This window comes from Carcharodon carcharias, chromosome 21, assembly GCF_017639515.1.
Source record: "Carcharodon carcharias isolate sCarCar2 chromosome 21, sCarCar2.pri, whole genome shotgun sequence".
Taxonomy (NCBI): Eukaryota; Metazoa; Chordata; class Chondrichthyes; order Lamniformes; family Lamnidae; genus Carcharodon; species Carcharodon carcharias.
In genome coordinates, this window is record NC_054487.1 from 64,994,954 (window position 1) to 65,283,311 (window position 288,358).

The 288,358-nt window shown below is 42.6% G+C and overlaps 1 protein-coding gene across 3 annotated transcripts; it reads left to right on the forward strand.

Moving 5' to 3' along the window:
• Nucleotides 1-32,284: 32,284 nt before the first annotated feature.
• tmtc2a (transmembrane O-mannosyltransferase targeting cadherins 2a) lies at nucleotides 32,285-225,470 on the forward strand. Of its 3 annotated transcripts, none has more exons than XM_041216307.1 (12): nucleotides 32,285-32,695; nucleotides 98,241-98,811; nucleotides 147,967-148,795; nucleotides 148,901-149,015; nucleotides 168,655-168,740; nucleotides 169,774-169,958; nucleotides 186,687-186,765; nucleotides 188,011-188,132; nucleotides 192,236-192,317; nucleotides 197,456-197,570; nucleotides 213,306-213,369; nucleotides 223,373-225,470. In XM_041216307.1, the coding sequence occupies exons 1-12, from the start codon at nucleotides 32,613-32,615 to the stop codon at nucleotides 223,565-223,567; spliced, it is 2,526 nt and encodes an 841-aa protein (XP_041072241.1). In that variant the 5' UTR covers nucleotides 32,285-32,612; the 3' UTR covers nucleotides 223,568-225,470. The 3 variants fall into 3 exon arrangements, with proteins under 3 accessions (XP_041072241.1, XP_041072242.1, XP_041072243.1); XM_041216308.1 differs by lacking the exon at nucleotides 32,285-32,695 and adding an exon at nucleotides 127,149-127,252 and having other exon boundaries at nucleotides 98,735-98,811; XM_041216309.1 differs by lacking the exons at nucleotides 32,285-32,695; nucleotides 98,241-98,811 and adding an exon at nucleotides 141,582-141,647.
• The last annotated feature ends 62,888 nt before the right edge of the window (nucleotides 225,471-288,358 follow it).

Consider the following 288,358-nt stretch of genomic DNA (forward strand, 5'->3'; position numbering starts at 1 on the left):
GGGTAGGCCAGCACTTATTGCCCATCCTTCATTGCCCTGTTCAGAGGGTATTTAAGAGTCATTCACATTGCTGTGGGCCTGGAGTCACATGTACGCCAGACCAGGTAAGGGCAGCAGATCTCCTTCCCTGTAGGACATTGACTTGTTTCCAGAGGATCTTTTACTGTGAGATTACTAATTAACCCTACATCCATATACAATACTGCATCTAAAATAGCTTTATCCCTAATTGGCTCCACAATGTATTGTTCCAGGAAACTGTCACAAAAGCATTCCACAAACTCATCTTCCAGATACCTTTGCCAATTTGTTAATTTCAGTCTATCTGAAGATAATAGTCCTCCACAATTATTACAGTGCCTTTGTTAGAAGCTCTAATTATTTCTTGCTTAATGCTCTGTCCAGCAATGAAAGAAGTGGAACTTGCTACATGAGAGTGCAAGGAATAGAAGAATCTGTTGAAGAAGGATGGATTGAGTATCATATGGAGCTTAAGAACAGACATAGACCTGTTGAGTTGAAGGGCCTGTTTCTGTGCTGTAAAGATACTTAAATAAGAAAAGAGTTAATAAAGTGAGCATTAGTCCTATAGTAAGTCAACCTGGGGAATTAATAATGGAAAATAAGAAGACGCGATGAATTGAACAGGTATTTTGCATCAGCCTTCATTACAGAGGATACAAGTAACACCTCAAAAATAGCTGTAATTCAGGAACTGGAAGGGAGGAAGGAACTCAGGAAAACTACAATCACCAGGGAAAGTGACACTTAGCAAACTGTTAGAGCTGCAGGTTAACAAATCCCCAGATCCTCTTGGACTTCATCCCAGGGTCTTAAAAGGAGTGGCTAGTAAGATAGTTGATGTGTTAGTTTTAGTTTTCCAAAATTCGCTGGATTCGGGGAAGGTTCCATTAGATTGGAAAATAGCAAATGTAACTCCTTTATTCAAAAAGGGAGGGAGACAGAAAGCAGGAAACTACAGACCAGTTAGCTTAACATCTGTCATTGGGAAAATGTTGGAAGCTATTACTAAAGATGTTACAGCAGGGCACTTAGAAAAATTCAAGGCAATCAGGCAGTGTCAACATGGTTTTGTGAAGGGAAAATCCTGTTTAACCAATTTATTGGAGTTCTTTGAAGGAGTCACGTGCTGTAGATAAAGGGGAACCAGTGGATGTACTGTACTTAGATTTCCAGAAGGCACTTGACAAGTTGCCACAGCAAAGGTTATTGCAGAAAGTAAAAGCATGATGTAGGGAGGTAGCACATTGGCATGGATAGAAGATTGGTTAACTAACAGGAAACAAAGAGTACCCATAAATGGGTCTTTTTGTGGTTGGTGGGATGTAACTAGTGGTGTGCCACAGGGATCAGTGCTGGGCCCTCAACCTTTGCCAATTTATATAAATGACTTTGATGAAGTTATCAAAGGTATGGTTGCTCAATTTTGTAATTTGTGAAGAAAACATAAGGATGCTACAAGGGGACATGAGAGAATTTCCCCCCCGTTGGGGGTGTTCTGTGGGGGTGGGCAGGAGCGAGCGTGAACCTGATCGGCACACCCGATTGGGTGCGTGCCGCTATTTTACGTGGATGGGCCAATTAAGGCTCGCCCAGTGTGACGCATACCCGGAAACGCTGAGCGCTCCCTGTTCGGGCGGCGGGGGGGATTCCCTGAGAGGTTCCCTGTGCTCTTTCATGCGTGCTGAGAACTGCCCGAGGCACGGAGGTTCCTCAGGGAGATTGGTTTCAGTGCTTAAGTGTGAAATGAAGGTTTGTAACACTTTTAAAGCATGTCCCTTCATGTGACACTATCACATAAGCTGGGACATGTCAAAGAATAAAAGTATAAATTGTTATTACATTTTAAAACACTTCATGAAACCTCAACCTACCTGTGGATGAGATGTCACGAAAAACGCGAAGGCCGCCTGGGCTCTTCGCCTGCCTGCCGACCTTAAGGTTGGACGGGCAGTATTCTTAACAGCTTTAATGACTTTCTTAAGGGCCTTAATAGGCCTTTGACAGTTCAGCGGCCACACAGCTGACGCGGCTGCACGCTCGCCGAACTGACAATCTAAATGGCATGCGGTGACGTTGGGACTCCCGCCCGATGTCACTGTGCATCATTGTACGCGTTGGTGAGCGGGCCCCGCTCCCACTTGCCGACGGGAAAATTCTTCCCATAGATAGGTTAAGTGAATGGGCAAAGATTTGGCAAATGGAATATAATGTGGGCAACTGTGAAATTGTCCATTTTGGCAGGAGCGAATAAAAAAAAAAGCATATTATTTAAATGGTGAGAAATTGCAGAGCTCTGGGGTTCAGAGGGATCTGGGTGTCCTAGCGCATGAATTGCAAAAGGCTAGTATGGCAAGTAGTTAGGAAAGCTAATAGAATGTTGTTGTTTATTGCAAGGGGAATTGAATACAAAAGTAGCGGGGTTATACTTCAGTTGTATAGGACACTGGTGAGACCACATCTGGATTACTGTGTACAATATCGGTCTCCTTATTTAAGGAAGGATAGGAATGGGTAGGTTATCTTGTGAGGAAAGGTTGGACAGGCTAGGCTTGTATCTGCTAGAATTTAGAAGAGTAAGAGGTGACTTGACTGAAACATATAAGATCCTGAAGGGTCTTGACAAAGTTGATGTGGAGAGGATGGTTCCTCTTGGAACAGAATCTAGAACCAGGGGTCACTGTTTAAAAATAAAGGGTCACCCATCAAAGACAGAGATGAGAAGAAATTTTTTCTCTCAGGGTAGTGAGTCTTTGGAACGCCCTTCTCCAAAAGACAGTGGACTCAGAGCCTTTGAATGTTTTCAAGGTAGAAATGGATAGATTCTTGATAAACAAGAGTAGGTGGGCGGTTTCAGTCAGATCAGCCATGACCTTATTGAATGGCGGAGCAGGGTCGAAGGACTGAGAGGCCTACTCCTGTTCCTAGTTCATTTGTTTGCCAATACCAAGTAATGTGGTTAAGTATTGTGGAATTAAGCAGGATGTGTTGATTTTTGTCTTTTTTTATTTATTGTTTGCAGTGATTTAATATCCTTATGGATCGACCATCTTAGTTCCTTTTTTATTTCGTAAAATAAAATGCAGGTTGAGAATATGAATCTTTGGGGTCTAATTTTCCAGTCTCCACATAAATGAGTTTGTGCTGACCTAAACCTTAGGTGCACTGCAGCTATAGTGTAGGAATAGGCTACCCCAACCTTTTAATTGTAGGATCCACCACCAACTTTGGCCAGGTTACACGGCGCAAGAGGAACCCTTATAAGGCTGCAGTTTAACATGAAAATGGGGACGTTTGATGGGGACAGAAATGGTGGCTAATTGTTCACTGGGGCACATTGGAGGCATGAGATTAACACCACATGAAATGCTAAAGGTTTGGGGGCCCTGTTGCAAAAGCTGCAGATAATGAGGGCCTTCCTCTCTGGAGTAGTATATGACCCTCCAGTTAATGTGCCAGCTGCATGTAGGCAAATCTGAACCTGAGTAATCCAGTCACCCAACTCCCTCATGCATAACAGCTAGTTTAAAAGACATGCCTTCCTCCTTGGAGCAAGGCAAATGTGAGTGTGCCTTTCATATCAGCACGCATTTTTAGGAGGCCCATCAAGCATGATGCAAGCGTAATTTGGGAATCCAATTTAGATTGGAAAATGGGTGCAGAGAGCGTGAGACATTTGAGATCTTGTGCCTGATTTTCCAATGGTCAAGGGTGGTTTGCAAGGAACTGCTTGAGATAAGAGGCCTCGGAAAATCAGGAATCTACTGCCCTTCTTAGTTTCACATTCACATTTTGTATAATGAAGTCTTAGTATTCAAAATTGAGAAAGGTTGTCAGACATGTGAGCTTAGGTCCTCAATGCTCCTCCAAAATGTCCTGCATTTCCAACAGAGCATGACAGGTCAGGACTGTTTGTGCTGGTGCTGCCCCCAACAGCCCCACTTCAACCCCCAAACCCTGACCCCAACTGAATTTCTACCCCAGGGTCATTTATATATGACGTTGTGGTCGGCCACAAACACTGGGAGGAAGAGGCATCTGTTGACGGGGCCTGTACATGGCTGTGTTCTACCCACTTATGAATGGACATTGGGGGTCTAATTAGTAGCCCCAGCAGCCGGTCTGTGATGAGTACAAAAGGCTAGAAACATAGTGGAAGTCATGGGCGGGATCAGCTTTAGTCCCTGGAGCAACAGCGAGACCATTTACAGGTTTGGAACCTGAATACATGAACACAAGAAATAGGAGCAGGAGTAGACCATATGGCCAGTCAAACCTATTCAATACTGATTTTGGGCCTCAATTCCACTTTTCTATCTGCTCCCCACATCTCTTGATTCCCTGAGAGACCAAGCCTTAAATGTATTCAACTATGGAGCATCCACAACCCTCTAGGGTAGAGAATTCCAAAGATTTACAAAAGTACAAAAGACGTACCCCTCTTTCTGCCTTTTAACCAACTTGGGTGAAAAAATGGCTTTCTCACTCTTGCCCGCCTCCCACTGCCCAGCATATTACGGTATTATAATTGCTCACAGAGGCCTCAATAGGCCCAAGGACAGGCGGGCTAGTGGGTGCTTTACCTCCCCCATCCCTGCCCCCCATATTATGGGGACTGGGTCAGGGGGGTGATAGCCACCCAACATATTTTACGTGACCCCCCCCCAACCCCCAACCACCGAAAACACGCCTGGCAGGGGTACTGTAAAATCCAGCCCGCATTTCAGGCCGATGACTTTTCGTCAGAATTGAGAGCGCTTAGAAGTGTAATAGTTTTTAAGCAAAGCAAGGAAAGGAGGTGGGGTATGAGGTTGGCAGCTGTTGTTGATGATTCTGTTTTTTCCCATTTATACCTCTAAAGAAACAAAAGATCTCTCTACTTGTCCCATTACTTTCACTTCTTGATTTACACTATTATTCTTTTTGTCATTTAACTTCTCCTGTCTTTCAGCCTATGGACCCTCCTGTTCTTTCCTTCCCTCCACAACACCACCCCTCCCATCCCTGCAACTCCACACCCCTGCCTTGCTTAGAAACTGTTACATCTTTACACACCCCCAGTTCCTGATGAAGGGTCACTGACCTCAAACATTAACTTTTTCTTTTGCACAGATGCTGCCAGATTTGCTGAGTAGTTCCAGTATTTTCTGTTTTTATTCCAATTTTGGCTACTTGTCAAGTTGGGGTGCAGGACAAAAACAAGGCACTCTCTACAGAGAGAGTGGGGGAGGATAACAAATCAGTCTGTTTTACATTGCACTCCATTTTCCTTTGTATTGACTATCAACCTGCCATTCCTGTATCTTCCTCAGCCATTCACGTTATATCTGTATCTCTTAAATATCTTTAATTTGTCATATTATACTTTTTCCTACTATTATCACCAGCCATCTCCTAGTTTCTTTATAGGTCATGCTATTTTCTCGTGTGTGTGTGTGTGTGTGTGTGTGTGTGAGTATCCTGCCTACCCCTTTGATATTTGATAAGTTTCTTTTATGAATACTGTTCATTTGTACTTTTCTCCCTCTTTCTGATGAAGGGTTACACCTGAAAGGTTAACTGGTTTGTTCTCACCACAGATGTTGACTGGCCTGCTAAGTGTTTCCAGGATTTCCCATGTTTGTTTCAGCTTCCCAGCATCTGTAGGTTTTGGTTTTAACCTCTTTTCTGCTGGGAAATCTCTGCCCTCTGCTTGTTGCCTCTCCAGTGGGACAGCCTGTATCAAAAGCTTTAGTTTTCATCATGAAATCAGTGATGCAGAATGAAAAAATAGAACCAGTGGGTTCAGCCACAGCTGAAAGAGAGCAATGTGGAAAGGAAAACAAAGATGAGCTTATAAATTTCAACAAAAATGATTTTTAAAGGGGAACAAAGCCAACAAGTACTTTGGAATTATACATGTTTTGAACATGAATCACAGGACCTCTACTATGAAAGGATATTGTACTTTTGGAAAAAGGAATATTGTTATTATTGTGGCAAGTCCCGCACGAGTGATGTGATCTGATTTGAAATAGTCTATGTACTTGATCTTGAGCAAGGAGACTTATCAGACAAATTATTTCTAGTGAAGGTGCTGTCCTTTTGATGTAGTAGCAGTGATCCTTGTTTTGTAGAAGTCAAATACCAAGCACTTTAAAGCCACAAAGGATAGAAATGCACCCATCTTTTGATAGTTTTTTTTTTCTATTGCTTTTTCCTGCTTTTTTTCTCCTTGGTGATGGTTCTTTTTGTGAATGTTTACAGAGATGCAGCCAGCTATTCTTCAAGTGCTAGGTAAATAGTTCAGTGTTTGCAGGGTATTCAATCATAAGAGACATCACAGCCAAGGACAATCCCGTACACGCACACTGCAGCAAAGATGACTAGATAGAGGTCAGAAACTGGAACCCTAGCAACATCATCCCCTCCTGAGCTCAGGAGTGCTGCAGTTAATTGTAGCATCCTTACTATCATCTGAAATGAAATTTGCTAATTCAGCAAACTGTATAGCACAGCAGCACATGTTAAAGTGCATTTATCTATGAAGCCGACTCAATTTAAAAAAAATAATTGGGAGACGACCAACTTCAATGGGGTGAGAACAAATCTGTCTCAGATAAATTGGAATCAACAGAATGGAACAATGGGCTGCCTTCAAAGAAGAGATAATTTGGGTATAGTTGAGATATATTTCCATGATGGGGAAAAGTAGGACAAACAAATCTAGAGCTCCTTGGATGGTGACATTGATAGTAAGATAAAGCCGAAAAAGCATGCATGTGACAAATTCTATGTCAATAATACAATTGAGAACCAGGCTGAATATAGGAAGTTCAGATGGGAGTTGGAAAAGGAAATACGATAAACAGCAGTATGTTAAGAGACTGGTAGCTAACATTAAAAGGAATCCAAAAGTTTTTTACAGGCATATAAAAAGTAAAATGGTGGTAAAAGAAGGACTGGGGACGATTAGGTACCAAAAAGGGGATTTATGCATGGAGGCAAGGGACTCGGCTGAGATACCGAGTGGGATTCTCCACACCCACCCGCCATCAGGATCTTCTAGTCCCGCCGGAAGTCAGTGGACTTTGGCTGGGATGCCCACGGCGGGTCCTGCCCGTGACAGGGCCAGAAAATCCCAGCCACTATATGAGTACTTTGCATCTGTCTTTAGTAAGGAAGGAGATGCAATCAAGTAGGAGGTAGTTGAGACACTGGATGGGCCAAAAACTGATTAAAGAGGAGGTTTTGGATTGGCTGACTATGTTTAAAGTTGATAAGTCATCAAGGCCGGATGAGATGCATCCAAGAATACTGAAGCAAATAAGAGTGTAAATTGCAGAGGCACTGGCCTATCTTCCAATCTGCCTTAGTTACAAGGGTGGTGCCAAAGGACTGTAGAATTGCAAATGTTACACCTTTGTTCAAAACTGGGTGTAAGAATAACCCCAGCAAAACAGGCCAGTTAGTTTACCTTCTGGGTGGGAATGCTTTTAGAAATGATAATTTGGGGCAAAATTAATAGTTACTTGGATAAATTTGAATTGAGTAAGGAAAGCTGGCATGAATTTATTAAAGTCAAATAGTGTTTAACTAACTTTCTTGAGTTTTTTGATGAGGTAGCAGAGAGAGTTACTGAAGATTGAGTGGTTGATGGATCGTACATGGACTTCTAAAAGGCTTATCAGTAAAGTTAAAGCCCATGGAATAGAAGGGACATTGACAGCATGGATGCAAAGTTAACTGAGTAACAGGAAACAGTGAATGAAATAAACAGAAAGTACTGGAAGTGCTCAGCAAGTCTGGCAGCATCTGTGAAGAGAGAAACATGAGTTAATGTTTCAGGTCAAGGTCTTCTGAACCGTTCTATTCTGAAGAAAGGTGCTTGACCTGAAAGCTTAACTCAGTTTCCTTCTCCACAGATGCTGCCGGAGCTGCTGAGTATTTCTAGCTTTTTCTGTTTTTACTTTAGATTTCTAACATCTGCAGCATTTTAATTTGATGAATAATGATGAGTGATTGTTTTTTGGATTGGAGGAAGATATATAGTGAGGTTCCCCAATTGAGGTTGGCGTTAGGACCACTGCTTTTCTTGATCTATATTAATAGCCTAGATTTTGGTGTACAGGATATGATTTCAAAATTTGTGGTTGACACAAAACATGGGGGTATTGTGAACTGTGAAGAGCATAGTGATAGAGGACTTAGGCTAATAGAATGGACTGACAAGTGGCAGATGAAATTTATTGCAGCGAAGTTCATTTTGGTAGGAACAATGAGGCGAGGCAATGTAAAATAAAAGGTATAATTCTAAAGGGAGTTCAGGAGCAGAGGGACCTGAGGATATATGTGCACAAAACATTGAAGGTGGCAGGGCAAATTGAGAAAGTAATTAATAAAGCAAATGGGATCCTTGGGTTTATAAATAGGACCATAAAGTATAAAAGCAAGGAAGTTATGATGAACCTGTATAAAACGCTAGTTCAGGAGTATCAGGTCCTAGTACTGGGCACCACACTTTTGAAAGGATGTGAAGGCTTCAAAGAAGTTGCAAAAATGATTCACAAGAGTGGTTCCAGGGATAAAGAGCTTCAGCTACATTGATAAATTAGAAAAACCAGGACTGTTTTCCTAGGAGAAGAGAACTTTAAGAGGAGATTTGTTGGAAATTTTCAAAATCATGAGGGATCCGGACAGAGTAGACAGGGAGAAACTGTTCCTCTTGTTAAAATGGTCAAGAACCAGAGTACACTGATTTAAGGCGATTGGAAAAAGATGCATGGATGACGTGATGATAAATTTTATATACAGCAAGTGGTTAGGATCTGGAATGCACTACCTGAGAGTGTGGTGGAGGAAGATTCAATTAAGGCCTTCAAAAGATAATTGGATAATTAAAGTGAAAAAAAAACTTGCAGGACTATGAGGAAAAATGGGGGGAGTGGGGCTAGGTGAGTTGCTCTTACAGAGAGCCAGCATGGACAAATGTGTCAATTGGCTTCCTTCTGTACTGTTGCCATTCTTTGATTCTATGACTTTTGCAAATTAGAAGATGTTTTTGCAAGTGCAGTCAATGGGCAGAATTTTAAAAGCGCACCTCAATAACTGAAGATTATTCAATAATTAGTGCTTGTTTTGCATACTTCAGGTCAGGATTTTCTGTGCCCGCTGGCATCAGGTGTGCTGGTGGTGTGAGTGGACAATATGGCGAGAAGGCCAAAAATCAGTTTCACAAAGTCATGAAACCAGTTTGCGATTGTCCACTCAGCTTGCTAATGGCAGGCCACATTTCCTGCCATCGGGTGTCGGGAACCTTAATGTAATACATCTGCATTTTATTATAAGCCCAGCCCTCCAGAATCATCAACCCCTGCTGGATCACCTGCCCACTCACACCAACGTTTTTCACACCCAGCATATAAAAGGCTGCCCTTGGCTGGCTGCACTTTGAGGGGAACTCGGGGGTGAGTCCACAGGAACGTTGCAGAGCGCTCTCCCGGGTCGCCTGTTGGACTTCAAGATTGAGGCGCTTCAGGCGGTGGGTGGTTTGCAAGGGCTGCCCTATGGTTGAGGTGTATTGGGAGGTGGGGCAAGGGCTGGCCTGCAGTTGAGGTGTGTTGGAAGTGGAAGAAAGGACTGCCCTGCGGTTAAAGGTAGCTCACAAGCATGTGTGGTGGGGGTGGGGGGGAGGGGGGGGGGGGGGGGGGGGTGGGGGTGTGGTGCGGGGGGTGGGTAGCGAGCGGGGGAAGTGGCCACACATTAGGGAAACCTACATAAAGTGACCATTCCTCTGTAGCTGAGACAATTCAGGCGCAGTTACCCTGATGTGATTGGAGTCATTCCTCTAGCTTCCCTGCCCACTCAAGCAGCGCAGAGGCATGAAAGTGCTACCAAGTGCTCAAGAGCTTTTTACCCCATGGCCAGAGACAGCAAAGTAACGAGCCTTTTAGTGGGCTGCATGACAGTTGGACAACTGGGCACGTTGTACAATCTCCTTGCTAAAGCTGGCCATGGAGCAGTCACTGGTGAAGGCACTCACAGCCCCTTGCAATATCATCACCCTGGTTTGGACCAGTCTCCCCAATGGTTCAAGCTAACAATGCTGCTTTGCAGTGCGGATTAGGAGAATGCCTGCACCTGAGCTGAGAGCACAGCATGCAGTCCAATGGGCAAAGCTGCCACCAATCAGCCAGGTGGAGTGGGGTGGAGGTGGGTGGGGTTTCAGGCAGCCATGCAGCGCACTAATCTCTGGCCATTCAAGTGGCGGCCAGCACTCTCCAGGATATGGTAAGGGGCCTTCAGACTTAAACAAGAGAGGTTCTTAGTACACCCATGCTAATCCACGCATCTCTCTCATGCTGCAGGAGGACTACATCAGGATCATGGAGCCTGGTGAACTAGCTGTATGCCTTGTGGCTTACAGAGAGCCCTGCAATATAATCCAGAGAGGGTGTCACACATCATCATCGCATGCTGCGCCGTTTACAACATGGCGCTGCAACAGGGCGAAGAGCTGGCTGGGGAGGAGATGGAGGAGCTGGAGATCTCCAATGAGGAGGACGTTGACACGAATGAGGGTGAGGGAGGTCCTTGAAGGTGACGATGATGGGGATGAGGCCCTTGCACTGGCCTGACAAGGCAGGCTGGCACGCTCAGGAGGCCCTCATATCTGCTAGATTTGTGGAGGATGATGACGACAAGCAGTGAGGAGACACCATAGATACTCACATTGCCTCTATGAATGATTGACTCCAGTCTGGCTAATGGCAGCACACATACTCTCTGTGATATGGTCCTATCATGGAGATACATTGGACGACCTAATAGTCGCTTAATTGCAGTAGGATGATGACAACGTGCAGCGAGGACACTCCATAGATCTTCACATTGCCTCTGAGAATGTCTGACTCCTGTCTGGCCGAGGACATCTCTCTTACGCTCTGTGATCAGGGTCACATCATAGAGACATAGCCATGAAATTTTAAAAGCATCTGATCCTTTGCCTTCAGCACCTGAGCCTTTCAGGAGCACAGCATCACTGGCCACAGATGCTGAAGAGATGGGGGCCAGCCCCACCTTAAAGATGCTGAAAGCACAAAGAGAGAATGACGGAACTTTGTGACACTTGCCCACTACAATCTGGCAGCAATAACAAGCACTGTCGAGGTGCAGGCATCAGTAATGACTCCAGGGAGTGTGAGCCTGGCCCATCACTTTAATCTGAAGGCTGCACAAAGCACAGGGAAGAGGCCCTGAACTGAGACGCCTGCATTTCCAGAAATGTTCCACATCTGAGTGACACGAACTCTGCTCATTAGAACAAGGAGGCACAGGCAGAGATATTCTTGGGAGTTTATTGATAATAGTGAACAGTATGTACAAGTGATTAACACCCCTGCTGTGCATCTACATCTTCTTAACTTTCCTAACCATGCCGCTCTGCTTTCATGTTCCCTGGCCATCCACGACAGAGGTGGAGGCAACCCGCTGACTGCTCCGCCCTGTCTGTTATGATCTTAGCGGGCCTCTGGAAGGCTGAGATCTGGGGGGCACCGCCCTGCTTTTGGGGACCTGCTGTGTGGCGGTGGCACCCTCCTCAGCCAGTGGAGCTGAACCTGGTCAGAGGAAGAATGAATTCCATTGGGCTGGACATAGCCATAGCCACCAGGATGAATGGCCCTCCAGATCCTCCTCCCTATGGGTGCCCAGGGGCCCCAGGGTGACCCCTTGAGAAGAATAGGTAGCTGGAGTGAGATCAAACTCTCTGGCACCCCTCTCGCATACACTGTTGGCCAACTATAGCATCAGTGATGGAGTTGAACCCATACAGCAGTGCAGGACCAACGTCCTGGACCAAGGTTTCAATGGCGGCCGCCATACTAACTAGTGTTGACCTTGGTGCGTTGGCGTGCCAGCACTATCACCTCAGTCTGAAGATGGATGGACTTCTCCATCATGCCTTGCAATCTGAGGAGTGCAGCGGACATCCCTTCCTGATGTTCCCAGCTTGCCTTTGCAGCTTCAGCAACTGTGACATCACCGAGTCCAGAGGCTCATCATCTGACTCGGACTCAGCGAAGTTCTGGCCTCCAGCAGTCCTCCAAGTGCCAGACACCTGGGGAGTTGCTGCCTCCAACTGCTGTGGATCAGACAGTGCGATGTGCTCAGCAGATTGTGATCCCAAGGTTATTCTAAAGCTAGGTCCCACTGAAGTGTGTGTCTCTGTCCTGGTGGAGGGTGTGGTTGAGCGCTGTGACGGGAGTTCAAGAAGGATGCCTTCAGATTCCTCTTCAGAGGTTTCTTTGGGGCTTGACTGGAGGTCCTGGATCGTGGACTCCGTCGACTGTTTCCCAGATGTGCCTGTGAAAGTGAGGGGGGGTAATCAGTGCATGGCAGTGAGCTGTGAAAGAGGAAACATCACTCACAGCATTGTTGTCTGGTGGATGTTGCACTGCTGGTCTCTCACTTGGTAGAGCAGTGCCAACCTCACCCTCAGCACAGGACCGGTCCCGGTCATCGCCGGCCAGCTGGATGGCTCTGTTTTCAAAGTCCATGAGGACCTTGATTTCAGGCATTCCTCCACCAATCTGTGCCCTTTCCCTGTTGTGTGCCAGCTTATCGTGGATGAATGGAGATTGAGAGAGTGTAAGCAGGGCACCTGCAAAGCCAGATGATAAGTATGCCTGGCATGTGTGGGTAGTGAGTGGTCCTATGGTGGGATGAGGGCAATGAAGGTGTGCATGAGAGAATGAATGGTGATGTCCCTTAAACCAGCAGTGAGTGAGGGCCTTGTGGATGGGTGATGGGTTTGTGAGTGTGTGAGTTGAGAGTGATGAGAAGAGTGACATACCCTGGTGGAACAGAGGAGATCATTCATCGTCTTGTGGCACTGGGTGGTTGTCTTCTTTTGAAAGTTGCTGGCGCTGACCATCGCTTCCACTGCCTCCCAAGCCTGGTTGGTCACACTGCTGCCCATCCTACAACCAGAGTGAGGTTAGAGGACATCCCGGTTAGCCTCCAAGGTGTGCAAAAGGCATTCCAGTGATGCATGATTAAACCTGGGTACTGCAGTCTTTTTGCCTTTCATGGACATCCTCCCTGCAGTAGACCTGGGCTGGAAGCACTGAGATGTGGTGCGCGTGACTGAACTTTAAATATGGCGCCCAGCATGATGAAACAGTGAGGTCATGGCGTGGCGGGCGAATGGCAACCCGCTGGCGATTGAAATGGCGTGTTTCCTGGGAATGCATAATTAATGGGCGGGTTTGGGACAATACGGTGTAAAAGGTCGCCATTGCGGCTGGCGGGTAAAATGTCATTTTACCTGCCCACTACGGCACTTAGGACGGAATCGTCGCAGATTTGCACTAACAGTCACAAATGGCTGAATGCTATTTATTGGAAATTTTAATTTAATATTCTTGCTTTCCTTTCCTTGCATTGGGTTGGCCCCCACCCCTCCAACCTTCCATGTGACCCTCCAAAAAACCCTCTCCACAACTTATCCTCAGGTTGCAAAGCCTTTCTTTAACATTAGTCACTTGAACTTTCTTTCCTACCAACTTGCCAAATGTTTTCCTCCCATTTATGGTGGGCAGCTGAATGGCTGAGGCCCAGGAGTTAAAACACCCTAGGCCTCAAACTAAGGCCTGTAAATATGTTTTGCACTCACCTGCCCACCCAAAACTTGTTGGTGGGGGGTGGGGTTAAATTTGACCCCGGAGGGTATGACATTTTGTAATTGTCTTTTCCCCATAAGTGCTTCTTGTAATTGGGGAAACCTGTGATAAAAGATCCACCCTTTTATTATTCATTCATGGGATGTGGGCATCACTGGCTAGGCCAGCATTTATTACCCATCCCTTATTGCCCTTGTTCAGAGGGTGTTTAGGAGTCAACCACATTGCTGTGGGACTGGAATCACATGTAGGCCAGACAATTTACTTCCCCAAAGGGCATTAGTGAACTGGTTGGTTTTTACAACAATCAGCAATGGTTTTGTGGTCATCATCAGACTTTGAATTCCAGATTTTTATTGAATTCAAACTTCACTGTCTGCCATGGTGGAATTTGAACCCAGGTCCCCAGAGCATTACCCTGAGTCTCTGGTCTTGTGACAATATCACTATGCCACCATCTCCCCTTATACTTATGTACTGGGTCCACCGGGCTGTGATAGATTTAACTCTGCATATTTTTGATTTGTTTTGGGAGACACTTGGAGATGAGATGAAAGTGTAGTTGCAATACCTGCAATGGCTTAGGATGCTAAAAATTCTGAACTCTTAATTTTACAGTTGAAAGATGCTTGAGAAATGCCTAGATTGTAAACTAAGTACAGCTGTGACTACTTTTAAATCAAGAGGAATTATCTAATTTCTCCTGCTAGATGTTGCAGTCTAACTATGAAATAAATGTGTGATTGATAAAATTGTTGCTTAGAGTGAGCAACAAGGTCAAATTAGCTCACAGTCTGAGAACTTCAGGAAGTTACAGTAATTTGATACTTCACATGTCTTGATTTTTTTTCACAAGCAGAAGCTCCATTTCAAGAGTTGTATTATCAAAAGCCAAACCCTGGTTGTATAATGTACAAACACAATTTGCATTTATATAGCAACTTGAAAGCAGTAAACATCCCAAGGGACTTCATAGGCGTGTTATCAGAGAAAATTTGTTGTTTAAGGAGATATTAGGATAGGTAACCAAAAGCTTGATCAGAGATAGTAACACTGCACACCCATAGCAGTTTTACCTGCAAGCAGCTGGATAATGAGTGTAGGTAAATGAATTAGCCCAATTGCTTTGAAAATGGTTTTACTGAATCCTGCTGAAAGCTCAAATCTGCCATATGCTCTCAGCTGACACAGCAGTGCATGCTCACATATTGAGATTCCAGTATGAGATCACATTTCACGCTACCTGGTAAGGCATGAGACTGGAGACAGGCAGATATGTCAAGCCTCTTGAGATTTTTGGTGTATATGGGAACGGAATGTGGAAAGTCTAATTCAGCTTCCGACAGTTGCGAGGGAAAGGGATGGAATAATGGATCAGATTTATCAGCAGGGATCAAAGACAATGGCTTTGATCTTAATATTTAGTAGGAGAAAATTTCTCCTTATTCAGCACTGGATGTTGGACGAGTGGTCTTAACAATTTAGAGTGTGGAGGAATTGAGACAGGTGGTGGTGATGAAGTGCTGGGTCATCAGCATGCATGTGATAACTGATGCTGTATTTTCAACTAATGTTATCAAAGTCAACATGTAGATGAGAAGTAGGAGGGGCCAAAGATAGGCCCTTGGGAGACACCAGAGGTGTAGGAGCAGGAAGAGAAGCCATTGTAAGTGATACTCTTGCTATGATTAGATAAGAATGGAACCAGATGAGTGCAGTCCCGCCCAGCTGGACAACAGTGGAGACACATTGGAGGAGGTTGGTGTGATAAACAGTCCAAGGCTGCAAACAGCTTAAGAAGGATGAGAAGGGATATTTTACCTTTGTCACAGTCATTTAAGATGCCACCTGTGACTTTGATAAGAGCTTTATTTGTACTGTGGCAGGGGCAGAAACCAGATTGGAGGGATTTAAACATGGAGATCTGGGAAAGAGCAATGCAGATTTTGGAGCCAAAAACAAGGATTTCGGAGATAAAAGAGAAATTGATGATGGAATGTTAGTTTATCAGGATGGAGTGGTCAAGGGCTTGTTATTTTGAGGAGAAGGTTGATGATGGCAGATCTAAAGGAAAGGAGGCAGTATTTGAGGAGAGAGAACCATTAACAATATGTTACGAATGTTGGACTTTATAATATGGTTATGCTTTAAAACGTTTTCTTTAACTTAAGGTGAAACAGAATGTTATGGATAGGGATTGGGAGCGGAGGAACGGTAATCATACTATACCTCTGCTCTGAGACAGCCCATTGTGATCTGGTTGTCATGGTGAAAGAAATCCAATCAAAACCTATTGAAAATCAATTGAAATTTTTCATAGCTTGACACAGAAAAGGGACAGCTGCATTTGGATGCAGTTAGAGAAAGAGGGAGAAAAAGAAAATACAGATATTGGTCTTTGTAAAAAACAGGAAAAACTGTTTTAGTGTTAGCAATCAAGCAGGATGCTGGTGAAAGCTGGTTCTCTGTTCAAAGAAGAAGATGGAATGGATAGAATTCTTGGAGATTTAAGGAACAAGGAGTTGCCAAGGTTTGTCTTGCTGGTGGAAATCGGTTCTGGAATACTCAGGCTGAGTGGAACAATTTACAAAGGACACAAAGAATATCCTGCCTGGTGTGACAGGGGGAACCTTAGACGAAGTTTGGCCTCGTGAACAAAAGGAAGAGAGGAAAGTGGCAAAGACAGCTGACCAGATGGCCTCAATCTTAGTGACAATAAGTTCCACGAGTTTCTCATACTTGTTCTTAGAGGTGAAGTGGAAGATGGTTTGCAATAGAGAAAAGAAGCTGAGGGTTATCTTTGTATTCCAGGATGATTCTAGAATAGTGAGCAGTTTTGGCAGAGCTAATAGTGTTTTATGTTGTCCAGATAAATCTGGCAGTGAAGGCTAAACTGGTTTTCTGTCATATCTGTTAAGTCTGTATCCATTGAACTTAAAGGAGGAGAGCCGAGGAACGTATCAGTGAGAATGGCCAGGGTGAGAGAGAGTAATGGTTTGAATGAGGACTAGGGCATCAACAGTGGAGGTGAGGGTATGGTTGAGCAGATTGGTAGCTGTAGAAATGTCCTGGTGAATGAAGAACCAAATGCTAGACATTTTAGACAAAAAATAATGAAGGCCATTGATCTATAGTTTCCATAAAAATATGCATGAACTCATAGGGGAGAATTTTTAGGTCGGCAAGTGACCTAAAGTGCCGCAGGGTGATGTCGGGCGTGTGTTCCACCTTCAGTGGCAGAGCTAATTAAGTCATTCTAAAATATTCCATAACCTATGGCAATGTTTTTAGTGATGAGTGATGACACATTTGATGCCGACCATCATTTTTCAACAATTAGTAACTTCAGGTATAGTGCTGCTATTGCAGAACAGTGATAATTTGTGGTTCTCATAGGATACTCCTCCCTTTGCATGATGAATTTGTGAGTGTTTCAGTGTTTATGAAAAAAAGGAAAACATCAATCAAATCGTTTGAGAGTAAATGCTCGGACATATGAATACATTTCGTATTTTCTGACTCAAAGAACACCATCATCTGACACAGGTAGAGCAAAGAATATTCAACTTTTAATAGTGGAGTATAATTTTCTAATTTAAAATGCTTATGTAGGACCACAATGAATTAGCTCTTAGTATGGAGTTATCTCTGAAATCAGTACATTTTAGCACGATTCTTAACTTAATAGGAACGTACTGGCTTTGGGAAAGTGGACAATCACAGTAGGCATGGCATGGTATATGAAGTGGCAGGACAAGATTGCAGACATAAACCCAGATTTTCAAGGTCATTCAGAAGAATACATTCAGCTTCCAACCCATATTTGGGTATGGTTCTTGGAGCTCAACTTGAAGGGATGTAGTTAAAATTGTTACGAGCAGGTGAGAAAAGTTAAACTGGCTCCCCTCCATTCAGCCTCCTTGGTTGGTCACAACAAAGGTTTAAGTTTTTTTTTCACAAGGATATGCCTTTTCCAAATCCAAATGCATTTAATGTTTAAACTGTGAGCAATAAGGAGCCAATGAAACAGGGTTTTCTTGAGTTAAAGAAAAAGCAAATTTATTAACCATTAACCTGAGAGAAAAAAGTAATAAAAACACGCCATCACACACATGGGTATCAGAAATAAACTAACTCTGAGTACAATAAAAAATGTTAAAAGAGTATATAGTTAAGTGTCCTTTGATCGTCCTGGAGGCGCAGATCTTTAAATGTTGCAGCCGATTTGGATTAGCTGGTTTTGTAGATGTGGTCAGATGGTGCAATTATTATGAGATCTCAATTGCTTGTAGGTTTCGAGTAATATTAGCTTCCAAACCAGGCAATACACTTGTTCCGAGAGAAAGAGAGGGCTTTCAACCTGTCTATTCTGCTGAAGTCTTTCTTGCAATCTCCCTGCAGTGGCTGCAGCCTAGCCCATTATACTTCACCCATCATTCATTTTATTCATTCATTTTTTTCATTCATTTTACGGGATGTGGGTTTCACTGGCTGGACCAGCATTTATTGCCCATTCCTAGTTGCCATTGAGAAGGTGGTGGTGAACTGCTTTCTTGAACTGCTGCAGTCCATGTGGTGTAGATGTTAGGAAGGGAGTTCCAGGAATTTGACCCAGTTACAGTGAAGGAATGGTGATATATTTCCAAGTCAGGATGGTGAGTGACTTGGAGGAGAACTCCTAGGTAGTGGTGTTCCCATCTATCTGCTGCCCTTGCCTTTATAGATGTTAGTAGTTGTGGGTTTGGAAGGTGCTGTCTAAGGAGCCTTGGTGAATTCCTACAGTGCATCTTGTAGATGGTACACACTGCTGCTTACTGTGCATCAGTGGTGGAGGGAGGGAATATTTATGGATGTGGTGCCAATCAAGAGGGCTACTTTGTCCTGGACGGTGTCAAGCTTCTTGAGTATTGTGGGAGCTGCACTCATGCAGACAAGTGGAGAGTATTCCATCACACTCCTGACTTGTGCCTTGTAGTTGGTGGACCAGTTTTGGGGAGTCAGGAGATGAATTACTTGTCACACAATTCCTAGCCTCTGACTTGCTCTTGTAGCCACAGTATTTATATGGCTAGTCCAGTTCAGTTTCTGGTCAATGGTAACCCCCAGGTTGTTGATAGTCCAGGTCTTGCTGCATTTGGACATGGACTGCTTCAGTATCTGAGGAGTCGGAATGATGCTGAACATTGTACAATCATCAGCAAACATCCCCACTTCTGCCCTTATGATGGAAGGAAGGTCATTGATGAAGCAGCTCAAGATGGTTGTGCCTAGGACACTATCTGAGGAACTTCTGCAGTGATGTCCTGGAGCTGAGATGACTGACCTCAAGCAACCACAACCATCTTCCTTTGTGCTAGGTATGAGTCCAACCAGTGGAGAGTTTCCCCCCTGATTCCCCCATTGACTCCAGTTTTGCTAGGGCTCCATGATGCCACAATCTGTCAAATGCTACCTTGCTGTCAAGGGCATCATCTCGGGAGTTCAGCTCTTTTGTCCATGTGTGAACCAAGGCTGTAATGAGGTCAGAAGCTGAGTGGCCCTGGCAGAACCCAAACTGGGTGTCACTGAGCAAGCTATTGCTAAACAAATGCCACTTGATAGCACTGTTGGTGACACCTTCCATTACTTTACTGATGGTTGAGAGTAGACTGATGGGGCGGTAATTGGCGGGTTGGATTTGCCCTGCTTTTTGTGTGCAGGACATACCCGGGCAATTTTCCACATGGCTGGATAGATGCTAGTGTTGTAGCTGAACTGGAACAGCTTGGCTAGGGGTGCGGCTAGTTCTGGAGCACAAGTCTTCAATGCTATTGCCAGAATATTGTCAGGACCAACAGCCTTTGCAGTATCCAGTGCCTTCAGCCATTTCTTGATATCACAAATTGAATTGGCCGAAAACTGGCATCTGTGATGCTGGGGTCTTCTGGAGGAGGACAAGATGGATCATCCACTCAGCACTGCTGGCTGAAGATTGTAGAAAATGCTTCAGCCTTATCTTTTGCACTATGTCTTTTGTGGTCTGTCTGTGGGAGCCATTATTTCAATACCTTGAACTTTGCATTTTAATGTCTCTTCCTTAGACAGTGATGAGTTTTCGATGGGTCTCTGAATGATAGCAAATGACTCTCTCTTCACACTTCCCTGAGGGTGACTTGATTTTTTTTTTCATCTTCACTTTGGAAGGTGGCCTTTCATTATTAAGTACTTTGTTCGGTCTTATTTCAAATTGCAAAATTTCCAGTCAGTTCAAAGTTCAAACCATATTTTCAAACATAAGGGGGCATAGCCTCATGACAAAGTTTAGAATTGTAGAATAACACAGTAGAGAAGGGGGCCATTTGATCTGTGCTGGCTCTTTCAAAGAGCAATCCAGCTAGTTCCACTCACCCAATCTTTCCCTCTATTCTACAATATTTCTCTTTCAAGTATTTATCTAATTTCCTTTTTAAGGCTACTATTGAATCTGTATCCACCATCTCCCACTCAGTGCATTTCAAATCCTAACCACTTGTTGCATGAAACATTTTTCCTCATGTTGCCTCTTTTGCTAATCATCTTAAAATGTACCCTCTGGTTATCAATCCTCCAGCTATTGCGAATAGTTCCTATTTATTTACTCTCTTTAAACCCTTCATGGTTTTAAACACCTATAGCAAATCTCCCCTCAGCCTTCTCTGCTCTAAGGAAAACAGTCAAAGCTTATCCTGTCTATATGCTGATGTAATCCCTCATCGCTAATCCATTTCTCCTGTACACTCTTCTGTCTCTGCTGACCCTGCTATTGGAAACCAAATTAAGCCCATTGCCATACTTATCCCTCACACCACCCCGGGTACTAACCTTGTTGTTTATTTGCTGCAAATATTTATGCATCTTTCCGTTAAAAGATATGTTTAAAGGCTAAATGGCTTGATCCTAAGGTATAATCAGATCAGGTTATATAAAGGCTGTAAAAGTATATTTCAGCATTTACAGAAACTATATAGTTTTTTTAGTGGCTGGCAATAGTTAGCAAAATTAAAATATACATAGAAATTAGAAACCTTGGGTATTTGATAGAATAACACACCTCCTGTTTGAAGGTTGGCGAAGTGGATGTGGTACTGTGTAGGGTGGAACATTCTGAGGTGGATATCAGTGCAGTTTGTAGTACAGTGCAGAGGTAACAGCGAGGGTTAATGTTGTGTTCAGTACTCACAAGAACCTAGAACCAAACATGGAAAATAAGGAAAGCTGTCAAAGAAAACTTACACAATAGCACAATTTGCCAGGTACAAGCATGCATGACATTGTTACTTATCAATCTGTTTCACATTCATTGCTGCCCTATGCCAAGCCTTCACACAACCTTTTCACATCCCTTCTCATGCATACCGCAGACCACACATCTGAGCTTCAATTTACAACCTTGCAAACCCAGATCGAGGTCTAGAAAGGTGTTCACATGTAAGGTTATGATAACACAAACCAGTTGAATGATTCATGGTCATTATTAACATGGGATGAACTGCAGGATAGTTGCATGGCTGCAATCAATGATCCTCTTACTTTGAAAAATGGAAAATGGAGTGACACTGGACAACTATTTGATACTGTTTTTGTTGTTAAATTGGATGAGAGATTGAAATTTTGGCCATTATGGTCAATGCAGCAGTTACATTTGGTGTATGTGTGGATATTACAAGAACTAATCCCGCAGATTATGCTTAAACTTGTCTAGAAGTACATGAAGGCAAGGAAGCTGAGGCCAAAATTAATTTAATTGTTCAGTGGTTCAATCCTGAATATAATATTTTCTCTACATCATCAGTTGATTAATGTAATGGACAGACTGCCAATGAGTTACCTCCATACGTTGGAGATGGTGGACCAGTTCACAACCAAGTTCTCTGGGATTCTTGTGTGCATGGCTTTGACATTCCACAGCCAAACATAGAGAACATGGTAACCTCAGTGGATGTGACAGTTTAGCCCTGTGGCCTCAGTAATATCGTTTCTCAGGGATGCCCATTCTGTCGCCATACAGACTGTAGGCTCTCTGTTCTCCTCAGCCTCAGACTAGCTAGGTTATTGATTAGAAAAGGACTTCATTCTCATCACAGATCTGCTACAGTCTGCACTCTCACATCAGTGGGAATGTTGAACTGCAACCCCACAACGCATCATTTGTGCAATAAGTGTTAAACATATTGCCATCTCTCAGGATAATCGCAAACCACACCCTCACCATGGCCTCTGAAGAAGAGTCAATTTGAACTCAAAATGGTAAATCTGTTTCTTTCTCTGCAGATGCTGCCAGACTTGCTGAGTTTTTCTAGCACTTTCTGTCTTTATTTCAGGTCTCCAGCATCTGCAGTACTTTTATCAACTAACAATTGCCCTGCTGGTAAAAGTTGGCTGAGCCAAACAGTTCCAACAACTGGTCAGATGCCTTTTTACCTATTCACCCATTGGAAGTGCAGTCCATCTGATGAAGGCACAGTTAAGTGTTGTTAAGGAGAGAATTCCATTTAGGATTTTGATCCAGCAATAGTGAAGGAATGGTGATATTTTCCAAATCAGGATGGTGTGTAGCTTGGAGCTTAACTTGCAGATGGTGGTGTCCCCTTGCGTCTACCGGCTTTGTTCTTCTCACAGAATCACACAGTGCAGAAGAGGCCCTTCAGCCCATCGAGTCTGCACCGACATGTGAGAAACACCTGACCTACCTACCTAATCCCATTTACCAGAACTTGGCCCATAGCCTTGAATGTTATGATGTGCCAAATGCTCATCCAGATACTTTTTAAAGGATGTGAGGCAACCTGCCTCCACCACCCTCCCAGGCAGCGCATTCCAGACTGTCACCACCCTCTGGGTAAAAAAGATTTTCCTCACATCCCCCCTAAACCTCCTGCCCCTCACCTTGAACTTATGTCCCCTTGTGACCGACCCTTCAACTAAGGGGAACAGCTGATCCCTATCCACCCTGTCCATGCCCCTCATAATCTTGTACACCTCGATCAGGTCAGCCCTGTCTTCTCTGCTCCAACGAAAACAACCCAAGTCTACCCAACCTCTCTTCATAATTTAAATGTTTCATCCCAGGCAACATCCTGGTGAATCTCCTCTGCACCCCCTCCAGTACAATCTCATCCTTCCTATAATGTGGCGACCAGAACTGCACACAGTTCTCGGTTGTAGAGGTCACAAGTTTGGAAAGTGCAGTCAAAAGAACCTTGGTGGGTTACTGCAATGCATCTTGGAGATGGTGCACACTGCTGCCACTTTGTGCTGGTGGTGGAGGAAGTGAATGTTTAAGGTATAGGGTGCCATTTAAGTAATCCTGGATGATGATGTACTTAGTGAGTTTTGGAGCTGCACTTAACCAGGCAAATGGAGAGTACTCCCTCACCTCACAATCTTGACTTGTGCATTGTAGATGGTGGACAGGCTTTGGGGAGTTAGAACTTGAGTCACTCGCACGGAATTCTCAGTCTCTTACATGTTCTCATAGCCACTGTATTTATATGGCTGGTCATTTGATTTCTGGTCAATTATAACACAGACAATGTTAATGGTGAGGACATTAATTGTTGGTGAGGGGAGATAGTTGGATTCTCTCTTGTTGAGATTGTCATTGCTTGCCACTTGTGGAGCACAAATGTTACTTGCCACTTATCAGCCCAAACCTATATGTTGTCCAGGTCTTGCAGCATGTGGGCACGGACTGCCTCAGTATCTGAGGAGTCGCAAATGATACTGAACATTGTACAAACATCAGTGAACATCCCCACTTCTGACCTTATGCTGGAGGGAAGATTATTGACGAAGCAGCTGAAGATGGCTGGTTTAGGTCACTACCCTGAGGAACTCCTGCAATGATGTTCTGGGGCTGAGATGATTGGTCTCCAACAACAGCAACCATCTTCCTTTGCTAGTTTTTCCTGCTGATTTCCTATTTACTTCCATTTTGCCAGGGCTCCTTGATGCCATACTCTGTCAAATACTGCCTTGCTATCAAGGGCAGTCACTTTCACCTCACCTTTGGAATTCAACTGTTTTGCCATGTTTAGACCAAAGCTGTAATAAGGTCAGGAGCTGAGTGGCCCTGGCAGAACCCAAACTGAACAATAGTGAGCAGGTTATAGTTGTGTAAGTGCCACTTGATAGTATTGTCAACAACTTTGTTGATGATTAAGAGTAGGCTGATAGGGCAGTAATTTCAGGATTGGATTTATCTATGTTCTGTGGACAGGACATACCTGGGCATTTTTCCAAATAGTTGGGTGGATGCCACTGTTGTAGCTGTACTTGAAAATCTTGGTATGAGGTGCAGCTAGCTCTGGAGCACAAGTCTTCAGTACTATAGCTGGGATGCTGTTGGGGCCCATAGCCTTTGCTATATCCAATGCCTTCAGCTGTTTCTCGATATCATGTGGAGTTATCCTCTCAAGCTGCAGCATAAACATCGCCAGAGCACTCATGTGATCTATAGCAACCTTACATTTCTTATGCTGAGGCAACTGGGGGAGGAGCATCTTTGTGGGACTAGTACAGTAAACCACTTAAGGAAGGCACTATGGTCTCACATCTGGATAATAATTTGTTTGTGGTTATAAGTTGTGTTGAAATCTTTGGGCGAAACTTTACGGCAGCGGGATTTTACGTTCCCGCCAAAGCCAATGAGATTTAGAATGTCTCGCCGCATTTTATGGCCCCATCCCCACCGAAACGGGGCTGTAAAATTCTGCCCTTTGTGTGCAAAGTTGTCCTAAAGTAGCTGGTGACTTTGCAATTCCAGGTGGCAATTATATCAATGTTGATCTTTGAGCAGAAGCTATTAGAGTGTAAATATTGAAACAGATGCTGGGCATGACAATTAGTCTGGTGGGGGTGTGAGGATGTGGATGCATGGCAGAGGTTGTTCAGTTGAAGTGATAAATGGCTGCTGAAAATCTTTGGCTTCAAGCTTGTCTTGAAGTCCTCCCATTTCTTCACAACCTTTGATGTCATTTGTGTTGTCTTCATGAGCTGGTTTAAGTCTCTTATTTTTCCTAGCACAGAGCAAAATTATGAACTATACAGAAAGCCACTATCGTATGTCTGAGCTGTAGTGGAGTAAACCAGCAGGCCTATCCAGGCAGTGAGAAGGTAACATGAATACTCCGATGATCGACATAGGTATAGGCGTAGGCCATTCAACCCCTTAAGCCTGTTGCACAAGGCAGTTAGATCATGGCTAATCTGTATCTCAACTTCATTAGCTCACTTTAGTTCCATTTATTTTGGGATCCTTACCTAACAAAAATCGACCTCAAATCATCAGCATCCATAGCCATTTGTATGAAGTGCTTCCTGATTTCAGTGCCAAATAACCTTGCTCTAATTTGCTTTAACAAACATGGCATCAGTCATAGGCTTGATGCAAGCACAAACTGCCATCTGTTAGATGTTGCTAATATTGCCTGTTGTACCTAGAGGCAAAAAGTTGTTGGCTTAGTGGCCTTGATTGCATCAGGCAGAGTTTCAGTTCTTGCTGCAGATGTTGATGGTCTGTGGTTGTTCCCTGGAAAAGTACAACCTCCTTATTCACTGCTCCTCTGAGAAGCGCATGTACATAAAACTCTGAGCCTACACACCCTGCTGAGAAAGCATAGGGTCTCCACTTCCTCATGGTCATGATTATGAATCATGAACATGATTGAATGGCGGAGCAGACTCGATGGGCCGAATGGCCTAATTTCTGCTCCTATGTCTTATGGTCTTATGGTCTCCCTGGCATTGCAGCTATATGCTTTCCTTTCACTTGTTGTGGCTATTCTTCTTCCTCTAGCCAGAAGGATTCCCATTTTCAGAAGAAGAAGCATTACCCATGCCCCCCTTAAGCTTCCTAATGGTTGTTCAGCCACTATAAGCACAAAGCTACATACTGGATACCCTTAATGAGTCATCAATCAAGATATGTTAACTCCTAGTATTCAAAGTTGAATCGTGAATTTGCTGTGGGGTTGGTCTTGGAGGGTTTTATGCTTCCTTCCTTCTTCTCATTATAGGAGACTGAGGTATATCAGACCCTAAAGTTCCTCTACTTCCCTATGTTCTACTTTTTTTGTTTTTCTGTATCCCACACGCATGATGTCCACTTCTGTGCCCGAAATGCTCATTCCCTTACATTGAACTGATCAGTAATGTTCTGGAAATCATGCCTGAAACTTCTCCAAGTAAAAGACTATAATTTGTTTTCCTTATTCTAACCGCCCTTGAAAATATCAGCTTTCAATAGGATTCTATAGCTTTCCTTGGTTTAGTACTTACCGAGATTATTACTGCAGAATCTCTTGCCCAAGTTATTTTCGCCTCAGGTATTTTACTGTTTAAAGACTTATATTTGTTGTTGAACTACTGTAAGTAGTGTGATATTGATTTCTTTTTAAATTTTAGTTTGATTTTATTGTATTTTTGTGAGTTTTTTCTTAATTGCACTTTGTGATAAGCAATTGGAAATTCTGAAACAAAAGTTTTATTTTAAAGCAGCGTCATTATGCTTAGGTTACAATTAATATTGTTGTCCCAGGAAATAAATGTTCAAAAAGTAAAGTGGAGAATTATGTGCTGCATGATTCATGAGTGTTCTACGTACGAAAACCTGACAACCAGTCTGTCTTTCTCAGTACAGAACTTTTATGGCATTTGACAAAAATCCATTACCTCCAAAAAGGACATGGATCTGAATAGAACATAGGCTTGTAACTGTGAGGCATTCACTAAATAAACAAATGTTTGATAAAGAACGGAGCACTTGTAAAGAATTTTAAAGTGTGTATTTACAGCCTGTTTATTACACTGCACCATGACTGCGGAACCTCTACTAGGCGTTAAACTGCCATGTTGCCAATAAAATGTACCAAAAGCACTTTGGATGAGAACGTATTACTATTAAATCATGGCACAGTGCAACCAATACTCTTAAGTTGGGTTCTGTGCGATATATTATGTACTTTGATAGATTTTATGGTGAATATGAACATCTGAAACCTTTGACTGAACAAACTTCCAGATAAACACTGATAATTTCTGCAGCAAGGGAACAGTTGCTCTTGTCACTGTTGTGCTGTGTGAGACACATTTGAATAAGGAATACAAGTTTTCCTTTAAGTATCATTTGATTTGTTATTTTGTCACTGTTTTACTGATGCAGTAGATTTTAGAACAACTTAAGTTTCTATTTTAAAATTTCTGTAGTTGACAGTTGTCTTCAGTCTTGATTTCAATCTGGGTTCTGATGAAAATACAGACATGAAATGTTAATTCTCTCTCCATGGATGCTAGCAGATCTGCTGAGTGTTCCTAGCATTTTTTGCTTTTAGTTCAGATTTCAGTTTTAATTTGAACAAAAATATTGTAATCTTCTAACTAATATTTTCCTTATGCAGTCCTCCAAATGTTCTTCCAGTTCTTTGCTATTTTGCCTCCTTTTAATTATGACAGGGTTTTTTTATGTTGATTGCAAATTCCAAGGCTATATGATGTCTTAATATTTAAATAAAATGAAATTTTAAATATATATAGATTTAACTAATACTGTCTATGCTGCGAACTGCAGCTCAGGCAGTGGGCAGACAACCATTAACTAGGTTGTCTCTCGGCTGCTTATTGTGGATGTACAAGAGTGATCTAGGATGCCTTACTTTCTAATTTTCATCTTTTTTCTGACTAAGAGCTTGATATCTGCTTTTACGCATTGTTATACTATGGCCAACACTGGATCTTGTGGAGAAGTACAAGAATTAACTAATTTCCTTAAACTCCATAAGGATCATATTAGTACTAACATCTTGCACTATCATACTGCTTTATGCATATTTTAAATTTACCAATAGATGGTCTGATGATCGGTATAGTAATGCACCACATTGTTGCAGGAGCTCTTTAGAGCAGTGTCCTGGACCCAACCATCTTCAGCTACTTCATCAATGAACTGCCTTTCATCGTAAGGTTAGAAGTGAAATGCTTGTTGTTGATTAAATAGTCTTCAGTTCCATTCTCCACTCTTCAGATAATGCAGCAGTCTGTGACCGCATACAGCAAGACTTAGACTACATGCAGGCTTGGACTGAGAAGTGGCAAATAACATTCACCCCACACAGATGCCAGGTCATGACCATCTCCAACAAGAGGGAATCTAATCACCTTCCCTTGACATTCAGTGACATCACCAATGTTGAATCCACTCCATATCCTAGCATAACCATTGACCATAAACTTAAATGGACCAGCCACATAAATAGGTCAGAGGCTGAATATTTTGCAGTGACTTCTGATTCCCCAAAATCTTTTCACCATCTACAAGGTACATTTCAGGACTATGATGGAATGCTTTCCACTTGTTGGGATGAGTGCAACTTCAACAATACTCAAGAAGCTTGACCCTATCTGAGACAAGGCATTTTGGTTGATAGCCACCCTATCCAACACCTTAAATATTCACTCCCTCCATCTTCAACAACTCCCAAAGCTGCAAGCTCTATCACCTAGAAGGGAAAGGGCAGCAGAATCACCTCAAAATCAAACACCATTCTAACTCCAGTCTTACTGGGTCAAAATCCTGGAACTCCTTCCCTAATAGCACTTTGGATGGACCTACACCACAACGACTGCAGTGGTTCAAGCAGATGCCTCACCACCACCTTCTTAAGGGCAATTAGGGATGGACAATAAATGCTGGTCTTGCCAGTGCAGCCCACACCCTATGAATGAATATAAAAAATAGTGCAGCAAGTCTGAATCACAACCAACATATCACAGGAAGAGCTGATTAGATAGTGATTATCTTTCCACATGCAGGGAGATCAAATTCATGGTCCAACACTCAGGCTGCCCTAGTATACCTCCTAGTGGACAGTTATGGTTCTTGAGAAAATGTTATACCTGTCCTTGGGCAATGGTGTATAATTACAGAGATAAAAACAAAAAAACTGCGGATGCTGGAAATCCAAAACAAAAACAGAATTACCTGGAAAAACTCAGCAGGTCTGGCAGCATCGGCGGAGAAGAAAAGAGTTGATGTTACTTCTGATGAAAAGTAGTAGCAGAAAAGAACTGGAGAATATAAATGCATAACAATAATAAACACACAATATAATCTCTTATTCATGACTGACGTCGATGGAAGTCAGGTATCTGTAACAATGTCTAACTTTAAAGCAATAATTTTAATTGATATTGATAATTGTAAATTACATCAGGTAGGATATTCAACCCAAATTAACATATCTGAGCCAAAAAGACCCTCAGCTTCTTTTGTTTTTTTTCATCTTGTTGATATTCCTCCATGTTTGTAGACAGATATTCAAATTAGGTCACAGACCAAAGACCTTCCCCACAGCCTGTCCTCAATTTGTTGGTGCTGACTGCAGCAGTTCCCAACGTGAATCTAAATGTTTTTAACTTGCATTACATTTGTTTCACTTCCGCCGATGTTATCAGTTAGAAACTGTTACAGGCTCCTCCCAAAAGATAAGTGTACCACAAGTCAGGTTCAATTCCTGATTTGTCCTGAATTAGTCTATCTTGACTGGGGCAACAGTTGGGTTGCTAGATATCTCTTTGTGTGGGTAGAAGGAAAACGGACCAGACTGTTGGTTCAATTGGCTAGCCAGTGACTCCCGTTGGAAATGGCAGTTGTGTGGCTTACAATTGGTGACTAGTGGAGTCCAGCTGTGATACCTTCCATGGCCTTAGAGCCTGTTGACAATCAATGTCTAGAATACATGAGGAATCGTCATTCGGATGTTATACTAGAGGAATCAATGTTCAGTATACATGAGGAAAGGCCATTCATTCGAGCGTTGTACCAGATAAACCATATGTCGATAATGTTAGTTAGGAATTGTGAATTGTATTCTGGAGTCACTGCAACAACAATGGAATAAGATCTGAAGTAACATTTAAGCATGAACTTAAGCAAACTCTCATAAATAAAAGATGAGAATTAAACTTGCAGTTAGTTTTTTTAAAAAAACTACAACAAGGTGTCTAACCGTTTAGATAGAGCTGTAATGCAGGTTACAGAACTGAAGTCATGGTGCAATTGAATAATTTAATAACTGCAATAACTAGCTTGTTGGAGATTTCTGCGACTTAATATACAATTCATCCTCAAAAGGGACGTGTGCTTAAAAAAAGAGGGGGAAACCGCCGCTAGAGGGCATAAATGATACAAGTCCTGGTATATTACAGCAAACTGGTGTGAAACGGAAAAAAATAATTCGTTCTGAATAAAGTAAGCTAAACAAGCTTATAGCTGTAGATTCTGGCATTTTTGCATGTCAGTTACTTGCTTGTTTGAAGTTCAGCCATAACCAGCGCTCCCCAACATGCTGCTTAGATAGCAGTGAGAGAAGGCGCTGAATAGTTTGAGGAGGATGACTAGAAATATCCACAAACCACATCAAGATAGGATGGTCAAGAAAAAGCAAACACACATTCTGAAGAATTGTCTGTTTCCTTTGTTATTTCCTGTTTTTGATGCTTTCCTGATGCTTAGCACACACACAACCGTCCTCGGTCCTCAGTTAGCATGCATTCCTTCAATTACTAAGGAGGAGATGAGGAAAGGGAAATGCTGGCAAAAGTTTGTGTGGATATTTTTTTCAAAAAAGGCAACAGTACTTTGAAGTTTTAATTCCGGAGCTGGAAATGGTCAGCAGCCGATCATTGAGAGGGTTCTAAATAAATCGAGAATAATAAGAAAGGGACATCCCATCATCTCGGTGGGTGGTGTAATGCAGGTGCACTTGTTTGTATGAGATGTAATTCCCTAGACCCCAAATCACCGAGGACATTTCTCATTATGACTTGGGAGTTAGTAAACCGAAGCTTCCTGGTAAAATGTGAATGACAGAGAAGATGCTTGGAATATTGCTGGTCTGAAGTTTTTCCAAGTTCCCGTGTGTTTCTCTCTCCACGGATGCTGCCAGACCTGCTGAGTAGTCCCAGCATTTTCTGTTTTCCATACAAACGTTTTCCAACTTCGCTGCACTTGGAACCATTACTGGACTTCGATATGAAGCACAATGACACAAAAGCAAAATATTGTGGACGCTGGAAATCTGAAATGAAAACAGTAAATGCTGGAACCAGTCAACAGGTCTGGCGGCAGCATCTGTGGCGAGAGATACAGTGCACCTCTCATAGCACCGGTGCAAGGTCATCGACCTGAAATGTTCGCTTCACAGCATCTGTGTCATTTTTCTTTAAGAGGTACAAGGATCCGTGTTTCACACAAAGAAAGGGATGATTTAACTTCTAATGTTTGGGATTAAGAAAGCGTCCAGGAATATTATAAATATATAAACTATATAAACTAAGCGTAATTCTATTTAAATGAGAAATTGGAGAACAAATTTACCAAGGTTAAACCTATATGCACATCGACTGCAAAATGTGTGTAAGACCATTCGAGTAACAGCATAAAGCACATTGTACGATAACGTTTGGAACAATCCTAGACTGCTATCGTGTTCTGTTTTGCATATATAGTAAAATGTTGCTGACAATACTTTTGACGCTGCGTGTCAATTGGGTGACGAGTTCTCCTAGCGGAACTGTACGCATGTTTACAAATAACTGCTTTACCATTTCGTTAAACGGAGGAAAGCTTCATTCTACATCACCAAATCTGCAATTCCGACTAACTCTTGTATTCCCCAGCCCTATGACGTTAGCCAGGAAGAGAGCAGCAGAGATTGATCCCAAATACCCCATTGCAACTTTTAACACAAACTACCTGCTCGCTTATTTTTAATTTATAATCCCTGAGTATGTTCGGAGGATGCCCATAAACTTGTCGATGCAGTTTTTTTTTAACATCGGGCTAAGTTGCGCCATTAATAATCATACTTTCTCCTGATGATGCTGACAGTGACAGACCGGGATCTGCAAAGGGGCATTATTCAGAGGAACAAATAGCGGGATGTTGACGTGTGCTTAGACCGCGGCGTTGACAGTTCGGCCCATTCATCAATGGCAAGCAAGCGATGACCCGATGGGGGGGATGGGGGGGGTGGGGGGGGGTGCGGGGGAGCCTTGTCCTTGCAAGACCAGGACCAGGAATGGTCGGGCAACACTGGGATCAAAGCTCTAACGCCGAGCCCACGCTGGGAATTGCAGCCGGGAATCGCGTCCGCTCCCGGGCCGGACACCCCCAGGCTCGACATTCTGCAATTTGACCATTTAAAATCGAGGGGGAGGGGGCTTTCCTGATGCCGCCTATTGACGGCCAGGGCTGCAGGTGCGGGGCTGCTGAGTGACAGCCGCTCAGACACTGCGAGCGGGAGCGCGAGCGGCGACTCGGCTGCGCTCGCTCGAGCCGCCTGACCGGCACTGACAGTGAGAGGAGGGGGGCGGGAGGGGGGCGGGGCTGCTGAGTGACAGCCGCTCAGACATTCGGAGCGGGGAGCGGGAGCGCGAGCGGCGACTGGGCTGCGCTCGCTCGAGCCGCTTGACCGGCACTGACAGGGGCGGGGCTGCACGCATGCGCGCTGCTGCCTGCGGGGGTCCCCACACGCGGCTCCGCTCTTAGAAGCAGAAACACACAGTCACTCACACGCACACTCACTCACTCACTCACTCACTGTTTGCAGCCTTTACACATTTATATATAGAGAGAGAGACACACACAGACACTGGACTAGTAGCGGATTGTTAAATGTAGCCGACCGATTGCACGGCGAAGTCCCGGGGCTAGCGGCAGCACCTTGCAGTCTGCTGCGAGGTTACAGAGACTCAAAACAAAAATAGGGGAGAGGAGGGAGGGAGGGGGGTGTGGGAAGAAAAGAACAACAAAAAAAAACCATAAAGCAACAACAACAAAAATAAACAGCCCCCGAGGATGCGGATCCGACCCAGCGAGGTGAACAGAGGAGCCCAGGCGATACTGTAGTAGACATGATTTCTGAATTTGTGAGCAGCGCTGTTGCTGTTGCCCTATATCTGAACACACTGAGTGCTGACTTCTGTTACGATGACAGGTAGGTATTGTTCTCTCTTTTCCATACTTCCTGATTGATCACTTAAAAACTGCTGCCAGCCTCTTCTTGTGTGTGTGTGTGTGTTTTGCCGGGGCAATTCGCCCCGTTCTGCTCTGAATCTGTAGGCTGGGAGCGTCTCCTCCGTGGAGGGGTGGGGAGGGGATCGAAATGAAAATCTTGTTTGCGCTGAAAACTCTGGAGTTGGGTCACCAGGGGTCTGCGGATGCTGTTCCAGCCCAGCTGTAAAACCTAGCGATCCCCTTTGGGGAGGGGGTTTGGGGTGGGTTGGGGGTTGGGGGGGTGGGGATGGGTTAGGTGAGGGAGAAATAAAGATCCCCCCCCACCCACCATCATGACAGCCGATTAGACATAAAACCGCACGGGCTATTCCTAGCAGGATAGTCACAGATTCCCTCACATTTTGGCAATGAATTTAGCTCCAAGTCACAAGGGTGTTTTTTTTTAAATATTTACTGTGGTAGCTGAAATCCTCATTCTTGCCAGCATTGTCTTACAGATTCAGAAAAGAAGCTATTTCTCTTTAAATACATGTCAAAAAAAATCCGATCGCGAGGTGAAAAATGTGTCAGCTGTTGTCTAAGAAACTCTGAAACCCCCTGTAAAACCTCACAGCTTTGCTGGTGTTCCATTGGTGAAAACCGCTGTGTTTTGATGCGCAGAATTGTTGCAAATTGATTAAAAGAGTCCCGGCTATTGTGAATCTTGAGTTTAATTCAGTTTCCGGTGACTTAATCTGATTACCATTTAGTGGCTGCATAATTGGAATATATGAGAACAATCACGCGTGGATAAACTTCAGTGTCTGGGGTTTTCACGCTCTATTTAAATTAAACCGACCTAGAACTGACGGTACATTGACTTGATCGGTTCTCATCAGAGGACTGACTACCCTTGATGAAGTTGGCGCTGCACGGTTTGGGATGTTCCATTAAAAGCCGATATTTCAGTCAACTGGAGACGTGTTTTTTCCCTCCTTCTCCCCCCACCCCCCGTGCTTCTGCTCAGCTTCTGGAGGGCCGGCCTGAGAAAAAGAAACCATTTGGTATGGAACCGGAGGAATAGTGAAAGCGTTGCCGGCAGCGAGCGAGTCAGGCTGCTCCCGACGGCAGCGTGTTTGCGTTGTTTACAGTGAGAGATGCTTAGAGATAGGTTCAACCTTTCATCTTTTTAAAAAAAAATGATTATCAGCGACTTTCATTGAAAGTACGTGGGCTTTGATAGGCTCATTTTGTCACGTTGAATAATAACGTAAATCAGCTTCTCTTCTTGCCAAGAGCCTAACAGTGTGATTGTATATATATGTATGTATGTATATGTGTGTGTGTGTGTGTGTCTAGGGTGTGTGTGTGTTTGGAGGGGGGGGGGGGGTGCATTCTGAGTGATTGGAAATACGTTTAAATTAACAACATCTATCTGTTGTGCACCCTTCGACACTTACTAAACCAGTTTGATCGGCACTGGAATCCGGCAAAGAGTAAATATGACGAATAGAAATATCAGCTCAGGACTTGGCCTGCCCTTCGCAAGTACGACAAGCACGTGTGCTTTAAGACAAGCAGTTCAGGATAAGCCCACTAAGCTCTGCGACTCTTCCAGTTTAATTAAAATTACACATGGGGTGGTGGGGGGGTTGGGGAGGGGGGAGAGGGGGCTGGGTGTGAATTTATACACCAAGAGAATGATTGGCCCCTTGCCAGCTTCTCAGCATTTATTTTAGAGTGAAGGTGCAGGAATATGGTCCCGCCAGTCGATGCGTGGGATACTGATTTATCAGCTTAACGTTCACCCGAAATCTCTTGCTGTTGTATTGGCGGCATTAACGCGTCCAGAATAAAGTAGCCCATTTTTTAAAAAAAAGCCCATTTAAAACCAAATGGGTTAACGGCTCTACTAAAATAACAGAGGAAAGAATTTCAAAGGAATAGTTAAGAGTTTAGATGCCGGTATCCCATGGAGTCATTTCGGGACCATGATGGTTTGTCACTTCGCTTTTGCTGTCAGTACCTCCTGCTGAACATTGATTTGAATAAACAGCAGGGAAAGTAAAGGTACTGGAAGTTTGGATTAAATGTTGATTGAGTTGTTTTCTGTAACTAATTCTCAGAAGTTATATAGAGATGACAGCTTAAATCGGGTAGTGTGGTACCTCATGGTGTTCTTTTTAGCAGGTTTGGGAAAGCCTTGATTTTTAGTTAGGTATTTTTCATCTAGCAACCAAGGGAAGTGTCGGGCTTTTCCGCGAGTATTCCTTTAGAGTTTGAGCACTATTTAAATAATTTGAAAATAGAAAATAGGATATTGTCCTCAAAGTGACATTTTACAGACACTCCAAACTTGGGGTGGTGGGGGGTGATGGAAGGAGGTGAACAAGTGAATGTGGTATATTGCTTCAAATTGTTGACTTGGGGGTACAGTTTACCATTGTAATTGGCATATCATTTGTACAGCCAGTCCACAGACAGGTTTTTCCAGTAAAGGCGGATTGTTTTAAAATGTGAATTGTCTGAATTTTTGTCATTCACATTTCATTGTTATGGTGTTTTTCATGGGTGTTAACAATATTATTCTAGCATGCAAAAGTGAAAGAGGTAAATGATCATGTGATATGCAGCATTGCGAAAATTTCATCATGATTCTCCAGTCAAGGAATCAAAAGATTCTCCAATCTTTTAGCATTCCAATTGATTATAAACAACTGCTCCTACATCAGACTAGCATCTTAGGTCACACAACACAACTTTTATTAAGGCAATTGGGATGTCAAAGCAACTAGTTATTATCTGTATAACTTCAACCATATTAAAATGCCCTTTAAGACATATAAATAAATGCTAGGTGGTTCTCAATGAATTTAGGAGAGTAAATACAGGCTTCCAATTTGGGTGGAGATGATGGCATAATGGTAGTGTTGCTGGGCTAGTAATCCAATAGACCCAGGGTAATGTTCTGGGGACCTGGGTTTGAATCCCACCACAGCTAAATGGTGGAATTTGAATTCATTAAAAAAATATGGAATTTAAAAAGAAACCATTGTCAATTGTTGCAAAAACCCATTTGGTTCACAAACGTCCTTTAGGGAAGGAAATCTGCCATTCTTACCTGGTCTGGCCTACGTGTGACTCCAGACCCATAGCAATATGGTTGACTCTTAAATGCCCGCTGAACTCAGGCAACTGGGGATGGGTAATAAATGCTGGCCTGGACAGTGATGCCCACATCCCATGAATGAATAAAAAATTCAGCAGATGGAAGTAAATTATTTTGCTTGTATCATACTTGTCACAACCCCATCATACCCCAAAGTGTGTTACCAATGAAGGACTTTTAAATTGTGGTCACTGTTATAATGTAGAAAATACAGCAGCAAATTTGCACATAGCAAGATCTTACAGATTTCAAATGCCCCACAGGTGTCAGCTATGGCTCAGTTGGTAGCACTCTTATCCCCGAGTCAGAAGGTCCACTCCAGGACTGGAACACAAACAAACCATAGCTGACACTCTAGTACAGTATTAAGGGAGTGCTGCACTGTTGGAGGTGCCATCTTTCAGATGAGATGTTAAACTGAGGCCCTGTCTGCCCTCTTTGGTGGGTGTAAAAGAGCTCATATCATGATTGCAAGAGAGCAAAGTGTTACCCCGTTGTCCTAGCCAGCATTTATCCTCAGTCGACACCACAAAAACAAATCACCTGGCCATTACAATGTTGCTGTTTGTAAGAGTTTGTTGTGAGCAAAGTGGTTGTTGTGTTTCCCATATTACAACAGTGACTACATTCCTAAAGTAATTAATTGGCTGTAAAGTGCTTTGCTATTTCAGTGGCTGTGAATGTTAAATTTTAAATTTAATTTTACAAATGGCAACAAATTAAATGATCAGATCATCTGTTTCAAGAGTTGATCAAGGGATAAATATTGTCCAGGACAGTGGGAAAACTCCCCTGCTCTTCTTCAAATGGTGTTATATTGAAGCTTATTGTTCCTAAAATGCAATGTGCATCTAGCATTTCAAGTTATGCTGTCACTTGCATCTCATTATGCCTCACATTGAGTTCGGTGACAAAGCAGCTTTGCACTCATTGAATCACAATGAAATTCTTAGTCTGCTACATATTACATGTTCTTTGTCTTTAACTTTTGCATGCTGTGCATCTTAGAATATGCATGCCATGTTGTTCTTTGTGGGTTCATGGTGACAGGCATGGAGAATACCATTGTGCACATGTACAGAGCTTTGTTATCCAGGTAACTTTGTTAATGCCATGGGAGAGTAGTTGGCAGTGGCTAAATTTGAATTATTCCCAGGTGAATGGTCTGGATTTCGCAGTCAGTGGCGATGCAATGGTGCTTGCTGCTGACCTCGAAGAAAGCTGCCCAAAGAGAACTAGTGACCTCCGTGGTATGGATTTCCCCTTTCCAAATGAAAACAGAAAGCGCTGGAAAATCGTAGCTAGTGACCTCCGTGGTATGGATTTTCCCTTTTCAAACTAGTGACCTCTGTGGTATGGATTCCCCCTTTCCAAATAAAAACAGAAAGCACTGGAAAATCTTAGCTGGTCTGGCAGCATCTGTGGAGAGAGAAGCAGAGTTAACGTTTCGAATCTATATGACTCTTCTACGGAACCCCTTTCCCAATGTTAGTTAGTACCTGGTGCAAAGTCAAGGGGATCTCCAGGCATTCAGCAACAGTGATGGCATCAAGGAGGGTAAGCAGCCAATCACATTGAAACATTCTTGCAGACAGGATACCAGGAAGTAAAATGCACTGAATTTTTCACTTTTAATTAAAATCTTATGGTCTTTAGAATTCTTGTCCAAAGCAAGCAGTGGAGGCTGAGTCATTGAACATATTCAAGGCTGTGTTAGACTTTTAATTGACAAGGGAATTAAGGATTTTGGGGGTACAGGCAGGAAAATGGAGTTAAGGCCACAATTAGATCAGCCATGATCTTTTTGAATGGTGGTGCAGGCTCACTGGGCTGAATAGCCTACTCCTGCTCCTTTTTCTTATGATCTTATTATTATCTTTACAAAGAGTGAAATAAATGACCAGATCATAAACATGGGATTATGTAGAAACTGAAATATCATAAACAAACCCTTTATAAAAGTGAATGCTTTAGTGTCATGATGGAGAAATTTGACAGTCCACAAACATATGAATAGTTTTCCAGGGTCAGTGAGGCTGATCAGCAAAATTACGTATTTAGTTTGCGGTTAAAAAACAGTTATACCACATTCAACAAGGTGTATATTTTTCAAGGCTTTTAACAGCAAGACTAATAGCGTAAAAGGTCAAGTTTTTATCAGTTCAGTGATTTCTACTTGCTTGAAGTCTGGGGGAGTCTCCAGCAGCAATCCTACAGGGAAGCATTGAATCACTGATATCAGCTTTTGGATTTCTACATTTAACTGCGCATGTGGAAACTCCAGAATTTGCTGTCAATTTCAGAGGAGTAAAGACTGACAGTCTTGCTCTCATTACTACTGCAAAATCTGAGCCAGAAGCATTTTCATAGGATTGAACTTATGTTACATTTGGTGAGCTGCTCAACCAATGTGTGGTGCCTTTATCTTGTTCCTTGGATTTTCAGTATTCTCAAGAGTCAGACCGGAACCTAATTGTTGAGAGTTACACTGGTGTTTTCACATTGATACAATGCCTGGCCTTTATCCTCATTGTGATGTAATCAAAAGCCCTCAGTTGTGTTTTCCAGATAGTCATCCAGTGTCCTTTCCATTGTGGGAAGTACTGGTCTCTCTCTCAACTTGCGGATTAAGCATGCAAGTCTGGTACTACAATCGATCATGTGCCCATCTCTTGAGTTGAAAACAAACCAATTCTTCCTAGAATGTCACTGTTTTCCACTATGTTTGTATACCCTCATCTAAATAATGCTGTGAACAATGTATTAGATACATCAGAGTCTGACAATTAAATGCTGTTGCCCATAAACAATAACTCCTGTAACCCTTCTTATTAAAACATTGAATCATATATTTATTTCATACCAGCATTTAGAAACCATCGTTGATTTCTGATTCCAGGTTCTTCCAAAAGTTCCAATCTATGAGGTCTCAGAGCTAAATTTAACTCCCATCAAATACATTATAAATTCAATTCTTGGATATAATCAAGGCATAATAATGTTGGTGAATGTACAACAATTACATGACTTCAACAGCGTTTTATTTGTGACTTTGGTTAAAAAACTTAGATTTCCCAGCCCAAAGTCTTAACCATTCAGTAAGTTAAATTCAAAAAGATTTTTTGGAGAAACCTTGTAAACAAACAAATTAAACTGACCAAGATTTCCTCACCTCTTATTTCTTGTCCTCAGTTATATATTTTTACACTGCCAACAGTGTTAGATTGAATTCATTTCAGATTAGTATTTATGAAATTAATCAGATCACTCAAGCATTCGGATCAGGGCATAATTTGGGTTGTATGAAGCTGCCAACATGATTGTATGCTGCAAACAAGAATGTGATCAGAATGGATGAGCGGGTCAGATTTGACAGCACAGCAGTCTGATTTGCATGAATTTGCATCAGCGCTAACTTTAAACTGGAGTTATGAGTTGAGATGTTTATCAACAGTCTAACATTGCACGAAATTAATTTTCAGTGTTTAGGGCTGAGCTCAAAATCGAGCAGCAGATTAAAAAGTATGCTTCTGAATTCACTAATAAGCAATGATTAGCAGGTCACCCCATTGTGAGCATATTTTCATTGTGTAGAGCAAGATAACTCTTGGTTATTTGCAGATACATTTTAATCTGTATTCCCTGTGATCTTTGTTAATCTGCAATAATTGAAATAGCTAAAGCACCAAGGGATAATATTTCTAAGATGATGTATTATAATAAAAAAATCAACATTTGTCTTTATAATTAAATATATTTCATATTTAGATGCTACAATTTTAGATTTAAAGTTGAAATATGGAAACGTTAACATGGTAAAAATATTCAGTAAGTTGACAGTGTACGCTACCGCTCGGTTCTAGTGACCTATATAGTAATTGGTTGGAGAATTATGGTGTGCTAATGCAATTTTTTGTTCTCAAACAACAGGTTTTTGGAAGCTTGATTATGTGATTTACTGTATTTCTTCTGGGTCAGACATCTTGGCAGTAACCTTGATATTTTGAGTCAAAAATTTCAGTCACCTATTTGAAGCCAGATGGATGCTTTATCAATATTCCTGTCAGCTATGGTGTAACATGCGGTAAATTTGCTGATATGATGAGAAAGACTTTGTTACAAAGAGAAAGAAAACAGAGAAAAATAACACTGTTTCCTCTCTAGATTTCCAGGCTAGTGAAGTCATGCTAAAACGATTACACCTTTTCTCCCATTTAATGCAAATAAATATCAACATCAGTACATCATTTCCTTTTAAAATTGCCCAACTTAAAAGCAAGATGAGCAAATTTTGAGAGGTCAGGGGCATTTAATACATAATCAGCTGTAGCGCATCCAGAGTTGCTGTTTGCTATTGTGCCCAATGAGCAACTTTCATGGTTGAAGAAACTATTTAGTACATTGTAAATTATTGACAGTAGCTACACTCCACTGCCAAAATATACTAGAAAAAGGTCACGCATCTCACATAAGCCTCTCTTCCCACTAAACTAGAAATTGCTTTTAACATCTGTTTAAAAATAGATGGTGTGATGTTTATAACTAAAATCTCAATTCTTAAGGCAAGGGGCTCTGTGATTTTTTAACCCAAAATTCTTCTTAAGGAAATATCTTTGAGAGTAATTGAAATTACAACAGGAAAGATCCATTGAAGAAAATATTAAACAGCCTCAAATAGTCCTTTTTACAGTGTCATTACTAATCAGGAAGCACACCATGTATTAACAGCTGGTATGGCAATATCATTGAGCAAGGCTGATAAAAGAGAGCACAGCATGTCAGGGCTCTGTCAGAACCTTTTCTGTTAAGCTGTTTGCAGACCTAAAGTTTATTTATACTGGTTAGAAAGTTATCTACTATTAAGCATATCCGAAAAACAGAAATAAACTATGAATTGTTAAAAAGGAATAAATAACGGAGTCAAAATTTTTGCAATTCTTTTCTTAACTCTTTCAGCACCACTTATACTTATTTGGATTTGAAAATAATGGCTTCAGAAAATTTGAGTAAACATTTATTGTTTAAATACATAATTATATTTCAACACAGCTTTATAATAAAACTACAGTAAATCTTTTTCACTAATAACAAGGCCACTGGTTGGCAGTTTTCACAGAAGAATGCATGGAATTGTGGAATGCAATCCCCAAAACACTGTTTAAAATTTTGGAATCCCATATAATAAAAACAGAATTTGATTTGTTGAATCACTATAAATCAATGGATGGAATCATGAATGCTACCCCAACACAAAACTTAACAATTCCAGAATCCCTATAATGAAAAGGAAAACTGATTTATTCAGTCTTTGTAGAGTAGTAGCTCTGCTTATAATTATTCCACTCGAGTTATAGAGGAAGACAACTGAGAAGAGACCACTTGTTCTCAGCTGTTCTTTACAGACCTAATGATTTTAACTGATGTTCCCATGTGGAATGTCTGGATTCTGGAATAAAATCGACTTGCTATTGCTTTTTGAACCGTGGAACAGCGTGAATAGTACGGTAGTGGTCCAAAGAACTGGACAGTTATCAAATCAAGGTTTCCAGTGTATGGTTAGTTACTGTGCTCAATTTTCTTTGCACAGTAATAGATTGTGTGCTCAGCCCTACTTGTTGAGAACAGAATGTTTTTTCTCATGTTCTAATTAAACAGGATATGCACCTGCCAAATTTGTAGCTAAGGAAAGACTCCAATTTTTTGCGTTATATGAATTACTGATGAAAATGGGACTCGTCATGATAATAGTCCTTTTGGTCAAGAATCAGCTTGCATTCAGACAGCCTCTATTATTCATTGGGCCACAGATTTACTTTATCGTTGGCTCATCAAGGTGATGGAAGTCATTGCTGGGTGAGATCAGGATAAAGCAATCCCAGTCCAGGTATAGACCAGATATATGCAAAAAAATTCTTTTTATGCTAATGCAATAACATAACTCAGAAAGAACCCCTACTGCACTGTGTAAGTTTTCTAATTTCCCCATATTGTCCGTTGTTACAGTCTCTCTTTCTCAGGATACATTAACACTACACTAAAACTATTTGGACCAGCTCCTTTTCTAGTCTACTGTGGTTTGGGAGCTAATTTGCAAGAGACTTTAAATCAAGGCCCCCTGTGCCCTGTCTGGTGGACATAAAAAAATGCCATGGCACAATTTCAAAGTAGAGTGTGGTTTTCTCTCCGGTGTCTTGGCCAATGTTTATCCTTCACCAAAACCTAAAGACAGATTATCTGGTCACTGTCATGTTGCTGCTTGTGTGTCTTTGCTGTGCACAAATTTGGCTGCCGCTTTTCATGCATTGAAACATCGTCAACAGTTATAAAAATACTTCATTGGTTATAAATGCATTGGGGTTTCTTGAGATCATGAAAGGTGTTTTATAAATATAAATCTTTCTTTTACAGATAATGCTACACAAATGCCAATGTGAACTAATGAAGTAGGTGGTATATGAATGCTAAAGTAACATTAAAACTTTGAGCAGTTATAGCAGAGCTGGTGGATAGAGCCCCAGTAGAATAAAAAGCGTAACAGTGGATTCATTTACTTTAGCCGTCCAGACAGATTATTCTGTACTGACTCAGCAAAGCATCATTTGGAAGTCAACCTTCAGTATTTAGTGGAAGGAGCTTAGACATCAATTTATGTTGTGATGATGTGCTATCACCATGTCCCAGTGTTAAACGTGGGAAGAAATTGGAGCTGGACATTCTTGGAGATTGTCACAGGATGCTGTGAGACTGTTCCCTTGTGCTGGAGAGCCTAGAACAAGTGGTCATAGTCTCAGGAGAAGGAATCAACTGGGATTAATAGCAATGGGATTAGGAGAAATTTCTTTGTTCAGAGGGTTGTGACTCTTTTGAATTCTCTACCCCAGAGGCCTATGTGTGCTCAGCCATTGAGTGTATTCAAGACTGAGATTGATTGATTTTTGGGCACTGAGTGAATCAAGAGACAAAGCAGGACAACGGGGTGGGGGATGGTGGGGAGGGTTTGTGGTGTGTGAGGAAATCTGAGCTGGCAGCTGCCATATTATTCTTGAGGTGCCCGGAGAAGCACACCAGCATTTCCTGACCCCACAAGAGATCTTTGAACACTCATCTATTCCAGTCTCTTTGACTGTACTGCCAAGTTTTACTGAGGGAAGGAGGCACAGTGTACAATACCACTGGCAAAATTGTATTGATGTCCTGTACACAGCATAAGACCCTGATTTGTGCAGATTCATGAGGCTGCGCCTTCAAATGGAAACCTGGGCCATCCAGTAAGAGCCTGCTGAAAAATGGCAGAGAGCATGTATAGGGTATCAAGTCCCCCACCTCCATTTTGACACTCATTTCACAGTTGGACAGAATTAAAATCCCTCTTAATGGTTTATTTATCCTGGGAAAGTGCATCTGCAATATGGTTCCACATCTCACATGATCAGCAAAATAAAATCACATGGTGAAATATGGTAGGCATTCCTTTGCTCCTTCTAAAGGGACTATCCAGACTAGGGTACAAATATAGAAAAATATGTCAAGAAAGACATATCATATACTCTGATATTCCTCATCACTTCTGTTAATTGTGTAATCACTTTTATGTTAAGTAACCACTCCACTGGTATTCTCTCGCACACATGGAGACCTATTCGCTCTCCTTATAGCTATCAGAGTGGAAATGGTGGTTTGGTTTCACACTGCTTAGCCTGCACTGATTTAAATGTTATTAGTTTTAACAGCATTAAAAAAGGAATGCCTCAACATATTTTGCAACATAGCAATCTTTTTAATATGAATATTAATCCTCAAGTAAGCACTGAATAAGCAGATCATTGGCAAGAATCTGAAAGAGAAAAGCTTGCATTTATAAAGCACTTTTCACAACCACTGACATCTCAAAATGCTTTGCAACCAATAAAGTATTTTTGAAGTGTTGTCACTGTTGTAATGTAGGAAATGTGACGACCAGTTTGCATACAGCAATTTCCCAAAAACAACAATGTGATAATGACCAGATAATCTGCTTTTGGAATGTTGATTGAGGGATAAATATTGGCCAGGAAACTAAAGATAACCAAAAAGAAGGCAGTGCTGTGGTGGTAATATCACTGGGCTAACAATCTAAGGTTAATGCTCTGGGGACATGGGTTCAAATCCCACCAAGGCAGCTGGTGGAATTTGAATTCAATTAATAAATCTGGAATTAAAAGTCAGTCTCACTAATGGTGACCATAAAAAACAGCTAGCTCACTAATGCCCTTTGGGGAAGGAAATCTGCTGGCCTACATGTTATTCCAGAATGTAGTCTAAATGTGCTCTGAAATGGCCTTTCAAAGCCGCCCAGTTGTATCAAACAGCTACAGAAACATCAATATGAATTGAAAATGGACAGACCACCCAGCATAGACCCAGGCACTGAAGATGACAATTGCAAACCTAGCCCTGTTGACCCTACAAAGTCCTCCTTGCCACATCTGAGGGCTTGTGCAAAATTGGGAGAGCTGTCCCACAGACTAGTCAAGCACCAGTCTGACAGAGTCACACTCACAGAATCATGCCTTACAGACAATGCTCCAGGCACCACCATCAACAGCCTGGGTATATCCTGTCCTATGGCACAATGGTATACAGTCAGGAGGAAGTTGCCTGGGCACCCTGACTCCAGACTCCATGAAGTCTCATGGCATCAGGACAAATACCTACAGCCCAATTTCCCTCCCTGAGCTGATAGATCAATGCAGTTGAGGTTGAACACCACTTGGAAGAGGCACTGAGAGTACTCCATGGGGGACTTAAATGTCCATCAATGAGAGTGGCTCGGGAGCACCACAACTGACTGAGCTGGCTGAGTTCTAAAGAACATAGCTGCCAGGCAGTTGGTGCGGGATCCAACAAGAAGTAAAAAAACTATATTAACGTGTCTTCACCAACCTACCTGTCACAGATGCGTCTGTCCATGGCAGTATCAGTAGGAGTGACCACCCACAGTCCTTGTGGAGTCTTCACATTAATTTGCCCTCCATCATGTTGCGTGGCACTATCACCGCACTAAATGGGATAGGTTTTGAACAGTTCTAGAACTCAAAACTGAGCATCCATGAGGTGGGCCATCAGCAGCAGCAGAACTGTATTCAGCCATAGTTTGTAACTTGATGGCATGGCACATTCCCACTCTACCATTACCATCAAGCTGGGAGATCAACCCTAATTCAATGAAAAGTGCAGGAGGGCATGCTGGGAGCAGCACCAGGCATATCTAAAAATGAGGTGTCAACCTGGTAAAACTACAACACAGGATTACTTGCATGCCAAACAGTGTAAGCAGCATGCAATAGGCAGAGCAAAACTGGAGTCAATGGGAATCTGGGGAAAATGCTCCATTGGATGGAGTCATATGTAACACAAAGGAAGACAGTTGTGGTTATTGGAGGTCAATCATATCAATCTCAGGACATCGCTGCAGAAGTTCCTCAGGATAGAGTCTCAGCCTAACCATCTTCAGCTGCTTCATCAGTTACCTTCCCTCCGTCGTAAGGTCAGAAGTGGGGATGTTCGCTGATGATTGCACAATGCTTAGCACCATTTGCGACACCTCAGATACTGAAGCAGCCCATGTCCATTTGCAGCAAGACCTGGACAATATCCAGGCTTGGGCTGATAAATGGTAAATAGCATTTGTGCTATGCAAGTGCCAGGCAAGGACCTTCTCAAAAAGAGAAAATCTAATCATCCTCCTTTACATGCAGTGGCATTACCATTGCTGAATCCCCCACTATCAATATTTTGGGGTTCCTATTTTCAAGAAACTGAATTGGACTAGCCATATAAACACTGTGGCTATAATAGCATGTTGGAGGCTGGACTTTCTGTGGCGAACAACTCACCTCCTGACACCCCAAATCCTGTCCACAATTTTCAAGGCACAAGTCAGGAGTGTGATGGAATACCCTCCACTTGCCTGGGTGAGTGGAGCTCCAACAACACTCAAGAAGCTTGACACCATCCAGGAAAAAGCAGCCCGCTTGATTGGCACCTCATCCACCACCTTCAACATTCACTTCCTCCACCACTGATGCACAGTGGCAGCAGTGCATACTGTCTACAGGATGCACTGCAGCAACTCACCAAGGCTCCTTTGACAGCGCCTTCTAAACCTGTGACTTTTACCACCTAGAAGGACAAGGGCAGCTGATGTATGGGAACCCCACCACCTGCAAGTTCCTCTCCAAAGCAGACACCATCCTGACTTGGAACTATATCGATGTACCTTCACTATCATGGAGTTAAAATCCTGGTACTCCTTTCCTAACAGCACTGTGGGTATACCTACACCACATGGACTGCAGGGATTCAAGAAGTTGGCACACCACCCCTTCTCAAGGGCAATTAGGGATGGGCAACAAATGCTGGCCTAGCCAGCAATGCCCACATCCAGTGAAGGAATAAATAAAAAAACACTCCCCTGTTCTTCTTCAATCTAGTGCCGTAGGTTCTTTTATATCCACATGAGAAGATAGATGGGACCTCACTTTAATGTGCAATCTGAAAGACAGCATCTCCAACAATGCAGTACTCCCTCTGTACTGCACTGGAGCGTCAGCTTGAATCTTGTGCTCAAGTGCTGGAGCGGGAAGTGAACCTAAAACTTTTTGACTTAGAAGTGAGAGTGCAGTCAATTAAACATCAACTGTCAAATTATGATGAAAGATTTTAAGACGATAAAATTAAACTAAATCACAAAGCTCCACAGCCCCTCCATCCTCTATATTTTGTATGTTTATTCCTTCCATGATATTTGACCACATTATTACACGTTTGGCCAGAAGGTGTACAGGTGGCCTGTTTCTTAACATCTACCAATGCAACTGTGAAACGCCCATTAAGATAAGGGGAATAGTATTGGCTTATTTTCCAGTCACTATTCTGCACCTCTGGAGAATCCCATATCTCTGTTTGGTGCCATTGCAGACAGCTTGGCTGGGATTGAGAAATCCCTATATAAACAATCACAAAATAAAAGTCAGATGTTTCCATTCTGTGGTGCACCATGTCAGTGTGCTAATGCAGTATGGCACCAGGCTGGTTACTTGATTACTTTCTTGATCCCGGCAGTTGAATTGGATTGGTAATTTAATGTGGGCCATTGAGCTAACTTCAACGACATACCAAAGACAGTACAAATTATAGTAGAATCAAAAATATATACAGAATCAATAAAGTACCTGTAACTTAGCATGTCAGAAAGATGGCAAATGTAATGTAAGGAAGAAAACTAAATATTCAGTAAACTTAATAAAGGCAGATATATTTCTTTAGTTGCATTCCAGCTATGTTGTGTTCAATTTGAGCATCCTTAATTTCATCACTGATCTTGCCACTCATGCAGTCATTTGCAGAGCATCACATTAGGTATGCAGCATACTTTTGTTCCTGGGCTGTTATATTTAGTAGTAGCTTCATTTGTTAGATTAAGGAACAAGCTATTGGCAGACAGTACTGTGATCATATCAATGTCTAGAGGGGATTTTCATCTGCCAAAAATTAAGATTAATTATGCCAAGATTTTTTTTGTTACTGCAGATTACATCTGTGCAATTTGATTTGCCCCATTCATCAGGAATTTGACTTGCACTATCATTCATCTTCAATATTTCTGCATATAAACATCCTCAATTTAGAATTGCTGCACTATGGATGTGATTAAAAGGTTGCTTATATTGTTTCTCCAGTGTTAAGGTAACCTGTACCTTACTATTGTTTTACTAGTCATATACAACATTGATGGTTTCTTACTAAAATGGTCACGTAGCTAAATTATGCAGTAGTAATATCTTAGTGATGACATGCAAATCTGGGTCATGTTACAACTAGATTTTTAGATAATTATTGTAGTTAGTGTCTTGTATGTGAAGTACATACATGAAGTCCACAGTTGTAATTGTTTCCATGGAAAGTGCTCATCATAGCATTAAGACTAATATTCCATATGGTGTCTAGACAGTAATTGCATAAAGTCCTTTGTGATGTTTTCCCTCCAGTTTTAGACATAGCATTTGGGATGTTCTGTATTGGTTTTGGAAGTCCTCTCAAAGAAATGATCAGCTATGTTCTTTCTCCATAGCCCTTGATTAGAGCTTAATGTTGCAAGTACCATAATGACAATGTTTGATCGTTTAAGTTGGGCATGGATGTGCTGTTGAAAACTTATACTCTTATGGGTTTGAAGATTGATTTATTTGTGAATGCATTTCTGTGCAGGCGGGGCAGTTGCAAATTATGGGTATCATTTTGCATGAAAAAATTTACACTTGAGTGTGTTATGAATATTTTCATATCATTTTAAACAAAACTGTCAAAAAAACCTGTTTTCTCTTTTGTAGTTAGCGCCCTGCTGATTTCGCAATCAAAAATCAGGCTTCCTACAAAATCAAATGATTGTATTGATTCTCTAAAGAACACCATATCCTCAAAACTGCCATCTGCAGATTGGAGAGGTTAGGGTTTAAGAGAACAGTAGGGTTGGTCTTCATTTAAAGCCCTTCTTTGAAAAGGCTACTCAATGAATAATTTACTTTTTTCAGAAAATGCGTGCCCTTGAACACTCATTGCGATAAAGTGGTATATCTGCACTCATGTGATGGATTTCTTTGGGAGGTTATTGGCAAAAATTCTTCTTATTTATTTCTAAGCCTGCTTCAATACAAATCACTGTTCTTCTCACAAGTCACATAGCAGAGGCCAATTGCAAGTAGAGTATACATATAAGTTATATAAATCATCCCTGTCATTTGAGACAGCAGCTTAACAACCCTGATGTTCATTATTTATTTATTCTTTGATTCTCAAGCAGTGGGGCTAAAAATTATTGTTTCTGGTATTAGCACAAATATGTTTCTCTGATGTTATTCTGTAAATTATTTTAATGCAGGCATTAACCTATTTAAATTAAATAGGTCAGTGCCTCCATTAAAATAAAGAGATAAAGGGTATTTAAGCGTGATAACTATTCATCCGCTATTACTACCAATGGTAAATTTCTAGCCTACGTTCAACAAATTCGGCTAGTTCCTTCCATAGACAATGTAAACCTATTCTAAATGGAATCTATGCAATCCATTAAATCCACTGCGTGAAACACACTACTGCATCTGTCAAATGACCATAATGAGATTTGAGCTCCTTGTCAGGGTAATTCTAGGGTTTTTGCAAAATATTGGGTCTTGGTACCTCAACAAAATGCATTATCATCTACTCTTATAATTAACTTCTCAGACCTGAGAATACTGTGATTTTTTAAAAATAGAATTAATTACTTGTCACAATGTATTATAACTGTATTGCACTCTATGGGCAAAATTTTACGGCAGCAGGATTTTACATTCCCGCCGAAGCCAATGAGGTTTAGAATGTCTGGCTGCATTTTATGGTCCCATCCCCGCTGAAACGGGGCTGTAAAATTCTGCCCTATAAGTTTGCAGTTTTCTTTTTAAAAAAAAACTCAATTCACTCCATTTGCTCATGTGGATACTTCTTTTAAAAAGAGTATTTTTCAGTGTATGGGAAGTTTGAGTTCAGTCAGCAGGATGCTAAGTTCAATTGTTAACACTGCATATGCTGATCTGCTAACTGTTCATTTGAGAAGATTTGTTTAATTCCATTTTTCATAAAATGTTAGATCATTGGGGCAAGCGACATTCTGATGGAGTCCACTAAACTAAGGGTGGAATCGTCCCAGATTTGCATTAAGTGCAGCAGTGGGCGGGAAAAAAAATGTTTTACCTGCCAGTGCAATGGCGGCTTCTCATGCTGCATCGTCCCAGTCCCACCTCATTAATCATGCATTCCTGGGAAACATGCCATTTCGATGGTGGCGGGCTCTCATTTGCCTGCCATGTTGCCACCTTGCCTCTTCCTCATGCCAACTGCCACTTTTAAAATGCAGCCGTGCGCAGACCTCTCAATGCTTCCAGCCCAGGACTGCTGCACAGAAGACATGGCCCCAAAAGGCAAGAAGACGGCTGCCGCCCGATTCAGTGGCATGTCCTTGGAACGCCTTTTGGAAGTCGTGGAGGCCAGCCACGATGTCCTCTTTCCCTGCTTTGGCGGCAAGAGGTCCGGCAATTTCACCACTCTGGCTGGTTAGACGATGGCAGTGGTGGTCAGTGTCAATGCTGCACAGAAGACGTTGGCCATCCAATGCAAAAATAGAATGAATGATCTCATCTGTGCCATAAGGCAGCCATCTCATTACTCTAAACTCATATGCTCAAACCCATCACATATTCGCTGACATCTCACTCACAGACAGCTCAACGGGTATCACCACTCACTCTCTCACACACACTCTCACATCTGCATCTGGCCTGATCTCCTCTGGAGACTGCCTCCTCAGCCCTCACCATCTTAAGGCCACTTACACAGATCAACTTGTGCCCCACACACACCCTGGGATACCCCCTTTCCCCAAACAAGCTCTAGCCCTGCAGCCATTGAAAAGTCACCTTCGCGTTATGGCTAGTTTGGTAGGTAGAGACCTGCCTTGTGCCCCCCTGAAAGTGATGTGGTGCTGTCTGCAAAGCCTGGTGCTGATGACTGCGCGTGCTGCCCAAAACAAGGTAGGCAAACAAGCCTCGAAGTCCCGAGAGAAGCGCAGCTCACCAGGTGCACGTCGCTTATGTACAGTTGTGAAACAGCACGCTGATGTGCTCAGATGATCCAGCATGGGGGGAATGATTTCGGCGAGCTGGACTTATAAATGATATGCAGATGTATTACAATGATGTTCCCGACATCCGACGGTGGGAAACGCTTCCCGCTATTGATGGGCAGAACGGATGATTGCAAACTGGTTTCACGACTTGTGAAACAGATTTTTGGCCTTCTCACCATATTATCCGCTCACACCGCCAAACATGCCCATCACCAACGGGCATGGAAAGCTCCGCCCTAAGAGGAAGCTTTTGAGAGAATTCTTCTTAGGTCCAGAGCTATTTTGCATTACAACAGTCGTATGGTGGCATCTATTACCGAGTCTCTTCAACTTGACATAGTGGTCAGCCCAGTAATAAAAATGCATTTTTTAGGGACAGTTGTCCTAGTGCTTGAGGCTCTGTAAAGTAAACGGATATGCAATTCAATGGATAATGTGAAGTCTGGCATGCCAAAGAGTTGTGCCTGTCAGATCCTATTGAGGCGTTTCCATAGCGTTTGATATACACCCTAAAAAAAGTGGATAGCCCAGAAATGGGGCCAGACCATCATTGATTTATACATCACCTTTCATGTCAGAAAATGTACTTTACGGAGGAGTGAATGCACTTAGCAGTAGCAGAACAGTTAGGAAATCCGACTGAAAACAAGGTTGAAAAGATAGGTTTTGATGTAGCTATTAAAGGAATGGCAAAAGGTAGCATAGGAATACTGCAATCGGAGTGGCCATTCAGTCACTTGAACCTCCAATGCCATTAAGTAAGGTCGTGCCTAATCTGTAACTCTGTACCTGCCATTGCACCATACCCCTTCATACCTTTACCTAAAAGTAATCTATTGAACTCAGTGTTGAAAATTTTGTTGCATTCACCGCCATATCCTTTACAATAATAGAGTCCCAGGTTTCCACTACCCTTTGTGTGAGAAAGTGCTTTATCATTTGATTGCTGAATGACCCAACCCTGATGTTAAGATTATATCCCCTTGCTCTGGACCACTCCCACCCATCAGAGTAGATGGTTTCTGTGGATCTAGCATGTCAAATCTCTTTTTCATATGAAACTACATAAAAATGAACATATGAATTATGAATGAGTAGGAATAGATCATTTGACCCCTCAAGCCTGCTCTCCCTTCTGATAAGATCGTGGCTGATCTGCTTATGGCCTCAATTCCACTTTCCTCTCTATCCCTTATACCCTTTGACTCCTTTGTCAATCAAAAATTTATCTAGCTCAGCCTTAAAAGTATTTAATGGCCTACCTTCCACTGCTCTCTGGGGAAGAGAATTCCACAGCCTAACAACTCTCTGAGAGAGAACTTCTCTTCATCTCCATCCTAAATGGGAGGCCCTTTATTTTTAAACTGTGTCCCCTTAGTCTAGCCACTCTCATAAGGAGAAACATCCTCTCAACATCCTGACAAGTCCCCTCAAGATCTTATATGCTTCAATAAGATCACCTCTCATTCTTCTAAACTCCAACGGATAAAGGGCTGACCTGCTCAACCTTTCCTCATAGGATAATCCCCTCATCCCAGGTATCAGTCGAGTGAACCTTTTCTGAACTGCTTCTAATGTAATTATATCCTTTCTTAAGTAAGTAGACCAAAACTGTACATAATATTCCAGATGTGGTCTCACCAATGCCCTGCCCAACTGTAGCAAAACTTCCTTCTATATTCCATTTCCCTTGCAATAAACAATAACATTTTCATTTTAATTACCCCAATAAGATCACCTCTCAACTCATGGAAACACAAATTAAGTTGATGAAATCTATTCTCATAATCTACCTTTTTAAGCCCTCGTAACATTCTAGTGAATTTTTGCCATACCATCCTGAAAGAGCAAAATATCTTTCCTAACGTTCAGTGTGCAAAATTGATTGTAATACTATAAATATGGTTTGATCAGAAACTAAGACAATGGAAGTTGCATTCCAGAGAGTAGGAATAAGGTGTCTGAAGGCTTCCTGGTTGATGGAAGAATGAGAAGGGTGGGGTTGGGGATGGGGTTGGGGGGTGGGGGTTGGGGTAGGGTTGGGAGGTGGTGGTGTGGATGGGGTTGGGGAGTGGGATTGGGGGTTGGGGGTGGGTTGGCGGTGGGGCTGGAGGTGTGGCAATGGGGGTGGGGTTGGGGAAGGTGGTGGGGGTGGGGTTGAGGGGGTGTTGGGGGTGGAGTTGGGGGGTTGGTGGGGGTGGGGTTAGGGGTGGGAATGGGGGGAGCTGGTCGGGATGTGGGTGGGGTGGGAAGGCAGAATGAACAGAAGGCTAAAATTGAAAATCCGAAAGGAATGGGCTGGAATGTAGGTATGAAGGAGGTTGTAAAGGTAAGAATGAACAAGGTTGTGGATATGCCGGGGGCATGGACAAAACTTTTGAATTCAGTGTACAATTATGCAAGAAAGGTTGCTTTTTAAAGCTGTGTGTTTTTTTTGTTAAACAAACATTCTACCATCTCAGGTCAAAGTTTTGAGTTGCAGGCACTCATCCTTTTTTCCCTGGGAAATGCTCTATTCAGGGAGTGATGTGCTGTGCTCACTATCACATCTGTTCTGTGCCTGCGTTTGACCAAGCATAGCAGCTGGCTTTTGGATGGTGTGCTACCCCCTGCCATCTCCATGCCTATGGGCATTTTGCAAATCATCTGGATTGAAAAATAATTTCAGACACTCCCTAATCATAAGCCTGCCTAATGATGCTCAGTAGGAAGTAAAGCCTTGAACGATTGTTAAAGAAATCTGGATATCATTATTTGCCAGTCAAGCAACAGTAGTTATTTGTTACGTGGAGGATGGTAGTGACCTACATAAAAGGGTCTCAAAAGTCTTTTATAGACATAGATGTAGTAAAAGAAAGGGTGGGGCCATTTAGGCGATCTTCTTGTGAAGGCAGGTAGAATGATAGAGGTGCTAAATAAATACTTTGCATCTGCCTTCATTAGAGAAGAACATGTTAGCAATGTAGCAGTAACAGAAGTGATACTAGTGATATTAAGCCTATTAAAGCCCTTAAAGTGGCCAATGAATGGCCACTTAAGGGCCTCATCCCATCCCCACTGGTATTTTACCCGCAGTGGGGGTAAACCATGCCATGTGGAAGCCCAGCAACTTTAGTCAGGCAAATGAAAGGGGGGACACCTTTGTGGGCCCCCTGGGTCCATCGGAAGCATACGCCTCCTCAAGGTCATACCCTTTACCCTCCCCCCAGACTCTCAAATCCAGCACCCACATCCACCTCACCTTTGCTGGGGCCAGCCAGCCTGGCTCCTCATCCTCAGGACTGTCTGTAATCCCAGCAGTGACCACCGGTCCTGCCTGGCGCTGCTGGAACTACAGAGCTGCCAGCCATCCGATTGGCTAGCAGCTTTCTAAGGCGGGATTTTCTCATGAGCTATAGGTGGAAGTCTCACCTTGAAGCAATTAACACTGCTCCCAATGTTAAATTGCTGCAGGGCAGCTGGTTAGATTGTGGGAGGGCTCCCTGCCTACCTTTTAGCCAGGAGACAGGGACTATGGCACCCAGTTAGATTCAACCCAATAATCCAGGACATAATGAATTAAAAATTGGAAACATTTGGGCTTGTTAAAAGCAAATCACATTTGACGAAGTTGACTCAGTTCTTTGATGAAGTAACAGAGAGAGTTGATGAGAGTTGTTACGACCCACCCCCCAGGTGAGGCTCCTCAAAGTTGTTGATCCAGGCAAGACCCCTCAATTTGTCACCGTCTGGATGGGGCACCCCCAACTTGTTATGTACCGGGTGAGGAGGGATGAACTGGCTCTCTGTCTTTATTCAGCACCCCACCCCACCCCCTCCACTCTGTTGGTCGCAACAAGATTTAATGTAAAAAGTATTCCTTCCACAGATAACTTTTTCCCAGACCCAGTCATTCTGGTTTTGAAGCAGCCAATGTGGCTAATTTGATCAGACTTTCTTGTGTTAAAGTTAAGAGTAAGTTTATTAACTACTAAAGGCAAAAAAGATTAAAACGCATGCATATACAGTCAAACAGGTTAAAAGTAAGAATTTAGCTTGAAATGAGTGAATATATAAAAAAAAGGTAGACGGAACAGTCCTTGACTCATGGGGAGTAGCTGATTGAGCGTTGTGGCCATTGCAATTTGAGATTCCAGTAGAATTGACTCCAGTGGATGAATAGTCAGTTTCAAGGTTCCAGCAGTGTTGAATTCATTAGAGAATAGTCAGTTTCGAGGTTCCAGTAGTGTTGAATTTGGTAGAGAGGGAGAGAAATCGGGATACCTGCAAAATGGTGATTTGCAGGGGTAGTGTGTGTGGCTGTTACTTCTGAGTCAAGCTTCCAGCACTCCCTCTCTCTCAGAACACCGACCAACAGACGACACTGGGGCAGCTTTTCAGCTTAGTTTTAACCCCTTTGTATATTCCAAATAGGAAGCAAATTCACAAATATGTCTGGGCATTGCTCACAGGATTTCTTGATGAGATGATATTCATCTCCCATTATGTCCCATTGTCTCTACCGGAGGGAGCAATTAGTTTCTGGATGTCTTTAGAAGTACCTTGTCTGGCAACAGTGTGGGATTCCATTATCTCTTAGGGAGTCACCCTGCAGCATTCCAGCCAGTGGCTTGTGTGCATTTTAAAAACTCAGGTTTTATTTTATAAAGTCCAATATTTCCGGATGCAGTTCGGTGTTTTTTCCTTCATTATCATGACAAAGTAGTGTGGTTGGTGTTGTGTATATGGAATTTCCAAAGGCATTTGACAAAATATCACAAAATAGACTTGTTAGCAAAATTAAAGTCCATGGAACTAAAGGGACTAGTATCATGGATACAAAATTGGCTAAGGAGCAGAAAGTATAGTATAATGGTGAATGGTTGTTTTTCAGACTGGAGGGAAGTATACAGAGGTGTCCCCAAAGGGTCAGTATTAGGACCATTGTTCTTTTTGACCTATATTAATGACCTGGATTTGGGCGTACAGAGCATAATTTTAAAGTCTGCAGATGATATGAAACTTAAATATGTAACAAAATAAGACCATAAGACATAGAAGCAGAAGTAGACCAGTTGGCCTATCAAGTCTACTCTGCCATTCAATGAGATCATGGCTGATTTGATAATCCTCAACTCTGCTTTCCTGCCTATTCCCCATAACCCTTGATTCCCTTACTGATTAAAAATCTGTCTATCTCAGCCTTGAATATACTTAACGACCCAGCCTCTATAGCCCGCTACAGTAAAGAATTCCACAGATTAACTACCCTCAGAGAGAAGAAATTCCTCGTCATCTCTGTTTTAAATGGGTGACCCCTTACTCTGAGATCATGGTCTCTGGTCCTAGACTCTCCCACAAGTGGAAACAATCTCTCAGCATCTACCCTGTCAAGCCCCCTAAGAATCTTATATGTTTCAATAAGGTTGTCTCTCATTCTTCTAAACTCCAATGAGTACAGGCCCACCGACTCAACCTCTCCTTATAAGAAAATCTCTCCCTACCTGGGATGAACCTAGGGAACCTTCTCTGGGCAGCCTCTAATGCCAATATATCTTTCCTTAGATAAGGGGACCAAAACTGTTCACATTATTCTAGGTGTGGTCTAACTAGTGCCTTGTATAGTTTTAGCAAGACTTCCCTATTTTTATACTCCATTCCCTTTGAAGTAAAGGCCAACATTTCATTTGCCTTACCTATTACCTGCTGAACTTGTATGTTAGTTTTTTGTGATTCCTGCACGAGGACCCCAAATCCCTCTGTGCTGCAGCTTTCTTCAAAAAAAAATTGTGGAGGAAGATAAGAGAAATCAGGAGGATATAGACTGAAGAAATGAGCAGAAATATGGCAGATCAAATTGAATGCAGAGAAGTGTGAGGTGCTTCATTTTGGTAGGAAGAATGACCAAAGGCCATATGAACTAAATGACCTAAATTTACAGGGGCTATAGCCACAGAGAGACCTGGGACTGTATGCACACAAACATTTGAAGTGTGGCAGAACAAATTGCAAAGGGTGTTTTAAAAAAAGACATAGTGCAGAATCTTGTTGAAGTTCTGGGGGTTTCGCATGCTGGCGGAGAGCCAGTGAGAAACCCGTGTTGCCTCTTTTTGGGAAGGCCCGCCGAACCACAGGCCAATTAGGCAGTGCCAAGGCTGACTGAAATCAAGACTCGGGGCGGAAGTCTCAACTCCTGCAGTTCTTGTGCTCAGCAGTGCCACTGGGGAGGCTGTGGCTGTTGCTGGACGAACAGGCACCAGAGTCCCAGGATCATGACCCAGGAGTGAGCCAGTTACATGTAAGTAATGCAGATGGGTGCCGGGAGGTTGGAGTGCGTGGTTTGCAGGGTAGTGGTCATGGGGAGAGGGGTCTGGGGGGTGGGTGTTGGCAGCAAGGGCAGGGAGTGGCTCAGTGGTCCTACCCCTTCCCAATGTCCATTTCCTCAATTAGGCACTGAGTGCCTTGATTGAGCAACTAACATCCACGGAAGTGATGAGCTGGCTGTACAGTTTTACCTGTTGCGCAGCCTGCCTGTAGCTGGGTTAACACCAGTGGCTGCAGATGAGGCTCTTAAGTGCTCATTAATTGGTTCAATTGATGGTAGGGTGGGAAGGTTGACCATGGGCCTTCCTGCTCAGAACTTAAATCTGGCAGAGGCAGGGAGGCGATGGGTTCCTGTCACCATCCTGCCTAAGTCAATGACTTTCACGCCTCCAAGCTTGCCACCAGTGAGAGCACAAGGTTATGGCCATAGAATCTAGGCTTTATTCATAGAAGAATACAGCGCAAATGCAAGGACAGTATGCTAAACACTGGTTAGGCCTCAGCTGGAGAATAGCTTTCAACTCTGGGCACCACACATTAGGAAGAATGGAAAGATGTTGGAGAGGGTGCAGAGAAGATTTATTAGTACGGTACCAGGGATGAAGAATTTCTGTTGTGGGTAGCAACTGGAGATGCTGGGGTTGCTCTCCTTAGAGCATAGAAAACTAAGAGGAAATTTGATAAAGGCATTCAAAACATTAAATGGTTTTGATCGAGAAAATAAGGAGAAAATATTTTCAGTGGCAGAAGGGTGGTAACCAGATGGCACAGATTCAAGATGATTGGTAAAAGATCCAGAAGCAATGTGAGGAAATAATATTTTGTAGAATGATTTGTTGTGATTTGAATGCATGGGCTGGAAATATGGTGGAAGCAGATTCAATAGTAACATTCAAAAGAAAGCTGGTTAAGTGTTTGAAGGTAAAAGAAGAAAGAACAGAGCATTAATTGGATAGTGCTTTCCTTATGAGGATTTTTTTTTAAAGAAGAAACAATTTTTAATTTTTATTTCCTGGCTGGATTTTAAAAATAAGCTGAAATCCTCTTAAGATAATGGAGATTTCCAGATGGCCACAATACATAAGCTTGCATTCCACCAAGTGGGATGAAAAGGAACAGACAGTCAATCCCTCTGGGAAGCATGACAGACCCCAACTCCTGTTGACATTACACTATCTTGAAACTTTTCAGAAGTTTCTGAGATAAGACATCAAAATGCAATTACCTGTTCTAAAAGCAATGATTCAGCAGACATGGATTGATCGACTTTATCTGAAATATACAGCCAGCAGGGTACTCTAAGAGATTATGTTACCAAGTGGAGGGACATCAGAATACTGCATTGAAAACAGGCTGGAAAAGCTGTTTGCACACCCTCTCTCTCAAAAATATTGTGCCAGGATTTGCAAAGTAACCATCCTGAGAAGGGAAATCTACTGCAAACCGAGATCTTTTGGGAATAAAACATGGAAGTCTGCTCCGTACAACTACACCCAGGAAGACATCTGAACAAAACAACTGCAATGCTGAATCACCAAACCGAATCTTCACGAACTGTAAAAACTCCTTAAGCTATCTTCTTATTCGGCCATCTGTACTAGTGTGTGTGTGGGTCCAGGGAATGTGTGTGATGTGTGGATGGTGGTTTCAATTTACTTAATTTTTTTTTTACATTTGAGAAATAGTTTTGATAAATGTTTCTTGTTCTTTGGAAAAACTCAGCAGGTCTGGCAGCATCGGCGGAGAAGCCGCCAATGCTGCCAGACCTGCTGAGTTTTTCCAGGTAATTCTGTTTCTGTTTTTGTTTTGGATTTCCAGCATCTGCAGTTTTTTTGTTTTTATTTCTTGTTCTTTGTTTGACATAGGAAAACCTGTCTGACCAATTCTTTATAATCTGTAAGCAGAAATATTTGGACTCCTGCAGCATTGGCAAAGCACATTCTCTCTAAATTCACAAAAATCCCTATTGCGGTCAGACCTGGAGTGGTAGAATAGGGGAGTCATTTAACCCCTCCTCAGGTGGCCACAACACTATCAAACAAAGTCGGCATAGGCACGATGTACCAAATAGCCTAATTCTGCACTATATCATTCTGTGATTCTGTAACACATTTATTTAAGTGAAGATTGAAAAATCACACAAAGGTTGTAGTGTTGCCTAGATTGTGATGCAGTGTATGTATTACCTTCGTGCGGGCAACTACAGATAAGGTACTGTTGATTTTGGAGCCAGGTAAAGCAGAGCATCTATTCATCAGAAATGTTGGTCCTAAGGCGAATGATGTACATGGAATAGTGCCACTGGTGGAGAGATTCATCTTATGCAGTAGCTAAAGACAGTGCAGCTTTTTCTATTCAATACTGCCCCAAATTAATCTTAATTTCCGCAGTACAGCACAAATGGATTCAAACAAATGGGCTACGTTTTCTAAGTAATCCCTCATTCCTATATTGTCAGTTCAGGTTACTGCCTGAATTTTAACGAATTGGTGTTGCATGTCTCCCTATGCCTCAAGCACAATAACATTGATCCTGGTTGGTTAGAGAGGAAAAAAAAGCTATCATGTATAAAATATGAGTACTCTACATAGGGCAAATAAAAAGCTCATAACAAAGCTTATTTTAATATAATTGTGAATTACATCTTGGTAATTAAATTTTAGATGTTGTCTCTATCTTGTGTAATGTACAAATTGTCTTCTCAGGAACATAGGGTCCAACATTCCTCTTTTCACACAAAAGCGAGAGAAAGTCATGTTTTTTTTCCAAAATCAAAAACTTGTTAATGAAATTGCATGAAAGCATGTCTTGCAAATACATCATTTATGAAAATGCAATTTCGATAGCAGCAACAAGAAAGTGTCAACCAAGCATGATACACTTTGATAATGATCCTTTAACACTTCTCAGGCAGCTACCAAACCACTTAACCACATAAGTATCAAAGTTTTATAATCCATTTGTGGAGTGTTAAGCAGTTGGAGAAAATGTATGAATGCAAACAGAGTAAAAGACAATTTAGGAACAATGTTTTTCCAGTAATGGAGCCTGCAAACAGTTTTGGTTGGTGAGGTGGATCGGGGTGGGTGGAACAACATGCTAGCATAGAAAGATAGCAAGAAGTATAGCAATATGCTACAAATATGGCCAATGCTGTCTTCACCACTCCAAGGAACTGGCAGGGGTCCCAGAAGAAGGTCCCTGACTTCAACGAAGGCATAAAAGCATAATACGATGATTACTGTAAAATAGTTCACACAGAATATTTACTCATTTGAAGGACAATAATAAAAGATGTAAATGAAAAATGTATTGGCACAGAGTATATTTGCAAAACTAGCAACCGAGGTTATTAGAAGTTCAAACAAGCACGATCATGCATATTGCATTATATATTTCATGATAGGGACAAAGAGCATACTACAGGAATTTCCATGAATCAAATCATGTGTCTCAATTCTCCATTGTTCTCGTGTTTCAAAGTAAAATTAGCAGGAATCTTTGAGGGTCAAACTCCTAAGTTTAATAATGGAAACTTCAACTTACTTGGGGAATATTACAGGCAACAAAGATAGAAGGATTCCCAAACTCTGTAGAGTATAGATGCCACACAGATTATCGAGTGTCTTGAGAAGACCTTCATCAATGGCACAAATTGAGTGCCACAGAAACAGCTATTTGACATTCATGCCACTGATTATATTATAATCATCATATGATCCTGAACAAGTAACAGTGAATGATGCTTTTGAAAGCATGGAGCTCAAAGCAAAGTTTGCCAAAGACATTCTGGGTACTGATGGAGGTCCACTTTTCTTTCTGTATCCTTTTACAACTCATGTGATTTCTATGCCAGTGGACTTCTAACCATCCTACCCCCCTGCTTCCTTGTAATATTCACAGTAATGGTAAGTGTACCCATGCTCTCAGATAGAAGAGTATAATACAATATAAAAGTATATTTAATTCTCCCATTGTTGTAGCAATATTTCAAAATCTTGCCCTTTGTTAAGGTCACTCGCTGCAGGCACGACCTGAAGTAAAATACTTCTCAGAGTGACTTTCCACTGGTGAAATGCTGCTTGAGTTCATCATTAATGATCTTTAGCCATTACATTTGTATGTTTTTCTGACCTCCTGTTTCCACTGCAGTGTTGGAGACATAAGAATCCTCAGAACAGCAAGAAATATGGACAAATTGGTACTATTCCAGACACATTTTTTGAAATTTAACTAACACAGGAATACTGAGCTCGTAGCATTGAGATACATGTGAGGTTAGGATGCAGAGAGCTCTATAGCTGTGGAATCACCTTTTTCAGAGTCTTTCCATTTGAAATGATAGTGGCTTCACAGTGGTTCTGAAATCCTTCCTGTTATGTACCTTGATGGTCCTGGTAGTTCCTTGTCCAGTCAGTTGTGAACATTTTCCACTCTGTTCGAACTGGATATAACCAGCAGTAATACTGAAATAATTATTAGGGTATTGAACAAGTAGAAACTGAGACTAGGACTTGAAATAGCTGTGAAAAAGTTACCTTTTGTATAATTGATATTTAAATCATGTATATAAGAGTGTTACTGTTGCAAAAGAACATTGGAATGGGAAAATGTCATTCAGCCTTCATAGCCTGCTCAACTCATCTTGTTGATCAGGTTGATGATCTATAGGTACTCAGAACATTTTACCTTCTACCTTTGTGTTGAATCTGAATTCGTCTACTCTTATTAGATCAAGGAATCTGGCTATGGTCTTGGCACTTGTGTATTGATAGTAAGCATGAAAAAATTGAACTATACCTGCAATGTTTACATATCTGTGTCAAAAGTTGAATGGTTGGTTGTGCAATATTTGTTCTTCTAGCAGCTAAACCTTTTCAGAGTTTCCTTTTCTTAAATCATCTGACAGTTTTTTTCTGAGTTAATCAAGTTGTGGCTTGGTTTGGTTTTAAAATTGAGCTTTTTATATTTTTTATTTCAGATTTCCAGCAACCGCAGTATTCTGTCTTTTAATGTGGGGCTATTTAGAGTAGCTAAAAGCTCCAGTTCAGGTTTCCAGTTGCTTCACATTGAATCCAAACTCATCCCAGTGTTTTTGCATATCAGCTTTGTATTATAAAATACACTGCCATGTGAAAAGCACTGAGTCACCCTTGCATGCGCCAGTCTTCAATTTAATTTGATGCCTAATCTGTGTAGATGATGTCGTGCCTGAATCAGAGGGGAAAGGATATGTGCTGATGTTTCCATGTAAGCAGCTCTGTGGTCCATTACAGTTGGTGCCTCTGCAGACCAGCAGAGATAACCTGATAGGAAACTATGTTAATTCTCTTTAACTGAATGCAGAAAATGATGAAGTACGATAGCCATTCTTTTCATAGGCAGAAGATCAGATAATTAATAACCTGAAAGTCAAGCTACTTAACCTTTGCACAGATTAGAATCACATTGTGTTACGTCAGTTATTTACTTATTGAATTTATTTTATTTAGGGTGATGATTTCGTAGATACGTGAACAGCCTCCAGATGTCATTATTTTTTTACATAGGTTGAGAGCTGCTGTTCCAAGGTTACTGATTGACACCATGAACTTGAATCCTTTGGTCTTCAGTTCTTCCATTAGCAGTAAGCTTTTGGCATCTGATTTTAAATGATTTGACTTTCACAATAACCTGCAGGCAGCATCCCCTGTTATTCAAGGTTTTTTTTTAAAGTTTTCTTGTTCTAATTCTAACTGAGAGCATTTTTATCTGAAATAAGATTTGGGAAGGTGGCAATTAATCTATTTCCCTGATGGAATGAACAATGGCACAACCTTCCTTGTCCTAAAAGATTTATTTTTACCCCAAAATTCTATGAATAAGCTACTTCTCGCAATCTGCTGTATTTTACACAATAAACGTTTTGGGTGACAAAGATAGAAAAATCTTTAAAAAATCAAAAAGTTGACTTATTTGTGAAACCAATGTAAAATTGGTAAAATTGAAATGAAATTTGAGAGCTGATGGTATTGACCACATAAACAAATGCTGTCATGTTTTCTGATGAATGGAATGAGTGGCTGTGTGTGGGAGAGGAGCTGAATTCTTTATTTCTCCCAGGGCAGGCTACAATCTGCTGCGGTTCTGAAAATCACACTGGTTCGAATCAAAGACAGAATCTCATGCCATATCCATTTATTTCATTTCATTTCTAGCTGGATAGTGGTTAGCAATATAATTAGCACCAGATAGAGAATCAATATGAGGAGAAAATCACTGACAGAAACTGATGCCTTTGGCTAGTGAAGCAGGAGCTGATCAGAGACGACTGGCAGTGCTTCTGTCACTTGTGATGATGACTGTCACTAATCATACTATGGGCAAGTGATAGGAATCACCATTTGTAGTCACCATCATCAAATGATAATAACATCCATGGAACAATGATCAGAAGGTGTGCTGACTGACCCAAAGCTTGCGATTATGCTGTGTCTACTGTATTTAGTATCATTTCATTACTTACTTAATAAATTGAAGTCGCTTAAATTGCCACACCAGTGAGTAATTTGGATCACTTCTGTTTTATGTACAATATTGTCCTTAAATGCTGAGTGTTCAGTACCTCTCATTACATCCACTACTGTTCCGTAATATTGCTTAAAAAGCAATGTGCGGAAATATTATTTGTGATTGAACTCCTCATATTTTGCAACTGTAAAGCTGAATAATAAAGTAGATTCCAAGGTCTGGATTTTATGTGCCCCCTCCACCCCTCGCCTTCAAAGCCGCCGGCGAGGGAGCATAAAATTTAGTCCCATATAATCACGATAGCTCTGAACGGAGCGACAGTGTGTACTGTTAAAGGCAGCCTCCTGTGGCAAAAGCTTGCAGATAGGGAATCGTTACTTTATACACAGTAAGGCTATTCTCTTAACAGGACAAATGCAATTCCAAACAAATTTGTCATAAAGTAAACGAGCCTCTTTATAAGGTTGCCATTTGGTACAATGCAGAAAGCATGCTGTGCATAAGGAATGTGTATTGATCTCAGCTGGGACATTAAAGTGAGGTTGCTAAATGAAACAAAGCATTTTTCACCAGAAAAATCAGAGACTGTAACTCATGCAGCTCCAAGTGTGACATTACACAGCATCAGCATAGGTGTGACAGCAGGCTGTAGCTCTGGCTTGTTAATCAGTAAATGGTGAGTGTGATCTGAAGAAGGGAAAATAAAATAAAGAGGGAACAGAGAGGCGTACAAAAGCAAAATACTGCAAATCAAAAATAAAAACAGAAAATGTTTGAAATACTCGGCTGATCGGACAGAATCTGTGGAGGCAGAAACAGTCAGCTTTTCAGGTCAAAACATGAAAAGAGAGGTGTTCTGTTTTGATAGTCCTGAGCATTTGTCTGTCCAATTTATGACCTGTTTAATGAAGAGCTTGGCAAAATGTATATTGGCCAGGATTTTGCTGTCAGCCCAAAGTGACACTGCTTGCCGCTGACCTTGAAGAAAGTTGCCCCCAAAAGATCTAGCGATCCTGTGGTGTGGATTTCCCTTTCCTAATTAGTAGGTTTAAATCTGGTGTCAAGTCACAGAGATCTCCATCCAGCACAAATGATGCTATCAAGCAGGGTAGGGTAGGCAGCCATTCACATTGAAGTATTCTCACAGACAGTGAACCTAGATGTAAAATGCACTGAATGGCCTGAATATTCTGAGCAGAGGCAATGATGAGCAGATTGCCGCTGCACACAGAGTTTCTCCTGACCTGACACTGCTGCGCATTTCTTCCAGGATCTTCTGATCCCAGCTGTCAAAGAAATGCACAGGGCAGTGTTTCTCAGGGAAATCTGTCAGAGCGGAGGAGAGTCGGGGGTGGGGGGAACGTCCCACATGTCCCACTCCCCCTTTTTATGACACTAATTGCCATTTTCAGATATGTTTACAGGTCCAGTCTTTGAATGTTAGTGAATGGACGAATGGATGAGTGAGCGACTGGGTAGATGGTGAGATGGGTGAGTGGGTGAGTGAACAGTTTGGTAGGTGAATAGGCAGGAAGTGAGTAGTTGGGTCAAGTCAGAGGGTAGTTGGGTCAGATCGGGGGGTTAGTTGGGTGGTCGAGGGGTAGCTGAGTCGTGTTGGGGGTGTAGTCGGGTGGTCAGAGGGTAATCAGGTTGGGTCGGGAGGTGGCCAGTGAGGGTGATTTGGTGAGTCAGTTGTGTAGTTACCCAGATGTTAGATTAGGGCGGGCAGGATCCATCACGGGTTGGATGGAAAATTCGGAGAGGCAGCCAAACGTCCATTGACTTTGGGGGTGAATTTCCTAGCAGGACCAGAAGTTCTGGCCTAACATTTCCTGGGTAAAAATTCAGGTAAGTACAATGGATGTATCCGAAGTCTCTGGCTCTATCTCAGCGTGAGAGACATTCGCGGAGGGTCCCGGGGAGCAGGGGAATTCTCACATAGGTCCAAGAGTCAGGAATTTCACAGGGTCCGCACACGTCTCTTCAGTTGTACGTCCTGTCTCTGACGGTCCAGAGACCGGAAGATTTGGTCCTATGATAATTCTTCACTTTTTCATATAATTTTACAGAGAACAAAATGAATGATTGGCGCACATACATGGGATTAAGGTAGAAGCTGAAATATTATAAAGAAACTTTAATAAAACAAATTTTAAAAATGTGCAATTTTTTTATCATCATGGAAAATTTGACATTCCACAATATAAGATTAGTTTTTAGGATCAAGAAAGTTGTTCAATGATAATTATGAATTTAGCACACTGTTAAAAAACAAGGTGGGATTTTCTGGCCCCATCTGCCACTGGACTGGAAATTCTCACCCAAAGTCAACGGACCTTTTGCTGGTCTGTCAAATTTTCTGTCCCATCTGTGAGGATTCCACAACGGGCAGGACTGGAAAATCCTGGCCAAGGTATAACTTTTTCAACGGTTTTCACAGCGAAACTAGCAGTGTAAAAAGGCAAGCTCTCATCAGTTTAATGATTTCTAATTGATATTGGTCTGTAGGGACTTCAAGAGAGGACTCTCTGGAGAAGTGTAGAATTACCGACTGAAACTCTTGATTTTCCACTGCGCATGCGTGGATTCCAGAGATTTCTGTCAATTTCAGAGAGTAATGATGGCACGTGCTGATAGTTTGGCTATCATTACTACTGCAAAATCTGAGCCAATATCACTGAGAGTGACAGATGGGTTTTATTTTCTACTGCACCGGAGGGATATTTTTACGTTGCACTCGGCACAGTAGTGCACATCTGAGAGAGACTTTAGTATCAATTCACAATGAAGTATGGGTATTTTTGTGCTGTGGGCACAGATTCTACAAGGAATTGATTAGGGCTTGTGTCAAAACTATAGCATTCATTTTTTCCTATAGAAATTAGTATCTTTTGTTCTCGTTTCTTTACTTGCTTTATGACTAGCTCTGTGGCATTGTGGAATATTTCAAAATGACAGAGCACTGCGTGTTTCCCAGGGTTTAAAATCTGGGTAGACAGTGATTTGTTCAGCAGCTGGTGTGAGTTGGGAAGACAGGGCGGTACAGTCAGTGGTTGGTGAGATGGCAGCAGTCCTAATTTATTTCTGTACTTCATCTCATCTCAACATAGTTTCCATATTACTCTTTAATTCTTCCACTTCCCTTTTTGTCAGACACACATTTTTTTCACTATTTTTGTTTTTAGTTTGACTGTCTCCAGCTCTGGTGGAATTGTTTTTTTTCTCTCTCAATTTCTTTGCCCTCCCTTGACCTGAAATTGGTGACATTAGCAGCAGTCTTCATTGCCTTGGCCGGGTGACAATTCTCTCTGTGCAACCCCAGACAGAAAGTGCCTTCAGAGAGTGGTAAAGGCTCAGGCAAGCAAATCAGCTATGAGATAGACAGCAATGATATTGGTGTTGATAAAGGATTAAGAGATGTATGGAAAGGCAAGAAGGACATTTACCATACATACATGGGAAAAAGGAGAGGTAAAAAAATAAAATCGGAAAGAAAACAAACTATGATAAACGATAAAAACAGGAGAAAAGATGCACAAATGATGGAAGAAGAGAAGCGCATTAGCAAGACAAAGATCAAGAAGGAAAAGTGAGTTATCAATGTTAGTTGATAGCCACATATACAGCTCAAGGACAGAAGAAATTTGAAAAAAACTCTCCTTGTAATAATCTCCCTAGTGGAGACATTTGACGAAGATATGGGGCCACTCCTGTTTAGGTTCTGACGCCACTCTGCATGGGAAGCTTAACTTTTACAACCCATCCCTTAAAAGTCTCAGGTAATCGAGATGTTCTCTGAATTCTTACACTATTTGGGGTTTACAGAACCATTACATTTAAAATGTCCTTTGTATTTGTGTATTACTGGCTCAGCACATTTTTTCTTTTCAAAATTAATCTCGAGCTGTTTACTGAAGTGAATATGTAATAGAACACATTGGAACAGTTCAAAGCTTTCTTTCAAGCTTTTCCAGAGATGACTTGAATTAGCATGATTACTTTGTGCAGGTCCTTGACCTCATCTTCAGCTAGCTGACCCCTCATCCTCTCATGTTGTTCTGGACTTGTCTAATGCTAATTAGGTGCCCAGTGTTTGCATTTCCCTGCAGTAGTGGCTTCTAAAAATTGGTGGCTGACCAAACCACAATGTTCGTCTTTCACAGTAAAAAGGGAACCATATAGAACAATTGGAAAGAAGTGGGAAAACCGCAATGTCCAGCTGATTATGTTGGATGATTCAACTAAGTTATTTCAAGTATGTCACTTTTACTCCTGTGTCTAAAGATTTTATTCACTGATGAATCGTGAATTTGAGTTAAACTTTGTTATGTTAATGATGCCACCTACCTTGTTAGCCATAATCTATTTAACCTTTTTTTCCTGGTTCCTTGACCCAATAATCTGTCTAACGTTCAAAGTTGAAAATGGCTTTACAAGCTTTTTTTTTTTACCTTGATTTCTTCTTAATTCAAGGAACATAAGGTTACATAATCATCATCTGATAAAAAAGTTTTCATGTACATCTGTTCCAACAGAAGTCAGGTAATGGGAGGTATCTGTGGGTGTTGCATTATTTATGCTGTGACTGTTGGAGTGTAATAATTGAGAACACATGGTTTGCTTAATTTTACTATTCTTGACTGTTGATTGTCAGCTAATGGGTAGAACAGAGCAGTCCGTATAGGCCCCCCTTCCAGTACAGCCTGGATCTTTTGTTTCATCTCCCTTTGACTACTTCTGAGCAGACATATTTCTTTCACATTTTGTGCAATGCAAGCAGCGTATGTGTGGGAGCAATTGCCACCTTTTGCTTCCTTCTGGCTTGTAAATAGGAATGCTGCATATACGCAGAATTCTATCAGTATTCCTCCCAAATGTGCTTCCTAGCTGTTATTTAAGAACCATGCCAGCTGGTTGAAAATGAGTTTATTTTATCTGTTGTCATGCTGATCTATGGTACCCCACTTAGCAGATGTGTTTATCTGTGTGGCGAGCGTAGCTGAAGGCAGCTTCCTTTCATCAAGAGGTAATAAAGTACAACCGTACAAATTAACCCAGAGCTGGAATTTTCCGGCCCCATTGGCGTCGGGCGTAGGGCAGATGGGGCGGGGGACAAATGGCGAGAAGGCCAAAGGTTGGTTTCACACCGTCGTGAAACCAGTTTGCAATCGTCCACTCCATCCGTCAGTGGCTGACCATGTTTTCCTCTGCCACACGTCGGGAACCTAGCTTCAATACTTTAGCATCTCATTATATGCCCTGCTCGCCGGAATCATCCTCCACGTCAAATTTGCCGCTCACATCTGCATGACTTCAGAATGGCATGCTTCATACCTGCATTTAAAAGATGTGCACCTGAACGTCATGGGGAGCTCGAAGTTGAGTGCACATAACCTTCCGCAGTACTCGTGAGCACCGCCCATTGGACATCAAGGAAGAGGTACCGCGCATTCAGGGATGGGAGGCACAGGCAAGTCTCTTTTTCCTGGCTGGCTTTCAGTACAGTGCCAGGGCAAGGGCTGCATTGAGGGCCTGAATGGTGGGGGGCAGAGAGTTGGGTGGTGTAGGGGGCTAGGCAGCACAGACTGAAGGAAGTACTCAAGCACATACAGGTGGAGTGGGAGACAAGGCAGTGCAAAATGAAGGAAGTACATGAGCACATGCCAGGGGGATGGGGGGGTGGAGGGGGAGCGATGTGGGTGGGGGTGGGGGGGTGCATGGTGAGGGAAGCAGCCACGCACTTGGAAAATCTTGTCAAAAGTGAGCATTCTTTCGCAGCTGAGACCGTTCAGAGGTAGCTCCGTTAACATGTTTGAAGTTGGGCCTCTGAAGCTTTTCTGCCCACTCAAGCAACACAAAAGCATAAAAGTGCCACCAAATGCTCCAGGACTTTTCATTCCTCAGGCGCAGACTGAAAATTAATGTGTATTTTAGGAGGCAGCAGAGCAAATGGCCGACTGGGCAAGTTGTAGAATCACCATGCGAAAGGTGGCCATGGCGCAGTCACTGGTGGAGGCACTCACAGCCCCTTGCAATGCCTTTATTAAGGCTTGGGTCTTGCAATGCTGGTTTGCAGAATGCCTGAGCTGAGAGCACAACATACAGTATAGTGGCTGAAGCTACCACCAATCAGTCAAGTGGAGTGGGGCGGAGACGGATGAGATTTCGGACAGCCAATGAGCGACTGTTCATTGACCAGACAAGTGGTGGCCAGCACTCTCCTGTATGCATGAAAGGACCATCAGACCTAATCAAGAGAGCTTCTTAGTACACCTATGCTAACCAACACATCTCGTTCTTTGATCCTGCAGGAGGAGAACATCAGGATCATAGGGTTGGGTGATTTAGCTGTATGCCTTATGGCTTACAGAGACCAGAGACTGCACTCATGTGGCGCTTAGATCTTTGTGGCAGTAAGCAGTCAACTACATCAACCCAAAGGACTTCCACTCATTGAATGTTCAGCTGTTTGCAACCACCACAAAAACATCCTGTAAATTTGAACATGATTCCCAGGGAGCACCCATGACATGTACATCCTTAACAGGTCTCAGATCCCTGATATCTTCCAGGGTCCAGAGAGGCTGCAAGGTTGGCTCCTCAGGAACAAGGGTTACTCACAGAGGTCGTGGCTGATGAGGCCCGTATGGTGGCCTCAGACTGCAGCAGAGCGATGGTATAACAAGGCTCATGCTGCAACTCAGATTTTGATGGAGCAAACAATAGGCATTTTGAAAATGAGGTTCTGGTACCTCAGCAAGTCTGGTGGAGCACTGCAATACAGTCCACTGAGGATGTCATGCATCATCGTCACTTGCTGCGTGCTCCAAAACCTGGTGCTGCAACAGGGAGAGGACCTGGCTGAGGAAGAGATGGAGGAGTTGCATGTATCCTCCAATGAGGGCATTGAAGGAGATGACGACGATGAGGTCCTTGAAGGTGAAGTTGCCGGCATTGAGGCCATCACATTGGCCAGATGAGGCAGGTGTGTTCAGGAGGCCCTCATGGCTGCTAGATTCATGGAGGATGATGATGAGATGCAGTGAGGACAGTCCTGGCATCTTCACCTTGCATCTGTGAACGCCTGACTTCTGCCTGGCCTAGGGCAGCTCACTTGCGCTCTATGATCAGGGTCATATCATGGAGGCGCAGCTGTAAAACTTTAAATGCACCTGACCCTTTGTCCACCTTCAGCACCTGACTCCTTCAGGAGCACAGTGTCACCGGTCACAGATGCTGAAGAGATGGGGTCCAGCCCTGCCTCAGAGGTACTGAGAGCACATAGAGAGAATGACAGAACTCTTTGATGCCTGCCCAATACATTCTGGCAGCAATGACAAGCACCATTTAAGCATCAGCAATGTGTCCAGTGGATGTGATTCCGGACCATCACTTTGGTCTGAACATTATACACTGCACAGGGAAGAGGCCCTGGACTGAGACACCTACCTTTATCTTGTACAGGGACCAAGGTTTCACACCTGAGTGACACGAACACTGCTCATCATAACAAGGAGCTACGGAAAGGAGACATTCTTGGGAGTTTACTTACAACAGTGAAAATTGAGTACAAGCCTTGCCCAGGCTGTAAAGCTACATCTTCTTAACCTTCCTGACACTGCTGCTACTTCTTGGTGCTCACCCAACATCCACAGCAGAGGTGGAGGCAGCCTGCTGACTGCTACACCCTGTCTGTGATGACTTTGGTGGGCGTGCTCTGGAAGGCAGAGACATGGAGGGCCCCAGACTGCTTTTGGGGTCCTGCTGTGTGGCAGTGGCACTCTCTCTGACCTGTGGAGCTGGAACTGCTGAGTCACAGGAAGAGGGGATTCGGGTGGGCTGGACACTCCCAGAGTCATCTGGGTGGATGGCCCGTGGGTGTGCCCCTGCTGATCCACCTATGAGTGCTGGAGGGCCCTTGGTTGACTCCTTGAGGAGGAAGGGGAAGCTGGAGTGAGATCGAGCTGTCCTGCACTCGTCTCGCATTGACATTTTTGGAGGCCAACTATGGCATCAGTGAAAGAGTTGAGCCTACGCAGCAGTGCAGGACCAATGTCCTGGACCAAGGTCTCCATGGTGGCTGCCAGCTTACCAGTGTTGACCTCATTGCATTGGCATACCTGTGCTGTCACTTCAGCCTGAAGGTGGATGGACTCCTCCATCGTACCTTGCAATCTGAGGAGTGCAGCAGACATCCCTTCCTGATGTTCCTGGGCTTGCCTTTGCAGTTCCAGCAACTGAGGTATGACCGAGTCCAGAGGCTCATCATCTGACTCGAACTCAGCAGATTTCTGGCCTCCAGCAGAGTGCCGAAACCTGGGAAGTCCCTGCTGCCGCCTGCTGTGGATCAGACAGTGCGGTGTGCTCTAGACCTAGGTTCCACCGAGGTGGGTGTCTTTGCACTGTTGGAGGGTGTGAACGAATGCTGTGATGGGTATTCAATTAGGATGTTGTCAGATTCTTCTTCTGGGCTGCCCTTCTGTCTTGAGTTGAGGGCCTGGCTCACAGGCCCCCTCAGTTGCTTCCCAGATGTGCCTGCAAAAGCAGGGAGAGATAATTAATGCATGGCGGGGACTGCAGGACAGGGGAACTAACTCACAGCATGGTTGTCTGATGGATGTTTCCCTGCTGCATACTCACTTGGCTGAGCACCACCAACCTCAACGTCAGCACAGGAACGGTCCAGATCATTGCTAGCCAGCTGGATGACTCTATTTTCAAAGTTTGTGAGGACTTTGATATCAGCCATTCCTCCACCAGTCTGTAACCTGTCCTTTTTTTGTGTGCCAGCTTATCCTACATGAATACAGATGGAGAGAGTGTAAGCAGGATGCCTGCCAGGCCAGATGAGAAGGATGCCTGGCATGTGCGGGTGATGAATGGTGCCATGGATGGATGAGGACATGATCTGCAGGGCAGATGATGGTGTGTGTAAGAGAGTGAATGGTGACGCCCCTTGAACTAGCAGTGAGCGAGATAATGATACACGAGTGATGGGTTTTTGAGTGTGTGAGTTGAGAATGCTGATTACCCTGGCAGAGCAGACGAGATCATTCATCCTCTTTCAGCATTGGGTGCCTGTCCTCTTCTGCAGGGTGTTGGCACTGACCACCGCTGCCACCGCCTCCCATGTTGGATTGGTGACCTTGCTTGCTGCCCTTCGCCCAGAGCAGGGATAGAGGACTTCACAGTGGGCCTCCATTGCATCCAGTAGGCGCCCAAGGGAGCTGTTGCTAAATTTGGGTCAGCATGTTTTCTCCCTTTGGCAGCTATGACTTTGCAGCAGTTTCTGATCCCGTAGAGAGTGCTAGCTCTGTAAAAGGGCAACCTTTAAATATGGCGCCCGCATTACTGACAGTTTGAGGTGATAGTGGCCACCATGCCAGCGATCCAGCGTGTTTCCCAGGAATGCATTATTAATGAGGCGGACCGCACAGGTAATGGGACGTCACAAAAACCCATCATTTCCGCTGGCGGGTAAATCTTCCCTTTTCCCGCCCACCCAATTCCACTCCAGGTTTTTGATATTAAATGCTACCAAAAGCATGGATAATTTTGAGATGGTCGGAAAGTTTCGTAAAGTAATAGAATCATCTATAAATGTTCCCTTAGTAACCCAGTTTGATTTTAAATTGTTTTGATTTAGGATTGAGGAAGGAGTGTGATAACTACTGTATGTCTGGACATAAAAATTCAATACTTAAAGACACTGAAACTGCATTAATGCTTGTAGGTGAATTACATTGTATGACAAACAGTAACTATTCATTTGAGGTAGAATTAACATAAATATGGGACAAAAGAAGCTCATGAAAAATAAATCATGGTATCAGCAAATAAGTTTTGATCATCAGTGCGAAAACCTGTGATCAGTATGTTTTATTGCAAGTAAATTTTAAAGGTGTTGAGAAAAGTGGCTTCAGGTCATTATTTATTCATTCATTTATTTAGTAATCCATGAGCTCTCCTGAAATGGGCCTCAGTGGAACACCCTGAGGTGGAATCCTGGATAATATTACATGAAATTGCATGAAATGACCAGCCATAGTTGATGAGTGTGATGTGGACAGATGACCATGGTTGAAGAACTTCTTGCTTTAGGGGCTGGAACTCCCCAATGCCTCTTTGCTAGAACACACTCTTCTAAGACCTGTGCTGGCTGCATATCTTTGAGGATTGCTGGTAATATCTTGTGTGGTGCAACCTCATTAAATGGTGCCTCAATATCCTTTTCTCTATCTTTTCCATTTGGAGGCAGTGTTAGGTAAAACCGCTGGTGTCTCACACTTCCATAGACAATCAGAGGTAAGTCAAAGATTGTTGAGACTGAATTCCCCCCAAAAAACTCTCCAAAAAAGAATGTCCAGCTGCGGTAATTGCCACTCAAAATTTTGCCAGTTTTTAGGCACAAAACCCCCTCACTTCTACCAGCCTAAGCTGATCCTGCCGTCCACTGCACTTAATATTTTTGAATGTAATTTTCCTGTAGCATGTGATAATTAGGTTCATGGAGAGCCAAGAATGCATTTGGAAATTTGTGTCTTTTTCTTTTGGGGTGGAAATGGCTTCTACTCTGATCTGCTGTCCAATTAGTGAATAGCTCTGAAACACTAAAAACATCATGGAATTATTTGATGTCTACCTCATTTCGTAATGCTTTCTACCTCATTTATCATTGCCTTTTTTTTGCCTCCAAGGGTGGGTGTAGTATGGACAGCAAACTGAAAATATAAGTATATCACAAAGAGAATTGGAAGACATTACTGCCTCTAAGTTAAACAGACACAGGTCACAGACTATGGCCTGAATTTTTCAGGCAGCGGGCGGGCTCGGTGGGAGCGGGCAGGGGTGGTCGTTGAGCCAACCGCTGCCTGTGATTGGCTCCGCGCCGCCATTTTAATCAGGTGGGCCAATTAAGGCCCATCCAGCATAAGATGCGCGCAAAAGAGCACAACACGGAGTTGCCTCAGGGAGATTGAAGCGCTTCTGAAATGAATAAATAAATGGTTTGACAATTTTATTAAACATGTCCCCTCATATAACTGTGTCACATGGGATGGGGCATGTTTTTATATTTCAGAAATTTTTTTTTATTTTAAGTGGTAAAAGCTTTAGGAAACCTCATCCCGCTCGGCCTTTTCGTCTGCTCGGCAACCTTAAGGTTGGCAGCATTAACAATTACATTAGTTCATTCATTAATAGCCTTAATAGACCTATCATTTATCGGCGGGTGAGCAGCCAACTCTGGCGCGCACCCACCGAATGAAACATTGCGAGATAGCACGATGACGTCGGGACGCACGCTGGCGTGTTGGGCCTGCTCCTGCACGCTGACTGAAAAACTCAGGACGCTGACATTTGATCCTGTTTTGGGAGCAGTCTTTGTTTCTAGTGGAGTGTACCAGCTGATTATGCTCCACATACATTATAAAATCCACTCCAATTGTTGTTAAAATAGAATTAGAAACCTGTGTAGTTGCAATACATCTTTGCTATAAACTACATTGCAGTGGCTTTGATGTTCACCTGAATATACCCAAAATCCTGACTCATGCTTAACCCACAGTGACTCCTTGAGCCAACAGCAAAGCCTCAAGATTTTGGGCCTCTTATTGATCAACTGTTATGGTAATTCAGTCATACTTTGCTTTAACAAAGATGTTGGTTCTAAAACCCTACTGTGCACAAAGATGAAACAAATAAAACATTACATTTATTTATGTTTTCCATCATTCTCTGACATGAAGGGATGACCTCACCAATTAATAGTGTGTGTGGGGGGAGAGCTCTGTCCCTTGTGTAATGAGTAAGTTGCTTTATGTTCTGTTTTGTACTGATTCATGGTTGGTGGGAACTGGGAGAAGCTACAGATGCTTTTTGAGAAAAAGGATGCCACAAACATTTTAGAGAAGGGTGTGTGAACTTCAAAATAAGATTTTGGGATTAGAAACAAACCAACGGTAAATTGTAATAGATTGGGTGCGATCATACCACCAACAGCTTGTAGTGCCAGTCAGCCATGAAACAGATTGCATAAACTGGCAAGCACTGCCAAACACAGAAAGTAACATAGTTCACCTATTTATGTTTTCCCTAGTCTGTTCAGAGTGAGGATGACATCACCAATTAGCACTGCATAGGGACAGCACATTCCCTTGTGTTAATTGTGTATTCCAATACGTAATTTGGTGGAAAATCACCAACTATTTTAATAAAAACACTAATTGGCCATTTTGTAATAAATAAAGTTGACTGCCCTCATTCTAATAAGACATGTATTGGACTAAATTTAGAGCATGACTGTAGTATTGTATCTTCTTGTGGGGTCTATGTTAAACTTGTGTATGCAATAAGATTGAATGAGTCCAATGTGTTTACAGCACAAACAGCTCTGTTCTTAAAGAAGACTTCACTAATTATCCAACTAGGCTCTCATTGTAATCTAACCACCATATAAAATGTAGGAGAAACTGTTTTTTATAGTCTTCCTGTGGTATGACTAACAAAGATAGGATTAGAAAGAAGACCTACTTTACAACTTTGCAATTACCACCTCAGGATCTAACCAATTTTCATTGCTGTGGAATCATCTGCAAATTTCAGTTATCTCATTTATGTGGTAAAGTCAAAAATGAGAAACAGAACCAGGGAGCAAAACACAGGATTGCTCACTAAATGTTGAGGTTACTGAAGGAAGCCCTTTACTTTAAGTGATTATTGTGCCATCAAAACACGGCAAGTTAATATTTTTAGAATGTAATGCATTTTGTTGTTGCCACCAATTGTCAGCATCAAATATGCCTTGGGCTGGGTATAGCAACTTCAAAGCAAAGGTCTTTTTACATTGCTTTAACATTGGGGGTAATTTCTCAAGCTGGTGTTACCTGTGGGGAATCATGTCTTCCAACAGCAAATATCAGAAAATTTGATTTCCTGACACGTGTGAATGAAAGGCAAGGTTCCTGGCAGCTTGGATCCAGAAAGCTACATTTCAGAGTGCCGTAACTTGGAAATTCTGCGGTGAGTATCTCACCTCTTGACTCCCCAAAGGCTGTTCACTGTCTACAAGGCATAGGTCAGGATTGTGATGGAATACTTGACACCAGCCAGGACAAAACAGCCCACTTGATTGGCATGCCGTCCACCACCTTAAACATTCACTTTCTTCACACACTATGGCTGCAGTGGGTACTGTCTACAAGATGCAACTTGCCAGCGCTCCTTCAACAGCACCTCCCATTCCGACAATTTCTACCACTGGAAGAACAGGGCAGCAGATGCATGGGAACACCAACACTAACACCCCATCCTGACTTTGAAACATATTGCTGTTCCTTCGTGTCATTGGGTCAAAATCCTGGAACTCCCTCCTGACAACACTGTGGGTACCTACACCACATAGACTGTAGTGGTTCAAGAAGGCAGCTCACCACCACCTTCCCAAGGGAGATGTCCACATCCCATGAATGAATAACAGAAACTTCAGGCTCCTACATTATTGTGTGAATAATTATAAAGTCAGTCAGCCTCATGTCCTTTTTCACCCTCTTCAAGTTTACCTTTGCTTTTCGACGCTTAATCCTCTCCTAGTGGAAATGGCTTCTGCTGGAGAACAGTTTAATGGACAACAGTTTGGAAGCTGGTCTAAGGTGTCATTCTTAATCTGGGGAATCTGGATAGTTTGCTTTCAGGCACCCATATCAGATGTAGATTGCTCCCTCACCTCAGGCACTGCCCCCCTTTCAAAACCACCGTCAACATTTCACTCCTCAAGAAACTCATCTTTGCTGCCTCTTCCCTCACTTTAGCATTCCATCTCTAATTTCCCCTTCCTCCTCAAGACCTTTGAATATGTTGCTACTCACTAAATGTCTCTCTCAATCCCTGTTTGAATTCCTGCAGCCAGTTTGCCAATCCTTCCACAGCACTGAAACTGCCCAAAGCAAAATCATGAATGAAATTCTCTATGGCTGTGTTGCATTATGTGTCCTCATCCTCCTTGATCCCTCTCCAGTGCCTCCCATTGCCAATCACAATATACTCCTTCAAAGCCTCTCGTTTATTGCCCAGTTTGGTGGAATTGCCCTAATTTTTGTTTTACTCGTACACATCTGGTTGAGACATAGCATCTCTAGTAAAGACGTCTCTTTCCTCCTCCTTGCACTGTAACAGTCATTCCCAAAAGAATCCACCCTTCGCTCCATCCCATTATCATCTACATGCTGCCCCTTGGCAACATCATCTCCTAATGCTGGTTTAGTAGATCCCTGGTTTCACCTCTTCTTCAGTTCACTACTGACTCCGGTATCAAACAAGCAGTCTTGGATGAATCATAATTTCCTTTAGCTAGGTTTTGGGGAAGTAATCATCATTGGTTGCTGGCACAAACTCTGTATCTTTATTACCATTAACAGCCACCAATGCAGCCCACTAAGCTGCACACTGAAATCTCTCCTCCTCCCTTTTGTCATTTAAGCTCTTCCTAAAAATTATGTCTTTAACAGTTATTGTTGTCTTTGTCACCTCAACTCAATTACCCCATTACTCTGGGATCCGATAATTTTCCATCTGTAATGAATATAACATTGAGTATTGTTGAAGAAAGTGACATATGAAAACTTTTCATCTTGCACTCATCAGGACACTTTGCAAGAATACCAATGCCAAGGGAAAACAACAATTTATACTGTATATGAGAAGAGAATGCTGATTGGTTGGCAAGTGGACTCTGATTGGTAAGCCGTTGCCATGTAGAATGCACCAGTTGATGGTGACTGACAGTTAACTGCCAAACATTGTTTTAAATTTAAACCAGGCAGCTTGACCCTGATTGGTCAAGGCACTGCCCCGAGGAATGAGTTAGCAAATAGCTGTCACTTATTTTGTTTAGCTGAAACAGGCACAATGTGTGTACATGTTCTATCTGTCTGCAAAGGACAGGGCTCTGTGTTTTAATATATGTAGCTTCCAGTATATGCAAATATGCTACACTGCAAGCCCAACTGACAATCTTAAATTGGTTGTCAGCATAATTCTTAGCGCACTGAAGATTATTTAGCAAATGTTGTCCCGTGGGGAATCACATCTAATGTTAGACACTGTGTTCTGAGTTTTGCAAGCACGGGCTGATTGGATACAATCTGTACCTTGCCTATTGTGAACAGTGGCTGGGATGTGCTGTTTGATATGATCTGCCAGTCTTTGAGATGTACAACCTACATTCCTAGCATCACACTGGCACTGAAATTAATATATCATATTACTCATTTGTGTGATAGGCAGAACGTATTTTTGGCTCGAGGCAGTATCCTGTTGGTGGTGAATACCACTGATGTTGCTGTTGCATTGTAGCAGCATAAACAGCTAGCTTTACCTGTTGCTTAAATATTTGAAACACCTTGCCATTCCAAGGTAATCTGAGGTAGACTGGACACTTTTCAGGGCCGATAGTGACGGTCTTAGCCCATTCATGTGTTTGCGTGAGAAACAGCGCAAAATGACCTGATTAGGGTAGCCATTATCATGCAGGATATCTTTTATGTGCCCTATTTCAGCATCAAGCTTGCATGGTGAGCAATGGCTCAGGACCCATTTACAAAGTTGCCGATAAGACCAATCTTATAATGTATGGAACTGTAAGAATCCCAACGTGTATGTTGACCCGTGAAGGTAGACTTGCGGTAGACCCTGGTAAAGAACACCCTGGCAGATTTCACAGCTAGTACGTCAAGCAAGGGAGTTCATATGTCTGCTCCATTTCAAAGGTGAATTTGAGTGCAGAATGGAGCCCGTTAAGGCATTTAAAGAAATTATTACATGAAGCTGCAGATTTAAATATACCGAACGTATCATCCACATATTGGAAATATGCTAGGGGTAGGAGGTTAGGTGTCATTCCATTGAAGAGACGTTTCTCATGGAACCCAGCAAAGATGTTTGCGAGAACTGGGCCTAGAGGGGATCCCATGGCAACACCATTTATTTGGGCATATATGGTGCCATTAAAACTGAACTCAATTACACGAGTTACTGAGTTCATAAGCTCAATGATTCATGCAATGGTGGTGGGTCTAGATCACCATGATACAGAGCTGCAGCACAAATATCTATGGCTTCCTTAAGTGGAACGTTGATGAATCGGCCAACAATGTCAAATGAGCACATGAACACAGCATTGCAATCAATTCGCCCAACATTTGGCTAATTCATGTTGTGCAGACCAGTCATAGATAAGACTGGTAAAGGGACGTCACTTTTGTGTGTCTTGAGCAGCCCATATGTATACGGACGCAGTGAGCCATGAGGATGAACCCTGTCATGTATATTAAATGGCAGCTTATTGCCCTTACACAAGTCCAGCAAGTGTTTTTTTAACTTGCTTTCGAACAAGGCTGTCTGGTCATGTTGAGTGGCATGTCCAATGGATATGCATTTTGAATTAAGAATGGCTTGCATTTTGTTGATATAGTCATGCTTGTTAAGGATGACTATTCCCGTCCCTTTGTCAGATTTACTGATGTATATGTCCAGGTTGGTTTTAAGGCCTTGCAATGCTGTAAGACATTCACGTTGCATGTGAAAGTCAGACAGGTCATTCGTAATCCTGCAATATGCATGCGCTAGATCAGCTAAGCATGCTTTCAAGGATTCAGTGTCTTCAGTGGACACTGGTTTGTGGTGAGATAGTTGGGAATAGAGGAGTTCAAACTCAGCAAATACCGCTTCCCATTTGATTTGGCATGAAGGCACACCAAAATTGAAACCATGCACAAGAATGAACTCCTCGAATATAAAATTGTGGCAAGCATGGGTGTGATTTTCTAATGTGCAGTATGGAGAGTGAGGCTCCTTAATGGGAGTACGAGCTTGTCCACTTGGCCCAGTGCAATCATGCACATTTCCAACAAGACATCAGTGGGTTGTAATTGGGAATGTGAATTGTAACAAATCTAAAGACCTATACTATACAATAAACACATAGGGCAGAATTTTGCCGTCGGCGAGCAGGGGGTGGGGCCCGCTTGTCAACGCGTAAAATGATGCGGGATGACATTGGGCGGAACTCCCGTTTAAATTTTCAGGAAGGCAGTGGTGCAGCAAAATCAGCTGCGGGCGCGCTGACCTGTCAATGGCCATTTGAGGCCATTGACAGGATCATTTAACCAATTAAAGGACCTGCCCGTCCAACCTTAAGATTGGCGGGTCAGCCAGGAGTCCCGGTGGCAAATAGAGAAAACATGAAACCTCATCCAGCAGCGGGATGAGTTTCATGTAGGGTTTTAAAAATTGTAATAAAGTTGTTCTGTAAATTATAAACATGTCCCAACTCATGTGACATTGTCATATGAGGGCACATGTAAGGGATTTTTCATTTCTCTATTTTTATTAGTTTTACAAGTGTAAGCGATCTCCCTGAGGCTGCACTTAGTCTCAGGGAGAAGTGTGCTCTTTCGTGTGCATTTGCGAAAGAGTGCACTCTCGATTTTAGGGATTCCCCCCCCCACCCGCCCACAGGGAGTGCATAGTGCTTCCCTGCGGATGTCACGCTGGGCAGACCTTAATTGGCCCGTCCATGTAAAATGGCGGTGCGGCCCCGATCGCTAGCGGCTATCAGCTCTGCGCCCGCCACTAGCGATTGGGTCAGGCCCGCCTGCCCATCCAACAGGCAAGAAATTCTGCCCATAATATATATTACATATAATATGTACTTTATTTCTATACACATAATATATACATACATATTTATATAAGGAATTTGTTGTTATAGCAAATATTGCAACAATTTAAAATTAAACTCTGTAATCGTATTTTGGACAAAGTTTGTAACTGGGTATCTTTGTGGTGAGCCATGCAGGGAACATGTGTTACAGCTTTTCACATGTATGCTGATGACACCCAGCTCCATTTCACCACCATTTCTCTCGACTCCTGTACTGTTGCTAAAACAGACCTGATATCCGGTACTGGATATGCAAAAATTCCCTCTAACTAAATATTGAGAAGACTGAAGCCATTGTTTTTGTTCCCCCCCCCTCCAAACTCTGTTCCCTAGATACCAAGTGCATCCCTCTCCCTGACAACAATATAAGACTAAAGAAGTCGTTTTGCAAGCTTGGTGTCATGCTTGAATCTGAGATGTGTTATGACCTGGCAGACGATGTGTGCCAGGTGGACCAAATCCACAAGAGAAACTTGGTCATGCTTTAACAACGGTTTTGCAATTTGTATTTATTACGAGATGTGTGCACTGAATTCAGAAGTATTGAGTCAATTAAGACCTTTAGCGATTTTACAATTAAATTAAAATATTTATTAACAAAATAAAAGATTTCAAGCACGTACATAAGACTACAATTACTTAATACTATGAAAATTCCTAAAATTCCTAATTAACGTGACTTCCAGTTATTACCCCCTTCAAAGCAACAGTCCAAAATAGATTTTAGATTTAAAAAATGTGAGTTAACACAGAACCCACTTGACAGTGGAATTCCAAATGGCTTTCTCCAACTTTAGTTGCTGGATACAACAGACTTATGCTGGAGGCTTCTTCAACACTGTTTCACACATTTCTGTTAGATATTACATGGCCCCACCAACATAGTATTTCACTCCCCTTTATCTATGTTTCTCTCTCTTTAATATATAAATTCCATTGTTCCATATATCTTTGGAACTGTACCTTTCCCATAACATGAAAACTTTCAAGTTGCCAATATTGTCAAATAACCTTTGGAAAAAATAAACACACCGCTTAACCTTGCTCATCTGGCTAGCTGTAAACATACTAATATCCCTTTGAAATCCAAACAATCCCTTCGCTTATCTAAAAATGCAAATTCCCTTCACACCTTACATGCTAAGATAGCATTCATGTTTACTCATTAGTATTTCAGGCACATTTCTACACCTAGCTTTTTTTGATAATTTCAAGCTTGCAGTCTACCTAACTCCAAGGGCAGGATTCTGTAAGTCGACAAGCGGGGGTGGTGCCCACTCGCCGACGTGTAAAATGACGCGCGGTGATGTTGGGCAGAGCTCCTGACTTCAATGTGCCCCATTTAAATTTTCAGGTAGGCAGGGGCACAGCAAAACCAGCTGCCCACCCGCCGACCTGTCAATAGCCAATTGAGGCCATTGACAGAGTCAATTAAGTCATTAAAGGACCTGCCTGTCCAACCTTAAGATTGGCAGGCAGGCCAGGAGCCCCGGTGCGAATTAGAAAAAGCATGATACCTCATCCACGGGTGAGATGAGGTTTCATGTAGGTTTTAAAAAAATTTAATAAAGTTTTTGTAAAAATTATGGACAGTGTCACATGAGGGGACGTGTTAGGGAAATTTTATTTTTCTTTGTGTAGCTTTTTGACATTTAGAGCTGATTTCCCTCAGGCTTCACTTAGCCTCAGGGAGATGAGTGCGTTGTTTCATGCGCATGCGCGAAAGAGCACACTCTCTATTTTGGGATTACCCCCCCCCCACCCCCACTTAGCGCTTCTGTGTGGACATCACTATGGGCATACCTTAATTGGCCCAGCCACATAAAATGGCGTTGCGTCCCTGATTTGGGGCGCCGATTGGAAGTGTGCCTATGCATGCCCACAACTTCGCCCCCCGGCAGGGGGGAAAACCCTGCCCCAACTGTTATTAAATCACATAGACAGAACCCTCTACACTCACAACCATAAACCTACTTTATAGCAAACCAAAAACATTATGAAAATTATTATACTTTTGTAACAGATGAGCTACCAGTCACATATTTGCACCATCTCTAAGGGCGACTATTTCCCCCTTTGTAACATCACCCAACTTCACTGATGTCCTAGTTCACCTGCTGCTGAAACTCTCATTCATGCCTTTGTTACCTCTAGACTTAACTTTTTAACCCACCCCGACTGGTCTCCCACGTTGTGCCCTCCATAAACCTGAGGTCATCCAAGACTCTGTTGCCTGTGTCTTACCTTGCATCAAGTCCTGTTCACATATCACTCCAGAGCTCATTAGCTCCCAGTCAAGCTACGCTCTTGATTTAAAAATTCTCATCTTTGTTTTCAAATTCCTCCATGGCCTGGCCCTCCCGTTCTCTGTAATCTCCTCCAATCCCACAACCCTCTGAGATCTGCACCCATCTAAATATGGCCCCTTGAGTATCCCCGATTTTAATCGCTGCACCATTGGTGTCCACGTCTTCGATTGTCTGGGTCCCAAGCTCTGGAATTGCCTCCCTAAACCTCTCTGCCTCTCTATCTTGCTGTCCTTCTTCAAGATGCTCCTTGAAGCCTATCTCTTGACCAAGAATTTGATCATCTGACTGAATATCTCCTCATGTGGCTTGGTGTCATATTTTATTTTATAATGCTGCTGTGAAGTGCCTTGGGATGTTCATTATGTTAAAGGGGCTATATAGATACAAGCTGTTGTTGATGAGAGATTTGCCTGGGTTTGACATTGATGTGCCAGCAGACATCGCTATATATGGTGTTTGCATTGCTCTGATTTATCTTTTTTACTTTTATAAACAGATTGGTTAACCAGACACTGAAGCCTATGACATTATTAAATAAATCAGGTTGACAGTATGGAGTAGGTGTCAATGTTATCCCTAATGCCTACAACATTACATATAAGTTTGCTTGTTGTGTTAAGATGAGCATCTCCTTGTTAAAGCAAAGTTACAACCATTTGCTAAGATCTGTGAAACATTGCATGCAATTGTGTCTTTCTTCTAATTCTTTATTGAATGTCCTGCATCCGATACTGCATGAGTTTAACAATAAAAACAATATGACAAAGTTCACTAGTTGTTTAGAGTCATAGAATTATACAGCAAAGAACGAGGCCATTTGCCCCATTATGCCTCTGTCAGCTCTTTGAAAGCACGACCCAATTAGTCCCATTCCTCTGCCTTTTCCCCATAGTTCTGCAAATGTTTCCTCTTCAAGTATATAACCAATTCCCTTTTGAAAGGTATTATTGTATCTGCATTCCAGATCATAATAACTCACTGTGTGAAAAGAAAAAACCTCTCATCCTGCTTCGGGTTCTTTTGCTAATTACCTAAACCTGTGTCCTTTGGCTACTAACCCTTCCACCACCGGAAACAGTTTTTCCTTATTTACTCTGTCAGAACCTTTCATGAGTTGAGTTGAGTTCATATAGTTCCATTGCAAGTACCATTTCCCAAAGCTCTTTATTTGTGCTCTCTATCAAAGCCAACTCCCATAGGCAAGCCTGTGCTCCCCATGATCCTAACCATGATCTTCTTTGCTAAGTATCTGCAGTCAGCCAGGACTCAGAGTGTAACAGAATGAGCACAAAAAAAAAATTGGGTTGAGATAGTAACAGGAAAAATATGAGCTTCTGTTGGATTTTATGTAAGCTTTACACTAAAGCTTGAGAAATGAACCACAACAAGATTTTTGAATAGAAGTTGGTCACCATATTTTCTGATAAAGGCTTTGCCTTTGAAACAATGATCCAGATTTTGTGAATGTAATGACATTGAGACTGTAGCATTTGCCATCACGACTGTGCAAAACTGGCAATCTTACATGCACTCAAGGATAGAGCTTGGCATAGGGGGCATGAAGAACCTGAGGGGAGGGGGGTGGGGGTGGGGGGGGGGTGCGGCACAGGGCGTGTTTGGAGGGTGAAGAGGGTGTGAGGGGTGAGGGCTGAAGGGCCATTTTTTATTCACTGGGACAAAACCCTCTCTAAAATGATTTAAAAGTTAATGACAATGAGTGCTTTTCATTTCCTGGTTTACTGTCTGAAAATTCTTCAATCTGCTTGGCTTTCAGCCGACTTGGATTCCCTATTGTTGTGTCAGAATGAAATTGATGTTGTAATAGAGGAAATCAACGCCATATAGTGTTCAATCTTTGTGGCAACTTCCTTCGAGGTCAGTGGCAAGGGCCATGCCTTTATCGCTGATTTAAAAATTCAGGCTATTAACATGTGCAGCTACCACAGGTATTAGCTGTGGCTCAGTGATAGTGCTCTTGCCTCTGAATCAGAAGGCTGTAGGTTTATATCACACTTCAGAGACTTGAATGAATAATCTAAATGGACACCACCCCTACGGAGGAAGTGCCTCACTGTCAAAGATTGGACGTGATGTTAAAACAGCCAATATTTATCCCTCAACCAATATCACCAAAATGGCCCCCTCTCACCAGTTATCGTCATTATATCATTGCTGTTTGTGGTAACTTTGGTGGCTGATTTGCACCTTAAGAATGGCGAGGGCTGGTAGCCTCACTTTATTTTTATGGCAAATCTGGGCTATTATTAATTGAAACTGATGGTTTTCCTGTTAATAATTGGCACATTCAAATGCAGGCCACAATGCATGTGTGATGTAATCCAACTCTTTTCTGTGGAGCTCAGCTTTGTGGGTTATCTAAGGAAAAATTCCATTAAAATAAAGTAAACTAAAAATTACAGCAATAAGGCGATCCTAACAGTGAGGAAATGCCATTCAATATAAGTGATTACGGCAACTGGAAAGTTAACATTGGCTTGAAAGTGGATCAACAATAATGTGTTGCCAAGATGAACCCTTGAATATTCAAACATGTGTTTTCCTTCACAGCAGATAAACAAGTTTGACATCTGCCTCTTTTTAAAAGTTTGAGTTAGGAGGGAACAATCCCACAGCACACAATCCAATAGGCTCTAAAAAGGAAATGTCACCATAAGTGCTGACTTGAGCTGCAGAAATATAATGGATAGAATTTTTGCCTCGGTGGCTGGGCGCATGCCCAACCCACTTGAGTGAAAAATGATGTGCGTTGATGTTGGGCAAGCGCCCCGACGTCCATGCGCCCACCGACAATTAAAAAGGCCTATTAAGGCCATTAAAAATGTAATGAACTTTAATCTTTTGCTGCCCATCCAACCTTATGGCTGCTGGGCAGGCGAAAAGGCCAAGCTGCCTTTGCATTTTTTAGGGAACCTGCGGGATGAGGTTTCCAACAGCAAATACAAATAAAGGAAAACATTTTATATTTCATTTGTAACATGTCCCTGCTCATGTGACAGAGTCACATGAGAGGACATGTTTTGTTACAGTTTTAAAATCTTTTTTTGAAAACTGCTCTGTGCCTCAGGGAGATTTTCAAGTGCGTACTCGTGTGCCTGTGTGAATTTTGCGCTTGCCCCCTTCCTTGCCTGCACAGGCAGTGCTGAGCGCTTCCACTCATGTTTCATGCTGGGCGGGCCTTAATTGGCCTACTAGTTTGAAATCGCGGTCCAGTCCCCGATCGCTGACCACCCCAGCCGAGCCCGCCTGATAAGGGCAAAGTTTTGCCCAATGACTGATTGAAATAGGAGGAGCAAGTGGAGTACCTATATGTTACTGTGTGCCCATTTGATGGTTTCTGATGCTGACACTAAATTTTCAGAAAGAAAACACATGGGGCAGGATTTTCGGGTTATTGGGTGGGCGCGGTGGGCAGCCCTGACAGCAGTTGGGAAATGGTCCGTTGCCTGCGATCTGCCCCTGGCCGCGATTTCACTCTGGATGGCCAATTAACGGCCAGCCAGTGTGAGAGGCGCGCTGAAACGCTCAGCGCTGCTGGGGTGGGGGTGGGAGGAGTGCAAGTGTAAAAGTCTGCACATGCTTGGAGGGAGCGTGCACTGAAAGAACAATTTTAACATCAAAAATAAAGATTTTTAAAATCTGAAAAAAATGTCCCAACATTGGACTCACTCACAATAACATTAACAGAATAAAAATCCTGCCCAAAAGTTTGTATTTACTTTTTATTTAATTGTGGAAACCTCATTCTGTCCGTGGATGAGGTTTGCTAAAAAATCAAAAGGCCGCCTGGCAGATTCACTCGCCTGCCAACCATAAATTTGGATGGGCAGCAAAAAATAGGTTTAAATTAATTGATTAAGGGCCTTAATAGGCCTCTTAATTGTCGGTTGGCGCGCTGTCGGCTCTTGCATGCGCCCGCCGACCAATTTATCGTGCGAGTGCGTGATGACAACGGGACACTCATCCAACATCTTCGCGCACTAGTTTACTCCCGATCAGGTCGGGTGCGTGCCCGCCCACGGGACATAAAATCCTGCCCCTGATAAAAAAAATCCTCGCCCTAAATCCCAGAAATGCTGCTTATTCTGTTATTGTATAAAATGAACGTTACATTAATTAAGAATTGTTCATCTTATCTTTTATAGATTACATCTGTCTTGTGCTTCTAAGCTACTTTAAGATTTTTGTTATGAACAAAGGTGCTTACTTGAATATGGCTCCATAGTATCAGTAGTAATTCATTAAACGGTGTGGTGGGGGTTGCAGGGGGGGGGAAGCTGACAAAATTTGATAGCTCCCAAAAACAGGTGTGGAGGTTGCGATGTGCAGTTAGGCTTGCCTCCTGTTTTTAATGCAGGCAGCACATAAATTCGTGCCGCTGCTAAATTGCATGACTGCTGTGTACAGCCAGTGCTAAAAGAGCTGTGGAGTGCCTGATGCCTCAGCAGGGGATCCGCATTTGTGCGAAGCAAGAGCCACTTATATCTAGCCTGCACTACTTAAAACCAACCCGCATCTGTTAAAGGGGAGTGCTTTCTGGCTGGAGCAAGCTTGGAACTGTTTTTGGAAGAGAATCTGAATGGAGTCTGAACAAACTTTTGAGAAGAGTGACTTATGCTACAGCAGGGGAGAGATTGTGCTCAGAGGTTCTCTGACATTGCACTGGAAGCCTTGGTGAAAAGGCGGAGAGGTGTACTCTATCCATTGGGGCTCACAAGGCCACCCAGACAAACTGTGTGAAGGCAGTGTGACTGCTGTGATGCTCAGTGCCAGGAGTCAAGTCAGAAGGAGCAAGACACATTGCTGCAAAAAGCTCAACAACCTCACATGATTGAATGATTAATGAATGTATCTTCAAATGTCTTATCCCACCAATATACAGCTTAGTGCACCACACCTCTGTCACCCACCTCTAACAAACTCTTATTAACCTTGACTCATAACTATCATTAATAACTTTACCTCACCTTCACACACTTAGCAGTGTTGTAAGCCTCATACCCACATCTCAACTCACACTGAGTGCCAGCTATTCAATCATGACTGCCACATCACCCAAGCTCATTGCACTGCACTCACTGACTCATTACTGTCTGTCTTTCAAGACAAGTTGACACCTAGCCAGAGGTAGCAGGAGCTAAGCAGTAGGGCAGAGGAATGACTGCATGTCCTTAGCCCCATGGAGGAGACAATGATAGCCATCATTCAGGTAGCTATCACTGAAGCCATGGTCAACTGAAACTATCAGAAACAGTGTAATGGATTTCTGCACTCTTAGTCAAACCTCATTATGCATTCTTGACTGACAGTCCAGAAATCCATTAGACTATTGAAACAAGCTGAGCTGAAGGGAAACCATTGCTTGCTTGACGGCTCTTGTTCTCTGATCTCTTCTGGCAATTGCACAATGTTTATTTACACAAGATAATGAGGTTTCAAGTGCTTGCAGTTTCTGCAATTGGTGCTTTAAGGGGTCTGGATGATTGGCACTTTTATTGCCCTGTTGTAAAAGTTTTTTTAAGAAAATGGAAAGTTATCAATGCACGGCTTTTTAAAATAGATTTTTTTACACATTCCATTGTTACTATAGGGCTCATTGGTTCTATACAATGTATAGTGGGTGAATGGGCATGAAAATATCATAGTTTCGTATGGGGGACATGAGGAGCTATGGGAGATACGTGGGAGGAGTAATACCTTGGCATGGGAGAGCATAGGAAGGACCCTTTGAGCTTACCTTTTAAAGGGTTCCTTCAGGCAGACAATGGTTCACGGCACCTCTGAGATGCCGTGAACCATGATACTTTGAAAAGCTGGCCTGACTCCATGAAAATTGCAGAGAACTAGGATGTGCCTATCCCTGCAAAGGAGCCAGCCAGTTCTGGAGTACATTGTGCTGGCTTTTGATGTGAACCAGCATGCACCCTTAAAAGGCTGTACTGAAAAATCAGAAACCCTGGGAATGGGGTTGGGAATCCCAGAATTGGGCCCCGGCTACCATTTTCTTCTCTCCCTGACTCCATGAAAATGCAACACAATGCTTCAGGCTGATGACTTTTCATTCGAACTGATGTTCTGGTCATCAGGAAAGGCCATGGAAAGATCATCAACCTGAAACGTTGGTCTGAATTTCCACCCCAGGGTAGGCGTGCTGGCAATTTCTCACTACCAGCTGGCCTGCCAATTAGAGCAATTAATGTGCCAATTTGGGGTACTCTTCACCCACCACCTGGATTTTCCAGACAGGTCTCTTGATGTGGCTGGAGCCTAAAAATACAGTGGTGGCGACCTCCTGCAGCAGGCTGGCGGGAGCTAAGGCACATCTTGCAGAAGAGTCTCAGCATGGACCCATTTGGCTGTAAGGGCTCCAGCCGGGGCCACAGGCCATCCTGTAGAGGATTCCTGCTCTGCAATGATGGCCTGGCAGTTGTGGCCACAGAATATTTGTTCAGGGGGCACTGCCATCAAGTTACCCTCATGATCCCCACCTACAGCAGAAATGCCTGCTTCTCCCAGTGGGGTTGCTGGCCGGCCACAGCCTCGGGTCCACATTGGTCCTCCTGCCTGAGGAGCCTGCCCGCTGCCCTTCATTGGATAGTGAATGCGGAGGTGGCCTGTTAATTGGCTGTCTCCTTAAAAATCTCCTCCAGAGTCCCGCCATGGCCAGTTTCGGGTTCCCAAGTTTGTAGTTCAGTCCGGCATCAGGATTAGGACCCTGGGAAGTAAAATTTAGCCCATTCACTCTTTCTCGCTCCACACATGCTGACAGACATGTTGAGTATCTCCAGCATTTTCTGTTTTTTACTCCAATAGAAGATGGATGGGTACATTATCTCTTCTGAATTTTACATTGATTTCAGGCATTCTGACATGTTTGACAATGACAAGGAGCACGGAGGAGTTCAGAATCAACTTGGCACAGGGCCCTGTGCAGAGCTTGCAGCCTACCTTTCCAGTATGGCCAACTTCATTAGCTCTCTTGTAGACCAAATCATAATGCAGCATCTGATGACTGTGTCCCAGCTTCCTTTGCAGCACAAGCAGAATCTGCCCAACATCTCGTTTCTGCATTGAAAGCTCAGACTTCTGTAATGTACACTTAGCTTGATACAATGAAACCTCAGACTGCTGCCATCATGGCTGCAAATACTAATATTCAAAGGGACTTGCAGGGTGCCAGGGCAGCCTGCCCTCCAGCAGGTCACTAACATTGCAGAGAATCTGCTCTGTGTGAGTGACAGTGGCTTAGTGGTGCCCAAACTGGCTGTCCTCACTCCTAGGATGTCAGCATTCGTCCTCCCACCACTGCCATTCCGCCAGTGCGTTTGTAAGTTTCCTTCATAGTTATTACCAATGCTGTCTTCGCCCTGCTCTAAGGTTGCAATTTTGGCTGCAGCAGTGAAACCCACAAAAGAGCAAGAAATATGCACCCTTATGTGATAGACCAGGGCTTCCCAAACCAAGGGTTGCAACTCCCAGTGAGTCGAGATGAGATTTTGGAGCCATGAGCTCCGAGACAGCAATGGCTGCCATGGAGCTTGGACTGATTCCTAACAGCTGTACTCACAGTGCTTTTTTTTTCTGTAGCGTTTTGATACAAATTAATCGTTTGCTACACAATTTCAGAGGGCAGTTAAGAGTCAACCACATTCCTGTGGATTTTGAGTCATGTATAGGCCAGAGCAGGTAAGGATGGCAGATTTCCTCCTCCAAAGAGCATTAGTGAGCCAGATGGGTTTTTATGACAGTTCAGTAGTTTCATGGTCATTATGAATGAGACTAGCACTTAAATTTGCACTTATGAATTAATTACATTTTAATTCTCCAGCTGTCTTTAAGTACATAAAGATGAGTTTGTTGAAACACTTCAAGGAACTGACTCAGGATATGACCACTAAAATATATTGTGGAGGTGGTGACATAGTAGTATTGTCACTGGGCTGGTAATCCAGAGACCCAGGGTAATATTCTGGGGACCAGGATTAGTGAATTAAAAGTCTCCTGATGACCATTGATTGTCATAAAAACCCATCTGGTTTACTAATGCCCTTTAGGGAAGGAAATCTGCTAGCCTATGTGTGACTCCAGAAATGTGTTGAGTCTTAATAAAAAAAATGCCCTCTGAGCAAGGGCAATAAATGCTGGCCTAGCCTAACCAGTGACATACACATCCCATGATTTAATAATAATAAAAAATCTCAGCATGACTGTGTTTTGCATTGCAAGCAATTTAGTTACCCCATTTTCCAGATCTGTTCGACAAATTTGTTCTGTTTGGGATAGTATCTGTTCTGTATCATAAAGGGTGACATTGAACTCCTGCTAGTGGTGTAAACTGGCTGGATTTAAGGCCAGATGATTTCCTGTTCTGTTGGGGTTGATTTTAAATGTTCTTGCCGGGCGGGAAGCTATGGCAGTGGATCTACTGCCCATTTTACCTTGCTTTTCATTGAGAAGTCAAATCAGGTGATGTATAAAGTCAAATAAAGTGATCCACTTAAACGAAATGGAACTAGGATGTAACCAGCAAACATTAAATGAAGCGATACAATGGTCACTCTGTTAATTGTAGGTGGTAATCTGCCAGTGGGACATTCAACATAAACTCAGGCAAAGGAGCTACAGCTTTAAACACAAAGGCAGTTTTAGCTATTTTATGGTGAGAAATTCCTCAAGGCACCTAGAACTGAGCCAGTATTGCTGTTTCTTGTCATGAAAAATCAATCCCATCGACTACAATGAAAAAGAAATGTTTGTGCGTCCACTGACATTGAATTTCACACTGATAATCTTGTATTCACTGGGAAATGAGGTAACACTGCATGCACTAATTTCACTTAATGCTCTTAATGGCCATCAACAAAAGCAGAAATCATCCTGTCAGCCTGGATATATGATTTGAGCCCATGCCCTGCAGTTGAAATGACAAATTGCCAAGCAGTTCCACGAGGAGAAGTTTATTCCCAATAGAAATGCATTTCTCTCATGTTCATATTAAAAAAAAATCCAGATATGATTGCAGATGTAATGGAAAATAATTCAGCAGGATGCATTTGCTTGATGAAAGCTGAATTATCAATAATGCATACAAAAAGTCCCACTGCCAAGTCAAAATATTTCCAGGGTGGTATTGAATATTACAATAGAACAATGACATATTATTGAAAGAATGGCAATACATTTGTGTTTACAATTCAGTGAAGAAATGTTGGAGCACCAGCTTCAATCACACTTGGTCACTAAAGAGATAGGGGGTAGAAATTGAAAGGATTGCACTTATTTCTTGGGATATAAGGCAAATTCTAAGAATTTAGTAGTGGGACAGCCTATGTCTAATAAGTGCAGTGGCTGGTCTCACTGATAAACTTGTGGGGATTTTGGGGGGGGTAACTTGGGTGGCTGCTTAAAACACATGCAAGACTGCTTAAATATGCAAATTTGCAGTCTAACATGAGAAAATTTTTCAGCAATGGTGAGGCAGTTGTTGGGCTTACCTCACTGAGGATCCTTCAGATTCTCTTTGACTGTCACCTCTAAGTAATGATTACATTTTTGTAAAAAAAAACATTTTATGAGTGCAGGAGGATTAGAAGTCCAACCCCCACTGCCCCCTGCCCCGCCCAATTCCACAGGAGTCATGGTTGCCCCTAGCCGCTAAATCCTCCCTCCCTGGACTCCTCACTGCTACTGGCAAGGCAGACACTGATGATTGCCATCGATAATCTGACCTCAGTATGTACGAACTCTGGTCATGCATCGCTGAATCAGGTGAGAAAAATCTTGAGGTCATGATGTTTTAAATACTTGAAAAAAAAGCTTTGCAATCACAGGGATTTTATATTAAAATGTATTTGCATGCTGATTCTTAAGTGCACTCAGAAAGATTGACAGATATTTCAGTGCCGCGCTCCATAGGTAGCGATTTTCAAAATAACTGATAAATTCCTGGACCTTTTTTGGGCAATGATTTTCTCCTGAATTTAAAGGGGAAAAGTTACATTTTAACATTAATCTGATAACAAATCATGGGACTAATACGTCACATTCTGCTGAGATAGTAATGATTGAAAGTAGTTTAAGATAACCACCCTTAAAGGTGCATGCACATCATATCACAACAATGACCATTACCAAGATGGATGCACCATATTTCATAATAATATTCTGTTCATTACACTTATTGAAAAATTAAATTTTCACGTCAGCTTTTCAAGTTTCAAAATATACTTTGCAACACATTGTTTATTTACAAATTAGTTTTGGCTCAATTTGGTAGAACTTTTTTTGCTGAGTCAAAAGGTCATGTGTTTAAGTCCCAGTCCAGAGTCTGGAGCATATAATCTAAGCTGACACTTCATTGGGTGAATGAGATGTCTTCCGAATAAGATGTCAAATCATCTGATGTCTTAGGTGGACATAACTAATCTTATGGCACTATTTGGAAAAAGAGTCAGAGGGTTCTTGCATTGTTTTGGCCAACAGTTATCCCTCAACCAACATCACAAAAACAGATTATTTACTCATATATTCCTTGTGTGTGAAATGGCTGCAACATTTCTCTATGTTACAACAGTGACTACACTTTAAAAGGTCTCCATTGAATGTGAAGTCATTTAATGAAACTGTCCGAGGTCATGAAAACCACTATATTCAAGTTCTTTCTCCTTTCTAAATATATGCACTTTACTTGTTAAGATGTGCCTTACTTGTATTTTGCATTATGAAAACTTTTGGAACTGCTTTTGAGGCCAATAAAGGGATTATTTTAAACTGTTTTTTTACTTTACACTATTATCCTTTTCCTTCAGTTCTTGATATTAAATTAAGAACTGAGGGGAAAGCACAGCTTTTTAAACTGGCAGTAAACACTAACTTTAAAGGTCATTATCCATGTGTTTATATCTACAGTTTCCGAATGGTAATTGCATCCATGGATGCCAGTTTACAATGATGAGGCACTTCTCAATTTGAAGTGAGGAAAAATATCAGAGCAGCAGTTAATACATAAAACACTTGTGCACTCGAAGAGGCGAGTTACATTATTAATTGGAGGCTGATGTAGTTAGTTTAAAATAGGAAGCAGTTGGCAAACCCATTCTCTCAAAGATGACTCACAGTGCAATTAGTCCACTCCTTAATTGGGAAGGGAGAAAATAAGATTTCTTAATTGGGGGAAATATACGTTGAAATGCTGAAAATTGGATGTTTCAAGGTTAGTCTATTTTTCAAAGCTGATTGCAAAGTGCTGTTAGTATTTGGACTGAAATACCTGTGTAATGTGTAACTGTCAACTTATAATGGTGCATAATATTTTCAGACTGACACTATACATTTCCAGTTAGTGGTACTCACTATACCTTACTTATAAGTTTATTAGACATTTCCAGTTTTCCCTGATACACCTAGAACCCCAATGCAATTTTGAGGCACCAGTGGGTAGTGTGTGTCCTGTGGATGCTGCCCTCATTGGTACCAGGCATTGAGCGCCTAAGCAGGAATCATTGAAGTAACCACTGCAGGCTGCTCAAAAAGCAACCCAGGTAAGTATTAAGGTGCATTTATACAACTGCTGGTCTCTCAAAAAACCTTCAGTCTACCTCTGGCCTATACATGCCCTCTCTATAATTCCCCACCTCCAACCATAAGATAGTACTTCTGGCCCACAGAGTGGTCAGAATTAGTGTTCAAAGCCCACCAGCAATAATCAGAATGAGACTCAACTTTCAAGTGGGTTTGGGCTTCATGGCAAAGTCTTTGCATGGACAGCACAAGCCCTCCACTGGTTGGAAGTCTGCCCAAAGTAAAAATCTATCCCATCATTTATCTGAAAGCTATGGGACCTTACTGTGTGCTGCTTGGCAATAAATGCAAGTTATTTCTTCTTTCACACACTAAGAGCAAATAATCTTTATGGTATTCATTGTGGCGTCATTCTGCCATTTCTTTTCAATGGTCCATGAAGATGATTTATGCAGCAAATGATATTTTATTAACTTGGGAACATGTAAAAGGTGAATTTAATTTGTCACTTCTACTCAAGTTTTGTTAAAATCAACAGAGAAAAAAGAATCACCTACAATCATAGCTTCTGACTTACTATGTAAATCGCCACCTCATTATTTCATTCAGTTGATCTGTATTTTTTCATTAATGATACCATTTTCATTTCCCTTGTTTTAAGCTATCACTTTTACACTGCTCTAATTCCTTATTTTATTTTAATTTAGTTTTTGAAATTTTCTGGGACTCACTTTTAAATGTCCTTTCAGCAACAACTGTCGTGTTTTTATAATGATACAAAAGCAGTCATAAGGGATTGGGTAAAGATGTTTTGGATTTATTTATTTATTTAGGCACATACCAGCTGGACAAATGTATAAAGCTTGAAGACGCATCAGCAGAACTGCCTGTGTTGTGCTCTGCTTAAATGCAAAAGCTTTTGGATCGTATGACACACTTCCTTTCTAGTGACATCATGCTGCAATCCCTTAAAGAAATATTATAACAACAACATTTTTATAACACATTTAATATAAGAAAATATCCCAATCTTCATAACATAATCATAAAAATTGACACTGAGCCAAAGAAGGAGCCAATGAACAGGTGATTAAATGTGTGGTCAAAAAGGTAAGTTTTAAGCAATGTCTTAAAGGAGGAAAACGTAATGGAGAGGCAAAGAGGCTTGGGGAAGAAATTCCGGAGGTTATAGCCTGGACAATGGTAGGCATGCCACCAATGGTTGTGTGATGGAGGGAGAGGTGGACAAGAACCAGAGGTGTGGGAATACGGGGTTCTCGGAGGGTTGTAGGGCAGTGGTGAAGCCATGGAAGGATAAGAATTTTAAGATTGAGGCATTGGTGGACCAGGAGGAAATGTAGGTCAGTGAACACAGGCATAATACGTGAATGGGACTTGGAGTGAGTTGGAGAGTGGCAGCAGAGTTTTGGAGAAGCTCAAGGTCATGGCGGGTGAAAGATGGACCTCCAGTGAGGAGAGCTTTGAAATAATTGAGTTTGGATGTACCAAGCTCACTGCATCAGCTCCTCTGTTATGCAGGAAACTGCTCCAACCATTTATCACACAAATAATAAATTGCAATTCATTGAGACCCCCAAGGCATGTGTAAAATGACATTGAAGTTGTTAAGCTTATAACTAGGATACAGGTTCATGTTCACTATTCCTCTCTCTCTCTCTCTATCCATCTATATATATATATATATATATACATATAGAGCCCATATATATAGCTCACAGTTTGAAGTACATTGTCAAGAAAAGCAGCATTGATGGAGGATCAGATGTAGAACATTAGCTTATCCTCAGGAAGAGGAATAGGTGTGATACTAAGTGAGCTAAAACTTGAAGTAGTAAGAATCAACTGATGTCCAATGAGGTATCAGAATATAGTTTATCAGTATGAAGGAAAAAGCCAAATGATGTAGAGACTTAAGTAATCATATTCTTATACTGACATTGCAGAGACCAAAAGAACAGTAATAGCAGGTGAAATAAAGACAGAAAATGCTGGAAAAATGCAGCAGGTCTGGCAGCATCTGTAGAGAGAGAAACAGAGTTAACGTTTCATGCCCACATGGCTCTTCCTCAGAGCTAAAGAGAGGTAAAACTGTGATGGATTTTATACTGTTTAAGAGGGGGTGGAGCAAAATAGGAGGTTAGGGATAGGTGGGAGCTCAGGAGAGATTGACAAAGATATCATGGCCACAAGACAAAGGGAGTGTTAATGGTAGTGTTAAAGACTAAAGAAGGTACTGATAGTGGCATAAAGGTAAGGTAGCAGAACGTGTTAATGGCAGAGCAAGGGTCAGCGCTCTGTGAAAGCACAACATTGAAAAAAGTGACAGATGGTCTTGTGGGGTTGGCGGATGTGTTTGGGGAAAAAGGATAAAAGAACAAATAAGTAAAAATATATATATAAAAAATGAAAATAAATAAAAATAAAAAATTGTATTAAAAAGGTGTAAAGATGGAGGAGAGAGTTCATGGTCTGAAGTTGTTGAACTCAATATTAAGCCCGGAAGTGCCTAATCGGAAGATGAGTGCTTTTCCTCCAGTTTGTGTTGGGCTTCACTGGAACATTGCAGCAGGCCAAGGATGGACATGTGGGCATGAGAGCAGGATTGTGTGTTGAAATGGCCATTGAGTTCAACAACTTCAGATCATGAACTCTCTCTTCCATCCTTACCTATTTTTAAATCCAATTTTTAAAAATGTATTTATTTATTTTATCCTTTTATTCTCCTTTTTCTCCAACTGCACCCCGTCCCACCAATCCCACAGGGCTGTCTGATGTTTCTATGTTGTGCTTTCACAGAGTGCTGACCCTTGTCCTGCCATTAACACATTTGGTTATATTACCTTTATGCCACTATCAGCACCTTCTTTTGTCTTTAACACTCCTATTAACACCCCTTTGTCTTGCATCCATGACATCTTTGTCAATCTCTCCTGAGTTCCCACCTATCACTGACCTGTTTTGCTCCACCTGCTCCACCCCTCTTAAACAGCATAACATCCATCACATTTCTGCTCTTTAGCTCTGAAGAAGAGTCATATGGACTTGAAACATTAACTCTGTTTCTCTCCCTACAGATGCTGTGAGATCTAATGAATTTTTCCAGAATGTTCTGTTTTTATTTCAGATTTCCAACATCTGTAGTATTTTGTTTTTATCTCAGTAATAGCAGGTGATCTTTGTAATGCAGCATGGAATGTGATTAGAGATCTGCTATTAAAATTACCATCACCCCTTTTTATGTGCAATAACTAATTTTATTTTTATGTTTTCTTCCAGCCGAGCCATTAAAGCCAACCCAGATCTGCTTCCGGAAACACCATGGACGAATATCTTTTACAATGACTTTTGGGGAACCCTTCTTACACACAGTGGTAGCCACAAGTCCTACCGCCCACTGTGTACATTTTCCTTTCGCTTTAACTGTGCCTTTGGAGGTATGGATCCCTGGGGTTATCATTTTGTCAACGTGCTGTTGCACAGTGCAGTCACTGGTCTCTTCACAAACTTCTCCCGGGTGCTGTTTGGCGATGGCTATTGGACTTTTATTGCAGGCCTACTGTTTGCAACACACCCTATCCACACTGAGGCAGTGGCAGGAGTTGTGGGCCGAGCAGATGTCGGAGCTGGGCTCTTTTTCCTCCTTTCTTTAATGTGTTACATCCGGCACTGTAGGTGCAGGGGACGAAGTCTGTGGACTTGGGCCTGGTTGTTTGGAAGCTTCATGAGTGCTGCCTGCAGTATGCTTTGGAAGGAGCAAGGAGTAACTGTCCTGGCTATTTCAGCCGTCTATGATGTTTTTGTAGATCGCAGGCTCAAATTTTACCAGCTTATTTCATTGATTCATAAGGTAAGCAGTTTCAGATTAATGCAGGATTAATGACCACATATTAACGGAGTAACTGTGAGTCCACGTGGCTGGCAGGGAACCTCACCCATTGACAGTACAGTCAGAAATCCAAATATGGGCAGCCCATGATTTTCTGACTGGAAGCAAAGCCGTATGAAATTATCCCTTCAATGAAATCCTGTGTTTCTTGAGCTGTCATGCACATGCTGATAACAATTATATTAAGTGCCTTTCAGATTTGTTGCTTTTTCGCAGTTGCATTTGACCTTCAGAGTGCATTCTGGTCTATTTGTGCACTTTGTGTCACAGCCAATATAAACCACATCGGGGATTGGTGTCATGCTGATAGCAATTTGGACACGTCAATAAAATGGGGCAGTGGAGTGAATCGGAGATTGCCCATCCCTTGTACTCAGTCAATGACTGTACTGCCTCCCCCTCAGTGCAGGCAACAGCTGCAATGTTCCATTTGTTTACAGTAATGATTCTTGTTCAATTTAGGAAAAAAACTGTTATAGCGAACAAAAAAGATTCATGCTGGTTTTCACAGCATTGGACCTGGGTGCAAAGTAGTGCAGAGATGCCTGATTGAGAGTAGCTTTGAACTTGGCAGTGCCACTAATTTAGCCGCAAATATTTGGATAACAGCTTTGATTAACACAATGTTTTTAAACTATAACCATAAAGGAACAGAGCTGATCGCATGTATGTTCTCAAAAGGTGTCTTAGAAAATTCAAATTTTAGTATCACGAATTTCCTCCCCTCCCTCTAGCCAACCCTTTGTTAGGGTACAGCTCCACATGAATTGTTTACTGCCAGCACTCACTCCTATAACTGCTATACATGTGTAAACCTTGACAATACAGGTCAGCAGACTATCAACCATGGCATGGAGTCATCACAGGCAAAATTTACATTGCTGCAAAGAACATCTCAAGAGTGGTTTTCAGGCCCTACATCAGGGTACAGCCAGAGATCACATACCACGGCACAGGCTAGTGATCAAACCTGAGAATTTCTTGGTCTGAACTCAAATCTGCTAAGATAAATAGGAAGTGTGGAAGCATTCATAGGAACGCAGAAACTGCTAGACAAAAGAAATTAATGGCCGCCGAGTTTGCCTTTTGCTATTCTGGTATTTGTATTACACAATGATAATGGAGTTGTTGACTAATCATAGCAATCAATCTCTATCAATTAGCCAATGACAGAGGCAAGGAGAACCTCAATAGTGGAGAATTTTGAGAACCATAGAATTAAAATCACTTATTCTCTCACAAGGTTGGGATATTAAGCTACGTTTGAATTGGATCCCCACAGAAATATTTTTCATGTATTGGTCAAGTAGCTGGTCTATAATTATTTGCCTGACAATGCATATTTGAAAGGCAGCATTCAACATTTTTAAGTGTCAGTATTTATTCAATTTCCATTATGGGCTGCCAGTCTGACAAGGCAATAAATAAATGGATTATATAACTATTAATCTATATATTTTAAGTAGTAATTATGAATTTTGATGCATCCCAATCAAGGATCTTAATGTGATTTTTGAATGTTTTGAAGAAATCTCACAGACTTTTGATTTTGAAACACCAAATGATTGATGAGTTCAGGAAGTAAGACAGGAAATTCTGTGGTAAAGTAACATATTTGTCCTATATCGAAGGTTTGCAATAGTCCACAGTATTGAACTAGATGGTTAATAATACCTATAAGCCACACATTCTTTTGCATATCATAATATCACTGTAGTGCTTCAGTAAATCAAAATGACAAATGCACAGTAGGGAAGTGAAGTAAATCATCTTCCAGCTAAAACAATAGACACAAAGTAGTAAAGTGTTTAGAGGACTTTTTTAATAATGTATTTCAAATAATTTAATTTTTTTAAACTAATGTCTAAGTATAATAGAGGTGAAATGGATTTCACAAACAGGTGAGTTATGTTCATTGTGACTGAACTAGGTAATCTCCATGATGGGTTAATGAATTATTTGTCTGTAATATGCTGAAACATATGCACCAGGAAGGCCTCATGCTATTAGATGGTCTCATCTGGAATTGAAGACAATTTGAGCCAACGTTCACTTTAAAATTTAGTTTTTCTGCGCAGCCCGTTTTTTTCCGTGTGCGACACCTTTAATTTTTATTTTGCATGGTCTTGCACATGTGCAATTGATCACATTAACAAGGCTGACTTGGTACACTTTTGGCTGCTGCATGGCTGCATACTCATCTAGCTTAGCAGGAATGTTGGTTTGGACTCACTAGTGATGATTAGCCTTGTGACATGTACAGAGGAGCATTTGGTGAGGTAGTGGGAGGTGACAAGCACCTGTGGAACCAGAGTGCCTGTGGCCAGCACTCTTCATATTCTCATTGATGAGCAGCAATTTGAAAGCATAAGTTACACAAACAATGACTAAGTAATATTAGAAACACAGACACAGACACAGACACGCAAACGCATCAAGGTGCCAATTCCGGCGCCAGCAATAATAAGCATTGTAGGGGAATGGTGGGACAGGAATCCCACTCCCACTTCCATTCAGGTCTATTAAGATAGTTAGAATGCTCAATAAGAGCTTGGAAGTGGTGAAAGGTCTGATTTTTAAAGTGCTGAACAGGTTACTCAGGAATTCAGGAACTGGCCAGCTGAAGGCAAGTGGGTAAAGTGGGGAGCCAATCATGGCATTACACCTGCACCATAAGAGGGTCAGCTGGGCAAAGGGGAACGGGGCACTTAATAAGGCCTTGGCGCTGCACAGGCGGCAGAGTGGCACTTAACATCTGGGCTTTGAATATGATCGGCCCTCTGGAAGAAGAGCAGGGGCAAGGCTGTCAAAGATAACTGGGTGGCCATCTACCCAGGGGGAAGGCTCCAGGTGATAATGGGGGAGGAGGAAACTTTAGGCACAGCGGCGATGAGGGCCAGCTTCCTTTGCCCCGTGCATCAGGAGGACATGGGAGAGAAGTGTAGGGCAGGAAGACTGCAAGGCTAAACCCTCTGCACAAGATCTACCGCTGAGCTGTCTGGGGATCACAGAGAACCAGTGTTACAGCAGACTGCGACTCTCCAGAAAATGGCCACAAACCCCTGCTCCCTTGTCACCGTAATCTTCACACCTTACAGCACTGGTCACCATGCCCTGCTAGTGGCCTGAGAAGTCACTGTGGTCTTGAACTTCTTCACTTTTGGCTCCTTCCAAGGATCAGCTGCAGATTTAGTGGCATCTTGCAAATGGCTGCACACCACGGCACTATAGGTTAAGCACTTCATGTGCTCATCTAAATACTTCTTAAATGCAATGAGTTAGTTTCGAGACTCTCACAACCCACTGGATGAAGAAAATGCTTCCTAACTCCACTCTAAACCTGCTGCTGATTTCTTTAAATCCCTGCCCCCTGGTTATTGGCCTCTCTGCGAAGGGAAGTAAGTCCTTCCTATCTACTCTATCTTAGCTGCTCATAATTTATGCACCCAAACCTTCCCCCAGCCTCCTCTGTTCCAAAGAAATCAGCGCCAGTCTATTCAATTGCTCCTTGTAGCTAAAAATTTCTATTCCTGGCAACATAGTCATAACCTTCTCTGTATCCTCTCTAGTATGATCATATCTTTCCTGTAATGCAGTGGCCAGAAATGCAGAAGTGCTCTATCTGGGGCCTAACTAGTGTTTTATGCAGTTCTAGCCCAATAATGGAAAGTATCCCATATACCTTCTTAACCACCATATCCACCTGTCCTACCTTCATGGATTTGAGAATGTGCACGTGAACGTCCTTCTTTTCCTCTACACTTTTCAGTATCCTGCCACGTATTGTGTATTGCCTTGGCTCCTTTACCCTCCCCAAATGTATCACCTCACACTTTTCCAGATTGAATTCCATTTATAACTTTTCTGCCCACCTGACTAGTCCATTAGTACCTTCCTACGGTCTACAACCTTCTTCCTCACTATTAACTACTTGGCCAATGCTTGTATCGTCTGCAAACACCTTAATCATTCCTGCTACATTTAGTTCTAAATCATTGATATATAACACGAATAGGAAGGGACCTAATTCTGAGTCCTGCAGAACTCCGCTGGAAACAGACCAGGCAATAGGTCTTAATAATTATTACACTGCAAATGTATCTAGAGAAAGAAGATTTATATGGCACCTTTTACAATAACAGGATGTTCGAAAGTGCTGTACAGCATTTAAGGGAAGAATTTTCCCCCTGTCGTGGGGGGGGGATGTTCAGGAGTGGGCGCGTGCGGGCGCACCTCCGATCGGCGTCCCCGATTGGAGGCATGCCGCCATTTTACGTGGGCGGGCCAAGTAAGGCCCGCCCAGCCTGACGTCCGCCAGGAAATGCTATGCGCTCCCTGTATGGGCGGGGGGTGGGATTCCCTAAGCTGGGAGTGCACTCTTTCGCATGAAAGAATGCACTCATCTCCCTGAGGCTAAGTGCAGCCTCAGGGAGATTGGCTTCAAATTTAAAAATGGTAAATGTGGAGAAATAAAATTTCCCTGACATGTCCCCTCATGTGGCACTGTCACATGAGTTGGGACATGTCCATCAATTTTAATTAAACTTTTATTACATTTTTAAAAACTGACTTGAAACCTCATCCCGCCCGTGGATGAGGTTTCATGCTTATTCTGAAGCCCGCCAGGGCTCCCGGCCTGCCCACCAACCTTAAGGTTGGACGGGCAGGTCCTTTAACTAGTTCAATTAGTTTTTAAATGGCCTCAATTGGCTGTTGACAGGTCGGCGGTCGCACAGCTGATTCGGCTGTGCCCCTGCTGACCTGAAAATTGAAATGACGCAGGGTGACGTCAGGAATTCCACCTGATGTCATCCCATATGTCGGCAAGCAGGCCCCACCCCCCACTCGCCAACCTCAATATCTTGGCCTAAGTGTTTTTGAAGCATAGTCACTACTGTTGGAAATGCAGCAGCTAATTTGCACACAGCAAGCTCACACACGTGTTAGCAACTAGATAACCTATTTTTGTGGTGTTGTTGAGGAATAAATGTTGGCTCGGTCACCAAGGATAACTTCCTTCCCCTTCTTCAAAATAGTACCATTGATTCTTTTATATCCACCTGAGAGGGCAGGGAGGGCCTCAGCTTAATGCTTCGCCTGAAAGGTAGCACCTCCAACAGTGCAGCATTCCCTTAGGACTGCACTGAAATGTCAGCCTTGATTTTTGTGCTGAAGTCCTGGAGTGGGGCTTGAACCCACAACCTCTGGGCTTAAAGACAAGAGTGCAAGCAACTGAGACACAGCTGACAGCAGAAGGAGCTTGTTACATTATTAGAAGTCCATTCTATATGCACTTAGAATGTATGCCTAGTATCACAGTCAAGTAATAATGCATTTGTCTGCCTTTTTGAGATTATGTTTGTATATTTACATATAGATAAATATATATTTCATTTTTTAAGTACTGACAATTACATGGATTTGATCTGCATGGATATATTGGAATATTATCTCCTTGTTGATCCATGCCTACCTGGTGCAGCATGTACAGTCAAATACATTATGTCAATTTAAATTGATGACAGGATACTTGAATTACTAGCTGAAATAAAAACCCTGCAGTGTTACAGCTGGAGAGGAGTGGACATGTTAATCCACTGTGGCCCATGTGCATGGAGTAAGCTGGGGCCTACGAAAGGAGCTATTAATCAAACCGGCTGCACGTGTCCATCTGTCAAACCAAGGAAGGACTAATTTAGGCATCTTTGTAAATACTGCTTTCGTCCAGCTCATTTTCTTAGAATATTTTTGTGGAGGCAGGAAATCTAGTCGCCAAAGGGCACAGCTGACCATGCCAAACATTCTGTAAACACATTGCAGGAATGCAAAGATCTGAACTTTAAAAAAAACATAGGGCAAGAAAGGGTGCCCTTTGGAAGCCAAGAAACACATGCACAACTTTAAAAGGAATGGCAGGAACTTTTTATTAGATTATCCCTGTCTAGGGACATTTTAAGAACATGTGATCGCATACCTATTGAAAACCTCATCAAAATAAACTTTTGCCTTATAATTACAAGAAATGGCTGCAAGATATACAGTTTAATAAATATTATTGATCAGTATTGCTGCAATAATGTTAATGGTACAAGCTATGTCACATGCATTCAGTGCAAGCATTATTATAACTGGAATTTGACTGGCAAGGAAAAATCAACGGTTCTGCATTAGTGCTCATGTTGCGTAAGAAAAAAAATTGCTGCTGGAATTGATCGGTTTTTTCAAATAAAATTGCAAATTACAGTACCATTGCTTTTTCAACAACTTGGTCCAACTGCTGATAATAAAAATGCTCAAATAGAAGGCTGTGAACTCAATGAAAAGACTGGCAGGCATAAAATGGAAATGTATTGCCAATTCAAATTTTGCTCATTCTCTGTGCAGCTTAAACAGATCTGCGACAAATGGGTGATGCAGAGTTTACTAAGAAGCATGTTAACATTGGCTTCTTCAGGGGAGTGAGAAGCAGCTTTAATGTATGACCTGAAATTTTAGACTTTGACTAGAAAGGAAGGGTGGCGGCGGTGGGGGGGGGGGGGGGGGGGGTGTTTGGGGGGGGGGGGGGGGTGTGTTTGGGGGGGGGGGTGGGGTGGGGGCGGCTGTGTGGGGTGTGGAGGGGGGTACAACATGGTAACCAGATGGCATTTATATGCTCTACTTGTCTGATAATAGCTCCTGTCAGCAAGTGATAAGCTGGAAACACATTTTGTTCCCTGATTGCTTTTGCACCCACACCTGCTCCTCAGCAACATGTAGACAGGTTTACAGTTATTTCAGCCATCAGTCAGCTTTGTTTTATATTTACAATAAAGAATCCTCCAAATACCTCCATTGGTTTGCTTGCATCAGCATAATTTTCCAATATATATATTGTATGTCTGTTGTTTTATCACTTTCCAAGCTGAATGAAGTCAAAGTTTACCTGTATCTAACTGGACTGCCAGTGCAAGGAACGTGAGTGATGCACAGTTAAACCTGTTTATCTTTTTGGAAGATTTTGTAGGTAATTTAGCTGCAGAGAAGTTGAAAGCTATAATTTCTTTGGGCTGTATTAATGCTGCTGTTATTGGTCTCTTAACAGCATCCATGGTCAGCAACGTGGAGTTGCATTGGCCGCTGCGCATGACTGCAAATTGCACTGAGATCAGCCATGAAGGAGCGCCGTGTACAAGGCTATTGGATGCTCACACAGGTCTTTGTTCCCCTGATGTAGCTGCGAGGATCCCCCGTTAAAAGCAATTCCATTTAATATTTCTTAGGAGTTTCCACGTGGCCCCAACAGACTCCAAGGGCACCTTAACATGTGGCTTTGTAGTGGGCTGAAGTAACTTAAACTGACGTGAGATGGCTTTCTGGAAGGAGTCTCCAATCGCTTGGCTTAGTGCAGATTGTGATTTGACCTCTTACTGTCACTGTTGCATCGATTAGCATTTCACATGAAAATATGAGTGACAGTTAAACTCATCTTTTAGATTTATTTCACAGAAGGGAGAGGGGAGGTGGGATCCAACTTCAATGGGGTGGAGGGGGGCACAAAACAGATGGCAGTGGATTGACCACATGTCATACACCGCACGTGTTTCCTTTACATTGACTTAAATGGTAAGGAAATTTAGACGAGGCCTATAATAAGAGTCTGTTCCACTACCACCTATTTTGTGCCATTGGGGTTAAATTTCACCCTGAATTTTTCTCCAGTTTTGGTTCCCAGCACAAATTAATTTCTATTAGGTCATTTAGCCAGGCAGTAAACTAGTTTGAAGTGGATTTTTTAAAATTTATACTGAGATCAATCACTTACAGCTTTACAATGGCTATCAGCAGCTTTCTTTTAAAACATAAAATGGCCGTCTTCATTGTGACAGTGTTGAATGAGATAAAGAGGGAAATTAGCCATGTCAGCATGAGGAGGCTTTTTATAATTAGTAGATTGTCTGAATGATTCAACAGAATCTGTTAATAATCATCCTGTACTCTTAAAGCAAACAGCTAATAGTTCTTAAATTCATATGTAGTTTTAGTCAGCAGCAAGCAACGAGATTTTATGGATTGGGAACAAAAGACTAACAATCATTCCACATCGATCAGTGCCGAGTGTTCTTTGCATTAAACAGAAGTCATTTAGAACCTGCAAGTTTTCCTTTAAATTAACTACATCCGACATTTCGGGAAGTAGAATTGCTGTTAAGTAATCTGTCACGTTCAACAACCAACTATTATTAAAACAATTAATTAACTATACCTGGTATACTGCTCATGCCACAAAGACAGGGCAACCATTTTGAATGTGGCTGTTTTGTACAGATTGTGACTTTGTATTGCTGCTCACCTTCAGCTTGACCTCATTTGTCAGGCAGTCTATGTGCCAGTGACACACACAATTGTCATTTTATTACAACTGTCAATCTTCACAGGTTCGAGATAAGGTGAAACTAGCTAGGACAGGGAAATTTCCCAACTCCTTAAAAAATACAGCTAAAACTTACTGTTGATAATATTGGCAGATGAATACTTAATAAATTCTTGTAATCTGCTTCTTCAATTATTGCATTCATTTTAAGTGGGATAATGTTTCCAATTCAATAACAAGCATAGGAACTTAATGCATATGCAACAGTTGTTTGTCCACTCCAAAAATTTCTAACCCACCATAATTTTTTTTCTGGAGGAAGTAAGAGAAGAACTTTGCCCAAAGTAAATATTCTACAATTTACTCAAGAAGCAACCCATGTCCAAATGCAGCAAGACCTGGACAATATCCAGGCTTGGGCTGACAAGTGGCAAGTAACATTCGCGCCACACAAGTGCCAGGCCATGACAGCATTTTTCACACCCTCGACCACTACCATCTAGAAGGACAAGGGCAGCAGACACGTGGGAACACCACCACCTGAAAATTCCCCTCCAAGCCACTCACCATCTTGACTTGGAAGTATATCGCCGTTCCTTCACTGTCGCTGGGTCAAAATCCTGGGACTCCCCCTCTAAAAGCACTGTGGGTGTACCTACATCACAGGGCCTGCACCGGTTCAAGAAGGCAGTTTACCATCACCTTCTCCAGGGCAATTAGGGATGGGCAATAAAGGCTGGCCTAGCCAGTGATGCCTACTTTCCATGAATGAATAATAAAAACTTTGCAACCAATGACATCTTAAGTCTCTATGATATTGCTACCAATCAACAATTAAACGTGGATAGACCAAACGTGGACCAAGATCAAAATAATACGCAGAGTTCTGTTTACAGGAAGCAGCAATAGCTTATTTCAGAGGGTTTTTCCTGCTGCAAATTTAGTTGAGCATTTTACAGCAGAAGCCCAATAATCTGCAGTGTACATGGTTTCCCCATAATTCAAAACAAACTGAATAATTTGTTGATGGAGTTAGTTGGTGGTAAAATTGTTAGATTGTGGCTGTGATCTGATGTTTTGTGCCACTGGGCATAGCAGATGTGGAAGTGGTGCTTGCTTTCACATGGGTTTGCTGAACATCTATAACAGTGTATGAGTGTCTTTAATACGGGCCTCAAAAAGGGGTGAGTAGGTGTACCAGCTCGTTAACCCATGATGATGTAATGGACAACATTTTGTTCTGTAGAGAATTGCTTAGCTCCCAAAGCATCTGTTTCAGGCATTTGGCCTCTTTTAAAAAACAATTTAGCTTGGGACCGATCAGAAGTTGCACAGACAAAACGAGACCCAGGTAACATTTAATAAAAATTGTTGGGGGTTCCAAGGATCAGTTTTCCTCGAGGCCCATAGAAATAATCTGGTTCGTTGCTGGCCTAGGAACCTCCCCTATGCGATCGTGACTCCTCTCCCGCAATTACTCAGCCTTAATCTGATGAGCTGCGTCATGATTTTCATTTGGTACCCCACAACTCACTGGCCTAATGTAAATGAGGACGGGACCTCAAATTGACAGCAATTTCTTCCCTGCGGGTATAGACGAATAGTTGATATGCATGCCTGTCAATCACCCAAAATTGCCCAACTTTTTTTTAGAGAATATTGAATTATTAATTAACTAATAATGCTAATAGATTGTGAAAAATACAGAAAGCAAAAATGCTACTTCAACTTTTCCAAATGACAAGCTGTCTTTCAATACTATAGACAAACAGAGTCTCCTGTATCAGGATATTTGGCTCTGATTCATTATTACTCTTTTATTTTTAACTGTGGAAAGTAACTACCTGTCCAGAATACCTCATGAAACATCCTAATGGAGCGAAGGATTTCTGGATCATCGTTATACATCCCACACATGCCTGCAGGAGATGGCTGGATTTTACATTGTGCATTGTAGGCAGTTGCCAGACAATTGAATCATAATTTAAAATTGATTTAGGGGTAGGTTACCTTGGGTAAGACCTTTCTCTTTTGAGGCACAACACAGTAGTAAAAGCCAGTGCACTGCCCTGTACTTTAGTAACTGCTTAATAGGAAATCTTTATGAAAGGTGCTTAGAACTAATATCTACTTACTGATAAAAACTTGAACAATAGGAGTGAAACGCGTTGATATTTTCACTTTGCAAAAATATTTTCTGAACTATACTAGTTTAGTAGTTCAAGCACTAATCATTTGGTTCTGGAAATGCATACGTGAACAATCTAATTCCCCAGTTGTAATATTGCATTCGAAGAAAAAAATACTTTCAAGCAAAATTTTCAGCCAAAATGTGATGCATATTTAGGATGGTGTGCTGAATTAATAACAACAACATTTTACAAATGTGTATTAGTTTTGGAAATTGTCCATTTAAAAATCAAACTTACAACAGATGTCATTGCTGCTCAGATGCAGCTGGAGGAGGGGATACATTAGTTAATAGAAAGCTTCTTGCAGGTGGGAGAGAAGACTATTAGTATATTAGTAAAAATGAAGAAGTCAGTTCAGCAACTTGGAAAAACTGCATGACTTCAGGAGACATTATTTATAACATTTTTGTGCATGCTAGAGCAGCACAGAGGATGCATGAATTTCACACTGCCACTTTCAATCTAAGTATTATCATATATCACCACACAGCAGCACTAGGAGAAGGTGTAAGAAATAATTAGATTTACTCAAACTGATAAGAGCAATGGAATTATATCACAATAACATGCTATCAGTGAACATCATGTGCAAAAATCCATTCTTCACCTACACTTTTAAATTAAAAAATGGGTGGAACTCATTCTGCCCCGTGATTAAAAAGAATAATTTTAAAACAGGTCATGTTAGAGGGATGTATTAGATTTGTTGAGAAATGCCCTGGAGACTTAAAGTCACGTCTGCACAAGTTTCCTTCGTGGTGTTTGGAAAATGGTACCCAACTGTCAAAAATTCAATTTATTTTTTTCAGATTCACCAACAATGCAGATGGCATCCCAACTAATACATTTTATTATGTGTATACCTTTGAATGCTGATTTTGTTTGCTAATTAGCAATAATCCCTTGACACTGTTGGCTTGACTTATTGCAAACATAACTCTTTTCAGTGTTACTTATTTGAGGTTTTTAAGGTGATTAAGGAATAGATAGAAACAATTTCCTCTGGTGGGAAGTCTAGATCAAGGGGGTGTAACCTTCAAATTAGAGTTAGGTCAGGCAGGGCTGGTGTCAGGAAGCACTTCTTCACACATAGGACAGGAGAAATCTGGAACTCTCACCTCCTGTTGAGGCTGTCAATTGAAAATTTCAAAACTGAGATAGCTGGATTTTTGTTAATCAAATGTAATAAGGGTTATAGAACCAAGGTAGAGTTAAGGTACAGATCATCCATGATCTAATTGAATGGCAGAACAGGCTTGTTTATACATTCATTCCTTTGTTCCTAGGATTCACTGTTCTAATAAAAACAATGACATCAGCATGTGCAAAGCTTCAGAAGAACATTCTGAAGTCTGTTACTAGCATTATTTAAACAGCCAATAGATTTTTAAAAAAATGATAACCTGGGACTAATGTTCAAGCAAGCACCAACCATTTCTATACCCACTTTAAATGTTAATGCGCAGTAACAAGCCAACATTTACACTTTGTGTGATAATTACTCCAACAATAGCTCACAATTCTCATGAGCAAACATCCCATGTATCTTAGAATACTTTACAATGTAGTGGAGCATTAAGTGGACAGTAAGCAGCTGAAGGAGAAAAGGTGGATTAGGTGGGAACAAAATCACAGGCAATGAGTGGATCTTTTGAAGACAGGAAGGGAGACAATGGAGATGTTGAAAGAGAAAGTTCCAGAAGGCAGGTGTATGAGCAGTCACCAAATGGAAGGAACAGGAAAATGAGAGGTGGAAATTGTATGATGGTGTGTTTTAATATGTCTTTAAAGGATTGCAGCATGACATCAATAGAAAAGAAGTGTGTCATGCGATCCAGTTTTAGTCTCATTTTTGCTTTCCAGCAGAGCACAGCACACAGCTTTGCTGCTGATGTGTCTTTGAGCTTCATGCCTCTGTATAAATGTTCCTATGCACCTAGTCTCAATAAATTAACCCTTTTGAGCATTTGGTGCTTTTACATCATTATAATACACACAACATGGTGTGTAGCACTGGTTCCTTCTAAATAGCATGGTACTCAGGTTGGCAGCAAGATTTAGTACACGTACAACATGGTGAACAGTATTAGATTGTGCTACAAGGCATGAGACAACCCTCAACATTTTGGTCAGGCCTCAGTAGAGTTGTAGCATGACGAGTGTTGAAATCACAGCGTGGTGACTGCAATAAAAAGCTTTGAAGGCACAGGCAGAGACAGTGCTCAAGTAAAGAGCTGGTAAGCAGACAGATCCTTCGTTGTGAGTGAGAAAGTGCGTTGAGAGGACCGGTGGCAGGTTAGCTCAATTGGGAAAGGCAAGTGACCGGGGTGGGCCAGATGAATAGTAAGCAAGGGAAGAGTCAAACAAAAAGAAAAACAAAACAAAGTCATCCTAAGAATTGGGCCAGAGAAGGTTGCAATTATAATGGGCGGAGCTTCAGAAAAGTACACAAAATCAGCTACAGCGACATTCATCTCAGGAGGACGAGTGGGAGATGGAAGGTCAAAGGGATATTGTCAAAATGTCCACAAAATTCCCCAGTTTGAATTGGGATGCACTGACCTACCATTTGAATTCCAAATGTTTAAACAGCGTACAGAGGTATGGTTTCTTGATCCAGTTGTATCTGAACCAGATAACCAATGAAAATTAGCAATTGGAAATGAAGGTCTACACAAGCTGAACACATCAGGATTAACAGCAGCAGTGCTGTTAAATTATTCCCAAAAGATATGGACTGCATTGGAAAACCAATTCAACATCAGGTTAAACTTCTGTATTCATCGACTAGAGTTCATGGCATTTTGACAACAACCTACAGAATCTATAGACCATTTTGTCAGCAGAAGCAGAAAAAAGGGTACATACTGTGATTTTTCAGATGCAGAGCTACCAGATAGAATTATTGAGTTGGTGATCTCATCCACTCCCATGGAAGCATTTCAGCAAGGTCTGTTAGGCAAGCCCAAAACATATAGCATCAAAGTGATACTCAAGGATGGACATAAATACGAAGCAATCCTCGCAGATTGATGAAACTTACAGGCTCCAAGCACAACTCTAATTGCTGGCACATTCATTGGAACACCTAAACCTAGCAAGACATGTGGAAGGTGTGACCTTCTGCATGTGCCAAGGAAATGCCCAGCTTTCCAGCCATTCTACAAGGCATGTGGCAGAAAGGGCCATTGGCAGTGGTAGTGCACTAGAGCAAAGGCTGGTGCAGCTACAAAGAGCCATCCATTGATCTAACCAGATCGTACAAATGGGCGCCTTCAAACAATAAGAATGACCATCCAGTATTCCATCAGAAACATATAAAAACCAAAACATGATGATATGCATGATGAGACAAGGAGCAGAGAACAGATGATTCAAACTGTCAATCTCATGGAAAACATAATTGCCATCACTCACTCACACATGGGCACAGATTGGATGAGAAGACTTGCAAGAGAGGCAGTCTCTTGGCCAGGTATGAACAATGATATTGAAGTCATCGTCAAGAAGTGCAGGCATCTCAAGAGCATATACCAAGTCAGCACCAAGAACCATTGATCCATTGATCCCACATGAAGTTTGTACCCATCCTTGGTCTAAAATTGCATCCAGCCTCTTTCATGTCCATGGCACTGACTTCATTGTCATTGCCAATTACCAAGTACCCCATTATTTGACAATTGCCCAATACTCCAAGCACAACTGTTACACAGATTCTTAAGTGCTATTTTCAGTTTATTTTGTGTTCTCAGAGAGATCATTATGGATAACGCTCCATAATTTATTTGTAAGACATTTCAGGATATGTGTGAGAAGTGGAACATCGATTACACTATTTCTTCTCCTCATTACCCTAGATCTAATGGCCTAGCTAAACAAATGATTTGCACAGTGGAATCCATAATTCTCAAATGTAGACAGACCATGCAAGATTTACACATTGTTACATCTGAGAGAGACACCTTTAAGTGCAACTATTCCATTACTGGCAGAATTTATGTTTGGCAGACCAGTGCATATCAATTTACCTACTCTTACCCATTCTACTCTCTCAAAAACTAGATAGCAACTAATAAAATTGGAAGAGAAGATGACCCACGTGCTGTACGTGGGTACAGAATTGCCAAGTTTAGATTTGGGACAACAAGTTTGAATCCAGGATCCCATAGAAGGTATGTGGCAGTCAACTGATGTGACAATGATTTTTTCAGAACCAAGGTCCTTTGAAGTCAATACATTCACAGGTGCAATGGTGAGACACACCCGGAGACAAATCAGATCTATTCCAGCTCCTCAATTACCGTGCAGTCCTATTGCATCTAGGACAAGATCCCAGATGTAACCAGGAACAGCATCCAAGAATGATCATCCAACAGGTCATTGTGAGCAATTAAAGAAATCTCCAGACAAGGTTACCATTACAAGATCTGGGCATACCAGTAGATTACCTCTACGCTTTAAAGACTCATAGATTCATCAGTTCTATACCCTTATGTATTGGTAGCTAAACATGAACATGTATTGTAAATAGTTATACTTTTGGGGTTGTTGTAATACACATTTAAGGAATTGCAGCATGACATCACTAGAAAGGAGGTGTGTCATACAATCCAGTTTTAGTTTCACTTTTGCTTTCCAGCAGAGCACGGCACACAGCTTTGCTGCTGATGTGCCTTCAATTGTTATACCTATGTCTAAATGTTCCCATGTGACTTGGTCTCAATAAGTGAACCCACAACATGTTTACACAATCCCTATTGTGCAATTGGTGCTTTTATATCATTGTGAGAACAAGACGGTGCATCAGTTACAACACTTGAGTGGCATTTAAGACAACAAATTCTTGTGATCTGGAATGAACTTTCTGAAAGAGTGGTGGAAGCTGATTCAGTGGGAACTTTTAAAAGAGCCATAGGTAAATAGTTGAAGGGAAAAATTGAGGAAAGAACAGAGGATTGGGATTCATTGAACAGCTCTATCACAAAGAGTTGGCACATGTCTGTTATGAGTGGCCTCCTTCTATGCTGAATCATTCAGCTCTGATGCTCTGATTCTAACTCACCTTTGGAAACTGGAATGAGCCTTTAGGCAATTTTAACAGTATAAATATCTGTGCTTTTCAGCAATGGAAATGCTCAGCAGATAAACACTGGTTAATAATGAGACTGCCTTGTCAGACACACAGCAGCATTTCAGAGAGATTAGCACAGAGTTTATAAAAGGAGCTACATTGGTTAACTGTTGGTGACAAAATTATTATTGTTTCAATTATTATTGTAACAGCAATCTACCAAAAGGATTTTGATTAAGTGCAAGTCTGTAATGTCACCTGGGCTGCCATTTTGAATAAGGGGTTTGGGGCTGCATTTTTTCCAACCATCTGTTGTTCGACCTTGTTTCTGAGTGTTAGTCTTGGACTTGGCATTGCACACTGCCTGGAATTAGTGGAGGCTAGCAGCTGAGCTAAATGGATCTGATCCCTAATCCCTGAAATGTAAATAATGTCCCCCAATAAACCTGTAAGTAGCTATGTTATGCCAGGTCCCATGCTTGGTTTGTCCTGAGTTACTACATTGTTGCCACAATTGTGCTAGGGATACTACACTTAGCCTCGGCTAGGGAAGGAAATTTGGCCCGGTTTCCATTCCTGTTGACTTGGCCCTGGATTGAATGTGTGGATGTTGAGTGAGAATGAGATTGAATGCAACTGTAATGTCTCAACAGTCAAATAATATATGAACTTTCATCTTCAAGGTTCATATACGGAGAATGCTTAAATTAGTGAGATGCTGGGAGGGTGGCCAATTTCTGTGGAACAAGGAGTTAATGCCTCAGGAAAGCAAGGGGACAAAATTAAAGAAAAAAATAGTGAAGAAAAAGTGTCATCAAATTGATGTGGTTAGGTGATTTTGCCTAAATTTGGGGAATTACAATTGAAACAATCTCACATTAAATCCAACACACGTATTGAGAATTTTAATAGGACAGTTTCAATTAAATTACACAGTTACCCCTCAGGTGGCCGATCTGAGATGATTGTAGATTGCTTAGATGTGATCTTTGACCGAGATCTTCCTGCTTGGTTCACTGGGAATCTTCCCATTGATATGTAACTTCTGTCTTCCTTCTTGAATGCTCCACATTGATAGATATTGCTGAATAAAGAAACATGCTGTCAAAGCTTTTCGTTTTATACTCATCAGGACAGAATTCGCAAGAATACCAATTGTAAAGGGAACAACAATTTATACTGAAATGAGAAGAGAGTGCTAATTGGGAGGCAAGTGGATTCTGGTACAGGCATTGCCATGGAGAATGCACCTGGAAGCAGTTAACTGCCAAGTTTTTGTTTAAATTGAAACCAGACAGGTCAACTCTGATAGGTCAAGGAAATGAACCAGGGAATGCTGTCCCCAAGACTTGTGTTCAGTTGAAAAAGGTAGGCCTTGCAAATCGGTAGCAATGCCATATCCATGTGCTGATTCAGCATTGCTAACCTACTCCCTGATGTACCGCTCAAGGAAACCATAGATATTTGCACTGCGTCTCTGTATCATGGCGATCTAGACGCACTACCGTTAAATGAATCTGTATTCATTGAACTTATGAACTCAGCAACCCATGCAGTTGAGTTCAGTTTTAATGGTACCATGTATGCCCAAATAGATGGTGTTGCCTTGGAACCCCCTCTAGGCCCAGCTCTCACAAGCATCTTTGTCGGTTTCTACAAGAAACACGTCTTCAATGGAATGACACCTATCCTCCTACTCCTTGCATATTTCTGATATGTAGATGACATGTTTACTTATTTGAATCCGCAGCTGCATGTAAAAACTTCCTGACACACATTAATGGACTCCATTCTGTGTTCAAATTCACCTTTGAAATAGAACAGTCAAATAAGCTCCTATTCCTCAACATGCTAGTTGAGAAATCTGCCAATGGATTCTCTACTACTGTTTAGCACGACCCTACCTTCACTGGTGAATGTATGGGTTGCAATTCCTACAGTTCCATGTGGTATAAGATTGCCCTTTTTGGCAATCTCATAAATAGGGCCCGAGCCATTTGCAACCATGCAAGCTTGATGCCGAAATAGGGCATATCAAAATCATCCTGTGGGATAATGGCTACCCTGATCAGATCATTGTTCGTTGTTTATTGGACGAACTAATGAATGGGCCTAAGGCCGCGGCATTCGGTTATGAAAAATGCCCAGTCTACCTCAGTTTACCCTGGAAGGGTAAGGTATCTGAAACAATTGGGGAACAGGTGAAGCTAGTTGTTTCATGCTGTGACTATACAGTAGCAACACAAATGGTCTTCTCCACAAACAGGATGCTACCGTGAAGCCAAAAAAAATGTTCTGCCTGTCACACAAATGAGTAATGTGGTATATGAATTTCAGTGCCAGTGTGATGCCAGGTATATAGGCTGTATCCCCTAACGACTGGCGGATCGTATCTAACAGCATGTCCCTTCGCTGTTCACAACAGGCAAAGTACAGCCTGTGCTTGCAAAACTTAATGTCCAATATTAGATGTGATTCCGAGATTGGCCAACACTTGCTAACCAATCCTAATTTTTAAAATTTATTCATGTGATGTGACCGTCGCTGGATAGGCCAGCATTTATTGCCCATCCCTAATTGCCCTTGAGAAACTGGTGATGACCTGCCTTATTGAACTGCTGCAGTCCTTGTGATTGTACTAAGATGCACTGACAACCAATTTAAGATTATCAGTCAGGCTTGCAGTGTGCGTCACTTATGCGTGCTAGATGCTACATATATTCACACACAGGGCCCTGTACTTTGCAGACAGAAGGAGCATTTCCATACATTGTGCCTTTTTTAACTGAACAAAAGCTTGAGGACCGCCATTCCCTGGTTCATTCCCCATGTCAATGCATTGACCAATCAGAGTCGATCTGCCTGGTTTAAATTTAAATAAAAGCTTGCCAGTTAACTGTGCTGTACTGCATTGTCCATGGCAACACCTCTACCAATTAGAGTCCACTCGCCAACCAATCAGGGCTCTCTTCTCATGCAGTATAAATTGTTGTTCCCTTTACAACTGGTATTTTTGAAAATTCTGTCCTGATGAGTGCAAGACAAAAAGCTTTGACAGCATTCCTTTTTTTTAGCAATACCTCCAGTTCTGCACTACCAAATGACTAGTTGATATGTATCTTCTGTCTTCCTTCATGATCTCTGCACCTGTGGGGTTTTTTATGGGGTTTACAAACAGAATACAGTTTTTGGCATGCACAGTTCTCTTCTGGATACGGATTGGCTGGTTGTGTGCATAATTGACTGTTAGTTGGTTAGTGTATTTTCAAATTGTCTTCCATTGGATTAGCCATATAAAGACTCCTTCCTGTCCCACTGTGATTACGCGCCTGATTTTGATCAGTTTACAGCCATCAACTGTTCCATTTTAATTCATTTAGTTCTATTCAATTCAACAGTGTCACTGCAATTAACCAGTATCAAAGTTATGAGCAAGTATAGGACCCACCTGGTTCCCATAGCAAACTCTGAACTTGTAGCCGCTCCTTTAACCCTTTCCTTACGTGTACAACCAATGAAATAAGCCAAAGAATGGGAGTTTTACATATGAAATTAGAAATCAGAAGGTTCATAAAATGTCATGTTGAACTGTTAATGGAATGAATAGACTCAATTTAAATATTTCCAAAACTTAAGCTTCTGAGGGCTTTTTGAATACATGCAAAGTGATAGCATTCTACAATGTGTGATTGTTTGTCTGTACTGAAATCAATAGGTTGCTATGGATTTCTGCCTTGTTTCACCTTAAAATATTATTACAGTTGATTCCTGATAAATGTGTGAGTAATTTACCAATATATGTTATCGTTGGATCAGGCAAGTTTTTTTTTTCAGGCTCAGCTGTAATAATAAAATACTTGGTGTGTTCTTCATTCTAACGCTGACTTTCTCTGTGCCGACAATCCCCCTCCCCCCACCACCACTTTATTTACTTTATCTGATAGTGACTATCACTCTGTGGCTTTTAGTGATATTTTTCACTACATAAGTAGCAATGTCTGACTAGTGATTATTCAGTGGCCCACTTGGATATGTTTTAAAGATATTCCCGCAATAGATAAAACATTGCACTCGTTTTCTGAACTGTGCTATTCTAAGCCTTTCACACTTATAAATAAACCCCAGTAACAGATTGCCTATGCCAATGGTTTACAAACATTTCTGTGTGGGAGAGCTTTAGCAACTATTAGAATTCTTGTGGACACAGCAGCCAACTTCCAGAAACACCATCAACACAGGACATATTTTCATAAATGTATAGCTAGTCAGAATATAGAACACAGAATTCCTAAAACTGTTCTTGTGTTGCACAGTATATACTGCACCCTGACAAACAGGAATCTCATGACCTCGTAGATCAAGGATCCATATGGAACTCAGTGTGAAAACTTGTCGTCAGTTCGTCGTCACAAGCTCAGGATCGTCAGCATTTAATGTTTTAGCTTCCTGAACGGGGATTGCTTGGCAGACCAGCACTTAAATCAATTTCAAGACCCGAGTTTTAAAATGGTAATACGCAGGAACAACTAAAGGAGGGCAATGCGACAGAACATGTATGCAAACACATCATTCGTTCGCACTTATGGGGCAGAAATTTTCGCTCGGTGGATGGGCACATGCCCAGCCTGCTCCAGCGTGAAATTATGTGTGTTGACGTTGTCCGAGCGTGCCAACATCAACGCGCAATCGTGCGATTTTTCAGTTGGCGGGCGCACCCGGGAGCCAGCAGTACGCCTGCTGACAAAAGGCCTGTTAAGGGCATTGAGTAAACAATTAACTTAAATTTTTCGCTGCCCGTCCAACCTGGTGGGCAGGCGAAAAAAAGGAATTTTTTGGAAACCTTATCCACAGGCAGATGAGGTTTCCAAAAGCAAATAAAAACAAAATAAAAATTTTAATTTTTCATTAGTAGAGTTACATGAGGAGACACGTTTCATACATTTTTATTTTTTTAATTTTTTTTTTATATCTCTTCACCTCCCTGAGGCAGCTCTGTGCTCCAGGGAGATTATGAAACGCTCGCATGCATGAGTGAAGTTCGCGCTTGGCCCCCTCGCCCTCTCCCCACTGCCCCCCACCACCCACAGAGGTAGTGCTGAGCTTAATTGGCCCACCAGTGTGAAATCATGTTCCGGTGCCGATCGTGGGCAGAGCTCGGCTTCCCAACCGCCCTTGCCGAGCTTGCCCGCCGGGGCAAAGTTCTGCCCATGATGTTGCTAGCAATCCAAGAGATTTTGGTAAATTTAGAGGACTATTTAAACCATTATAAAAGAATGGCTTAAAACTCTAGTTTGCAGAGTAAAAGGATTGTAATTTTTGTGGAAATAATTTCAACTAGAAGTGATACAGTGCTGCATTTTAGAGGGCAATAATGTCACGACTTGCACTACGTGTTCACAGACAAATAGTAAAAATTGTTGTCCCACTTTTACAAGAAGGTTGTTGCCCTTTAAAATCCTGCAGTTTATTTTGTTTAAATACGTTTTACATGACACAGTTGGAGCATTTAAAGGAAGCAATTCTGTTTTAAATAAATTTTAGAATAGGCAACTGGGACTAGTTAGTCAAGATGAATAATGGGGAATTGTTATAGCTTGCTTTATGAATATGGATGATGTTTTTCCTTACAATTAGATTGAGGGCCAATGATGGACAGCTACCTGTTTGTTACTAGGAAACCAAAGGTCGGAATTTCAGTCTGAAGGGTGATTCTACAATCTGAGTCCTTTAGCTGACCCAGAGTCCTCAATTTTCAGGTACCATAATTATTATTCACAGTTTTGGTGGATGTTTGAGCCATAACCTGATTTTTGAGGGCTTTTTAGCCTTTTGGGAAAAGTTAGTGCCTGAGTTGAAATTTCGAGTCCTCATGACCCTTCAACAGAACTGAGTGAATATTAGGAGAGGGGTGAAATATAAGCTGGTTTAAGGTGGGGGGAGAGAAGTGGTGGGGGGTGGTGTGGTTGTAGGGATAAGCAAGCAGTGATAGGAGCAGATAATCAAAAGATGTCACAGACAAAGGAACAAAGAGGTGTTGAAGGTGGTGATATTATCTAAACAAATGTGCTAATTAAGAATGGATGGCAGGGCACTCAAGGTACAGCTCTAGTGGGGGTGGGGTGGAAAGACTAGCAGGGCATACAAGATTTAAAAATAATGGAAATAGGTGGGAAAAGAAAAATCTATATAAATTATTGGAAAAAACAAAAGCAAGGGGGAAGAAATGGAAAGGGGGTGGGGATGGAGAAGGGAGTTCAAGATCTAAAGTTGTTGAATTCAATATTCAGTCCGGAAGGCTGTAAAGTGCCTAGTCAGAAGATGAGGTGCTGATCCTCCAGTTTGCGTTAGGCTTCATTGGAACAATGCAGCAAGCCAAGGACAGACATGTGGGCAAGAAAGCAGGGTGGAGTGTTAAAATGGCAAGCGACAGGGAGGTTTGGGTCTTTCTTGCGGACAGACCGCAGGTGTTCTGCAAAGCGGTCACCCAGTTTACATTTGGTCTCTCCAATGTAGAGGAGACCGCTTCATGCTCTCGCTGGGACTTGGAAAAATGTATTAATTTTGCTTCCAATCTCCGTCCCTCCATCATTTTCACATGGTCCATCTCTGACACTTCCCTTCCCTTCTTTGACCGCTCTGTCTCAATTTCTGGTGATAGACTGTCTACCAATATCCATTACAAGCCTACTGACTCCCACAGATACCTCGACTACAGCTCCTCACACCCTGCTTCCTGTAAGGACTCCATCCCATTCTCTCAGTTACTTCGCCTCCGTCGCATCCATTCTGATGATGCTACCTTCAAAACAGTTCTTCTGACATGTCCTCCTTCTTCCTTAACTGAAGTTTTCCACCCATGGTCGTTGACAGGGCCCACAACCGTATCCGGCCCAACTCCTGCGCATCTGCCCTCACGCCTTCTCCTTCCTCCCAGAAACATGATAGGGTCCCCCTTGTATTAACTTATCACCCCACCAGCCTCCGCATTCAAAGGATCATCCTCCGCCATTTCCGCCAACTCCAGCATGATGCCACCACCAAACACATCTTCCCATCACCCTCCTGGCGGCATTCCGTAGGGATCGTTGCCTCCGGGACTCCCTGGTCCACTCCTCCATCACCCCCTACTCCTCAACTCCTACCTATGGCACCTCCCCATGCCCTTGCAAAAGATGCAACACCTGCCCCTTCACTTCCTCTCTCCTCACCATCCAAGGGCCCAAACACTCCTTTTAAGTGAAGCAGCATTTCACTTGCATTTCCCCCAACTTAGTCTACTGCATTCTTTGCTCCCAATGCGGTCTCCTCTACATTGGAGAGACCAATGTAAACTGGGCGACCGCTTTGCAGAACACCTGCAGAATGACCCAAACCTCCCTGTTGCTTGCCATTTTAACACTCCACCCTGCTCTCTTGCCCACATGTCTGTCCTTGGCTTGCTGCATTGTTCCAGTGAAGCCCAATGCAAACTGGAGGAACAGCACCTCATCTTCCGACTAGGCACTTTACAGCCTACCGGACTGAATATTGAATTCAACAACTTTAGATCTTGAACTCCCTCCTCCAACCCCAGCCCTTTTCTGTTTCTTCCCCCTTCCTTTTGTTTTTTCCAATAATTTATATAGATTTTTCTTTTCCCACCTATTTCTATTATTTTTAAATCTTGTATGCCCTGCTAGTCTTTCCACCCCATCCCCACTAGAGCTGTACCTTGAGTGCCCTGCCATCCATTCTTAATTAGCACATTTGTTTAGATAATATCACCACCTTCAACATCTCTTTGTTCCTTTGTCTGTGACATCTTTTGATTATCTGCTCCTTTCACTGCTTGCGTGTCCCTACAACCACACCACCCCCCACCACTTCTCTCCCCCCACCTTAAACCAGCTTATATTTCACCCCTCTCCTAACATTCACTCAGTTCTGTTGAAGGGTCATGAGGACTTGAAACGTCAACTCTTTTCTTCTCCGCTGATGCTGTCGGACCTGCTGGGTTTTTCCAGGTAATTCTGTTTTTGTTTTGGATTTCCAGCATCTGCAGTTTTTTGTTTTTAACCCTGAGTTGAAATGTTGATTATGGGACATGGAAAGAGATGCTTTATTGAAACTCAATGAGAGAAAGAATATGGGCAATCAGATTGACTGATGAGTGTGATGGCACACTGTTTAGGCATTCGGTGTTGCATTTTCAATTGGCAAGATGATATTTGAAATTTAAATATTCCCATCCAAGTTTAAAAATTGTTACTGAAGGCTGTTTTTGTCCTGGCTAGACATCTGACACAAATGGAAACCTATTACCATACTTGAAAGTTCTCGAGCCAAGCTATTGAGAAATCTGCAGATGGAGATTCTGTTTTGCGCAATAGAGACTCCATGGAGGTAGTATTGCAGTTATTCACACGCAGAGAGCTTAGTTGCAGATTTACAAGAGCCCAGTCCTGTGGTCCCTAAGTGAGCAGGGAGGTACTGCTGGTGTTTAATTAGCTAATTGCAAAGCTGACTAACACAGAGTATTGGTTTGTCCAACCAGGATTAACCTACCTTTTACTGAATTGTTTTGCAAGAGTTATCTGGATTGTATGGGAATAATATTGCCTTCGCATTTCAGTGACATTTTGAATTGATTGGTTTAGGTGCGGATTACCGAGTTGCCAGTTCCAGTTTTTTGTTGCCAGTTGTTTTAAAGTTAGTTTGACCACACATTAACCATTTATTCCATTCCACCTCTGTAAAGGAGGGTAAGGCTTATTAAATTATCCATGAATACCGTTTCAATTGTCAAACTACTGACTTAGTTGGCAGTTCTTTGTCTGCAATGTAAAGGTCATATAGCAATTCCACTGCAAATGCCCAACTCAAGCAGCACTTGTGGGAAATGCAACTTTATTTTTCTATTATATACAATATTCTACACAAAAGTTTATGGTTTTATAAGCGATTAATATTCATAGAGCTTGTAAACGGGCAATGGGATTGTGTTGTGGGATGAACCCACACACACTGCTTCCGATGCAGCTAATACAGAAATTTTGTGCTATCCCTAATGAACATGAATGCAGTGTGCATAACAGGGCTGTTGAGTGAATCCATGCCTCTGATGGGTGTTCCGCTCCAGACAGCCCAGGCGGTGAAAGATAGAACTAGAGCCTAATCTTTAGCCACTTAAAGCTTCCATTTACAGAGACACCCATTACAGACATGCACCTCCTAACCCAACAGCCACAATTTTAGTCTGCTTCTATATATAGGAGCCCAAGTGAATCCCGGTTAATGTCCACCATCTGAAAATGGTTAAATACTCAATTACTATGCAATTAACAGATCCCTCTCTCTTTAAATAAAAACTAGTGTTTATATCCACAACCCAAAATTTACAAAAAAATTCAATCAACAAACTTTCATACTCTGTATAAAGCTTTACATTGCGAGACTCTCCTCCTCTAGGACCCCTAAAAGATTCTCTGTGCATTTCCATTAGTGGAATAATCTGACAGTTGGTGGCTTGAATTCACCAATTAAATTATAGAGATTTTCTTTCTTGCCAGAATTTGCTTCAAGCCAGCAAGGTCAATCCTCAACCTTTTCCCACTCACACTTTTCTTGGCGTGTACACAATCCTACTAGGAACAATTATCTACGTGTTATTTGTTGGATATACTATCTTCAGTCTACTCATTGTACAAAATCTCACTTAAAATATTTGACAAATAGAACCCAGTATCATATCCAACGTCTTCACAAGAACCAGTGTTTCAGCAGCCGGAATACCCTTAACCTAAGCCAAAGGAGAACATTTCCCATTCTCACCCATCAATAATATTATGAAACCAGCTGTGCAAGAATACTTATCAGGAAGATTAGCATGGAAAACTCTGATCCAAAATTAACTTTTTAAATATTTAATTTGCCCTTAAAAAGTTCTCTACTTTAGGGTGTTTCATCATAGTGCTTAACTCCAACACATCCATACTAGAATCTGTCTGGTCTGAGTGCACAACCAGATCAGTTGACCAATCAAACCTTGCAATTGCACTGTCTCTTTTTTTAGGTATAATTTCAACTTTCTCTGATGACCTAGTACAATTAACTAGGTTTTGAGTAACACCCTTTTAATAGGGCTGTTGAAACAAGCCCAGCCTGTCCGCTCAATCCTCATAAGACAACCCTCTCGTTCCAGGTATCAATCTAGTAAACCTCCTCTGAACTGTCGCCAATGCATTTACATCCTTCCTTAAATAAGGAGACCAAAACTGCACACAGTATTCAAGATGCGGCCTCACCAATTCCCTGTACAACTGAAGCATAACATCCTTACTTTTATGTTCAATTCCTCTCATAATAAAGGATAGCATTCCATTAACCTTCTTCTTTACACGCTGTACCTGCATACTAACTTTTTGTGACTCATGCACGAGAACACCTAGATCCCTCTGCACTTTGGAATTCTGCAGTCGTTCTCCGTTTAAATAATGCTCTGCTTTTTTATTCTTCCTGCCAAAGTGAACAACTTCATATTTTTGCACATTATATTCCAGCTGTCAGATTTTTGCCCACTCGCTCAACTTATCTATATCCATCTGCAAACTCCTATGTCTCATGAGATGCAAATAGGGTTCCCAACATAGATCCACAGGACACTCGACCGGCATCTAAGCCACCACAAAAGTCAGGAGAACAAGATTCCAAACTAATTTCCTGCCATCGGGATACTGATTTTTTGACTTGCATCAAATCTCGCTCCCCTGCCTGCCACAATATTCGCTGCTTACCGGATATTCCTCAACCAAACCTGCATTTTTTTGGCAAGATTTTTTAACTTTTTTACAAGCGAGGTGAGAAAATTGTCTATATACCGCCTAGACAATTTTTTTTCTCTTTCTTTGTCACCTGATACTGCTAAAACTTGGCTATTATTCTGAATAGCAACACCAGGTTTTGTTAAAGGGGACACAATAATGTCCTGACTGAGTAAGCTGCAGATCAACTGATTTTCAAAAAAAATACTTACCTTACCATGTCAAGTTTCATAGAAAGTTTACTCAACACCATAGATATCTTACTGGAGTCTATACCAATACTTATAAAATGGCTTATTGCAACTATTTTACATGGAATGACAATTCTCTTTAGTGACCTTAAGATGTTGTCACCGCCAAACCCAAAGCAAAGAGTACTTTTATACTCCTTAACCTTGCACCAATTCTCAATACTTAATGAATCAAGATAATATTTTAACCAATCTGTCTAACATATTGTTTAAGTACAAGCACTACCTAATACTATACAATTAAAACCATCCATGACTAACATTTACTTCACAGGACTAAAAACAGCTTATGACCAGTATAATTTGTTCCAATTCATCATTATCTTCATCCTATTCCTCAGAGTTTTCTTCATCATGTGTAATTTCGAAGACCCTGCCTCTTCACTTTGGACAGTTCATTGCATCATGAGACTTTGAGACACACTTGAAGCACCTACTACCTCTTCTTTGAGCATTTCTGATATTCATTCGCCTATTATTGTGTTCCAACTTTGTCTTCTGCTGTAATAGCCAGATCTGCTAAAGGTGTTTTCATCCTTAATCTGTCTGTCTTTAATCTTTCTGCTCTATTGACACCTGCATCCAGTATCTGGACTGTTTTAAAATCTGGTAACCATTGAGTCTTCTATTCTTTGCGTCACAGTGGAATGTCTCCTTTGTTCCATGAAGGGAATGAGCGTTCCCTCAGGATCTTTTCAGGGCACTGGACATCTGATCCTTTAGGCAACCATCCTCTGCCACCATGTTCTACTCCAGATAGTCAAGCAGTGAATAGTAGAACTAAATCCTAATCTTTACATACTTATAAATTATTATTTACAGTGATACACATTACAAACATCCACCACCTGATCCAACAACCATAATTTCAGTGTCCTCATATATATATATATATATATATATATATATGCATATAGGGGCCAAAATGAATCGCCAGAAACTGCTCATCACCTAAGTATAATTAAATACTCAAATTCTATGTAATTGACAGAGGGCTCCCAAAGTTGTGAGAGGCTAGCTCCAGGAACAACTACTTAAAGCCACCCTGTGCATTTTAAAAAGGAAGTGCATTGTTGTTGGAGTTGATGCCATGAGGTCAATTGTGAAACTCATTCTGATGAGGGTAAAGAATAATGGCACAACATGGGAGACAGCTTGCAACAAGATTTTCAAACACTGAATTGCAGACCTTGGTGGAGATGTTGCAGAAGAGGAGAGAAGTGTTTTATCATAGAGGGTCGTTCAGGAGATCCTCTGGACAAACTTTGTGAAGGCACTGGGTGCACAGGTGTCCGGAGCCAAGCCCTGAGGACCATGATCCTCTGCTGTAAAAAATTCAGTGACTTCACACGAATATTCATGGTCATATTCAATGCTTCTTAAAATGCCATATCCCAGATCAACTGATCACCAGCCTCAGCAAATGCTCAATGCATCACACCTACCAAAAATCTTTCAATCAGGACTCGTACCTCACAATCATAACTTTACTTCACACTCGTACACTTAGTATTGCTGCAAGCCACACGCATACATCTCACAGCTTGCACCCACTGCTGGCTATTCATCCATGAGGGCCACATCACACTCAGAGATTGTATCACACTCATTGACACACTTTCCTTTCTTTTGCAGAACAAGTTGGTGCACAACTGGAGGTAGCAGATGCTAACCAGTGGAAACAATAGTGCCTGCATGTCCTTACCCCCATGGAGGTGACCAGGCACATCATCATTAGTGTGGGTATCACTGAAGCACTGGCCAGCTGTGGGGCTGAAACTATCCAAATGATGCTATTCTGATACCTGATCCTCTTTCTCCCATCCTGAGGCCCCCTTATCTCACAATCTCTTCTCATTTATGAGCAATATATGGTGTCAGCATGCACTTCTTGCTGCCTCATTCCCCTTCCCAAACCTACCCTTGTGCCTTTCTCCTTTCAGATATCCAGGAACTGCCACCTGGCCAGGCAATGGTGGAAAAGCAACAGGTGGAAGAACGAGAAGACAGTGATGATAAAGCAACACTATCATTTGAGCTTACATGCACAGCAACAAGCTGAGATCCTTACATTATGCATAATTGCGGGGATAGCATAGAGGTGAGACCTGCATGTGGTGAGACACTGGGCAGGAGTGGCCTGCAGCCAGACAGGGGACAAGGATGACGTAGGTGCCAGCTCCCCGGAGGATGAGGTTTACACATGAGTTCTGCTGCTGAGGACTCAGATGAACATTTTGATGGGACAGACTACAGAAGAAGGATGAAGGGATTGCATAATGAAGTGCTTGGTGCATTCACAGGCCTATCAGAAATCCTACAGTCAATGTCAAGGAGCATGTGGAAGTTCAGTGTCAAACTTGCACAGGGCTTCGCTCAGAGCTTGGTGTCCGTTCTTTCCAGCATGGAAGCGGTGGCCAACTCCATAGCACAATTGCGGATGAAAACATGATGCAGCATTGGATGGCGAATGTCTCAGCTTTTACTGTAGCACAAGCAGAAGCTACACAATCTCTGACTGTTGCAATGGAAGCTCTGAATGCTGCAAGCATGGTGGCAGATACCAGTGCCCAAGGAGGCTTTCAGTTTTCACAGCAATACAGCAATCCATCCTCCAACAAATTTCTAGGATTGCTTAGGTGCTGCCTGGGGGAAGGCCAGGACTCCACAGAGTACAAACCTGCTGTCCTTTCTCAGACGGGCAGCATCTGACCTCCCACCACCACCACTCTGCCAGTGTCCATGATGTAGACTGTCCGCCAGCCAACCCAGCCTGCTGCTGCCCATGCCGAGATGGTACGGTTTGAAGTTGGCTAGAGCTGCGCGAGATCACATTGCAAAGCCATCTTCAGTCTCTTCCATTGAAAGTCAACAGCTTTCCATCAGCCATGCTCCAACCACTGGGGTAGGACACTAGGACATGCAAAGGCATATGGAAGACAGGCATTAAGGCAATGTACAAGCATGATCAGTTGATGTTTGTATGACATGTTTGATTAATACATTAAGTTTGGAATGTTTATTTTGTGTTGGCTTTTATTTTTACATTGCGGCTAAGTAGACACTATGATAGTCAGGAACAAAGGAAAAACAAGTTGAAGGACTATTTGTGAGTGAGGAATTGGAGCTGCATTTATTGCTTGCATAGTTGAGTTGTTCAGGGACAGCCAGCCAGAATAGGGCTGTATTGGTTGTCTCCTCCCTTTTTTTCTTCTTCCTTTCCCACTTATTTGAAGCACTCACAATCTGAGTCAGAATATTGTGTGTCCAGCAACTTGAGCTCAAACATCAAGGCTGACAAACCAATGCAGTCCTGAAGGAGTGCTGCACAGTCAGATATGCCATCTTTCGGATCAGACATTAAATCAAGGCCTTGTCTGTTCTATCAGGTGAACATAAAAGATCCTATGGCTCTATTGAGAAGAAAAGCAGGGGAGTTATCCCTTGTGCCATGGTCAATACTTATCTCTCAATCAACATTGCTATACAACATTGTCTGGTCATTCTCATGTTGCTGTTTGTAGGAATTTGTTATGTGCTAATTGGCTGTCACATTTCCTGCACTACAACAGTGCCTACCCTTCAAAAAAAGCGCTTCACTGACTGTAGAGTGCTTTGGGACATCCTGAGCTGCTGTATAAATGCAAGTGTTTCATTCTTTCTCTTTCTCCTCCCCCTCAGCTGCTCACTGTGTAACTGGTGACAAGGAATGTGCACAGTCATGATGGGCTGAATTGTAACTTTTGTTACAATTATTGTATTATCTGTATTGTAACTATTCTATGATTCTCTCATGGTGAGGCTGCGCAGATGACTAATTTTGACACCAGCTGGGCTGAGTACTGCAGGATTCTCCAGAGCAATCCCGGCATTGGAAGCATTGTTTCTGTCTGCAGGTAGCCTACTCTATTATATTTTGTTTGGTAACATGGCATTCGTTGTATGTATGGCACCTGTGTGTGTGTGTTTGTGTGTGTGAGGCCTGTGTAGTGGAGTCATCAGCCAAATTGCCAGTGGAAAGCCCTTCTCATCCAGTCTCCACCCTTTAGTCTGCTTTGATGGCTCAAATGCAGATGGCAGATTGGGTTGTTGCCAGAATGCCAGGTATTGACCTACATGATTCTCTCGGTCACCTACCAGCTCAATGATAGGCAAGTGGAATTCCCTTTTGGTTAACATATATCTCGGAGTTGACATGTGCTCCCAGAGTTATGTGTGTGCAGTGAATGGCATGTTTAGCCATGGGAAAGCTGTAATCCTTGTTGAGCCAAGCTGCTCTCTGGAAGTAGAGAGTGAAATATTGTCAGCTCTCTTTGAAAGGAGGACCTCAGTGAGGTATTGCAACATCAACTTAGAAGGAACCAGACACATAATAGTTCATGGGCAAGGTCACATACACATTCACAGCCACTGGCAAGGCCATACTGTGAGGCTGCTGTTGTGACTGCAGCAGAATGCAAATTTCATGACATTGTACTTAGTGAAGCATTGACGCCTGACACACTATTCCTCACTGAACTTGAGGTAGAAGAATTGCTCCCTGAACAATCAGGGTGGATATGGCCTCCTGCTGAAAGCTCTTCTCCCTGTATTCCCTGTACTCCCTCCACCCTCTTCTAGCAGCATGTCCTGCTCTTTGTTGCCTCTGTTCATTCTCCTCACCATGCTGTATCTAAAGTGAGTGTGTGTGTGTGTGAGTGTGAGTGTGAGGGGGGAGATAGTGGTGTAGTGCTACTGTCACTAGTAATCCAGCAGCCCAAGCTGGGGATACAGATTCAAATCCCACCACAGCAGCTGATGGAATTTAAATTCAATTAATCAAATCTGGTCTCAGTAATAGTGACCATGAAACTATCATTAATTGTTGTAAAAGCCCATCTAGTTAACTAATGGTCCATTAGGGAAGGAAATTTGCCATCCTCACCTGGTCTGGCCTACGTGTGACCCCAGACCCACAGCAATGTGGATGACTCCTAACTGCCCACTGAAATGACCTGGTAAACGACTCAGTTCAAGGGCAATTCTGGATGGGCAACAAATGCTGGCTTTGCCAACAATACCCACGTCCCACGAAAAAAGAAAGAAAACATAAAACATTTGTGCAACAGTCAGTCAAAATCCATGAGCAACTAACCTGAAAGTAGATGAGGATTTCTTTAAACGGTGCTGGTGGGTGGATCTTTTCTGCTACTGAACACATATTCAGTTTATTTCACATATTCATATAATGCTTGATTAAGTGATGGGAGTTAGCTGGGGCTTAGAACTCCAAAATGGTAGCATTGGGATAAAACCTGTTTTACATGTTGATTGAGGTCATAATCTTCTTACTCTGCATACTTCTGATTAATGTTCACTGTGCACGCTCGAACAACCTGACCAACATGGCGCTTGGTGTGACTCACTCGAGAAGTGTGCGCATGTGGTACAAATGCCAATCTGGACTTCTAAGGCCAATTGTAGCACCGAGAAAACTCTTGGTGTACATCTGAACTTTGCGCCATTTGTGTTTCCAGGATCTGCTGTAGACATATACCAAATCATTCTTACCATGTAAACGCTTTCTCCACAGTAATGCCAGAATACCCTTAATTCTTCAGAAGCATTCTACATTTCAGAAGAGCATGCTTATTTAGTCATTGCAGTTTGGTGAGATATTAAGGCATTTGTTTCTATAGCTTTCAGACGGCAAATCAATAACATATGCTCTTAATTCTAGCAAAATATCACATTGTTGAACCAAACCCAAATTTAAATTGATCAGGACTAAAACTAGGTTCCATGATGCAACAGCAGGTGATAAATATTCTAACAATATTGACAATAAACCACTCCATGTAGCACTACTCTGTCTTGTGTCTCGTGCCATGAATACTGGCAATCTAACACTTCAGAACTTAATATCAGTCAAATCCTTCAAGGGCACAAATGAATATTACCAATTCCCACATTTATGAGGTATTAAAGTGCTCCTGTGTGCTCAATATACTTTAAAGGTGTAGGTCCTGTTTCTCATTAGTGCACGGAAGCTACTTATTGCTCAGTATGCCCAGAGACTTTTACGCTACTCCCCTTATATGCTACATGCCACTGCAAGCCTACAATGTATGGATCTGCCAGAAGTTCCCTGCCAATGCGATAAGGCCCAATATTGATTTTTTTATTGTGTATGGGGTATCAAAATGTGACAGAGTTTGGTGTATGTTAGCTTCTGTGATTGTTTGTTGATATTGGCCCACACTTATACTGTACAATGTAATTAGGTTGCAACAAAATGGCTCTTTGGACCCGATTCTGCTCAGCAGACAAAAAATTTGAGATTCTGCACCTCATTCAGTTTTAATTGGATGTACAACTAAAAAGCAGATGGACGCTAATTAGAATGGGGATGTTAGTAACCGATGCAGAATTTTTGTTTCAAGTGCACTCTCTTAGCTGTTTGAACTTCATAAATCCTCACTTGCCACAACATTATGTGAACGATGTGGATAGGAAAGAAGGATTTCATCTTTCAATTACAGCCCTCTGAACACAACTTCAAGTTCATAGCCACTGCTCCCATCTTTTTACACAGCATATACTGGTAATGATTCCGGTGTTGCCATTTACGTCTCCTCTAACCCATCTCTTGTTTCTTCACTTGTCCCATTACCATCTCCTTTTTGTCTTGCACCATTATCCCTTTTACCATTTAAACCATTCCTGCCTTACACTCTGTCACATACCTTCTCATTTGTTCTTGCCTCCTCCTACCAGATAATCCTTTCCCCGCACCTGTATTTGTTTAAAAGCACGATAGAATCCAACCCATTAACTCAGTTTCTCTCTCTGCTGATGCTGCCAGACTTTCTGAGTATTTTCAGCATTTTCTGTTATTATTTCAGATTTCCAGCTTTTGCTGTCTTTTGCCTTTTGTATAAGTTTAATTTACTTTGCACTGAATCATTTATCCTTCAGTGAGGATGTCATCCAGCATCAGCTATGTTGGACGTCCTGAATTGACTCATCAGGAAACGGAGTGAAAAATATAAATGAAAATCCTCACCAACTGCACTGCGTAACATCATAAATAGTGTAGTGATTTCTAGGAAGTAATTTTTTCTCATTGTTTAAATAAGTATCGTTTACTATGGTTGCTTTGCTCGCATAGTTTTATAATGCCATCTAAACTCTCCATGAATTGTCTAAGAGTTAAGAAAATCTAAACCAATTAACATCAGAATAGCAAATGGAAGGAAGTTAGCCATATTAGGAATATTGGGAAGGCCAAAGCCATTGGCCGGGATTTTCTGTGCCCACCAGCGCGGGTGTGTCTGGTGGCATGAGTGGACAATTGGTGCGACCGGTTTCACAATGGCGTGAAACCAATTTGCGATCATCCGCTCAGCCCAGCAACAGTTGGCTGTGTGTTCCACCATCGGATGTCGGAAACCTCATTGTAATAAACCTGCATACTGTTATTGGGCCAGCCCTCTGGAATCGCCGCACCCTCCCGCCCCACTGGATCCTCCATCCAATAGCATATCAAAGGAGTGCACTTGACAGGCTGCACTTTGAGGGGAACTCGGAGGTGAGTACACAGCAATGATGTGCAGCGCTCGCCAGGGTCGCCTGTTAGACTTCAAGGGGAAGGGCTGCCTTACGGTTGAGGTAACATGTAGGGGGGAGGGTGCAATGGGGCATTGACTTGTGCAGGGCGGGGTGGGGGAGGGGGTGGGTGGGTGCCTTGCAGTTGAGGCGACTTGTGGGGGAGGGGGTAGCGGGGGTTGGTTGGTGGGCTGTGAGGGCAGCCTTGCCATTGACGTGATTTGTGGCGGGGAGGGCAAGGGCTGCCTTGCAGTTGAGATGACCTGTGGGGGCGGGGACAAGGGCAGCCCTGTCGTTGAGGTGACTTGTTGGGGGATGGGGCAAGGGTTGCCTTGCAGTTGAACATTGCACAAGCATTCAGGGTGGGGAGTAGGGTAGACAAGGGAAGTGGCCACGCATTAGGGACACCTTATGTAAAGTGACCATTCCTCTGCAACTGAGACAGTTCAAGCATAACCATTGATATGATTGGAGTCGACCCTCTAGCTTATCTGCCCACCCAAGCAACACAGAGGCATCAAATTGCCACCAAGTGCTCCAGAGCCTTTCAACATCGCGCCCCCCACCGACCCCCCCCAACCCCCCTCAGGCACAGACTGCAAAATCATGAGCCTTTTACTGCACTGCAGAACAGTTGGACGACTGCACACATTGTACAATCTCCTTGCTAAAGCTGACCATGGAGCAGTCACTGGTGGAGACACTCACAGCCCCTTGCAATGTCAGCATTCTGGTTTGGACCAGTCTCCCTGATGGGCCAAGCCAACAGTGCAGCCTTACAGTGTGGGTTAGGATAATGCCTGTGCCTGAACTGAGAGCACAGCATACAGTCCAGTGGGAGAAGCTGCAGCCAATCAGTTGGGTGGAGTGGGGCAAAGGTGGTAGGGTCTCGGGGAGCCATGCAGCGCACTTAGCTCTGGCCATCCAAGTGGTGGCCAGCACTCTCTGGGAAGCATTAAGGGGCCTTTAGACTTAACCAAGACAGGTTCTTGGTACACCCATGCTAACCCACATATCTCTCTCTTTCATCCTGCAGGAGGAATATATCAGGAGCATAGAGCCTCTACACCTGATGGCCTACAGAGAGCGAAGACAATGGAGGAGAGAGCAACTGAAGCCTCTGGCTGCGCAGAGGGAGGAGCAGCACCCTCAGAAAGAAGGGGTGGCTGAGGCTCCCGCACACTTCGCCTAAGAGCCACAGTGATCCATCGCTGGTCAGTGCCTAGTGACCCTCAGGGTCTACAGACGCTACCTTTCATTTCTGCAGATGACCAAGAACCAGTGTCGCCAAAGACGGCGCATGTCCAGGGAACTGATCGGGCACATCTGCTACCTGCTGCAGGACTTAGTGCCATGGGGACATGGAGGGCATCCACTGCCAGTGGCCATGAAAGTGACTGCAGCACTCAATTTCTATGCCAGTGGCTCCTTTCAGAGCTACAAGGGTGACCCCTGTGAGATCTCACAAGCCTCCACCCACAAATGCAACCATGAGGTCACCTTTGTGAGGACACACAACTTTGTGCATTTGGCCCAGGACCAGGACAGCCAGGATGCAAGAGCCATTGGATTCCCCCAGATCTCGGGTTTCCTGCAAGTGCAGCATGCTATGAAATGCACTCACGAGACACGCAGGTCTCCGTCGCAACACATGGTCAACTATATCAACCGCAAGGGATTCCATTCACTGAATGTGCAGCTGGTGTGCGACCACCAGAAATGCATCCTGCAGGTTTGCACATGATTTTCAGGGAGTGTGCTCGACTCCTACATCCTCAGTCAGGCAGGGGTCTTCCAGGGTCCACAGAAGCTGCAGGGATGGCTTCTCGGGGACAAGGGTTAGCCGCAGAAGCCATGGCTGATGATACCCGTGCAGCGGCCTCAGACTGCAGCAGAGCGACATGATAATGAGGCTCATGCTGCAATTCGCAACTTGGAACAAACTATCGGGATGCTAAAAATGAGGTTCCAGTACCTGGACTGGTCTGGTGGAGCCCTGCAATACAGTCCGCAGAGGGTGTCATGCATAGTAATCGGCTGTTGCGGCCTCTACAATCTGACGTCATGGGGAGACGAGCTGGCTGAGGAAGTGATGAAGGAGCTGGAGGTCTGGTCCGATGAGGAGGATGCCAATGGGGATGAGGGTGAGGAGGTCCTTGAAGGCAACGATGACAGGGATGAGGAGGCCCTTGCACTGGCAAGACAAGGCAGGCCCTCATAGCTGCTGGATTTGTGGAGGATGATGACAACATGGAGTGAGGAGACCCCATAGATCCTCACGTTGCATCTGTGAATGTTTGAGTCCAGTCTGGATTTTGGCAGTGCCGTAATGCTTCTGTCATAGTAATGCAGTAGAGACCCTAATAGTCACTCGATTGCAGGAGGATGATGATAACATGCAGTGAGGACACTCCATAGATCCTCAAGTAGCCTCTGTGAATGTCTGACTCCTATCTGGCCAAAGGCAGCTCGCTTGCACTCTTTGATCAGGGTCATATCATAGAGATGCAGCCATGAAACTTTAAAAGCACCTGATTGTTTGTCCGCCTTCAGCACCTGACTCCTTCAGGAGCACAGCGTCACTGGACACAGATGCTGAAGAGATTGAGGCCAGCTCCATTTTAAAGGTGCTGAGAGCACATAGAGAGAATGATGGAACACTGTGATGCCTGCCCACTACATTCTGGCAGCAATGACAAGCACCATTGAGGTGCAGGCATCAGTAATGTTTCCAGGGAGTGTGAAGCTGGACCATTACTTTGGTCTGAAGGCTGCACAGAGCACAGGGAAGAGGCCCTGGACTGAGACAACTGCTTTTATCTTGTGCAGAAAGGTTACACATCTGAGTGACACAAACACTGCTCATCAGATCAAGGAGCGATAGGCAGGGCAACGATCTTGTGACTTTATTGACAATAGTGAACAGTGAGTGATTAACACCCAAGCCCAGGCTGTCCAACTAATACTTCTCAACTTTTCTAACCCTGCCGCTACATCCTCATCCTCACCAAGCTATGTCTTGGCCATCCACAGCAGAGGCAGGCTGCTGACTGCTACGCCCTGTCTGTGATGACCTTGGCGGGTGTCTTCAGGAGGGCTGAGACCTGGAAGGCCCCGGCCCGCTTTGGGGTCCTGTTGTATGGCAGTGGCACCCTCCTCAGCCTGTGGAGCTGGAGCTGCTGAGGTCTCAGGAAGAGGGGTTTCGGATGTGCTGGACACTCCTGGAATTGCCTGGATGGATGGCCCAGGGGTGTGCATTTGTTGATGCTCCTCTCTATGTGAGCCTGAGGGCCCAGGCTGATTCCTTGAGGAGAAGGGGTAGCTGGAATGAGATTGAGCTGCCCAGCACCCCTCTTGCGTACACACTGTTGGAGGCCAACTATGGCATCAGCGATGGAGTTGAGCCCACGCAGTGCAGGAGCGACGTCCTGGGCCAAAGTCTCCATGGTGGCTGCCATCCACCCAGTGTTAACCCTGGTGTGTTGGCATGCTGGCGCTAACATCTCAGTGAAGATGGACGGGCTGCTCCATCACACCTTGCAATCTGAGGAGTGTAGTGGACATCCCTTCCTGATGTTCCTGAGCTTGCGTTTGCAGCTCCAACAACTGTGATATGATTCGTTCCAGAGACTATTCACCTGACTCAGGCTCAGCAAATTTCTGGCCTCCAGCAGTCCTCTGAACACTGAACACCTGGGAAGTCCCAGTCGCTACCTGCTGTAGATCAGATAGTGCAATGCACTCACCAAATTGTGATCCTGAGGCTACTGTAAAGCTAGGTCCCTGTGTCTCTGCACTGGTGGAGGGTGTGTGTGAACGCTCTGATGGGACTTAAAGGAGGGTGCCTCAGATTCCTCTTCAGAGGTTTCTTCGCAGTTTGATTGGAGGCCCTGGATCGTGGACTCCATCAGCTGTTTCCCAGATGTGCCAGCGGAAGCATAGGGCAGTAATTAGTGCATGGCAGTGGCCTGTGAAACAGGACACATCACTCACAGCATGGTTGTCTGACAGACGTTGCATTGCTGGACCCTCACTTAGTAGAGTACCGCTGACCTCACTGTCAGCACAGGACCGGCCCAGAGTGTCGCCGGCCAGCTCGATGGCTGTATTTTCAAAGTCCGTGAGCACCTTGATTTCATGCTTTCCTCCACCAGTCTCCGACCTCTCCCTGTAGTTGTGTTCCAGCTTGTCCTGCATGAATAGAGATGGAGAATGTTTAAGCATGATGCCTGCCAGGCCAGATGATAAGTATGCATGGCATGTGTGGGTGGTGAGTGGTCTCATGAGATAAAGACAATGATGGTGTGTGTGAGAGAGTGAATGGTGATGTCCCTTGAACTGGCAGTGAGTGAGATCTCTGTGCATGTGTGAATAGCCTGTGAGTGTATGAGTTGAGAGTGATGAGAAGAGTGAGTTACCCTGGCAGAACAGAGATCATCCATCCTCTTGTGGCATGGGGTGGCTGTCCTCTTTTGAAGGGCATTGCACTGACCACCGCTGCCACTGCCTCTCAAGCCTGGTTGGTCATGCTGCTGCCCATCCTGCGTCCAGAGCGGGGTTAGAGCACATCCCGGTGGGCCTCCACAAAACCCAGCAGTGTTCCAATGACACTTCACTAAACCTGGGGGCTGCAGTCTTTTTGCTTTTCGTGGACATCTTCCCTGTAGCAGTTGTGGGCTGGAAACACTGAGATGTGGTGCGCGTAGCTGGACTTTAAATATGGCACCCGGCGGAGTGATGGCGAGCGGGCGAATGACAGCCCGCCTGCCATGGAAACGGCAGCCGGGATTTTCTGACCCTGTCGCAGGCGGGACCCTTCGTGGGTGAGCCGGTGCCCCAGCCAGAAGTCCATTGACTTGCAGCAGGACTGGAAGATCCCAGTGGCGGGCAGGTGTGGAAAATCCCGCCAGGAGTGTTCCCCAGGAGTGCATAAATAATGTGGCGGGTTTGGGATGATATGGCATGGAAACCTGCCATCGCGGCCAGGGGGTAAAACATTATTTTACCTGCCCGCTACCGCACTTAGTGCAAATCTGGGACAATTCCGCCTATTGTCTTCAGTCCCTATGACAAACACTGTTTCCTAGCTAGCATCTCCATCTCTTTCCTTGGCAACTGTCTGAGGCTGAGTCAGCCTGTTTGTAACCTTGGTGTCACATTTGACCCCAGATGGTTTTGTGATTATATATCTGATCCATTACTAAGACCACCCATTTCCACTTGCATAACATTATCTGATTCATCCCCCGTTGCTGAAACCATCAACCTTGCCTCTTTGACCTCCAGTGGTCTACTGCACATAAAATTGAGGTAATTCAAAATTATGCTGCTCATATCCTTACCTGTACCAGTTCCAATTGCCTATCTTCCCTGTGCTTGCTGACCTACATCGGTTCCTCGTTAAGCAAACATCGATTTAAAATTTGTATCCTTGTTTTCAAATCTTTCCATTCCTTCACCCCCACACCCCCACCGCTGTAATCTACTCCAGCCTCAGAACCCTCTGAGGTCCCTGTGTTTCTCTAATCCTGTACTCTTAAGCATCCCGATTTTAATTCCTCCACTATTGATGACGACGTTTTTAATTGCCAAAGCCCTAAGCTCTGGAATTCTCTTCCTAAACCTCTCCAAACTGCTATCCCTCTTTCCTCTTTCAAATGCTCCTTAAAACCTATCTCCTCGCCCAAACCTTTGGTCATTAGCTCAAATATTGCCTTTTGTGGCTTGGTGTTAAGTTTTGCTTTATGATGCTCCTATAAAACATCTTGGCATTTTTATTATGTTAAAGACACTATATAAATATGAGTTGTTATATATATTAGTAAATGCACATGGACATTGTCAATATTTCTGTGTAGCATGCTACCTGTTTTGAGTGTCTACATCCTAACCATTGACATGTAACTGTATAACTGCCTCATGCGGCTAGGTATGATCAGAAAATATCAATATAATGAATACTGAGCAGAAATGGAAAGAATAATTAACATTCTGCATGAAATGAATCTGGTAAACGGACTGTGAACAAAGCAGACCCCAAAAATGACCCTGATTGCACGCTGTGCAAACTGGCTCCCTCATCATTCTACTGCAGCCTCTAAATGTGAACCCTAGGTTCATGGAGAGCCCTTGTCAAAGAGAGCTTTAGCATAAGTAATATTGTTGCATGTATTTTCCAAATACCCTACTTGAAACGTTTCTGTTAATTTGTCGTACAGTGCACAGTGTTAATCTTCCTTCCTCCTTGAAATTTCACTAAAAGCAGCATTCAAACAAAGCTAAATGCCAACTCAGCCAATTTCAATGGCTGAATGAAAAGTTTTACACTGTTCCCATCACACTGTGTAATCATGGCTTTAGCTGATATTCAAATCTGTCGATCGAGTGTGTGATGAGTTCTGTCAGCTTTCAGCTAGGCCACTAATTGGGGACATACACATATGGAGAAAATTGCATGTGAGGCTATCAGTTGACGAACAGAATGTTTGTGTGAAATGTTGGGATCAGTTATAGAGTTTACCTGTCCACTCTCTCGTCTGAGGGAGGGATGCCTGGAGGTGATGAAATGTGATAGGGAAAAGAGTAACAATGCACAGAGATGGACAGAACCTGCAGATACAAAATGATTTGACAGACCTCTGGTTTTATAATGATAAGATGGCAGTTATTTGGCATTGTGTTCCTGCCCTGCACCTTCTTAACTCATCTGAAATCAGGCGCGGAAGGCCAACAGCCATGGAGGAGCTTGGGCCTAATTTAAATGGTAATGGCAATGGAGTCCAGCTGCCATTGGGAAACATAGCGATTTTAACTGTGGGTCAATGAATGGTCACAAAATCTCAGACCCGCCAGCCAAAGCTGGCAGCAGGCAGCGTCCTGGACACAGGAGACTCAGTTAGATGCTTTTATTTTGCCTTTTCATGGTTTCTTGTGGATAGTTAGGGCTTTATATACTATGGTCTCCCCCCACCCCCTCCCCATGGCCTGAACCCCTGCAAATTTTCAGTATCTGCGAACTTTGTGATGTCATTCCCACTGGGGCATGCAAATAAGGCCTACCTGTTATAATCCCTGTGGCCTCACACTTGGCTGTCAGTTCACCGCCACCCACCACCGCTTCAGACTCAAATCATACCTTAAATTATAGTTAGAGCTCAAATCTCCAAATTAATCATTTTCATTGTGATGTTATCAACGTTTTCAGAACTGGGCAGAGGATAAGTTAAAATATGGTGCGTTACTATAAATTTGTAGTGATCCCTTTCTTTCCTATCTCGCTCATTTTTCTTCCCATCTTCTGCACATGGTTTTGCTCTCACAGTTTCATTATGTTTTAAAGGACTGAGGAAAGACTTTTATTTGGAACGCTGAACAATGAGTATATTTTCAAGCCAACTCTTCATTCAACGTGCAAGTCTCCACACATTTGACACCAAGTGACACATGGACAGAGGCAGCTTAGGAATGAGTTGCCAGAAAAGAAAGGAAATGAAGTATATTTTCAGTTCGCTTTAGCTTTTGGAAAAGCTAATTACTTAGCTAAAAAGATTATTAAACGTGTTTCTTGTCCTTGGAGCACTCTTTTTTTTTCCCACCCTGAGCTGCAAGGACAACTGCTTCAGAAGGATGTTGTTTGAAAAGAGGCCAAGCAATTTGCATGATATTATACTCCTTGAAAGTGAAAGAATCAATTCTTATGTCCACTTCCATGCTGCTGATCAAATATTGCACTCTTGTTCTCTATTTTTTTTGACAGATTTCCTTTAGAATTCCGAAAGAAGGTCCTATATATTTGGAAGAATTTTCTTTACAAATCTAATGCATCTTGGAGGATGCACTCACATGCATACATAATAAAAGGCTGGATTGTTTCATGCTTATAATGTTTGACTGAAATACAATGCCTACTGGGAACCAGTAAACCTCTTATTTTGTACTAAACAGGATTAAAGTTAGTGCTGGCATTCAAAAGCTTTCCATATATTAATGATGAAAGGAGGAGGGGAGGTAAGGTCAGGTTGAGTTTCTAGTCAGATCCCCTGGAGGTTCAGTAATTGAACTGTTTAGATTCTTAGCCACTAATAATTTGCTCTTAACATGAACTGGGTATCAGTGCCCAAGATTTGCTGACTGGGGAATTTTCTGCATTCTTCTAAATGTGTTGATCTGTTGTAGTTTCAACAGTTAATCAGAGAGCTGCAGTTCCAGTAAATAGCTTACTTAGTCACATTTTCCATTGAGTTATGTTACATGTGGTAGGAACCATAAAATTGAGACGTCCTTGTGGAGTAGACAATTGAGAACAAATTTTCACCATTTCGTTAGTGTTTATTTTAGTATTAAAACAGTACAAAAGCAAATTTTGATGGAATTCAAAACTCAACATAGTTTCCTTTTTTTCTAAGGAAAGGATTTGGGTCCAAATTAACTTTTTATTTCAGCATGTTCTTGGGACATGAGCAACACAGGCAAGGCTGCATTATCGCCCATCGGCTTCACTGAGAAGGTGATGATGGATCTTCTTGAACTACCATTGTCCTTTTTATGGTAATGCTTCCGTATGATATTTTATAGGGAACACTAGTATATTGTTCAGCAATAATGCAGAATTGGTAATATATAACCAACTCAAGTTGGTAAACGATTTAGTGGTGAGCTTGAAAATGACGGTGTTCCCATGATATTGATGCTCCTATACTTCTCAGTGGTAGAGATCACAGGGGAGAAGATGTTGTTGGAGTAACCATGGTGAGTAGCTGCAGTGCATCTTACATTGTATTTGCACCAATGATGTAGCTAGTGGGCAGTGAGTACAAGGATGCTGATCAAGCAAACTGCTGTAATTTGGATGAAACCATTTTCATGAGTTTTGTTGTGACTGCACCTATCATGGCAATTCCATCACACACTTGAGCATCATAGATGATGGATCAGGAGGTTAGCCATGCAGCACAGAGTACCCAGCTCTGTCCTGCTCTTGTACCAGTATTGTTAGAAACGTTGATCCAGTTAATAGCGATCTTCAAGATGTTAATGACGGTGGTGTCCACAATAATAGTGCAGGGAGTGAACTGGACTTTCTCTTCTTCAAGATGGTTGTAGTAATCTAGCAATTGTGTAAAGTGATTATTATTTGGCCCTTGTTGGCCCATCCTAGATGTTATCCAGGTCTTGCTGCAGGCTGACATAGACTGCTTCATTATCAGTGGAATGGAACTGAACACCAGAATAATCAGCAAACAGCCCACTACTGACCTGTAATGGAGGAAGGCCATTGAAGCAGATAAAGATGGTTGAGACAAAACAGTCCCATGAGGATTTCCTTTAGTTATGTCCTGGCATGTAATGGCTGATCTCCTACAACCACAACTATTTTTCTTTTGTATCACCTATTGGTCTGATCACTAGAGAGGTTTTCCTTTAAGCCTAAATTAGCTTCAATCATGCTAGGGCTCCATGATGCCATTCCTGGCTTAATGAAGTCTTGGTATCAAGTATAGACACTCTCAGCTCTCACCTGCCAATTCTGATCTTGTGTCCATGCCTCAATCAAGCCTGTGATGAGGAACTAAGCATTTCTGGCAGAACCCACATTGAACATTGGCTGGTAAGTTATTGGTAAGTAGGTGTCACTTGGTAGCACTGTTGCTGATTCTTTCCATCATTTTACTGATGATTAAGAGGAGGTTGATAGAGTGGGTTTGATTTCTGCTTCTTGTGGCTAGAACAGCTAGCTCCGGTACATAGATCTTAGGCTGTATAGTGGGGATGCCATCAAGTGTAATGAACCAATTTACCTGGACAATGACATCTATTATGGCAGGTGCCTTAAGAAGAAGTTGAGTAGGATTGTCCACTCAGCATTTTTTCATACATGAGTTTAAAAATACTTCAGCCTTGTCTCTTTGCTTGGTTCTAACCTTTTTGAAGGTGTAACTAGCAGGTTGTTCTACCTTGCCAGGCAATGCCCAATATTTGAGGCAGCAGAAGTAGAAGCTATTTAGCTGCTTTTCTTGGCTTGCATAAGTTGTCCGTGCTTCACTACTGTAAAGCAAGGTGCTGAGAATACAACACTGGCGTGCACGGAGCTTTTTATTTTCAGTCAGTTTGCTGTTGGTCCACAATCAACTTCTCAAAATTAACATGACAACTGCAGTCTTGGCAATCCAGGTGTTGATCTTGGCATTAGGGGACAGGTTGCTGATAATTGTTGATCTAAGGCATGAGAAACTGTCGAAGACCTCCAGAGTGAGGTTGTCAGTGTTGATGGAAGGTAGTGTCTCTAAGTCCTGGCCCATAACTATGGTCTTCCTGGCGCTGATTGTCAATCCAAACTCCTTGCGGGCTTGGGAGAACTGATCTACAAGCTGCTGAAAGTGAACTTCAATATGGGATATTGTGTATCTCCTGGTGAGACAGTGCCAAATATGGAAGTACATCAGATTGCAGGAATCCCCAGCATTTTTGCCCTCTTGGGTTGGCGGTGACTCTGTTCGCTGGGTCATGCGAGCCAAACTGATGACGGTCGCATCCCCAAAGATATGCTTTATGATGAACTTGCTATTGGCCTGAAACTAACAGGCCATCCACATCTGCGAAACATGGATGTCTGCAAGCTAGAGCTCAAGTTGGCTTGGATTAGAATCGATGCATGGGAAGTTGACACTGCCTGGAGGCAAACAGTCAGAAAGGGCATGGACAAAGCAGAGGGCATAAGAAATGACAAGATAGTGAAAGAGAGTCTGCCAGAAGGGCCAACGCCAGTTGCGGAATGGACTGCCACTCACGAATCGGCCTCTACAGCCACAGTAGACGGTGCTCAATCCAGAAATGACATACACTCTGGGTACAGTCCATAGTCTCCCTAGATAGATGGATGCCATCATCAACCAGCAGGCTAAAGGGAACCCAGTGGATGTAGTACATTTGGATTATCATAAGGCCTTCCTTTAAGTGTCACACAAGACATTGTTATACATGATTAGGGCTCATAAGATTGGAGATAATATGTTAGCATGAATTGAGAATTGGTTAATGAACAGAAAGCAAAGAGTATGATTAACTGAGTAATTTCCAGTACGTGACATGTAACAAGTGAGTGCTGCAAGGATTGGGCTTGTGCCACAGCTATTTACAATCTATATTGATGGGACAGAGTAATATATACAAGCTTTCTGATGAACAAAGCTACATGGGAGAGTAAGTTGTGAGGACGACTCAAAGGCTGGGATTTTCTGGTCTCCTCTGTGGGGGGAAATGTCGTGGATGGGTCAGAAAATTTAGAGAGGCAGCCAGAGATCCATTCACTTGCGGCATGGACGGGACCAGAAAATCCCAGCCAAAGTGGCTAAAAAGAGATATTGACAGGTTGAGTGAGTAAGCAGAAGGTGAAGAAGTACAATATGGTGAAGTGTAAAATTATCCACTTTTTAGGAAGAATGGAAAAGCAAAATATGTTTTCAAAGGTGGGAAACTCATAAATGTTGATAAGGAGAGGGACTTGGGGTTCCTTGTACATGAAGCACAGGAAGTTAACATGCAGGTGCAGCAAGCAATAAGGAAGACAAATTGTATGTTAGTCTTTATTGCAAAGGGTTTGGAGTATAAGAGTAAGGAAGTCCTGTTGCAGTTGTATAGGGCTTTGGTTAGACCACATCTGGAGTACCGTGTACAGTTTCAGTCTCTGTAACCGAAGGAAGGATATATTTGTCTTAAAGGGGGTAAACTAGATTGATTCCTAAGAGCTCTCCAGTGAGTAGACTGGGTCTTTATTCTCTGGAGTTGAGAAGAATGAGAGATGATCTCAGTGAAACATATAAAATTTTCTGAGGACCTAACAGGGTAGCGGCTGAGAGGCTTTTTCCTCTGACTGGAGAATCTAGAACTAGGGAGCATAGTCCCAGAATATGAGGTTGACCATTTAGGACTCAGATGAGGAGACTTGTGAATCTTTGGAATTCTCTACCTCAGACGGTTGCAGATGCTCAGTTGTTTTGATCAAAACTAGGATTAACAGGTCTTTGGGCACTAAGGGAACTAAAGGATATGGTGAGAAAGTGGAGTTGGATGTAAAAGGTCAGCCATGATCTTATTCAATGGTGGAGTAGGTTTGATGGCTGTATGGCCTACTCCTGCTACTATGTCTTATGACTAAACTCTGTAGAGATAGGGTGGAATCACAGGGATGTGGAAATTGGCTGCAGATCACATATTTGGTTTTGTTTATTCCAAAACCACCCCAGCATATCAAAATGGAAGCCAAATTGAAAATATAAAAACTGTCCCTATCTTTGTGGAAATTTGCATTCAAAGACAGTGTGGGAAAGATTCAAGTTTACTCAGGCCCAAAATTAACAAAGTTTGATTTAAGTCTGGCCTCGCCTTGTCAAGTTATTTAATTTTAGCTTTGCGTGGCATTCTGCATTGTTTTACACTTGGCCTTTGCACAATCAGACATGCTGGTGATGGAAATGATTATACATTATTGCGAAAGTTCCAAAAACAAACTGTGGCGGACAGATCTTTTCTAAGTGCCCACAGAATTGAAAGTAGTGACATTTCAATTAACTGAACAGAAAAGACCCTGAAAGTAGTGAGCTACCATTTGAGGATTTGAAAAATATGATTGTGATAATGGATAAGAGAATACCCTTCGATCTACACAATTGTACCATTAGAAGGATTTGGAAGGACTGATATGGAACTGAAGGAATATTAATAAATTTTATTTTATTAAATCAAGAATTTTAAGCAGTTTCAATAATGTCAGCTCTTACTTAGAAATGCTTTTTAGTTTATGGAGGTCTACAGCAGGGATCCTTGTTCAATTTTAAGATAGAGTGTGTACATAAAATGCCTCTAATGCAAATAGAGGTCATAATTAATTCCTCAATTGTATTTGATTGTCGTGACAAGGCTGACTTAGATTTGGCAAGCTAATTTCTCCAACTAAAAACTGTCAGCTACTGAATCACATTGGCTGTGTTGTGTTCAGATGAAGGATCCATGTTGCTTCCAGTTGTTTTGCCCACTCACACAGCTGGAGCAGACCAGTCTCTTGAGAAATCTAGGGCCCCAAGAATGCTTCCGTGATGCTGTATAATCAGTGCCCCTCTTTCCAAGAGAATCCTGAAGAATCCTATCCCATTTCAGGGCGAGAAAACCTGCCACTGCCCAGTCAGGATGTAAAATCCATCTGAAAGATTTGCTTTTCACTTGTAATTTCTAGTGAAATATTGAAATCTGAATTGAGAAGGAAAGACTGTACACCCCAAAAATTTGCAGCTCTACCAATCCTGTAGAATTATAAGATATAAATAATTATTGCTGTCAGCCTAATAATGAATTACAATGCATTACAATAGAAAACACCAAATAAAGTACATTTTTATGCTACGTAGTGCAACAGGAAAGATTTGAGGTTTTTGGTGACTGGAACAATTGGTTTTGAAACTTGTGCAAAAAGGGCAATACCATATTGGCAGCTGTTTTCACACTGCACCCAGGAATCTTTTCCATTCAAACCAATAGAATAGAAAATCGAGTGAATTGTAAACTGGGCCATTGATTTGCTATCGCCCATTCTATGCTCCTGCCCAAGACCAGTTTCATCTCCTTACGTTTTCTATTGCTGTTGGATATATATCGTTGCTTGTTCATTTTTGAAGCAGAAGTATATCTTCACTTTGTTTCTGCATCTTGATTTCCTCATTTCTAATGACCAAACGGTGACCCCAAAATAGTGTTAGGTGGAATTTTATCCAGTTGAAATTACTGTAGGAGGAAAAAAGACACAAAGTGCCAAAATTTTCAATTGATGCTGGCATGTAGAAATATTCTAGGTATTTATATAGGGTCAATATAATATTGACAAGCTATTAGCAGGAGGAAGCATTGCTTATAACAGCGGTATGTTAGAGAAGCCCATCCTCTGTTTCTATTTTTTGTTTGAGCTGGCTTTCCAAGCCTATGAGTTTCTAGGAGTCTTTGGGATGGGACTGTTTCCTTTAAGAATCTCTTTTGTGAAGAATTAATTTTCTGGGGGTGGATCATTATGTCTAAGACATCAAAAAAATATTTTTATGAGGGTATCTCATCATAAGCAGCAGATTAGATCCTTCCTCCATTCATGCTCTGTGGGGGCAGTCCAAACCTAAGACGACTGACTTCTTCAAATGCATTACTATTTCAGCACTATTTTCTACTAGCTACTATTTATAAAGTTATACATAATTGACTACATTTACGTCATCAAACAGGACACAGGTACAAATTACAGGCAGTATAAAGTACATAAAATTAAGTCCTTGGCTGTATTTGTTGAATGTGAGTGAAGACTAACTTAAAAAAAAAATCAATTTTACTCTTATTCTGTCTTATTTTCTTTATAGCTGATCTATTTTATCAGAAGTGAATAGTATGAAATGAAACATTAATCTGTGCACTTCCAGCATTTTCTGTTTTTGTTTCAGATTTTAAGCAATTGCAGTGCTGTGTTTCTCTTTTTTATATTATATTTCGTTTAGGATTTTATAGATGTATTCTCTGCAATTTTTTACTGCACTCTGCTCTTTTTAAAATACTGTATGGTTTTTACACCATTTCACAGTCGCCCAGAGTTGATTTAGTTGGAGCATAATGTAAATATAATAAGACATTTCTGTGCAGCAGTAACTTGGGTTCCTCCTGTATCAGTATGTTCAGAGTTTAGGGCAATAAGCACTTTTATTAGCATTAACATACATTCTAAAGTTTGCACACCGTTTTCTTTCCTCAGATTGGTAAAAATGATATGAATATTACTTGAGAGTTGAGTCATTGATTTAGTTATTTTCTCTCCTAATTTGTTTTTTCTTTTTCCTTTTAGAGGCAGGTTGCTTCCCTTTTGATAAGGGTGGGACTGCTGGCTGTCTGGGGTGCCACTTTACTGGGACTTCGCTTATACTGGATGGGTAACAAGCCACCAAGCTTCTCCAACTCAGACAATCCAGCAGCTGACTCGGACAGCCTGCTGACACGAACTTTGACCTTTCATTACTTGCCGGCAGCAAATCTTTGGCTGCTGTTGTGCCCCGACACTATGAGCTTTGATTGGTCGATGGACGCCGTGCCATTGATAAGAACAGTTGGTGATTGGAGAAACCTTCACACGTTAGCATTCTTTGTCGGATTGCTGCTCCTCATCTATATCAGCCTGAAGGGCTCTCCAATAGACAAAGTTTGCAATGGAAAAACAGTGATGAATGGCAAACAGAATACAAATGGGCACAGCTGCCACTCAGCAATGGAGCATGGGAACAACGAGCAGGGTTTTTACTTTGTACCAAGAACTGATCACTTTGTAAAGAATGATTTAATTCAGGGACTACCACTTCCAAAAGCTCAGAACATTGCCATTTTCTCTTTATCACTGCTAATAGTGCCATTCCTGCCTGCTACTAACCTTTTCTTTTATGTCGGTTTTGTAATAGCAGAGCGAATCCTGTACATTCCAAGCATGGGATTCTGTTTACTAGTAACACTAGGCATAAGAACCCTTTCTCTCAGAATGAAGAAGAGAGTCTTTAAGAACTTGGTTTTATATGCAGCTGCTGCTTTAGTCATTTTATATGGGTCGAAAACCATATTAAGGAACAGAGACTGGCATGATGAGGAAATGTTGTATAGATCAGGGATTAAAGTGAATCCGGCTAAAGGTAAACAATTTTAATCTCAACAAGTGGAAGCTAATATTGAGATAATGTGTCATGTTTAAACGGATTCCAGCACCAACTTGAACAACTGCTTTCTCTTCCTGGCAGCGTGGGGTAACCTCGGGAATGTTCTGAAAAGCCAAGGCAAAGTTTTGGAAGCTGAAAAGGCCTATAGAAATGCCTTGTACTATCGCAGCAACATGGCTGATATGCTTTATAATTTGTAAGTATGCATGACTCAACTGCTGGCCTTATTCCTAACCAGGTCAATTATAAAACTTGCAATGAATGGCACTATTGATCTATTTGTGCAACACAGATATTGTTTACTAGTACAATGAATCGCTGTAGCAGTGTTTTAATTAATCCTGTTCCTCATCCCCATCAGACAGCAGCATTTCTTTAATGCATTCTTAAATAGAAAAAAGTTTCATCCACTTTAATAGCTGTTTAAATCTCAAATATCATTTGATTTTTTGCACACAGCACTCTAATGGTTTAAGTTACATTGAGAGCGATGGTACAATCTATACAAGTAAGTATGTAATTGGCATTATGTTACTAAGAAATCTGATAAAATACATGGAATAAATATTCAGGATTTTCTTTAATTTTTTTTTGGGAGTGATAGTTGCTATTTTGTATTCAGTGACAGAGCACTCCTTATTGAGGTAAAGATACTTTGAGCTTCAGACGTGACCCAGTGCTCGTTGTTCTGTAACTGCAACCCAAGCCAACTTGTGTTGTGGGCTTCTGTTCATCAAGAGCAGGCAGAGACAATAAGAACACAGTTTACTTGTGTCAATGGTTGTCAGCAGATACGATCACATTTCATATTCAGCGAAACTAAAAGATGCTGTTATTGTACAACAGGTTAATCAGCAACCCAAACACCCCATACCTCCTTTGCAAAAAATTTCTCTGAGATGATGATTATGTGTTGTGCAATGTTGTGCTTTCTATTCTGATGCCAATCTATCTTCTGACCTCTTGGATTCATTCACACATGATGCAGATATGGAGAAAATAAACCTAAAACTAGTCATTTCATTGAATTCTGTTGGAGAATATACAAGTCAACATTCATTTTCCATTAAGCCAATTCCATCTGTTTTCAATTTTTATATGAAGATGTGAACAGCCACAAGAAAATAATCATATTCTAATTTTTGTAAAGAAGACATAAGCTGCAATATGTTTATTGCTCGTACAAAAACATGCCATGATGTCTTGCAAAATAACTTAACCGAAAAGGATCGTCATTGAGATCTGGTGTCATAAAAAAGTGAGCTTGTCTCCCAAGTTTTAGCCACAAGACTGTGTGACACTTGAACTTGTTTACTTTAGTTTTGTGCATTTGATCAGTTGTAAGAAAAGCTGATTCTCAGATAACCTAGCGGAGCTCAAGTGTCCCATGCCAAGAAGCATGAGCCTAATCTTATCTTTGCCTTCCTTTAAAATTGTTTCTTCTCACCACGCTGAGCAGCATTGTTCAGTAGGGTGGCTGTCAAAGCCTTGAAATGCACATACAGTTTGTATGAAAGCACACAAAAAAAGTGAAACTTTCAGCCTGTTAGGAGAAATTGATTTGTATCACTGCATCATATGAAAAGAGGCCGTGAGGAGAAATTTAATCACTGCAAATGGGTAGGATTGGGTCAGGTGCAATGTAAATATGTTAAAAGTCTCAAACCCAAGCATAAGCGGCCTCAAACCCACCCACTTGAGGTTTTAATGGGTGACCAATCCACTCCTATGAGGTGGGCTGATTATTTAAATATTATAAGGCTGCTTACCTCTGATTCTTCCTCTGGGCTTGGCATTTCCCTCGCATCTAGGGTGCAATTGACTGCATACATGTGACCATCAAGATGCCAGCGGGTCAGCCGGAAGGGATTCCGCTTGATGAACGTCCAGATAGTGTGTGACTACAGGATGCATATTCTGCAAGTCTGTGCAAGGTACACTGGCAGCTCCCATGACGCTTATATCCTCAGACACTCCCAGGTGCCGAGGCTAGTCTGACTATATGGATGGCTTCTGAGTGACAAGGTCTATCTGTTGAAAAGGTGGCACCTCTCCGCCACTCAAGAACAGAGACAGAGCAGCATATTAATTGGAGCCATGCCTCCACAAGGGTGGTGACAGAGAGGATCATAGGTCTTCTGAAGATGCGCTTCCAATGCTTGGACCGTTCAGGGGGAGCACTACAATACCCCCCAGAGCAGGTGTCACTGAAAGTGGTTGCACGCTGCGCTCTTTACAAAATGGCACTGGCAAGGGGGGGAGCCACTGGAAGAAGAGGATATTGACGCAGCTCCACAGGCCACAGATGATGAATCCAGTAGCGAGTCAGAAGAGGAGCACAGTGAGGGCATGAAGGCAGACGTCTGTATCCTTCAGGGAGGCAGGGATACCAGGGATGCTTTAATCCAACACTCCTTCAGCCAGGCTGCCAAAGATCTGCTTCCATAAGACCATAAGACATAGGAGCAGAAATTAGGCCAATAGGCCCATCGAATCTGCTCCGCCATTCAATCATGGCTGATAAGTTTCTCAACCCCATTCTCCCGCCTTCTCCCCTTAACCTCTAATCCCCTTACCAATCAAGAACTTATCTATCTCGGTCTTAAATACACTCAATGACCTGGCCTCCATAGCGGGGCACTCATCCGAAAACCGGAGGCGGGGAGGAGTGCCGAGTACCCACCCAACCTGCCCTCCTGCCTGGCGTCTCCAGCCGCACTTGATACCATGGCTTCAGTGTTCACAATGCAGAAGATATGTTCTTGCCTGACAGCCTTCAAGGAGCTGCCTGTGACATTTTTAGTTTGGTCGCTGGGCCACCATTGGACCCGACGGCCAACAAGCCCCCACCTGCTCCTTCCTGGTCATTGGAGGATATATTTCACGCTGGCGGGCCTTAATTGGCCAGCCAGTGTGAAATTGCGGTCAGCGGTTGATCACGGGTGGCGGCCTGTTTCCTGACTGGTCACCAGGCCCGCCGATTTTATCCGCCCGCCAAGGGTAAAATTCAGGCCAGTGGAAAATATTTCACATTCCACGGAAAAAATAAACCTCTCACCATCTGATAAAAGCCTCCATATCATAGGAACATAGGAATATAAGACTTAGAAGCAGGAGAAGACCATTTAAGCCTTTGAGCCTGCTCCGCCATTCAATAAGATCATGTCTGATCTGCTTTTGGTCTCAAATCCACTTTCCTATCTACCCCCAATAACCCTTGTCAATCAAAATCCTAACTCAGCCTTGAATAAATTCAATAACCCAGCCTCTGCTGCTTTGTGCGGAAGAGAATTCCACATACTAATGACCCCCTGAGAGAAAAATATCTCTTCATCTCTATCTTAAAAGGGAGACCTCTTTTTCTTAAACTGTGACCCCTAGACCTAATCTTCCCAACAACAGGAAACATCCTCCTGGTATCCACCCTATCAAGTACCCTCAGGATTTATATGTTTCAATAAGATCACCACTAATTCTTCCAACTCCAGTGGGTATAGGCACAACCTGTTCAACCTGTCTTCATAAGATAACCTTTCATCCCAGGAATGAGTCAAATGAACCTTTTTTGAATTTCTAATACAATTATATCCTTTTTCAAATAAGGAGACCAAAACTCTATTCTAGATGTGGTCTCTCCAAGGCCCTGTACAGCTGCAGTAAAATTTCCCTACTTTTATAATCTATTCCCCTTGCAATAAACGCCAACATTTCACTTGCTTTCCTAATCACTCGCTGTACCTGCAAACTAACTTTTTGTGATTCATATACGAGGACACACAGATCCCTCTGTACCACAGAATTCTGCATTCTCTCTCCATTTAAATAATATCCTGCTTTTCTATTCTTCCTGCCAAAGTAGACAAGTGCACATCTTCCCACATAAAGCTCCATCTACCAATTTTTTAATATATTTTTGTAGACTCTTTATCTCTTCTTGGCAACTGTCATTGGCAAATTCAGCTATTATCCATTCGGCTCTTCAACCAAGTCATTAATATAGATTGTAAATAGTCGATGCCCCAGCACTGATCCCTGTGGCACTCCACTAGTTACAGTTTGACAACCCAAAAAAGACCCATTTATCCCTAAACTCTGCTTCCTGTTAGCCAACCAATCCTTTATCCATGTTAATAAGTTACCCCCGACACCACTCTTAGGGTGCCACATCAAAGGTTATTACATCTTTTGTAATAACCTTTGATGTGGCACCCTATCTAATGCCATTTGGGAATCCAAGTACACCACAACTTAAGGTTCCCCTTTATCCACCTCACTTGTTGCTTCATTAAAGAACTTAAAATAAATTAGTTAAACACAATTTCCCTTTCACAAAGCCTTGTTGACTCAGCCAGATTCCATTATGAGTTTCTAAGTATCCTGCTGTAACCTCCTTAAGAATGGATTCCAGTAATTTCCTGTGACAAATGTTTGCCTAACTGGCCCATCATTTCCTGCTTTCTGTCTCCCTCCTTTCCTGAATAAAGATGTTGCATTTGCTCATTTCCAATCTGCTGGGACCCTTCCAGAATCTAAGAATTCTGGAAGATTATAACCAATACCTCTACTATCTCTGCAGCCATTTATTTTAAGACCCTAGGATGCAGATCATCTGGCATTTGGGTTTTGTTAGCCTTTTTGTCTAATAATTTTCCCAACACCTTTTCCCTGGTGATGGTGATGTGATTGCTTTACGTTCCTCCCTCCCTTTCACCTCTTAATTTTCAAATATCTTTTGAAACATTTTCTAAGTCCTCTACAGTGAACACAGACACAAAATACGTGTTCAATGCTTCCAATATTTGCTTGTTTTCCATTATCAACTCCCCAGACTCCCACCCTAGAGGACCAACACTAGCTTTAGTTACCCTTTTCCTATTCAGATAGAGTCATAGAGGTACACAGCACAGAAAAAGGCCCTTCGGCCCATCGAGTCTGCACTGGTCAAACAAGTACCTAACTATTCTAATCTCATTTTCCAGCATTAGGCCCATAGCTTTGTACGCCATGGCATCGCAAGTGCACACCCAAATACTTCTTAAATGTTTTGAGGGTTTCTGCTTCTACCATTCTGTCAGGCAGTGAGTTCCAGATTCCCACCACCCTCTGGGTGAAAAAAATTCTTCCTCGCATCCCCTCTAAACCTCCTGCCCTTTACCTTAAATCTGTGCCCCCTGGTTAATGATCCCTCCACCAAGGGGAAAAGTTCCTTCTTGTCTACCCTATCTATGCCCCTCATAATTTTATACACCTCAATCATGTGCCCCCCTCAATCTCCTCTGCTCCAGGGAAAATAACCCCAGTCTATCCAATCTCTCCTCATAACTAAAATTCTCAAGCCCAGGCAACATCCTGGTAAATCTCCTCTGCACTCTCTCTAGTGCAATCACATCCTTCCTATTATGCGGATTCCAGAACTGCACTCAATACTCCAGCTGTGGCCTAACCAATGTTTTCTACAGTTCCAGCATAACCTCCCTGCTCTTATATTCTATACCTCAGCTAATAAAGGCAAGTATCCCAAATACTTTCTTAACCACCTTATCTACCTGTCCCACTACCTTAAGGGACCGGTGGACATGCACACCAAGGTCCCTCTGATCCTCGGTAAATCCCAGGGTCCTACCATTCATCGTGCATTCCCATGCCTCATTTGTCCTGCCCAAGTGCATCACCTCACACTTATCTGGATTAAATTCCATTTGCCACTGATCAGCCCATCTGACCAGCCCGCCTCTATCTTCCATTATCTTCCTGTAATCTAAGGCTATCTCCCTCACTATTTACCACCCCACCAATTTTTGTGTCATCTGCGAATTTACTGATCAACCCTCCTACATCCAAGTCTAAATCGTTTATATGTACCACAAACAGCAAGGGACCCAACACCAATTCCTGTGGACACAAGCATCTAGTTACAAAAACACCCCTTGACCATCACCCTCTGCTTCCTGACACAGCCAGTTCTGGATCCAATTTGCCAAATTGCCTTGGATACCACGGGCTCTTACCTTCGTTATCAGTCTCCCGTGCGGGACTTTATCAAAAGCCTTGCTGAAGTCCAAGTAGACCACGTCAAATGCATTGCCCTCATCTACACACCTGGTCACCTCTTCGAAGTATTCAATCATATTGGTCAGACATGACCTCCCCTTAACAAAACCATGCTGACTATCCTTGATTAATCCCTGCCTCTCCAAGTGTAGGTCAATTCTGTCCCTCAGAATTGCTTCCAATAATTTCCCCACCACTGAGGTTAGACTGACTGGCCTGTAGTTCCCTGGTTTATCCCTTCCTCCCTTCTTGAATAACAGTACCACATTGGCTGTCCTCCAGTCCTCTGGCACCTCTCCTCTGGCCAGAGAGGTATTGACAATTATTGCCAGCGCCCCTGCTACCTCCTCCCTTGCCTCACTTAACAGCCTGGGATACATTTCATCTGGGCCTGGAGATTTATCTACTTTTAAGCCTGCCAGACCACTTACAACCTCCTCCCTTTCTATGCTAATTTCTTTAATTATATCACAGTCTTTCTGCCTAATTTCCATATCTACTTCACCCCTCACACTTGTGAACATCAACACAAAGTATTCATTTAGAACCCTACCTACATCCTACGAACCCCACATACCAAATACTTGTAGAAACTCTTAATATCAGATTTTATATTACCAGGTAGTTTTCCCTCATTCTCTACTTTCTCCGTCTTCATTTTTTTTCTGGTCATTCTTTGCTGGTCCTTAAAATTTGACCAATCTTTTGACCTAACTCTAATCTTTGCAGATTTGTACAATGCTTCTTGCAATTTGACAAATTCCTTATTTAGACATGGATGTTGCATCCTTCTGAAAAAGTCTTTCTTTCTCAGAGATAAATGTTTTAAGGGTGATTAAGTATCTCTTTAAAAGACTGTCATGTCTCTCTACTGTTCTACCTTTTAAACTAGTTTCCCGGTTCACTTTAGCTAACTTTGCCCTCACACCCTTCTAATTATTTCTATTCAGTTTTAAAACAATAGTCTTAGACTCACATTTCTCCCCATCAAACTGAACATGAAATTATTTAATGTTATGATCACTGTCACCTAGAGGCACCTTTACCATAAGCTTAATGATTAATCCTGTCTCATTGCCATGAATTTTCCTCCCGTCGGAGGGGAGGGGGGGGGGGGGAATGGGGGGGATGGGGGGTGGGGGGGGGGGTTTGTGCCGGGACGGGCAGAGGCAGGTGCAGACCCAATTGGGTTCACGCCACCATATTACGTGGGTGGGCAAATTAAGGCCCTGCCCAGTGTGACGTGCACCAGGAAGCACTGAGGACTCCTGGTGCGGGCGGGGGGGGGATGGGGGGGGGTGGCGGGGTTTGGTTCCCTGAGTCAGGGCTTGTGATCTTTTGCGCTTGTGCATTCTAATACATTCTAGAACTAATTTTCCAGGCTGCCTTTGCCAATCTGATTCTCACAATCTCCATGTAGATTAAAGCTGCCCATGATTATTGCGGTACCTTTCTTCCAACCCATTTAATCCTTCTTGTATACTCTGTCCTACAGTGAAACTACTGTGAGGGGGCTTATAAACTAGTCCCACAAGTGACCTCTTACCTTTCATATTTCTCATCTCTACCAAATTGATTCTACATCTTGCTCTTTCAACCTAAGGTCATTTCTCACTACTGTATAATGTCATCCTTAATTGACTGAGCTATCCCACCACCTTTTCCAAGCTGCCTGTCTTTTCATAATGCCAAATGCCCTGCAATATTCAGGTCCCAGCCTTAGTCACCTTGCAACCATGGGCAAAATTTTTACCTCGGTGGGTGGGCACGTGCCCAACCCGCTCAAGCGTAAAATGATGCGTGTTGACATCGGGTGAGCGTCCCAACATCAGTGTGCAGTGGCGCAATATTTAGGTTGGCGGGCGCGCACTGGAGTCGGCTGTGTGCCCGCCGACAATTAAAAGGCTCATTAACAAGGTAATTAAAAGAAATCTTTCACTGCCCATCCAGCCTTATAGCTGGCAGGCAGGTGAAAAGGCCAAGCAGCCTTTTGTGAATAAAATAAAAATTTAATTAATAACATGTCCCTGCTCATGCGACAGAGTCACATGTTTTATAACATTTTGCATTTCTTTATTTTTTTTAAACTCTTCATCTCCCTGAGGTAGCTCTGTGCCTCAGGGAGATTATCAAGCACGCACTCATGTGCATGCACGAAGTTTGCACTTGCCCTCCTCCCTCTGCCTGCACAGGCAGCGCTGCCACTTGCGTTTCACATTGGGTAGGCCTTAATTGGTATGAAATAGCCTTCTAGACTCAATTGCAGGCGGCAACTGCCCTCGCCGAGCCCGTCCGACAAGGGCTAAGTTCTGCCCCATGTTTCTGAAATTGTTATCAGGTTATAAATATTTATTTCTATCTATGCTGACAATTCATCCGTTTTGTTATACATGCTGCATGTGTTCCTACACAGAGCCTTTAACTCTGTCTTTTTACCATTTTTGCAATCTTTGGCCTTATCTGCTGGTGCACTTTTAAATTTGTATGCTCTGTCCCTTCCTGCCACACTCTGGTTATCATTCCACAAATCGCTACCCTGCTCTAGTACCTCATTGTTTCCCATTGATTTACCACATTTCCTCTTACATGATACCTTCCCCCCACTATTTATTTTAAAACCCTCTCTACTGCCCTAGTTATATGACTTGCCAGAATACCGGTCCCAGCATGGTGCAGCTTCCATTTTCCCCATTGTTGGTGCCTGTGCCCCATGAATCAAAACCCATTTCTCCCACACCAATCTTTGACTCATGCATTCATCTCTCTAATCTCATTTACCCTATGAAAATTTCCTTTTGGGTCAGGTAATAATCCCTGGAGGTTCTGTTTTTTAATTTAGCCCCTAGCTGCTCATAGTCCATGAGCAGAACCTCTTTCTTAGTCTTACCTATGTCGTTGGTACCCACATGGACCATGGTAACTGGATCCTTCCTCTGAAAAAATTGCATTCTGCCACGTGGAATAAACCTTGCGAAACTTGTAACCCTATTAGCTTGTGTCAACAAACCAGAAACCATATTATAGGGTCAATCTGTTATTACAATTTTTGAAACTCATTCATTTTCAGATGAATGAACACCTACAATGCTGAAACCCAATAGCACTTTAAACTTAGCCAAGCATTGCTAATAGCCACAGCTGTCCAAACAATAGACTACTCTCTTGGAAGGAAAGGACAGCAGGTATTCAGTTCAATTTCCACGCAGAGTGCTTGTCAATCAATGTAGGTTTTATTTAAGTGTCAGAACCAAAATACAACAGAGCAGGTGGTTAAATAGTTTTTAAGTGTCAAAACCAGGTTTTATGTATCAGTTGGAGCCAATTAAATTGCAGTAGAAAAGATAACAGTACAGGCAGATAGGACATTTTGTGACATTTTTCACTGCATTACAGTGCTTCCTCCATTGGAAAAGCACTGTAATGGATGTGAACAAATACACAAGTCAATGTAAGGGTCAACTTATCGTTAAAGGAATCACTGCATCAAAAGGTCATCTACACTGCAGTACAGCATCAAGTGGTGACATTTGAAAGTGCGAAAACACTTTACACTTAGCTTTAAGAATGTTCTAGACTCCTCAGCAGGCTTCCCGTTTTCTTCATGAACTCTCAAACTGGTGTGCTTTTAATGGGCTTCCAAAAGTCTGCACCATGAGAGGAAAATGGTCTGCAAGATGAATTTCGATTTTTTTTCTCCCATTTAAAATGGGGAACCTGATCTCAGCAGGGGCGGTTGTGCGTTTGGCACACTAGGCATCCCCTACTCGCAAAAAGACCAGAGGAACGTAGCACTGGGTCGGAGGAAAATCGAACTTGCTCCAAAAAAAGAACTGTGTGGCTATTCACTCAACAAGATGCACGTCTGCATGCAGATGAAAATTTGGCTCTTTACCTCCCATTTTAAATTTAACCCAGGCTCGCAGGGTTTTGTGGGCCTCAGGAAATCTGCAGTTAAAGGGAGGCGAGGACTGCTTGATTCAGCAGGTAAGCACTTACCTGCAGATCCACTTACCCGCTTCCGCCTACATCCCTGCAATCGGACTTGCCCCTGTGTCATGATCGCCGACTCCCCCAGTAACCCCCCCCCCCACCCCCCCAACTTCTCTGACCGTTTCCTCTGTCCTTTGTGCTCCTCAGCTGCTGCCTCCAATCTACACTTCTTCCAGGTTTCCCAACAGCAAAATAGCACACCCCCACTGCTCCCCCCCATCTCCCGCCCCACCACCTCCGAGCTAATATTGTGACTAAATGGTTCGGAGAGTTAGAACATATGACTGTCTGTTCCTGCATTGGCACAGCAGCAATCTTTTTTTTTCTCCTGCATACCAGTTTGAAGATGTTAATCATTTACAGCCCTTTGCACTGACTGGATATACACAATATTGGAACTTTTTACAATTTCTCCTGTAAAATAAAATCAACAGTATTGTCACATGTATGGGGCCCTAATGTTGAAACAAAATTCTTGATTCAAACCATGTTATAACCTCAAAAGCGAATGCATCTGCTTTGAATTTTTTCCCCGTGATATGTATTTTGTGGGTATTGTTGATTCTTAGTTGTGGAAATTCAAATGCAATCGAAAAAAATGCAGACAAATACACAAGCATTTAACATTTTAAAAAATGTTGTTGTTTTTCTTAAAGGAGCCGGAAGCTTCTATTAACTGTGCTGAGCTGCCCAAATGACATCATGTTCTATTTATGAACTGTGGAAACTCATAACAGATTGTATTTCTTTTAAAAAAAAATCCTTGCATTCCATTGTTTCCTTGGTGAATGTAGACAGGATAAGCGTTGAAGAACCTGAGGAAAATCCAATAAGAAACTGCGTGGTGTATGCTAAAAGCCAAATTTGTCAGAACTTTGGTTATCTCCTGTCAGTATAAAGTGTGGTTATTACTACTTTAAATGGCTGACAGGATTCTGCAGGCTCTTAATTACATTACCATTAAATGGAAGCATTGCCATAGCATTAGCCTTAATTACGCTACACTTTTGTTCCTTGGTATCATGAGCTTATATTTGTAGCTTCTCAATGAAACCCATTAGCATTGATCTGATTATTTGATTGTATTTAATTAATGGAATAATTTTATTTAAATCATAGAATTACACACAAGTTGCAGCACAGAAACAGACCATGTAGTCCTACAGTGCTATGCTGGTATCTATATTCCACACTAGCCTCCCCCCGCCCTACTTCATCTAACCCTATCAGCATCATTCTGCTCCTTTCACCCCCAGGAATTTATCTAACTTACCCTTAAATGAATCCACACAATTTCAACCACTAAGTTATTCACCATTCTGTAGACAGAGCTAAGCAATCCCATAGCCAGCGTGTTAGATCAGAATTGTAGTCCTGCCACATCCACTCATGAATGGTGGCTCCAAGAACATCTCCCTCTTCACGATGATGGAGCCCAGTACTTGAGTGTAAAGGACAAGGCTGAAGCATTTGCAACCACCCAGAGCCAGATGTGGTGAGTGGATTATCCATCTCAGTTTACTCCTGAGGCCCCCATCATCACAGAAACCGGTCTTCAACTAATTTGATTCACTCCATGTGATATCAAGAAGTGGCTGACTGCACTGGATACAGCAAAGGGTACAGGCTCTGACAATAATCCATATATAGTGCTGAAGACTTGTGCTTTAGAACTAGCTGTGGTTCTAACCAAGCTATTCCAGTTTAGGCACAGCACTGGCGTCTAACAGAGAAAACGGAAAATTTCCCATGCCTGTCCTGTTCACAAAAAGCAGAGCCAGAATTTTGACGTCAGCGTGTGGGGGGGGGGGCGGGGGCAGGCCTGACACACCAACACGCAAAATGATGTGAGATGTCATCGGCCGGCGTCCCGACATCATCGCACATCATTTAGAGCTTTTGTTTGGTGGGCATGTGCCGGAGGCGGCTGCGCACCCGCTGGACTGTCAAAAGTCTATTGAGGCCATTAGGGAACTAGTTTAGATAATTAACAGCGCTTAAGGTTGATGGGCAGGTGAAGAACCCAAGTGGCCTTCGCGTTTTTCAGAAACCTTATCCGCTGGTGGGATGAGGTTTCCTGAATGTTTTATTAGATAAATAAATAATTTTTGCACAATTCACAAACATGTCCCAGCTCAAGTGACACTGTCACAGGAGGGGACATGTCTAAATAATTCTTAACTTTATTATTTATTAACTTCTATTATGTACTTAATCTTCCTGAGGCAGCCCTGAGCGTCAGGGAGATTTCTGCGCTCTTTCATGTGCATGTGCCTAAGATCACAGGTCTCGATTCTCCATCCTCCCCCCACCCGCACAGGTAGCGCGAGCACTACGCAACTTGTTTTATGCCAGGTGGGCATTAATTGGCCTGCCCACATAAAATGGCGGGGGCACAGCCGATCACAGGTGGCGATTCTTGACTGTTGTTGGAACTGCACTCAAGACAAGTGGACATTATTTCATTAGACTCCTGACTTGTACCTTGTAGAAGGTGGAAAGGCTTTGGGGAGTCAGAAAGTGAGTCATTCACCACAGCCTCTGACCTGCTCTATCACCATTGTATTTATGTTGCTGGTCCAGTTAAGTTTCTGGTCATTGGTAGGTCACGGTCATGGGCGATGATCGGCTCCGTGTCCGCCTGAGCCCGCTCCCGACCGGCCTGCCCGACATGCAAAACATTCTCCCCCAGGACAACACCATTCTGGCCAATTACTGCTCATCAGCCTACTCTCAATCATCAGCTAAGGTATGGAAGGGAGCATTGACAGTGCTATCAAGCAGCACCTCACTCACCAATAACCTGCTCACTGATGCTCTGTTTGGCTCTGCCATGACCATTGGCTCCAAAACTCAGTTCAGCCTTGGTCCAAACATGGACAAAAGAGCATTCCATTGATGAGGTGAGAGTGACTGCACTTGACAATAAGGCACCATTTGACCAAGTATAGCATCAAGCAGCCCTAGCAAAATTGAAGTCAGTGAGAATCAGGGGGAAAACTCTCCACTGGCTGGAGTCATAACAGCACAAAGGAAGACGATTCTGGTTGTTGGAAGCCAATCATCTCAGCCCCAGGACATCACTGCAGGAGTTCCTTAGGGCAGTGCCCTCAGCTCAACCATGTTCAGCTGCTTCATCAATGACCTTCCACCCATCGTGAAGACAGAAGTTGGGGCACTTGCTGATGATTACATTAGACCTGGACCTTCAGCTGATAAGTGGCAAGTAACAATCACATCACACAAATACTGAGCAGTAAGCGTCTCCAACAAGAGAGGACCTAGCCATCTCCCCTTGATGTTGAAGGGTATTGCCATCACTGAATCCCCCACCATATACAAACTGGGGGTTACCAATGACCAGAAACTTAACTGGACCAGCCACATAAATACAGTGGTGATAGAGCAGGGCAGAGGCTGTGGTGAATGACTCACTTTCTGACTCCCCAAAGCCTTTCTACCTTCTATAAGATACAAACCAGGAGTCTAATGAAATAATGTCCACTTGCCTTGAGTGCAGTTCCAACAACAGTCAAGAAGCGCAATGCGACAAAGTAGCTCACTTGATTGCCATCCCATTCACCACTTTAAACATTCATGTCCTCCGTTACCAACGCACCATGGCTGCAGTGTACACTATCTACAAGATGCACTGCAGCAACTCACCTCGACTTCTTTGACAGCACCTGCCAAAATTTTGAACTCTACCGCTTGAAGGACATTAAGGCAGAGGGGAACACTCCCACCTCCAAGTTTCCCTCCAAGTCACACACCATCCTGACTTGAAAAATATAACACCATTTCTTCATTGTTGATGGGTCAAAATCCTGAAACTCCTTTCCCAACAGCACTGTGGATGTACCTACACATGGACTGCAACAATTCAAGAAGGTGGTTGACCACCGCCTTCTCAATTAATTGGGATGATCAGTAAGTGCTGGCCTTGCCACATCCTATGAATGAATGAAAAAAACACATTTGAAGCAGATGATAGGAGCCTGGGGCAATATTCTATTGGACAGTTATTTTCTTTAGATACCACTCTACAAAAAACTGTCACTGTTGTTGTAATAATCACAACAATACTGACTTTTTTAAAACTTGTAGAAAAGCATACATTTGTTCTGAATAATAATTTTTCTATAAATGAGCTGAAAGTTCTTTCAATGTGATAATTTGTGGCTGCGGGAAATAGAGAACACAAACTTAAGCAGTCATTTGTGCTGATTTTCTGGCACTTTAATGTTTTCAATAAATTGTTTCAACAATCAGTGGTATATTAGGGCTGCCAAAATAATTAACTGACACGTCCTCCATAACTGGAAAATCGTAGATCAGAGCCATCTCTGTGTACATTCATCCTCTGACTGTCAACAGTAGAGACACCATTCACCTCTCGGTGGAATAGTGGCACTTCTATTTAAGAATCCTTACCCCTCTATATGTATATATTCCTTATCTCTCTGTCTGTGAACACCCATTCTTCTTTATGTATAGACACTCCTCACCTACTGACTTCAGGCACTTTCAACTGTGTCTGTGAACACTCGTCACACTGTCTATAAATTCTACTTTCCTTTCTGTCTCTGGACATTCTTTCTTGACTCTGTGAGTTCTCAATTCTTGTGAATCCATCCAATTTTGTGCTTGTTCACTCCTCTGACTTTGGGTCCCAAACTGATAAAGACAACTCTAGCAGTGAGAGCATGATGTTTTGGATATTCACCAGGCCATAGGCTTCTTTAATAGACTTGTTCAAATGTCAGGTTATGGGTTACATATTGGTGGACCATTTTAGGCCATAGGCTTCATACATCATGCAAGGGGGTTTCATGTTGATGGGCACTCTCACACCAGGTTACGGGGTTTCCTAAAAATGGACATGCACACATGAGGTTAGAAGTTTTTTTCTTTTGCTGATATAACAGTAGCATTGGAGCAATATAATTTGCAGAAGCCAAATCAAAAAAAGAGTGATTCAGCTCCTTTTATGTCACTATAAACCATGAGACTTTAAATACACAGATCTCACTTTTATAAACACTGCCTAGCTTTAAACATAGTAATAATTTAACATGACAGCCATCAACCCATGGTGCCTCCTGCCCTTTAAATGATTTCACTGGGACATATGTCTAAAAATACATTAACACTTTTTTAAAGAATGCACAGTTCACTGAAAGTATTAAAATGTGATGTGCTTGTGCAGTTTTTAAAACATACTTTTCTTTAAGGTTCTCATTGAGAAACATCACAGATTGTCCCACAGAAATTGATTGAAGTTAAAGCAAGGAAACCGTGGGAAGGCAGACCTTTATTTGTAGCTTTCTTTTCCTCCCTTCCCCCCCCCCAACCCTTGTTCCTGGAGTTGCCCTGCCATTTCACTGGGAAGCTTTCAGAACGGGAGGGAGAAATTCAGACTTACTTTTAGCAGAGCTTAACTTAAATATGAAAGGATGAGGAGTGAAACTTACACAAAACCTTATTACATGTCTAAGAAACATTCTAAGGCATTTCACACAAAATGAAGTATTGACTTGTGTAGGCAAACACAACAACCATTTTGCACATATTGGACAGAATCTTAACATCTTTAAAAATAACTGTGTGCCAAAACCACTTCTGGGTCCTGATCCCACACTTGTTGACAACGTTCCTGCTGGCGCAATCTTCCAGGAGGCAGCATCCTAATTAGCCACCTCAGTGTTCACCATCCAATTAATGACAGTGGGTGGCAGCTCCTGAGGCTGCAGATTCAATCAGAGGGTCTGCAACTTTGGGCGGATGACAGCCCCACCAGCAGATGTAGATGCTGCCAGTGTAGGAGGAAACTACGAGAAGACATCCTAATTTTGATTACATGGAATGTGGCTGGTGGTCTTGTGGTGCAATGGGTAGCATCCCTGCCTCTGAGCCAGATGCTCCAGGTTCAAGTCCCAACTCAAAACTTGATGGTCAAGGATTAGCTGTTTGTAACACACACCAATGGCAGGTGGTAAGAGGGGTGAGATCCTTGGTCAGCCATGATGTGATGGAAAGAAAATTGGAGCCTCTACCATCATGATCCATAGCTCTGGACTACAACATGCATGTACAAGAGTGTGTTGCCATGGCAACTTAGATTCCTTGGGGATCCAGTTGGCTAGTTGACATTGTGGATCAGGTTGATGCCATCGGCATGGGATGCAGTTCCTGGTCCAGCTGAGGTGGATTTGGAATGAGCCTCCTTGCCCTACCAGAGGTGGTGGTTGCGATGCTTGGTTTGAACCAGCTTTTGGATAGAAAACTGAAGCAGAAGAGACAGATCACCATTATGGAGGAGAAACCTCACCCTAGGGTGACCTGCAGCTGCAGTTGAGGCCCGCTGATCCCTGTGGCTCCAGTTTGATGGGAGGGGGTGGTTAAATGAAGGAGCTCTTGCTGCTTCTACCCAACCCCTAGAGTCTCTGTTTGTTTGAGGGACTGATCCTGTCCAGGGTAATAGGACAATTCCTTGTTCTTCTTCCAATAATGCCATGATCTTTAAAAAATATGCAACTGAACCACTGAAATAGGCGGAAAAGGCCCTGGTTTAATATCTCCTTCCAAGGACAGCACCTTGGATAATACAGGATTCAGCAGAGTAGTGTTAGCCTAGATTGTAATCTCATGTGATTGTATGATCCTTAAAGGGATTACTGAAGGCCCCTTCCAAAGGTAAGTACTTGTTTATTTTAAAGATTTTTTGGGCCTCCTCTGACCCACTGTCAGCACATCCCTGCTATCCCACTGAGAATTAAGACCCCCTTTCAACAGGCTTTAGTTACCAGCTGGTTTATTCAGCTGAAACTGTACAATTTACTTTCATAAATCACAGATGAGTCTCCCATTCTTATTCAGCCATTGCCACTTTGTCCATTAGGGTACAATGTAGTATCATAATCTGGAGACAAGCGTGAAGAATCCCATCCCCCAGATAAAAGCATATCCAAGTCCTAATAGGGAATTAGCAAGACTGACCAATTGCCAACTGTGCCCTGCAGCCTATGGACCTACATGACAAAAGCATCTGATTACCAAGTCTGCCACTAAGGATAACTTGCCTTTAAACTTTCTTCACCAGTTGTGTCATCTTGGAGCTAGCTTGATCGCACATAGACTTGCTTATTTCTCTCCTTCCTGCGAGGGATAAAGTCACAAGCTGGTAATTAGAAAACTGATAAGCATGTATTTGAACCCTCAACATTATGAAAACTACAGTTATGAGGAACTGCTCCTGCTGGCATGTTGAACAGCATGACTAATCATTAATGTATGAGTGCATTCACACTATTCTCCTGACCAGACACTATACTCCATCAAAGGATCATTCTATCAATTTGAGATGTAATGTTTCAGCAGTATCTGCCTGCCTTTTCTTCAATGTAATCATGGTGGAAGTAAAAGGCAAAAAAAAAACCCATAGATGCTGGAAATCCATAACAAAAGGAGTGTTGTAGGGTGGCCGAGTTGTACTATTAGTGATAGAGTTGTTCTGCAGACGCTTCTTGAGTAGAAACATTAAGTTTATTTACAATGTACTCAGCAACAACTACACATGTGCTTTCAACTCCAACTCTGTATCTACACTGACTGCTAGAGGTAGCCAGCGCTACTCTCCTACTGGTTACTACAGATCACCTGAGCTTCCTTAACATGTATTATTCTTAAAGGTACATTACACACTAAATAACACCATAATTACTACAGAGAGAAAATGCTGGAAGCACCCTACAGGCCAGTCAAAATCTGTGGAGAGACAAGTTGAAATTTCTGATTTGGAGCATTTATCAGCTGGAACCATGTCACCCACTGATTCTATATTTGTGAGCACGTGTGCTCGTAGCAGGTTATGATTCTCTAGGTTATGATTCTTGAGGCTGATTCCCCCTGTCTGTTTTCTCATCTGTTGGGTGATGGAGAAAAGACCACCACAGGGTACATTAGAGCATGTCAGCTATCTTGCTGTTTAAGTTGTCCAAATCCAAGTCAATGCACCTGCCTTATCTGCTGCAAGTTATTCAATTGAGATCCTTGTGAGTGACCTTGGCAATGAACTATGAAACTGACGCCCACAGACTGAATGACAGGATGGTGTAGGTTGAAAGCTTACTTCCAGCAACTGTTTCCTACTTTTGATACAAATGCACTTGACAGCTTGATTCTGGAATTTGCACATGAGCAAGAGGAAGCCCTGCTATTCCATGCACAAGAGTTTTGAAATTTAACTTTACTTTTATTCCATAATGTATAATGCAATATGCATTGTGGTACAAGTTTGGAAGTGGAAGAGACTGTAAGATGACAGTTTAGTTTTCTTTTGTGCCAGTATTTCTTGTGGTGTAAATGTAAATGAGATAACAAGGGGAGAGTTAGAAGAGAGATAGCTGCAAAAAGTTTGTAAAGGTTCAATCTTTTTTATGCTACTACCTTAAACAATCACTCCTTCCACCACTGACACACAGTGGCAGCAGTGTGTACCATCTACAAGATGCATTGCAGCAACTCACCAAGGTTCCTTCAACAGCACTTTCCAAACCCACGACCACTACAACCTAGAAGGAGAAGGGCAGCAGATGCATGGGTACACCATGACCTACAAGTTCCCTGCCAAACTGCACACCACCCTGACTTGGAACTATATCGCTGTTCCTTCTCTGTCATTGGATCAAAATCCTGGAATTCCCTCCCTTATAGTACTGTGGGTGTACCTTCGCCACATGGAATCCAGTAGTTCAAGAAGGTGGCTTGCCTTCACCTTCTCAAGGGCAATTAGGGATGCACAATAAATGCTGGCCTAGGCAGCAATGCCCACATCCCATGAATAAATAAATTTAAAAAAATGACAAATCTGCAGATAAATGTAAATCTGCACATAGCACATTCTTTTGTTTTCCCTGAACAGAATTCTTTTGGCAAGGACATGTTTATAAATGACCCTTAGAAGTCATGTCACAGAAAGGAGGATGCCACAGGTAACAGTGATATTTAAGATGGCCTGAACCATCATTGGAAGAGGTCTGCACTAAAAATAATAAAATATTTATATTTGTGAAATTTTTGATTCAAGGCCTTTCTGAATCTTGAGGAACTTGTTATAAAATAAAAATATAAAAATAATTAACCTTTTTGACCTCTCTGGATCCGGATCTTTGGTGTAGGGTTCTCCTGTTGCTGCCTGTACATGCTGCTCCCTGTTAAATGTGCTTTGGGCCTGAATGAAATCATGAGACTTTGACTTTTGAACCACAACAAAACCCTTGCCTGCTGGTGTGAAAATGTCATGTTGCCCAATATGAGCCTGTTAAAAGAGTATTGAGGCAGGCAAACATCAAGTGAAGGGAGAAACAGGTAACCACTGGCCTTTGAGGTTTATGCCACTGGAGACAGGTGCACACCCATCAGGCTACAGCCATCACTGACAATAATTACCTTACACCACAAGGGCGTGTGGATAAAGGTCAACACATGAGCAGTAAGAAGAACATGATTTTCAAATTCTCCTGAGAGTAACCATTGCAAAGATCATCAAGTACTGTGTTTCTGTTGCTGAGTTTGATAACCTAGGTTTAAACGAGGAAATGCTGCTGTCATCAGTTTTGGACTGCACTGGGAATATTGTCTGTTATAATTTGGGTGATAGTATTTGTCTTTAATCCTGCCCTTCTCTTTAACCCTGCCCTCCTGCAAGTGACAGACTCACTCGTTAAGTATGCTGCTACATCATTAATGCCTTGGTCATTATAACAAGTATTTTATACTTTTTTTTATTTCAGAGGGCTGCTTCTACAGGAAAATGATCGGTTCTCAGAGGCCCTACATTACTATAAATTGGCAATTGGTAGCAGGCCTACCCTGGCATGTAAGTAACCATCTAATGCTATTGAAAACACTAACAGACTTTTGCATGTGAAAATAGCTAATGAGTTGTATTGTTTAACAAAATAGCCAAGCAATCCAGATTTAGAGTATTAATTTAAAACAAACCAAATGTGAATTGGTCAACACTCATTACAATGAACCAATTAAAGCGTCAGTATGGTAATTTATGGCTATTTCTCTTTGCAGTAATAGTGATGAAAACTTGATTTCACAAAAGTGATGAAAGCCTGATTTCACTCCAGTTTCTGCTCTATTAGCTGAAAATAGTTTTTGTCATCAATTATTTTTTTATTTGGAAGTAGTTCTGGTTTTCTGATTTTTAATTCTTCCATATGGTCCTGCTCAAAACTCCATACTGCATTTGAAACAACAAAAGGCCAGCCAGAAAACACATCTTGAATAGAGAGCTCTATTTATTTTAAGATATTTATTCTGTCTGATGCTTCGTGGCATTGTGCAAATAGTGTACCAATGGGCTATGCCACGTAATAGAAAGCCAAAGATTCACTCACACCATCTCAATACAATGAACTCTGGGTCTAGCCATGGACATTAGAGAATCAAGAACTTCCCCAGAGAAAGTCCAAGAAAAGGATCATCTGGACAGTTACTTTGGTAAATCCAGGGATTTGGTTATCTACCCATCCAGTTTGGAAAATGGCAGCTGACAGTTGTAAATAAGCGAAAGAGAAAAGTGCATATCGTCTCCTAGAAATAGGTTTCTTGCAGGAATTGTTAACAAGATCTATTGACTCACCTTGCAAAGTATTACATTTCAATGTCATTTCACCTCAGTTGTTCAACTGAAGTCCATGACTGCACCAACAAAAGAGCCATTTAATTTGTATTTATGTGCATATTGACATTCAAGTAATCTGTGGCATCTTTGCCAATGCTTAGTGAAAGAAATTCCAAACTTTTTGTCAACTATAGTACACAGACATAGGGAACATATCCCTTGTGCTTAATTAACATTTCTGACAGTTGTTTATTCATTCTTTCTTTCCTTGCAGCTGCCTACTTGAACACTGGGATTATCTTAATGAACCAAGGCAGGTTAGAAGAAGCCAAGAGAACCTTTGTTATATGTGCTGACATCTCAGATGAAAACCTCAAAGACCCTCATACTCACAGGAGTTCAGTAACAAGCTGCTTATACAACCTAGGCAAACTCCTGCATGAACAAGGACAGCATGAGGTAGGAATAGAGTAAGAAGTTAACTGTAACAGTGAACATGTAAGCAACATTGAAACAGGAGGAGACCATTCAAACACTCGAGACAATTCAGTAATTTAAGTAGATCATGCCTGATCCATAATTTAATTCCATCTACCCTTCTTGGTTCCATAACCCTTCATACCCTTACCTAACAAAACTAAATATCACTCAAACTCACAGACTGGAACAACTTACTGTTTTATTAACTGTCAAAGGCACAGGATCCAGCTTCAAAGCTGGTCCACCTTCAAAAGACTAAAGCACTGGTCTGTGTGATACTCACAGCAGCTTTAAAAATTGTAAAATATTTATTAACATGAAGATTTAAAACTTTCCACTTACTTCAGGGACACATGGTATTCACAAGCAATCTGTTGAAATAAATTTTGTTTCCCAAGAGATGTAAATATTTACCCTATTTGTAAGCCTGGAGTGAGTTTAATATGGGCACCAAAATTCATGGTACAGGATGGAATATGTACTGGAGGAATGCGACTGATGGTTATGTAGAGCAGGCCTGTGGCTAATGAGCATCACTGGTCTCACATTCTAAACATCGGGGTGATGTATGTCATGTTTTTATAATAATATAAAAGGCACCGATCACTCATAAGGGATTGTGTAATCATATTATAGGTTCACACATTTAAACTAGGCACATGGGAACATAATACATGGATAGAAAACTTGAAGATATCAGCAGCAGGGATGTGTGATGTGTGTGCTGTGTCCAACTCCAGGCCACAGTGAAACTGAGACTGGATCACATGAGACTGTATGATATGACACACTTCCCTTCTAGTGATGGCATGCTGCTATCCCTTAAAGCCATGTTAGAACATCCCCCTTTCTTTTTAAAGATAATTTCCCCTTCCAAAGAAGTATCAATTCATGTTCATATTTAATTACCATCAGATGAGCATATAGAACTGATGAATCGCTGAGTCTCTAAAGTGTAAAGGTAATCTGCTGGTACACCCAGATCTTGTGATGGTAACCTTGGCCAGAATTTTCCGGCCCTGTTGGCGTCGAGCGTCATGGTGGATGAGGGGGGATAATATGGTGAGAAGCCCAAAAATTGGTTTCATACTGACAGGAAAGCATAACGGGATTATTCGATGGTATCCGCCACTCGAGACTGGTGTGACCCCGCTTGTATCCCTCTAATGGGATGCAAGGTACGGCCTGACCAGAATCGTCCCCCCATACCAGGTTAACCGTTACACCAGCGGAAAAACAAGCCAGCCCAGGACACGACTGGACAGGTGTGACATGCAGAAATTGGGACTTATTGTTAGGACCTTGCTCAGATTGTGGACATCCGAGGAGCAGAAGATATTGGAGCCCTACAGCTACCGGACCATGGAGGAACATGTGCATTGCATGCTGGGTGGAATCTCATGAACATGGCTCTGCCATGAAGCAGATCTTGGAAGGTGGGAGGCCTTCATTGATGTCTCGGTTCTGCTTCGGAGCACCACAGTCCTTCGTCATGGGCTGCTACGGATGATTGGTGAGAGTGAGGGAAGAGGAAGGTCCAGCTTTGAGTGGGAGAAGAAGATGTACTGATTGGGGGAGTGAGGTTGGGAAGCAGGGGGATGAAGGTGTTGGGGTGGCTGAGGTTGGGAGGGGGAATGAAGGTATCAGGAGGGGGTGAGGTTGGGAGGGGGGAGGAGGGAATAAGAGGAGAGTACAGTGTTACAGTGGACAATGAAGCAAGTGGAGAGGCAGATGTAAGGGGGGGGGAGGGTTTTGGGGGGAAGGAGTCTGAGGGGAGGAAGGAGTCCAGGGGGAGGAAGAAGTTCAGAGGTGGGAAGGAGTAAAAGGTGGAAGAGGGAGTAAGGATGGAGGAGGGAGTAAGGGGTTGGGACATCTAGGTGAATGTGCCTGTGGAGTCAATGACTGCCTCCTAGGGAGTGAACTGAGGGTGGGCGTGGTAGGAGGGAATGCTGAGTATGAAAGGGGGCAGAGTGAGCTGAAGAGTGGATCGGTGAGGATGTGACAGCAGCAGTAGAAGGGAAGGCAAGAATGGTCGATGGGAACTTGGAGGCAGACATGGTCCCTGGGGGTGGGAAGGAGGAGGTGGGGGAGTTCCATGTGGAAGAGTGATGGGATTCTCAGGAAGGTAGGAAATGTGCACGTTCACCTGGACATCCTGGAAAGAAAGAGATTCTGGGTGGTAGGTGACGGTCAGGTGGTGGAAGGTGATGCCAGGAGTATCCACAGTGATGGGGGAAAATATGTGGGTGACTGGGGAAGGAGAAAGGATGGGGAAGGAGCAAGGATGGGGGAGCTGAGCAGAAATGTGACAACTACCATTTTTCTCACATCAAAAGGGAAAGCAGCCTCATGTTGGATGAGCACAGGGCTTGCCTGGGATTGCGATGAGTGGGTGAGCGGAGATGCAGGTAATTTCAGATGGACAACTGAAAGAGAACCCCAGCAGGCAGCATTGAAAATGCTCGGGACATTGAGATGAGTGTGATGGAGGAAGGCTCCGGGTGTGTGGGAGTGTGCTTGCACGAGGCTCTGAAAGGTCCTGCCACACACACACACACTTCTCTCTCCAGAATCACTTGTGTCCAGCTGCGTGCAGCTGAATTGCTCATGGGGGTAGGGGGAGGATGCAGGGGGAGGACTCATAAAGCCTGTAAATGAAGTTGAAGGACACCATTACACATTATTCAGCGATCGGATCCACACCGCCATTTTACGCAGGGGGGCCAATTAAGGCCCTCCCAGTGTGAATCGCGGCTCCCGAGGACAGCAGGACTGGGCGGGTGGCAGCAGGTCTGCAATGACCACCGGGTCCAATGGCGACCGGGCAGCCTGTTTTAAAAAGTTGCTGCAGCCTTTCCAAGGCAGCAAATCACGGCCAGTGGAAGCTCTCCCCAGAGCACTGCTGGTGAGCAGGCCAGGCAAGAGGGTAGGGCAGGGGGTGGGGGGGCACTGTGCCCCTTGTTTTTCCTTGCTGCCCTCCTTGAGGAGGTGGTAGCATGACAGGAGGTCCTCGTACCCCAGGACAGGAAGAGGAGGCCCCCCCACCTGACGAAACGTGCCTGGGAGGAGGTGGCGGAGGTGGTGAGCTCCCGTGATGTGGTGAAGCGCACCTGGATCCATTATCGCAAGCGCTTCAATGATCTGTTGCACTTATGTAGGCATTGGTCACTTAACTCAGCAGGTAGACTTTCCCCCCGGTAGTGCTGAATGTTCAGTGACTGAAGTTTGCAACATGGCTTGACCTTTGCCTAGGAAGGATGAAGGTATAATGATCCGGGGGACAGGGATGCAGATTGACATTGTCTCCATGTGAATTGATCCAATGTCCTTGTTCTTCCTTTCAGCATCACCAGAGCAGGGCAGGTAGGAGGAGCAGCAGGGGCCCCCTCTCACACCTGAGGGGCCCTGAAGTCTTACCAGCATCACACCATCTCTGTCAGGCACCAGCGCAGATACTAGTGCCACATTGGGAATTAGAACACCGGCTAGTGTCCCAGGGCACAATGCTGAGGGCACTTCACAGTTACTGGAGGAGCTGGCAGAGACAGAGTGTGCCCATGGCGCCAGCAATCGGAGGACTGCAGGGGACCGGGCACATGCTCAGTTGGTGGCTGATGATGTGCCTCTGGAGTCATCCACAATGCAGCAAGTGCAGGAAACGCAGCCAGGTGTGTGGGAGCATCTGGGGAGAAAAATGAGGCTATGCTTGGCTTGATGTCCGTGGTGGAGGAGTCTACATGGACTGTTGCCGAAGCAATGAGCCTCATGTCGGAGCGCCATGCGTCCCCCATGGAGAGAGTGGCAACTCTTGTGGAGAGGCTCCTGCAGGAGACCCAACAGGGCTTCCTGGGGATGCGCTCTGACCAGCAAGCCCTCACATCGGCATTGACCTCAGCTGGTCAGTGCCAGTGTGGGAGATGGTCCAGGCACCGAGTTTCCCAGCTTGGTGCCCATCCATCCACTGTGAGCAGGGAGGTCCGAAGCAACTTCATGTTGGCGCAGCAGCTGCCTGTTGTCTCTGCGGGCTCTTCTCAGGGCACTCTGGATGAGGGCGACAGCTCCTCCGCCACTCTGCCAGTGACCATTGCATCCGGCGAGGCTATGATGACTGGGGAGATGCCAGCTGTGGAACTGGCAGCTCCCTCCCAGACGGGGCCAGCACAGGCTCCACGGGCCAGAGGACGACTGCCAAGGTCATCGAGGCCAACAGGGCAGCAGGGTCAGCAGGCTGGCTCAGATGCCACTCCCAGCGAGGGTCAGCACCAAGACGTAGCACCCGAAAACGTAAACATAAGGCACCTTAGGCACACCACAGGTTTATCACTGGTGCTTTTGTGTTGGCCCGCAATGAAGTCTTTATGAGTTGGTGTGATTTTTAACACCTTTTTCATTCTGTTTCATTAAGTTTCTTTGGTTGTAATATTAAACTCAGACATGTCACCATGGCTGAGGTTGCCTCTTTTGTTCTGCAGGTGGGTGGTTTCTAATAATGTAATGAGTACTTTGTGGGACATTCAGCTTTATTAACAAGGACTGTGGTTAATGCTCCTAACTAGACAGATTTTGCACCGAGGTCTCGAATATGGAGCATACAGCCCAGGCTTGTCCTGAAGGTCCACATGTGGTGTGCTAGCTGAATGTTCATTAGGTTAAAGCCTCCTGGGTGTCCCTGCCTCCCTGGAGTATGCCTGGGTCAGCATCTACCCCCTCAACATTTCCCTGTGCGTGCTCATCCTCGGACTCACTGCTGGACTCATTGTGTGCATCTGTGCGTCTACATCTTCATCATCCACAGCTTTCCCCCTTTCCAGCTCAAGATTGTGGAGAGTGCAGCAGGCAACCACTATCTGCAACACACTATCTGGGGTACTGCAGTACACCCCCTGAGCAGTCCAGAAATCGGAAACACACCTTGAGAAGACCAATGGCTCCCTCCACCACAGCCCTTATGGAGGCGTGGCTCCTATTGTAGCACTGCTCAACTTCTGTTCTTGGAAGGCGGAGAGGTGACATGAGCCACCTTCTGAGGGGATAGCCCTTGTCACCCTGCAGCCATCCATCCAGCCGAGCCGGAGCACTGAAGAGCCTCAGCACCTGGGAGTGTCTGAGGATATAGGCATCGCGGGAGCTGCCTGGGTATCTTTCACAGACTTGTAGAATCAGCATCCTGTGATCAGACACTATCTGCACGTTCATGGAGTGAAGCTCTTCCTGTTGATGAAGGCACTGGGCTCACCTGCTGGTGCCTTGATGGCCACATGTGTACAGTCTATTGCACCCTGGACGCGGGGGAAGCCAGCAATGGCCGCGAAGCCTCTGGCTCGCTGTGTCTGGCTTGCCTGGTCCCAACGATAGAGGGTAAAGGTCAATGCATGTCTGAACAGAGCATCTGTAAACTGCTTGACACAAGTGTGGACAGCTGATTGGGAGACACCACAAAGATCACTCACCAACCCCTGGAAGGAGCAGAATCATAGAAGTTGAGGGCAGCTGTGACCTTTAGAGCCACTGGGATGGGGTGTCCACCCACACAGTTCATGGCGATCTCAGGCCCAATCATCTGACAGATATAGTTGACTGTCTCCCTTGAGAGTTGGAGCCTCCTTTGGCACTGCACCTCAAACATAATGAGGTAGCTGTATACCCTGGCAACAGGATAGTGGTATCTTCTGCGGCCCCTTCTTCCTTGGACTACCTCTTGGCCCTGCACCCCTTGTGCCTGTGCCTGACCTCCCAAAGGTGACTTCTCTGGAGGTTGAATGTGCACCCCTGGTCTCCTCCCCCTTCTAGTCCTCCCTTCCTCCTCAGCAGATGTGCCTCCAGTGGAGAGTTCAGTTCCTATTTCCAGGCTGAGGGAAGGCTTCCTGAAACCTGCAGGCCCAAAGATTCCTCACTGCAGAGTGCTGACCTGAAGGTTGTGAGTCCAGACCAGGCAGCTGGTATGCGTTTTGAAGTATTGCAGGTCACACAGGCAAGTATCAGTAACTTTGAAAGATCAATATTTGACAGACCACACTCGCGACCCCAGTGAGCCCTCTTATCCCACCCGTGGATGAGGTTTATACAAATGTGACCTACCTGCCTGCCTGTTGCGCCCATTGCGCCGACCTGAAGATTTCACGGGTGCCAAAAAATCAGAGTTGATTAGCGCCTCAAGGGCCTTAAGTGGGCTGTTAATTAATAGTGGGCGTGCATCAGAGATCATCGCACGCCCACCCAACGAAATATCGTGATGGCGCAAGGTGACGTCGGGACACTTACCCGACGTTACCGCGCATCATTTTATTTGCATGCGGGGCCCACCCCCACACGCCAATGGGAAAATTCTGCCCCAAGTATACCCCTGGTGAATTTAGAAAGAGAGCGATGGGATTTTGATAGATTTTTTTCTCCTAAATACATTACAATTCTGTCCTTGAAATATATAATGATTTTCTTTCAGCACTAAAATCTTCTATAATGTAAATGCATGCAAGAATTTTACTGTGTGTTGAGTCGGCATTCATTTCTGTATGTACGCAGAGAACTTTGCTTTGCATGAGGAAAGTGGTTGGCAGCTGGCAGGATAACATTGTTCTGTTGGTTTGCACTATTTTAAAGCAAATACAAGCCTCAAACTGGTATCTGCATTGTAAACTGCTACAGCTACTTTCTCTCCTTTGTTGTGCAGTGTCTGTCTTCCATCTTGCAGCAGGATCGTATTCTAAACAAGCTCTTGAGCTTATCTGGATTATCCCACATAAATATCTTTAAACAATCAATCAAAAATTAAATACACAGTGCTCCCCTGAGACCTTTCAGTTAAAGAAGCATTGGCTTAGATTTCAGTGCATCTAGTGAAGGTACCACCACATACCCATTTCAAGTAAGAAGTAATGCATGGGCAGAAAAGAAGAGAGACAGGGTTTATAGTAATGTGCTGACAAACATTATCTTCATTGATGTAAAGTGAGAAGTTTTGCATATTTCATAGAATCATGGAAATATAGAAACTTGTTGCACAAAAGGAGTCTATTTGGCCCATTGTACCTGTGCTGGCACTTTAAAAGCAGTCATGCTTAGTCCCACATCCCTACTTTTTGTCTAATACTTTAAGTTCCTCAGCATCAAGTACCCATCCAATTCCCTTCCAAGGTTATTTACGGAATCAGCTTTCACCAACTTTTCGGTAGAACACTCCAGACCCCACAACTCTGAGTGAAAAAAAATTCTCATTTCCACTTTTGGCCTTTTGCTAATGATTTTAGGGACCAGGTTTTTGGGGAGTCGTGGAGACCCTACCTATCTTTAAAATTGGCAGGCACAACCTGGATTTGGAAGTCCCGCCCCCATTTCTGACAGATCCTATTTTTTGCTGGCAGAAGAAAGGGGCAGGGCATGACTCACACTTGGGAGAATCCCAAACTCAGCAGGGCCATTTGAATTAAGGGCTGAGTTCAAACAGACCTAATTTTCACTGTAGCAAGTGTGTTAACCCGCACTGTGGGAGTCACAAATTTTTAGATGCTTGCGAAGGGTGGATGAGATCTGTAGAATTGTCAGTTTGTGAAGTAATTTAAATCCACAGCACTTTAAAAATAAAAGAAACAGCCTGTCTGTGTCAGTGAGAGTTGAAAAATCTATTCTAGCGGTTATAATAGCTGTTTGTTGACATTTCCCCAAGAGCTATTATTAAGTTATTATTAATGTTACGCAGCTTACCACAACCTATAATTATCTCAGCAGGAGGGGGGGTCCTACGTTCACAGTTTAATTGAATGCTCAAAGGGGTTATTTAGGGATTAGTTGTCTTTGTTGTGCGGTTATGAATACAAGTCTGTTTGGTTTTTTTTATAAGGGATTAAGTACTTGAGGAGATTTAAAAGTCTTGAATGGGCTTTCATGAATGGGAGTCTGTTTAATACAGTGAAGGCTATAATAGATATTTGGACCTTTATTTTATTTCAACATGGCTCACGAAGTCTGCCCAAGGTGGATTCTGGGTGAGTTGGCATGGAAGTTATAATCAGGTCTGATGGGGCACTTTTTCTGAGGGGGATGCGACAGTAAATTTTCCAATATTCACTTTGAGCCTAAATCTGTGACCTCTGTCTATTGACCTGCTTGCCAGTGGGAATAATTCTTTTCTATCTCTATCACCTTGACTTTCTTTGTCACATCACTTCCTAACCTTCTGTTTCACCCCCTCTTAACCTTCTCTGTTCCAAGGAGAAAAATCCTAAATTTTCCAACTTATCCTCATAACTGAAGACTCAGCCCTGGTAACATCCTGGAAAATTTCCTCTGTATCCATTCGAATCCCTTTACATCTTTCCTGAAGTGAGGTGCCCAGAATTGTTCACAATATGTCATTTGAGGCTTAATCAGTGATTTAAAAAGTTTTATCTTGATCACTTTTATATATTCTATATTTATATTCTATGCCTGAATTTGCAAACCCATGTATCCCATGTACTTTATAAATCATCTTGTCATCTTGCCTGTCTCTTTAAGGATTTTGCATTTATGGACACCAAAAGATCTCTCTGCTCATCTTTATTTCCATATTAGCCCTCCCATGTGCATCTGTTCACATTTCTCTGCATTGAACTCTATCTGGCACGTCATTCTATAACTACCCTCTTCATTATCTATGCCACCAAGTTTCATATCATCTGCAAACTTTATAATGCTGGGAGATAATTGTCCTCAGAATTTCTTTGGGGGGTTTGGGAATTTTTGTGGAAATTAGAGGAACGGTAGCGCTACCATGGGGCCCACAATGCTACAGCGGCCTGCTGGCAGCGTTTTTGCATTCCTCATGGCGGGATGAGCCACAGAAGGCCCAACCTGCCAGCTGTCTCCGTGCAGAATTCTATTGATTTCCAGCCTTCTAAAACCAGTGAGTTGAATGGGGTGCCTGTCTGGTGCCGGCAGCTCACTGGCTAAGTTCAGCCGAAACACAAATGTCAAACTGGTTCTGATTTCCCAATGGTCGTTTGGGTGGGCAATAAGGGTACATTATTGACTCACTATTGGTGCTCATTTACAGCAAAATTAAAAATGAGCTCCAATTACTCATCCCGTGCCTGATAATTCAGCATTATGAACACTGAAGTAGATTGTATGCTCAGGTTCTTGACTGGCTTAAACCCATGATCCAGAAAGCATGTCTGACTATCGATATACTTACAGCTTATAATTTTCAACTATTGCACTGATCTCTTAGCCTACCTTCCATCTTTCATCCTCTGTAAACTTGGGTTGATCCAAGCCTCTATTGCCAATATCCTAACCTGCTACACATCCACTCATCCATCACAACATGTGCTTCTCGCCTACTTTGCTCTTGGTTCATCAATGTGTTGAATTAAAAATTCTTATCCATGTGTTTAAATCCCTGCATGAGCTGTCTCCTTCCTATTTCTGTAACCTCTCCCAACTCTACAACCCTGAAAGAATTGTATTCCTCCAAATCTGGTCCCTTATGTATTCTCCACCCCTTCACCCCGCTATTGGCAGCTGAGTCTTCAGCCATCTAAAGATCATAAGAAATAGGAGTAGGAGTAGGCTATTTGGCCAATCGAGCCTGCTCCACCATTTGATAAGACTGTGGCTGATCTGATTGTGGCCTTAACTCCACTCTCCTGCCTGTCCCCATGACCCTTAACTCCCTTATCAATCGAAAATCTATCTAACTCAGCCTTGAATAAATTCAATGACCCAGCCTCCACTTTTCTCTGTGGAAGCAAATTCAAAAAATTAATGACCGCCAGAGAGAAGCAATCTAGCTCTTAAGCTGTGTAACTCCCTCCTTCTACCTCTCTGCCTTTCCAGCTCACTTTCTTCCCTGTTACATTTCCCCATGGGGGAACCATACTTCAAAATAACTAACTTTACCAAACGATCTCCAAATGAAGAAATTACCAACATGGTTACACTTTTTTTTAACATTTACTTCAACGGGAATCAGAGCTAACACAAATTAAACATGAATTAAAAGGCAAATAACACTTCAAATAAAAATGTAAATTTCACATTAAATAGTAAATATAACAAAGATGTATCTTTTTTATTCTTTCACGGGATGTGGACATCATTGGCGAGGCCAGCATTTATTGCCATCTTACACAACTACAAGCATGGGTGGAATTATGTAACAACATGGATCTATAATATGCTGTTCTTTATTCATGCAGGGTAGGCCAGGAGTCCTATCCAATAACATCTTTCACTTGAGTTTCAAGGGTACAATTATCATCAGCATGACACACTTCTATGAACTCCTTCTCCCTCAGGTCAGGACAGTCCTGATAGTGTAGCTTTCCAGAGTTTCTTTTCATCCGATTAACCAATAACATCCCAGTTCACGACTTGGCCACTTCTGGGATAACACCCATCTCTTTAGCATCTCCGAACTATTCACACAGCTTTCCAGGTTTTAGACCTTTTTAGCCACCTTGCACAGTGCTTTCAAGAGCTCCTGTCTCCTTTTCAGTCAAACATAAAAAATGACCACTTCCTGAGATTGATTTGCTTCTTCGCACAAGAACTCTGTGTTCCTTATTCTGTCCCTGTCTGCTTTCTCTTTGTGTCTGCATCTGTGCTTTCATCCTCCCATTCCCCTGCTTGTAGCTGCCCTTTATGTCTGCAACTCTCCTGTGTGTCTTGCCACATGACTTCTATCTTAACTTCCTTCCTGTAGTTACTGCTTACAGGTCAAGGGTCAGCAGGTCACATGGACCAGTATTTCTTATTATCCAAGAAAACTATAATCGACCCCTTTATAATTGAAGCAAACTTTTAAAAGTAATTTTCAAACATTCTTAAAAACAATTACTGATTCCAGAGACATTTTGAAGAAATTACAATTTTTCCTTGCTACATTGCTTCCAGGTCAAAGGTCGTCACATCCCTGTAGGAAACCCTTTAAAACCCAGCTGTTTAAGTAAACTATTAGTTATTCCTTCTTTTATCTCTGTCTTTGGCTTGGTGACATTTACCTGAATTAAAGAGGCTATATAAATGCTAGTTGTTGTTATAATGAGTCAGATAGCATTCTTTCTGGACTTTATCAACTTTACTTCCAAGTTCCACCCTTCTCTCATCTTTACATGTCCCATCTCCAACTTTTCCCTTCCCTTCCATGAATTCTCTGTCTCCATTTCTAGGGATAAGCTATCAGCAAATACTTGTCATAAGCTCATGGACTCCCACAGCTACCTTGACTAATCTTGCTCACACCCTGCTTCTTGCAAGGATTTCAGCCAGTTTTCTAGTTTCTCTGTCACACCTGTTCTGATGCTGCAACCTTCCATGTCAGGTTTTTTCCCTTTTCCTTAACTGAGAATTCTCCCCCACTGTGGTTAACAGAGCCCTCGACTGTGTCTGGCCCATTCACTGCACTTCTGCTCTCACCCCTTCCCCACCCTGCCAGAACCATGATAGGGTCCCCCTCATTCTCACCCTCCACTGCAGCATATTCAATGGATCATTCTTTGCCATTTCTGCCACCTCCAGCATGATGCCACCACCAAACACAACCTCCTTTCCCCTTTCAGCAACCAGAGGGACCATTCTCATCTGATACCTTGATCCGCTCCTCTATCACTCCCGACATCCCATCCTCTTCCCACAACACCTTTCCATGTAAGCACAGGAAATGCAACATCTTCCCTTTCACCTCCTTTTCTAACCGCCCAATGCCCCAAACACTACTTCTAAGTGAAACAGTGATATATGTGTACTTCTTTCAATTTGGTACACAGTATTCACTGTTCACTTTGCGATCTGTTCTACATTGTGGAGCCCAAACGCAGGTTGAGTGACCACTTTGCAGAATACCTCCATTTAGTCTGCAAGCTTGGCCCCAAACCTCCATTGGCCTGCCATTTTAATTTTCCACCTTGCTCTCATGCTAACATCTTTGTCCCTGGCCTACTTCAGTGTTTTAATGAAGCTCACTCAAACTCGAGGACCAGCACCTCACCTTTTGATTAGCCTTCTAGACTCAACAATGAGCTCAACAATCTCAGACCATGATCTAGGCCCCATTTTGTTTCCTTTTCTTTGCATTTTTTGGTCTTAATCGTGTTTTTCTCCCTTTTGCTTTTGGATGACACCCATTCATTACTCTGGACCCATATTTTGTTTCTTTACTTGTGCTCTTAACACGCCCTTTGGCTCTGCCCAACATCTCTTCTATCATTTAATGTCTCTTGTCTTCCACTGTAGAACAGACCTTCCCTTTTGTGCTATTCCCACCCTCCCCCATTTGACCTATTTAAAACCTATTACATTTCCAACTTTGCCCAGTTCTGATGGAAAGGTCATTGACCTGAAATGTTATCTCTGTTTCTCTTACCACAGATGCTGCCTGCCCCTGAATATTTACAGCATTTTCTGTTTATATTTCAGATTTCCAGCATCCATAGTATTTTGTTTTAGCATCCCTTCTAAATTTATGCTATTTCAACTGACAGTTTAAAAATAGTTGCAAGCTGCATCCCTTTTCCTATTAACCCACAGTACAAAATAGTGTCTGGTTAACTGTAATGAATTTGAATTTGATGGAAGTACCAATGCAGGTTCAGTGCTATCAGTCTTTCCATTAAACAGTCTGACCATCTGTGCTTTCTCTGCTCGCGTAGTAGCAAGACCCGAGGGCCTAACAAGGGAACTCCTTTGTGGTCTTGACTGAACCTCCATGTGCTAAGCTTCTGTACTCCTTTCACCTCCCTGCAAGTTAACACTAGACCTCAATGGAAGTGAAATTGAGCAGATGTATAATGGGAGGTTAATCAGCTACCATCCATTTTCTGCCCCTACTGAAAGTTAAAACCTACCCTTATATGAGATATTGTTTGGTTGGCCTCGTTAACTGCTGTATTTCATAATATGTTCATCATATAGATGACTGAATATGGTAAACGTCAGCTTCTATTTGCATAAACAATGGGCTGCCTTGAGAGAAAGATAGTTCAAGTACAGTCAAGGTATATTGCCACAAAGAGGACAGATTCGACAAATAAATCCAAAAGTCCCTGGAGGCCAAAGGAGATAGAAATTAGGATGAAGCAGAAAAAATGTGTTTAAGACAGAAGTCAGGTAGGTGATGAATTGAGAACTATGTTGAATATAGAATGTCCAGAGAGGAATTGAAAAAGCAAATAAGAGAAGCAAAGATAGAGTATGAGAAGACATGTAGCTAACATAAAAGGGAACCAAAAGTCTTCCACAGGCATATAAATAGTAAAATGAGGGAATGGGGTCGATTGGGGACCAAAACCAGAATTTACCATGGAGGCAGGGGGCATGGCTGAGGTCTTAAATGACTACTTTGCATCTGTGTTTACCAAGGAAGAAGATGCTGCCCAGTCATGGTGAAAGAGGAAGTAATTCAGACACTTGAAGGAATTAAAATTGATAAGAAGGAATTAAAATTGATAAGAAGGAGATATTGCAGAGGCTGTCTGTACTTAAAGCTGATAAAGTACCAGGACCTGATGAGATGCATCCAAGGATACTGAAGGGAGAGAGAGTGGAAATTGTGGGGGCACTGGCCATAATTTTCCAATCTTCCTCAGAATCAGGGGTGCTGCCAAAGGATTGGAGAATTGCAAATAATACACCCTTGATCAAGAAAGGGTGTAAAGACAAGCCCAGCAATAACAGGCCAGTCAGTTTAACCTCAGTAATGGGGAAGGTTTTAGACGATAATTTGAGACAAAATTAACAGTCACGTAGGTAAATGTGGGTTAATTAAGGAAAGCCAGCATGGATTTGTTAAGGGCAAATTGTGTTTAATTAACTTGCTGGTGTATTTTGATGTGGTAACAGGGAAGTTGATGAGGGTAATGGTGTTGATGTAGTGTACATGGTCTCCCAAAGGCATTTGATGAAGTGCTGCACAACAGACTTGTGAGAAAAGCTAACACTCATGGGGCAGAATTTTTTGCCTGGTGGGCGGGCCCAACCCAATCTCCGGCGGGCGGGGAGCCGATCCCCGCTGGAGAAGTGGGCCTCACCGTCTTTTTACGTGGGTTGGCCAATTAAGGCCTGCCCAGCGTGATGTCCAGTGGGAAGTGCTATACGCTTCCTCTGCGGGCAGGCGTTCCCCAAAAGCAAGAGTGTGCTCTTTCGTGCATATGCATGAAAGAGCACGCATCTCCCTGAGGCTAAGTGCAGCTTTTAAAACTTTTAAAATTATGACAAATGGAAAAAAAAAATTCCCTAACATGTCCCCCTCATGTCATATGAGATGGGACATGTTCATAATTTACCTAATAAGTTTACTAAACTTTTAAAAACCCTACATGAAACAGCATCCTGCTGGTGGATGAGGCTTCATGTATTGTCTATTAGCTGCCAGGGCTCTTGGCCTGCCTGCCAACCTTAAGGTTGGACGGGCAGGTCCTTTAATTGTTTAAATTACCCAGTCAATGGCCTCAATTGGCCATTGACAGGTCGGCGGGCCCACAGCTGATTTTGCTGCGGGCCCGCCTTCCTGAAAATTTAAATGGGGTGCGGTGACTCAGGGGTTCCGCTTGACACCATCTCGCGTCACTTTACGTGTCAGCAAGTGGGCCTCGCCCCCTGCTCGCCAACTGCAAAATTCTGCCCATGGAAGGAAAGGGACAGTTGCAACATGGATACAAAATTGCCTGATTGACAGGAAACAAAGAGTAGTGGTGAATGGTTGTTTTTCGTACTAATGCAGGTTTATAGTGGAGTTCCTCAGGGATCAGTGTTAGGATCTCCACTTTTCCCAGTATATATTCATGACCTAAACCTTGGTGTGCAAGGCACAATTTCAAAATTTGCGGATGATGCAAAACTTGGAAGTATTGTGAACCACGAGGAGGGTGGTATTGAACTTCAAAACTCTCTGCCTCAGAAGGCGGTGGAGGCGGGGTCATTGAATATTTTAAAGACAGAGGTAGATAGATTCTTGCTCGGCAAGAGAATCAAAGGTTATCAGGGTCAGATGGGAATGTGAAAATTGAAACACAAGAAGATCAGCGAGGATCTTTTGAATGGTGGAGCAGGTTTGAGGGGCTGAATGATCTACTCCTGTTCCTTTTTCTTATGTTCTTATTAAAAGAGCGTAGACAGGTTAAAAGGACATAGAATGGATGGACATGTGGCAGATGCAATTGAGAGAAGTGTGAAGTGATTCATTTTGGTAAGAAGAACCACAGAGAGACAATATAAAATAAAGGTTACAGGAGCAGAGGGTCCTGGGTGTACACGTGTATTTGTCATTGAAGGTGGCAGGAGAGGTTGAGAGAGCAGTTAATAAATCATATGGCATCCTGGGCTTTATCAATAGGGGCAAAGAGTATAAAAGCAAGGAAGTTACATTAAACCTGCATAAAACACTGGTTTGGCTTTAACTGGAGTATTGTATCCCGTTCTGGGCACCACACTTTTAGATGTGAAGGCATTAGTGAGGTTGCAGAAAAGATCGCGGGAATGGTTCCAGGGATGAGGAACTTCAGTTATGGAGAAGCTGGAATTGTTCTCCTTGGAGGAGGAAGCCGAGAGGAGATTTGATAGAGGTATTCAAAATCATGAGGAGGTCTGATCAGGATAGATAAGGAGAAACTGTTCCCATTGATGGAATGATTGAGAACCAGAAAGCACAAATTTAAGGCAATTGGCAAAAGGAACAATAGTGACATGAGGAAAAGCTTTTTCACACAGTGAGTGGTTATGATTTGGAATGCATAGCCTGAGTGTGTGGTGGAGGCAGGGTCAATTGAGACTTTCAGAAGGATCATTTTCTGAAAAGGAAAATTTTGCAGCGCTACAAAGAAATGTGGCAGTAGGTGAATTGCTCCTTCAGAGGGCCAGCACAGTCATGAGAGGCAGAATAGCCTCCTCTGTGCTATAACCATTCTGTGGTTCTATGGTATTGTTAGAAAAACAGAACCCACTTCAGCGGGCCTTTTACTTAGTGTAAAAATACAAACCTATCTCTGAATATGCCAGAAATTCTACACTTAAAACTAGTCTCTGTCTGATTCACCTTCTACTGTCTATGCTGATTTCCTGTCTCTCTGCTGAATTTTAAAAAGCTTCTGTTCAAAAGCTAGCAGCTATCAGGGAAATGTGTCAACACCAGGATGCTAGCTGTCTCCTGGATGGGCACAGATTGGGAATGTGCTTTAGAACTATGGAACACATTCCAATAATGACAAATCCAGCTCGGTGCTGCCTGGAGAAGCAAGTCCCTTTCAGGCAACCTCCTGCCCAAAACATATTATTAAGGTCACTTTTATCTGAGTCTCTGTGGTGGGGAAAATGGTCACAGAATCCTTAACCCTGACAGTAACATCACAAATATGGACCTAAACTTATAAGATTCTCTACTATTACAGACACTATTTAATTGCATTGGAAATAAAAAGCAAAAAACAAGTTGGAATTGCAAAGCACATCTATCAAAATACAAAAAGGTAGGTTGCTATTTCAGGCAGAGACCCTTCAAAGAGAAAATTAAAAAAGGATCACTATGTGACCACCCCTGTGCACTACCTACTGCTGGTCCAGGTTGCTACCAGCCTGGGAGAAAATTATTCATGCACTCTTTCTGAGGCAGTTATTATATGGCCAGATGAGAAATGGGTAAAAGAAGTGTGTTGAAAAAGAGGTCCTTGTATCTTCACAGATTTTTTTTAATAAGCTTTGAGTTCAAATCAACTTTATTCCTTTTTTCCACTGTAGGATGCATTAGTTGTTTATAAGGAGGCAATACAGAAGATGCCAAAACAGTTTGCACCACAGAGTTTATACAACATGATGGGTGAGTGTACACGCCTTGCAATCACACTGCCACATGCAAAGAAGTGAGTGTTTGTGTTTTATAAGGATATGTTCAGCGCAATAGGTCTGTAATAATGTCATCCTTCTAATCAAGTACTGCAAAGCAGCTCTTCTGAATTAACGAGCCCAGTAATGATATGTCATCCTGTGGAACTGGCTCTAATCAGAAACCTCAAATAAACATTAAGCTGATGAATTTTTCAATCAAAATTAAACTCAAAGATTTAAGTAAGGTAACATTAAAAATAGCAGTGTAGAGGTACAACATATGCTGCTTATTAAGCAGTGAAAAACAATTCTTGTTATATTAGTCAAAATACCACATTAAAAGTGCTTGTTAAAAAGCAACTTAAGTAGACCTTGTGTTAGGGACATATGGTGGTACAAGCACCACTACTGACACATTACTGCTTGATTAGAGTTGCAATCCACAGAATGGGTTCATTACAGCTACCAGATGAGTCAAAGCATGTTATAAATTTATTGTCATGCCACTAAGCTTAGTAGGCTATCATTTTGCTACATGACTACAAAACTCTCTTGCCCTAGGAAAATATTATTGTAGCATAACGTGTTATCTTAAGCTATTCAGTTTCATTTGAGTGGTTACAAAGAAAATAGGTGAACCATGGTAATATATTAAAATTGTCTTTGTGACTAATAACTCCCTAGTTGAACGTAGATGTATCATAAAAAAAACTATATGGGGTTGGTAATATAGTGCAAGCAACTCCAATGCTTAAAAACAAACATTGTTCCTGTAGATTTAAACATGTATTTTTAAGTTTGAGCTAAGCCTTAAATATCCATTACTGTTGTCTCCCTGGTCAGGGCTGCATTGTTTTCTCAGGAATTTGATTTGGAATAATGCTTTTTTTCTGAGGATGTTGACCACCCCCCCCCCCCCCCCCCCCCCTGTTGTAATATATTAGTCTTTGGGCTGAATAGTGCTTTGGAGGAGTAGCCTCACTGGTGACATGCTTCATTTCTATTTCCAGTCAGCACGGTTAAATTCCAAAAGGTCATTACTCAAACTGGACATCAAAGTACTGTATGCTAGGCTTCTCTGTTGTATGGAATCTGTCCATTTGTTAACCTGTCATGTTATAACGAAACACAGGAGTTGGACACATTTAAAAGATTTTCTTTGGTATGCTTTCGTTACGGGAGTGTCTCATTAAAGATACCTATCACAGTGAACTTTGATTTTTGTCTGTACCCACAGGTGAGGCATACATGAGACTGAACAAACTGACAGAGGCTGAGCACTGGTACATGGAATCCCTGCGTTCCAAACCTGATCATATTCCTGCCCACCTCACATATGGGAAACTTCTGGCACTCACTGTGAGTTGACCGTATTAATATTTGTGCAGTCTTTATGCAACTCATATTTCATAAGTTGTCTCTTGTGAGTTTGCACATTTAGGATAAAGAGCTTGGAAGCAAGTCTTTAGACCCCAGCGCTTACCTTCATTGTTTGTGCTTGAACCAGAAGTTATTTAACTTTTTCAAATTTTCCTTAGTCAGATGGTTTTCTACTTAGAAGATGTTGAGTCTGCTTCTCAAATATGTTTGAGTAACACAGAGCCATAGCTTTTCTAAGTACAATATAGTTATCAATTTCTTTAATTATGAGTTTTTGGAAGGCACATATTGGTAGCAATATGTCCCTTTGCAGTGCTGCTCTATGGCAACATTAATATGTATGTTTTCCGTATTGTTATTTAATGCAGCAGACATTTTCAGGGTGCTGGCCCGATTGACGCACTTTAAGATCAGGCTGGCAGACTTAGAAGGAAATTGGTGCATTCAATTTGTAAGGCCCGCTTCAACAGTGTTTCGAAAAAACACTATGATCTTTCCGTGATGCAAAAGTGTTCTGTCCATCCTACAGTTGTCCCCTGCTATTACTGGGGCGTGTCGCCCAAAAATTACTTAAGTTGATTTGACTACGAGATTCCACTGGGAATGCAGGGGTTAGACTTCTGTAAGTATATACAACAATTTAAATGTGCATCGGTTTCAAGAGCAACACAGCACTCTTACTGCTATATTGAAATTGCCACAGCGTTACAGCAACATTAAATTACTCATTTAGATTCTTGCCAGAGTTGGTATAGGTGCACCAGGTTCATGTAAGTCCTCTTACCCTCCAGGTGAATTACTATTGTCAGGGTTTAAAAAAAATTCCAGAAATTAAAAAAAAATATTTTGATAATGTGTAACCATAGCTGTGATAACACCACCTGGGGAGCAATGTAGAAGTGGGACAATGTTGACAGTCTCACCTATTAATAGCAGAAGAAAATAAAACTTACAGATCCCTGTCACTTTTAAAATAGCCATAATTTGCTCTTTCTGCTGCATTTCACCTGGCTGGTGGTTGACCTTTTAAAGTATTTTTTTATGCCAGCAGCTCAGATTTCCCAATTTATTTGGCAAATAAAATATCCTCTGTTTGTGGGGAGGCTTATAATTCTTGCATATGTGACATTCCTTCCAGAAATAGGAATTAATTCCACAGTAAGCAGGTATTTTCATTGCTTAGTTTCTTTTTTTGTTCTCTACCTCTTTTATATTTGCTAAATGTTTGGCACCAATGCCTGCTGGAATATTTCTTTTATTGAGTTGGATTACAACATGACTGGGCACCTAAACCTGCTCTTCAAATGTTGTTGAATTGTGAAGTGATTATCTCAAGTTTTCCAACGTGAATGGACTTTATGTTTGTGTGTTTGAAGTACTGTTTCACCTACTTTCTGGGGGGGCTACTTTTCTTACATAGCCTCTGTTCAATTTACATATCTCCCAGACTCATATCAACATAAAACCATGATTAGTCAGAGGGTAGCACATGATCAGAGGAACAGTGTGAGCAGGTCTGTTTTTCCTCTACATGCTATATTGAATAACCCTGCTCCATGAGGCAATATATCCAGCAGAACACTGAAAACAGTAAAAATTTGTTTCAACAGGGGCAGACAAATTGATGTGACAATCAAATGTGGGATCTTGAATCTATGACTATAAATAGGGGACCACGTATTCTGCTGTGCTGAAGAAATTTAATCCAGAAAATCATTTCATGGAAAGCGAATTGGAAATCATATCAGCTCAGATATTTTAAAAAGGAAATGTTATGTAGAGAAAGAAAGAAAAAAAACTTGTATCTGTATAGCACCTTTTATGACATCAGAATGTCCCTAAGTGCTTTACAGTCAATGTAAAACGTAGTCCCTATTGGAATGTAGGAAACGAGGCAGCCAATTTGTGCACAACAAGGGCCCACAAATGCAGAGACAAATACCAAATCTTTGTTTTTGTTGAGGGATAACTGTTGGCAGGGTACAGAAGAAAATACATTTTTTGAATAGTTCTGTGGGATCTTTTACATCCACCTAAGTGGGCAGACGGGGCCTCTCATTTGAAAGCTAGGTTGACAAAGTATTAATAGGGTTCTAGCATAACAGTGAGTAATAATAATGTTGCTGGAACAAGCAAACCAAAGATATGACCTCATTGCCTAGTTTATTATTTTGGTTTGGCTCCGAGTCATTCCAGACTTCAATTCACTGCTTCCTGTGCAAGCTATACATACTTCATAAACCTCATGTTCCTTTAATACTCTGAAATATAACAACAAGACAAAGATACAAGTTTTGATTGGTGTCTGCCTAAGTTATCCAAATAAATTAATTTGCATTGAACTGCCTCATTACAGAAGCAGGCATTGCACTTCATTGCAGCATCCTGAGCAAAGGAGCCACAAATTAAATGAAGTCAATCTCATTTGAGTTCTTGTTGAAGACAAATCCCTAGACACAGATGGCAAGAATTTGTCATTTGAATTGAAAAGTCAGTTTACTTAATAAATATTAAATAACAAATGTCATACTGCTGCAATGAGGTACTGTGGGATCAGGGTACTTTTTCTGTAATTTGGGTTGTGAGATCTTATGCACTATGATCCAATGGTGCTGCGTATGTCTGTTATATAGCAAGCAATCTTTTAAAGGGGAAAAGTTTGTTTCTCTATTGTGCAGTTTTAGTTTTTCCTTTGCATGCTAAATACATTTAATGCGTGTTTCAGCAGACAGAAGGTGCCTGCGCTTACCAGTCAGTCAAATTCTACTTAATGCTGATTTATGATTGTGCATGCCGATTGTATAGTTTAGTCTGTTTATAGCTATGCCATGTAAAATGGTTGACAATGTACATGGGCCAAATCCGTCAATATGATGCAATGGAACTCATTTAAATATATAACATTTAAACAAATAGAAGGCTATACAGTATTACATAAATACTTACCTAACAGATCATTTTACTATGCAATAATTAATAATCACAACTTTTCTGTAATTAACATTTTTAAGGATGCAGCATTTCATTTTCAATTGGAGTATGACTCTCTTTCTTCCACTGTTCATCTTGCTAACTATATCTGTCTGTATACCTATATGAGAAATGCATACTTAGTGGCTTCTTTAGCTCTTAGAATAGTGGGGGATCCAGGCAAATAATTGCCTCCCTGGTCTGGCTGCATTTTTACTTTAAGTTTTAGCTCACATAGGCTATTGAAGCGAACAGTAACATTGCAGCAGCTTTACTATTATTATATAAGTTGGTCAAATCATTTTTGTGAAGACGATATCTCTTTAAGAATAAAACATCTTTAAGAACATTATCCAACGCCTGCAGCTCACTGTATGTACAGTACATTGTTTTGGTTCTTCCTTATAGGGTTTCCCTTACATTTTGCACACAATTCTCTAAGCAATATAAAAAAAAACTCAAACCTTCTTCCCAGGCATCATGAGCTAGTTAGATGACATTGACAACCATGGGTTAAGCCTCCAGTTTCATTTCCTTTGAGGGAGCGATCCACCCTAAATTGACAGGATGATCCGGGTTCATGCTGTGTGGGGAATTGTAAAGCGCATTAGTTCCTTCAGCAAGTGAAACAACATGGACATTGAACTTTCTTTAAATTTTTCTCATTGATAGGCTTTTTATTTAGTAGCTATAGAGTAACCTGATTTGGTGTGTTCTAATCTCAATCAATAACAAGAATCACTTGCCATTTACAGTGAGACTCTGGAACTCAGCAACTGAAAAATGTTTCTGTCGGTTTGAATGCACCTGTTGGAGGATTTAATTTAAAATATTTCAGGACTGGGTAAATTCTGTTTATGACATAGATAATACATGAGCAAAATTTGTGCATATATAAATGTTAAAATAATCACCTTTGACAGAAAGAATGCATAGATGTTTATTTTAACATTTATATATACACAAAATTTTGTGTGCACTCATAGGTGTTTGGAATCTATTATAAGGTAATGTGTTAGCTAGGCTCTTTTTTCACTGTTCAATGACTTAAGACGAAAGCTGTGTGATGTTTAAGCCTGTGTCTGAATTATGATTATTTTATTAATTCAAAGGGACGTAAGGAAGAAGCTGAAAAGTACTTCTTGCGATCCATTCAGCTTGATCCAGCAAAAGGAAACTGCTACATGCATTATGGTGAGTTCATTTTTAACTCGGTGTTCAACTTAGCCTTAGTTTTAGAAAGGATCAAGACCTTGCAAAACACCACTGACGCCCACAGGATGTCACAAAATGTTTCATGGCTGATTAATTCATCTGCAGTGTAAAAGCTATAATTTTGTGGCCTTAATTTGTGTACAGCAGAGCACCACAAATGACAATGAGATAAATGATCTCTGTTTTCATGGTGTTGGTTGAAGGATAAATGTTAACCAAGACCTTGGGATAGCTGCCTGCTCTTCTTTGATAAAAGAAAGAATAAATTCCATTTCAATAGCACCTTTCATGACCTCCATCCATCCATACTTAGGCATTGGCCACCAAGGGTGGTAGCCGTTTCTATCTGTTCACTATACATCCTGCACACCACTGTCGTTCCTCCTTCCATCCAGTTTCTGATGTTCTCCACTCATCCAGTTCTTCTCTGACCTGGCCTGCTCTTTCCTGATGTTTCAAGTTCTATTGTGGCCAACCAGACTCTCACCCCACCTTTTCCAGTAGTTGCGCTTTCTCAATTTCCACTTCTTCACTTCAGTCAAAAGCCCAGGGGATGCTGGGACTCTGATTTTCCTGCAGACAAATTCATTGATTCTTCACCTTGCCCAGTTGATTTGAAGGACCCTTTGCCAGAGGCAGATTTCAAAAGCTGTGATCAGTTTCTCATCAGCCTTATTGAGGGCCCAGCTCTCGCACCCATATAGCGCAATGCTCCACATCAAGGATTTTTCAAATTGTTTTTTCAAGTGCAGAATAATGTTGGATGCCCTCCATACTTCATTCAAATGATGGGTTGTAGAGCAGGCAACTGGAAGCCTTGTCTTGACTGTATTGCTGCTGTCTCCATATATGGTCACTTTGGATCCCAGAACTTGAAATTGATCTACTTTAATTACCACAGGATGGCCCAAATAACTTTACAGCCAAATAATTACTTTTGAAATGGACCCACTTTATAATTACGGCATCCAATTTGCACACAGCAAGTTCTCACCTGTAGCAATGAAATTTATGACCAGGTAAATTGTCTCCCTCTCTAATGGAGAAAGATGCCTATGGTTCTTTGGGGTCCATGGCTAGTTATCTTTCTAATCTGTGTTTAGCGCTGCTGTCTGAAGGATACATTTAGCTTGAAAACTGGGAGACCTTCTGTGCTCTTTTCAAATATTGCGATAGGATCTTTTATTTCCACTTAAGAGGCCAGATGGTAACACGATTTAATATTTCATCTGGGTGGAATTTAATGCTCCTGCCCATCAGCAAATTTTGAGGCATGGGGGCCTTTAATTAGGTAGGCGGGTGAGGGTGGGTACCCTGCCATCTTCTCACCTCCGCCTGACATTAATTGAGGCCCCTGAGTGGGCAATTAATGCCTACTTAAGGGCTTCATTCCACTGCCACTGGTATTCAACCACTTTGCCCATCAAACTTGATCCGTCCATGTGCCATTTGCAGTCTGTCCTATCATGAATCTACCACAATTATTTAATCATTAAAGGGCATTGTATAGAATGTGATACTGAGGCCTAAAGATAATTCAACAAATTGCCAGAGTATCTATCCTGACAGCTCCATCTATTCTAGCCTTCCATCTATCCCAACCCTTTAGCTCTAGGTAATTAGTTCCTAGCAGCACCTATTGTGTTTCGAAGCCTAACCTCTGTCTACATCTAACCTTCAGTCCCATTCCTAATTAGATATTTAATCAGCTCTTTTCTTAAAGGAGTTAATCAACCACAGTAACTACCTTTGCTGAAAGTTTTATTTTCTAACTGCCTCTTACTGTATCCGGTCGGAAATAACTCTTCCTTGAGGCCTGCTCGATTTCTTCTTGTATCCTATAGCCCCGTGGTCAAAATCCAAAGAAAGTAGCCCACTTATATCTAATTTATGTATACTTCTCAAGATTTTAAAGATCAATGTCCTTGTTAATCATTATTCCATCATTAAAAACAAGTTCAACTTTGAGTCTTCCTTTATTACTTAAATATGTCAATCTTTCTTGCTCATCTGTGAACCTGTTTCTTTTACTTTATTGATGTACATTCCAGTATGGTGAACAAAACTACACAATATAATAAATGGGGTCTTCTCAATGACCTGTACAAAATTAGAACAACTTAGTTCAATTTATGCCCTTGAGATGCCATCCAATACTTAAGGTATTGGTGTATTGGTTTTGATGACTGGATTGAGAGAAAAGGATTTAGAGACAAAAATATCCACATTTAGACGGTGTTTAAAGAATATAATGAAGTTTTTCTTGCAATTTGGCAACATGATGCTTAGGTTGTTTTTTTGTATTCATTCATGGAATTAGCAGTCTGTCCTATCATGAATCTACCACAATTATTTAATCATTAAAGGGCATTGTATAGAATGTGATATTGAGGCCTAAAGATAATTCAACAAATTGCCAGAGTATCTATCCTGACAGCTCCATCTATTCTAGCCTTCCATCTATCCCAACCCTTTAGCTCTAGGTAATTAGTTCCTAGCAGCACCTATCAAGTATAACCATTTTAGTTTATTTGTAATACTCCCATTTGACATCAAAATTCTAAAGATCACATATGTGAGTATTGCTGGCCACTGCCCATCCCTAACTAACATTGAGAAGCTGGTGATAAGCTATCACCTTGAACAACTGCAGCCTTTATACTGTAGGTACACCAGCTGTGTTGTTAGTTAAGGAGTTTCAGGATTTTGACCCGGATGGCCATATATTTTAACTGATCTGTTGATAATGGCAGTTAGGGGTGGGCAATAAATGCCAGCCTAGCCAGCAACACTCACATCCCGTAAATGAGTGAGTAATGAAACAATTACCCTAAATAAAACTTTAAGCTTAAAAAAATTCTAAACCTCCTGATCAAAACTTGCAAGTACTATCTTTTGTATAATGGATTGCAAAATAGGTTACTCTTTGGATTGTACTTAAATATAGTTGGTGGTCTTTACATGGTAAATGGGATATTGGAGTACTATTGTGAAATAAAGTGAATTGCATGGCACCGAGGTCAAACCATCTTTGGACTACTGTTAGCAGCTGTGTCGAAATAGCTTTATAAGCCATTATTGGCACATGGCCTGAGATCAGGAATAAAACATAAAATAATCAAGTAATTTACCCTTAAATGACAATAAAAATAATAATCAAGTATAACCATTTTAGTTTATTTGTAATACTCCCATTAGACGTCAAAATTTTAAAGATCACATATGTGTTTATAGATTGGATAGAGCTGAATTGAAGGACATACAATGTGCCACATAGGGTTTCAAATTCAGCTGGGAAACTTCAATTGAAGAACATGTATTTGTTTAAAAGATTCTGATTTTCAAAAGACCTTGATTAGTATTTAAATAGAAACTGTGGAATTTCTCTTTGAATTCTCTCTTTGACCTTCCATTTAAAGCTATGATTATAAACTGTTTAGGCACAACATTTCTAGAGGCATTGCCACTGCCAGTTTACATTTCTGTTTATGCCAGTGGGACAAAATATAACTCATTGAAGATAACTGACAGCAGATTTGGAACAAGAAAATGTATAATACAACAACACTTCTGCATTTTAGTTCATTAATGATACTGGCTTATAGCTTTGAGACTACACTGCCGAACATTAGCAGACACATTCTTAATGCATTTGTGTCATATTTGTCTTTCTGCTTTTCCATTAAAGGTATTAACCTATTGAAAATAAAATTAGTGGTATAAAATTTTGAGTCTATTGAATGAATGGAGAGAGAAATTTCAGATGAATGACACTTGGCATTTTTTTGTTGCTGCCCCATGTAATTTCAGGACCTGATGTTTTAAATTATTCAATATTATAAATAAGAAAGACTTTGCATTTATATAGCACATTTCATGACCTCAGTGCACCCCAAAGCACTTTACAAGCAAAAACAATTTATGAATAGCAGGATCTCACGGTCATGTGATAATGACCAGATAATGGTGCTGGTTGAGAGACACCAGGGAGAACTCCCCTGCCTTTCTTCAAAATGGAGTGCCTTAGGATACTTTATGAACCAAGGGCTCCGTTTACTATTTCATCTGAAAGACAATACCCCTGACAGTGCAGCATTCCCTCATCACTGCATTCGTTTTGTGCTCAAGTCTCTGGATTGGGGCTTGAACTCATAACCTATTGATTCAAAGGTACTACCATTGAACCAAGGCTGGCCCCTCTCCAACTTAGCACTGCTTTGAGGTCATTTTCACCCTCAGATCACTGGAAATGAAATCAATTTAACGATTTGTTTAACAGCCACGTATCACACATTAAAGTTAAATACAAACACAGAATATAGAAATTTAAAAATGTTCTTACAGGCATTGATAAACTAAACATGTAACTAAACTGTACAATCCTCAGTTTTAAGGCTGTCTTCAATATTTTCTTCTCTAAAGCTGTTCATGTTCTGTTGAGATTGGAATGGTAAAAATGTAACACTTTGGAATCACTGTTAAATCCAGAGTTTTACACAATATTATTAGTAATAAGTTTCTAAGCCATTTTAGAATGAATTGTTGTTTAGCCGTTTTGCCCTTGATAGTTTGTGTGCACTGCCCAAGATATTATACAAGTCCTCAGGGCTGTTCCTAATAGTATTATGTGTCTTCATAAGAAGATCCACAGAAACACTGGAGAAACATTGTAAACAGCATTTTCCAGGTTACCAATGAAATGCTTATTGTTTAGTCCCTGAGAGAGAGAACTTGCTATTAAAATACTATCTTTTACCTAGTTGCTTTTATTTAGAAACTTGGGATAATTCACGGTATTAAAATTAACTCCTTTTTCAAACTCTTTCTGTGAAGAAATAACCTCAAAATTTGGAAATGTGATAGCTGGGCATAGGGAGTCCCTGGTTCTGCTCCTTTCCATTTGACTAGTAAGTGGCAGATAGAGGTGTTATCCCTTGCAAGCCAAACAGGAGGATTCTGGTAAGAGTGGAGTTCCAGCAAAGCTAGATCCTTGCCATGTTAGGAGAGGATTTGGCCCCAGTTGGATGGTCTGATATTTGAAAAGGAGTCAAGGCTGTCGATTCTAATGGTCTTTTTCTGTTCCTAAGAAACACTTGTATTTTTATGTTTTCTCATAGGTCAGTTTCTGTTAGAGGAGTCTCGTCTGGTGGAAGCTGCTCAGATGGCAGAGAGAGCAGCTGAACTGGATAGTATGGAATTTGATGTTGTCTTTAATGCAGCCCACATGCTCAGGTTCGTTCCTTCCTAATAATGGGTTGCATCATGAAATGCATTTTAAATTAGACTGTTGGGCACTATGGATTCTGTTATATGACATTAATTTGGAGGGAAAATAAGCATTTTTCTAAAAAAAAAGATTTAGGGGCTAATATTTCAATGTGGCAGACTTTCAAATCCATTTAAAAAGCTGCAACATCATGCCGTAATTCTGTATCCCTCTGTGCCTAATTTAAGTTGGATGTCTTGTGTGCTAAAGCATTTTTTAGAAAAACATACGTACTTGATCTGAGTGACCTTGCATAGAGCTCTGAAGGGCAGGTTGTAGTAAGTGCTTTGCTGGCATGAAGTATTTGGAGAAAGGAAATGATATACTATATACTTTTACAGCTAGTCTGTCTTCTAATGAAGTTCACTTGTAAATGACCAAAGTTAACTTTTTTTGCAGTGTATATTAGTTTTCACTGGGAGTCAGTAAGTGGAGTGGGTAAAAAAACCACAATTGGGAACAAATGCATCCATTACTAACTTTGGTTCATATGGAGAAAATCATTTCAAATAGACAGTAAGCAGGTAATCCACAACAGCATGGCCTATAAATTAAGTCAATTCCTTCTCTTGAGTCAATAGACCAATATTTACTTCTGCATTAATTCCTGGTGCAATTATGCTTAGAGTTTGTGGAAAAAACGAATAACGGTTTTCTCCAAGAATAAAATATACTTCACATTGATCAGTGTTTGAAGGAGAAACAAAGGCTTATGTTTAAGCTGGCAGGCTTCATAATTGCTGCCATGACCAGACCAGAGAGACAACTTTTATAGAATACAACTCCAGATCTAACTTCTGTTTGCTTGCAAATGCCCTCCAACCATTATATTAAATTTGAAAGAATGCACTAATCTTGGATGTTGTTCTGAGAATCAGCAAATAGTAGTTCACATCTCACCTGACTTAAATGTTCTCAGCTGAGCTTAGATATTTATCTATATCTCATCAAAAGATATAAAATTCTTAGAGGATGTGACAGGAGAGACTATTTTCCTTGGTTGAGGAGACTTGAAGTAAGGATCATGGTCTCGGGATGAAGGACTGGCTATTTAGGACTGCAATGAGGAGAAATTTCTTCATTCAGAGTGTTGCGAATCTTTGGAATTCTGTACCCCAGAGGACAGTGGATGCTCAGGCAATAGTATGTTCAAAATTATGAACAATAGCTTTTTGGGCACTAAGAGAATTGAAGAATATGAGAATAGGAGAGGAAAGTGAAGTTGAAGTAGAAGATCAGCCACGATCTTATTCAATTGGGAGCAGGCTCAGGGGACCATTTGGCCACCTCCTACTCCTATTTCTTATGTTAGTCAAAAACAGGCTTAAGCACACCATGCACATCTTGAATGCTGATTTAATTGCCTGTAAGCTGCGTCAAGTATAGACTGCATATGGTGAAACCCCATACCTCAAAATTCAGCCCTTTTACATTCATCATGTTCACTTTGTATTCACTAAATAATCTTTGCAAAGTACTCAATTTATCATTATTACAGAGCACAATACACACAGTCACTTTTTTCATAAACTGCATGGTTTAATTTATTTTTATATCCTATCAAAATGTAAAAATCTTAGAAGTAATAACAAATACTCACATAGCGTAGGGAATTGTGAAAAGGAAATCTTTTACTCTGATGTGATTCACAGTTCCCGATGAAAGGATACACTTGATGGTAAACAGGTGAGTGCTGCTAAGTCACATAAGCACTTGTACTTCATTTTAATGTCATGTGAAATAGCAGCCAAACTTGCAGTAGAGTATTACTTCAGATCCATAACTAATTTTCCTGAAATGTTACATGAAAATCGTTGTTGATGATGAGTTAGCAGATATACAACAATAAGTATATGAAATTAAGAAGTAAACCTTCTGGATGCTTGAAACACTTAGCTGAGGACTTATGTGCTATCAACAGCTATATTTGTGGGAGAATCACACTGAGGTCAAATAACTCATGTGCTGCCCAGTCATTAATGGTGCTGCACTCTGAACTGAGACCTGACTGTCCCACCCTCAGTTCAGAGTGCAGCACCATTAACGACTGGGCAGCACAGGAGTTATTTGACCTCAGTCTAATTCTCCCACAAATATGGCTGTTGATAGCATGTAAGCCTTCAACTAAGTGTTTCAAGAATCCAAAAGGTTTCCTTTTTAATTTCATATACATATTGTTGTATATTATACTGCTAACTCAACATCTTCAATGATTTTCATGTAACATTTCAGGAAAAATAGTTTCTCAATCTCTGGGATACTACAACAGAGCCAGTGTGTAAACATGTCGAGCTGACATCACCTCATGGTGGAGAATTTATCACCAATGTTATTGCAAGTACACTCTCAGCTTCACAAAAACAAATACATTTCTTTGTAAGATCAGGACTGTTGAGGAAGATTGAGGAGTAATAGTCATTTGCAGAAATGAAAAGGTATTGGCTATAAATGTTAAAGGTGTCAGTATTTGAAAATAAACTTGAGGTGAGATCATACTGTTTGACTATTGTAAAAGTTTAGATCAGGGCTACAATGAAACAGTATATTTTGACTTTGAAGCTTCATTTATGTGGCACAACATAGTTTTGGCTGCCATTTCAAAGTAAAATGGCAGTAGTTGGAGGATCAAAGTCATGGGTAAGGGAAGTACGTTCAAGCCAAGCAAAGTAGAAACTGTCTGAATGGGAGGCTTTAAGTCACATATTTATCCTGGCTTAATAGATGTAATATTAATAAATTGCTTTTCAAATACTCAGAGTGATTCTTGTACTAGCACACTCACATGTGTACATCATTGATTGGAGGCAGCCTTTATAGAGGTGAAGAACTGCACAAATCTGGTCCATTGAAATTGGTATTTATTTTGCAGCAAAAAGGTAACATGTTTCCACTGAGAACACAGAGCGAAGTTAAATTTGCTAAAAATGATGTAAGATGTTATTTTTGTTCCCAGGATGTGAGTGACATTGGCAAGGTGACATTTTTAATCCATCTCTAGTTATTCTGAGGCTTTAAGGTTCAAGTACATCATTGCAGGAGAGAAAGGCAAGGATTATAGGTTTCCTCCCCTGAAGGACATTAGTGAACTAGTCGATTTTTTACTGCAGTTCAGCAGTTTTAGTGCTCATCTTTCTAGTATTAGTCCCAAGTTGACCTAATTTGTGGAATTTAGTTTCACAACTTGCCTTTGGTGAGATTTGAACTCATTACCTCAGTATCCAGTCCAGTATCTGCACTGATATTCTTCCTTCTGATTTGTCATCTGTTTTAATTCTACTCTTGTGTTGGAATCTTCCATTCCAGAGCATAACTTTGGTGGTGGGCACAGAAGTGGGGGTGATTTCTGCTGGGGATAGGGGAGATGCAGGATGGCTAACCATGCACGATCTTGCACTGTTCAGCTCATTACATATGCACTCGTGAGGAGCTCGCTGATTCTGGCGGTGGGCAGGCAGGAAGTTGCCATCTTCACTGTTACTTCATGGAGTCACCAGTCGCCATATTTGAAGGGCACCCGGGACAGCCATTCACTCATTGCAGGCCAGAAGCATCAGTCTGGCTGTCATTCCAAATTCTGCCAAGACCAGAATGTCACAGAGGAGGCAACATGTGGCCCCACCGTTCAGCAAAGCTCCCTGGAGAATCTCCTTCAGGCCTTCCCGGAAAGGCTGGAGCTGCTGTTTCCCAGGGATGGCAGCAGGAATCCCTCCTGTTTTACCACGGCAGCCTGGACAGAGGTTGCAGCGGAGGTTAGTGCTTATGAGACTCACAGGAGAACTGCCCAGCAGTGCAGAAAAAGGATGACTGATCTGCTGTGTTCCACCAGGGTAAGTGGCATAGACTACTTACTGCAAAGTGACACTCATAAGGTCATCTGAATGGCCTACTCCTGCCCCCATGTTCCTATTTTCCTATCAGGCAGTGTGAGTGTGCAAGTGCACAGGGATGTCAGACAGGAGTTTGAGTTGAAGGACTTAGCAGTAGATGGGACATGTGCACTGAATGTGTGCCATCCACTTCATGCTCTGTGTTCTATCAGTTACAGGACATCCTGCTTGTTAATTGCTTACTGGAGAGGGCTCAGCAGCTGGCATTGGCATGCATGCTCCTAAACTGCTCATGCAGTTCAGAGCTCTGAAGATGAGTCTTATGGACTCGAAACATTAAACTCTTGTTTCTCCCTCCACAGATGCAGCCAGACCTGTTGGGCGGGATTTTACGTTCCCACTGAAGCCAATGGGGTTTAGAATGTCTGGCCGCATTTTACGGCCCCGCCCCTGCCAAAATGGGCCTGTAAAATTCTGCCCATTGAATTTTTCCAGCATTTTCTGTTTTTATTTCGCATGGAGATTTGTTTGACCTGCTTGTTGCAGTAGACCTTGCATAAAGGGTTTGCAACCAAACTGCACCAGACCACATTGAAGGACTGGGGTTTAGTCCCTGAGGTGAGCGAGAGTAGAATGGGCTTATGTGCTGGACCCATGTGAGGACTGTGAGGCTATCCATGTGATGCATCAGCAGCTCTAACAGATCTCTGCAGGGTCCATGCAGGAAAGATATTTAACCTGGCTGGGTGTCCAGAATGATCACAGTCTTGCACTAATACTAAGACCATTTAGGACTGAGAATTGTAGGAGTCTCTATGATTGGAGGGTCCGGAGTGCTTGCTACTCAACAAGCAGTAGTGCAGGCGATGTACTCTGAGTGAATGTACTCCAAAGAAACCTCAAAACTTTTCAGCATGATAAAGATGTCAAGGGATATGGGTTTACTATGGATGAGTGGCAATTTGGGGGGGCAGGAACACGATCTTCCCTCATCAATCTGCATGGAGGAATGATTTCGCGGGGACAAATGGTATTCTCATGTTGCTCCTCCCTGTGGATCCATCTATCTGGTTCCACCTGAAAGGCCTCTCTGCAAAACCTGCCCTCTGCCACTGGGAGCAGGTGTGAGGGTGACATGAGTGCACCTCTGCCGAGGTTAGATTTGATATTGTTTCCAAGTTGCCATGCACACGGACTTTGAGAGAGCATGGGAAAAATCTCAATTCCCCTGACAGGTGTCTGAGGTCGCGGGAGAACGGAGTGCTTTGCAAGCTCTAATACATGCATTTAGCGCCAGGGCTCTGTACATCAGCACAGTTTGGCACATGCAAAGGATCAAACCACCAGCAGGGCAGACATTAAATAGTGCAGCTTAACTCAGCTATCATAATTCAAGGTACATTAGAGCAAAGTATAACGTCTGTAACCAAAACGGTGCTGGGGCTTACTAGCCAGGAGAGGATAGAAAACCAAATAGTTAAGGAAATGTGTCGGCAGTTTCCCCTGCCTGGAATCTGGTAGCTATCAGATTGTCACGGGCCTGTCTGCCGCATTGTACTATTGCATTGGCCTCTGCCTGTGCCTCCAGGATATCCTGGCCCTTGTCATCACCATCCCCTTCACCATCCTCATTGTCGGACATAAGAACATACAAAATAGGAGCAGAAGCAGGCCATTTGGCCCCTCAAGCCTGCTCCACCGTTCAATAAGATTATGGCTGGTCTGTTTTTGTTCCCAGTTCTACATTCCCATCTCCCCCAACAACCTTTGATTTGCTTGCCTAGCAAGAATCTATCTACCTCTGCCTCAAAATATTCAGTGACCCCACTTCCACTGCCTTCTGGGGCAGAGAGTTTCAAAGTTGCACAACCCGTTAAGAGAAAAAAAAATCCTCATCTCTGTCCTATAATCCCCTAATTTTAAACAGTGCCCCCTAGTTCTGGACTCACTCACAAGAGAAAACACCCTTTCCACATCCACCTTGTCAAGACCGTTCAGGATCTTATATAATTCAATCAAATCTCCCCTCACTCTTCTAAATTCCAGTGGAAACAAGCCCAGCCTGTCCAACCTTTCCCCTTAAGACAACCTGCTCATTCCAGGTATCAATCTGGTAAACCTCCTCTGAGCCGCTTCCAATGCATTTACATCCTGACTTAAATAAGGTGGCCAAAACTGCACAGACTATTTGAGATGCAGTCTCACCAATGCTGGAGGAGACATCTTGGTCTTCCATGGCCAGAATCTTACCCCCATCAGGGGCAAAGTTCAAGAGCGGGTGCATGGAGGCACGCCGCCGATTGGCACCCCCAATCTGGGAGGGGAGGGGAACCGCTATTTAATGTGGGGGGGCCAATTAAAGCCTGCCCAGCATGATGTCTGCCAGGAGGCACTAAACACTCCCAGTGCGGGCAAGGTTCGGGGGTGGGAGGGTGGGGGGGTGGTGGGGATTCCCTGAGCCAAAAGAGTGCACTCATCTACCTGAGGCTAAGTGCTGCCTCAGGGAGATCGGCTCCACTTTTAAATATGCTAAAAACCAAAAATAAAATTTCCCTGACATGTCCCCTCATATGACGCTGTCACATGAGTTGGGACATGTCCATCACTTTTAGTTAACCTTTTATAAACCTACATGAAACCTCATCCTGCCCCTGGATGAGGTTTCATGCTTTCTCTGAAGCCCGCCAGGGCTCCTGGCCCTGTCAATTATCTGTATTGTTTTATTAATGGCCTCAATAGGTTGTTGACAGGTCGACGGGTGCACTGCTGATTCGGCTGAGCCCCCACCAACCTGAAAATTGAAATGTTGGAAGTTCCACCCATCATCATCCCACATTGACAAGCAGGCCCATGTCTCCCTCAGCCAAGGATCATGGGATGAAGGCCTCACTGGCTAGGCCAGCATTTATTGCCCATATGGGGATAAAGAGTCAACCACATTGTTTTGTTGTGGGTCACATGTAAGCCAGACCAGGTAATGGCATTAGTGAACCAGGTGGGTTTTTATAACAATCAGCAATAGTTTCATGGTAATCATCACACTTTTAATTCCAGGTTTTTATCAAATTCAAATTTCACCATCTGCCATGGTGGGATTCAAACCCAGGTCCCCAGAGAATTACCCTGGGTCTCTGGATAACTACTCAGTGACAATACCACTATGCCATTGTCTCCCCTTTGTAGCATGATGTTATGCAGGGTGAAGAGGACAACAATGATTTGGGGCACTGTGGTGCGATTTGGAGAGCTCTGCCTGAATGATCTTTAGGGCACCTATTATTGCTCAATCGTGGACCTTGTGGAGGCATGTGCGCCATTGTAGCTCTCCTCAGCAGCACTCTGTGGACAGTGAACTGGTGTCATTAGCCAGGCCTTCTGGGGGTATCCCTTGTCCTTAACAAGCCAGCCCTGCAATTGCTGAGATCCTTCAAAAACCTGTGGCACCTTGGAGTGGTTCATCATTTCGGCATTGTGAGAACTCCCTGGGAACCGAATGCAAACATGCAGGATGTGGCTTCTGTGATCACAAGTCAGTTGCATGTTCAAAGAGTGGAAACCTTTCTTATTGAATATGAATCTTGAACTTGATGAATGTGACTGACTATTGCCAGGAACCTCTCAAGACCACACGTGTGCAGTCACTAGTGCCCTGCCTTTGTGGTAAACCTAAGATTGCTGCAAAATCCAACGCTTTTGCAGTCCTGGCTTTCGGGATCCAGGTGGAATTGGACAAATTAACCTAAACAGGGCATCAGTCACCTCCCGGAGGCAGTTGTGTGATGCTGACTGGGAGATGCTGCATAGGTCCCCTGAGAAGCCCTGGAAGGAACCACTGGCAAAGAAGTTTAAGGTGATGGTGACCTTTTATGCCACTAGCATGGGATTGCCTACAAGTTCTTGTAGCCCAGGTCCTTGTGGAGAAGCTGGCAGATGTGAGCAACTACATCCAGGACATCCCAAGGTGCCTCTAACATTGACTTTCACTCATTTGTAGATAGCTGCATTGTCCTCAATATACCCTTTGTTGGGCCAATGCCCACATCGCACTGTCCCCTGGTTACCAGCATCCTTTCTTGAGGCCCTGCTTCCTCTTGCTGCTCAGGCCATTGCTCCTTCTGGCCCTGTGCTAATCTGCGATGGGTCATCCTCCTCCTCATCTAGATGAGAGCTAAAAAAAGGCAGGGTTTGCCTGGAGCCTGCATCAACCACACCTCAATGCATCTATGAATGAATTGTAGAAATCAGTCTAATGAGCATAGTCTTTGCAGATTTGTGTCTATCTTAGAACCACCATGCCAATGCTAAGCCCTGTGCCTGGCCTCTGTCTAAACATGGTATCCCCATCTCACCCCTTCCAGGCGGAGGACATCCTGGAGGAACAGAGATAGATGTTCCTCCTGTTCATGCATAACCGTGCATGGAGACATTGCTCTTTGACTGGAGAGATGATAGCCATATGTGAGAACCCTCCCATAGACACTATTTAGCTTGCCTGCATTACCTTCGAGACTCTTTAGAGACCACTGTCTTGGCAGTATAGAAAGACTTACCATGTGAGCCCTTAATTGTCAGCCATGACCATTCACCTGGGAGGATGGAGGTTTGGAGTCGGGAGGTTGCTGCTGCTCACCAGCTGTGCCCCTTGGAGGCATTCACCTCCCTCCCTCCCTTCATTCCTGTCTCTGACAACAGCAGATGGCAAATTGCACAGAATGAACAGCAGCTCCACACCTTGCTGGGATCTTGATGTTACGTAACCCATGAGCCAGAGAGCAAATCTGCTACCATGTGGGCTTCACCAAAGGGAAGAGAAGACAACTAGCATGTCACTCACCCATCTGCCTCATGATCATTAGGATGTCCCTTTAGATGGCCAATCATGCTCACCTTGAACTCCACCCACCTAATATAACCATTCCTCTTTCCTCTATCACCCTTGAACCTCCTTGCACCTATAATTGCCATCCTCCACATGCCTCCTCTCCTCTCTGAACTTGCACCCATTACCATCTCCATGCCTACCCCAACCCTGACCCCTCCCATTATCTGAGCCACCCTCCTCCCTTTCATGGCACCCCCCACCACTCCATGAAACCTTCAGCTACCCAACTATTACCCTGGAACTGCCACCCTAATGCATCCCACTTCCCCCCTCTCACTGTGACTGTTCCCTCCGCTGCCCAGTGTCCTCAGTTCAACCCCTGGGACCCCACCGTAGACAGCACCGGTCCCGCTCTGTCAGTACATCTCTCTACCACCATCGCTGCCCATTAATCCTCTTCTCCACCCAACCACAGGACCCTCAGACCCAACAAACCAGGCCCTTCCCTCCATCCAATGTCCATTCACCCTTGTATTCCATTATTACCTCCCTCTCTGCCCCCGACAGCTTGTCTTCCTTCCCTGGACAATGTGTCTTCTTTCCCCGGACAGCCCCCGATCCGCCCTTCCACGCTTAGCCTACCTCCTGTGTCCATCCTCCACTCCACCCTTCCACCCTGCTCATGCCTCCCATGTGCAGCGTTCACACGGCTGGGCCTACCAACAACCGACCTCAATCAAGAGTCTGACATTTGTGAGCCGTCCCCAAGAAGGCCAAAGCAGCAACTATCACTTCAAAGTCTCGGAAGAAGTCAACCTCGCCAGGTGTATGCCTCTTTTATGCAGTTGTAAATGTGAATGTTCTAATTTCTTGCTGGTGGGGAACTTAATTCTGGTGAGATGGCCTTTTAATGAGCATGCACGACATGCTAATGCATGCAAAAGGGCTTCCCAACATTGTTTGTCAGGAAGCTCGACCCGCCTTCAAAGTCGCAAGAAATTGATTTTTGTCTTCACGCCCTCCTGCCAAGCTTCCTGCTGTTGGTGGGCCCAGAAGATTCCACTCTTGATCTCTGCATATCCTTTTATATATCCTCAAACAGCTGCCCAATTCTCTTTTAAAATAATTCATGAGTTCTGCTTCAGCGATTATCTGTGGCAGAGAATTTCACATTTTAAAATGCCTGCTGTGCAAATAAATTTGTTTTGTGATTATGTTAAATCTGTGCCCTGTTGTTACCATTGAGCTGAGCACTCAAAACCCTTCATCATGTTGAAAGATCTCTATCTAGTCACCCTTAAACTTCACAGCTCTAATTTAAAAAAAAACCCTCAAGACAGGATTACAATGTACGTACGTAAACAAACAAAGTGCGGTGGATAAGGTTAGCGAGCTACAAGCACAAATAGCAGCATTTAAATATGATGTAGTGGCAATGGCAGAAACGTGGCTTTCAATAGGCTGGGCACTTAATATACAAGGATATAAAGTGTTCAGAAAAGATAGAGAAGGGAAAAAGGGAGATGGGGTGGCAGTAATGATTAGGGAAGTCATTGCAGTGTTGAAAAGAGAGGATTTCCTTGAGGGGGCAAAGACAGGGGCCATTTGGCTGGAGTTGAGAAGCAGGGAAGGTAAGGTCACACGACTTGGGGTTTTCAATGTCATCCAAATAATTAGTGAGAGAGGAGCAAACCTGCAGGGAAAACACAGAGACATGCAATAAATATAGAGTGGTGACACTGGGGGGCTTTAATTACCCAAATATCAACTGGGATAATGTTAGAATAAAGGGTAAGGAGGGGGAGGAATTTCTGAACTGTGCTCAGGAGAACTTCCTTGATCAGTATGTTCTCAGCCCAATTAGATAGAAGGCATTGCTGGATCTGATGGTGGAAAATGAGGTGGGCCAAGTGATCAAGTCGAGGAACATTTGGGTAAGAGTGATCATCTCATCATAAGTTTTAGATTAGCAATAGAGAAGAGCAAGGAGCAATCTAATTGGAAGAAGGCTAATTTCAGTGCGATGAGAAGAGATCTAAACAAGGTAAAATGGAACCAGAGACTGACAGGAAAAACTGTAACCTGTGATATTTGAGGAAAAGATGCTTCAGATACAGGCCAGGTACATTCCAACAAGGGTGAAAGGAAGCCAAAAACGAGACTCCTTGGGTAAAGATTATGGTGAAACAAAAAAGGTGGGTGTATGATGCATGTCAGGTGTGTCCTTCAAGTGAAAACCAGATCAAATATAATAGATTGAGAGGGGAGGGGAAGTGGAAAATAAGACTGGCAAAGAGAGAATGGGAATCGAATGGCAATCAGCACAGAAGAGAACCCAAAAATCTTCTACCAGCATGTAAATAGTAAGCACCTTACCCACATGGCTTGTATCCCAGGTTGCTAAGGAAGTTGAGGTGGAGATATTGGAAGGGCTTGCCTTAATCTTTCAATCTTCCCTATTGGAGAGGTGCCAGAGAATTGCAGAGTGGCAAATGTGACACCATTATTAAAGAAAAGGTACATGGACAGTCCTAGCAACTACATGTCGGTTAGTCTAACATCATTGGTGGGTAAGGTTTTGGAGTACATATCAGGGAAAAATCTATAGGTGCTTGAACAGTTTAAGTTAATTAAGGACAGCCAGCATGGATTTGTAAAAGGCAGATTGTGCTTGACTAACCTAACTGAATTTTTTAATGAAGTAACAGAGATGTTTGATAAACGAAATGTGGTGAATGTTGTCCATATGGATTTTAAGAGAGCAGTTGACAAGGTACCACATTAAAGGGTGTTAACAAAATTGAGGCTCATGGTATAGGAGAGCCAGTATGCAATTGGATAAAAATTTGGCTTAAGGTCAGAAAGCAGCGAGTTGTGGTAGATGGCTGATTTTCAGACTGGAGGGTATTAGACAGTGGTGTTTCCCAAAGGTCAGTGCTAGGCTCACTGTCTTTTTGCTATATGTAAATGACTTGGATCTTGGAACATGGAGTAAAGTTTCAAAAAATGCTGACGATAACAAACTTGGAGGAGTGGCAAACAGTGAGGATGACACGAATCGTCTGTAACAGGACATATATAGGCTAATAGAATGAGCAAAAAAATGGCAGAAGAAATTTCATACAGAGAAGTATGAGATGATGCATTTTGACTGATGGGACCGGGAGAGGCAATGTAGACTAATGACACAATTCTAAAGAATGTGCAGGTACCGAAGGACCTTTGAGTACATGTGCATTGATCTTTGAAGGTGGCAGGTTAGCAAAGCATTTGGGATCTTGAGCTTCATAGAGACATTGGGAATAATTATCCCCCCATCGGGGGGGAAGTGCAGGAACGGGCGTGGGTAGGCACGCCTCCAATCAGCGCAGCCATTTTACATGGGCAGGCCAATTAAGACCCACTCAGCATGACGTCTGCCATATGCATGCCCTGTGCGGGCAGTGGGGGGATTCCCTCAGCCGAGAGTGAACTCTTTCGCGCATGCGTACGAAAGAGCGTACTGATCTCCCTGAGGCTAAGTGCTGCCTCAGGGAGATCGGCTCCGAATTAAAAAATGTTAAACAAATGGTAGCAAGATTTCCCTGACACGTCCCCTCATGTGACACTGTCACATGAGTTGGGACATGTCCATCATTTTTACTGAACCCTTTATTAAATATTTAAAACCCCTCATGAAACCTCATCCCGCCCATAGATGAGGTTTCATGCTTTTTCTTAAGCCCTCAAGGGCTCCCGGCCTGCCCACCAACCCTAAGGTTGAATGGGCAGGTCCATTAATGATAATTACTTCTTAAACAGCCTCAATAGGCTGTTGACAGGTCGGCGGGCGCGCAGCTGATTTGGCTGTGCCCCCACTGACCTGAAAATTGAAATGACGCTGGGTGACGTCGGGAGTTCCGCCCAACGTCATCCCTGGTCATTTTACGCGTTGGTGAGTGGGCCCCGCCCCCGCTCGCCAAACGGAAGATCCTCCCCATTGAATACAAAAGCAGGGAAGTTATCCTGAACTTCTATAAAGCTCTGGTTAGACTCCAACTAGACTACTGTGTCCAATTCTGGTTGCCACACTTTAGGAAAAATGTGAAGGTCCTTGGGAGAGTGCGGAGGAGATTTACCATAATGGTTCCAGGGTTGGGGGGTTTTAGTTCCAAGGTTCAGTTGGAAATGCTGGGGCTGTTCTCCTTGGAGCAAAGGAGATTGAAGGGAGATTTGATAGAGGGGTGCAAGATTATGGTAGGCTTAGAGAAGTTAGGCAAAGAAAATCTCTTCCTATTAGCTGATTGTACAAGGACTAGGGGATACAAATTTAAGATTTTGAGCAAGTGATGCAGGGGGAATGTGCGGAAGAACTTTTTTACGTAGCGAGTGGTAATAACCTGGAACTCACTGTCCACGAGGATGGTGGTTGTGGAAACAAACAATGATTTCAAAAGGAAATTAGATGGGCACGTAAAGGAAATAAATTTGCAGGGATACAGGGACCGAGCACGGGAGTGGGACTGACTGGATTGCTCTGTGGGGAGCCGGCATAGACTTAATGGACTGGATAACCTCCTTCTGTGCCGTAAATGACTCCATGATTTGTCGTTCTTATGTTACTCTTCATAACTGCAAGACTTCATCCCTGGTAAATCTCTAGTGAATCTAGGATGTATCTTTTCCATTGCTTTTATACTCTTCTGATAGCAAGTGACCAAGACTGTACCCCATACTCCAACTGTGGCATAACTAAGGTCTGGTTAAGTTCAACATTAACCTCTGGGTTTTTAAATCTTTGCCTCCACTTACAAAACCAAGGATTTTGTTTGCTTTTTTATGGTCTTACCCATGTGTGGTACCACCTTTAATGTGTATTTTCATGTCTAGGCCACTTTGATTATTTTCTCTATTTAAAGTCTTATCATTTAAAGTGTATTTCCTTGCCTGTTCTTCTTTCCAAATTGTTTTATTCATATTTTTCTACACCGAAATGCCATCTATCTGCCCATCTTGTTAGCTTATCTATGTCCCCTGCAGTCTTTGCCACAGCCCCAATTTCAGCAAATTTCAGCATAATTCCCTGAATTCTTTGATCCAATTCACTATATATGTCCTGAAGGGAGAAACTCTAACGCTGACCCCTTTGTTAGACCACTCACAACATATTTCCATTCTGAAAAGCCTACTTTTGCAGCTGGTCTTTACTTTCTCCCCTCCCATCATCGCTTTTTGGACAGCTAGCAAGATAATTGGAGATCAGAGCGTTAGGTAAAAAAAAGAAATCTGTAGGCAAATTCCACCAATGTTTGACGTTAGGAGATCTCCGTTGAAGTAACAAGGTAGAATTTCAACTTGTCAGTTAAGCATAAAACAGACTGGCAGATCAGTTGCCCATTATAGGGATGAGCTGATTTTCATTTCTAGTTTTATACCTGGGTGGCAGTTGAGGAAGCACCCCAAGGTCTTTAGTTACAGAATAAAACTTTACTGTAAATATTTTAGCTGTGCATTCTTCCATAAATGATCATTAATTAAATGCTATATTTCAACAGGCCAGCAAAAGATTTTGCTAATAGGGACCTAAACTGTTGATAGTTCTCAATTGGGTGCATTAAACACATAAATATATAATTAATTTAATTTATTGTTCTAATTGATCTGTATTTGGCAACAAATATTCTGAGTTAAAATATTATACCTCACATGGAACTGTTTGCTAGAACTGGATTAACTGGTTAGTGTTATAAGATTTATTCCCCCCTCCCCAGCAAATCAATGTTGCTGTTCATATATGATCGATTTCTCTATGAAACAGTAGCAAAGACATTCAAAAATTTTGGCAAAAGACAGTTTGTGAGGTAAATGAGAGTTGTGAGTAAAAACACCTTCATTTGTTTAAAAGAACACAATGTAATGGCAACAATCATATGAAAATATTTCATTATATTCGAGGAGCCTGGGAAATTATCGATACATAGCTTCTACCACTCTAAAATTTTTACCAAACACTAAATCAAGACACTAAGTAGGAAACACTGCAGTGAGTCAAACACAGTAGCGCCATACATACAATTATTTGTAAATAATGCTGCAGAACAATCTAGTAGTAGATAATGCTTCCAGTAGGTCAGTGCACACTTTTTCATTAAGGCCTTGTCCAGTGGAAGCTATGTAGACCGGGAAGGTTTCCTGTTGTACTGAATTGATCAATCTTGGTCAGAGTGATGATAGGGGTGCTACAATCGGCCTTGAGGCGAGGGAGGGGAAGATCAACCAGGGTACCCACTCCCGAAACAAAAGTAAAATACTGTGGATGCTGATCATTCAGAATAAAAATAGAAATGCCGGAAATACTCAGCAGTTCTGGCAGCATCTATGGAGAGAGAAACAAAGTTAACAGTTCACACAAAAGTTCACCAACCTGAAATGGATGCTACCAAACCAATTGAGTATTTCCAGCATTTTCTAGTTTTATACCACTCCTGATCTTTCTCAATGGCTCCTGCTGGAAAGTGCATGCGCGTGAATATTGTATGAGGACAGAATCTAGCTTGGTCCTCATACTCCGTACGCATGTTAACAGCCTTGGCCCATACGTGAAGTATGGTTTTCTAGACCAGATACATGAAGAGTGTTTGGCACCGTGAAATCACTTGTCAACATGGCTTGCCATCTTAAGTCAAGGAAAGAATGTGGGATGTGTATCAATGTTTAATGTTATGATCACAATAGGTATTTCGGGTACATTGTTTAAAAGTATGATAATGCTAATGAATTTGCACAAAACGTGCCAATACTTTGAAATTTTTTGGGTGTTTATGCTTAAAATGCAATTTAGCAGACAATAATTACTTCTAAAATCACTAACAGTTTTGGGAAATGTCCTTAATGCTGCAGGTACAATACATGATAGGCTTTTTCATGCTATGTGGTGTATTTGCCACACTGTGTCCTCCCTGTTGAACATCTGGTAGCACTGTCAGCTTTTATATCTGAAATGTAAACCATTTTTATGACACGTGTCTGAAGTCAGATTTCATTTCATTTGAAAACTGTTTTTTGTTCATCAGACAAGCTGGCCTGAATGAAGCAGCTGAAAAACATTATGGATTGGCAGCAGGACTGCGACCGAATGTAAGTGAATACAATCATAACCAGAACAGCGACATCCCATGATTAACACAGACTTCTATATATTACATCATCTGAAAACAATGCCCCACCCCCCCCACCCCCCCAGTTAAATGCACTTAAGGTTGCAGCTGGGGAATCACACTATGCTTGGCAGAAGAGAGCTCTTTGTATGCCTACAAGCATGTTCTGTGCTATTCTCTTACCTGGTGTTGACGTTTGAAGACTGTAAGCGAGACGTTTGCTTTCCTGAAATATTTAAATAAAAACTGTGGTAATTTTATGAAGTGCCCAAGCAGGTCCAACTTTTCTAATTTTTTGGCTCAACACTGCTCTGAAGTTATGTCCCACACAATATTGAGCTCAGATGATGTGAGAAAGCGTTCCTGAGGGACCTCATGGTGCTGAGCTTCAGATTTAGATCTAGTCCTAACTCTGGAGTCTTGCTGAGACTTTCCTGTTGATACACAGTGGAAATTGCACCCTAAACCCCTAAATCTGTTTATCCCATTTCAGTACACAGTGGAATATATATGAGAAATCATATAAATTATGCTATGATATATATTTCAAAATTTTGTACTATTGTCATAGGACAGTTTAGAGTTCCAATTGTGATAATACTTACATTGAGTACTTCTGTAGATAAATGAACAGTTGATAGAGAATCTGCATTGGAAGAGATAAGTGTAATACACAGCTAAATTATCCATTTTCCAGAAATGTTATTTAATTGTGCACTTAACACATAGCCATAGAAATTACGAGGTAAGGCTGTGACTTTATAAGCACTTTACACTTAGTGATGGTGTGCAGTAAACAGATATACATTTAAATGTATTTTTGTCTATAGTTAGCAGTCATTATTTTGTTCTGAACACAAGTACTTGTTACGCATCAAGAAGCATTGTTATTCTTATAAAAAAAGCCTTATTCAGTGCTGATATAAACAGTTCATGGTGCTTTTAGACACCATCTATGGGAGACGAGAAAAGATGTTATTAAAGGAAAAAATAGTTTTCATGTATAAAATTTTATGAGGTTTATAATTATGAGTTACAAAAAAGTCTGTAATATTGAAGATATTGGTAAATTAACGTTTTTAATTTTAATTTATGTTTATATATGTTTAAACAGCAACCTTTGACTTTCAGCTAACATGAAAAATAAATACTAAGATGTTGTATTTGTGATGATACTCAGTTTGCATTTTCAAAGCCTCTCTGGGAAGTTTTGGATGAGCACATTAAGTAATTCATGTGGCATGATGTACTGGATAAAACATATAGTGGAATTTTGGTGAATGCCAATTTCTTTAGGATCACTAGGGCCTTTCTCACTATTTTTCAATGAAAACAATGGGCCAGGTTTTTGAAGGGTTGAGGAGTCTCCATGTACCTATAAAAATGGTAGATGGGACCTGGATCCCCAAGTCCCACCTCCATTTTCCAATTTGCCACAAGGGTACTCTCATGTGAGGGAAACCCAAACTCAGCAGAGCCATTTGAACTCAGTGCTGAGTTCAAACAGAGCCCAATTACTGTGTAGCAAGGGCCTTATCCTTCAGTCTGAGAGTCACGAATTTATGGAGGTGATGTAAATGTCCATGAAGGGCAAGTAAGGTATGTAGAACTGTCAAGCCATCAAGTTATTTAAATCCCCACATTTAAAAAATCTTAAAAAACAGCCTGCATGTGTCAGCAAGAGTTGAAAAATACTCAAGCTGTGAAGTTATTTAAATCCCCAGTCCTTTACAAATTTGGAAAGAAACAGCCTGCGTTTGTCTGTGAGAGCTGAAAAAAAATTTGTTCTAGTGGTTACAATAGGTATTTGTTGACATTAGCCCAATGACTATCATTATATCATTATTAATGGTTTGCTGCTTTCCATAACCTACAATTATCCCAGCAGGGGATTTGTAGGTTCACAGTTTGATTGACATTTCAAAGAGGTTATTAAAGAATTTGGTGTCTTTGATAATGGGTTAAGCATACAAGTCTGTTTGCTTTGATAAGGGATTAAATACTTGAGGGAATTTTAAAATTTTTCATGAATGGGAGTGGTTTTTTATTATAGTGAAACCTATAATAAATATTTCGGTCTTTATTTTATTTTATCTCAATATGGCTCCTTGGGTCCGCCCATGGTGGATACCAAGTGAGTTGGAATGGAGAGTGCATCTGGGGAATCAAGCATAGTGTGGTGGGTGGGGGAGGGCATGAGTTGACATTAAATTGGCATGGAGATTATAAGGAACCATAGGGGTGGGTGGGGGGCATATGTTAGCTTATGGATAGGACAGGGGATCAGGTGGGGGTGATGGAGTGTGAAGGATGAGGGTTGGAGAGGCTTATATTTAACAAACATCTGGGACAAAGTCCCAGAGAACAGAGGTGGACCTTCTAAATAGCCTGCCTTGGCACTCAGCAGTCCCTGTGGCCATCTCTGATATGCATCTGGATACGGTGGGCCTGACTCAATCCTGCACCTATCCCCAGAGGAAATCGTGCCAGTCGGGCACTTTTCCCCAAGATGGGAGTGCTGAGCATGGAAATTTCCTGACTCAAGCTACCCATTTTAGGAGCAAAAATCCCATCCAATGTCCCAGTGCAGGTTAACCTTGTGTTGTATAAAGCATAAAAGGTAAACGCCCCATGATAGTATTCCGAAAAGAGCAAGGAAGTTCACCCCATGTCCTGGCTAATATTTGTGTTTAAATTATATTTTCAAATAGCTCACCTTCATGGTTTGAAGTTCATAGGAGGTAATGAAAGAGTATTCTTTGGCTTGTTTTCAAGATCTGGTATCAAATTACGAGGTGACTTTATGACAAAAAATGTAAACAAGTGTAGGAAGGATTTGTCCTCCACCAAGTTGTCACTTAATCCTTGAAAGGATGTCAGCCTCACTTAAGTCACTTAACCTTGATCCATGAGTGTGGTTAGAACCTGGATAAAGCAGTTACTGACAATCAACGTTGCTCTGGGACTTTATACTTGGTTGCCTTGAATATTAAAGTGGTTAACCCATTTTAAATTGCCGTAAATAAATCCATTCATCGTGCTGGGGGCAAATGTCCATCAAATAGCAGATTTGAAAGCTGCAGTGTTTCCCAGTGCATAAATTGCATTGCTAACCATGGCTTCTCCTTCACCCATGAATGCTGTACCTGGAGTTTAGTAAGAAATATAAGGACAGAGTAGGCCATTCAGCCCTCTTTCTTATTTACATGCTACCTCTCTGTGACATCTCATTCGACTCTACTGTGTTTCAAATTCCATATCCTACATTTCATTAAACATTTCAATATTACCTATCTCCAGCCTTAGCTCAGCTCACCTCTGAAGTCGCTATAATGCCATTGTTATCTCCAAACTTGATTTTTCCAGTTGCCTCCTTGCTGAGCTCTACCCTTGCGAAACTCCAACTCAAAGGACATTTTAAAAATACATTTATGTAATGCTTTTAATATGATCAGGGCATCTGGAAGTGCTTCACAGCCAGTAAATTGCTTTTGAAGTGTTGCGGTTATGCAAGCAATTGTGGCAACCAGTTTGCACACAGCAAGGCCCCCGAAACAGCTATGAGTTAAATGAACAGAAGTCTGTGTCAGTACCATTGGATGAGAGATAAATATTAGCCAAGACATGGGGTGACCATCCTCATCCTTTTTGAATACTGTCTTGGCATCTCTACTTTTTCACTTGTATGCTGCTTGCACCAAGCCCTATTCTTACTGTGCTCCTGTCCTTGTTGACTTACATTGGCTCCATTTATCCATCATGGTAGATTTGAAATCTTCACCGTCACCTACAAACCAGTCTGTGGCTTTATTTTGGTGATGGCATTTGGCCTAAGGGCCGAGGAAACTTTGACCTTAAAGTCAGAAGGTCATGGTTTTAAACTTCCCACCAGATCTTGAGTTTATAATCTGGGCTTATGCCTTGTTGTACTGATGGATTACTGCAATGTCAGGGGTGCCATCTTTTAAATGAGACTTTAAACCGAGGCCCCACCTTTCCTGAGAAAATTATCCTAATTGGCACTCATAGCCTCAAAATTAACCATTTCCCATGGGGAAGCCGCAGAATGGCAGAATAATGGCATAAGGGTGCGCTTTTCTAAAATAGCAAGAGGTTAGCTCTACATAACAACAACTTTCATTTATATAGCACCTTTAATACGGTAGAACATCCCAAAATGGTTCACAGCTGTATTATCAAATCATAGAGCCATGATTAAAGCTGACAGTCCAAAGCATAAATTGCATCATTCCTCAGCATTTAACACCCCTCATGTGGATAATATTAAATTCACAAAAAATAAGTTTTAAAAACTGGTTGTGCATATCCTGTGCCAGTGTTGTGAGGGATACCCTTCAAAGAACTAGCACAGAAGCTGCAGCATGCAGCATACAAATGGCATAGTTATAGTGCAAAATACAATGCCGCCCTAAAAGCAAAGATGAACTGCAACATTGAGCTTTTCACCATCTACAAGGCACAGGTCAGGAGTGTGCTGGAATATTCCCCACTCGCCTAGATGAGTGCAACATTCAAGAGGCTCGAAACCATCCAGGACAAAGAGGCCATTTGATTGGCACCTCATCCATTACCTTAAACATTCACTCCCTCCACCACTGATTTACAGTGACAGCAGTGTATACCATCCACAAGATACATTGCAGCAACTGAACCAGGCTCCTTCAACAGTACCTTCCAAATATGACCTCTTCCACCTAGAAGGACAAAGGCAGCAGATGCATAGGAACACCACCACCTGCAAGTTCCCCTCCAATCCACACATCATCCTGACTTGGGAACTATATCAATGTTCCTTCACTGTCACTGGGTCAAAATCCTGGAATTGCCTCCCCTACATTACATGGAGTGCAGTAGTTCAAGAAGGCAACTCAGCACCACCTTCTCAAGTGCAATTAGGGATGGGCAATAAGTGCTGGCCTCGCCAGCGATTCCCACACCCTATGAAAGAATAAATAAAAAATAACTGAGTGTTAGGAGCCAGAGACTGATATCAGAACTTTTGCTGCGTTTCCTTGTTTGCTTTTTGTGTAACTGTCTTTCTGTTGAGCATTCCTTTTCCCTGCACTATACAGGCACATGATTCTGAACAGCTGCACTTGGAAGAGCTGTTTCTCCAACATCTGCTAATTTACTTTCTTTTCTGTGCCTGAAAAAGAACACTTTGAAGTTTTGTCTGAAATGCATTAAGCAAAAAGTTAAGTGTATTGTTACATTTTGTTTCCTTGGTGCCTACATTGAGTTCAGGACTTTGAAATCCCCTCCTTTTGCCTTTAATGCCATGACCCAGATGACATATGTGCTGTTAATGGAAAACCAATGTACTTGTACTTCATATCCGAAGTATTGTGACAAACTTTTGCTTCACCCGTCAGAACTATGTGGGTAGTAACATTTTTCACTGTAAAATGTTTCTATCCAATGTCATTTCATACAAACAATCACAGGATACTCAGTCTAGAGTTACACCTCCAGGCAAAGCACAGAAATTATAATAAAAAGGTCTGCATAGTTTGTAAATCTCTGTGGTCAGTAGAGCTTTGCAGACTGGAATCAGTTTGTTGCCATTCAAATTTGTTAAATATTATATCGTTTGTATTAACAGAGATGCCAAACATGGAATTTCGTACATGCCAGACTGACAATTACCAGTTATTTTTGCATGACTCCGTGTATTACATTGAGTAACAAATATGGAGCCAGATGGAAATTGCCATGCACCATACAGAAAGAATCAAAATCCTAATAAAAAAAATTTAGGTGGACGATGATTGATTTGACCACCCAGAAATGGACTTGGCCAAGACTACGTGGCAGTTGAGTGTCAATCAGTAGCCGTAGGGACTTTCTGACCCCTGCGCCTACAAAAAATACAATTTAACAGTCATTTAATAGTTTGTTTACCAAATGGCACAAACTCAACTGCGTTCACCTCGCCAGCGTTGATCCTGTACCTCTAAAAACCAATTATGTTGTCTCCAAGTATATTTGTTTATTCCAGTCCTAATTTATATTTCGCTTGATTGGCTTGTGTTAAACATTTGAACAAAGCCCTGAAAAGTGTCTTTTGTTCTTTCCCCCTCCCCCTCCCCTCCCAACTTTAACCCCAGTCTCATTCTGAGATAGGTTCTCTGTGTCTGTAGTTGATATTAATTTGGACCAGACACAAGAAAAATGAAGGAGGACATTATTTGACAACAGACTCTGATTTGCCCTAACCATCTTGTATGTTACTTGTCCATGTGAATGTTGCATTGGTACAGCCTGATGATTAATTTGCTTCGCTGTGGATTTCAAGGTTTTCATGAGTTTAGTGTCTCTGCTTCAGTTGATGTTGCACTTTTCTGTTCTTTCGCTCACTTTATAAAACGTCTCATCTACTGCAGGAAATGAAGCAAGTCTTTTGATCATTTGACCAGCAAAGCTGTAGGTGGTGTCATTTTTTATGGAAGTCTAGCAGTAGTGGATTATTGAACTCCAGCATTAATGACTGTCTTTATTGATGAGGTGAAAAGTTTCATCAGCTGCATTCAATAAAAGACAATCTGTTTGAGAAACTTCACCAATATACATTCATTTACCATTATACCGCCCATTAATCTTGTGGCCTGCAAAGCATACAAACATAATGAAGGTGGTACGTATCCTGAAGCAAGTATAATGTCAGAGATTGTTTACAAAGAAAATGAATGAGCAAATCAAGTTGCAAAGAGGGCTCTGTGAATTGTGTATGTGATCAACAGGGTTTCCTATTCAGTACTTGGAGGGCTATGCATCCCTTTTGACAACTTGCCTTAGCCACTGAAGGTGCATGGCAACAGAGAGGATAAAGATGAGAGAAATGTTTTTGGCCGGGGGTTGGTTGACTGCGTTGTCCCAGGAACAACGTCTTTGTGAAACTGAAGACTGATGTTCGAAAACCAAGGCTGCTGTGTGAATGTCTCAGATTACCAAAGATGTGTCTATATCCTTCTTCATAAACCAGCAGGGAAATTGGCTGCATACCAAATCTTCCAGTCCAATTTGACAATGAATAAATATGGTTCCGCCCCAGCAAATTAAATCACTTAAATTAAAAGCGCCTTTCCTGTTGTAGCTCTAGTCTTAGGCTTCAAATGCTGTGATATGACAGGGTACAGAAAATAATGTGCACACACCTACTGTGCTGCAGATATATGAAGTAATTTCCTTTTTTTAAAGAGACAGGTATTTCTGAAACCAAATGGTCAAGATTTTGGCTTAATTTTCTGAACTATGCCAATTCATGGTAACCATCTAAGTTGATGATTAGGAATTGGGGATGGAGGAGTGGGGGGATGTGGTGGAGTGGAGAAAAGGCAAAAAGCTAGTAAGTTTCAGGGAAAAAGCTAGGGCACTTTGGGCTTGAGGTGGAGAGGGTCAGTACTAACTGAAGGTGACAGGAAAATGCCGGCTTGAATTGAGGAAACTGAAAGAAAAACTGTGGCAGCTTGATTGGATGATGAAGTAACAGCCTGAACTGGGGTAGGGTTGGAAGAAGAAACCCATTCTGAATTATGCTGGAGGGGGAGCTGAGTGCCAGAGTCAGCTGGAGGAGGTGTAAGAAGAGTGTTAGTTTGAGAGGGAGAGGAGGTGAAGAAAAGTGCTAGAAAGATAGGGTATTGAGGGGGAGAAGGGTGCCAGCTTGAACAGTGAGATGAAAGATGCATGTAGAACAGGGCAAAGAAGAGTGCTAATTTGAGCTAAGGGAAAGTAGGAAGCAGAACATCAACTTCAGCTGGTTTGGAGGGAGAGATGAATGATATCGGATTGGATGGTCATTTTACATCTCTCCTGCCTTTTATTTCCATTGTATTGCCAATGTCAAATGATGCCTCACCAAAGTGATAGTGGTTTTCAGTATAATTGAGAAGAATGATTTTCCCTTGTTGATGTATGATGTAGCAAAAGACAACTTGACCTGCATTTTACAATCATCAGCGAATTTACAGGGCTTACTGCTGACCTCAAAGAAAGCTGCCTTCAAAGATCTAGTGATCTCTGTAGTGTAGTGTGTAAACCTTTCCTGGTTTACTTTGATTCCAACATTAGGTCACCGGGATCTCTCAGGCTGGATTTCTAGCCCCTGCCAGGGCTGGGATCAGGGGAGGTGACAGCAGCAGCTAACCAACATGGCTCTATGAAAGCCACTTAAAGCCAATTAAAGGAGGCTGACTGGAACTCCCAGTTGCTTTCAGTTCCCACAGGTGTTAGGTGCCTGGAGGGTGGCCTCTTGGTCACAGAAGGGAAAAAACAGTAAAAACTGGGAAATAAGAATACAGGTCTGAACTGGTCTTGTATACCTTAAAATGGGAACACCAGTAAAAGTGGGAAATAAGATTACTGATCTGATTTTTTTTTTCCTTCTGGGTAGCAGTGCAGACAAGTCTAGAGGTCCTCCCTGCCTGTCTGCCTGCGTGCAGGGACAGCCACCGGCTGTCCTATAGAGGTGTTATCTTCCACAATGGTGGCCTGGCAGGTTAATTCATAGGATGCCCCCAAGAAAACCACAATGCGTGACTGTTTGCCCCCAGGGGCATGTTGGGACCTAGAAACAGTCCTGATTTCTGTTTTCAGTCCCCAGAGGGAAAATCCTGTCCCTGCTGTTTGGCAATAGTGAGATCATCAAGCAGGCTAAGCAGCCAATCACATTGAAGAATTATCTCAGACAGCAAACAAGAAAGTAAAAAGCACTGATTATCCTTCACTTCTTTATCATTTCACAAATAAAATAAAAGTTGTGACACGCACGTGGGATTAAGGTAGAAGCTGATTGCCATAAGCAAACATTTAAAAGCATGTTATTTTAAAAATTTGTGGATTTTTAAAAAATCATAATAGAGAAAATTAATAAAATTACAGCATTAGTTTTTCAGGGCCAGAGTGCTTGTTCAGCAGTATTTATGAATGAGATATATTGTTGTGACCCAGTTACACACCATTCAACATGGCCTAACTTTCTCAAAGGTTTTTGCAGCAAGACCAGCAACAAAAAACAGATGTTCATGCTAATTTAAGCGATTTTAGAAGATTTCCAGCTGTGGGGATTTTAACTCTGCACCTTGTGGAGGAGCAAAGAATCACTGAGCAACATCTGGACTTCTGTGTTGAACAGCACATGTGACAATGATAGAAGTCACTCTCAGTTTCACGGTTGTAATGATAGCGAGTGCTGTAAGTTTTGCCATCACTACAACAGCCCTCAAACCCACCAAGAAAATAAATCTTCTGCATTCAGCATGTGTATCCATCTTCATTCTTTCATGACTTATGCGCCTTTCTGGTGCTACGCATAATGAAATGTTGAATATACCACAGCTTAAGTTACAAGGCCATGTGGCACTGCACTTGCAGCGTAATTACATGTTTTGATGTGCCATAGGTTTATTCCCAGGGCTGCTTTTGAAGTTGTTTTGTCAACTTTTGGCTCTTGTATTGCAAGTATGATTTCAGTTCGCAATGACTTTTTCATGGAAAGTTGAACTGGAAACACTGTGCCTTTTCAACATAGAGTGAGTAACTTTCATCTTCACTGCCTGGGTGATAATCTAGTAATGCAGCTCACTCACATTGTAGAACAAGTTGGAATATTATCTCATTTCAACAAGATGAAATCTGGCTGTGTTCTATAATGGATAGATGATCCGTTTCGCTCAGCTGGATTATCGCTCAGGCAATGGCAGTGAAAATATACTCCAGAAACTTTCCACTTATATAATAACGTGGGTCTCAAATGTTTGCTGTTTAGAAAAAAATACAGGTTGCCATGTTAGAAAGTCAATTGATTTCAAATCTTCCACAGTACTATTTGAATTGCAACTTACACATACTCATCTGCCTGAAGGACTGATTAATGAGCAGTTGTTTGTTTTTTGCTTTCTACCCATAGTCAACGTTTATAGAGTGTTTCTGCTTTCCCTCTCACTCTGTCTTCTCTTTTCTGACAGTACCCTGTAGCATTGATGAACCTGGGAGCCATTCTTCATCTTAATGGAAAACTGCATGAGGCTGAGGCTAATTACCTCCGAGCTCTTCAACTCAAGCCTGATGATGCCATTACCCAGTCCAACCTTCGCAAACTGCGGAACATTATGGAGAAACAAGGCTTGAATGTGCAAAAAAAAAGGGATGGTAAAACTTAAACAGGCAGACTTTTGAAACACTAAACAAGAAGGAATCAGCAAAGATGTGAGGGCCAAAAATCTTCTGGCCGCAGTCCTGGCAATGGCCCCCAGCACTGACCCAATTGGAGTTTGCAGAGTCAGTAGGAAGCACTTGGTTATTATGGGATGTGGCGGCTGCATCTCCTGCACACACCTACCGAACACCGCCAGGAACTCTGGCATCCATCTGACCCTCAGAGAGGGAGTCTCTGTAATTCTTTAGAAGATTTTAATGAAAAAATCCTTTATTTCGGGGTCCAGGTAGCTTGCCCACTGGTGGGCCTTCATTTACTCTTCTGAATGCTGGTATGCCCTAACTCACTTGGTGTACTTGACTCCAATGTTGTACCTGGGCCCAACTGAGCCAAAAGAGTGGAAACACCTGCGTCGGAGACCCCCTTCCCTGGTCTGTCTTCTTGCTGTATGCCCTTGGTCTCTTCAGGGACAGTTGTAATTTCCACCCCTTACAAAGCTAATAGAAAGCTCCCAGAAATGATGGAGACCTGAATTGGAGGGGATGGGGGTGGGTGGTGGATTTGAGAGGTCTTTCCCTGGAATTCTGACCCCTGATTTTACAAAAGCCTGATCTTCCTTGGTGCTGCCTAGCCAGCAGGTAATCAGAGCACTTAATAAAGCAGATTAGGGAAAAAAAACAGATGTTTTTTGGATGAAGATAAACATTGTTAACAAATTTACTTTTTTCATTTGGAATACATCAGTCTCAATACTTCTCCACCCCTGACACTCATTGCCTGATTCACATAGTTTTAGTTTAGATGTGCCTGTCTACTCTGCATCTCCAAGTGGCTAATTATTTTTGCTGCAACTTACCACTTGAAAGCAAGTTGCAGGCAAATCACAAAACTTTTTGTTTTAACAAATTTTTGAAGGCTTTGTGAATTGGGCACGTACCTGTCTGGGCTGATCGATGACCTAGGAGGGTTCTGTTGAGCTATCAGTACAATAGCTATTGGATCTTGAGGTTGAGTATTTATAAAGTGTGCCCGCATCTGCAAAGGTGTCTTTCATGTTCGACATGTTATGTATAGTTCTGGAGTACTGTAAGCAATTGTGCATAAACTGCTTCGATGTTGGTTTTGGCAAAATGATATTGGGCCACTTCATTGACTATGAGTTACTGTAATTTAAAGGGAACGAGAAAGGAAACATTAAATTGTATCCCCTTCTCCTATAGCAATAGCAGACCTGTTTGCTTTTGAATTCGATAAATTTTAGTAAAGGCATATTTGTTGATATTTTAAGGGATAAAGGAAAAAAAATCATGAGCTGCATTTGTTCTTTTTGCTATTTTTCTTTCGGTTTGTTTACATCTGTTATTTCTTGATTGACTGAATGCATTCAACTGATTTTACTGGCCTGGAACAGGTGTATTTTTATGACTTCTGAGTCACAACACAAATACATCACTTTGCTTCTGTACTTCTCTCAATTAAATCGAACAGCAGGGACTTATTCTTCTTCTTTTGTGTGATTGCGCGGCAGAAGTGACTAATTGCTCCGGCTTTGTTGGCATTGTGTTGTAGCAATGATTCATTCATGGGTCTGTCCAAGAGTTAAGGGTGAAACCTAAGCCATGCAGGGGAGACTTCCTCTCTTCCTGGCCAATGCTTTCAGGTTCTGAGAAAAGCTGATAATTAATACATTTGTGTTGCTGCTCAGGGATTGCATACAGTGGAGTAATTCCAGACGGTGCTAAAGAGCACAGAACATGTTTACTAAATTAAAAATTTTATTTTTTGAAATTGTTCTATTTGTATAAATTATCCAAATTTGTAGATGTGTTTCCTTTTGTATTGACGACTGCAAACATGCCAGCACACAAGCTTTTCCCTAATAAAAAAATGCAGTGATAGAAACACGACTCAAGTGTGTTTGTGATGTTTTGCACATTTACACTCATAATTTCAGGGCGCAATATGAGTAAATGTGTCTTGCACAAATATCAGACTTACAGAATATGGAATAGCAATTATATAGGTTCAAGACGAATTGCCTAAGATGAACAAATCCCTGCAGCCGTTTTAAATCTGACATTTGAATAAGTGATAGTTTAATCATTTCAATAAACTGCATTGACACAAAGCCAACAGAAGTGTTAGGCATTATAGTTATTTTATTCAAAGAAAACAATGAAAGACATAAATTAATAATCTAACATAATAAACAAGTGACACATTAATTGCTGACAAATGTACATGAGATATTAAAGCCAAGTCCATTAACTGCCGTTTATCCAACATCAATAATATTTCTTAAGGGGACGATGATGAGATATGACATGTTTAAAATATCATTTAAATCCAGTTTATGTTTGTGGTATCTATCATAAAAATGTACAGAGATAAAAATGTTTCCATTGTTTCTAAACCACATCTGATGCAATACAAAATGTAATAATTTTCATTTCTTTATCCTATTAGGAAACCAATCTTTTCATGGTAATAATTGGTTTAGCAGAGATGTTGTAAGAAGTACAGTCAAATTGTTGGTAAAGGTTCTAAGAAAGAGCTGATCAATTTTGGTGGTGTGGTTTTCTGTTTCTTTTTACAGTATGTGTAGCGTGTAGTCTCAGGCATTGCACTCCTATGCCACACACATCAAATACCTTTTCCATCAGAGGGGAGAACAGAAGGCATTGTGTACATATCAAACTATTGTACCCATACTCCGAAAATGCTCTGTGAATGGAACTGGATTTTGACTGTATCCTGCTTTTTAATTGTGCGCCAGTATATTCCCTTTTTTGGGCATTGCTAGGACCTCTGTTCAAGATTTTGATCCTTCTGGTGAACACACTAGAGAAACTCTGTAGGGACCTTATATAACTCAATTAGATTTTATTTGTTCTTAAAAAATACTTTACAGAAAGGACTTGTGGTACACAGATGCTTTTCCATCTGTTAATCCAACAATAGTGGGTAGGCAGCTGACAAGTAATATTAATTGGCTAATATGTATGACATTCCCTAATGGGCTAAAATAGTGAGGAGCATTACGACACTGTTATTGTATATCCAGTAAATCTGTCTGAGGACATGCCAGAGCATGAAAAAATTAATATATTACATTATGAACTGTTGCCTTAAATATTTTGAGTAATTACCTTGTAATGAAGCCATTGGATGGACTAAAAGGGATGTGGAAAAAACATGTGAAGGCACAGGTGCTACACATATGGGTTTCTTGGTTTAAAAAGTGACACTTCTTTTGCTGGATCAAAGTCTTTTCTTAAATCAAATTATTGTGTAATAAATCGAGTTTCGTGGAAATTTCTTTGAAATCTGTGATAGGTGCATTCCATTAGGCAGCAATTCAAATGGAGTATACAATTTCTGTGACATTTTTGTGCAGAATGGAAATGATCTGAACAGTAAATTATTTGACTGAATATTAACTTTACTGAAATAAAGTGACACAATCCACCTTGCTTTATAACTGACTCTTCTGTGTGGAAGTAGGCATCGCTGTTTTATAAACCATGCGTTTTTTTTGATCTACTTGTGTTCATTTCTGTGGCTGCATTCATAAACCGTAATTACTAAATGTACTAAGAAAATAGTTTTTGAGTTGGTAGCGGCATCTCTAATAAAGTGGTTATACAAAAAGAAATTTAAATTTGTATCAGTGAGACTCACTCATTCCTGAAGATACGCAATAACACCCACATCAGACTGAAAAGAAGATTAATTGGAAATAACTACGTGTATTGAATACATTGCTCTGGTAATACAGCAACACTAATTAAATACTATGCTGCTCCTAGTAATAACTGCTTCCACTTTAAAGTCAACAACAGCCTTGCTCAAACCTGATTAAAAATATGAGCTTATTGTTGGCCCTAAAGTAAATTGAGAACTTAGATTAACTATCATTTGGATTTTTTGATTCCATACCTGTTGCCATTGTATTTTTATTTTCTTCTAAAACTATGGCCAGAACTATTTTTGCATAATCCTTCATTGATGCCTCTCTTCTACCTTTCTTTCTTAGTGTTTTTCTTGTTAATCCTCTTATGATGCAATTCATAAAGATTGTTTTTCTCTTTCATTCTAAATTGAAGATAGATTAAGCATCTTATCCCAAAGAATCTTTTGAGTTCAGGGAGTTAGGCTCAAATATAACCAACAGCCTACTGCAGTCACACCAGTGACTGGTTCATTTTAAGTTTTGAATGCTGAATTATATATTGGATTGCATGCTTATAAAATTCATTGATTCTTTTTGTTGTTTTTCCAGTAAGCTTTGCTGTAAAATTAGAGTTGATTTTAACTTTTGAGAAGTTGACTGGTGCAGCAGGCTGGCCTGGCTATATTAAGGCTCTGTCCCCATGTAAGTGGAACCATTTTGAGCCTTGGCTCCATTTACAACATATACTTGTATATAGGTCAATCTCGGATAAAAGTCAACACCATGCTTTTTGGCCTAAAAAGCTATACTTCATTTACCTCATGTAAAAGTCGACCTAGGTTTTTCAGGGATTAAAGCCCAAAAATTTCACAACTAAAGTATAATCCTGGAGATGTTGGAGGGTGGCAAATGTAACCCCACTATTTAAAATAGGAGGGAGGGAGAAAACAGGGAATTACAGACTGGTTAGCCTAACATCAGTGATAGGGAAAATGCTGAAGTCTGATACAAAGGATGTGATAACAGGACACTTAGAAAGTATCAACGGGATTAGACAAAGTCAACATGTTTTTATGAAAGGGAAATCATGTTTGACAAACCTACTGGAGTTTTTTGAGGATGTAGCTAGCAGAATAGATAAGGGAGGACCAGTGGATGTGGTGCATTTGGATTTTCAGAAAGCCTTTGATAAAGTCCCACATAAGAGGTTACTGTGCAAAAATTAAAGCACACGGGATTGGAGGTAATATCTTGGCATGGATTGAGAATCAGTTAGCAGACAGGAAACAGAGAATAAGAAAAAATGGGTCTTTTTCAGAGTGGCAGACAGTGACTAGTGGGGTACTGCAGGGATTAATTCTTGGGCCCCAGCTATTCACAATATATGTCAATGATTTGGATGAGGAACCAAATGTAATATTTCCAAGCTTGCTGACAACACAAAACTTGGTGGGAATGTGAGTGGTGAGGAGGATGTTAAGAGGCTTGAAACTGATTTGGACAAAGTGAGTGAGTGGGAAAATATATAGCAGATGCAGTGTAATGTGGATAAGTGTGAAGTTTTCCACTTCACTGGCATAAACAGAATGGCAGAGTATTATTTAAATAGTGATAGATTAGGAAATGTTGATGTACAAAGGGATCTGGGTATCCTTGTATACTAGTCACTGAAAGCAAGCATGCAGGTGCAGCAAGCAGCTAGGAAAGCAAAAAGTATGTTGGCCTTGCAAGACGATTTGAGTACAGGAACAAGGATGTCTCACTGGAGCTGTACAGGGCCTTGGTGAGACAACGCCTGGAGTATTGTGTGCAGCTTTGGTCCCCCGGACTGATTCCTGGGATGACAGGATTGTCGTATGAGGAGAGATTGGGTTGACTAGGCCTGTATTCACTGTGGTTTAGAAGAATGAGAGGGAATCTCATTGAAACATATAAAACTCTGACAGGGCTGGACAAACTGGACACAGGGATGATGTTTCCTCTGGCTGGGGGGTCTAGAACAAGGGGTCACAATCTCAGGATAAGGGGTAGGCCATTTAGGACACAGAAGAGGAGAAATTTCTTCTCTCGGGGGGTGGTGAGCTTGTGGAATTCTCTACCACAGAAGGCTGTGGTGGCCAAGTCACTGAATATATTTAAGAAGGAAATAGATAGATTTCTAGACTCTAAAGACATCAAGGGCTATGTAGAGAGAGAACGGGAGTATGGCATTGAGATAGAGGATCAGCCATGATCATACTGAATGGCGGAGCAGGCTCAAAGAGCCGAATGACTTACTCCTGCTCCTATTTTTTTATGTTTTTCTTTGTAAATGTATTGATACTAATGAAGTAAGTATATGCTTAAAACATTTATAGGTTCATGTTTTATTTCTATTTATTCAAATTATTAAAGTGATCAGATTATGAATGGTAATTAAAATGAATTCTTTTAATGTTGTTGGTTCCATTGCAATGCTTTTGTTCGGAGCTCACTTGGGCCCAAATCAAGCCTGAATGCGAACCCCTCAAAAACATTATCCATGTGAAAATCAACCCCATGATCTTTGGCCTAAAAAACTGATCTAAAAAGTTTGACTCTTACCTTAGCATATATGGTAAATGGAAGCTATGAACTGTGGGTGCCAAATAGGCATCCCAAAGTTGTTAACTACCTTCAGGCCAGTTCAATATTGGTCCGTCCCATGTTGCTAGCTTGTGGTAATGCAAGTGCAGCGGGGATCGGGGGTTTCACAATCACAAAGACAGGGAGAGCCTGGGATGGAAATGGCTTATATTATTTTTATGGGAGGCAGATGAGCGTTTCCACTCCTTGGAGCCGCAGAGAAGTAATTTCAAATTTACCTTCTCACAGCCTCATCAGTTCTATTGCCAGTGACACTGGTTGGAAAGTGCATGGCACAATTCCAGTTCTATCATAAAATGCAAGCTGGGGTCCTCTGCAAATCTACCACTTGAAACATGGGCCAGACACTTACCTATGTCATGCGGGCTGGGCGGGGGCGGGCGTGGAGCCGATCGCCGCCCGCGATTAGCTGCGCGCCGCCATATTACGTGGGTGTGCCAATTAAGACCTGCCCAGCGTGACACGCTCAGCGTTACCTGTGCGGACAGGGGGAGAAGTTGGGGCCTGCACTCTTCCACACGTGCGAGAAAGAGCGTAGCATCTCCCTGAGGCATGGAGCTGCCTCTGGGAGATTAAGTTGATATTAATATAAATAAAGCATTTTAAAAGTTATCTAAACGTGTCGCTTCATGTGATATTGTCACTTGAGATGGGACATGTTTTTATATTTCGGGAAAAAACTTATTTAATAAAACCTTCAGGTTGGACGGGCAGTTTTCTTAATTGGCTTAATTAGTTTCCTAATGGTCTTAATAGGCAGGCGCACAGCTGCCGCCTCTGGCATGCATCCACCAAGCAAAAGATCTAAATGACATATGATGACATTGGGACACACGCCTGACATCATCTCACGTCATTTTGTGCATCGGTGTGTCGGGCCTGCCCCCACATGCCGACTGCAATATTCTGGCCATACTGTTACTTGTTAGGTCTTTCTGAAAGTGATGTGTCTGATTATTGCCATTGAGCAGTAAGTCTTACCACCCTCACTTTGAGGCCATTTCCACCTGGTGGCCACTGATAAAATAGGTCTTTTTTCTTTTTGGTTCTTTCTTCTTCTCCTCATGCTCTTTCCAGTTTGTTACGCTGTTTATGAATTAAGCATCCATTTTTCCCTTTTTGTATACATTCAATTTGTATAAACCTGTTCCATACAAGCATCACCTTGGCTACCCAGTTGTACTAAACTATTTCTTGTGGTACATTTACTTTGAAATACTCTGAAGAAGACCTTTATCATGGTATTTGAAAATAAATATTAGTTCTTACTCTGACCCTACTTATTAGGTGAAATATTCCAGCTAGAATTATATTGAATTTGAATGGCATCTTGTTTCGATGTTAATGTCCCTGTATCAGAAAAAATAATTGTATTAGACTCATAGGCTAATCATACAATGAACTCTATTATGTGAGTGAAACTCATGCCATATTTGTGCTGAGAGCAGTTAATTGAGAATGAGGGCACATGTAAGAATGTAATTGCGAAGGATTTATATATATATATATACATTATACACACAAATATATAAAATATAAATGCATATATATATATATATAATTTAAAAAAATATATATATATAGGTTATCTGATTCCCGTTAGCACAGACCAAACTGACCTTTAATATTTTTTGAGTACATCCATTGCAAAACATATGCCTGAAACAATTTCTTTCCTCCATTATCCTCCCTGGCAACATCGGGCTTCATTCAGGGGTACAAAGTCTTTCAGACTTGCTTGACCTTGACCTGTGCTTCTTAACTACAGTATCCAAGAATGCTTATTTTCACCTCAGGACAATTCATGCCCACACTCCTATCTATCTTTCATAAACATATCTTATGTTCCATAACCTGTGTCCTCTTCCACACGTGTTAAATTCCAAGCTTCACTGGCTCTATCCAACACTGACACACAATGGCAGCAGTGCGCACCATCTACAAGATGCATTGCAGCAACTCACCAAGGCTCCTTCATCACACCTTCCAAACCTGTGAATTCTATCACTAAGAAGTACAAGAGTAGACACATGGGAACACCCACGCCTGCAGGTTCCCCTCCAAGACACACAGCATCCTGACTTGGAACCATATCATTGTTCCTTCACTGTCGCTGAGTCAAAATCCTGGAATTCTCTTCCTAACAGTGGGTGCACCTACACCACATGGACCTTTTTGTAATATTCATTCATGGGATGTGGGCATCACTGTCTAGGCCAGCATTTATTGCCCATCCCTAATTGCCCTTGAGAAGGTGGTGCTGTCCTGTCTTCTTGAACCGTCACAGTCCAGGTTACAGTGTTGTAGGAACACCCCCAGTGCTGTTAGGAAGGGAGTTCCAGGATTTTGACCCAGCAACAACGAAGGAATGACGGTATAGTCCCAAGTAAGGATGACGAGTGACATGAAGAGGAGCTTGAAGGTGGTGTTGTTCCCATGCATCTGCTGACCTTGTCCTTTTACGTGGTAGAGGTTGCAGGTTTGGAAGGTGCTGTCGAAGGAGCCTTGGTGTGTTGCTGCAGTGCATCTTGTAGATGGTAAACACTGTTGCCACTGTGCGTCAGTGGTGCAGGCAGTTAATGTTTATTGTGGTGGATGAGGTGTCAATCAAGCAGGCTGCTTTGTCTTGGATGGTGTTGAGCTTTCTGAGTGATGTTGGAGCTGCACTAATCCAGGCAAGTGGAGAGTATTCCATCACACTCCTAAATTGTGCCTTGTCGATGGTGGACAGATTTAGGGGAGTCAAGAGGTGAGTTACTCTCTGTAGAATTCCCAGCTTCTGACCTGCTCTTGTAGCTACAGTAATTATATGGCTGGTCCAGTTCAGTTTCTGGTCAATGGTAACCTCCAGGATGTTGCTAGTGGGGAATTCAGTGATGGTAATGCCACTGAATGACAAAGGGAGATGGTTAGATTTTCTATTGCTAGAGATAGTCATTGACTGCAGGGGCTCAAGAAGGCAGCTCATCAGTTGTTTCCTCTGCTCCTCTTGATACTTGTTTACTGTTTATTCCCGACTTCTTATTCTCCCCCATCAGAAGTAACTTTTTCAGTTATATCCCCAGCTCTTGGGAATTCTCTTGGGAAGACACTACTTTCTTCATCGCTTCCTGTCAGTTTTCAAAAGTATTCTAAAGCTTGTTTTCAACTAAATCTTTGGCTTCCTCCCACTTCCCATTACATTCCTCTTCTTTTTCAGTATGCGCACTAAGATGTTTTCTTATGCTTAAGAAGCACGGCCCAAATATAAGCTGTTATTTTTGCCATTGTCATAATTATGCAGGTGATACAAAGAAGTCACTTTAAATAGTGTAAAGTGCTAAGCAGTGTAGCATTTATTATGTAAGCTGTGTGAAGTTCCTGTTTGTTCAGACCCATAAGGGTTATGTAGGTTAGAAATCCCTAGTGTACAGAAAGCCTACACAACTGATGCTTAAAATCTGTTTTAAGTGGAAGAACACATGGTTCCTAAGTTCTTGCACATAAGTTCCTTGAAGATGTGCAGGTAGGGCAATTATGTGATTAGATTAAATAAGCATTACTTTCATAACCACAAATAAAAGCACCTTAAAATGCACATCCTATCTTCATGCTACATATTTCATGAACTGACAGGTTCTGGAGTCCTTTAATTCCTGCTCAAAAGGCCCAAGGTCTGCTTTTAAATGTTTAAGCAATGAACTGAGAAAAAGGTACCAGAGAACACGCTATGTTTATTTAGTAAGTTGATTAGTGTACTTTGCACACCAACAGCTCTCCAGTTTCCTGCCATAGAGCTGCTGCCAGGAAGTGCTCTCTTCATAAGATACCATCAGGTGCAGTGGATTTATAGGCTTTTCAGCCCCTCTAGGATAATGCTGATCGAAGACTGTACGCTTTGGAATCAATTTATTCAGCATTTCTTTACTTTATTGCCCTAACATCCATACATTTTTAGATGTCAATGAGAGCAAACACTGCTGAACGTGCAAATTAACCAAGTCTTCTGCGTAGCAAAAAAAAATCCAACATTAACTTTTTGTAGTGAAGTGTGTTAGAATCATTTCCTTAAATCAGTACTACATATTGGTCCCTTGCATGTGTGTAAGTCTCATTATGGGTCTTTATTCCAAAATTATGTTTGTGCATGATTACTTATCCTGTATTCCCAGCGATGTTCAAAAATTAACCGATTGAACAGGACAAACTAGAAACATTCAGCTGGAGGCTGAAAGTTTCATTAGCTTCAAGAGAGAAAGAAACATTTTTTTTTAAATTGGACCCAGGTTGGCAGTATACTCTTCTTGGAACCACTTCCTCATTTCAAAGGCAAGCATTTCTAGCAAACTTGTGCTTATGTCATGAATGGCTCTCCATAAGCATTGAAAACATATTAAAAAAATCCAACTTTCTGTTTTTCAAATTATCTGCCGATAACAACAAAAGAGTCTGATTTTATAAAATGGTTGAGATGCCTTGTTAGCAGCATTTGCTGATTGAGTCGACACAATAACCTGTCTACCCGGAATAGTAGGGTGATGGTTATGTTACTGGACTAGCATTCAGAGACCGGGACTAATGATTTAGTGACAAGAATTCAAATTCCACCATGGCAGCAGAACTTGAAATGCTATTAATGAAATAAATAGCAGCTGGAATTAAAAGCGCACATCAATAATGATGACCCTTAAGCTACCAGATTGTTGTAAAAACCTATCTGGTTCACTAATCTCCTTCAGGGATGAAACCTGCTATCCTTACCTGGTCTGTCTGCATGCCAATAGCAATGTGGTTGACTGTTAATTGCCCTCTGAAATGACATAACAAGCCATTCAGTTATATTCAAGAAGGCATATCATTGCCACCTTCCCAAGGGCAATTAAGAATGGGATGCAAGACTTAACAGTGATGCCCACATCCCATAAGTGAATTAAAAAGTAGCAAAACGCTTGAGCAAATTTATAAAATGCATATCCTTAATCCAGTTAGATTTCCTAACAATTATGTCATGATCACTTTCCATTGTGAGTTGGAAAAACACTTTCCAGTTGGAGAGGATATTATTTTTCATTTACACAGGGACTGTTATGGTTTGCCACACAAAGCTGGGATATTCCTCTCTAGCACATCTTTTCTAATTTCCCTGGATTGCACTGTAGAATTAACATGACACGTTTTGCTATGATGTGTATGGACTTCTCCAATATGAGACCCATGGCCTAAAATCATATTTGACAATAAGCATGTGAGGCACAGGGTGTGCGAGCACAGGCAACCCGTGGAATTGGTGTAAGTGGGAAGAGGTGCCTGGGGAGGCCACTGCAAGATGTTTATCTCCTAGGCATGGCTATAATGCTGAAAAAAAGTTGAATGTCCTCAACTGAGTTATCTAGGCAAGAACCTTATCTCTCACCTGAACTACTCTTTCTTCACACCTTCACCCCCACTATTTACAGCATACCCTCCCTTACTTCCTTTCACTGTCCTAGAACAACCCCACACTTCACTCCACTACCTTCTCCTCATACACACACACACTGAACAGCCTATTCTCATGATTATTGCAACCTCACTTCCCCATACCTCATAACTTACATACACAACTTCTGCACAATTCGACTATGACAAGCATGTTCTCCAAAACCTTTACTGGGTTGTCATTAATACTTCCTCTTTTTGCTTGCAGGAGATGGCCGCATACAAAATGAGGCAGCAAGCAGCAAGCAGAGAAGTTAGAGGCCACCTGCAGACTCTCTCCCCACTTCAGGGGGGGCGGTCTAGATACCATGGATTGGGGTGAGTCATGGCTGTGGTGAGTGGTAACACTGGAGGATACATCACACAGGGTCTTCTCACACCTTTTCCTTTTTTTCCTACACACCTTTATCTCGCACAGTCCACATGACAAGTTGCATTTGATTTCAGCAACCAATTACTTCTTCCTTTGTGAGGCATTTGCATAAAGAGCAATAGTGCAGCACTTTCACCAACTGTAAGAGGACCTGAAGCCATACACTATACTCTTTGTGACTATGAAGGTGAACATTCCCATTAACTTCAGGCAGCTGGAAGCATTCTAGGCTGCAGTAGCCCGAAAGGCATTTGTTATGGAAACTCATGCAGATTAACAGCTGTATCTGAATAATGAGCCTGAGGCCTCTTCAATGCACCTTACTAAGTTGGCATAATGTAGACCTTGTTTGCTGGATGGTGATGACCATGAGGTGAATGCGATGGGCAGTTAATGGCTCTGGCAACATTCACCCGGCTCCATCACCATATAAAAGGCCTCTGACTCTGCTCTTCTACAGCCTTGTGTTGTTCATTCACTCTCAATTCCTCTTCCCCGCTCCAGGCAAAACTTTTTACAAATTGATGACAGTAATGCCCCTGCCCCACCCCCAATGGAAAGTCCTGTCCTACATTGGCTCCCAGAACAGCAATATTCAAAGATTAAAATACTAGTGTTCTACTCAATCTATTACCTAGTCCCTTCCATCTGTAACCTCCTCTGGTCCTACAACCCTCTGAGGCCCTGTGCTCCTCCAATTCCAGCATCTTTTACATCACAAATTTCCTTTGTCCCTTCATTTATGGCCTTGCTTTCAGTTACTTTGGCCCTAAGTTTTGGAATTCCCTCCCTAAACTGCTCCGTAACTTTACGTCTCTCATCTGCTTTAGGATGCTCCTTAGAATCTATTTCTTTGATAAGGCTTTTGGTCACCTGTCCTTCTATTGCCTTTAAAACATGAAAAAAGGTGCTGCAACTTCTGGTGCTAAACATGCATATAAAATTAGGCTGGGTGATAAATGTTGCCTAATAATGTTCCTATGAAGCAGCGTGGGACAATTCACTATGTTAATAGTTCTATATAAGCACAAGTTGATGTTATATTTGGGCATCTACCCCAACACCACTGGATGCTCGGAATAGAGAGTGTTACATAGTGGCAGCTTCAAACATATTCCCAAGCTGCTTTACAAACAGGCAAGCTGGGAGCTGTATCCTTCCTCAAATGGTGGGTGACCAATTAAGACAGTTGAAAGGCCAATTAATGCCTATAATCAGAGGCTGACTGGAATTTTTCAGATGGCCTCCAGGCACGATATTGGGGAACAGTTTAGCTGACTTGAAGCATCCTCCCAATGGCTGGCCATGGCGCGGGTCAACACTCCAGGCAAGCTGAGGCCCTTCCTGCCCACCAGGCTGCAGCTGCAGCTAGCGCTGTGGAGTGGTACCCCCCTCATAATGGTGGCCTGACTGCTCTGTCTATTTTTTATTTAAAACTTTAATGTTGAAGAGAAGGTGCCTCAAAATGGGGGCATCTCTCTCTTATTTAGCTAAAAAGGCAGTCTGCTGCATCTGCAGTGCTGGAGAGTCTCCTGTTGGCCCTCCAGCTTTGACAGCCTGCCTGATATCCTTAATTGGGCGGGCCTGCCCTCTTGCCACGAATTGGCCAATTAAGGGGAAATCACGGCTGGGCGACTATTCCACACACAGTGCAGGCTTCTGATCCCCATTTGACCCATTTTGTCAGGGTCTTGAAGCCTGCACGGAAAATCCCGCTCATGTTGTTTTAATGATAATGGGAATAATATTATGGTCTAATTTGAAGTTGGTTTTTAGTTGGTTACAACCAGTGATTTTGGTGGTCTTCCCCTGAGGCGGCACTTATTGGGCATTGAGCAGCCAATGCCACTTTCCGGTTCTAACAAAATAGACAGGCCAGGCATAAACCTGGCCATTGGAATACTTTCTGACCCTGAAAGGTCTGTCCTGTTTCCCGTGTATCCTTTTAAGAACTGTGAAATCTTGTTCTGATAAATGCAAATTCTATAGGTTGCAAGTAGTCTTTACCTGTGCATTCTGACTTCCTCACAGCACAGCTGCGTTGCTTGTTTGAAAGTTCTGGTGAATAAGTTAATTGTTAACTATTGTACGATTATGACAAAGAACAATACATTTCCTACTGGGCAGGATTATTGAATTTATGGAGCTCAAATCTAACCGGATGCGCCCACCAGTTGATTGACAGGTGATACTCATAAACAGGAATAGGCGAACATTAATAATTCTTTCCAAAGCAGGAAAATATGAGCCTTTATCTCAATATCTTTTTGTAGTCCTTAGAATTTTTCCAATCAGAACGCCATTTAGTTCCTCGGAGATTGTGACCATATGCTTGCATATGGGATCAATTCTTCTTACTGTAGTCTTTCCAGCCATTTGTAATCCTTACCAATATGGTGACATTGCTATACTTTCATACAGATTCATTCTGTTTCAGATTAGTTTACCACATGCCTACAGAGGATACTTTGCTGCTGAGAGTGAGTAGGAGAGATTTTTTTGTGAATTCAGAAAATTATACTGTGGCCAGTACATAATATTTCTTCATAGGAGCAGAGTTACTAACATTATACAATTTATAAGCTTGAGATTTTGGGCTGGATTTTTGCAGTCATGGAGACAATTTACTTTGCAAATTACGAATTGGCTAGGCCATTTAAATTCAGCACACAGGACAAGCAGATCTGATTTTCGCTCCAGGAATGACCTTATCCCGCAGTATGCGTTCCACAATTTTATGGTGGAGACATAAGTGCTCTTGGAGAGCACATAAGGCACGTAGAACAGTCAAGCTGTCAAGTTATTTAAATACCCTGCCCTTTAAAGTTTGAAAAAAATACCTGCCTGTGACAGTGAGAGTAAAATAAAAAAAATGGTTCTAGGAGTTTCGGTAGCTGTTTCTTGCCATAAGTGCTTTCATTAAAGCATTATTACTGCTTGACTGCTTTCCACAACCTGCCATTATCATAGTGGGAGGCTGTGGGTTCACTGTTTGATTGACAGCTGAAAGAGGTTATTAAAGCATTAGCTATCTTTGATGTGGAGTTATGAATAAAAATATATTATATAATGGATTAAGTACTTCAGGGGATTTAACTATATTGAATGGGCTTTCATGAATGAGTGTTTTGTTTATATAGTGAAGTCTATAATAGATACAATGTTATTTTACTTCATCTCAGCATGGCTCCTGAGTTCTGTCCATAGTGGATACTGGGTAGGTTGGGAAAGGGTTATAGGGGCCCAGAGATGGGTGGATGACATGGGTTGGCATGGAGGGTATGAGCATTAGTGTGGGTGGAGGTACATGGGTTGCATGGAGGGTGTAAGGTGCTACTGGGGGTCGGTGGATGGACATGAGTTGGCATGTGTTGGCATGAGTTGGCATGTTTAGGGAATGGAAATGGTGAGGGGTGTGAGGGCTAGAGGGCATAATATTTAACAAAACAGCTAAGACTTAGTCCCAGGAACCAAAGTGGGCCTTTTAACTGTGCCATTCAGGACACTTTTTTCTGAGGCAGGTGAGCTGAGTCGGCATCGAGGCATGTGCTACGCACCTCGATGGTGAAAAGCTGGCTTTTTAATGACAACACGTATATCAAAAAATAGAGATGGCTGGGCAGCACTAATACATTCTGTTCCACTTTGCACTGACCAGTATCTTTTTCTCTTTTACTCTCTTTGTATTCTTTCTTCACAAACTACATGAGGTCATATCATTTAAATGATTAGAATGCACTCTCTCTGCATATCAGCTCAAGTATTGATGGATGGGGAGCAATATCCAATAATTTTAAAGGGTGTGGACATTTAAGATGTATTACTCCTCTTCACCATCAGGACAGTAATGTTGTCTGCTTGTTATAAGTAAAGAACTTGCACTTATATAGTGCTCTTCACAACCTCGGGCTAGTCCTGCAGTCACTGTTGTAACGGTAGCCAACTTGCACACAGCAAGCTCCCACAAAGAGCAGGGGGATAATGGCCAGATAATCTGTTTTAACAATGTTGATTGAGTGTCAGGGCCCTAAGTCATAACTCTCCCGTTCTTCTTAAGAAGAGTGCCATGCGATCTTTGCACCCAACAGAGGAGACATCTCATTCAAAAAATTGCCCCTCTGACAATCACTGAATACTGCACTCGAGCATTAATTCGGAGGTAGGAGTGCTATTCATTAAGAACATGAGAACAGAAGAAACAGGAACAGGAGTAGACCATTCAGCCCCTCGAGCCTGCTTCGCCATTCAATAAGATCATGGCTGATCTTCTTGTATTTCGATTTCCACATTGCCATCTAACCCTGCTAACTTTCGATTCCCTTGCCAAACAAGAATCTATCAACTTCTGCCTTAAAAATATTCAATGACCATGCATCCACACCTTCTGAGGCAGAGAGTTTCAAAGTCATATAACCTTCTGAGAGAAAAATTTTCTCTTCATCTTTGTCCTAAAAGAACGACCCCTAATTTTAAAATAGTGGCCCCTAGTTCTGGACTCGCCCACAAGAGGAAACATCTTTTGACATGCACCTTGTCAAGACCGTTCAGGATCTTGTATACTTCAAGCAAGTCACCCCTCACTCTTCTAAAGTCCAGTAGAAACAAGCCCAGTCTGTCCAGCCTTTCTTCATAAGACAACCCACTCATTCCAGGTATCAATCTAGTAAAATTCCTTTGAACCGCCTCCAATGCATTTACATCCTTCCTTAAATAAGAAGACCAAAACTGCACACAGTTTTCGAGATGCGGTCTCACCAATGCCCTGTACAACTGAAGTAGAACTTTTATGTTCAATGCTTCTCATAATAAAGGATGGCATTCCATTAGCCTTCTTAATTATTTGCTGTACCTGCATGCCACCTTTACGTGACTCATGTACTAGAACACCCAGTGCTGCATCTTACCTATGTCGGGCGGGCTAGGTGGGAGTGGACGGGGCAGGCGCAGAGCTGACGTTGCCTGCAATCAGCTGCGTGCCGCCATTTTACATAGGCGAGCCAATTAAGGCTCACCCAGTGTAACGCGTGGCCGGTAGCGCGCGCTACCTGTACGGACAGGGGAATAAGGAAGAGTTGGGGCCAACGCTTTTTTGCGCATGCAGCAATCTCCCTAAGGCATGGAGCTGCCTCGGGGAGATTAAGTTGATGAAAAATTTTGTTCTAAATAAAGTAAAAAATTATTCACAAATGTCCCCTCATGTGTCAGCGTCACATGAGCTGGGACATGTTTGTGAGCGTAGCAAAATTTATTAAATTATTTAATAAAGCCTTCAGGAAGCCTCGTCCCGCCCGTGGATGAAGTTTCCTGAAAAACGCAAAGGCCACTTGGACTCTTTGCCTGTTCGCCAACCTTAAGGTTGGATGGACAACGTTGTTAATAAGCTTGGTTACTGTCTTAATGGCCTTAATAGGCCATTGACAGTTCGGCATGCAGCCACCTCCGGCGTGTGCCCACCGATCGAAAGGTCTAAATGACACGTGATGACGCCAGGACACACTCCCAACATCTCGCATCATCTTGCGTGTTGGTGTGTCGGGCCTGCCCTCGGTCTCTCTGCACCCCAGAATTTTGCAGTCATTCTCCATTTAAGTAATACCCTGCTTTTTTATTCTTCCTGCCAAAGTGAACAGCTTCACGTTTTCCCACATTAAGTTCCATTTGCCAGATCTTTGCCCACTCACTCAACCTACCTATATCCATCTGCAACCTTCTCATGTCCTCTTCACAATATACTACCCTACCTATCTTTGTGTCATCTGTCTTCACTCCCCTCATCAAAGTCTTTGATGTAAATCGTAAAAAGTTGAGGCCCCAGTACAGACCCCTGTGGGACTCCACTCATCACAACCTGCCAATCCGAAAAAGGCCCATTTATGTATACTCTCTACTTTCTGTCAACCATCCAATCTCCTATACAGGCCTATATGTTACCCTCTACACCCTGCGCTTCTATTTTCCATAATAACCTTTGAATTGACACCTTATCAAATGCCTTCTGGAAAACCAAGAACAGTATGTCTACAGGCTCCCCTTTATACACTGCGCATGTTACTCCTTCAAAAAAACTCTGATAAATTGGTTAAACATTTCACAAAACCATACTAACGCTTCCTGATTGCCTTGAGATTAAGACTAATATTAATTAATTAATTAAGATTAATCAACATTAAGTCACAGCTTACATATTCTAGAGCTTGCCTGCTTTTCATTTCGTTTAACAAATTACTGCTTCGAATCTGAACTTGCAGGATATAAAAAAAGCCTCCCAGTCTCTGGAAATTCTGAAATAGGTTTTGAACTAATTGTCAGCGTTTCCAAAGGTGGATGGGATGTGAAAGAAGAGTCAGGTCAGGTGAAAAAAATTGGACGTATGAGCACACAAGAAGAGCATGTGAGAGTTGGAAGAAATAGGTAGTCCTGGAAAGATAATGTGAACGGTTATATTGGCTTTACCCTTGTTTAACTTCTCCTTTTAATAAACCTTTTTGTTATTTGCTATTGTATCTGATAGATTTTTTTATTCTATGGCCGGAATTTTCAGGCCCCCCAGTTGGCGTCAGGCGTCATGGCGGATTGGGAGGATTTGGGGGGGGTTGTGGGGGTTGGGGGGGTGGGGGGGGGGGGGTGTGGTGGGGGGTGGTGGTACAATATGGCAGGAATGTCATATTAATACATTTGCACCTCATTATAAACCCTGCTCACTGGAATCATCCCCCACACCCCCATGTCAAATTTGCCGCCCACGTTGGCGTGACTTCAGAACAGCGTATTTAACGACCAGCTTTGAAAGACGTCAATCTGGTGGCCTGAACTTTGAGGGGAACTTGGAGGTGAGTGCACACAACCTTGCGCAACATTTGTGAGCATCAAAATAGGATATCAAGGAAGAGGCACCGCACATTCGCGGGAGGCACAGGCAAGTCGCTTTTTCCCGGCTGGCTTTCAGTGCGGTGCAGTGCCGGGGCAAGGGCTCCAGTGCCGGTCAGGCTGGGGAAGGAGGAGGTGGGGGAGCGGTGGGGGCTGCGGGGCTAGGCAGCACAGACTGGGTCCTTGGGGACAAGGCTATCCACAGGAGATGTGGCTGTTCACCCCACACACACGGCTCATGCCGTGACCGGATTTTGGTGGAGCCAAGCATAAGCATTTTGAAAATGGGGTTCCGGTGTCTCGACAGGTCCAGTGGAGCGCTGCAAAGCAGTCCCCAGAGGATGTTGCACATCACTGCCAATTGCTGCACACGCCACAGCCTGGCGCTGCCACGGGGGGAGGACCTGACTGAGGAGGAGATGGAAGAGCTTCACGTCTCCTCTGATGAGGAGGATGTCGAAGAGGATGACAGTGATGAGGCCCTCAAAGGCGATGATGCCAGCAAAGAGGACATCGCACTGGACAGGCGAGGCAGGCCCGCTCGGGAGGCCCTCATAGCCGCAGGATTCATGGAGGATGATGGCGAGATGCAATGATGACAGTCCTGACATCCTCACCTTACATCTGTGAATATTTGACTCCTGTGTGGCTGATGGCAGCACACAGAACCTCAGGGCTCAGGCTCAAGTCATGGAGACGCGGTGGAGGCCCTAATAGTTGCTAGATTCCAGGAGGTTGATGACGACATGCAATTAGGACACTCCATAAACCTCCACATTGCCTCTGTGAATGTCTGACTCCTGTCTGGCTGAGGGCAGCTCACTTATGCTCTGTGATCAGGGGTCGTATCGTGGAGATGCAGCCATGAAACTTTAAATACACCTAATCCTTTGTCAGCCTTCAGCACCTGTCCCCTTCAGGAGCACACTATCACCAGTCACAGATGCTGAAGGGATGGGGGTGCCAATCCCGCTTCTAAGGTACTGAGAGCACACAGAGAGAATGACGGAACTCTGTTATGCTGCCCATGACATTCTGGTAGCAATGACAAGCACTATCGAGGTTCAGGCATCACTAATGTGTCCAGCAATTGTGAAACCAGACCATCGCTTTGGTCTGAAGGTTACACATTGCACATGGACGAGGACCTGGACTGAGACACCTGTCTTTATCTTGTGCAGGAACCAAGGTTTCACACCTGAGTGACGCAAACACTGCTCATCATAACAAGGAGCCATAGGCAGGGAGACATTCTTGGGAGTTTATTTACAATAGTGAACATTATGTACATGTGATTAACACCCGTACCCAGGGTGTGCAACTACATCTTATTAATTTTCCTAACTCTGCCGCTACTTCTTAGTGCTCCCCCGACACGCACAGTGGAGCTGGAGCCAGCCTGTTAACTGCTACTCCTTGTTGTCTGCAATGACCTTTGAGGAGTCCTCTGGAGGACCGAGGCCTGCAGGGCCCCGGCCGGCTTTCAGGGTCCTGCTGTGTAGCAGTTGCACACTCCTCGGAGCTGGAGCTGATGGGGTCACAGGAAGAGGGGATTCAGGTCACTTGGGTGTGCACCTGCTGACTCTCCTCCTTATGGGTGCCTGATAGCCTCTGGCTGATTCCTTGAGGGGTTCCAAGGATGAAAGGGGTTCTCACGGGGAAGGGGTGCAAAGTGGGGGAAGGGAATCCAAGGGGGCAAGGAGTCCGGAGGGGGGTTGGGGTTCCAAGGGGTGAAGGGATCCAGAGTGGGGCATGTCCAGGTTAACATGCAAGGAAGGGCTCTCATCAGTCCATGACTGTTTCCTGGGGAGGGAACTGAGGGTGGGAGTGGTGTGAGGGAATGGCGAGAATCACCCAGGGAAAAGTGAGGCAGTAGGGTGGGAAAGTGAGGGCTTGATGATAGAAGGAGATGGGACGGCGAGGGTTGTTGGTGGGGACTCGCACTCAGACAGGGACCCTGAGGGTGGGGAGGATGCGTATGTGGAGGTTAATGTGGAGGGGAGTGGGATTTTCAGGAAGGGAGTGTGCACATTCACCTGGACATCCCTGAAGAAAAAAGGGTTGAGGCTGGTAGGTCATGAGCTGGAAATAAGCAGCTTAGAAGAACCATCACAGCGCTTATGCACACCCTGCACCAGCACAGAGACACACACCTCCCAGCTGAGGTGGAAGGTGATGCCAGGGGGGTGTCAACCGTGATGGGGGAAAGGGAATGGGTGACTGGGAGAAGGGAATGGACGGGGGAGCGAATGAAAAACTGAATTGCCACCATGCTGTCTAAATCAAAAATGAAACAAGAGTCGTGGTGGATGAGATCATTGTTGCATGGGAGTGTGATCAGTGGGTTGGTGGAGATGCAAGTTAGCTCAGATGGACAACTTAAAGTGAGCCCCAGCAGGCAGCATTCAACATGCTCAGGACATCGAGATGTGGGAGGGATTCGCATGCACGGGAGAATTTTTGCACAAGGCTCTGAAAGCCCCTGCCACACACACACATCTCCTTCCAGAATCACTCATTGGCCAGCGGCTCCCTCTACGGTGACAGAGGTTAAGGCTGAGGGGCTCACAGGCAAAGGGGACTCCAAGGGAGAGGGCAGCCTCTAAGGTTACTGAGTAGGTGACACAGGGGTGTCCAGCTGCTGCTCCTCCTCCCTTCAGGTGCCCATGGGGACCTGACCTCACTCCATGAGGGGAAGGAGCACCTAGAGGGACATCAAGGTGCCTCGTTTCCCTCTTTTGTTGCCATTGCAGGAACTCACCCATGGCTCCCAAAATAGAGTGCAGGTCTGTGCGCATCCCCGCGTTCTGCTGGACTATGGTCTCCATGAAGTCCACCATCCTCCCCATGGAGACCTCCATACACTCACATGTGGGCACCACTTCATCAGAGAGCAGTAGACACACTCATCCAACGCGCGAGCCATTCTGTTGAGGGCTTCCAACAGCTCTGCGTGATGATCCCCCATCTTCTGCTGACTCTCCAGGATGAGTTGGAAGGCCAAATCCAGAGGTTTGACATCTGACTTGGGGCCCAAAGATGCCTCTTCTCCAGCAGTCCTTCAAGTGCCTTGGAGCTTGGCTGAACCTGCCTCCTCCTGCTGTGGACACATGTCCATGTGGTGACCACCAGATTGTGAACCAAAGCATGCTGTAGATCCAGGTCCCACAGAGGTGTGTGTCTCTGTGCTGGTGCAGGGTGTGCATAAGTGCTGTGATGGGTCTTCTAAGCTGCTTATTTCCAGCTCTTCAACAGAGAAGGTATCCTCTTGTCTCGCCATGAGGGCCTAAATGGAGCTGAGGGACTGGCTGGCTGAGGGTGTCGGTTGTTTGGCAGAGTTCCCTGCGAACCAAAGTAGAGAATATTAGCGCATGGCAGCAGAGTCAATAACAGGAGAGAGATCACTCACATTTGCATTGATAGAGGGATGGTGAGGTACAGGATCCTTACGAGCGTGTTTGCCGCCGACTTCACCATCACCGCAGGTACGGTCCATGTTCTCACCAGTCAGCGCGATGGCATGTTCCTTAAAGTGAGTGAGGGGCCTAATGTGGGCCACTCCACCCCTGGCCTGAGACCTCTCCCTGCTGATGTGAGCCAGTTTCTCCTGCATAGAAACAGATGGAGAGAGTGTGAGCAGGACATATGGCACAGTGTGGAATGTTTGTGTGGTGAGTGGAGCCATGGACAGGATGAGGACATGAGCTCCAGAGTGTATGAGCCTGATGGGGATATGAAGGTGTGTGTGAGAGTTAGTGATGTCATCCCTTGAGGTGTGAGATCCCTGTGGATGTATGCTGGGTTTTTGTGAGTGCGTGAGTTGAGAGTGATGGTGGAACGGATGAGACCATTCATTCTGTGGCAGCACTGGGTGGCTGTCCCATTTTGCAGGGTGATAGCACTGACCACCCCCCGCACCCTCCCCCCACCCCGACTTGCTGGATTGTTAATGCCATCCTATGGCCAGAGCAGGGGTAGAGGACATTCTGGAAGACTCCACGGCATCCAAAAGGTGCTTGAGGGACATATCACTAAACAGAAGGCTGCAGACCTTTTGCCTTTGGGGCCATGCTGTCTTCTGTGCAGCAGTACTGGGCTGGAAGCACTGAGAGGTGCGCTTGCGGCTGCATTTTAAATGTGGCACCCGGTGTGATGAAGTGCGAGGTGATGGTGTGGCGAGGGAATGCAAGCTTGCTCGCCATTGAAACATTGTGTTTCCCGGGAATGCATAAATAATGCGGAGGGTTTGAGAAGCCGCCATTGCGGCCAATGGGTAAAACGTCGCCTTCCCCACCCGCTACTGTGCTTATGCAAATCTGGGACGATTCCGCCCAGGGTGTCATGAGATTCTTCTTCCGAAGTGTCTTTGGGGCTTGAGTTGGGGACCTGTGTCGTGGGCCCCCTCAGCTACTTCCCAGATGTGCCTGTGAAAGCAAGGAGAGATAATTAGTGCACGGCAGGGGACTGTGGAACAGGAGAGCTCACTCACAGCATGTTGTCTGACAGATATTTCACCACTGGATCCTCAGTTGGTTGAGCATTGCTGATGGTGTCATCAGCACAGGACTGGTCCAGATCTTCAGGGGCCAGCTGGATGGATCTATTTCCAAAATCTGTGAAGACATGAAGGTAGGGCATTCCTCCATCAGGCTGCGAACGGCTCTTTTGTTTTGTCTGCCGGCCAGGCCAGATGACAAGGTTGCCTGGCATGTGTGCGTGGTGAGTGGTGCCATGGACATGATGAGGACACGATCCACATGGCAGATGAAGGTGTGTGTGAGAGAGTGAATAGTGATGTCCCTTTAACTGGCAGTGAGTGAAATCCCCGTGCACATGTGATGGGTTTGTGATTGTGTGAGTTGAGAGTGATGGGAAGAATGATTTACCCTGGTGGAACAGAGGAGATCATTTATCTTCTTTCGGCACTGGGTGGCTGTCCTCTTTTTCAGGGTGTTGGCGCTGACCACCGCTGCCATCGTCTCCCATGCTAGATTGGTGACCTTGCTTGCTGGTCTTCGCCCAGAGTAGGGATAGAGGACTTCACAGTGGCCTTCCACTGTGTCCACTAGGTGCCCCAGGGAGATGAACTAAATTTGGGGGCAGCATGTTTACTCCCTTTGGCAGCCATGATTTTTCAGCAGTTTCCAATCCCTTAGGGAGTGCTCACTCTGTGCAGGGACAGACTTTAAATATGGCGCCTGGATTACTGACGGCCTGAGATGACGCTGGTGCTGGCGAATCAGAGGCTGCCCCACCAACAATCCGGCCTGTTTCTCAGGAATGCGTTATTAATGAGGCAGGACGCTCTGGGAATGTGAAGATTGTGGCCAGCAGGTAAAACATTCTTTTTCCCACCTGCTAATGAACTTTGTGCAAATCTGGAACAATTCCACCCTACATGTTTTCCCAAAATCTCCCCATTCTTGAGATAGCTAAATACAGTCGTGAGGATTTCTGATTGTCCTTTGGGTAGCCTAGATCACAAAATATTGGGGGCGGGATTTCCCGGTCAGCGAGCGGGAGTTGGGGCCCGCTTGCCGATGCATAAATTGACACGGGATGACATTGGGTGGAACTCCCAACATCACCCCGTGTCATTTCAACTTTCAGATCAGCAGGGGCTCAGCCGAATCAGCTGTGCGCCCACCGTCCTGTCAAAAGATGGGATGAGGTTTCATGTAGGTTTTTAAAAATTTAATAAAAGTTCACCTAAAAGTGGTGGACATGTCTCAACTCGCGTGACAGTGACACATGAGGGGACATGTCATGGAAATTTTATTTTTCTGTTTTTAACATTTTTGAATTTGGCGCCGATCTCCCTGATGCAGCACCTAGCCTCAGGGAGATGAGTACACTCTTTCACACGCATGCACGAAAGAGCGAACTCTCGGATTAGGGAATCCCCCCACCAGCACAGGGAACACATAGCGTTTCCTAACGGACATCACACTGGATGGGCCCTAATGGGTCTCCACATGCCCGCTCCTGAACTCCCCCCCACCCCTGCCCTGACGGGGGGAGAATTCTGCCCTAGGAGTTTAAAGGTACACATCCTGACAAAGAGCAAGGGCTCACTTTTGTCAATGGTTGCCAAAACTTTTTGACTGGAGAACTCCTTTCCAAAAGAAATAGCAAACCACAGCCCCCGCTCCCCCATTTAAATTATGCTATATAATACTCATAATACCTAGGCTGAACTTGTATCTCGCCACACTTTCTTTAGGTTTAAATGTAGTACTTCAATATTTATAAAAAAACTTCTTTCTCTTGAGCAAAGCTGAACTCACCTGCTGCCCATCAGCAGCCTTGGTAAGTGTGAGGGTCTATCTAGTGCACTTCCCTCTCAGGTTGGACAGCCAACCCATGTTTGCTGCACATGTAGTACCCACACTGTGCTCCCGCCTGCTTAATTGTATTAAACCTGCCTGTGGCCATTTGTTCACTTGCGTACTGCTCGATTATCATGGATCCCATGGGAAGTCTATATGGGTCCCCAGGCGTCTCCCCCCAAGTTTTTCATTCCACAAAAATAGCTTGTCACTAATCCTATATGCTTGACACCTTACTAACTTCACATAGCTGACTCCTCATTAATAACCCAGAGCTCATCATTACTATAACATGATTAACTCTCCACCAATACTGACACATCATTAAAAAGGTATAACTTGGAGCAGGAGCTCTTCTTCATTATAAAAATACAGTAGTTAATTTGTCTTTCAGTTCTGAGCGGTGTTAAACATTTGTGCAAATGAAATATCGTTATCATGAAGCCTGGGGGTTTTTGAAATCTTAATCCATATGTTGTATTCAGGACCTTTTTGTATTTCACTTACTACATTTTACCGAACATATGGCAGAATTTTATGCCTTGCAGACACGCACACACCCAACCTGATTGGGCATAAAATAGCGCTAGGAGACATATGTAGAGTGTTCTGACATCATTCCACGCTCACGCGATATTTCCGACAGTGGGCACACGTTAAAGTCGGAAGCGCACCTGCCGACAATTAAGAGGGCAATTAAGCCCATTAATGGTCTCCGATTTTTCGTGGCCTGTCCAACCTTATAGTTGACGGATGGGTGAATCGGCCAGGCGGACTATGCATTTTTCATCAAACCTCATCCAAGGGCTGGATGAAGTTTCCGTTATTAAACAAAATAGAAATAAAAATCTGTGGACAGCATTTTTATCATCTATATATTCAGCTGCCTGATTTGTGATGCTTGGACATTGTTTTTTCTGATTTTCATAACTTTATCTCATGGTTTTCGGATCTGCAGCTCCCTGAGGCAGCTCTCTGCCTTCAGGGGTCTCAGCGCTCGCTCACACCCGCGTTGACGTCAGCGCCCAGCCTCCTCCCGCTCCCACCCCGGCAGCGCTGAGCACTGGCTGGCTGACTGTTAATTATCCAGCCAATGTGAAATTGTGGTTGGGGGGCTGATCGCAGTTGGCAGTTCATTTCATGGCCAATCCTGGGACTGTCGATTGTGCCGAGCTGAAAATTCAGGCCAAAAATAAGAAGTTACTGCTGGCTGTGTGTTTTGACATGCAGTGACTATTGGGTGTAAGGGGTGTTAAAATACTTGCGTGCTGAAGTCTGAATACAGCAAGCATGCAATATTATTTTCCCCACTTAGTTATGATATACATATCATTCATCTTCTTGCAAGAAGGTTATTTTACTTGTGATGCTCTTGATTTCATACCGAAGCGATGAAAAACTGAAGATTAATGACAGTACATGGCTGAACCTCTGAAGGTTTACTGAATTATAATCAGGTGACATCCAAAAACGTTTCTGATAGTAGACTGTTTTCATCGTTGTCAGGACTGAGTGATATAAGTTATATGACTGTGCCCCTTCATTCTTGATGGGCTGAATTTTCCCCCGTTGGGGGGGGTTGTGTGGGGGCGGGCGGGAGTGAGCACGAACACGATCGGTGACCCAGATCGAGTCTGCGCCACCATTTTACAGGGCAGGCTAATTAAGGCCCGCGCAGGGTGACGCACACCTGGAAGCGCTGAGTGCTCCCTGTGGAGGCGGGGGAGGGATTCCCTGAGTTAGGGCCTGCGCTCATTCATGCATGTGCGCAAAAGAGCGCAGAAATCTGTGCATCGGGGAGATTAGTTTAAGTTCTGAAAAATTTAATAAAGGAAAGAAAAGGTTTTAAGGACATGTCCACTCACTTGAAGCTGTCACATGAGCTGGGACATGGCCATGAATTTTTTTCCAAATATTTTTATTTAATTAATCAACGCTTTATGAAACCTCATTCTGCTCATGGATGAGGTCTCATGAAAAATGTGAAGGCCACCTGGGCTCTTCATCTGCCCGCCAACCTTAAGCATTCTAAACAACTTTAATTACTTTCTTAATAGCCTTAAAGGCCTTTGACAGTTTGGCGGGCAGTGCAGCAGACTCGGCTGTGTACCCGCCAAACTGACAATCTAAATGATGCATGGTGACATCGGGACACACGCCCGACATCACCGCGTGTCACTTTATGCGTCAGCAAGCGGGCCCCGCCCCCGCTTGCCGACCTGAAAATTCTGCCTGAACATTTCCTTATGAAACTTTTCACTGTTTGGGATGAGGAAGAATATGTTATTACTGTGCACTGTTCTGGATAATGTTTCTCGAGCAATCCGCTGATGAGTGCAGCATGTGGTATGATTCTGAGCTAACAGCGGAACTGTTATATATACATATATTACATGTATACTGTGAATCCCTTTACTTTGAACTCTTTTTTGTTCATTACTGAAAATAATTTCAAAATCTTTTTCATAGGTCAAACCTGTTCCGTGTATTTCATTCTTTAATTGTCTTTTGGTTTCAAACTAGGAATAAAACTGGCAATGTAAGATAATGGATTAACAGACATATTGAGGCCGATTTTCACTTCAGGCAGTTAACAGAGGGGCAGGGTGCATCCTCAACCAATACACCTGTTGCTGACACAAGGCCTGGGTTATATTGTGACCTGGCCTTTAATTACATGAATGGGGTAGTCAGATGGACCAACAGATGGGCCTAGGAGGAGCAAGTCTCCTAGCCGTACAAATAAAAAGAATAGAAAACTTTGATTGGAAATTTTCTGAGATACCTTCGGCATTTCCTTTAAGGACCATTGGTTAGGTCATTCAGATGCAAGAACAAAGAGGCCTCAAAATTGCAATCAGAATTTTGTGTATGGCCTAGGATCCCAAATTACATATTGAAATAGCACTTGCCTGAAATCGGCAGTTGCTCCAGATCTCCTCGGGATCCTACCCAAGCTGGCAGTAAAGAACCCATTACTAAGTTTGGAGCCACTACTGCCTCTTTTACAAAAGGCAGAGGGAATTAAAATCAGCCCCATTTTCAGGAAGCCTGTTTGTTTAAGCTTAAGTGCAGAGAAATGCTTGTGAAAGGATTATGATAATTAGGTACTTTTTTTGGGAAATCTTTTCTTGTTATGAAGTCTGAATGTTACAGAAAGGAAGTATGGGCAATTGGAAAACACCTAGACTAGTATGGACAATGCATGGGGGTAACTTCAAACTGATTTTATGTCTTGTTAGGGGATACAGTTGTTGTAGATTGTGACAAGAGGCTAAGGAAAACCACTAAAAGCAGTTGGTAAAATTATTTAGGCTATGGAGGACTAGTGATATGATTTAGGGGCCCGAGGAAATAATCTGTCCAGATGCTGGAGGAATGTGAATCAGGAAACTGGGCTGAATAAGATTCAGATCTGGATTGAAGGGGTGGGTATTTGGTGGCGTGCTAAGGCAGGGTTGCTCACATGAGGAATCCATTTGGACAAATACTAGTTTCAGACTCTATGAACTACCAGTGGTGGTTGTATGCCAGAACTATCAAAATAGTCTAGACAGGTAAATAAACCACTGGAAAAAAAAAAGGATCACTTGGTAACCCACACAAGCAATATAATATAGGTTTTTACAATGGCTCTCAACCAATCAGAATCAACTTTTTTTACCTTGCCATAAGCAAATATATTTCATATAACCCATGTGTACACTCCAACTAGAATTTATGACTTGTGCTTTATGGCTTATGTCAGCCAACACTAGAACTATAACGTCAAAACTGCATGTGTTGGGATAACACATGTTCAATAATACAAATGAAACTAAGCAAAAATATGGACTTCCCTAAGTAGCTACAAGGCTATGGATAATTATTTATGTATTTCAAATAGGAGTTCAAAATTGCAGTTTAAATGAAATGGGTTACATGAAATGGAGGGGAGGGGGTGGATTAAGTAGGTTATAAATCTATATCTGATGTGAAATCAGATGTTATGCATCACAATCTTTATGGAAGATCCCATCTCCCCTTTACCTACAATTTCAAAAGGCTGAGGCATGAAATTAGATAATTCAACAACACTACTTAAATAAAACAGATTCAGAAAATTAACTTTAGAATTCTTCATAAGAGAGAAATGCAGCTGCATATGTGATGATTCCAGGCAGGCGAAATTTCCAAAGCCCTCCATCAAAAAATTCCTTAAAGCAAGAAGAGTATGATTATTCTTCAACACTTCAATACTTGTTCTTATACTTCAATATGCTTCTTTCTTTTTACTATTGTTAAACATTCAGAATGTTCTTACATGTGTAATTGGTGCTAATGATATTGCTAGAGGAGTTAGTTTGGAGCAGAGATTGAGCTTAAATTTGTGAGGGGAACTGAATGTTAAAATACAACGTAAATGCTGTGTGAGAACCCTGAGCTAATGGCTGAGTCAACTGATTAACATTCATCATTAGGCTATTTCCATCATTATTCCTTAGGTCCTGGCTAACATTCCTCCCTCACCAACAATAGAGGTGTAATTTTCCATTTGATGTCCAGGCAATAGACTGGCATTGCAGGTTGACTGCCGCTATAGAAGCTTCCTGAACTTCCTCCCCATTGATCAAACCTGGTGATTTCTATAATGGCTGGCTGATTGCCAGTTTACAATCCATTAAAAATGAATTTACTAATTACTATTCAAAGATGCTTGCTGAGTGCAAATCGACTTCTACTATCGTAGATATAATAATAGTCACCCCACTTCAAAGTAATTTATTATATTTGAGGCTCTTTGCTTCACCATCGACAGATGTAATGACACACCATATAAATGTGAGGCATACAATTTTACTGACCTTCAGACTCCACATCCTCAGCACCAGGTGGTCCATATATCTTTACCTTCAAAATATTGCTCCGTACCTCACCCCCTCTGAGGTTGAAACATTTATCTTTAGATGTCAGCCTTAACTCACATTTCTGTCAGAAGATTGTGAGTTCAAGTCCTACACCAGAGACGAGCACATAACTTAGGCTGACAATTCAGTACAGTACGGAGGCAGTGCTGCACTGTTCATGGGTGCCTTCTTATTACTGAGATGTTAACACAAAACCTGATCTGTTTTTTCAGTTGGCTGTGAAAGATTCCATTAGCACTAATGTATTTGAAGAAGAGCAGCGGAGTTCTTCCAGTGTCCTCAACCAGCATTATTTTTTAAAAATCTGATTGTTTGGTCATTATATCCGTATTTGTGGGATCTTGCTGTGTATAAAACTGGCTACCATATTCTCTCATGTTACAATGAAAATTATAAAACTACTTAATTGACTGTCAATTACTTTGGGATTCATGAGGTCATGAAATGTGCTGTATGAATGCAAGCCTTTCTTATATTTACATCTCTATACCTCCAGGCTTGATTACTCTAATAATCTCCTTGACAAAGGGCAGTTTTATGCTTTTTAAATTGCAACTCATCTAAAGCTCTGTTCTCATATCCTATGTTCTAAGAAGTGTAATTTCCTATTATTGCTGTGTTCATAAAATTCATTGGTTCCTTATACTAGTCCCCCCCTGAAAATCCCCCTTCAAGGCCTCCCCTTCCCTATCTCTGCTACCTTATTCAGGCTTATGATCATATATTTACAGCCGGCTCTTCACATTCTGACCTGCTTATATTCACTCCCCTCATCCTATAGCACATCCCGTTTCTGTTGCTCCACTTTCAGCTACAGAACTTTCAGCTGTTTCGTTCCCACCTTGTGGAACATTGTACCTAAGGCCCTATATTTTGCTATATCTCTCCTCCGTCAATAGCCTAACCCAATGCCTACTTTGTCAACCTACTTTCAGTCTCCACCTCTACTCCTCCTGCTTGGTGTCTCAGAATTTAGTTATCTTCTATCTTTGTGCACCATAGAGTTATGTCATTATGGCACAAAAGGTGACCATTCATCCTACTGAGTCCACACTGGCTTTCTGTAGAGCAATCCAATCTGATTCCCTTGCTCTATTCCCATAGCCCTGCAAGTTTAAATTCTTTCAAGTGTCTGTCCAATTTCCTTTTGAAATCATTGATCTCTCCACTTCCACCACCCTAGTCAGCAGCAAGTTCAAGGTCATTACCACTCGCTGCGTAGAAAAGGTCTTCCTCTCATCCTCCCTGCACCTCTTGCCCAAAACTTCAGTGTGTGTTCACTAGTCCTTGTACAATAAGCTAATGGGAACAGTTTTTTCTTGTCCACCTTATCCAAACCCCATAACATCTATCAAATCTCACCTCAATCTCTGTTGCTCCAAGGAGAAGGACCCCAGCTGCTTCTTGTAGCTAAAATTCCCCATCCTTAGAACAATTCTAGTAAATCTTCTCTGAAACTTCTCAAGGCCTCTCACATCTTCCCTAAAATGTGATAACCAGGACTGGATGCAAACTCTAGTTATGGCCTAACCAGAAATTTACATGAATTATTACGATTCCTGTGAAGACCAATAACCTGAAAGAACCAAAGTTCCCAAACGACATAAACAGAAGAAACTGAAGGACAAGATTTCACTTTTTAGAACTTTTACTGTAACAATCAAACCAAAGTCAACTAAATTAATTATGAACTAACAGGCAAATTGTATTCAATAGAAACTATAAATGACACTTCAAATAGCTAAAAGGACAAAAATATATCTCACAGGTTTACTGACAGGACTGACAGTTATTGCAGCACATATGGCACCACGTGCTCCTCCAAAGTCCTTCACAACTATGATAAAAGCAAAACATTGCGGATGCTGGAAATCTGAAATAAAACAGAAAATGCTGGAAAAACTCAGCAGGTCTGACAGTATCTATGGAGAGAAAAACAGGCTTAATGTTCCGAGTCTGTATGACCCTTCTTCAGAGCTTCTTCATGACTATATCTTCCCCTGGTAGAGTTTGTCAAGGAACTATCATATTTTTCTTAATATCACTGTGGGATACTTTAAAGCAGGCTATGCATGTGGCTAATACAATTAAACGAGAGACAATTAGACTGCCAGGTTTAAATTATCAAAGGACTTAGGTATAAACCAGGCATTTGAAATGGAGATAAGTAAACTCGGGCAGAGATGATGGGAATGAAATCTGCATGTCTAGATAAGTGGAGAAGTGGTTGATTTTCAAAGGGACATTGGAAATAATTTTACGGTCAGTGAGTGGGGGCGGGGCCCACTCGCTGACACGTAAAATGACGCACGGTGACATCAGGCAGGTGTCCCGACGTCACTGCACATCATTTAGATTTTTGATTCGGTTGCGCCCCCGCCGAACTGTTAAAAACTAATTAATATAGTTAAACGAGCTGCTCATCCAACCTTAAGAGCCCAAGCGGCCTTTGCATTTTTCATGGAGCCTCATCCACGGATGGGATGAGGTTTCATGAAGTATTTAAAAATTCAATAAAAATTATTTAAAAAATTCATTGACATGTCCCAGCTCATGTGACACTGTCACAGGAGGGGACATGTTTTAAAGGTTTTTAATTACGTTATTCGGATGTTTAAAAGTTAAACAAATCTCCCTGTGCCTCAGGGAGATTTCTGCGCTCTATTGCAAGCATGCGTGAAAGAGTGCAGGCTCGGACTCAAGGAATCATCCCCTGTCCTGCACAGGGACCGCTCAGCGCTTCCTGGCAAGCGTCACACTGGGTGGGCTTTAATTGGCCTGCCCATGTAAAATGGTGGTGTGGACCTGTTCGGGGGCACTGATCAGGTTCGCTCTTGCTCCCACCTGCCCCCACACAAACCCCTGACGGGGGGAAATTTCAGCTCATGGAAATGTTTACAATGGGTGTGATAAATAAGGCAACATTATTACATTGATTTTTCCCAAATGTGCTGGCAGTAATGAGAACATGAAAGATTTTTACATTCTGGGAAAAGTAACTTCTAAAGACAAGTGGAAACAATGGGATTTACAAGTCAAAGGGGATAAACTATATTTAAAGAAGGATGGGAGGACCTGTGAGTTGTGGCCATGTGAGATTTTGGAAGGTGATTGTGTGAAATAGACTTTGGGGAAAAAACCTCGAGTACCCTAAAGAAGTTTTGCTGTTCCAGTAACCAAAGCTGTGTTAAAAGCCTTTGGAAGTCTATTGTCCAGTGGGTGCTTGTGGTAAAATTGCTGGATGACTTCATAAATTCGGAACCTACTTGGTTGTTGCCTTAAAGGGGGTGTGTAGTTGGGAGTCTGGTTAAGTAGACATTTTTGGGAACTGTTATAACTGTGTAACTGTAATATTGTGCATGTTTAAGTTTTTTTTCTTTTGTTAATAAATATTTTAATTTAATCTTTAAAATCTCTAAAGGTAGTAGTGGACTCATTACTTCTGACTTTAATGCACAAGCCTTCTCATAATAAATTGCAATAGTGTGGCCAAGTTTCCCTTGTGGATTTGATCAGCTTGGCATATCATAACAAGTTCCAGATCCTTTATTCACACAGGATTAAATCCTCAAGTCATCTCTGACACCAGCTTTACTCCATCTGAGTTCCGCGGATACTGTTATCACCAAGAACGGTGCACTTTGGCAGAACCTCCTTGGCTCTGATCATGACAGTCCTGAAGGCAAAAATTCCCTGGTGTCACCTTCATCTGACCACTCAACAACACTCTGTTAAACCGGCCGGCCCTGGTAAGAATTGAAACAGCAGGAGTGATTTCACTGGCTGTCCCAAACCCAGCCTTTAGGCTTTCATCTTTTTTTTTTAACTGCCTTTTACAAACGGCTCTTCATAGCTTGTCCGAACTGGTCTGACCACTGGTTGAAATTTGACCTCTCAGCTATGTGGTTTTCCCAACCAGCTTCCATTTCCCTAACAACAGAAGGTGACAGGCTGATTTCTCAGACGGCTGATGTTATATCCAGGGTCACAGCATTCCTTCTCAGGAACCTAGGGCAGAAATTTTCGCTCAGTGTGTGGGCACGCACCCAACACGTTCGAGCGTAAAATAGCACGTGATGACGTCGGGTGAGTGTCCCGATGTCATCGCGCACTTGTGCGATATTTCAGCCTGCAGGCACATGCTAAACTCGGCAGCGCGCCCGCTGACGATTAAGGGGGTGGTGAAGCCCGTTGACGACGCAATTAGCTGGGATTTTTTGCTGCCCGTCCAACATTATGGTTGGCGGCTGAGTGAATCGACCAGGCAGCCTTTGCATTTTTCAGGAAACCTCATCCAAGGGCGGAATGAGCTTCTGTCATTAAATAGAAAAAAATGTTTGTACAGAATTTTCATGCTGTATATGTTCAGATGGCTGTTTCTGATGCATGGGCTTTTTTTTTGCATTTTAAAATCTGTTTTGATTGCATTTGAATTCCCTCTGTCTTCAGGGAGCTTTCTGTGAATGTTCCCCCTGCTCCCGCGCCCTCCTCCCACCCCCCCACCTTGGCAGTGCTGAGCATTTCAGCGCATCTTTCACGCTGGTTGGCCGTTAATTGGTCAGCCAGCTTGAAATCATGTTTGGAGGACCATCGCAGGCAGCAGGCCATTTCCCAGACACTCCTGGACTCACCGATTGTGCCCGCCCGCCAACCTCAAAATCCTGGCCTTGAAGTTTTGGTTTCGCTTTCATTTAGGAACCATCTCAAAAAAAAAAATGCAGGCTTTGAAGTCAAAGCTAGTGCAGACAACAGCTTGCAAGCTACGAACTGCATCACAAAGCTCAGCACAACATCTCTGCTTTTGTATTCAATTCTACTATTTATGAAACTTAAGAACTCATATGCGTTGCTAACTACTCTCTCAATATGAGCTGCCACCTTCAAAGATCTGAGCAGATGTATCCCCTTGTCCCTCTGTCCCAGTACACTCTTAGAACTATGCTTTTTAAGTCTATATTCCCTCTCCCTATCCTTCTGCCAAAATACATAACCTCACATTTCTCTCAAATTCCATCTGCCGTTTGTCTGGCCATTCTGTTAACCTTTCTCTGTCCTGTAGGGCCAGAATCTTTGGGTAGGATTGTACCCCCTGGCGGGGGTGAAGTTGAAGTGCGGGTGCGCACAGGTGCACCTCCGATTGGCACCCTCGATCAGGGCCATGCCACCATTTTACGCGGGCGGGCCAATAAAGGCCCACCCAGCGTGACATCCACATGGAAGCGTTATGCTCTCCCTGTGTGGGGGAGGGGGAATCCCTAAGCCTGAGAGTGCACTCTTTTGCGTGTGCACACGAAAGAGCGAACTCATCTCCCTGAGGCTAAATGCTGCCTCAGGGAGATCGGTTGTACTGTCAAAAATATTAAAAATAGAAAATAGTTTACCCTGACATGTCCCCTCATGTGACACTGTCACGTGAGTTGGGACATGTCCATAATTTTAAAAAAAACTTTAATTAAATTTTTTTATAAACTACATGAAACCTCATCCCGCCCGTGGATGAGGTTTCATGTTTTTCCTAATTCCCGCCAGGGCTCCCGGCCTGTCTGCCAACCTTAAGGTTGGACGGGCAGGTCCATTAATTACTTTAATGACCCTGTCAATGGCCTCAATGACAGGTCGGCGGGCGCACAGCTAATTTTGCTGCGCCCCTGCCTACCTGAAAATTTAAATGGGGCGTGGTGACATCGGCAGTTCCACCCGACGTCACCGTGTGCCATTTTACGTGTCGGCGAGCGGGGACGGGCCTGCTTGTCGACGTGTGGTGACGTCAGGCCTGCATCCTGACATCTTGCACATAGTACACATCGCTGCCATTGTCAGGAGGTATGTTACTCACTGCAGAATTCCCAGCCTCTGTGTGTCATTCCGATCATCAGGTCGGCAGGCGCGCACTGGAGTCGGCTGCATGCTCACCGACCTGTCAAAGGCATATTAAGGCCATTTAAAAATGAATTAAAAGGATTAACAGAGCTGCCCATCCAACCTTAAGCTTGGCGAGCAGGCGAAGAGCCCAGGTGGCCTTTGCATTTATCATGAAACCTCATCCACGGGCGGGATAAGATTTCATGAAGGATTTATAAATCAAATAAAATTTTTCATTAAAATTCATTGACATGTCCAAGTGTCATGTGACACTGTCACATGAGGGGACATGTCTGAATTTTTTTCTTTATTTAAATTTTTTTTGGCAGCTCCATGCCTCAGAGAGATTTTTGCGCGAAAGAGCGCAGGCCTTGACTCTCCCTCCTCCTCCCACCCGCACAGAGAATGCTCAGTGCTTCCGGGTGCATGTCAAGCTGGGCGGGCCTTAATTGGCCCACCCATGTAAAATGGCGGGTGCCCAGCCAATCACGGGTGGCAATCGGCTGCCCGCTCCCGCTCAGCCACCCCCCAACCGATGGGAAGAAAGTTTCCCCCGAGGAGTTGATTTGTATCATCTTCACTGTTTGCCACTCCTCTACATTGGCATCATTGGCAAATTTTGAATCTTACTTTGTATTCCAATATCCAAATCATTTATACATATCATAAAAGTAGGGGTCCTAGCACTAATGCTTTGGGGAACACCACTGTCTACCATCCATCAGTCTAGAAAGTAACCATTTACCATGACTTTGGATATTTTATTATTGTTAAAGACACTATTTATACGTTTTTAAAGCAAGGCCACCATTTGTTGCCCATTCCCAATTGCCCTTGAGAAGGTGGTGGGCTTCCTTCTTGAGCCACTGCAGTCCATCTGATGTATCCACACTGATGCTGGGGAATGAGTTCCAGGATTTTGATCCTGTGAAAGTGAAGGAACGGTGATGTTGTTCCAAATCAGGATGGCGCATGACTTGGAGGGGAACTTGCAGGTGGTGGTGTTCCCATGCATCTGATGCCCTTTTCCTTCTAGGCGGCAGAGGTCCTGTGTTTGTAAGGTGCTGTCAAAGGAACCTTGGTGAGTGCTGCAGTGCATCTTGCACATAGTACACATTGCTGCCATTGTGCATTGGTGTTGGAGGGACTGAACGTTTAAGTTAATGGAAGGGGTGCTGATAAAGTGGATTGTTTTGTCCTGGATGTTGTTGAGCTTCCTGAGTATTGTTGGAGCTGCACACATCCAGGCAATTGGAGAGTATTCCATCAAACTTGTGCCTTGTAGGTGGTGAACAAACTTTGGGAAGTCAGGAGGTATGTTACTCGCTGCAGAATTCCCAGCCTCTGACCTGGTCTTACAGCCACAGAATTTATATGGCTAGTCCAGTTCAGTTTCTCATCAATGATAACCCCCAGGATGTTAATAGTCAGAGATTCAGCAATATAATGCCATTATTACCAAGATATTCTCTCTTGTTGGAGATGGTTGTTGCCTGGCATGTTTGGCACAAATTATTGTTTTTTTGAGGTACAGCTTCACAGACCATTTACAGCTCTCTAGTCTGGTCCTTTGTAGATCCAGTGGACATGCTGAAGGAATTTCCATCAACACAATCATGCCTTTTCTGGGCATAGATAAAGTTACTGCATCTCAAAACACCACCACATCCAGCTGATCCAGTTACCCAATTCAAATAACACAAGATGTGTCAAAAAGCACTATGCATCTGCCAATTTCCAGACCACACAATTGCAGGACCATGTCATGACCCAGTAGGTGAAGCTAGAGGGTCAATTCCATCTTAATGACACATAGCAACCAGACACCTTAGTTATTCACCCGACTTGAGAAGCATCTTGAAGGAGCATTAGGTTGGGTTTGAGAAGCCATGCACCATATGTTATTGCAACTGATGAATGCATTGGGCATGGGTAGGTCTCAGAGCATAATCCATAGTCCTTGCACCCAAAGTTGCTGCTGTATAAAAGATTGTGTTTTTGGTCTCTATATTTTCTTACTGTTCTGTAACCTCACTGTCTTGTCCATTTCTTTTTTCTTGTTACATGCTCTATCTATCATTTGTTCCTTCACTTTTAGATTAATATTTATTCATTTTCTTCTCTCCGAATTTCCATTTTGACTCTTCACATCATGCTTCACATTTCAGTCCATACTGTCCACCCTTATAACTCAAACATTTGAAAATATTTCACCTAGATCATTGAGTATTTTGAAGGGTTTTCTTTTTCTCTCTTTATCCTTCCCCATAAGCTCTCCTGTCTTGAAATTCTATTCCCTCCTCATTCTCAAGGGAACAGCAGGAAGCAAAGATCTGTTCTGACATAATCCCACAAAGTAGAAAGCAAGAAACACTTTGGACAGAGAATATTTGCCTCAATATGCCACATCACAATTCATTGACTGATCTGCAAACAAAAGCAGTGTGCACATGGATTGTGGGACATAAGAACAATTCCAAAGTTAACAGAAAGATTAAAAGAACAGTTGGATGGGGTTTTATTGAGCAACTTCTGCAGCAGGACCCGATTCGCGATCACCAAATGATTTCTCCAAAGCATATTAGTATGTTATTTATGTCTGGTGCCCCTCTTTCCCTGAAATGGTTACAAAGCACTAAAAATGTATCACGTTTCCACTGTGAAGATTTAATTTTCAGTGTTGCCACAGCAGATGGATAAGCTTGTAGCAGAAAGCTGTAGTTTTACCTAACCTACTGGGCAGGGGTCAGATCAGCCATTGTGTCTAATTTTATTTTCTATTGAAATCAATAATCAAACCAAACCAGAGTTTTGCAATTGATGTATAAATGAACATGAAAAATGCCATTCACACGTGGTCCAGGTTCCACATACTTAGTTAATATTTTGGTGAGGCGCAATCTGATCAACGCCAAGACAATTCCTTCACAACTTGCCAAATCTATAAATCAAGATTTCTGGCTTGCTCTTTCAGGTGGCTTACTACCATCTAGCAGCTTTTACCTTAATACTAGTTAGTTGAAAAACACAAAATCAAAAGAAAATACCGCAGAGTGCAAAAGTTTTATAATTTGAAGTAGAGTCGAGCTAATACATTATCAATCTAATTGTTTAATTCCACCTGAAAGTTTAGTGCAGATGAATGTCCCATATAATGTTTAGATTATGACATTTTATTCCATAGATTATGGTGTTATTGATCTCCACACAATACCAACTTGCATTCAGATAGCAACTTTAATGTAATAAGACATCCCAAGACTATTCACAGAGGTGTTATGTATGACACAGGGTAAGCACATGAGGAAATATATAAGCAGATGACCAAAGGGTTAGGTTTTCAGTATCACCTTAAAGGAGGAAAGCAGAGAGGTGAAGAGCTTTAGGGAGACAATTTCAGAGCTTAAGGCCTTGGCATCTGAAAGTAACCAATGGTGGAACGATTAAAATTGGGAATGCTCGTGACACCAGATTTGGAGGGGCACAAACATCTCAGAGGCTGGAGGAGATTACAGAGATAGGGAGAAGCAAGATCATGGAGGACTTCAAAAACAAGGATGAGAATTTTAAAATCAAGGTGTTGTTTAACCGGGAGGAATGTAGTTCTGCCAATATGATAGGGGAATGGGACTTAGTGCAAGTTAGGGCACAGGTGGCGGAGTTTAGGGGCAGAATTTTGCCCTTGGTGTGCGGGATCGGCAGGGGAGGGTGGGGGCGGTCAGGAAGCTGACCACCACCGGTGATAGGCAGCGCTCCGCAATTTTACATGGGTGGGTCAATTAAAGCTCACCCAGCGTGATATGCGAACGGCAGCAGTGAGCGCTGCCTGTGCGGGTGGGAGGAGTGGAAATGCGAGCAGGCCTAGCTCGAACTTGATGCATGCGCATGAGAGAGCACAGAACAACCTCTCTGAGGCACAGAGCTGCCTCAGGGGGATGAAGAAATATTTTTTAAAATAATAAAGAGCTGAAAAATGTAATGAAACATGTCCCCTCATGTGATTCTGTCATATGAGCAGGGACATGTTTTTAATGAAAAAATAAAGGGTAGCATTCTCACCTCGATGGGCAGGTGGGCCCCACCGGCTTGGCGGTGGGCGGGCAGCCGAACTCCGCCGCCGAAACGGGGCTCGCCGCCATTTTGAGTGGGTGGGCCAATTAAAGCCTGCCCAGCGGCCTGCCCGACAGGAAGTGCTATGTGCTCCCTGTGCGGGGGTTGGGGGGAAGGGAATCCCCATCTGTCAAGGTGCGCTCTTTCACACATGCCCATGAAAGAGCACACTGCTCCCTGAGGCAAATTCCTGTCTCAGGGAGATTTGTGGGAGGTAAGTAAACTCTAAAAATAGATAAATATTATAATTATTAACGTCCCCCTCAAGTGACAATGTCACATGAGATGGGACATGTTAATAATAAACACATAAAATTTATTACATTTTTAAAAAACGGACATGAAATTTCATGGATGAAGTTTCTTTAATAATCGGTAGCCTGCTGGGTCTCCTGGCCTGCTCGCCAGCCTTAAGGTTGGCCGGACAGGATGTTTAATAAGGTTAATTAGCCTGTCGATGGTCTTAATTGGCCATTGACAGGTTGGGGGGTGGACAGCTGATTTCGCTGTCCGCCCGCCTTTGTGAATATCTAAAGGGACCGGGATGATGTCGGGGGTTCCTCTCAATGTCATCCTGCATCATTGTCCCCTCAGGGAGTGGGCCCCTCCCCCAAATCGCCGAGGGGAAAATCCTGGCCAAAGTTTTTATCTTTTTTGTATTTGCTTTTGGAAACCTCATCCCGCCCATGGATGAGGTTTCCAAAAAATGCGAAAGCCGCTTGGCCTTTTCGCCTGCCTGCCTGCCAACCGTTAGGTTGAACGGACAGTGAAAAATTAAAGTCAACTGTTAACTTAACGGCCTTAATATGCCTTTTAATTGTTGGCAGGCGCACTGCCGGATCTGGCGCACGCCTGCCAACCGAACTATTGCGCGGCTGCGCGATGATGTCGGCACCCTCGGCCGACATCATCGCGTGTCAATTCAGGCTGGGTCGGGTCGGGCCACGCCCATCCACCAAGCTAAACATTCTGGCCTAGGTATCTATCGTTACGGATAACATTTACAAACAAGAAGATTTTCTAAAAACTTTTATTACTGTGTGACTAGCAGAAATGTTCTAACACAAGGAGCTATTAGAATGCAGAATACAACAGTATTGGTGGCTAAGAGGGAATTAGATCAACAATTTGAGAGAAATTATGCAAGGATATAAGAATAAAACAAAGATGTAATTTCAGTAGATAACTCCGATGTCGAACTATGCTGTCAAAGGCATTATAAACTGATTGGCTTCCATCTGTGCTGAAATTTAATTGCATATTCAGTATAACTAAGAGAATGGGAATGGAGCACAAACCATTGTTATTTTCAGAGTGCTATGAATATAATAAATCTATTCTGCTGCTGTACTCTTCAGGTGATTGAAACAACCCCACGCTTTCAAACATCTATCACCTTGATACAAAGGAAACAAGATCGTGTTTAAATATTACATAAATTCTGCATTGTTCCTTATCTTAAATGAGAGGTACTTACTTTGGTTGATATGGTGATGATTGGATGGTGCAGTTAATAAAACCCATCTATGCACAAGTGAAATAGAATTTCCCACAGGACCTTGATAGACGTCACATCATGTCAGATCCATGGTCCAGCTGTGTTTATATTGCACTGCAGTGGAGTTCTGGGTCCAAAGGATTTTAACATCACTATATCCTCATTCCTTCATCATCAGTATCAGTAAATGAAAGCAAGATCTTTCTTTTCATTGCCCTTGCTCCATATTCAATGTAAAGTGAAACTCTTGGGAACATGAGCAAGGACTCACCGGTTTTAGTCTGGAATTCATATTTCATCATTGTTTGGGGAAAACTCCTGGCTCCGAGCAATTTAAATTCAATGCAGGAAAAAATAATGAGAATAATTTTATCTTTAAGTTTTCCATTGATGTAGAGTAACTGTTAGTTACTTTGTGGATTTCATTGATACTCTTTTACTGCCATGTCAAGGTATCATAGGACATGCTGCCGAATGGAATGGACAACATTTTAAGGGTTCTGTAATCCTATATTTGTGTTTCTAAATTTTCTTTGATTTGCAGATTGCTATCAATGCATGGAAAATGGTCCATTTTTTGATCACTAGTGATATATTGTAGAATCTAGGTTTTCATTTCCTGGAAGTAGTGGGCAATATGAAAATGATGACTATTGATTTCTCAAGCAGCTAATGGCTGATGTCAGGTAGTGGAATCATTTAAAAAAGCATAAATAAATCCCTGAAATATCATCAGAATCCCCATCTAATTCATACATTAGCTCCATTCTGATTGTTTGGAAACGTGCATACATATCAGATAAAGCCGGGACAGTTTTGCAGTGCATGTGTAAGTGGCTACAGTGGTGGAATCTGAATTTTGGGATCAAATATTCAAAGAATGCATTTTATTATGTAGCCCTAGGCCTTTCACTTTCAATCTCCCCACAGTTAATTTTGTGAAGAAAGTTGTTCACTAGACTTCCAGACCTTTCTGCAATCAAAACACATGTGGTGCTTTCAACATTGTCATTGTCTTGCATAGAAATCTAAGCAAGGTGCTATGTTTGAACACTTAGCATTGTAGCCTCACTACCATTACACACTTATTGGCAGTAAATAGTTGGCAACTGTTAGATTCTTTAGATGGTTGATTGTGAATTGCACAAATCACCACAACAGTGCTTCTCCTACGTTATTTTGAAAGCAGTTTCTGATAGCAGGTAGTTGAAGGATGTCTGAATGTAGGAAATGTACTTTGTTTGTTATTTCTCCACTGGTAGAAGGAGAAGCTGATGGAATCCATACAATGCAAGGTACAGTATTTTGGTAGAACAGTGTTATCTATGATTCTGCTGGTGTTGGAGAGAATAACATTGTGGGAAGCAGTCCAGGTCCTTTCCAGTGTTTGTCCCTCAGAATTTCTCCTTCTCGTGTCATTTGCATTGTTTACAAATATAACATTTCCATTCCAAGATATTGTTGCATATTTAATGCGATCTATATACACTGATTCTAGTTGTGTGTGCATAAAGAAGGTGGCTTGAATTTTGCAGTCAGTGGAGGAAGGAGTGGTGCTTGTTATTCACAATGCAGCAGCTGTCCACAAACCTTCTCGATGCTTTTGAATATAGGCCTGGAACAAGATTCTACACAGGTTTAAAATTGGACCCTTGCTGGCATCAGTCTGATCCAGTGAGGCACTGTCTATGGTGAACCTGTGGTATGCCTGAGCAGGGCAAGAAACAGTGTGACTTGTCAATCAATCGGATTGAAGAGTCCTCACTAAGCCACACAGAGTCTAAACTAGAAAGTATAAACCAGGAAGTATAAATTAGATTTAAATCATGTAAAGATCGGAAAAAAAAGATGGGGTTAAGAGAGAGAGATAGGTGATATACCAAAAGAGTAAAAGAAATTCATTTTTAAAAATCTCCAATGCTACTTAAATTCGGAAGGAAGGCACTACCACACTTGTAAAATTAAATTTTCACTACCAGAGACATTGTGGCAGTCATTATGACTTTTGCCATGAAAGAAAATCACATAAATCTGAAATCACCTCTTCTAACTTTCTGTGCCATGTTTATTAGGTAAGGTCTTGCATAGACCTGCATGGTGGGTAAATACAGCAACACCACATCCTCAGATTGATTTCAATGCTGCATCTATCATTGGGGTATGTACTTTGGAGGAGTAGCGTAACTCAGACAGTTTTCGAATTTCCGCATTTAAATGCACATGTGCATACAGTGCTCCCGAAGTTGCTATTTGACTTACTCCATAATAATGGTGAGTTTTTTTAACATTTGTTGCCTTTGAAATGAATGGCTTGATGGGCCATTGCAGTGGGTAGTTAAGAGTCAACCATATTTATGTGGGTCTGAAGTCGCATGTGGGCCAGATCAGGTAAGAATGGTAGATTTCCTTCCCTACAGAACATTAGTGAGCCAGATGGGCTTTTACAGTAAGATAAAAGCAAAAAACTGCGGATGCTAGAAATCCAAAACAAAAATAAAAATACCTGGAAAAACTCAATAGGGCTGGCAGCATCTGCGGAGAGGAACACAGTTAACATTTCGAGTCCGTATGACTCTTCAACAGAACTAAGCAAAAATAGAAAAGAGGTGAAATACAGCTTTTACAGTAATTTCAAAGTAACCATTACTGATTCTAGTTTTCAATTTCAGAATTATTAATTGAAGTTAAATTTCACTAACTGTCATAGTAAGATTTGAACCCATGCCCCCTAAGAATTCACTTTGGATTACTAGGTCAGTGATATTACCATGACACCACCATCTCCCCTTTGCTAGTAAATCTTCTCAATGCAAAATCTGGCCAGCGTGCTGGGCAGTTACGAAATGTCTTTTTTGCTGAAATTTTTTTTAAGAAGTCTTTTCTGTCCAGGATTTCTTCCTTTGACAATCAAATTATGCACTTTCTGTGCGCTTTTTGATCTTCTAGCATCTAAGCTGGCATTGAATTGAGCCAGAAGAGAAGAAGATCAGATTCTGGTGGAGCAATAACAAGCTTTCATTAAATATAAGTGTATCTAGGGTCACTACAATTGAGACTTAATTGTCTTTGATGCCTATAACCTATGCTGATTGAAGAAGAGAAAAGACCACGGAAAGACCAGTTTAAATGCTGTGGTCTTTGATTTTTAAACCAAATGGCATGGAGTAAAGCTGAACTGTTCAACAGGTTCAGTCAAAAATCACAGAGTGCTCCCCCTGCTATTCTTTGGCAGATGTAGAGCCTTGGGTCTCATTTAGAGCTGTATGTTGTTTCACGTAACCCTGAAATTATTTCTATCAGAAAGAACATTCAGGCTTCAAATTGTTTGTAATTAACACAGAATATTTCTGCAAAAGCAACCCCTTGTCATTCATTCACTTCAGTTATTTTTTTCACATCAGTTCAAAACAGTTTCAAAGTGAATTGTTCAGAGTTGCTCTTTCCTATGAGGAGAGAGACCATCAGCTGTGTTTTGTCACCAGCTGCCTTAAATATATAAAAGAACTATAAATGTCAGCCTAATAGGCTTTTTTTAATTCTGAAGTTTCATAAAACTGTTTTGTACTGGTGATTGAATACCAGTTTTCAAGGGGTGTTAATGTTTTATTATAATGTGGTGAAAGAAAAAAATGATCCCTAAAAGTCTAGTCTTCGAATATTTCGATGAAATTTCAGGTAGGAGTGAGTTGCATGGAATCAAATTCCGATGACAAGTAATCTTTCAACAGCAACAAATAGCATCCATTTTAAACTTGCAATGAATCTGAACTAAGAACCAGATATTCAAGGAATGTTCTATCTCTTAAGTCTACATTATTTAAAGTCTGGAGCTTCCCTTTAAATGAACTTTCAAGCCTAGTAAATGGTAGAATTTGGGAAAAATGACCCGGTTGAAATGGTACCCGAATTTTGATTATATCAATCTGAGTGTACAAAATACTGTCCCAGGTTACATATTGTGACAAGTAATGAATAGGAATTTGCCAGTTGACCTGGTCAAATGCCTTTTTGTTATTCAAAAACATTACAGGATATCTTTCTCAGATTAAGTACTATTATTATTGTACTTAATATTGAACAGTCAATAGTATGTATTGACTGTCTTCTCTTGGTGAAATGTTAGACCTGAGTGAAATAGTTTGACAATCACTGGGCAGAATTTTCAGCTCAGTGTGTGAGCGCATGGCCGACCTGCTTAAGCATAAAATAGCACGTGATGATGTTGGGTGAGCGTCCCAATGTCATACTGCTCTTGTGCAATACTTCGGTCGGCGGGTGCAAGCAAAATTTGGAAGCGCGCCCGCTGACAACGAAGAGGGCAATTAAGCCCATTAAAGCTCCAACTGTCCCTGATTTTTCATGGTCCACCCAACCATACGGTTGGCGGACGGGCAAATCTGCCAGGCGGACTTTGCTTTTTTGTCGAAACTTCATCCAAGGGTGGGTTGAGGTTTTCCATTACTAAATTTTAAAAAATGTGTGGACAGAATTTTCATCTTGTGTATGTTCAGGTGACTGATTCTGATGCGTGGACATTTTTTTCCAGATTTTAAAATCTAATTGCTTTTAAATTCTTCAGCTCCCTGAGGCAGCTCTCTGCCTTCAGGGAGCCTCGATTCCACGCTCCCCTGTGCCTGCGCTTATGTCAGCACCCGCCCTCCTCCCACCCCCACCCGGCGGCGCTGAGCATTTCAGTGCGTGTTTCACGGCCATTAATTGGCCAGCCAGTGTGAAATGGCGCCTGGGGGCCGATCACCGGCGGTGGTCCTTTCCCCAGGCCCGCCGATCAAGTCCGCCCACGGACCTAAAACTCCTGCCCATTATCTCCAGACGTTTGACCGATAACTGTCATGATTTTGTAGTTAGAGCTGATCAGTAATTAAAATTGTTTTTTCTTATGTAAATTACTTTATAACAGTGATTGCATTAAGAGTACTTCAGCAATAGATTTTTAGATGCAATTCTACAATAGGATCAAGATGTAAATCATGAAGACACTCACAAGGGTTATGTTCTCTATTAGCTTCTGTCCTTCCATAGAGGCTGAAGTACCGAGATATCTAGGAAAAACTCTTCTAATCTATGATAGTAGCTCTTCTGTGACATGTTCCAGGGGAAGGGTTTCCTTATAGATGGGTTGCTGTGAAAACAGCAAAATTGTTTCGATATTCTTGACGATTTCTTAACGTTTTATCACCTAATCTATATTTGTTGCAATTGCTATACCAAAATAAGTTGAGTGTAACCTATGCTCATAAGTCCTTTGTGAATCTAAAGAACTTCTCAAGCTTCTGTAAGGAAAATCTGTGGGAGTTCTTTTAATCTTAATTTTTACCCTTAATTTTCCCTTCCACGCTTAAAGGCAATTTCTCATGCTAGGATATATTCTATTCTCATTGGCAGCCTTCTGGCATCTTATGTTTGACCCAGAGTAGTGAATGTAGATGGGAGACATTAAAACTGAGCTTGACATTGGCTTTTTCCAATACCTATAGACTTGTGCTTTTAACAGGAGCTATTGGATACCAATCAAAAATGCTGTAGTTAATTGCCATCTCTGATGTGATTGGCTAACCAAGGTGCCTGGGACTTCATCTATTTATAAGGCTCAGTGAGGAACCATATGTTGCCTTTATCATGGAGCCAGTGAGAGAGAAAAGACGTTTCTTTACTGTCTTTACAAGCCTTTTTGTATGTTTGGAAATTGCTGTCCTTTTCTTGGTGCTAAAGGCAATTGTGGAGGATTTATTTCCCACATGAAGACTGTGTTAACATCTGGGATACATTTGGTTTCTGAAAAAGGTGCCTTTAATTGGCAAAGGATTTTTACTCTGCCAGCCTGGCATTTTGGGGATCTGTGTCGGACTTCTAGTGTGGTTTAGATCAAGGAGATAGGAATGTGCTCTGGGGTGGTCATACAGCCATCTTTCACATTCTGCTGTATGAATTGTATACAGTTTATCGAGAAAGAAATAATCAATTTTAGATTAGAATCATGCAGGATGTGGTAGCATGCAAATTATTTGCCTTGGGGCTTAAGTGTGTCCACTTTATAACCACAATGCTCTGCTGGCATTCAGTGCTTGCACTGCATTATTGGATGATCTGTCTCTGATGAGTGGATTTGGGTACTAAAAGACACTCCTTAAAGAGGTTGCTAAAATAGAATTGTGGTTAAAATAAATTAAGGCCTTTCTATATTGTGGATATGTGTGGTCAGTGTGATTAAATGGTGTCAGGTTGGCGCAATTGTAAGGCCTCTCACCTCCGAATCAGCAAATATTGGGTTCAAGTGTCATTCCAAGACATTAAGCTATATGGAGAGAGTGCTACCTTGTTTTTTTTTGGATGAGATGTTAAACTGAGGTCCTGCTAGCTGTGCCTGTGCTTTAATTATATGTGAAAGATGTCATGGCATTTTCATGGTCAACACTGTTCCTCAATGGATGCCACATCATTGCCTGTATGTGGAATGTTGAAGTGTACAAATTGGCTGTGCGTCTGCCTACATAATAAGGGGGGGCTCCACTTAGTAAGCAAGTGGAGAAATAAGTAATTCATTGTGTATGAAGTGCTTCAAGATGTTTCTGAGATTTGATGATGTGCTACATAAATGCAAGATTTTTCTTCCTGTTACTTTTCCCTTAACAACTATGCACCTGGGACTGAAATGTATTTTACAAGTTCCAGGCTCATGCTTTTATGCATGGAGATGATTATTTTCCAACTTTTAGATGAAAAGGAGAAGAATTACCTTCCTTATTTTTGCTTATACTTGATATGCTCTGCATCTGTGCAGAGGATCTCCTCAAAAGACACCCCTCCCCTTCCCCATTGCTGGAATTAGGTTGGAACTTTCCTCCCTATGATGGCCGTATTCCGTTTCTTCACACCACAAGTTATTCTTAATCTGTCACGCAATGGGTTCTATGGGGTGTATTAAAAACAGGAGGGACATAGATTGAGGTCCGATGTCTCAGGTCAGTCTTTATATATGTGAACCTCTCTCAGGGACTGACATCACATTTGCATGTTTTATGTATATGTAATTTGTAAACCTATTACACAGCATAGTAGCTAGAACTACAGTTCTAGCAGTCTGAGCATGGAAATCACTTGTCCAAAAGCCATCTGCACATTGGTAGTTGCAGGAGCCTCAAATGAGCTCTTTCTATTTTAATTTGGATGTCTCATGTGTGGCCCTCGCAGATTGTAACCTTACTCCTGCATGTGAGGTCTGTGGTCCCTCCTCTCTCCTTTGACAGATGAGAAACTAGTCAGCAGAATTGCTCATATAGCTCTTTTTTGCTGTCCCTCTTAGTTAAATGTAGTGGTGAATGCAGTAATTGAGGATTTCTTTCACTCTAATCAAACCTTCTTAATCACCACAAAAGTCAATCCCAAACATATTCCACATCATTATTTTAGTCATTGACATTGGTTTGCATTACAGCTATTTAGTTTTCAGTCTGAGAACGCTGGCATATAATTTTGAATGACTTGCTTTTTGTGCTGTACCCAGAAATTCATATGGGTATTGATCTAACAGATGTTGTTGTCTTGATAACGGTAAGTATTGACAATAGAGTCAACAAACTCTTCGTATAAGTGTAGCTCAGCATTGTTACCAGCTTTTCCTGTAAGACCATTCTGCTGTTAAAACCTTGCCTTGGATACATTCTAGAAAATAGTTCATTCTACATCCAGTGTTACATGTCATCAGTAATAACAATGAAGATTAATGCCTGGATAATACACCAGAATTATTGCATAAACTAATGTATTTACTTGTACAATGGCGGTAATTTTAACTTTTAGCAATGGCCTAAAATGGATGATGTTAGATCAGTTATCCAGTATGGAATCCCTCTATTTGACTTTCCTTTGCAGTGACTTCAGGGGAAAGGCTAATTGAGCAGGGTATATTGGACAGCAGATCTAGTATTGCTGAAAGTTAAAATTACCCCCATTAATGTGCCCAAGTGACAGGATTATTAGCTGCGATACAGAAACCTGCAGTATCACTAAACATTAACCAAACTGATATCTCCTCAAAATATGGCCCGTAAGGTAAATCCTACTCAAAATATATTGCATTCACAGGAAAAATATTGGATCGATACATTTCAATTCTATTGATCAAAACATAATAATCAGCAGCTGGGGAAGAAATGGAAATTTAGGGTGAAACACATTGAAACATTAGTTTTAATATAAGGTAGTTTTAATATAAAGATCAAAGTCCTTTATTACAAGATTTATGATATGCCTGCCATTCTGAGCACCAGCAACAAGAAGTTTGTTAAAGGGATTTATAAGAGCGAGATCTAACATTTTCTTATGTTGTTAAGATTACCAAGATTGAATAAATAAGGAGAAACTGCAACAATGCAGGAAAATATGGCGCTGCATTGACTGTCAACAATTAAAATTTACAGTCCAGACTTCATAAAGCAGATGGCAAGGTGTATGTATATACTCAGGACTTTACCATGACAGAACTGCTCGTTCACACTAATACTACTAACAATGGCATTAAGGGGATTGCAAAATTCCTGCAGATGTCACTAATTAGTGGTCACACTGAAGACTCCAATATTGTTCAGTAAATATCATCAGAATCCAAGGGATTAATGAAAGGTATCACGTGGCTTTTCTTTCAATTTCTCCTCTTTTCTCTCTGGGTCAAACGAGGATATGATTTCATGGGCAGCTGTAGCTCTTCAGTATCTTACATAAACATTCTTCGTTTGTGAGGAGTTTTGACAGATGAGTTGGCCATAGAGGGAGGGAGGGGCATCACATTTGAACATATGGGGCAGAATTTTCTGCCTGTTGGGCGGGGGGGCCTGACCCAATCTCCAGCGGGTGGGGAGCCGATCCCCGTCAGTGAAGTGGGCCGCACTGCCATTTTATGTGGGCAGGCCAATTAAGGCCCGCCCAGTGTGACGTCCGGCGGGAAGTGCTATGCACTTCCTGTGTGGGCGAGGGGGATTCCCTAAAAGCGAGAGTGCGCTCTTTCGTGCATGCGCATGAAACAGCACACATCTCCCTGAGGCAAGATGACATTGGGGGTTCCGCCCATGTCATCCAGTGTCATTTTATGCGTGGGTGAGTGGGCCCCGCCCCCTACTCGCCAAAGGCAAAATTCTGCCCAATGGTATCCTCAGACATCACTGCTGACTTGCAGTTTTCAACAGAGGCTGTTGAATAATAATTAGGAGTTGGTCTTCTTTCTTCTCTCTAACCTAGGAATGCTAAAGCCAATGTTAATGCCCCCTGCCCTCTACCCACCACCAATTATTTAGCTGGGATTTAACCTGTGATCTTGCTGAATTGAATTCCTGAATGTCTCTTGTTGGATCTGGTACCCTGGTTTGTTAGGACTAAAGGATCCTGGTTGCACGCTTATTTCAGGGTGACCGAGTTGGTACAAAGACAAAGAAGATCAGTAGACCGTTCTTAGAAAAAACACATTCTGTTTATTTACAAAAGGAACTCAGCAGCTACACTTGTGTGCTTGCAACTCAGAACTCTGTCTTTACTCTTCAGACTCTAACTCAAGACAACTGAATACAGATATAACCTGCAATACTCTGTGCTATAGGGTACCAAGGTCATGTGATCTCACCTTGAAGACAAATGTTTTAAAGTATATCACTCATCAGATTACTACACCTCTGTTTTTACTCATTGAGCCATTGGAAAAGCTATTGGGAGTATTATCCACCTAAAGAAAAACTTTGGTCAATTTAATGTAAATTATATTATGTCTTGGTATTTGATAAAGCAGTCATTAATCTTCAGGTGATGTCAATTACTTTGAAAGGCTGAATGCTGTTAATAGAAATGGCTGTCATTTATATATCCATTGTTCAGATGAATTCCCAATGTTGCACTTAGCAGTAAATTTCTTTAATAGTCGAGTATTTTTTTTACTGATTTGAAATTCAATGTTAACACGTGGTGCATAAAATAAATGGATCATTTCAGGTCATTGTGGAGCTCTTGTGATTTAAAAAAATATTGCCTATAAATGTGAAAAACTGTGCTCAGTTTTCAGGCCCAACTTGGGTGCTTAATGGCCCAATATGGCACGCAAGGATCAATCCCTATGCTGGAATGAGAAGGCCTGAGTCACACCCTATATTGGGCCTTGTGCCTTACTTCTATGAAGTCAAGGAGCTAGATGCTTACTCGAAATCCCCAGGCAGCTTGCAGCGAAATGGATTTCAATTTCAGCCCATTGCTTCGCTAGCACTTCAGTGATCCTGGCGCCCAGTTCTCACAAACCAATTTCTAAGCCACTATTATTTGTAATATTATTGTAATAATATTATAAAAGTCAGTACAGAAAGTGGCCTTGTTCTTAAAAGAAACCTGCTGTTATCAGATTTGCTATTTGTAGCTAATTTGTTGGATCAAGAATTGATTTAAAACTCTTGACAGGAACTTGAAATAAAAAAAACGTTGACAGGATTTAAGTTTAGATTTCATTCCTGTAGGGTCCTGCTTTTTATCATTATTAATGAGTCTAGACCCGGCATTTGTATCTGTTTTAAATTAAAATGATTTATTATATAAGACTTATATTTTCCAAATTGATCGTTTTGCAATCTGTGGTCAGGTTTAGCAAGGCAAGAATTTTTTCCTGCACTGCAGCATGTTACAATAGCTCTTCATTAGTGAAAATTTGATGGAGACAGAAGAATTTGGAGGGGGCATTTACTCTTGCATGTGTGCTACTGAAGGGAATCCTGGAAGGGGCACTTACACTCTGTCACTGTATCACACCAAGTTCTTTTTACTCACGCCATAATTGTGATACTTGCTGATATAACGTGGCAAATATTTAAAGTTGTTAGTTTAACTTCCCCAAAATATATTTTTTTCAGGTAAGGGGACTTGTCACGCATCCTCTGGATGAAATGAGATTGCTTAACTGTTACTCTAGAAAGTGATAAATGTTCTGAGGCAGCCAGGTTCATTATAGCAATGAGTTCTGTGGTTTCAGTGGCAATATTAGTCATCATCAATAGTTCAATACTAATTAGTGTAGCTGTATAACATAAATGTTTAATTCGTGGCAAATTGCATGTGGAATCATCATAGGATTTAACTCTTTGCTGCAAGTAGAAGAAAACGTATAAAAGCAGTATATACATGATGGGCTGAATTACATCCTTCTGTGCTGTATCATCCTTTAATTTTATGAAAATCCGTGTAGGACTTCACAAAGTGTGTGTGGATCCATGAACGTTCATTTTGCTCCATTTTCCTGTCTCTCTTTCCCATGTATGAAATGATTTTTTTTTCTGTAGTCATTTGTGAAAACAATTGGAATCCAATATTTAGGTAGTTCTCAGAGGTTTTTGTGGGTTATCCAAAAAGAGGGGCCATAAATGTAAACTGGTCACTGATAAATCCAGTAGGGAATTGAGGAAAAACTTCCTTACCCAAAGTGTAGTTACAATGAGACAAATACAATAGACATCTTTAAGGCAAAGTACATGAGGGTGAAGGAATAGATGTATATGCAGATAAAGGTAGATTGAATAAAGACAAAATATGTTGGAAATACTCAGCAGGTCAGGCAGTATTTGTGGTAAGAGACAGAATTAACGGGCTGAATTTTCACCAAGTCGAGATGACTTGGGAGCCTTTTAAAAATGGCGGACAGGTCCCAATTTTGGAATTCCTGATCCCGTTCTCGGGCTGTCTGATTTTTGGGAGTAACTTTAAAGGGGTTTGAGCTGGTTCCTGTCAAAAGCTGGCATCCGGCAATCCCGATCTGGCTGGCCCCACTGCAGAGATAGGCCTGTCCTACTCCTCTGCAACTTTCATGGAGTTGGGCCAGGTTTTTAAAGAGTCATGGTTCACGGCACCACAGGAGTCATGAACCCTAGTCTGCATGAGGGGACCTTTTAAGAGGTGAGTTCCAAATGTCCTCCTCATGCCCCCTTTGCCAAGCTGTGCCCCTTCACCTACTTCCCACGGCCCCTCATAGCCCATCATACCCCCTCCTCCAAGCTATGGCATTCCATCCACCCTTATGTTCCTCATACCTCCTATCCCAAGCTGTGGCACTCCACCCACCCACTCCTCCATAGCCCCTCATACCGCCTTATTAAGGTAAAACAGAATGTCCTAGTGTGAGAGATGGTGGAATTATATTGAACTCTACCCAGAGACCGGCTCATGTGATTTTTTTTTTGTCATGGGGACAGAGGCCCAGGTCAAGATGCACAGAAACTCAGGAGCCTGTTTTCACACCTTGACTCAAATTAGGGCAGTTAGTCTTGCTGGACGCAGACTCTCAAGGTGGAATTTTCCAAGCCCGCAGGCAGCGGGCATGATAGGTGGCATGAGCGGGAAATATGGCGGGACCCAATTCACGACGGTGTGAAGGCAGATCGCAATCATCTACTCAGCCCGCCGACAGCGGGCCATGTTTCCCGCCATCGGTCAGAGGGGGGGCTAATTGTAATACATTAAAAGGCCATCCCGCCAGGCTCTCGGAACCTCACCGTATCGTCCGTCCATGTTGGCGGGAAAGCACGGCGACGTGTTTCACAGCACGCAGGCCATGTGCACTTGGCGGCCTTCACTTTGGGAGAACTGAGGTGAGTGAGCAGCAGCGTTCACCACAGCTCAACTGTTGTTTACAGGCCTCAGGGGTGCCGGGGGGGTGGGGGCTGGTGGTGGTGATGGGGGGGAGGGGGGGGTTGGTGGTGGGGGGGACTAATGCCTGACTCCGCAGGCGAATGCTGAGGGGTGGGGGGGGGTGACTGGGGGCAAGTGCCGGCCAGCCTCGGAGGCAATTGCTCAGGGGGGTGGTGGTCAAGTGCTGCCCTCGTGCTGCATCCCGTACAGAGGCAATCGGGGTGGGGGCAGGGTAAGCAAAGGAAATGGCCACGCATTAGGGACAGCTGTATAAACTGACTATGCCTCTGCAACTAAGACAGATCAGGCACAGCCACAGTGATATGATTGGGGTCAGGCGCCTAGCCTGCCCGCCCATGCAAGCATCACGGAAGCACCAAAGGGCCACCAAGTACTCCATACCTTACCCACACCCCAACCCTCGGCATAGACCTCAAGTCCACCACCGCTTTATTGGACCGCAAAGCAGTTGGACTTCACACGTTGTACAGTCTCCTTCCCAGCACTGGCTGTGTAGCATTCACTGCTGGAGGCACTCACAGCCCCTTGCAATCTCAGCATCCTGGTTTGGACCAGTGTCCCCCGTGTTGCAGGTTGACAGGGCAGCCATGCAGCGCACTCATCTCTGGCCATCCTTGGGGTGAGCAGCGCTCTCCGGGAAGCATTAAGGGCCGGTCACACAGGGCCAGGAAAGATGCTAAATGCAGCCATGATAACCACGTCTCTCTCTCTTTCAAGCTGCAGGAGGACCGTGTCAGGATCATGGATCCTGGTGACCTAGCTGTATGCCTGGCAATCTGCAGACACCATAGAAGACGAAGGAACAAGTGACTGAGGCACCTTGCTCTACAAAGGCAGGAGCAGCACTCTTAGGAAGAGGGGGCAGCACTCCCGCACAGGCTGCCCAAGAGTGACAGCGAGCCATGGCTGGTCAGCGCCTAGCGACACCCAGGGTCTATAGACGCTGCCTGTCCTTCCTACAGATGACCGAGAACCAGTGTCGCCAACGACTGCGATGTCCAGGGACCTGGTGGCTCACATCTGCCTCTTACTGCAGGACTTGGCGCTAAGGGGATATGGAGAGCATCCACTGCCAATGGCTGTGAAAGTGACTGCGGCATCTATATGCTAGTGGCTCCTTTCAGGGCTCCACAGCCTCTGTGGAATTTCACAATTTGCCACCCACAAGTGCATCCATGAGCTCACAGATGCCAGCTTCTCTATGGCACACAACTTTGTGCAGTTCACCGAGGACGATGACAGGGATGAGGCTCTCGCACTGGCTAGATGAGGCAGGCACACTCAGGGGGCTCTCATAGCTGCCAGATTTGTGGAGGATGATGACAACATGCAGTGAGGTGACCCCGTAGATCCTCACATCGTAGTTGTGAACGTTTGACTCCAGTCTGGTTTATATCAGCACCAATTCCCTCTGAGAGAATGCTCCTGTCATGGAGATGCAGTGGAGGCTCTGTTAGGCACTTGATCGCAGGATGATGATGACAACATGCAGTGAGGACACTCCATAAGTCTTCACACAGCCTCTGAGAATATGTGACTCCTGTCTGGCTGAGGGCAGCTCGCTTGTGCTCCATGATCAGGGCCAGCTCAGAGATACAGCCATGAAACTTTAGATGCATCTGATGCTGTGTCCGCCTTCAGCACCTCAGCCTTTCAGGAGCTGGTGCACAGCATCACTGGTTGCAGATGCTGGTGTGATAGGAGCCAGCTCCACCTTAAAGGTGCTGAGAGCACACAGAAGGTATGAGGGAACTCTGTGGCGCCTGCCTACTACATTCTGGCAGCAATGGCCAGCACCACCGAGGTGCAGGTATCAGTAATGTTTCCAGGGAGTGTGAGGCTGAACCATCACTGTGGTCTGAAGGCCGCACAGAGCACAGGAAGAGGCCCTGGACTGAGACACCTGCCTTTATCTTGTGCAGAAAGGTTTCACATCTGAGTGACAAGGACACTGCTCATCAGAACAAGGAGCCATAGGCACGAAGACATTCTTGAGAGTTTATTGACAATAATGAACATTATGTACAAGTGATTAACGCCCATGCCCAGGCTGTGCAACTAATTCTCCTTAACTGTCCTAACCCTGCCGCTACGTCTTGGACATCCACAGTGCAGGTGGAGACAGCCTGCTGACTGTGACACCCTGTCTGTGTTGATTTTGGCAGGTGTCCTCTGGAGGGCTGAGACTTGGAGGGCCCTGGTTTGCTTTTGGGGTCCTGCTGTGTGGTAGTGGCATCCTCCTCAGCCTGTGGAGCTGGAGCTGCTGAGATCACAGGAAAAGAGGAGTCAGACAGGCCGGTCACTCCCAGAGTCACCTGGTTAGATGGCCCCGGAGTGTGCACTTGCTATTTCTCCTCTCTATGGGTATCTGAGGACCTTAGGCTGACTCTGAGTGATACCCGTGAAGGGGCAGCTGGAGTGAGACTGAGCTTCTCAGCACCCCTCTCACATACACACTGTTAGAGGCTGACTATGGGATCGGCGATGGAGTTAAGCCTGCGCAGCAGTGCAGGAATGGTGTCCTGGTTCAAGGTCTCCATGGTGGCTGCCATCCTGCCAGTGTTAACGTTAGTACATTGGTATGCTGGCGTTATCACCTCAGTCTGAAGGCGGATGGACTCCTGTATCGTGCCTTGCAATCTGAGGAGTGCAGCGGCTGTACATTCCTGATGTTCCCGAGCTTGCCTTTGCAGCTCCAGCAACTGTGATATGACCGAGTCCAGAGGCTCATCATCTGACTTGGACTCAACAACGTTCTGGCCTCCAGCAATCCTCCGACTGTCAGGGACCTAGGAAGTCCCTGCCTCTGCCTGCTGTGGATCAGACAGTGTGATGCGTTCACCACATTGTGGTCCCAAGACTACTCCAAAGCTAGATCCCACCGAGGTGTGTGTCTGTGCACTGGTGGAGGGTGTGGTTGAGCGCAGTGATGGGACTTCAGGGAAGGTGCCTTCAGATTCCTCTTGGGAGGTTTCTTTGGAACTTGCTTGAAGGCTCTGGGTCATGGGCTCCGTCTGCTGCTTCCCAGATGTACCTGCGAAAGCAAGGAAAGATAATTAGTGCATGGCAGTGGCCTGTGAAAGAGGACACATCACTCATGGCATGGTTATCTGATGGATGTTGCACAGCTGGGTCCTCACTTGGTAGAGCAGCACTGACCTCACTGTCAGCACAGGACTGGTCACGGTTATCGCTGGCCAGCTGGATGGTTGTTTTCAAATTCTGTGAGAGCTTTGAATTCCGACAGCTCTCCACCTGTCTGCGACCTTTCCCTTCTGTTGTGAAGCAGTTTGTCCTGCATGAATAGAGATGGGAAGAGTGTATCAGGATGCCTGCCGAGCCAGATGATAAGTATGCCTGGCCAGTGTGGGTGGAGAGTGGTCCCATGGACAGGATGAGGACAATGATGGTGTGTGTGAATGAATGAATGGTGATGTCCCTTGCAGTGAGTGAGGTCCCTGTGGATGTGTGATGGGTTTGTGAGTGTGTGAGTTGGGAACGATGAAAAGAGTGACTTACCCTGGCGGAACGGAGGAGATCATTCATCCTCTTGCAGCATTGGTGGCTGTCCTCTTCTGAAGGGCATTGGCGCTGGCCACCGCTGCCACCACCTCCCAAGCCAGGTTGGTGACATTGCTATCCATCCTGCGGCCAGAGCTGGGGTAGGGCACATCCCGGCATCCCTCCACGGCATCCAGCAGTTGCTCGAGGGACCCATCATTGAAGCGGGGGGCTGCGGTCTTTTTGCCTTTGCTGGCCATGTCTCCCGGACAGTGGTGGTGAGCTGGTGGCGATGAGTAATCTGCTGTGGCTGCCTTTTAAAGGTGGCGGCCGGTGTGATGCAACAGCGGGGTGATGGCGAGCTGGCGAATGAGAGTCCGCCCGCCATGGAAACGGCATGTTTCGTGGGAGTGAATATATAATGAGGCGGGCTCTGGAAGTTACGGCATGATAACCCACCATTTTCATCTGTGGGTAGGACTCCATTTTACTCACCCGCTACCACACTTACTGCAATTCTGGGAAAATTCAGCTCTCAGACTCAGAAAGACAGAGACTTAGAAAGGCAGACGGATAACAGCTGCTGCTGTGCCAAGCAGAGGGGAAAACCGTTTCTGTGTTAACCATGAAGCAGAATGCTGGTGAAAATGAATTTCCTGTTTGAAGAGATGGGACGGTTAGAGATTTAGAGACCAAGGAGTTCCTGGAGTGTGCCTTGCTGCTGCAGGTCAGTTCGATTGTACTCAGGAGATTGAGTGAAAGGACTTTTCAAAGCGCACTGGAAGATTTTCCCGGTAATGCAGAGAAGGGAACCTGTTGAATAGCCAGGAGGAGTTTGGCACTTTAACTACAGGGCTACACATCTGCAGGGAACATGATATAACATATAAATGTGGTGTAAACTATTTTTGGTTGTGTTAATTAGATAATAGGGGGAGTTTCTTTTCTGTAGTTTAGTGTATTAGTTGCCTCCTCGGTAATGCTTAGCCGATGTTGATTTTAGTTTTTTTTTACTACAGTAAATGCCTTTAAATGTGGAATCTTGTGAGATTCTTTCCATCAGTTACTGGGAAATTCATATCCCTTTATAAAAGGTATGGATCTCTACAGGAATCATAACAAAATGAAAGAAGCGATTGAACTGTGAGGGTTCAAGGACTGGATGGAACAATTTTGATCTCATGATAAATAGTCACGCAAAAGTGTTTCCTACTGAGTTCTTAATGGCATTTATGTTAGTATTTCTAAACCAAATTTTAAGCATTACAGGAGATGAACCAATTAAAACTCATGGGGTGATATCCTGGGAAGTTTGTAACACAGCACCTGCTAATATTTTTTCTGGGCCATCTGCTGAGGTACCACCTGGTTAAAAACGTTTGAGTCAGTTCGTTCACTCAACAGTAACAGCCTCTCCAATACAAGGAAACTGGCTGCAAATGAGCCATAATAAAGAGTGAAGCAGAACCTTTTTAGAATTATTACTCCGAAATTCTGAGTCCCACCACCTGACATTGGAAATATTTTGGAACAGAGCTACTATCGGAAATTAAGGAGTCAGCTAATTACAATGCTGCAGGGCAGGAAAATGTCAAATATCCTGTCAGCAATTGGACAGTTACCTCGGCAGGCCTGGAATTATTTTTCTTCTTTTATGGGATGTGAGCAAGGTCAGCATTTGTAGCTGATCCGTGAGTGGTGAGGGGATGGCAGAAAAAACCCTGATAAGAAGGGAAGTTGCTGGACTGTGCTTTGAGCTTTACCAATGTATAGCAATTGGAAGATACTGCTGTAATAGTAACTAATAGGAGTGAGAGCCTTTGACTCCTCAGAGAGTGATATCTGCATTTTACCAAGTCAAATTATGCACAGGAGGGAGTGCATAGCAAGAGACCTATCAATACATAATCAGAGCAATGTGGAAGGAGATGACACAGAGGCAACTCCCTAGCCTATTTTTCTCATTCAGTTCAGGAAGATGTTTTCTGCGTGGTGCCATTAATCTGCCATTTAATTATAACTTAAATATGACAGACAACAGACCAATATTAAGCCTAGAAGTGCAGTAACAAACCTAAGAATACAGCATCTGAATTAAATGAACTGTACAGACTCCTCCGCAATGGAACAATCATGTTATACCACTGGAGACCCTGGTAATGCATGCAAGTTCTTTGAAGAATCATCTTGTTTATGAAAAGCCAAGTCATGCGAATGTTGCAAAATTGTGAAATAAACCCGTCTGTGATTGAAAGCAACAACCATTTTGTTCTCATGCAGGAGTAAATTACACACATCAACACATTAACTTGTATTTGCATAGTGCCTTTAACATAGTAAAATATCCCAAGGTGCTTCACAGGACTGTTGTAAATCAAAATTTGGCACTGAAGCACATTAAGAGATATTAGGACAGTTGGCCAAAGTGTGGCAAAAGAGGTAGGTTTTAAGGGGTGGGTACACGCGCACTTGACCCGGCCGAGCGTAAAATGACATGCGATGTCGGGCGAGCGTCAAGTGTGGCAGCAAGGAGCCTTAGCAAAACTTAAAATGAAAATCATGGAGAAAACTCCACTGGTTGGAGTTATACCTAGCACAAAGGAACATACTTGTGGTTGTTCGAGATAATCCTTCTCAGTCTGAGACATCCCTTTGGATTTCCTCAGGGTAGTGTCCTAGGTCCAAACATCTTCAGCTGCTTCATCAATGACCTTACCTCCAACATAAGGTCAGAAGTAGGGATGTTCACTGATGATTGCACAATGCTCAGCACCATTCAAGACTCCTCAGATACTGAAGCAGTCTGTGTGCACATGCAGCAAAACCTGGATAGCATTCAGACTCGGGCTGATAAGTAACAAGTAACATTTGCAGCATCTTCCCTTGATGTTCAATAGCACTACCATTGCTGAATCCCTACTATCAACATCCATTGACCATAAACTGAATTGGACCAGTCATATAAATACTCTGGTTACAAGAGCAGGTCAGAGGCTGGGAATTCGGCTGCGAGTAACTCATCTCCTGACTCCCAAAAGCCAACTCACCATCCATGAGGCATGAGTCAGGAGTGTGATAAAATACTGTCCACTTGCCTGGATGACTGCAGCTTCAACAACACTCAAGAAGCTCGGCACCATCCAGGACAAAGCAGCCCGCTTGATTGGCACCCCGTCTACCACCTTAAACATTCAATCTCTCCACCACCAACCACAGTGACAGCAGCTTGTACTATCCACAAGATGCACCACAGGAACTCACCAAGGATCCTTTGACAGCACCTTCCAAACCCTCAACCTCTACCACCTTGAAGGACAAGAGCAGCAGATGCAAGCTCCCCTCCAAGCCATGCACCATCCTGATATGGAACCATATCACCATTCCATTAGTGTCACTGGGTTCAAATCCTGGAACTCCCTCCCTAACAATACGTTGCACCACATGGAATGCAACAGTACAAGAAGGCGGCTCACCACCACCTTCTCCAGGCCAATTGGGGAAGGTCAATAAATGTTAGCCTAGCCAGCAACTCCCACATGACAATGTAAGTTAAAAATAAAGTATAATTTAGACGGTCAAGAGGCCAGAATTACAGGAGTAAGTATATCTCAGGGGGTCGTAGACCTGGAGGCGATTATACAGATAGGGAAGGGCAAAGCCAGGGAGGGATTTAAAAACAAGGATGAGAATTCTAAAACTGAAATATTGCTTAACCAGAAGCCAGTGTAGGTCAGCAACACAGGGATAATAGGTGAATGTGCCTTGGGGTAAGTAAGGACACAGCAGCAGTATTGACCGATCTCAATTTTACTAAGGGTCGAATGTGGGAAACTGTTCAGGAGTGCATTGGAACAGTCAAGTTTAGAGGTCACATAGGCATGGATGAGTATTCAGCAGAGGTGGAGTTAGGCAATGTTACGGGGGCCGACATAGATGGTCTTAGCTTATTTTTATTCATTCCCTGGATGTGGGCTCCACGGCTGGGCCAGCATTTGTTGCCAATCCCTAGTTGTCTTCGATGCCGTAGATATGGTTTGAAGCTCATTTTGGGGCCAAACACATGGGAACAGTGAGGCACAGGCTGTGGAACAATAGACATTTATCCTTTGACCCAGAAGGATGTGGAGGCAATTGAGGTTCTGGGACTCCACTCAGTCAGCTGATCAATAAGGGAAGAAGATGAGAGGAGATCCCGCACCTATCAATGGTTAATCGGGACAAGCGCTAATGTTCAAGATCTGAAAAGGATTTTGTAGTAAAGCGGGGTGTTATGTACATTTAAGAGAATGTAGTTAATTGACCACATGACTGTATTCGCCAACCACTACACAGTGTGTGCTACTTTAGTAACTGTAAATCTAGAGCTGGAGGTGATTGAAGAAGCACACATGGTGTTAGTGCTCTGCCCTTAGTTCCAATAAACTACCAGTGTTTGTTCAGTTGTCTCTCTGCCTATATTGTTTCAAGCACCAACTAATGTCAAGGGCGCAGCTCGCATTTGCTGGACAAAGCAGACCTGATAACCAAAAACATGAAACTGACGATGAGGATAAACCGGATCCATATATGGCAATCAAGAAATTCGCAGTAAACCAGCCACATTCCTTTGCCACTACCTTGAAAGCTGTTTGAAAGCGCAGCCTCCTTAGTCACCAAGCATGCCATAGTTTGGGCATCATGAATCATTCGACCCTGTTTCTGATGACTGGTCTCATTACGTCGAACACCTAGGACTGTGTCTTCCGGTCGGCGAGCAGGGACGGGCCCCGCTCGCCGACATGTAAAATGATGCAGAATGACGTCGGGCATGTGTTCTGATGTCACGGTGCGTCATTCAGACTTTCAGTTCGGCGGGCGCACAGCTGAGTCGGCTGCGCATCCGCCGACCTGTCAACAGCCTATTAAGGCCATTAGCAAAGTAGTTGAAGTCATTAATGGACCTGCCCGTCCAACCTTAAGGCTGGTGGGCAAGCCGGGAGCCCCGACGGGCTTCTGAAAAAACATGAAACCTCATCCATGGGCGGGATGACGTTTCATGAGGATTTAAAAATCTCACGATATTTTAAAATAAAAGTTATGGACATGTCCCAACTCATGTGCCAGAATCACGTGAGGGGACATGGCAGGGAATTTTTTTTCTCAGCTTCATTTAAAGTTTAAAATGTGAGCCGATCTCCCTGAGGCAGCACTTTGCCTCAGGGAGATCTGTGCGCTCTTCCGCGCGCATGCAGAATGCACTCCCGGCTGAGGGGGCCTCCCCGCCTGCACAGGGAGTGCACAGCGCTTCCTGGTGGACGTCACGCTATGCGCTCCCTGTGATGGAGGGGAGGTCCCCTCAGCCGGGAGAGTGTTCTGCATGCGCGCGGAAGAGCGCGCAGATCTCCCTGAGGCAAAGTGCTGCCTCAGGGAGATCGGCTCACATTTTAAACTTTAAATGAAGCTGAGAGAAAAAGTTTCCTGCCACGTCCCCTCATGTGACTCTGTCACATGAGAAGGGACATGCTTTTAATTTCAAAATACATTTTTTATTGAATGTTTATTTGCTTTAGGAAACCCCATCCCGCTCGTGGATGAGGTTTCCTAAAAAATGTAAAGGCCGCTTGGCCTTTTCGTCTGCCCGCCAACCGTAAGGTTCGATGGGCAACATAGATTTGAATTTAATCATATTGTTAATGGCCTTAATAGGCCCAGTAATTATTGGCGGGCGTGCATCCGATTCTGGCACGTGCCCGCCGAACGAAATATCATGCGAGTAAGCGATGACGTTGGGACGCACGCCCGATGTCATCGCCCATCATTTTACACTCGAGCATGTTGGGTGAACCCCCACATGCCGAGTGTAATATTCTGCCCAAGGGCTGATCTGCAGCCTTGCATCACCTAACACCCCTGATACGAAGACTTTTGACGAGTTAGTAAATATTGTAAAAAAAACAACTGAAGTCAAAGCTGTCTGTCACTATGCAGCGTTTTAAATTCAATTCAACGAATAGGCTTCCAGGAGAGACAATCACTGGCTATGTAGCTGCTTTAAAGGAATTAAAGGACTATTGAGTTTGGAATTTCAATTAATGACATGCTGAGAGATCGATAGGTGGAATCGGGGATGATGCTATTCAAAAGTGATTGCTATCTGAAACTAATCTGGACTTCAGTTAGGCATTAGAATTGGCAACAGCCATGGAGAGCGCTATTCGAGACTCGTAGGTAATAAAATATACACAAAATGGAGCTGTCCATCTTGTAGGGCTGGAAGGACCAGTAACAAGAGGCGCGAAAATGTCAGACTCCGCAGAAAGGCCATTGAAGAGCAACAGTACTACAGTGAAAACCCACAGCATTAATGAGAGAAATGCATCCAGGCAGCCTGCAGGTGATCGACAATTCAGAAATATGGAATGCTTTTTCTGCCACTGCAATGGTCACATAATGCGGCACTGTCAAGATAGGCTGAGACAGCATTTTAAAAACAAAGGTAGAAATTGTTGAAGAACCAGAGGAAGCAGAATCTAACATCTCTTTATTATACAACCTGAAATGGGGTAGAACTGAGCCAATCCAGGTAGTCATTCGAGTCAATGATGGATGTTGATACTAGGGCATCAATGCCTGTCATAGGACAATATACGTTCAGATATTTGAATAAAGGAGTCCATCCTTTAAGTTTGGAAGAACTAGACACTAAATTAAAAACATATACAGGCGACAAAATAAGACATGAGCCACACATACCAGCAGGTAGAGTTGGAAGAAGGCGCTAGGGAATTCGTGACCATCAATATGCATCGAGGATTGTATCAATATGCTCCACTACCCTTTTGGGTCTCATCGGCGTGTGCTATTTTCCAATGTACCATGGAAAATCTGCTTCAGGGACAGACACGTGTTATTGTTTATTTGGATGATATC

Coding starts and splice junctions, on each gene's coding strand:
- tmtc2a (XM_041216307.1), top strand. CDS start 32,613: ATGATTTCTGAATTTGTGAGCAGCGCTGTTGCTGTTGCCCTATATCTG. Junction 169,959..186,686: donor ATGAACAAGGACAGCATGAG/GTAGGAATAGAG, acceptor TTTCCACTGTAG/GATGCATTAGTTGTTTATAA. Junction 197,571..213,305: donor AATGCAGCCCACATGCTCAG/GTTCGTTCCTTC, acceptor TTTGTTCATCAG/ACAAGCTGGCCTGAATGAAG.